The 288358-nt window shown below is 40.5% G+C and overlaps 8 protein-coding genes, 2 long non-coding RNA genes and 1 pseudogene across 23 annotated transcripts; 3 read left to right on the top strand and 8 right to left on the bottom strand.

The window, feature by feature from the left end:
* Positions 1–13098: 13098 nt before the first annotated feature.
* LOC136713861 (uncharacterized) lies at positions 13099–36060 on the top strand. Of its 2 annotated transcripts, XR_010804986.1 has the most exons (3): positions 13237–13719; positions 26930–27080; positions 33098–36060. It is a non-coding gene; the product is annotated as an uncharacterized LOC136713861 (long non-coding RNA). The 2 variants fall into 2 exon arrangements; XR_010804985.1 differs by lacking the exon at positions 33098–36060 and having other exon boundaries at positions 13099–13719; positions 26930–27593.
* A 41739-nt stretch (positions 36061–77799) lies between these two features.
* On the bottom strand, positions 77800–83330 carry ciroz (ciliated left-right organizer protein containing ZP-N domains). Its single transcript, XM_066690727.1, has 5 exons — positions 83078–83330; positions 82425–82509; positions 81242–81438; positions 80962–81085; positions 77800–79364 (listed from the first exon to the last, which is right to left on the bottom strand). The coding sequence occupies exons 2-5, from the start codon at positions 82504–82506 to the stop codon at positions 78043–78045; spliced, it is 1725 nt and encodes a 574-aa protein (XP_066546824.1). The 5' UTR covers positions 82507–82509; positions 83078–83330; the 3' UTR covers positions 77800–78042.
* Positions 83331–88307: 4977 nt separating this feature from the next.
* Positions 88308–93588, top strand: tardbpa (TAR DNA binding protein a). Of its 5 annotated transcripts, none has more exons than XR_010805011.1 (7): positions 88308–89033; positions 89459–89622; positions 89875–90015; positions 90147–90317; positions 90422–90506; positions 91448–91591; positions 92510–93588. XR_010805011.1 is itself a non-coding variant. In XM_066691422.1 (6 exons), the coding sequence occupies exons 1-6, from the start codon at positions 88793–88795 to the stop codon at positions 91537–91539; spliced, it is 906 nt and encodes a 301-aa protein (XP_066547519.1). In that variant the 5' UTR covers positions 88308–88792; the 3' UTR covers positions 91540–92397. The 5 variants fall into 5 exon arrangements, 3 of the variants coding, with proteins under 3 accessions (XP_066547519.1, XP_066547518.1, XP_066547517.1); XR_010805010.1 differs by having other exon boundaries at positions 89875–90016; positions 90136–90317; XM_066691422.1 differs by lacking the exon at positions 92510–93588 and having other exon boundaries at positions 89875–90016; positions 90136–90317; positions 91448–92397.
* Positions 93589–97322: 3734 nt separating this feature from the next.
* LOC136713868 (somatostatin-2) lies at positions 97323–100025 on the bottom strand. The gene is made up of 2 exons (XM_066691094.1): positions 98415–100025; positions 97323–97696 (listed from the first exon to the last, which is right to left on the bottom strand). Exons 1-2 carry the CDS (start codon positions 98517–98519, stop codon positions 97490–97492), a joined length of 312 nt encoding a protein of 103 aa, XP_066547191.1. The 5' UTR covers positions 98520–100025; the 3' UTR covers positions 97323–97489.
* Positions 100026–100128: 103 nt separating this feature from the next.
* Positions 100129–105668, bottom strand: cenps (centromere protein S). The gene is made up of 5 exons (XM_066691093.1): positions 105521–105668; positions 104855–104978; positions 102274–102307; positions 101902–101968; positions 100129–100798 (listed from the first exon to the last, which is right to left on the bottom strand). The coding sequence occupies exons 1-5, from the start codon at positions 105584–105586 to the stop codon at positions 100691–100693; spliced, it is 399 nt and encodes a 132-aa protein (XP_066547190.1). The 5' UTR covers positions 105587–105668; the 3' UTR covers positions 100129–100690.
* Positions 105669–106249: 581 nt separating this feature from the next.
* On the top strand, positions 106250–107023 carry LOC136713869 (uncharacterized). Its single transcript, XR_010804987.1, has 3 exons — positions 106250–106419; positions 106573–106618; positions 106878–107023. It is a non-coding gene; the product is annotated as an uncharacterized LOC136713869 (long non-coding RNA).
* Positions 107024–111208: 4185 nt separating this feature from the next.
* Positions 111209–120287, bottom strand: pgd (phosphogluconate dehydrogenase). The gene is made up of 13 exons (XM_066691092.1): positions 120154–120287; positions 118918–118993; positions 118526–118705; positions 118352–118417; positions 117231–117349; positions 116823–116892; positions 116501–116635; positions 116130–116319; positions 114096–114226; positions 113823–113956; positions 113122–113221; positions 112346–112468; positions 111209–111732 (listed from the first exon to the last, which is right to left on the bottom strand). Exons 1-13 carry the CDS (start codon positions 120159–120161, stop codon positions 111613–111615), a joined length of 1452 nt encoding a protein of 483 aa, XP_066547189.1. The 5' UTR covers positions 120162–120287; the 3' UTR covers positions 111209–111612.
* A 4682-nt stretch (positions 120288–124969) lies between these two features.
* Positions 124970–222116, bottom strand: kif1b (kinesin family member 1B). 7 transcript variants are annotated; one of them, XM_066691086.1, is made up of 50 exons: positions 221788–222116; positions 221604–221673; positions 218531–218697; positions 192840–192916; positions 192157–192336; positions 191253–191318; positions 190416–190594; positions 188786–188897; positions 187120–187197; positions 186462–186527; positions 186336–186353; positions 185944–186019; positions 183379–183457; positions 182905–183047; positions 181329–181397; positions 179501–179634; positions 174120–174199; positions 173441–173516; positions 171506–171585; positions 170101–170207; positions 169733–169816; positions 169384–169564; positions 168727–168799; positions 156856–156952; positions 156157–156305; positions 153926–154104; positions 153322–153459; positions 150331–150579; positions 148703–148821; positions 148250–148335; positions 147720–147849; positions 147329–147476; positions 146910–147000; positions 146137–146255; positions 145461–145516; positions 142315–142423; positions 141924–141990; positions 141586–141670; positions 140469–140574; positions 137136–137250; positions 136175–136308; positions 136001–136062; positions 134635–134780; positions 133394–133633; positions 133110–133181; positions 132796–132917; positions 130816–130968; positions 130332–130524; positions 129625–129743; positions 124970–129298 (listed from the first exon to the last, which is right to left on the bottom strand). In XM_066691086.1, the coding sequence occupies exons 3-50, from the start codon at positions 218634–218636 to the stop codon at positions 129256–129258; spliced, it is 5391 nt and encodes a 1796-aa protein (XP_066547183.1). In that variant the 5' UTR covers positions 218637–218697; positions 221604–221673; positions 221788–222116; the 3' UTR covers positions 124970–129255. The 7 variants fall into 7 exon arrangements, with proteins under 7 accessions (XP_066547183.1, XP_066547182.1, XP_066547187.1 ...); XM_066691085.1 differs by lacking the exon at positions 221604–221673 and having other exon boundaries at positions 221788–222115; XM_066691090.1 differs by lacking the exons at positions 150331–150579; positions 221604–221673 and having other exon boundaries at positions 221788–222115.
* Positions 222117–225971: 3855 nt separating this feature from the next.
* ube4b (ubiquitination factor E4B, UFD2 homolog (S. cerevisiae)) lies at positions 225972–269660 on the bottom strand. Of its 2 annotated transcripts, XM_066690557.1 has the most exons (27): positions 269352–269660; positions 260678–260897; positions 256266–256401; positions 255039–255126; positions 253578–253722; positions 252726–252951; positions 247261–247402; positions 246732–246832; positions 245633–245747; positions 241859–241942; positions 240871–240927; positions 240459–240575; positions 240030–240128; positions 239518–239631; positions 238980–239178; positions 237998–238136; positions 236814–236913; positions 236557–236684; positions 236148–236246; positions 235582–235817; positions 234448–234574; positions 234153–234297; positions 233812–233946; positions 233141–233332; positions 228624–228798; positions 227809–227955; positions 225972–227236 (listed from the first exon to the last, which is right to left on the bottom strand). In XM_066690557.1, exons 1-27 carry the CDS (start codon positions 269373–269375, stop codon positions 227166–227168), a joined length of 3561 nt encoding a protein of 1186 aa, XP_066546654.1. In that variant the 5' UTR covers positions 269376–269660; the 3' UTR covers positions 225972–227165. The 2 variants fall into 2 exon arrangements, with proteins under 2 accessions (XP_066546654.1, XP_066546655.1); XM_066690558.1 differs by lacking the exons at positions 252726–252951; positions 253578–253722; positions 255039–255126; ... (1 more) ...; positions 260678–260897; positions 269352–269660 and adding exons at positions 249212–249331; positions 251146–251592.
* Positions 269661–271888: 2228 nt separating this feature from the next.
* LOC136713836 (retinoid-binding protein 7) lies at positions 271889–275987 on the bottom strand. Of its 2 annotated transcripts, none has more exons than XM_066691059.1 (4): positions 275765–275987; positions 273568–273746; positions 272786–272898; positions 271889–272348 (listed from the first exon to the last, which is right to left on the bottom strand). In XM_066691059.1, exons 1-4 carry the CDS (start codon positions 275835–275837, stop codon positions 272276–272278), a joined length of 438 nt encoding a protein of 145 aa, XP_066547156.1. In that variant the 5' UTR covers positions 275838–275987; the 3' UTR covers positions 271889–272275. The 2 variants fall into 2 exon arrangements, with proteins under 2 accessions (XP_066547156.1, XP_066547157.1); XM_066691060.1 differs by having other exon boundaries at positions 272786–272887; positions 275765–275982.
* Positions 275988–277253: 1266 nt separating this feature from the next.
* Positions 277254–279675, bottom strand: LOC136713837 (retinol-binding protein 2-like; annotated as a pseudogene).
* Positions 279676–288358: the final 8683 nt, after the last annotated feature.

Below are 288358 nucleotides of genomic sequence, written 5' to 3'. Positions count from 1 at the left end.
GTCTTCAATCCATGAAGATTACTCCATCCCTCTTGTCATATGTATAGAAAACACACAGGGCAGCAATAGTCTTATTATACTGTGGCCTTTAACTTGATCAAAAAAAAAAAAAAAAGATTAACTGTTATGCCTTCCCCCTTTGAAGGGAATATTTTAGAGCATGATTTCTCACTGCGGTGTCCTGTGAGGAGTGTTTCAAACTTACCATCACAGTCTCACATATTATTAAGCCTTATTTCCCCAGGAGTGGATTTTTGTTGTACTAATTTTGAAACATGTAAAGAAAAAATACCTCCAAGTTTACACAAATGTATCGTTAGGCATGACAGGGTTTTCTGAAACAGTTGAAAGCTTGAATATGGTTTTACAATATGTTTTTCAAAGCTAACATAATATGATTAAACAGTGGGAAATGTCTTACCCCTTATGTCTTATGCCATATAGTTTGGCAGTGCTTTAAGGGATGCATGATACAGTATTTAAAACTGTATACTGTAACACTCTTCCAAAAGAGTCATGGTAATGGATTAACTATGTTTTAGAAACAGTGATTGAACAGCCTTCATTTAAACACGAAAATATTTACAGATTCTTGATTGTTTATTCAAAACCCTCAACCTTTTCATTTCACCCTATAAGAGTACTGTATCTATAAATCGTGCTATTTTAGTCCAGAAGTGAATTGCACTAATTACTCTAAACCTATCTACAATCAGGAATACATGCCAATTAGGAGGCTTTTAAACTCTGAAGTCAAGCATCGCTTGGACTGCTTCCCACAATGGGATTTTATGGACAGGCTTACAGTATTTTTAGGTCTGTAATTATTTCCATAACAATTAATAAATAAACAGAAAATACACAGCATATAAAAACGACCAAGTGAACAGCTAGTAGCAGAGCCTGTCTCTTATTGAGACCGTCTTCTGCGGGGTAGTCAGAGCTACAATGACATTGGTTGCGATCATGTTAACTTCAAATCTTATTTAATAAGAATTCTACTTTCCAGCATTTCCCTCTGATAAAAAGCTCAGGCCTGTCACACAATTTTTGTCAGTTATCTGTTTTCTGCTAACGAGACGACACTAATATGTTCTGGAATGTTTGGTAAATGGACAATTTGATTGGTTGAGGAGAACTTAATGATGTATACCAAATGTGTGGGGACAGCTTCTTCCAGCAGAACTCTTTGGACAAACATACTTGTTGACAAGCTTTTCTGGGAGAAATTGCCTTTTCTGTCAGGCTTTAAACTCAAATTAAGAGCAATAAAATATTTGTGTAGTGCCACATTCGTTTAGAAATCAAGAGGCTTCCGTTGCCTATACCACGCATTTTTATTTCAATTACCTAAATTATAAAGACAACATGAAAAATGAACATGACTCACAGAGAGAAGTCAAGGAAAGAATAACAGGGTTCTGTGTTCCATTACACCAACAAAAAATAGTGGCTTTGCATGCCTTTATAACTAATTAAAACATATCACATATCTTACATTACAAATGGTATTTAACATAAAGAACATGTCGTGTATTTTACATCAGTGGCTAAAACAATCCCAAGGTATGTTTTGTCTGACTGCCGTCCTTTCAAAGAGCCCTCTTATTCCAGCTTAATTTAAGCCCAGGCACTTTTAGAAAAGCAGAATACAGTCATATTTAAATGGCTCCATTTAACATGCAATTTGATAAGCTGCCAAATTGCTAACAAGTCTTTCCCACTGCAACGCTAGGCTGGGGTAAACATTTAATTAGCTTTTGTACATAAAAGGGAGGTCTTTGTCACATTTTGTATAATGTATCCCAGAATGACCACTACTTTTTTAAAGCTCTCTGGCTCGGGTGATTTAAAACTAATAGATCTGCAGAGAGAAGGAGGTAAAGCAGACAGAAACGTTTGGAAGAGCGCTGAGACCCCATGAGGACACAGCATGGTTAAATAACCAAAACTTTTCTTTAATCACAGTTTAGAAAATTGGCTAGGACCTTCTGCGAGAGACAGCTGCTGTACCCCATAGCCATTAATAAGAAGCGCTTAGGATATCCCTTAAAATATTTATGCTGCTCCCCCTGGTCTCTTGATATTGTCCTAGAATGAAAAGATAAAAGCGAAGGAGGTGTGCAAGTGTTCTCCTAATCAATTTCTTAATTACTAGAGAGGCTACAGTAAAGGAGAAAATTCCCTTTTGGCAATCTTTATTCTAACAAATGCTTAAAAATGTATTTACTCTGCAGCACGGGTGATTTTTGGAACTGGTTTTGCCATTGAGGTCTGATTGTGCACAGAGGGTAAGGTCAGAGTCAAAAGCAACAAACGTGGCTCGCTCGAAGTTCCTAATCATGCCAAACACAGTTAAATATATCTGTGCAGCGAAGGCAGCATTCAGAGGCTTCACCAAAGACTGTTGTGCTACACAGTACATCAGTGCAGTAGGCAGTTTCCGAGCTGATAGAGGTGTGAATAGTATAATGCCACTAATTTTGTTTTATCATCTTACAACCCTTCAGGATGTTTCATTGTTCCATTTAATCAGGTCCACTCTGACAGCAAAAAAAAAAAAAAAAAAATACGGAAAACTATAAATTACCAGGATTCACACGAGAATCTGCCGACCAGACAAAGACAGAGAAAGGAAGGGCCAAGCGATGCACAGATGCAGCGTCTTTCTCTCATCTGTACATAAGAAAAGAAAATTTTAATTAGGGCACATAAATTTTCCTCTGGTTTTTGAACAACAGTTTCGCTATAAACAGGTGTGCTCAATTCAGAAGAGAAGGGGGGAAGAATGTGTTCGGCCCTTATCATGAAAGGCTGCTCACAGACACCAGAATTCATTGGAGAACTGCTGGAACAAATCAGTGCTGGAGTGCAAACATATCTCGAGGTTTTCACCGGTGTGTAGTTGACACCATTATAAGGAAAATACATTTTTCTTCCATGACAGATGCTACTAATTCTCACCTTCTTTTAGGGATTTAAAGACAACACGCTCAAGTACCCTGCAACTCCTCCATTCCCTCCATAGCAGTTTTTCTCTAAATATCAAAGACTGGTGCAGAGTAGACAGCGGCACTCTGCGTATGATGACACCAAGCAGACTTCAACCTATATGTCACAAAAGCAGCCGAACCCGAGTACGTTTTAAGAACTGCGCAGTATAGTATGATACACGTCTCCTGCAAACAATACTGATCACATCTCAAAGCCGCACAAAACAGGAAGAGCCCTGTAGTCATAAGACAAAAGCACTCTCCTCAGTAATGACACTGAAAAACACAGCAGAAGTCACCAATATGGAGCAAACAAGCACATTTTGTTCAGAACAAGAGGAGATGGGGTGGGTGAACACCCCCAGGCGTGAACACTGCCAGACAAGATGGCCTTTGATGTGACCCATCACCCCAAACAGAAAAGCAGCCCTTCCTCAAGGCAGCTTGGTGAGGTGTCTGTCAGCGGAGACTGTCCAGATAAGCCCTGGGCGCTCAGAGACCTGCTGCCTACCTTCTGGCCAGACTGTGCTACTGCACAAGCTCTTCGCCTCGGCCATGGCAGCGCTGGAGCGCAGGCTGCTGACTAAAGACTTGTGTCACGCGCTCTGGAAATGTCAGCTGAAGCACGGTGACGATCATTATTATAATTATGACTTCAAGACGTTTAAGATGAAGGGCCATTTCAACAAGCGGCTGTCATGTTCTCCTTCCTTTTGCCCCGTTTTTCTATCTTGTTCTCAAGGACGTCTCAAGATCAGCATTCCTGCCCCACAGCCAGATCTGCACGGCCCCCTGACACAGGTCAAATGTGACCCAGCCTTGGGTTTGTGCGAGAGCTCACTGTAACCGTCCAATCAATGGAGGGCTCTGCCACCCGACCAAAGAGGGCATGAATAATTTTGGTGAAAAACATTCAGTAGGTCGGTTCAAATTCTTATTTATTGTTATATGTATTGATTATATGTAACACACCAGGCCCAAGAGGACTTCATAATACCTTTGCCTACACCAGGAAGTGGACTGTTGAAGCTTAAGCTTTTTAAACAGGCTGACGGTGCAACTGCACAGACCCCCCTGTATTAAACAACCCCTCGCCTTGCAATTAAGAAGAAGTGAATTGTATTACATGTATAATGGTGTCAACAAGAGCTGTGATCAAACAGTGAAGACTCAGTGAAGAAGTAATACAACATGTTTCATATAACCAGAACATAACTTTTGTCTTTAAAATGCAGCTATTAGTTTGTTTTTTTATCCCGCCATTACATATAACCCTAAAATAGTCACTGCACCTAAAACATCCTAAGTGGCATTGGTTTTCTGGCCTTCCACAGCCAGTACAAATTTAAATATTTGTTAATGAATAATCCTTAAAAAGAAAATGTTGGTTTTATTCAATTAGGGAAGTTGACCTAACCTCATTTTAAATTAAATATCACAAGTAACATATGCATTCATGTTGTGGACTGCTGATGGTCTGGGGACCACACTTTCAGAACCAAAGGGTCAGTTCAAACAGATGTATTTCAATCCTGCCTCATACTGTGAACCACAACAATAATTTTAAGTTGCTGCATTGTTGTTGATGTTTTACTGGAGAGATGATCTTCCAGATAGAGGCAAAGACTTTGGTCAATTATAAGATGATAAGGATTGTGGGATGAGGTTTGGAAGGAAAACAGTACAAAGATAAACCACTTGTTAAATTGCTTAATGGGCAGTATGACAGGCATACAGATGTTTGGTTAGATACTGAGACAAAGAGAAGACGTTTAACAAGTAGGGAGTCCATGGCAAAGTGACCAGGAAATGCAGAGAAGACACTGACAGTGGTCACCTCACACTCTACCTTGACGAGAGTCCAACCAAGCAAAACCCTAAACATAGAACCATAAGAACTAATGGGCATTTCCCTTTTTAGAGCCTTAAGGACTTCAAGACAAATGCCCTGTTTTCCAGTTTGGCTGCAGATAAAGGCAGTGCGTCACTGCTGAGGTCTAATCTATACCTCATTTCTAAGCAATTCCACAGGCTGACTCACTTGGTATAACAAATAGCGCAAAAAGAGCCAAGCCCATTAAGAAAACACCTTGAACTTGTATTTTTTTATTCAAGTATTGAAAAGTTAATTGGTCAGCAGTATGGAGAAGAGGTCAGGGCTCTGGACTCTGGTTCAATTCCAGATGGGGGACACTGCTGTTGTGACCTTGAGCATGGTACTGTATCTAGAGTGCTTCAGTAAAAACCCAGCTGTATACATAGGACATTGTATATAAAAAAAAAAAATCTGATATATTGTAAGTTCCCCTAGATAAGTGTGTCTGCTAAGAAATATATAATAATAATACATGAAATAGTGCTTAAAGTTTGGGCAAAACAAGCAGCCCAAATTTCATCATAATCTGATTTAGATTTACAAACCTCAACCATTAGCTTTCAAAAAACGGCACAGAGGTTAGCCCAACACTCCCACTCAGGAAGACAACTCTGTCTTGGAAACAGCTGGCGATGAGCAATCTCTGTTTCACCATGTGCCGTGATCTGCCCAGGATGGCTTCAAGTGTGGAGAGAGGGTTCCCTCACCTCATCCATGATCAGATGCTTAAATTTGGGCTTACTGCCCCTAGTGGAGAGAATGCAGAGAGACAATATTTGCTTCTGATGTACTTCACACAAAACCCTTTTCCTCTTTTTTATTTTTTTTTTTAGATTAACTTTTTGACCTCTTGAACTCAGTTCTTGCTGCAATCTGAGCCAAAGTGCAAGTTCTGTATAGCTGAAATGATTTAATAACTTAAAAGCTTGGTTTAGGTTTAATTTTATTTTTTTACCGCGTACAAACTGAAAGCTTTACCAAAATTGTTGACAGCGAGCCATTGACTGTGGGCCATTTTAAGCATCTTTTGGTAAACCAATCCTAGAGCATAAAAATGCAACCAAAACTCTGATGCTCAGCTATTGAAAGCCAGGCCTCAAAAACTGCATCCAAGCTCTGTGACAGGTCAAAACCTTTTAAACCTTGTTCATTTTGGGGCTGTAAAACTGGGTTAAATTCAACCAGGATTGCACCAAGTCTGTTCTGTGCTTTTACTCTGGACTCTAGAACGTCCAACTGTTGCAGTGACAATTCTGTTCCTTCTGACTTCAACACACGCAAGTCACCACGGACCAACTGTGGGGGTTCTGTAGTGGGATCACCATGGCAATCCCTCTCTGTCTCTCACTCTCAAGGGGGGAATGGGTATTGGTTGCCACCTGAGTGTGCAGATATAGGTACATGCTAGTTACACAATGCTACGCTGACGTACCATAACCATTGGTAACAGGTAAGAACTAAACCTCCAGAGAAGAGCACATCGCCCTGGTGTGTTTTATTTTTAACAATTTTCCCATCTTTGAAAATTAAGGAAAACACCAGCTCACAATCCCATGGTATATACTTTTTAATGTGTCTTAAAGAAACTTCGATTGAGTAACAGTTTAAAAACTGACATTACTAAAGCTTTTACACTTGTTCTTAATCCTGATCTTTAATTGTTGGGGAGGGAAACTACTAAAATAATTAAGTATTACTTTGTGAATACAGCCACTGGGAGAACATTCAACATCTGTCTGAAGTAAATATCTGAAACAACACAGAGAGGAGCAGAGATGATTATTTTGTCTATTGTTGTTATTAAGGATAAGATGTAATGTCTCAGAAATTTCAGTGCATGGTTACATATCATATTCATATATGCTATCTTTATTTAGTTCCAGTGCTTATTTAAATTTAAACCAGGCTAATAAGACATTATTTACATCCATTAACATACAGATGACAGCTGCATAATACATTTAATTCCTTATTAACATTTAAACTGGAGAAACAACAGTGTTTCAAGCAAGGAATCTTGATGCTGCTCTTCATGTTCTCACCCAACGAAACTGCATCCATTTTATAATAGCAGTGCATATCTTTTAAGCACTCCATAACCTCAGCAACTTAAGGTCAAATTCATAGTATGCAGTTCCAACGTTAATCAGATCCAATCTGTCCCTTGAGAGCCCTCAAAGAAAATGTCCAATTTGAAATTTACAGACATACCTCCTGTCTGCCCCCCCCCCCCCCCCTCATGCTCCCCTCACCTGAAACAAGACTAAACACTTTCTATTCAGCACATTCAATCAGGCAAAAAAAAAATAGCTGCAAAATAATGTTATGTGGAGACTATTTTTAAACATGCCAATTAATGGCATATCGGTAACCTGTGAAATAAAAGCAGCAGTTATGGTTGTGACAAAGTTTCTGATGGCGCCACCACCTTAGCCTGCAGAAAAGATTTTTGGAAGGCAACCTATTTGGTCTCGATTCGGCCGACTCAGAACAAAGACACACACTTTTAAATTCACTCAACTCCAAAATTACTTTTTTGCATGTATTTCTTTTTCTTGCATTGTAGGCCACCATGCCCCCACTTTAGTTACATCTAAATGAAAGAGGAAAAAATCCACTTCAGAATTTTGAAATTATGTTTTCCACTATATAGATGACAAACAAAACATTTAACCAAAAAATTACAAAACTAAGTACCACAATGATGTCTAAACTTTTAGTCTGCAAGATTAGGCCTTTGCTTATGTATGTTTTGCAATATTAAGTCAGCTTTTGTGGTTACTGTTACACCACTCAAGAGAGCTGTCCTTAGTCTCTGTAGTTGTATCCTATCACACAGGTTTATGATACAGTTTAAATCACATTCCCCCAGGATAGAATACAATTACAAATAAGATATAGATACAGATACCGATACACCGTATATATATAAATGTAGACTACTGGTAGCCCTGCCACGTGATCTCAAGCTCCAACTTTGTTTTTGTGACAAGAGACACCAGCTCTGCGTTTTCCTTTTCTACTTAGTGTTGCGGTGTGCTTGGTCGAATAACCCACATGGGCCACTGACATGTTCTGGCTCCGGATTGTGTCAGTTCCTGGACCAAGTTTGCCACCCTGCACCCCACACAGAGACGCCCGGCTGTCTTTTTACCTTGTCTCAATCCGGCCTCCTTAAAGTCGTCGGTATGTCCTTACATCTCCCCTCACCTTGAGCAGTGTCAGGATTACCTTGCATTTACACTCAATGCTCCTTCATTCCTTAAGACTTATTAAGCATGATAATGAGCTCGGAGGGGGCAGTATGTCCCTTTCCCTGTCTTGTGCTCGCTCTCTCTCTCTCTCTCTCTCTCTCTCCTTCCCTCCCTCCCTCTCTCTTGTATTTTCCCCTCAAAGGCACCCAGGACAAATCACAAAAATGACAACACAGATCAAGGACACCAAAGGATTATGGTGTTTTTTTCCTCCCCGTTTTTTATGATGATGATTGTAGTTTGTTTATTTATATATTTATTTGCTTATTTATTTATGAAATTTTCTTTCTAGACAGTACAGTGTCATGGGAATTGGTAGGAATGCAATTCACCCTGAACCTCAATTATATTGGATTTCTTTAATGGTTGATCAAGCATGCAAAGACAATATTGCCCAAGCATTAAAGAAAAAATTATTATTATTATATAAAAAAGAAAACATGAAAGCATGCATGCTTGTGAGAAGTAGCTGTGGTGAGGGAGGGGATGGAGAGGGTGGGGGGTAAGTGGATGACACCAGTAAGTTATTACTCTGAAAACTCACAGGATACTTAATAGCTTGTGGCTTTACAGCCATGGTGCTTTTGTTTCTAGACAAGGCATACATGTGCTAATACTAAAAAAAAACACCTCCAGGATGTTCATCAGAAATCTCAGATTACTAACTTATTACACAATCAGCATTGAGAGGTTCAAACTAATGACCCAGAAGTCCAAAGGCAAAGCACTGAAAGTCTGACTATGAGAAAGAGAGAGAGAGACACAATAACATAAAAGAGACCTATCTCACCTTGGCATTTCAAAGTCAATTCATTAGGAATTACCAGAAAGAGGGCAAAGCAAGTTGTTTTGAGTGATAGGTACAAATAATTTGTGCAATTCAATAAACCACAAGCTTGTTAACCATCAGAAGACTGGGAGTTTCTATGCTGAGGGCAACAGTATTTTCCTGTGCCGAAAAAAAACCAAAACAAACAAACCTTTTAACCACTTTTTGCTGTCAGCTTCTTTCTGATATGGCAGCCGGGCTGGAGAGGAGGTTAAAGAGGTACAAAGACAGCAGAGTCATAAAAATCTAAGAACAGCAGCAAGACTAATCCCAGTTATAAAAGAAAATGACTTTCCATCTTTAAAAAGAAAAACAGAATTGGACATTACAGCGTAGGAATTACAAACACCTCTTATTATTTTCATTGGAGGAGCACTGAAATGTACCTGAACTAGTGGACAAGAAAATGTAGCTATAGGCCTCTGCATGGATATATCTGATGGACTCATCATATCTCTAAAATGTATTAATTGAAAAACTGAGAATAATTCTGTACTTATACAAATAAACACGAATTGAGCAGCCCTCGTGCCACACCCACCCGCCCAACCTGAAGGTGAACCATCAGCACAGCACCATTCAATGTTAATTACAGGACTAACACAAAAACCATGCAGCTTTAAACAATGTTTGCTTTATTTATTGCTCTTCCTAAGGGAGCATCCTTGTGACTAAAAAATTGAACTGCCAGTTTCTATTGAAAAAGCTCTGCAACATTTTCAGTTTTGCACCGTGCCAGTGTGTTTAGTGTGTCTGTTCTTCTCTGTGACATCATAACCTTTCCCCCCGACAGCGTTCTGTGACCTAGTGCAGCAGAGATGGGTTGGGTTGCTCAGTTTTGTAACATACAATACCCCCCCTTTCAATATATATATATCAGTATTATATGTGGGGTGAAGAATACCGCTTAACTTCATGGACTGGCAGTGGATAATAGGCACAGAATGAAATACAGAATAGAGGAATTCATTTTGATTGTGGTAGCAAGTTATTACTAGCATCTCCATTAAAAATATCCTTTGAATATTAATCTATGACCAATTGTCACTAACGACTTCTGACCGCGTATTACACACAATAAAACACAAATATATATGTATATTAATATAAATTAAAATCATCCTTTTGATTAAAACAAATACAATGAACTGAAATTGTTCCTACAGTAGAAGCAGCAGTAGTAATTACAAGTTAAGAACAAATAACATATGAATAGCGGTCAGTGGTATAAAAACAGCTCGATTCTCATCACTTGAGGGTGGGCTAAGACTCCTGTTGAATGTGCTAGTGTCTCTCTGTAATACACCTCCGGGCAAACGCATCCAGATTCCAGAGGTGCATCCAATGACCGGACAGCATCATGTGTGTGTGGTGGCAACGTTTCTAACCCTCACAATCTCTAACCTCTGTCACATGACGGATGGCTTCACCCTTTCAGTTTTAGACTACAGGTGAAAAGATACTGGTGTCCCCTCAAATGAAAAGAAACTACATTAAATTAAAAAGTTCACTTTATTACTCAAATAATTATATTCATTATCATAAGTATATTCTGCGGGTCTCAAATTACTTATTTAAATGAGAAATCGGGCGAATGACCTGTCAAAATCAGCAGACTATGAAAGTGGAAATAAAAATCTGAACCACTTGCTTCTCACAACGGATAAATCTAATTCAGAATAATCTGCAGCACGTTTTTTTCATGGGTCTGTGGCGTCTGTCCGAGAAAAAATACGTCCTGAAAACTTTAAAGTACATGAAATGAAATTATTCCTTATATAAAAGAAAAAGGTCGACAGTAAACTCCAGTGCATGGTGTGTTCAAAATACACTTAACATGGGTGTAACATTATATGTGAGCACTATGGTGACAAGTTACTATTTTAGATTTCTTTTTAAGAACATAATCTTTAAACCTCTTAGGGAAGGGGTGGAGGCGTAACAGAACAGAACGACCGTATATAAAATAAATAGATAGATAGATAGATAGATAGATAGATAACTATCTAACAAACACACGTTATATTGTCAGGTAGCCACTAGAAACAAATATCTTATTTTTTTTAAAGGCAACTCTTCTTGAAAAAAATATATCATGTTTTACCTCATGTTCTAATGTCACAGTTTTTTTTTTTATAAAGAGCTGACTTTCCTTGAATGATCTGTTTAACCAAAGCGAGAGGAGGGGGGGAAAAGAAGTCATTAATTACTTATGTGAGCTATTGCTTCAGAAAGACAATAAACCTGCCTGGTCGCCATGGATATGACATATTTGCTCTGAAAACAACACAATAATTAGCAAAGGGGAAAGATCCAAAGAGAATATGCAAACTCCAGAGCTTAAAGCACCAGAGCTGCTTTCTTAGCTACTGTTCATTCTATTAGGAATAATAGCAAATTACATACAACACAGATAAGGCAACTCAGATAGTTCTTTTATGGAAATGATCTTGCACTTCCAAGTCCTTTTTCCCTGCCTCAATAACAGCACAGTGTTCGAATTAAATGGCTGGATATTTTCCGTATTCATTAGGAAACACAGCTCATTTGAAACAAAATAAAGAAAATTATGAATCAATTCATGTTGTTTCCACATATATGAATAGCACATAAGAAGCCTTACACTATTCAACGTTTTATTAAGTTTGTACTATTCTGCACAAGTTATCTATTTACAGCCACACTTTTCTGCACATCCTCTCTGCAGTCAGATTATTTCAGATGACATTTTCAGGGCTAATGCTTGGATGTGAAACAATATTTACGTTCGCATGGGGTGTAAAAGACAAAATGATTAGGCAAACCCTTTTACATATTTACTCCTCTCCTCCAACGACGTGCCACTTCAAGATCAAGTTTAAAAACCATTTAACCACTGCATGCCAGTCTGTGGGCTGTACATCATTATGCACCTTCATATGAGAATGAATTCTCAAATAGGCTATTGTGTAATTATTATTGACAAGTACACACACATTACCTAGCCTATACATATACATGCAAAAATGCAACACTCGGGATACAGATAATATTATTATTAATAGCAATCGTAAGGGAAGCTGAGGTGGGGACCCTATGTTGCAGAATAAGATATATAGGTTTACAGCTCAGCTTTATTAAAGAACAGCAGTCCGCAGATATAACAGTGTAACCGTCAAGTAATACATTGTGACACCTCCATTTAGCACAAATGTTTCAAAAGTGAGATAATGTAGCGGTATTTGAGCTAGCACAGGATGCAAACCCATTACAGGCCTGTCAGGAGAGCCGGTCTCCCCCCTCGAAAGCGCTCAGATGTCCGATAATAATAAGGCCAGACGTTAACAAAAATAAAGACGTGCTCCGGACAGAAAAGGTCAGTGTCCCTTTAAACGGGCCGGGGCACGTGGAGTTTGAGTTTCTGCGAGAGATCAGTTGAACGGGTCTCCATAGAAACCAGAAACAGATTATCATCAACAGAATAAATAACTCTAATAAATTAAACAAAAGGAAAGCGATCTGAGGAAATCTGATTACTAACTCCGACAATAAACAGCCGCCGAGCGCCTTCGCCAGCGAAGAACTTTTCGAGAATGAACGCGTTCTAAAGTGAAACCGAACCCGTCGCCGCCGACCTCAAAGCGGGACTCAAAAGTTCACACGAAGGCTGGGGTAGGAGCCTAATATCGAAATCACGGTGCATTTCAGACGGGCATCTTGGTTTTTGTCACTGCACAGAGCACCAACGGGACGCACACGACGGGCTGGGGGAGTCATTAATCACCTCTCGGAATACTGAATTAAATACAGGTCTGCAAACCCCTCACACCTTTCCGTGTACATTCATTTCTGGACACCCGCCGTGCTCACTAGGTTTAATTCAGTCCTGGATGAAGTTTGCATTTCAGCACTTCGAAAGAAAGAAATGATTGACTCGAAATGAACTTCCGCGTTTACTTTTACGACTTATGCACAACTCTCGCCCTGCAAACGTTTGCCCTCAATTACGCCTCATTAAAAATGGCTCATTAGCAGCACAGTAACTACACTAGTTACCAAAAACTAGTTGTCCGTCCCCCCCCATCCCCGGTTCACACCCCAAACTTGATTGATCACAAGAGCACCTGTTATACCCCCAGCCGGGTCCCCAAAAATGGGCTGGAGCTGTCATAATGACAATCAGAAACTTTTCTTTGCAGCTTGTAACACAGATACACTACTACACGCGTTTCGTCCTCTAAACTCACTGACGCAAATTACAAATCACGTTGTGCATTCTCACAATACCAGCAATATTAAAAATAACTTTCGTGTAACAGAGCCGTCGTCCGCACAGGCACCCATCAAGATAACACAGATACAGACACACATATATATTAAGAAACAAAATAATATATTCAGTTTCAATTTCGCCAGCACTGTTCGCGGATAAAGATCTTGCTGTGGAGTCGCACGATTCCCTATCACTAAAACACAAAAAGTTGCAATAAAGTCGCTGCTGGGTTTTTTTTTTAAGTCCTCCCATAAATGAAACAGCCGTCTTTCTCGGGCGGACTGTAATCTGCCATGTGCCTTTTTCGGGCAAGTTTGCGCGTTTGTGTGCAAGAGCCGGCTGCTGTTTTGAGCCACTATGTATGTACAGGTCGCTCTTCTCGCCCCGGCGCGGAGGTGCTCTGATGCCGTTTTGCAGGAGGGGGACACAGCGCACATTTAAACTGGACCCAAACTGACTGATGCCCAGAGTCCCGTCGACAGAGGAGGACACTTCACATGTCTCACAGCAGCTAGGTATGTCCAAGTCAGCGAAGCAAAGACACCAAAAAACAGAGACACACTTTAATGTGGCTGCGCATTTCAAAAGGCATGATATGTTTGCGAAAAGACGTTCAGGAGGTGAGGAGGAAAAAAGTCTTACCTGTACTTCGGGCGGCTTTCGGTGACTTTCCAACTCAAGGGAAAATGTGTGTTTAGGATGGACGTTATGGGAGCATGCGTGATCAAAGTTGCCTCATTTTTTTTCCCCTCTTTCTTGTTTTATTATTGCATTTTCCTATTTCTAACACGGGGCGAGCAGAGCGGAAGACCTGCCATGGATGCCACTCCAATGGGAATGGGAAGCCTTAATTGAAATTTGCAGTTAGCAGCTGCAGAATAGAAAAACCGGAGCGGATCACAAACGTGACAGGTCTCTGTGTGCAACTTTCGATATTGAACATATGCTGCCTGTGCAAAGGAGGTTATTTCAACCAGCACCGCATTGCATTCTGTCAAGTGGTAGTTGGTACAAGATTTCAACCTGAATTGGTCGTTTTTAACGCCTTCGGCTGGTAATCCAACGAAGGAGGTTGAAATCACTGATGTATTATTTACATAACTCTTTTTTAAATAATCTTTTCTGAAGCTAAGAATTAGGGCAGGTTGCACGATATATGACTTTTTGAGTTTTAACGGATTGTGCATGCAACAAAAAGAAAATATGAAGAAAGGAGAACATAACACTATGAAAAACTATGTTGGTACTTGTTTATTGACAGTGTAGATTGTGTTTGCTCTGGTGTGTATTTTGGTACATTTCCAGTACAGACCACTTTAAAGTAATCTTCCACCCACGATGTGCAAATGTCATCTTATTCTAGTGTGCAAAAAAGTGAGTTATGGTGAGGTGAACATTTGTTTAAATAGAAATATTTTCACTTCCCCAAAACAAAAACAAGCATAACAAAACCAACAACAAAAAAACGGAAATATCCAGTAGTGGTAATTTTCTAAAAGCATATTCAACACATTTGACTTTGTTGAAATCCCTGACATATTATCTCACAACTGTCTGCAGCCTCGTTTCAGAAAAGCAAGGCTAGAGAAAGTGTAACCATGGTGGTCTTTGATTTGGTTTGACCTTGTGTTGACATTGCATACGTCATGCTTCCATGGAGCCTTTCAAAAATGCCTTTCAACAACAATAGCAATAACATCGCCCAAAATGATACCTTGGATTCAGAATTTGTGACAAAGTAGAAAGCGTGTAGGCTAGGAAGCGTGGCTGACTTTCCTGCTCCATACACTGGGCTAGGCCGGGTACCCTGCCTTAATAGGAGAAGTACTTTTAAGCTACAGAGGTGGATAGTTAGCATTGCAATTCTGCACAAAACCCTGTTAGAATGCTTTGGTATTACTAAGTGATTAATAACACAAAAGGACTGTCTGGAATAGCAAAAGCCTGAATACAGGAAACATACGCTTCTCCCGCAGCCCAGGGAAACATAGTAAATATTCTCCATAGTAAGGGCAAATTAAGTGGGATACAAGCTGAGGACGGAGACAGACTTTTATTACAGATGCTCTGCTGGAAAATACAACCCAAACCTGTGTCAGTTAGTGTGATAAGAACTGTTGAAAAGCCAGGTCAAGGCATCTTTGCATCCTTTTGTCTTCAATTGCACAAACATCATCTGTAATATCAAGGTAACACAAAGGGTTAAAGATATGGGCCCTGCATTACGTCACACTATTGGGTCTAGTATCCGTACTGCCCACCGAGGGAAGATCTTGCTACAGAGTGTTAGAAAGACTGATTTTTACATAAAAATACAATAAAGCTATATATGCTTTATTAATTCCACCTCATGCTACATTAAGGAACCCAATGAAGTTGAAGGCCGTCTCTGTTTCCGCCATATACGAATAATTGCTCTGCAAAAATTATTCAGTGCGTGTGACACCTTTTGAAGGTATTGCAGGAGCTAAGCCCTCAGGAATAATAAAAACGGCGATAATGTATTTTAAACTTGAACTTTTCCTTATCTGAATTCCGCAGACTTCTGAACTATTGACAAACAGATTATTGCCAATTAGCAGTTTTGTGATGTGCTCTGTTCTACATAATAAAGAATCTCAAATGAGATCAATGGCGTAGTTAACTACCAAAGCAGGTAGTCTCATGATCCCTGAGACCAAGATACGTTTTAAGCTGCTTTGTAATTTGTAAAGTCAGACGCCTGATCCTAATGGTCAATCACAACTACAGTGTCAAATATATGCTTCTTCCAATGCACCATAACGCTGGGAAATGTTTTAACTGAATTAAAAATAAAAATCATTACGGCATCAATCAGCATTTATACAATTTGTTATCACATGAAACACTAATTCTACTTCCCCTACTAGTATGACTAACACTACTGTTAAAAAGCATCATTATTAATGGCCGATTAGATTTTTGAATATTGAAATATTTCACATCTTACTGTCCTCCAGTCCCACTTGCTGATGAATCTTCCTCCAGTAGAATAAAACTGACATAAGAAATTCCTGCACTCCAGAATGTGAAAATATATAAGCTTCTAAGTAATAACTTACCTTTTAACTTCTTTCAATAAATGAGTAGCCTTTAACATTGAAAGCTATTAATACTGAATAAAATCCGATTTGAAATGTTCCCATTTATAAATATTAAAGCACATGTTCATAGTTCAAATCCCCATCCTATTAACGGCAGTGTGATATTGTTACAATGTTACATTTTTAATGTTGATATATGCTGGCATTGTTCTTGAGCAGTGTTAAAACCTTTCAACTGCAAATGGTGTCAAGATCGGTCGGACGGCAAACTTTTGTTGTTTTCTTTCCTATCAAACAATAGCTGATAACCTACAGAAGGCTTGTGGATGGTTGGATAAAATTAACATTTGGAAGGATCCAATAACCCTAATTAGTGTATTGCTTTAGAGAGCACGGTTAAAGGAAGAAACATTACAGCATTCTGTACAGTTCCACCCTTGTCATTTTATTTTGCTGAATAGAATCATAAATAATACAGATACATTTTTTGATGATGATCATGCAACTTAAAATATATAAAATAATGAAGTCTTATGCAGGGGACAAACACCAAGGAGAGTAAGCAGTTCACTCCAGTAACTAACACCATTGAGTTACAATGAGCTTGGACTTGAACTGGGAACCTCGCAGTAACAAGTCCTTATCCTTAACCACTGGAAAGCTCAACTTCTACACAGTAGTTTAATACTGTGCAAAACCATGGACGTGGAAACAAAAGTACACACCAGGCACCCTGGTACTGCGTTCACTGTGGTTTAGAATGCCCTCCCGCAACATAACCAATCATTTAACATATGTCAGATGTGTGATACTATCTCACTGGTATGAATGTAGGAAACCAATGTTATAATCTCACATATGAAATCATCCTAACCTCCAGGTACTGTAGGACATTGATAAGTATTTATGTTTTAATTACATCATAACTTGTTAATGTATCTATTTTACCAGCAACAGCCTCCCACCCAGTTCATTCTTGTCATTCAGAACACTGGTTCCTTCCCATCCACCCATGGCCCAGTGTCAGATCCTTGACTCCCAGTATGTCCAGTGGCCAGAATGCAAGCACACAGCTGCTGCCTGTGCCATTAGCTATCAAACAATCCTCGAGATACGAGATTGCGGCTTGAGACTTCAGTCTGTGAGTTCATGACACCCAACCCCGCCCCCCCCCACCGGTCATGTGGGGATACCGCAGCAAAGAACAATAAAGAAAGACCAAAGGAAAGAAATCAATAAATTATTCTGCGGATCACTTGATTCAGTAATGATCCAGTACATTTATCGAGATCCATTGATTAATCAGGTCTCCTCTCAAGGGTAAATCCAACCAACCCCCAACCAATCCTGCTCACTTGTCATTGCTACCACTAATTATAAGGCATTAAAAGCTAATCACAAGGTAGGTGAAGGTTAGAAATGTCACACTGCAAGTCTGACCACTTAAGAGAGTCACTTCACTTTCGCTTTTCTTCCTCGCTATGCTGAAAGGGGATTTTCTCCCACTTCCCTGGTACAGCAAAAAGCTCCTTTATGGGAAGAACTGGTTTTGAAATGTGCTGTAAAAAATTACAGGGAAGGTACAAGATAAGTTAACCAGCAGCCTTATTGCAGCTTGAGCCTTAGGCTGTATTATTCTACCTAAACAACAGGTATTTCTTCACTCGGAGCAGAACCAACACATTCTGAGCACTATGCTTTTCTTTTAGGGTCAACCTTGCCCTTTTGACACCTGGTTTCACTTGATGTATACGTCTAAAAGGATTAGATTTAAAGAGAAAAAAAGCATGCACAGCATTTTAATAACAACAAAGAGTATCAATTCATGCAATCTTAGTCTTCATTGTGACTAATGCATTAAGTCAGATGTAATTTCCTAGACTGGGCGGTAACAAAGTCCTTAGAACTGTTAATATCAAAGGGTTTATGAAATTGCACCTTTTATTTAGAGAAGCCTCCTCTCTGAAGGGGCACATTGCGGTTTTAAATGGCTCAACAGGTTTATTTTGTCTTTCTTTTCTTTTTCTTAATTCCACACACAAGCATTTATTCAACAAAAGTGTCCTTATTTTTAAGGATCCGGCACATGACAAAGCAAGGACTTGAGATAAAGAGAAGAGCTACTTTAAAAGGGCTCCAAAACAGACATTATTTACCCTCTGTAATGGCTATAAAAAGAAACACTTCACAAGTATTAAGTGCAAATGCCATTTCTTCTAGAGAATCAAGGAAAAGTTGAGATAACCTTGGTGCACAGCGCCCTTCACAATGTTTCCAAATAAAGGCAACAAGAAATGATAGGACAGTGGAAACTGAATAAAGGAAATCATATAAATAATGAGTGCACATAGATTCCAGACATATCTCACATAAGACACAAATATTGTAGGACTAGTTTCACACGTAATTTCTAAGTTAAATTAGTAGTTTTACAATTTTACACATGTATATGATAAAGTCACTAGGATTTCTGTAACATATACATACATATATATACACATATATATATATATATATATATATATATATATATATATATATATATATATATATAATGAATATATATAGTGACATGGTGCTAGGATACATGTATATGTATGTGTATGTATATAAATTAAATAGACATGCAATGCATATAAGGTAAAGAAAGTAATGGATTACATACTTGCAGACCTTTCCAGGTCTTAAACTGTGGAGTGTGCTTTTCTGAATACAATTTAAGTCCCACAAAAGTCTCCAAATCCTTCAAAGAACAAGTCACTATTCACTGAACATTACCACAGTTTAGAACTACAAAAGAAATACAACTATTCAATTTTAACCAGCTTTTTGATTATTATGTATTCTCTCGGTGTATTTCACAATAGGAGTCAAGTGCCAAGTCTTCTGAAGAGTTCTTTGGCATTCAAAACTGTTTTCGCATTAACTGCATCCTACTGATCATGATACCTTTGAGTGGATGAATTCGTGTTATGAAGCATTACGTTTGTTTTTTCTTTTATATTTCGTATTCCCCCTCTTCTTCCTCTGAAGATTTAAAAAATACAGTACATCCACACTGGAATCTGCCATCGGATACTGTGGGAAACAACAAATTGATCCAGGGCATTTTTATCCATCTCAACATCAATAGAAAGAATTTTACCTGTGAGCTAATTAGTCATTGTATTGAAGAGTACAGTGCTCTTGCTTGGGTAGCTTAGGCTAAGCAGTTGTGTCTGATACCTTTTTAATTACAGCCACTTTGCCTCTTTCAGGTCTACGGTATTAATTTGTCACCGGCCTCCCTGTCTCGACTCAGTTAGGTTTTTTTTTTCTCGGTTGTTGCTATCTTGTTCTTTCTATGAAGCCTGAATCAAACCAGACGGAAAACCCAAACACAGGCAGACACAAAAACGCAAATTAAGTCAACATGCTCTCCGACAAGCCAATCTTTCAGGCCTAGTGATCTTCGGAGCGCAACATTGCAAAGCGAAACTGCCTTTCTTAGGATAGAGTATGAGGTCTGGGCATCTCCACTGTGTAGGCCTTTCCCTTCAACTGTACCTTTCCTTTTCAATCTAACCGACACACTCCTGACAAATCAAAAAGTAAAGACTTCATGCACATTCCTCATAAATTCCTACACAAACAAACACTGCTTGATATAATCTTAATTATTATTATTATTAAGTATTGTTAATTATTTACATATCTTTACAAAGTTCATTGAAAATATGTGAATAGTCACATTTAAGTTGTAGCGTGTACCTCCTTGCATCTAAAAATCACATTGGATTGGCAACCATGTTTTCGTGGAACAAAGTAGCATGAAAGCTTTTGCCTCCTCAGGCTGTTCTTCCACATTTTGCAATACATTCTGGACATGCCATTATTTCCCTGTTTATTGGGCCAAATGGGCTTCTCTCTCTGGCAACATTTCCTCTGTGCTTATGTGACATTTCCTCTTGCACGTGCCTGTACTCTCTTGGCTGAACTTTGAATGTCTGAGCCATTGCCTGTCATCTCAAAACCACCCAGGAACATTTTTACCCACTTATCTTTCTGTTATTTCCTGTCCAGAGTGCACCTCCCTCATGTACATATTTGGAAGCAGGGGCAATCGAGGCGGTCTATCATCTGATACACTCGACTTCTTTGCCCCTTGGAAAAGTGTAAATCAGTGCTCCGATTGGTTTGTAGTAAACAGACTAGGAATCAATGAGAGTGCTTAAGTACTTGTGAAGTGATGGATAAATGAACCAAAACAAACAAAACAAGACAGACAGATTTTTTTGTTTTAATACACAGATACAGGAAGGACATAAGAACATCTAGACAATAAAATCCAGTTATTTCTAAGATGCTAATTTGACAAAGAGCAAAACAGCAAAATGTCTTGTTGAGTACAGTGGGCTGGGAACTAAGAGACCTCTTCTAAATTGGTCAGTTACGTGACTTTGTTTCTAACTCTGCCTGGGTTCGCGTCTCCTTTGTGAGGCAATACGAATGCAGTAATGACGGGTCTGGGAAGCAAAAGAGAGACATTTATTTCCCTCTGAACTTAAATCTGTTAATATGTACTTGACTGGAAAACAAAGTGCCGCATCAAGACGGAACTTGTTTTCCCCCCAAACTGTGCGTCTGTATCTGTGAGAACGCATCGGCAAACGCAGATCACAAGTGCTTTGTCTTGTTGCATTTATGTTCCCGTAGGCCAGGAAATAAATGTGGTCAGCCAGAATGTTGTGGTGTTTTTACATTCACAAATATATGGCTTGAACATTACAAAAAATAAATGTAGCAACTGTGGGTGAACAGGTATTATATTATTTTAGTAGTTGATAGTGGAGGTTAAGGCACTCGATGTAATCATTTCTAAGTATTGATTGTAAAACATTAAATGAAACTGTGTCTTTGTCAATAGTTGGTTTTATTATTATTATTATTATTATTATTATTATTATTATTATTATTATTATTATTATTATTAAGGTTTATTTGACTGTCTTCCTAGGCTGGCATTTCACATTGACAAACTTTCTTCCAAGTGCACCGTTTACATATTTTTAAGTGGTTTAACAAAATATGGAGTACAACATAATGCAAGTCTGATACTGTAAACGACTTAGTAAAGAAAATATTTTCTGCACACATTATTGTAAGATGCATCCTTCCAATGACATAAATACATGTATGGGATGATCCAGGAGGCCAAGTCTACAGGGATGAACTGTGGAGATTATTATGCACTGGTGTTTCAATAAATTACAAAGCAGAGGAGCAGGGTATGCAAAAATCTTAGGAGTCTTTAGCTTTAAATTAAAAATCCTACTGCAGATCTTGCATGATAATCAAATGGGAGGGTATTTTACGACCATTATTCTAAAAGACAAAATAAAATAAAATAAATACATTAAATCATTAAAGGCTTGCTCTGATATAATTAAAGAAGTGACTCCACATCAAGGTATTTCTGGATTTTTCTTTTCTTCATTATTTATTTATATATTATAGTAAAATATATCTATTTTAATTATGTTCTTCAGCCAAATACCTGATTTACTATTGCAGCAATGAACCAGAGTATTACATAAATTGCCTCTGGTTGCAAATCTCTTGATTAACAGGTCCTGACCTTATACACTATATATTTGTTACGCTTCATTATCTTAAATCTATACCGTTAAAACCATGAATATATTTTAATTATAGTAATGTAAAAAGTGATTCTTTACAAAAAAAGAAGGCATTTTCAGTTATTAATTTGAAAGAGTGTGTGAATTCCTTGGGTAGATGATCTTGTTCCAAAAAATTGTAAAGTAAGTCAATTACATCAGGTTTGAGATATTTTTAAGTAAGTATTTTTTTAATCACTAATGTATATTATATCTAAAGACAACGCCCCCCACCACCACCACCAAAAAAAAGCCAATCTCTGAAAGACATCATTTCAATCTCGCAGTTCATGTTTTCTTAGCTATGACAGCCTGCTGTTAATTTCATCTCCATGGCATAATTTAAAATGAAATCAGACGTCTAGACCTAGTTCTTGAACGCTGTCTGCATCAACTAAACAAACACATTTTCATATCGCAAAACACGGCACGCACACAGCCTGGGTGTATGAAGAAGAATTGTGCACATTTCTGCTCACTCCTGAACCCGGACAATGCATTTTTCTGCACCACTGAGCTAAGTTTATGCAATAAACCAAAAAAGGCAAAGAGTATATCATATGGGCTGGATATTATATTACCAATCAGTTAGAATTCTGCATCTATGCTCGTAATTTATATCCTGTGGAGGACAGTCTGTTAGCTCTTCCTAATTCTTCGTTGTTCATTCGGGGGGACAGTGTCATGTGGTGTATACGCTCCTAGACTTTGGAATTCCTGGCCTAAGCCTGTTAAAGGCTGCTAGTCTGTAGGGAAATCTTGATAATGAATGCACTATTTTCTTTTTGCATTTTCTTCCAATTAGATCAATTTTAATGTGTTTTTTTTTTCATTTTTATTGAATGACTACAGTTCCTTATCCATTTCAAACTCCCCAAGATAGCTGTCACAATATAACTGAACCTGAGAACTGTTGTTGAGATAATGCTTGTCATACACTGTATAAAACTGTGCAAAGTTAGGGCTGGGGACTGAAGCTTACACACTCCTACTCCAATAAATAGACTGTGATTGTTTCATTTGAAAACCAAAACGGAAAAAATGCACTTAGCGTGTGATTTGTACAATTAAAAAAAAATGACTTAATAACGACAACAACAAAAAAGCATGATCTCGACGCTCTTGCCCACCACTGATAAACTGATTTATTGATGTGAGATAACTGTTTTGCATCTCTCCGGATCACAACAGTACTTTAGCTCCTCTACAGGTCTGAGCGGTCATGCACATTGACCCCACTCGGCTCTGAGGCCGTGGCCAGGGCCTCCATCCCCTCGCACTGCAGGCCTGCCTGGGAGATAGACTATCTGCAGATTCCCATTGAGGGTGGAGAAGGGGGGATGGGGGACCCGTCCCTCATTGCCTCAGTCTGGCCCCGACTCCCTCGGGAGGGGGGAAAAGACCTGGAAATGAATACTGATCCCAGACCTTCCAACGCAGCCACACTGGCTGCTGCTCAGGAGACAGGCGTGCAGACGAGCCACTGCCAGGCAGGGCCTTCCTCTCCTCTCCTGTCCAGTCAGCAAAGACCCGGGCCTCTTTCTGTAGGGTACAGGGCCTATCTATTACGCTCATTTTTGCATCGTGTGGTAAATTACAAGAGGAGAGGCTGAGCGGAGGGGGAGGGGGGTGCTGGGCGAGAAAAAAAAATGGATCAGCTAATTTTGAACGAATCCGTTTTCTGTAAAGGCACTGGGTTTACGGCTCGCAATAGACGGTGATTATTAAATGTGATCCCGGCAACACCGGCAGGGTGGAAGGATGCTCTTGTTCTTGACACTGCTGTCATTTTGGCCACGATTTATGCCGCGGCTAGGAACGTTGCAGTTTGCCTGGGGGCCATTGCAGAAAGTAAATGTAGATAGCCATGTGGAACTGTTGCTCGACTGAGTGGATGAGGTGGCGCTATTACTGATTTACTGTTAGACATCGTTAAAGCCGTGAACAAGACACAGGTAGCTTTGCTCTGTATTTATGGAAATGTAAAGCAAGGAGATTCAAAAGAACTTATCAAACAATTTTTAGTGTACCAAAATGAGAGCACTATGACTTTTCACATTACATTTAAATGCCAGATTTGCTGCTTAACACTGGAAAAGGAGTGAAAATATCCTCCAGGTTGGGTAACAATAGGCGATTCCGATCACCCTTTTTATTAAATACATAATTGGGATTCATAATTTGCAATAAAGGGGGTCAATTAATTGATTGCAGACCCAAGATTACAATGTTCCCAGACAATTTCCCCCCTGCTCTGCAGCCTACATTAAAGACATTTCATCTCGACAGTGTTAGCACATGCACACGTATCCATTTGGAAGTTGTGAATGAGGTCGATCGTGATATGCAGTCACATTGCATGGAAGGAAAGAGAATTGGCATCTGCCTTAATTAAATAAAGATATGTAGAAATGTCCTTTGGAAGTGAGAGCTCGTCCTTAGCTTGAAAGTTAGCAACAGTGGCAGCTGCCTGTGTACAGTAAATATGCAACCTTTTTGAAAGGTGACAGGGAGGAAGGTTAAAAGAGTGGGGCAGCTGTTCCTGTATTCACCCACCGCTGCTCACCGAGAGCTGAAGAGTTTGAAGACCGCTGCATTTTTCTCATACATTTCGACGCCACCGCTGTCCCAGGTTTTAATCGCAGCCACACAACTGGACTGACCAGGGCACACAGTCCAAGGCTGTCCTTCTTTATAGCTGAGGAGAGAGAAAAAAAAATCCAACTAACGTTCCCAGATTTCTTAGCGACGCAACGCAAACCATAAATCTGTTACATCTAATCACAGTGTGAGAATAAACACATGGCACGGTGTGATGCTTTCTGCTCCGGTTTCTTGCAATATTTTTTCTTATAATCTGTTTACAGACCAAACGACTGCACAATAGCAGGTAGGTGGCCACTTCCTTAATCACTTACACAGGAAGCGAAGGTGTGGAGTTCAATCAGGGCAATATGATACTAAACATTAAGCAAAAACGCCAAGAAAACTGTCAGGCAGGAAGTGGGCTTGTTTAATTTAGTGGATGCTTATTTTGGACTTAAAGGGAGGAGATATGATCAATAAATTAATTTAAAACCCTGCACATACCCCTCCAGAGTTCTGAGTTTTAATAAAAATGAAGTAAAATCAGTCTCATAATACAGAGCTGGATTTCTGTATACAGCACAGTTACTTCACAGGTACATTTACTTCACAAAGGGTATATATGATAAAAACTCCCATAATCGTAAAAACGTTTTTTTTTTTTTTTTTTAATAAGCAGAATCATTTACGTGTTTATTAATCCATCCAGCTTCTAACAATGCTAGTCATCCAGACACATGCTGACGATAAGATAGGTGGATGGCAGAGCTAAATCAAATTTTAATAAAATCCTAATCGGCTTGTATGAATCTGAAACAACATAGTTCATCTAAATCTGTGGAGTCAGCAAAGGTCCTTTCCAGTCGTGGTCTTTAATAAGATTTGAGAGGCATTACAACAGCCCTGCACACAAAGTCACGTTGGGCTGCACTTTCTGTCGGTAACCAGACTGAGGAGGAGGGAGAAAAAAATAAAAAACAGCAAGAGAATTAAGAAGGGAGGGAAAAAAATGGTCATCTGTTCAAAGTGAGCTGAAATCTGATCTCTGGGGAGAAAGAGTTGGAGGTACTGTATATCACATATCATCTCTCTCTGATCATTCACGCTTTCTAATTACATAAGGTGAGGAGGGCCATAATTTTATCGTATTTGTTTTGCATCACTGCAAAAATAGAAAACGAGGGCTCGCAGAGCTGTACCAATTTACTTCATTTCGACCTTGATTAAAAGAAAATTAATTGCCACATCTCTCATTATGTTGCAAGCAGCATTTGATGACTGGAATGGAAACCAGAAAACAAGACATAATACAGCTAAGGGAGAGCAAAACCCGACCTGTTTGTTCAAGAGACACACCAGCCTCTAATGATGACAGAGAAGGCTCCGAAACACAGCCTTTAGACTGAAACATCACAAAACAATGTCAAATATATTGGTCTTTATATGAAAACTGAGCCCTTTTTTTTTTTTTTTAAAGCGGCTGTTTGTGAGAAGATTTCTCATAGGTTACATATTGGCTTGCACCCTATCTATTCTTCAGAATTGTAATTTGTGGGGGGGGCTAATTGCCTTTGGGAGTCTAAGGTTGCATGATTTTTATATTTTCCAGAATGTTAAATTTATGTTTTTTTTGTGGGTGTGCGTGTGAATACACTCCTATTTTATCACATAGTGCGCTTACAGAAGAGGCCCTTCTTTTCACAGGGTTGTGGGGTGTTTGGTACAAACTACCTAAGGATGTCACAGCAGCTGATTTACTGGTATTGTCTAACAAGCAGCTTCAGGAGGCCCGTGGATCAATAAGCTACTCAGCAGCAGAATGAGCCAGACAGGACCGCATGGCATCCTCCTATTTGTAAGCTTTCTCCAGGTCTGAGCTTGCGCGTTTTCCAGTGCACAGTAGAAGACCAGTAGGAACCCAAGAAGTGACGAAGGACAAAAACGCTAATTAAACAACAGAAGGATCATCTTGTGCCTTCCGTGGCCTGTAGAGAATGAGGGACGAAGCACAACGCATCAGAGTGTTTCAGTCATTAATTGGTTACATTTCAAAAGCAAAGGCATTTTAAGGAATGAACTGTCGGAGTCAGTTTAAAGAGGTGGGGTTGAGGATTGGTGTTCAATAGGTGCCGTAAGGTCCACTGGGTGTCAATTAGTGTGCAACTGTGACACCCTGTTATTCAGAAGTGCAGAAAGGGATTGTACTGTTATGTAGATGAGGGAGGGAGTCTGGAACAACTATCCTGTCCCACAATATTCCCGAAGTTCCTCATTGGAGGCTACAATATCATGTAGTTTCAGGTATGTTTGGGGTGGTGTGAGTATAAACAAAACGACATAACCACCCACTCATTTTTTCACCGCTTTGCCCTTTCTCCCCACCTCATCTCCATTCTTGTCTCTCCTCCTCTTCCCAGGTCTCTTCCAGGAGCTGCTTTCCAAATGGAGCAACTGGGTCCGTTCCCTTGTGCCTGACAGAAGAAGTGGAAACAAAGTGTCACTGGAAAATGGCAATGAGAGCACCACACTCAAGCTTTGAAAAGTATACCTTTAAAGAAAAATAAACAGGTGACACCACAGTTATTGAAGAGCTAAACCTCTGATATGTTGAAAGGAGAGAGTAAAGTAAGGCTGGTCATTAGGTCCTCCTTTCAAACGTAGGTATGCACCACTAAGATCAATGGAAACACATTGGGTACCAATACACATTGGACAGTGATAATACTCCATGGTTATTAAGGTAGTCCTATAAAAAGCAGGAATCTCAACTATCTGCACTGGACTCAATAGCACAAGCCTATTTTTCTTCCTGTCATGACAAACCCTAAAGAATAGGCAGGGTTTACTGATGGCCCCAAAACGGTTTTATTGTGTTTCTGCGCCTGAATTCGCCAGGTGCCAACTACTGGAGAGTTGCAAAGGCCTGAAAGATTGAACCACAATCACTCACACCATGTTAAAAGACATATAAATTAGTGTGGATTAGCAAGGGACATCCTAAAGTGAAGCATTTATCAAAATTGGATCCGACCATGTTTACATGTTTTTTAAATAAAGTAGTGGAAATGTTTTTATTATAAATGTTTTATACATTTATTATAAAGTCAAGTCAATTTTACAACCAGGCAACTTTTATAAACCAAGTGTGATTAAGAACTTCCTCACATTGTTATCCCCTATTTATAAATCCTACTTGCAACCGGCAGGGTAGAAAGTAGCGTAACCATCTAAAAGTTGACTGGCATTTTAACCTAATCTTTTTTTATTATTATATTGTGTGTGTGTGTGTGTGTGTGTTGGGGGGTTCATTTCTCTAATATTTATTACAGCAATCACACAAGTGCAAAGTAATTAGAAAAGTGTTCCACAAAAATCACAATAATCTCCCGATTTCGTACATTTGGCTTACGAGCAAATTAAGTAGGAATCTGACGGCAGTGAGCGAGTGATTCCAATAAAGTTTGCCCGATTTTAATCAGTCAGCTCCTCCTTGTTCTGCACATACAGGAGTGAAATGACAATAATAAGACTAATGTGTTTATTAGGTGTGTGGGGTAAGGTTAAGGTATGTTTGGATGACTTTTCTCTAATGTAATCTGAAAGCAACCCCTGTGCTTCCATCTACTAATTTCTTTGTCAGTGCAAGCTGGAAATGCTGTGAGGAGAAAGCCTTATTTTAAAAACACCACACCGCAAGCACTGTCCACCCCCCCCTCACCCTGGTTAGGTCACCATATGTCTCGAAGGATCAACTATGTTCATTTTCAAAAAACGCTCGGTGTTTGATTACATCAGAATTTCTCGCGGAGAGGGTCTATAGAAAGAATAAAAAGCTGGTTTAGAAACGAAATCCCTTTTCATCTCCTTGCACCTGTCTCTCTCTGAAAGCCGAGAGAGCAGACGCCAGATAGACAAGGTCTGGCTTGACATACACCTAATTCTGAAATATTTATTAGCTTTTGACACTCTTCAATGGGAGACGGAGAACAATGGCTAATCTGTGTTGCCTGCACTTCTTGTTGAATACTCTTTTAGTTCTCGTTGCTGTTGTGTGTGTTTTCCTTTTTCTTCCTTGGAGAGAAGGGTGAGGGAGATGTGGAGGGGGGCTGGCTGCTGTGTAGGAGGATATTTACCAAATTGAATTATGTCATTTTAGCTGTTTATCTCATACTAAACTTCACCCGTGCGGTATTGAGGATCTCTGCCTGCATCCACCTGTCAAGGTCTATTGTGCTCTTAAGAACTACTGAAGGACAGCAGCATACCTAGATCTGTGTTTTATGTTCGGTTTTTTTTTTCTATTTAATGAAATATTTCTGCTGAGTGTCCCATTTTCAGTGCAGCTGAGAAGAACATTGTAAACTGGTTAAACACAAATGTTTTAAAATCGGTCTTCACTGGGGGAAGGGGGACAAATCACTGACGGGCTGTTCATGGCTTTGATTTGGTTTTGTTAACTTTATTTTATCTTAATGCCTGGACCTCTTGCAACAATGTTCTTACTGAACAACCAGTTCAGCCCTTTGAAGTGCTGCCCCCTCTGAGGAAAGCATGGAAATTTAAGGCAATATTGCTCTCACGATTAGGATGTTGTCTTTTTTAAATATAAATCTTTAAAAACAGGCAGACAGGCCCATGTCATTAATTCCCTCAAAGTTTCAACTTATTTTATATTCACCCATATCTGCTGTGTTCAGTTGATTGTTTTACTGTTTTCTCTCAAATCTTCCAAGCTCAATTTGGTGGATTTGCTAATATTTGGACAGGCATTTATAATGTGTGTGTGTGTGTGTGTGTGTTCTCTCTTTTTATTATACCTGAGCCAAGGTAAAAGATGGACTGTGCAAGTCATAAATTAGCCCACTGCATCGCCTCATCATGTGCGCAGTGGAGATGCCTGAATAATTTATAAAAATCATGTAAAATAATCCAACGGTCATGCCAGCATGCTACACCTGCATTCCACTCCTGACTCAGGCCTGTGCAGATAAATAGGAGTGGGGGGGACCTACAGGACACCATCTGAATGTGTGGCACAGAAAACAGGAAATCAGCAGAAAGGCAGGATTACGACCAGATCTGTCTAGTTCCATGGTGGTAAAATAATGAATCTCAATCTCGACTTACAAACCAGCTGGATATTTATTAGCAAGTTAAATTTTAATAAAACATTTATGCGTATGCGATTCGGCGTACAGTCATGATTATTGTGTATCTTTTAACCAAACATGAAAATGTGCCCAAAATCACACATCCTGAGCATTTTTGTAGTGGGTGTTGTTATTGTTTTACAAAGTGGTTAGTTTTTAATTTGGGTAATTTTATCTCATTATATACTATATTTTTGCACTTTGTTTTGCACTTATATTGTAAGTCGCCTTGGATAAGGGTGTCTGCCAAGAAATAAAATAATAATAATAATATATATATATATATATATATATATATATATATATATATATATATATATATATATATATATATATATATATATATATTACATTACATTACATTACATTAAAGTACATATCATCCATAGGAAATATGTGACAACAGAGATTCCCACTGCAGTGAACAGCTCGCATTGACTTTCATACACAGAGTTAACGTGTGCTGTGCTGACAGGATCACCTGCGGACCGTTCTGGTTATTGACATCTATAGTTCATTACTTGTAGTGTGGACCCAACTAGACCCCTGAAGGCCCACTGTCCTGTAGGACAATGCAGACAACAGCTGCATAAGAACCCAGTTGTTGTCATTATTTCTATTATTATTATTTTAAATACTTCAATGAAAAAAACTATTAAAATAATTAAGAGCTTTTAAAGTACAATTCTCTGCAGCTCCTTTCAAACAAATGTCCTTCTACCTTGACAGAATGGTAGTTCCATACTGTACATCAGCCAAAAAACTAAACAACAACATACACAGGATAATAGAGTAAATAGTAATAGTGTACTTGTTTTTGATTTGCCCCCTTCTGCAGGAGCCAGAAAATTTATAGCACAGAGAAGAGATTTGAATTACTATATGTGTCGGGAGAGACAAGGGGGAGGGGTGTTGTGGGGGGGTGTTAGTAAGATTCCGTGTCTTTATTTGAGAAATTTCTGGAAGGGAACGTAAGGTACCAGTTGGAAACGTGAATCCTTGTTGGGGGCGGTAAAATATCTAGAACTCGCAGGACGGCAGGAATGATTCTAGTCCTTTCTAGGGCTCTCTCAGGCGGAATTTGTGAACTTTCCATGACTGCTTGGCTACAGTTGCTATGTTGGCACGATGAACTTATTTAATGCAGTGTCATAATTTAGAGGGTAAAATTTACTGTTAAGTATCTGCAGGACAAATGCACCCCCCCCCCCAAAAAAAATAAAATAACTGGATCCACAGAATATGAAGAGCATTAAGTCCATTTGGAGCAAATGTCTGGAGTCAGCCGGTATAGATTCAATGTCAGGGCAGAGTGCGTTCAAAAACATAAATAAAAAAATGTGCATGTTCAAACTGTTGGGTTTTAGGACAGTGGGAGGTCACACCTGTTGGGGAACTTGATAGAAGGCTTATTTATAAACTTTCAGGCCCTGGGATTCCATAGCTGCTGAAAATGCTGACGTCCATCAGAGGAAGGTCAGGGGAATGCTTGTTTATGAAAAGTGCAGCAACTGGAAAATCCATAAAACTCTGAAATGATGAAATTAACAAACCATCTGATCAGGTTGCAAAGGAGGAGGGGGGAGGGGGTTGGGGTGTGTGAAGGGAGGGCGGGGGGGTGCAGGGTTGGCTCGTATGTGATTTTAAGTAGCACCAGAGTGACAGTGCCCTTAATCCTAGCAGTACCAGTCTGCTGTATTATGGGAGCCGGGCACATTTATAACAATCTAACCATTTATAAAATAAAAAAGAAGATTTAAAAAATAAAATACAAATAAATAACCAGAAAGCAGTTTTATTTATGCCTAACTATTGCCATTTCTGAAAACACCGCTTAAATCCTCAATGGCTGTAAATTCAGTGACCTCTGCCAAGGACTTTTTGGTGCAATTTGAAAAATAAAAAGGCAGCTGCTTCCAGTCCTTAAAGATATAAACCCTGGCCAAAGTGCAACATTATTTGGGACGCTCACAAAGGAGGCCAACTGGCCGGGGAGTCTTCATATATCACCTAAAATTAGGTTCTGATTTTTAGCCCAGGGGGTATTTTGGTGCGATCATGTGACATATCAAAAGTTCTGGGAATGCTCTGTGGATTTGGAGTAAAAGGGGTAATATTGTTTCACTGCAGCTGAGTTTTCATCTCATGACAGATAGCTGAACAGGTGGTGTGTGAGCCATCGCGTGTCAGATGAGCCTCCCCTATAGAAATGGGCAATTTGCAGATCCTTATTTTAATGTTCACATAACACCTTTTTTATTTTAACCAAGTGGCTTTCAACAACTGATAATTCCAGATGCCAAATCACAGTAAACAAATTTTGTAGGACAGAAACCAGTTACTTACAAAAGACTGTCCTTGCATTTAAAAATCAAAATCAAACAAATCTTCCTTCTTTTGACTGTCTACCTCCACAACCTGATTATGCCATTAGTGTCTCTAATACATGTATTAATTTAATGCTGCTTATAGCCCTGATTGCAACTCTGCATCCAAGTTTAGCACGCTTGATTGACTTTGGTGATTTTGTGTTTAATTAGCTTATGTTGCAGTATCATCAGAAAATGGCTATATTTGTTTATTCGCGGATATCAAATTGGAAGCTATCATTTTAAATAAATAGCTAATCTCCACGGCAGCGAACAATCGGCTAGTATTCAGTGCGTTACGCTTAACGTTGTTTCACAGATATGTAAAGCCTGAGGTTCCCTTGATTGTCTGTGCATTTATTTCCTAATTGCTCAGATGACATGAAACTGACAAAGGGCAGTCTAAACTGAAAGCAGTTATAAAAGTACCACGTTTTATTTATAGCCCCTAAATCTTGTTTTAAAAGCTATTTCCTAAACAATGTGAAGGCAGTCAGATTGCTTTAGCATTTAATAGGGTTCAAACCATTTTGCAGTGGTCAGGAAGTGTTAAACACAAGATCGGGTACAAGTAAGCAGATACTTGTGACTTTATTAGGGACATCTGGGTATAAAATTAGTCATCTCTGCCAATACCCCACATGTAACATGCAAACCATATGACAAGATGCGATACTGCACCAATCGATGGCCTAAAACAGATTGCATTGCAAACATTTTACCGCTGACAGGCCAAAGGATAGTTTGGGCTTTAAAAAATGGCAACCTCTTTTAAGGTGACCCCCCGAGTGCTTCTTATAAAATTGCATCAGACAGAAATCCATTTGCAACCCTACTATAACAGTGAGATTACATTGTTACTTTAGAGTCCTGGTGCAAATTAATTTGGTTCATTTCATATATAATATAAAGGGATAGTTGTGAGAAAATTAAATGCAAGTATTTCACATATCTATAAATTGTTTTATTTCTGCAGGGCTGTTTAGGATGAGATGAGCTCTACTGGATTGTGCTAGGCGCTGGCATTGGAAGCTCTAACACTTTATTTTTATTTGTTTTATTTCAGCTGCTCGGAAACAACACCATTGACCATTACACTGAAAGCAGCTTCTCCAATCCTCACATTTGTCCCCAAGTCTGAAGGCAATCCTCCTAAAACAGCACGATTATTTTACTGATGTCATTAACTAATCCTGCTCAAAATCTCATACACTCCGCTTGCGCAGAAACTAAAACGATTGCCCCCAGGGCTCATTCACCTTGGATAAAAAGTGCTATCTTTTTTTGTGCCACTTAATTACACTTCAATCATGCAATATCTTCAATGCACCTTCGCGTGCTAAACTTATTTTAGATACATAGGGGATTTGCGAGGTGATTAAAAAATATTTCTGTGCTGTGAGCGCCATATAAAGTACAGAAGGACTAAATGAGACAAAATGAGAGTGGGTTTCTGCCAGTTAATGAAGTTGGAAAAGTGTTGTTCATTGTGACAGTGACTAGTCGAACTCCAGTGGCATGAGCCTGACTGTAAGATTTCACTAACTGGCAGATGCAATTGAGCCCTTTAGTGAAGATTGGAATTGTAAAATGTAAGCAAGTATGATGCCACTAATTAAAACACTTCCATACATCTCCATGAAATAACTGCAATTGTGTAAGTGGATGTATTCTATAGAAGAATGTCAAGAAGTTCCGAGTCTAGCACAGAAAGAAGAAATCCCAGAGACTGCTGCCGTTTACAAATCGTAGAATAGCTACTAATAGTTTGGTTGAGCTCATTGAAGGCAGCAAGTCACACTGTTTTCAAATTTCTTGTTCCACATTTGCGATTGTTGCTTTGCTTTGTGTGGAAAATACCAGGAACAAGCTCTGCTTCAGCATTACCTCACTTTCACTGCTAGAGAAGCCTTTTCGGCATGCAGACATGTATTTCCTTGGGTTCGGTATTTCCTAGTAAGATGACAGAGTGATGCTTGATTTTGTCTTATTTATTTTCAGTATACATAAAGGTCTACCCACAAAAGGAAAACCATAAATAAGGCATTAATCAATCTGAAGTATGGTGGCTGGGGCGATTTGAATACACTCGGCATGTGCTGTAAGTAGCTGCAACACCAGTGGTCTATGGTGTTTACTTCTATATTAGGCTCAGAGCTATGCGGACCAACCTTGTACATGGAAAATATGAATTCCATAGTATGAGGCAATGGGGGCAACATGGCAACTCTGGACATCAAAATTGTTCATTTCCCAGAATTCTAATTTACCCAGTGACTCAAAGCCACACATTGATATGCGTGGCGAGGGGAAAAGTGTGCCTGGGTAAAGCAGGAATAGCAATGCAGTGGCGGAAAGATCCAGATGTTTTTGCATGTCAAACCTCCCTTGAGACATCTTCTGCTATAGCACCTGCCTCACTATGCGATTACACAATGCAGTTTGCTTCATTATTTGCACCAACTGCCTTATATACCAAATATTATATCCGAAGACAAACCTCATTTTAACATAAATGGCATATAAGCTTATATGCCACTTAACAAGAACCAAAACCTTTCCTCACCTCTCCTGTAAACCTCTGCACACACTTCCACAGACTTTTTCCAAGCATGTTTTCCAAAATACGTTTTGGAACCTGACCTCAATTTTCCTTCCCATTGTGTGCTTCAGAATTTTACCATTTATCATCTTATCTTGTCTCTTCCTATTCTATATCGTACTTCGCTTCTGTACATCTTCTGTATCACAGCTGCTGCTCCCACTGTCAGTGCCATGGCAGCATACTAGTCCAGCATAAATAACCTCTACAAAGTCTCCTTCAAGTACTGAGGGAAACGGTGGAGGAGTATATTAATGTTGCACGCTGCCCCAAAGCACATTAGCAAAGCGCTGTATGGAAAACCAGGTGTGTAACACAGATACACTTCCCCGCCTCACTTCCTCATTGTGACTTCTGAGAAGACCTTTCACTGGCCTTAAAGAACAGGGCCTGCTATCTAGCAGAAACCACAACAGAGATACAAAACCACACTGAGAACTAAAATAACAGGAAATGGATCAAAGAGAGAAAATGGAAAAGCAGAAAAGGCAGAAGACACAAACCTCTCAATGAATGAATAGTTTAACCTCCTGGGTCACTCCAGCCTCTCTACCTTCAGCAGAAGCTAGGCCTATAGCATCTGAAATATGATCCTTACTGTAGCAGTCTTACCTCTAAAGAAAGACAGAGGTGTCCTCACCTCCTACATAGGTAAATATTCATTTTACCTCAGGTTCACAAAATGCCACATCATCCTGAATCTATTTATGGATATTTAACCTACATGTCTGTACAGCTTTCCCTTACACAATGCTTAATGAGAGATTATTTGCTATACTGCACTGCCTTTAACTGTTTTTTACGGTGTATGTGGATACTGAAACACATAGACCCTATACAATCTTAGTACAATGCCTTCAAGTTTAAGTAGATTTTCCTTTTTAAATAGCAAACTGATCTTGTTTGCAGTCTTGTTTAGCAAAGCAACAAAATTATGTATTTATACATGTTTTTATTATAAGTAAATAAATACATACATTTAGGCACTATAGTTTATATTTTTTTCTGTTTTTCTTCACACAAAAGGATGGGTTCAATTGGATGCTTGTCTAATTGCATTTTCTTATCCTTTTTGCATTCATTATATGAAATGGGAGTTACAGCTCCAGTAATAACTTTTAACTCTTTGTCTACCCTGCTAAGCTTTTGTTTAAAACGTCTATTGATTATCTGTGTAAGTGCATGGGTATGGGTGACTTACTTCAAAAGCGCTTTTATCGGAACAGTATATTGAAAATAAATACAAAATTATACAAACCTGATACACTTGGCAAACTCAATCGCCCTGGACATTTTCTCCACCGCTGACAGATTTTCTCGAACTAGGATGTGTAAACCAAATTCAATTGCACTTCTACTAAGGACGCTTTTTTCCTCTCTTTTTTCCCTCTGTACTATTAAATCATAAATAATCCTCTGTAATGGCAGTGCGCCTTTTCCTGACGTTTCTTTCTTTTTCGTCCCTCTCTCTGGTTCTGTTTTCTTACAGTATTGGAAACTTATCAAAAGGAAAGTGTGGAAGGCGAAAAGACCACATCATAGATATTATTTTCCATATCACGCAAATGGAAAGACATGAGAAGGGGAGTAGGGGAGAATGACACACTGGGAAACCGTTTCTCGCCTCTCAAGCATTAATGTTAAATAAATAAATATAAATAATCCACACTATTAAACATGAATATACAGCCTAATCCTAATTATTTCACTTATGTCGGAATTAAAGGCTTGCTGCGTTTAAACTGCACTTTAATAAGTATCTAATTAAAGACAAAGGGTTACCTGGGATAGCTGGAGGCTGTCGCTGTTCCAGGTGCTGGAACCTACAGGGGACACCGAGGGAAGTTTGTGATCAATTCAATAAGACTAATGTTACAATCCCCTTGACCCTCGGGTCACCAAAGTTCAACCCCAAATCGTTTCATATTTTCCCTCCCAGATCAATAACGGCATCAATTTGAGTCCAATGACAAGTATAATTTTAAACAGATCTATAAATGAACCGACGCGGTCTGCAGATGTAAAAGATGCATGGGCATCCCGAGATACACGCAAAACGTCCACAAGCCACTTTTCAAATCATAGCCAATAACACATTTCAGGTTGTGTTAAATGTCTGCACCCTTAAAAAGATTTTCCCTAATTTTTCTAAGCTTTTGTGTTGTTGTTGTTGTTGTTGTTGTTGTTGTTGTTGTTGTTGCTGCTGTGGTGCAAACGTGTGTGTAAGGACCTGGGGTAGCTATTGAAAATACTCCTTATCTTGTGAAGGGTTCAAGTACAGGTCGAAAAATCGATCCTTTTTTGAGTTTCCTGTCCTTTTCTGCCCAGATCAGCACTGAAAGAAGAAGAATAGGAAGGACAATCTGTTTTATATACAGTACGAGAATAAATAATTCCCAAAGAAAACCATTAAAGCTACAACGTCCTTACTTACTCTAACACCCCCCTCCACACACACTCTGTTCTCAGTCAAATGTAATCTCACTTTGCAATCCTTAAAAAATGCTATGATCTGAACTACTGCAAGAAAAAGACCCGCTAAAGACTGTCAATAACTGTCCAAAAATACGTCCCTTCAAATACCTAAATGTCCCATAAGAAATGCCTCGAAAATATGTGTCATAATACTGCAAAACACAACTTTTTGTCCATTTCGTGGTAAAAAAAAAGCTGTATAAGCACACAGGAACATACACACATACCTATAGTTCCTATACATAGCGCAAAGAGCTTCTTCATTAAAGAGAAGGAAATTAAAATATTCAAAATGTATATACATAAATATATATAACAATCTTAATCAAAATAAATAAAATAAAAATAAGACGGATCTTCGACAATATTAAAGGAGTTTCATTAAAATAAACCTCAGTTTAAAGTAGGCTATTTGTGATGATATAGGGTCTTGCCATTTAAAATTCCCCATAAATGAGAGACCAGATAAATTTCAATGTGCTAAATTGACAAGATTGCTTACTCCATCTCCAATCAGGCTCCTAGAGAAACGTGCAAATCCAGCATTTTTATATTCATTTAAGACTGTGGCAAGGGGGTATTTATATATTAAAGATAAAGCCGTTAAAAAAAAAAAACATACATGTGAACGAGCAAAGCAAACAAACGGACAAACGCAATAACGAAATGTGCTTATCCCTTTGAATCATTGATTTGGACATCATCTGCATTGGTGTAATACGAGTTTAAGCTAATACTCTCTGTTTTGCAAAGTATAAAAAACCTCCCTGATAAATATTAATTTGAGCCATCATGATGTATTTGAAAATTCCAGCTAAAATGTCACCACATGGAACATTAATGTAATATTTCAAGGCCCTGAGAGCAATACTCATATTGATTGCATTTATTTGACTCTGGGGAGGAGAAATAATTCTTCAATGTGGGACACATCTGGTAGCCAAAGATGCAGGGCAGAAATGGGAAAATGCAAAATAACAATAAAAATAATAGAACTTGTATTTAAATACATCACATCGACGCTGTATTTTTTATGTGAATGACTTATGTTTTTTTTTTGTTTTTTTTTCCCCTTCAGGAAAATAAAAATGCAGTTGTAGCCGTGAAGGGGACAATGCCACACACACACACACACACACACACACACACACAATTCTCCTTCTTTCGCCTGTATTTTCTGTCTCATACCAGAGTCCTTTGTATTTTGCTGCATCTCCTTGCTTGGGGAAATGACATTGTCTGATCTATATGGGTTGAAATGATACAGGTAAAGTATTATAATTAGACCTTTCACTTTTTTTCCTCTGCTAATATTGATAGACTATTCTACTGTTACCTTTTAGCGGATTGCGATGTCCTAAATACCCCTCTCTCTCTCTCTCTCTGTCTTTTTTGCGAGTTTAAGCGGAGACAAGCCAGTTTCAGTCTGTCGGTCTGGTGTCCTATAAAAGGATCCTGTCTTTGTCATTAACAATATTGATGATCATTAGGCAGGGCGTCAATCTGTCTTGGTGCAAATGAAACGAAATTCGAGTCACACGTTGACCCTGACCCTATACACTTCCACAAGAAGTCCTGCTCCTATGAAATGTTGAAAAAGTTAAAGATTTAGTGTTTCCATTTACATAGAAATGTGACTTTTTATGAATTGCTTTCAGGTTACATTACACTTGCACGTGTAGAGATGAATGTCTTCGTTTGCACTAAATTAAAAACAAGTGCATCGATTAATGATTATGTTTGCATTTCATTCATTCAAACTTTTACCGGGTATTTCTTAAAAACGATGCAAATAATATACATCAAGTTTTAAAGATGTGCTGCATAAAAATGTGCACACGCCTGCTTAAATTCAGCTTATCTGTAATGCAACCCATGCCCTAAAACTGAAACAAACTGAAATCGCCTTCAGAATATTATGAATTAATTTAGTAATTGAATCTGAAACAGTTTGCTAATCAAATCTATTATTTTAATCTAATTTTAAAAGGGACAAAAGCGTTTTGTTAAGGTTTGTGATCAGTAAAGGTGAGTGGGTTTTCGGGTTTGTGTTCGTGCATGTGTGTGGAACTACAATTTCTAACTATGTAAAATAAAAAATATAAAATCCCAGTAAATGGAGCAATAAACCCTCAGTTTGCAGAATAACTGGCTCCTCCTCTATCAGCTACACTGTGAAGAGACACAGCCAGTTAGCAAAAGGTTAAAAACTCACTCAACAGCTCAGTTGTCGTTCAGTGAAGCTGCCAAAATATTTTGATGGCTTGTACAAGATGCGTTTGGTACAAGTTTCCTTTTTGGAACTAAAAAGACATTCCTGCTTTCCCTTTGCAGCGCAGTATAAATTATGTATAGCTAAAGCGCCCCCTACCGGCGGGTGATTCCTAAAAACGCTGGTTAGGTCATTTCAAATGCTTTCCCCCTTCAGATGCATTGAGGATAAAACTAAATATGTCATGATTTAATAATTTCTCTTCTAAGTATGGTTTTTATTATCTGAACGCCTTGCAACTTGTTCCTCTGTGTGTACATTCAGTATAGTTTATTTAACTCAAAAACACAAAGGGGGATAAATCCCAAGCCGTCCCATCAAAGCTGTCACATATGATTTGTGACAGCCTCTGTATGAGCAGTTTGTCAGTTTTTCGATATGGCCCCAGGCCTTGTGTGGGACAAGGGGAAGCCCCAAGTATTTGAAGAGACGAAGGAAAGGCCAGCTGCTTGTGGCGGAGCTCATTGTGAGTGGGTAACCCTAGGACATGCTTTCTGTTATTTCACTGCATCCCCTGTCAAAACACAACTTACAACCGGAAAAAATTAAATTAAATTCAACATTTCTTACAGTGGTTTTCTCCAGCCTGCATGGAGGAAACAGGCTTTGAGTTCTTTCAGTTTTCCAATCGTATGCCCAGTGTAAAATGCCATTCCTTTTTTATCCATGATTCTGCCTTACAAATGACAATACAAGAAAATAAAAGGAATCTCAAAGCCTCCAGCACAAACAGGTCAGAAGGAATAGATTTAGATATTTTTTTTGCTGTTTCGCTAACACCTCTCTTTTACCTGGTTCTTAGCTGGAGTGATTTTTAGATTTGAAATTGGTGAACACCAGGAAGAAATCATGGCATATGGCAATGATACAAGAATCCATTTGTGATTGGACCACATTACGTCTCTCTAGACGTATGAATCAAGTATCTATTTTTAAAAAATGAATAGCAGAAATGAGCCTGGGCTGGGGTCAATTCCAATTCCCTTTCTCAGACCCATTCCGAATTCCAGTTCCAATTCTTTTCATCGGCTATAGTGGAATTGGAATTTAATTGAAAAAGGAATTCTACACGGAATTGGAATGGATACACTGGAACTGACCCCAAGCCTGGAATGAGCTAATTACACCAATATCTTATTCATATTTCATATCCTCTGCATTACCAACTAACACACACACACATACCTAAGGACTAAACAAACACAAGAAACCGCACTCGTCTTAGTTTCCTCAACTACTTAGGCTGTCAAAGACGAGGAAGACAGAAACAACAGGAACTACACTGGAACATTATCAGGCCAGTTTTGCTGCCTTTACCTGTTATCTAGCGGAGCCTCTTTAAATCACTTTCAATCAGCATCTCAACTGAGGCCCCATAAGAAGCATTGTAGGACTGGGGTTTGTCTGGAAAGTTTTTTTTTCATTCTTTTTCACTCGAGTCATTTGTCATTGTTTAGACTCACAGCCTAGCAAGTTTTGCGGGGAATCATAATTACAGAAATGCAGCAAAATGTTCCTGAAACAATGGATAAAGAGCATGAACAAAAGCCCATTTGCTGCCAAGAAATCCATCGCCATCTGTATTGGGCAAGGGGGAAGGTGGTCTTTGTATGGGCGAAGAGAGTAGTGGGAAATCATCACTCGGTATCTTGTTGTATTTCACTGTGAGTGTTTGCAATAAAATATAATAAAAATGTTAATGAACAGCTTCTATTTTTCTCCCACCCTGCTCCAACCTCCAGACACTCCACACACAGAGATCCGGAGACATTGCGTTTCTTTTGTCGGGGGGCAGTAAGAAGGAAAGTGGCAAATACCACTGAATAAACCCATGCCAGAAGAGCCAGGAAGAGTGAACCAAAATACTTGAAGACGTCTCGGAAACCAGATTTTTGTCCTGTGAAACAAATGTCGGTAACATATGGGAGCCTTGGCTTCACGTGGTGACGATAAGCAGAGATGACGAGCATGCTGTGGCAGATGAGCTCGCAACAAAGTCCTGTACAATCACCAAGGGGGTTGTATGGAACTGAATGGCGGGGTGGGGGGGGCGGAGGGAGTACGTCTCCATTTAAAATAAGTGTGCAGAAATCGGTTTCCTGTTCAGCTTTCAGAAGTTTCAAGTTGACGCCTGTTTTTAGGATGGTGTTGAAAAAGACCCAACCTAATAAGAAACAGCCTTCATTTAGGGATGATGCTGGTACATAATGTATTGATTTTGTGTCATTTTATACAGCACACACATCACAAATTCATGTCTCAAAGTGTTCTCTAAGAAGAGAGCTGCAGCGGTCAATTAATGGTCCCTTCTCTTTTTATACATATTTATTTATTTTTTACTTGGAAATTTGCTTCTCTCATATCCTCCCAATTTGGAATCACAAAGTGTGATTCAACTTGGCTTGCTGCTACCACCCTTTTACTAAAACAGAAGAAGTGAAGACAGCATTGATGGCTCAGTCTGCCAATTGCACATTAAAATGAATAACATTCGGAATAAACAGTACTGGGAAATATTACACAGAGATCAATTGAACTGCTGAGAAAAACAAGTGAAATTTCAACTAAAAATACCAGTATGCAAAGCAGACAGGGCAATAGCATCGTCACTATCAAACCTGAATGCATTTTTGGTATTGAATGGGTGCATTTGTCTTATCTGTGAATGATTTTATGGCTCATAGATTTACATCTGTATAACCTTGCTTCTTCTTTACTGTAAATTTCTTCTTTTTTTGTTCTACTGTCTGTCATTAGCCTTAAAAAGCTGGATGCTTTGCTTTGACTACATATGTTCTCATTTGTGTTGCAGCATTTCATTGAATCTGATAAAACTAAAGTGACACTGACTCCCTTGCCAATGCAGTCAATGGCAGCATTTTTGATGCAATGTTAATAGAAAGAGGAGAAGCGAGTGGTGTTGTTTTTCCTCTGCTCGTGGGACTGTTGCAAAGAGGCTGCGGATTTTTTGTTCTCATGGTCAAAGGGGTTAGGTTTTTGTTTGCCTCTGTTCACTTTTATTTTCTTAACAGACTTTTATATATTTATTTTGTTTCTTTGCATTGCTATACAGTCTCTTATATCTTGTTCGTTTTGCAATTATTTTTTATTTATTGTATTATTATATTTTTAAGGACTCTTGCTGTAGCATTTTGTCAGTTTTGCCAGCTAAGGTGATTCCTGTCTGGCTAAGAAAGGCAATGTTTGAAGTAAATATATTTACCAAGAACGCTTGGCAAGGGCTTGGTTGTACTTAGCTTCCCCCCCCTTTCTTTTAATTTATATGAACACATTCAACACCGCTGAAAAACAGCCTGGTATTTACACTCCAAGTGCCTTAAACCTCAGGGAGAAGAGCAACAGTGTCCACCAGCGTGAACCTCTGGGAAAGTCTTTGCGCTTCATGAGCCAACGGAGAGTTTTGCAGTTGCGTTTCTTCATTATTACTGCAATCCATCACTGTTGACTCAGAGAGGCCTGCACAAAAATGAGTTTGTGTTGCTTTAACAAGTAGGTGCTTAGCAGCTCTTTTGACAGGTTCGACATATTTCCTTTTCTTCCCCATATAAGAGCCTGCTTTTCCTGGCATGTTTCCGACTGCATGATACAGTTGCTGCTGGAGAGGGATGAGGAGAGGCTGCACAACACATGTGCACCCCCCCATGTCTCCTTCTGTCTCTCGCCGCCACAGTGCGCTCTCACAGAACAACAGGGCAACGGTGACACAGCTGTCTGTCTTGTTCATCAGCCATCCAAGTCATGGGTCAGCCTTCGATCTCAACCCCCAGGGCCTGTTTTACTTTGTATTAGTCTTGTGTTCGACACAGTGCCACCTGAAATCCTTATGAAACCGTTTAGCAGATATGCCGTACCCCTGAGCTGTAAAGGCTTAAGAGCAGTTTATTTGGATTAACTAATTTTTATTTATTTGTATCAATACGAATTTAAAAAGTATCCCCCAAGTATTCCACATCAAACCGACCTGGGCGTCAATTTCACTTTTCAGAGCAGTGGCGGCCAAGTCTGTTCGTGGAGAGTCATGGCCCCGCCGGTCTAATAGGTCTCTCTGAACTGTCAATCACTGAGTGCCCTGAACACATGGCCACTGAGACTAATTAAGCCCGATAAATGAATCGATTTAGTAGTTAATGGTTTGGATAAAACAAAAAGCAGAAGACACCGTGGATCTTCAGGGCCTGCTATAGAGGGCAGTAGGGTTTCCATTTTGTCTGATACCTGTTGGTAACTGCTGTGTGTGTATAGGTGTCACATTTTGTTAAAACATAGTGGAGAGATCTAAAGCATGCATAGAAAGAGGTAGTGAGATTTGGAGTCAAATTTGGTCTGAAGTACTAAAAGAGCCATGCTCCATCACCCTGCTGTGTTTAATTGAGTCCGAGTAGAATTTGTCTGACAACACACGGTAGATCATACATGACATACATGATCATACATCTGTTGGCTCTCCTTTCTCCCAGCCTGTCTCCCTCCCGCAGCACGACGTCCCAGGCCCGGTCTCGCCACCAGCACCGCCCTGCAGAACCCTCCCTTCTCCACCGACCTTGTAAGATAAGACAGACAGCAGCAGTCTCCAAAATACTAACTCTCCTGTGGTTATTTTTGCAGTGGAACAGGACAAGACTCCAACCCGGCAGCCTACAGAAGCCACTCAATGCGTTCCTAATCAGTTTGAGATCAGTCCGAATACTCAACTTATACGCACTCCATCCATATCACTCCAATCCTGCGGGCAAACGCTCGGGCTTTGCTGCCAGGTCCTGTCCTCCTGCTTGCTCTATTCCTGGTCCGGAGCAGGGAGGTGATAAGTGATTGAAGGGTGTTTGGCTGATTGCTTAGAAGGATATCGTCCAATGAGGAGAGGTGTGCTGGATTGTGCGAATACCACAGTGTGGAATGTACTCAATAACATACTAAATAAAAAAAGAAGAAAGTTACAATCATAGTGAAAACAACACAACTAATAAGTGAAGAAAAAGGAAGCTAATAATAAACCAAACCAATAAATTAAATAATCAATATAAAAGGAAACCCACACACACACACCTCATATTACACACACCCACATTGCCCCGCACCCCCTGCAACAATTATATTCAAAATGTTTGTGTATTTTGTCCGACTGCCACGGACTGTAATGTGATTGCTGCCAAGACTTTACAGCTTTTGCTGCACTCGTTCCAGCAGGGACCCTGATTAAAACAAGATGGCTACATTTCACTGAAGTTCTGCAGAAACTGACTCTGATAGACGAGTCACTTCTTTAGCATTTATCAACAACAGAGCAACTGCGCGGAAAGTGATAGTATCCTGAGCTATAAAATTAAACTGAAGGAAATTGTTTGAACAGTCCTTTCACTGTTTCAATGACAGTCTTACACTGTCGAATAGGGCCATGCAAAGTTCCACTCCAGAATTCCTAGACAATGAAAATAAGAAAGCTTAAAATGAAAACCAAAAATAGAATATATATGTTTCTCTGTAGGACAGCTTCCTCTATAAATGTTAATTCTTCATGGCTCGGTTTACAAAACCTGGACATCTAAAACAGAGCAGTCCATATTATTTGGAAAGAAATGTAATAAAAAAAGGGAAATTAAACTTTTTATTTTCCTGAGGCATGTGCTGTATTAGGTAAAAAAATAGTAAATTGCATCATTTCACAGTGCAGAATAACACTGGACAGAGGCCAAACCTATGTATAGATGTTAATGGGATGATCCAACTCTCTGTCTAATAATTATAATAAGAACACAGGGGTGAGACTGCCTTTTGCCCAAACACATTGTGAAATGCTTAAATGATACTTACAGTCGGTATTACGGCATAAGTGAGACAATAAATTGGAATGCTGGGTTCAGAAGACCGTTTTTTTTCCTAGCCTGTTCAACGCTTTACCAAAACCACAATTATTTATCGTTTTGGAATGTCAATCGGGGGTTGGGGGCAATGACAAACAAGCAAACAAAAAAGGAAAACTGAAAAAAAACATACCAATCATGAACTCTATTGGATTTCATATTAAGTTTATTGTTTTCTAAAGGATTTGCCACTCTTAAGCTTTTAGTCATTTTCCTGCAGGAATTATGTTTATTAAACTGTGTGCAATCAGAAGGAAGACTCAATGAAATTGTGAAAATAAGATTTTTGCTATTAAAGTCCAACCAGCTCCTCTGTGGCCAATCTTTGAATTTTAAACTAAGTTATATATGTAATTGCTCGTGCCAGTAAGACATCTCTATAGACATTACATACATTACCGTAATGGACCAGACAGAATGAGTTCTATTTCATTTTTCTTTTAAATTAATTAACTGATAACTTTACAGGCTGTTTATATTTTAGACATTTCTGGGGAGTTGCTGGGTTGACTAATAATGTGATGGTCCATAAATGAAGCGAGGATTTGTGGAGGGATTTATGTGTGTGTGTGTGTGGATGGGGGGAGTTGATTTCAGCAGGTTTCTGCAGGCTTCTGCGGTTTTATAAACCCTCACTTTTGGGGTGGCATTGTGTGCTGGAGACTATGTTACAGGAGATCATCAAGCCCATGCTTATGTGGACCAATGCAGATTACATAGTGGGCCACTGCACCATCTTATATGTAGGTTAGCCATACGCCTTTCAGCTCTCCATTTATATGGAGTCAGCAAATCAACGGGAAGCAAAATTGACTTTTCCTAAAGCCGAAAAGTCTCCTACAAGTGGGGCTGTAAACACACCTTTTTTTGTCTGGAGATAATAGCTTGTAATTTGTACTTGAGTGAGCCTGTGTTCCCCCTGTGTAGACAGCAATTATGTGTCATGTAACATCCTCAACACGGCTTTACCTTGTAAATTGGGTGTGCCCACAAATGTAGACACTCATCTGGTGAACATTTCGAAAACCGTATTATGAGCCTGGCAGCTACAATCCACAAGACAGGTAAGCATTATATCTCCTTGTTGAGCAGAAACTTTAGTTCTGTGCAACAGATGACCCATACCTGAAAGATTTATTCTCCAAGTGTGTTTTATAGCTTACAAAAAATTAAGTACAAATGGAGTAGCCTAGCAGAAGAACTGAGCTTTACAGGTGATGCTTTGGAAAAACAAACACACCAAAGAAAATGTTCTTCTATCAGATAACCCTGCACTGATTGAGATCATCCTTTATAAGTCAAACACAACCAAGACTTCAACAAACAAATAATTGCTCAGAGGAAGTCTTTCTTAACAACAAAACTGCTGTGTCGTTTCGGTTGGCTTGAGAAAGACTAGAGCGCCAGAATAATACTGAGCGCTTTCTCTGACAAATGGTGTAATTATACGTCACAGGTGCAATCCAGTGAAAGGAGGGGAAAAAAAACAACATTTTAAAACATTTAAAAATGCACGGTCCACTGAAAGGAAAACATGCAGGGCTGGCTTTGTTTCATTTCTGATGAGAGCAAGGCGGTTCCGTTCACGATGGTCTGCAAAAAGCACTGCCCACCAGCCGCACAGCATGACATGAACAGGTAAGCCATGCGCTCATACTTAACCCCCAGCACGGCCCTAACAATTAATCTCCTGCAGGAGTGTGACGTACAGGAAATCCTCACTCAAAACAGGTATGGCTTCATCGATGCTCCGCGTGTGTCTTATACGATGGCCCAAAAATAAATGAACTTTTAAATGAAGCTTTGGCAGAGATCATGGGTATTGATTGATCAGATCAGGGCTAAAGTTTAAGGGCATAGCTTCCTAGGTCTGACTGTAACTGTAGTAAAGAAATTGATCGGTCTTGGGGAGTGTGACAAGCAGCCAGAGTCAAGCCCTTGATGTAAGGAAACAAGAGTGGCGTCTAATAGGGGTGTGATATAGGTCTTTAGAGGACATTAACCATTCTGGGAGAAAGAGCTGGACTCGGTACATTGAAACTGTAGGTTAAGCTTTAGCTAAAGTATGGTCCTCTGCTTTTAACGTCTTGCTGGACTTCTCAATGTGAACTCAAATATAAGAGGATGACAAACAAGCATAATTATAAAGCTACCAGTTAATTTAAAACCATATAGTTAAAATTTATATATATTCTTGTTGATTAATAGTTAGGAATGGAATCAGTACTTCTGGATGAAAATCTTGGGACATAATTATATAAAAGATTGAATTACATAATAAATTCAGGGGGTATGAACTGTAACTGTTTTGAATAGATTAAACTATTTGAGATTTAAATAGGGCTGTTATAGACCAGGAAAGCCACTACGGTGTCTCGCATCCATTCACATTTAAAAGTACAGTACAGCATTATGGTATTCTCGTGGCTTTTGTCTTTCACCTGCTAAGACATGAGGAGTTTGATTCGTAAATGACTAAAAGGGACAAAAATAATTAAAAGATATTTAGATCTGATGAGATTTAACCTAAAGCATTTGCTGGATCAATTTCCAAAACGAAACCTTGAAAGAAAACCTCGACGTTGCCTTTTGTGCAACAATACGGGAAAACCGAACAAAAACCAAACCAAAACAAAAGAGCAACTGGAGTCAACCAACAAGGTGAGAATACTGATGGGCAGGAGGATTGACCTGTTTTGAAACATATCGGCTGAAACACAGGCGTCCACAGCTATCCATTTCCCATTATAGATTTTGGAAGGTTACAGTGGGAATCAACATTTAAACAAACATTTATTGTTTTTTGCCACCCTTGCATTCTAGGGCACAATCTAAACAAAAGGGAGCTGGTGCTTTCGCTAACAAAACCGCAAGGGAAACCTCAGATCAACAAGCCCAAACCAGCAAGGGCAGCCCAGGGTCAACGCCTCCGTCTCACTCCAGTACTAGAAAACTGGGACTACGTGCGCAAGGTTGTTGTTTTGCAATACCTGTCATAAAGGTGAGGTGATTACACACAACATGTTCATGCTTCATATAGCACATTTAAACAAAACTCTTCCAGCCAGAAGATTCTCTCATCACAACTAGAGTATGGATGAGGAAGAAAAAAGAAAAAGAAGAAAGCATGGTGTTCCAGGTGAGGCGTATCCAATTCCCTGACAAACGCTTTGGAGAAATGAACCGTGTTTGTGGTTCCTTGCTTGCGTAGAGGGGAACCTCTGCATTTGGGCATTGGAGTGATTAGTCTCTAACTGCCGTTTCAACGCATTTTTTTCAAGGGATCAGTTTTGCTCCCTGCCACTCTTTCAGTCCGAAGCAGGATCTCTACAGCTGCAGAAGACGACAGATCTGTCTGTCTTTCAGATTCCTGCAGAGTTCTCCAGGCTACACCTGGACAGTGATGTCATCTGAGGTGTGGAAAGATTATTGAAAATACATGGTACAAATTAACAAGTTTATATATATATAACTCCTATACAAACAAACTGCTGCATATGACTGTCCTATGGGATTCCACGAGTATAGAGGCCTATTGTTAACAAAGACAATAATAGGTATTTGACACGAAGCCTTAAATATGATCAAACTGAGCTCTAGTGTGAAAAAACATAACAAATGCCAGACTATAGTCTAGTCTTATAAATAGTATTACAATGCAATGTCTGTAACGTTTTTTTTTAAGTCCAGGTATGGTTTTCCTGCATGTGCATTTTTCAAAGTGATTTAATTTTGAACTTATTAAAGTTAATTTGATTAATCTCATGCTCATATGAACCTAATTAGTGGAAGCTTAATTAAGTGAAATTCAATAACTTAATACCCCGAGTTGGCAACAACGGCTGGCAGGGTGCAGGGGTGTGGGAGACACAGGAAGATGTGCAGCTACTCATGGTTTGCCGAAGCTATAAAGAGCGGCCGTCCCTGAGCTCTGAACGTACACTGTGAAGCCAGCTGTCTGTCTCGGCCTAGTCTGCCTGCAAATCAGATCCATTATACCAGCTGACAATATACCAGCCTGGCAGCCTGGAAGATTGGGTGAAAATTCTATTCTAGAAGCTTTGTCCCTCTTTAACATTCATGATTCAATCTCCTGAAGACTTCACAAACACCAGTGCAAATGTCCAGAGACCTTGCATTGCAAACACAAATGAGGACACAAACTTTACCCCAAAATAACCCCTGTTGTCAGGACCAACTACAAAATGAATAGGTACTTTCACATTTCCAGAATTTAATCACACATTTGTAAAACATTGAAAGTGTAGGTGTAAGCAAAGCTGTATCCCAAAATATATTTTTTCATTGTGATGTGAAACTATCCTTCTGTCAGTCTGCCTGTTCGTCTCTTCATTTCCATTGCTACATTCATAAGCCTACGCAGATGAGACAACTAGTTAACCCATGTCTTAAACAGAGCGGTTTTGTCTGATGAGACTGCCTGAAGCAGCGATGAGGAACCAAGCACTTAGTGCAGTACTGTCAAGGATTACCTCTGATTTTTAATCTTAGGACAAAATGGGGGTGGATCATTAAAAAGCTATTACAAGCGAATATTTTATCTCCTTAGTCTTCCTTCAAACCCCCACAATTCCGGGGGTTAAAAGCTCAATATATATTTATAATATATTTAAGCAGGAGGACCGTGGTACAGAGGAGACACCTAGCTAGGATCCATTGACCTTGCACTACCAGGCCTTCATTAGCTTTTAGACACTTATCAATCATAACTGGGTTTTGTCCTCTCCCTGCTGCTTCCTCCTTCACTTCACTTAGCCTGGGAAATAATGGCTGAAATCCATTTATCTGCCATTTCAAACAAGTGCGTGACATTAACGAATTATCTGCTTTCTCTAAGTGTGGACAAGGTACCCTCCAAAGGATTCCTTTATTTAACCGGCCAAGGTCGCTTCCTTAAATTGGCTTTTTAGATGGAAGTGTTTTTTCGGAGCTGTTCCTCAGATCTTTAAAAATTCATGTGCTGTTCACCTGCTTGTGCATTTCCGAAGTGCACCGATCGCTGGAACTTTTGGTGAGATTTCTTCAAAAGGCCCTTGTTTAGTTATGATTTTTTAATGCCTGCTTTTGCTTTATAACTCACCTCCCTGGAAAACCATTGATCTTGGGAGAAAATGAATTTAATTATGGCTCCCCCTCCCCCGAGCGAGATATTGACTTGTTGCGAGAGATGGTTCTCGCACTAGAAGGACTGTCTTTGGATGGCAGTGACCAAATCGTTCTGTTGAGAAGATATGGAAAGACTCCTTATTCAATCCTTAAGGCACTCCCAACAAAAGTAATACCAACCATGTAATGAATGATAGTTACATTTCTAATTTAAGATTGTGTTTTCCATGGGTGAAATAAATTAGTGAAGTGTTCAGTTTCTTATTTATTTATTTTTGACAGGTAGTGCATCACAAGTAGAATGATGCATTTATTTTTCCCAAACAGACATTTTATTTCTCATTGTTCTATCTGCAAACCAAAAGAAAATGAGAAAATGTAATAAAATAATGTGAAATTAATTGTAAAACCAGGTAGAAAGGAACTATTTAAAATATTTGACCAATATTTTCATGGTACATGAAAAAGGTGATTGATACGTCCTTTATTGAGAGTAATTTCACATGTTGTTTCTATATACATTAAATACATACATACATACTGCATGCATGCTTTAAAATGTTTCACACTAATAATATATTAGTGTTTCCTCAGACACGCAACAGAGGATCGCTGGGTATAACCCTTTAATAAGCTTACAACACAATTCATTGTCTGTGGTTGTATAACCCCTTATAAAACAGTATTATTCTGCACAAAGTAGGGAAGCAAGACTTGGAATATAAAATCTGCATGGTCCTTATACTTCAGTAGTTAATGATACCTACTGTCAATCCAGTTGGCACAGGAGGCTGGGGACTCGTGTTATACCATTAGTGGAATAATTTAAGCAAAGAATTATCTTTGGTATAAATACAGAAACTTGTGTTTTATCCTGATCGGCTATGAAGTGACCTTCCCATTGATGTGTCATCTCACATTTGCACTGACTGCCTATCTCTGGGCTGCGTCCCCCTGTACAGAACACAATACATTTCCCGCAGTTGCAATGCTCCTGCTTTTAGCAATTTTTAACATACATAATTTTAAATATTCCATTGCATTCCATGTACTTGATTTCTATTTAAAATGTTCATGATTATTTTATTTTGTAACATTAATGGAAGTACATTTTGGGGGGCATGTCAGGCATTTGCAATTCATATTTCCCTACATGATTACATTAGGAGTGTGTTCTGTCATATTTGATTAATGTAGCTTGTTTTCTTTAAAACCAGATTAAAATATGAAAACTGACAGAAATGAGGCTATTACAAAGAATTATCAATTTTTAATAATCTACTCAAGGAAAAAAAATGAACTGGAGTATAAATGAACTTGCTAGGAAATTCAGCAATCAGGATTTTACAACAACACTAGCAATCAGGGCTTCACTGCAGTCAGGGGGTTTGTGCTGGTTTTTAAGGGGCTTTTGCAGGAATACAGACAATTAACATGAGAGGTTTCTGCTCTGCGGAGAATGCATTAATGTTATAAGACACGAGCGAGCAGTGTTATTGACTGCATGAACAACAGATTTACGTGTTACATTATGGTATACATGTGGCAGATGGTCATACAAAGCATCCACGCTTATTCCAGCCCTTCACAGTAGAGCCAGGGTCAATTTCACGAGCTATAGGACAGATTTCAACTTCAACCTTGCTGCAGAAACTACAAAGGCTTACTTATCGGTCAAGGGAGGTCTTGACTTATATCATCAGCTATTTTAATGGCTCCATCCTTCTCCTTCTTAGGAACTATAATGTACAGTAGTCTTACATTTCATAGGCAGCAAATGTATGTCAGGATTAAAAAGACCTGTACTATATATCCATAATTGATGTTTTTATTAACCGCATTAATAAACAATTTCCTGTTTGGCTGATCTTCCAGCTCATATGCCATTATGCTTTCGTGGTTGGCTTAGGACTTTTAAAACATACACATGCACAACACTGCTTTATCCGAATCCGGCACTGAGGAACAGAGGAATGGTGGCCACAGTGCTGGCAGAGACCTACTTTGAAGGAACCCTGTTTTGTGTTTGTGGGTCTTTAAAAAATTGGGAAACGTCATTGCAGCCCAGTGCCCAACTTCTAAAGTTACTGCCGCCCAGTACGCACACAGCAAAGAGGATGGCTGTTACCAGGACGTTGGACTGGATTAAATCAAAACATTGACTTCAATTCTCCAATCTCAGATTTCTTGATGCTTGGGATTTGAATGAGTTTATGAACCATCATCACAGCGAAACAAGGTCACGGCACTTTTTCAGTTTCTTCTCCATCTGTATTAGGTGTGTGTGTTTCCTGGGAGTCACTGCTCTTTCCCAAGGTGTCACAGCTTTGAGTCATACCAGAGGTTATAGAGTCATTGAATATCGTGGTTTCCTTCGATAAGCCTTTAACTTCCCTGAAAAACTCTAAATATACCGACACGTATTTGAAAAGGCCTCTTGTTTTGTTTTGCAATCCCAATGCGTTTTTTCCTAAATCACATCCATGTGTTCGAAGACGACACTGGGAGAAATCAAATTGTCTATGAAACGCCTTTTTGAAACGCTGAAAAGGGATTTTTTTTTGAGGACGAATGAAATGACAACAAAGTACTGCTCCATAATGAACTCCATATGCCCCATCATGGAGCTTTCATCTGCTCAAAGGATATCCCCCCCCTCCCAAAAAAAAAAATCTATGTATTCTTGGGAAGTGTGAAACTGAACCTCAATGTGGTTTGTCAGTGGCTTTACATAAATAGCCTGGCAGAGTTGTTTGGGGAGGATTTCTCCAGTAGGGTTAAGTTCCCTCCTAACACCCAAAATTATGGTTTCTGAACTGAACCAAAATGTCTGTCAGCGAGCTCTGTTACGCATTATTTCCTCTTGTTCAGGCAAAAAATATCTGCTTTGCTCAATCAATGCAAAAACACCAGTGGATATACCTCTCCAAAATGCACCTTGGCATCAATGCACAATGCACTTTGGGCAGAAAATTAAGGTTGATTGGCATATGAGTTTAAGTACTTTAAATAAATAAATACATAAATACAGTTTTTCCTGACATTTATAGACTACTGTACGTCTTCTCTCATGATGACTTGCATCATATTTATTAACTGAACCATATTGCGGTGACAGTTAGGGATCTTTCTCCCCTTCGCTTCCCCTTTTATTTTTATGTCTCTCCTTCTTCCTTAAACTTTATGCCATTACGCACTAATTAAGTTACAAAAACCACACTGAGCAGCGATCGGTACATCAGGAAAGAAAACAGTCCAGTTCCAGCCTAGTTGGCATAGTAATATGCTGGATTAATAGGTGATTGCATAAACTGTAACCAGCACTGCTGTACTCTGCATTCAAAACGATGCCAACTTGATTGTATTAAGCACTCCTCTCCCACTACATTTCCCTCAAGAGCCACCCAGACTTTAATAATTAATACAGGACTTATAGTTTTCCAGACTGCATCCAAGGTGTTTCAGAACAAAGAAATGTTTTACTGCCACCCTGGTGATGTCACTTTTCTCCCACAGTGGTTTGGTTTTTTTCCTAACACTGATTTGAAAAGCGAGCAACTAACTGTTATCAGTGGTTTGTGTTTTGGAAATGGTAAGCAGTACGCAGCCTAGCAGTCCAATATTATAAGAAACGGTCCAGTGGGGTAAGTACTGGAGGTCTTCTATGCCTCTTGTTTCTTGACCCATCCCCAGGTTACTTAATTTAGCCAACTGGGTAACCAAGTGGGCACATTTCCCCAAAGGCCTTCAATGGGTGACGGACTGATGAGATCTACTAACCCTGTAGGATCAGTGGCTATTTGCATAAAAACTACTCAATAACTCAGGGCTGGACCAAAGTCAAAACTCAGACCCACCCGTAGGCTTGGTCTGACCCCAGGTGTAAGACTATGCTTCCCCCCTAAATAGTGTATAGACACCAATGCATTAAAGTGCTTTGTGCAACAGCTTTAAACATAAGGAACATGTCAAGGGAAAATTTAAGGTGAAACATCGGCTAATGTGGGGTTAACCGAGGTCTTACCTGCTAATGGACTCGGCTGCAGTGAAGACATCATTTGCTGGTCTGCCTTCTCTCCTGTATCTACACCCAGCAAACAGAAGAAAAAAAGAAAAGCACAGTAAGATTTGGGTTTGGGATCAAATCCAGCAAAATCAGCATTTTAACCACCATATATGAAAAGCTCTTTCAATTAACCCGACTTAAAAAAGAAGACAAAAAAAAGTCTAATTATAAACATTAAAAGTCTCCTTTGTGCTTTTTCATTTCATCTGTCAGTGCAGTCAATGCTCAACCGGTCAGGTTCAGAGGCACCAGTTTTAATTTACTTCCAGGGAGGTGAACTTTGGCCCCTTTTTGTGCTCACTCTTCATTGCAGACAGCGTTTAGTGATTTTTTGTATTTCTATTGGGAAAAACGTAGAAAGTGGTGGGGGGGAAGCAAAAAAAAAAAACTTTCACATAAAATTATTACATGTGGATAATTGAGAAGTTTAAAAACAGGAATCTAATTGTGTTCATCCCAATGGGAACTGATATCGAACTATCTTATAAAAGGCCCCAAGTATTCCACTGATGATTTATTGCTAAATCCCAGTATTTTTCAATACATTATAGTTTTCAAATTGTGTTTAAATTGAGTGTAGAAGAGCAGAGGCCATTAGGAGATGCAGAAATGAAGATTATATTTAAATATTCATGCACCCAGTACCTTATTATTGAATCTGAACACTAACAAAATCAATATTAAGTGCAGTTTGACATAAATTTATTTATGAATTTCGACTTTCTAAGTACTGTATTTTTTCGCTCAAAAATTGTGAGTATAATGTAGTAATGATATCAAAACAAAGTGTCAGAGTGCATTAGCTAGGTAGCTTATGAACCTCTGCATAAAACAACTCCATAGCCTCCACATATAAAAAAATACGCTTACTTGGCAGAAACGTCTCTTTTTACAAACATCACTCATTTTCTGGCCCTGTATCACTGAGCCCTGCCTGCTGCATTCGATAGTTAGAGAAAGATACAGTTGTCTTGTTTGTCCAAATGTTAAGCTCACGATCACCTCAAATACAGGGTTTGGATGCTGCACTGTGTAGCAATCTATTAAAAGGGATGTCTTTCTTTCTGTCAGCCCGACTGCTCCTCTCACTCCCTCTCTCTCCCTTTCACTCTTCCTCTCCATGCAGAGACAAAATCAATGCTGTCCCCATAATGATATTAAACAAGACGCAAGGCACGACTGCACCAAAGGGAGGATTCTCATTTTAATACATTGACTATTGATTTATTAAAATCCACATCTGTCTATTTTACCATACAAATGTTAATAGGATTAAATGTGTGTGTATTGCGTGTGTGTGGTATATAACATATTTACATTCATATTTGTCCAGTGTTTTGTGAAGTGTACTTCATTTCAAATATTTGAACCCTGGAGGGTGAGACAAATATTAGAATAAAATATATTGCATGTATATTTTCACCTTTTTGAACAAAACCACATTTAGACCTATTGCACATTATAAATTTACCAACAATTACTTGAATACATTTATACAAGTACAGCTTACTTGCTCATGTGACATATACAGTATGTTAAAACATGTTTATTGGCATATGAAGCGCATCTCTCGCTACCGGACAATGTTTTAAAGGCTATGGAAGCTAAAAAGGCAAACTGCATCAGCCCGAAGGAAAAGAAAAAACACCGTAAATCACAGCGACACAGTGTTCCATACAGGCTTTAAAATCATTTACATGAATTGGCGAAGGTTCGCTCTGTTTCAGCCTGTCTATAAGCGTAACCTATAAAATGTTTATGCGTCACAAACACCAGGCATAAAAAAAGTGGATGTTTTATTCCATCTTTGGGGTGCGGGGGAGGGGAGGGGAGGGGAGGGGGTTGGAGACTGAAACCTTCTGCAGAGATGTAAATAAGCAGGGAGATCAAATTAACATGAACAGGTCATCCAGCAGATATGTGCGTAATAACAGACACAATAACCTGCAGTGGCATCTCTCTACAGCTGCTGGAGCCAACCCTTGGTTTCTTCTGATTTTATTTTGATTGGCTTTGTTGTTGTGGTTTTATTCTTTATTTTAGTTTTAGTTTGTATTTATTTATCCCTGTACCCCAGGTATGATCAGATTAGAGACTAGAGGTGCGCTACTTGGCACAGAGTGGATAAAAATGTGTCTGGCAGTGTGAGAGTTGGTTAAAATAATCAGAGAGGGAACTGGGTGGCAGAGGCACCTGGTGAAACAGTAAGTGGAGGAATCCAGAATGTCCTGCTCAAATGGGTGAATCTTCCTCCCATCTTTACAGCGAGTTGATGTTCATCTTGCATACAAGTAGAGAATGTCCCGATGACTGCAGATTTATTTAAAACAATCCAAAGTCCTCTAGTTAAGTCTGTTCTCAATTCCAGATGAGGAAAATACAATTGACCCAGTCCTGCTTTCAGAGGCTTCAGTACGTCTTTGATGGCACACTGGTCACTGATGTAACAGCCCTTGTCAGAGTGGAAAGCCCAGCACAAAGTGAAAGAGACAGGGTCAGGATTGTTTATGAAAAACAGTGTGCGAGAGTCAAGGTAACAGAATGACACATAAGAGCAACCTTACTCTTTTTTATTTCCTTACTCAGGTCAGTGTTTATGAAGTAGACTTTTTTGGAACTGGGGTTCTGTTCTGAAGCAAATACTTATTCGGGGGTATAATAAGTCATCCCAGCTGCAGCATTACCATGTGCAAGTTACTTTTCTGTATCTCATATGATTCAAAATACGGCATTTACAAATTAATAGCATTACAGTGTCACTTTTTTTATTATTACTAGCCTTACTTCCATATTTATCATGTTAGCTGAAATGGTTGACTATGATAAAATAATAGTGATAATAATTAAATTATAGAAAAGGGATCGTCAAGGCTTTTACCACTGGGGGTCAGGGGCTGAAAGGCTGTTGTTGCTACAAGATGAGTCTGCTGACCCCAAGCGACCTCTCACTCGTACCACTCTTCAGTCGAAGGGAAAAAACCTCAACTGGTGCCCAGGTCAAGACTGCATGTCGACAGAGAGAGAGAGAGAGATAGAGAGAGAGATAACCAGGATACTTACGAATAGAGCTTCCAAGAAAAGACATTGTCATTGCAAGCAATCTTTGTGTGCACTATCATTTTCTATAAAAAAATAAAATAAAATAACATTACAAAATTACATCCGAAACTAAAAAGGGCTATAAATTGCCAAAACACCAAAAAGACTGCGACTCAGAGATTGTCTCTCTTTTTTTTTTTAAACCCTAGCTGTAGCTCTTGCCTCTTTCATTGGAATAAAATATATATTAAATACAAATATAGATTTTAAAACCTTAGAAAGAAGACAATCTGTCAAACTGGTAATCTGAGATAAAAGTCTTTAAAAGCCAAAGGTCTCTATTGACATTTTTTTATCAAGATATAGTCTTTAAGGCTGGTTCCACTGTATTAGCAATAAAAAAGAACTATATATTATTCTCAGAAGAGCTTAGTGAGCAGAAACCCTGCCTCTAAACATAAGTCAATTTATATTAGAATTTCCATACATGCATTTTCTTGTTACTGTCAGTATGCAAAAATGGTGCTTACTAACAAATAATGCATAATGCACTGTAGCCAGAGCATCAATAACCACATCTGAGCTTTAAAAGAAAATGCAAAAAGGGAGCATAAAGATAGGCCATATAAAATATACAACACATTAAACACAAAAATGTCAAAAATATAAAGCTAGCTCTTCGGCTGAGAGACAGCTTCACATTTATCTCTCGGTGAGAGTGCGTTGCAGAAGAAAATAAACAGTGTTAAGCAGACTTCTGTAATTCATTCGCTGGAACTAACTAAAAATGTTTACTTTGCAGAAAATCCTATTTGGCTTGATTGTGGGGAAAAAAAAAGAAAGAATAGAAAACACAGAATTCCCCCCCTCCCGGAAATGAATGTTTGTTTAGAAAGGAACGGAGCTTGAGTGAGAGTGAAAATCAAGACCGATTGAGGAGTGAATTTGTTTTCATAATCTGGTCTGATCGGAGATGGACAGTAATATATTCGTTAATGTGCATCTTACAGCTGTTAATATCTGTGTAAAGGGTGCATTAATAAAATAATAGTGGTACAGTACTAATTCACAATGTCAGAACACAGCAGTCTATTGGAAAATTTACTATAGTTAGACAGCAATCTGATATGGACAGAAAAAGAGGTTCACCCTAGTTCTGCATGTGGGTTTACAAATGGACGCAATCAAACAATTTGTACAAGGTCATGAGTGAGGGAATGGCAGAAGACATGCATCTCCTGCCCTTTACTGGTTTAGTCAATCAACTCAACCCCAACTGCAATCGGTTCAGTGTGTGACAAGGTAGGTCCATTGAAGGTGTAGCATGGCAAAGTCCTTGTGTGCCTCACACGTGTCAATCCGTCTTCGAGGGCCTTCAATCCGTCTGCGTCTCCGGCCCGCGTGTCCCAATCCCGGTGTCAGGGAGACGATCGATAGCTGTAGCTTGGCTCTTGCGAAGGGTAGTCAAAGCCCAGAACCAAAGACACCTCACCCCTCGGCAGCGCACAGACAGCCCATGACTGCCAAACCCGAATACTGTTATAGATCCATCAGCCTTACATCTCTTAGTATGAAACCACATCAAAATACACACACTCCCATCTTGCACAAATGAATCACCGCAAACAGCTGCTGTACTATGTGTTGGGATACAGCATGCATTCGCTTTTATCTGCATTTATTCACACAGATCTGACCTTCAGATCCCTTAATTATGCATGAACACCAAGCAATATTCCCTGCTATCAGGCCCACAAATGATACTTAATTTTATTTGGCGCAGATGCATAATTATATTTTCCTTTTTATTATTACTTATTAAAGAAGAGGGGGGCTTCTCGCCTTAGAGAGATACCTCTGAAGAGAGACTCCACCAGAACTTAACCGCAACACAGCATGGCTTTAACAGGATTGGAAGGAGTCTTCCAGCGGTGACTGAACAGCAGTGGTGTGTTGTCATTTGCCTCCTAAAACTGTAGCAGCACATCTGAAGGCATGTGTTCTAGAGTTCACGTATGTGTGCTTATTTAAGCTAATTCGGTAATTTGGATCTGGCCTGGCTCAACATGACCTTTGATCGGAAAAACCCCAAAAGCCTTGTTGCTCATTGGGTTATTAATGGCCAGACAGCACAGATCCCACACTGGTAAACACGGGCAGGTCACAGACTTTTACAGATGAAAACTTGAACCAAGACTGCACCAGGATCACCTGTTTATGCTGGGTAAAGATAAATCGTATTTTGTATGCACTTAACTGCCATGCTTGAAAATTGACTTTCCAACATTAATCTACGATACTGGCAGTCGATACTGGTTACCAAAAGGGGCCATGGTAGCTCATCCTCTTCTTTGCATATGGATGGTTGCTTTGTCATACATCCCCTTAGTCCCATGAGGTGCACAGTATTAAACTCACAGACCGTTGTGTTGTGGGCAGGGTAAAGCAAGGGGTTAAAGTGCATCTTTCCCGCATCCTAGCCATGCTGTTGCAGATGACTCCTTGTGATCATTCAAAACACAGAATGGGTGCGATTCTCAGGTGTTTAAGTTAATGTAGATACCAAATGAGCATGATGGGGCTGAATGGCCTCCCCTCATTCACAAACTTCATGCATCTGAAGAAATATGCTGGCAGGCACTCTACAATTTGTGAAATGTCTTAATAATTTTGTGACGTTATAGAAAAGAAAAGAAAGTATCCAAATATAAGAAATCAAGAGTAGCACTTAGGCATTATAGCAATCTCACAATGAAAATGTATATAAATAACATATGTATATGTATGATTATATGTTATTCCTCCATATTATTTTCTCTATCAATGTATTTTTCAGAGGGGTTTTGGAGAAGTTTCTTTCCACATTTCCCATCAGGCCATTAGCCCAGAGACTTGCTCTTTAAATAAACTTTTCAATTAGTCAAGCGTCTTTTCTGTTAATTCAAATGATTTTGGCACTTTTCAGGAAGGCACATGTAATATTTAAATTACTTCCACTCTTTTGGTGCCTTTTTCCTTGGCTGTCCTTCCCAGGTGGATTCCTGTACTCTGAAATGTTCTAATTTACCACACAAGCCATGTCAGATATAATTTTGGTGCAAAGTTAGTAATTATACGTAGCATCAATCTGATGTGAAAAACACTGAAAAATTTAGCAACAAGAGACAAATGGAAAAATGCATGCTGAAACAAGGAAAAGCGGCAACTACATTCGTCGTTTTTCAATTAATAATGGATGTTTTTTCACAGACTCACAAATGACCCTGCTTGTACATTTTGTGCTATTCTCAATTCTGTTATTTTTAGAGTTATGCAAAAAGGGATGTGATGTTTCTATTGTACTTCAAACTGGAGCGGTTGTTAATATTAATGCAAAGCAATAGAAAAAAAAAATAAGATTAAAAACCGTATTAGGCTCTTGTGTGTCAGAAGCCCCGAAATGAAAAATGCTATGCTATCCTGTAGCTTAGTTTACCGCCTTTGCTCTGCCTAAACTTCCTTCAGATCAATGTCAGCCTCTGGTCTATATTTGACACTCGATGACAAAATAAAACAGATCAACTCATGTCAAGTATTTATTTTAAACAGCACCTTTTCATTAAGTACAGAATCTCCAAGTGCCTTCCAGTGACATGGCCAGGTCAACCTGTAAGGCCCAGGAAGAGACATCTAGGGGGCAAGACGTGTATCATATAATCCAAAACTAAGGGTGGGGGAACAACATTTTGCGGTCCAGTTTGTACAGAATACAGCTCTGACACATCCATGCCGAGCATGTCAGGGTTCGATATTTGCATGTGTGGAACATTTGAAGCCACCAAGTCAAGGGACATGTCTTTTGGAGCAGCAGGAATGAAAATGTATCACTGTTAGATTGTTACTTGACAAGACAAAAACGAAACAAAACAAAAAGCACAAATTCATAGAGAAGAATAAATCACCAATAGAATTAATAAGGCACTTAATGAATTTTATGTTTTTTTCATGGTTCATTGCTCACTAACACTAAGTTGTTAGTTTTTTTCTTCCTCGTGCGAATAAAGTTCAGTCCACCCTATAGAGAGGGGATATTTGTCTGTACTCTCCTGGCCCCTGTAACTCATTAGTGGCCACCCTCCCCTATGGCACAGAGCTTTCCTTGATTTTACAATATTCGTGAAGGCACTTGTTACACCATAATTACCCTATAATTCATTATGTGCTGTAGAGAATATTGACCTTGTGTAAACCTATATTTAACATGGTGGATTTGTTAATGAATTATATTTTAATTAGCTCCCTTAGTAAGAAAACATCTAAAGGAATTGTATTTATTTATTTATTTATTTGGTTAAAAAAAGGTGCATGTTTGTTGCTTTTAGATAGTTCAGTCTAATTAAGATGTGAAGTTTAACGGTTCGCGCCCATAGCATGCTAAAAGTCATATTATCATATTAGAGATTTTACTGGTATTACTAAGAGCTGCTTAAAAAATGTTTAAGTTAATTGAAAATAAACATTTATCTAATTTAAATTCATTTTAACAGTATAATATGTTTTCTGAATATTTTTTTATATGTAACCCTTATTAATTTACTAGTTACAATCTGGGGGATTTCACTAAAGCATGTGTTAAATGTTAAGTGTTAAGTTTTTAATTTGTATTTAAATGACATTATTTAAAAGATTTGTCTCTTAATTTACATGACTACCAGAAATAGGTCACAAAGATTTAAGATTAGAAATTATGTTTTTTTTTTTTATTGCAATTTTGTCTGGTTATACCCAACTAACAGAAAATGTTATTACAAATAAAAAAATATTTATTTTTGTATTTTTAAACAGAGAAAAAGTCATTTGTAATTATTTTGGCAGACGGTTATTATACGTTGTGCTTAAATTAACTTTAAGGACTCTAAAATAAATCTGGTAGGAAAAACATGGATTGTAATAAATTAATGGTCTGTTTTGCCTCAGGGCTGGTAGAGGGAAAAAAGAATAGGGACCCCCAATGAGTTCATTTTTCACGGCTTTGGTTATGTATTCAACATACTAATTGAATTTCATTGTAAGTTTAACAAAATCTTTATTACACTGACTCTTGATGTAAATTGTATGTGATCTGTCAAGGGACTGTCACCCATTAAGCCATTTAATTGTGACATGCACTTCTAACTCACCTGTTGATTCTATTGCTTGTTTCCTTTAATACTTCTGTGTAGTTTTGGGCACCATGTTTAGCAGCTGGGCTCCTGAATGGTCTACACTTCAAGTGAGAAGGCTGGGCTCCCTGGTCTTCAATTAACCAGCACATGACTGTATTTATTCATTCTTCACTGCTATATTAAACAATGACGCCTCTGTTGTAAATGCAAAAACAAAGTGTCTTTGTAAATTAATGATACAAAATGATTTTTTAAGAAAATGTATATAAACAGAGATGTATATATATATTAAAAAAAGACATGTCCACCACATTCTGTTTAAGAATCGTCGGTGTATATACAATATGATATAATGTAAACCTTGCTTTATAAGGCAGGAAAACCCTGATCGGTGAAGACTAATTGGGAAGTGCACCCTTCTCTTTGCTGAAGCAGTGCAGCCTGTGCGTTCACTGGAATGGATTGTGTTACAGTGGCAAAGACTGTAATGTACAGCACTTTTCCAATCTCCTTCTCGCTCTCACACGTGCTGTAGAAAGGAGATGCAGTTTCTCAATAAAAAATAAATAAAGTGGAAGTGATTAATAAAGTGTATATCCTGACTTGTTTTACACTGACAGTCTGCAACGGGGAGGTGGGAGGGATATCACATCTACTATGAAAGTCACCTAGCTAACTAGCAACTTCCCCAATATAATTCCCCATTAGTTGGACTGTGTGCTTCACCCCTGTGTGAATTGTGCTCAGTACATACAGAACCCCTTTCCAGGCAAAACAAAAGCTGTTTTTTGCATTCATTTCCTTACCATTTATCCTGTAAATGTTGCAATGGATTGCGATTGTGTCTCCTGGTCTCTCTAAAGCATACAGCACACACTCAGAGGAGGTAATTATTATAGTATACCTGTCCATTTGAAATTAAACACTTTTGCCCATCTAATCCACTGCAGCTGTCAGAGAGCGAGGTCTTGTAATCCTTCCCTTTGGCTCCACCTAGTGCCTTTCTGGTGTCACGCACCATCTTGGGTTCGGAAATCCATGAGTTCAGTTTCAGCCTTATGCTTTCAATATTGATGGAGTGGCTGTAATCCGATAGAGCCCTGCTGTTTAACACCAGGCTTTTATAGCTTCATTTTGACTGTGCATAAACAGAGAAGAGAAAATATCGTGATTGGAAAATAAAAGAATGCAAGATTTGTAGGATACAAGTAAAATTTCAATAAGCCAACAGCTCATCACTCAATAAGAAATTGATTAGAGGAGAGGAGTAAAAACAGAAGAAACAGTTCTAATGCTGAACATTATTGTGCATAATGATTGCCATAAAGTATCCAACATATTCACTTCTGAAGTGTTTAACACAAAACCTCAGACGTGGTGCTTGCAAATTTAAAAAAACAACAAAATTATAATTACAAGATTGTTTCAAATTTTCAGCAATGACACACAGTTTCTCTTCCTGTGTTCTCCAATTTCATTCCTAAGTGGTGCAGCATAAACCAGCCTTCAGTCATTAAGCACCATTATGTGATTATGATAATCTTGAAAGATACAGCGAGATTGGAGGTTTTACAATAATTAGCTGTTCTCGAGGTCTTTCTTACCAAACTGCTGCGCTTTGCAGAATGCCTAGGCCTTCTGGATAATCTGCCACAACACTAACAGACACCCGCTTACAAGATTAATGTTTTACAAGGAGGAAAACTATTTGACATCTAAAAATCTAGAGAAAGATAAAATAAGGATCACAATAATTTTACCTTTTTCTGCTTTCCCTCCCTTCTCCTGTGGTGCTGTTGTTCACATGGGCAGTATTGCTTGGTATTCATGGCCCGTTTCAACCAAAACCACACAAGTGATATAGCTCTTAACTCGACTGTACAGACTCCCCAGTGCAAGTTGAGTTCTGTTTCTTCCTATCCCAAAGCACACCCCAATCAATCATGAATTCTAGTTTGAAACTTGACCAAAACACTATCTTAAATTGTACCCCTCTTATGCCTTGGTCTGTAAACTACGAGGTGAAATTAAAAGAACAAATCAACACACACACACACAATATATATATATATATATATATATATATATATATATATAGGGTATGTATATGCAGAAATTATGTGAATCCTTAACTCAAGTTCAATGCTCTCAGCTTTGCAAAATGAAACATCTTCCTAGTTTAGATCAATTTTGCCTTAGTAATGAGTCAAGATCTAATTATGTTTTCACTGTATTAATATTTAAAGTTAAAGACTGAAATTCACTTTCCCCACTAGAAGGTCTATTTGCTGACATAAACTGATACCTAAGTTTTGGTTTGGGATTGTTGTTTGTATGGAGGAACACAATATTTGTTTTTTCCTTCTAGTTTATCGTCAGAACACAACGCTTACAATCCGTGCCACCAAAAGCTGGTACCATTTCTGCTCAGTACAAGGGTCTCTGCCCTGATTGGTGCCCTCACAGTGCAGACACACTCCCAGCTGGGCCAAGTGTCAATCAGCATCATCGCAGCACTATGGGGGAGCCCATCCTAGAGTCCCTTCATTACCAACCAAATCATTAATTCATTTTTTCATTTATTCATCCAAAATAGACCAGACCCTCGGGTTTGCTGTCCTACAGTATGCCTATGCAGGGAGTGTCAGAAGGACTAAATCTTTTGTCAAGGTCGTTGAGTCGGTCAGAGACAGTGATGCGATGCGACGACATCAGCAAATACCATCCGTATGTTTTTTATTCCTTTACCAGCAGAGCAGCCTGCTTGCCCCCCAGACATGGTGACAGAACTCTTCCTTGTCAAGCCCAGGCTGTCTAAAACATAAATATCTTACATTAATGATGAAACCTAATTGCTTGCCTTCCTGTTGGTGGATTTCTGTCAATACGGTAAATTAACTGCGTTTTGTTTATACCCCCCTCCCACCCCCAACCTTTTTACATATTCAGCTTTATCGTCAGGCCCCGTCGTTATATAAAAGGCCAAAGTCGGCAGAGAAGCTGCTCGAATAAACCCCCTGCAGATATCAGACATGACCACAGTGATGAAGTTGAGAAGACTGGAGTTTGACTGACAGGAATACTTATCCAGACACTGCATTTCAGGTCGCTAATCTCCTCACTGCGAGTGCAGTATTGATACCAGATTAGCCGATCCGCGGTGGCTGCCTCTTGGCCCATCGTATAGTGTAGTGAACCTTTTTGGAGACATTGCGCCATGAGATGCTTATTTCACACGCAAACCCTCTTCACTGTTTCCGTTTCCTTGATTGTTGTGGTTTTTGATATCGTGTTCGCACGGGAACAGCCAAGTGGAGAAGCTGGTGAGTTTCATTATGGATAACTGGTTATCAAAAAAACACAGTCCCGTTCTCCAAAGAGCCAGTGAATGAATCACATCTGCAGGGATACGTGAGGCTACAAGGACATGAGACGTATTCCGCTGATCAGCTCATGAGCTCAAGCAAGCCAACACAAGGATAAGGGACAGACTTTTTTATTATTTGTTTATTTTATTCTGTGCATTTTTTAAATTAACTTTAATAATATATTACTTATATTGCATTTTTGGAGGAAAAAAAAAAGATTAACAAAATAAAAAACTAAGCTAAATTTACCAGATAATAAAGGGGGGAAAAAAAGGCTTGACCCGCCATTTCCTGAGTTGTTTGGGCAGGAAAGGGAAGGTTATTGTAATGTAACAGGAGAGTAAATAATCCCTCTGTTTCCATGGTAAAGCCAGAAACACTGTAGGCCGAAACAAAAGAGGAAAGACAATAAATCCAGAGATTGTCAATTTTGTTTAGTTTTCTAAAAGTGTTTTTGAGGGAAATTTGGTTTCAAAACAAGACATACGTATTTTTTCCATGGAGAAGGGGAAATCAGATGTTTTTCCTCTTTTTTTTATTTTAGAAAAAAAGGCTATCTTCAACCCCTGTACTTTCCTGGCACTGCCTCCCCTCTGTAATGGATATCTGCTGTATTTTGCCATTGTGTCAAGAGACCATGTTCCACTGCTGTGAACTTGTTTTCACACTCTAGATAACATTGTCTTAGAGGAATGAAAAAAAAATGAAAGGTGTCTGTAAAAGTAAAATCCACCCAGCTTCAATATTTTACCCACCTACCTAGTGCTTCGCATAATGTTAAAGAACTTTATAACACCAGCAGTAAAGTTTCAGGAGTGTTTCTCTTTCCCTCAATGGCCAAACTATATGAATCCAACATCGTTATTTATGAGAACTATAGCCGGGGTAATAAGCAAAGTGGATATAGGGGGTGAAAAATAAGAGGCCAATTGCTTAGCACTTTGATTCATTTCAGGTTTCTTGAGCTGTGGGCTGTTGCACAAACTGAAGCAATGAAGCAATATATTTAATATCATTTTAACCCCACATCTCTGCCTGTGCACATAAGGGCAGTGTGAGCTAACACAGCAGGCACGGCCAACACTCAGCACCTGAGCCAGGACCCCCCAACTGGATGCGGCAGTCCCTGCAACAGGAGCGCCCGGTTCGTCTCTGTCATTGAAGCGCGCTTGAAAAACGAGATGCATCTCCATACACCTGCACTAGCCAGCTGCTGGGTCAGGTCACGGATAAGAGGCAGGGGTCTGGCGGAAGTCAGAACATAAAATGGAAAGACACAAGAAACCTTAAAACACGTGCCTGCCTAGATTACATTAGGTTTTAGGTTTTGAGCGGGGGAGAAGACTCTGGGAAGGGATGGTTAATCTCATTCCCTTCTACTTTTCTTTAGATACTTTTAATTTTTAAATGAAGACAGTGAGTATCTCCCCGTGACATCCACACCTTTCCAAAGGTCTAGGGAGTCAGCTGAGCATGCCTGTTACAGACACACAGGCGTTGCTGTGGCTTTCAAGTTCCCCATTATTAATTTTTATCATGGAAACCATCTTCAGAGCGCCTGAGGGATATGTCTGTTATAAAGATGGCGAGGAGTCTTATCGCTATAATACAAAAGCAAACATTTGGGTCTTTTAGTGTATCATCTCCGTGAGCAGGTTTAACAGTACTGAGATTACTTGGCTTTTAAGCGGAGTGACATGATTATTCAGAAGTAGTATTTTATCTTGGCAGTTCGTGCCTCTTTGTTTGGGTTCCTCTGAAGCCCAGGGATAAAAGAGCAGCCTTCGTGAGCTGGCTTTGATTAAGATCTAATTGTTAACATTCGACATGCCTTATTATCATCCATTTGTTGCCTTACGCCGAGCAGAGAAGGCTTTGTTAGTGTTGGCACAGTGCTGCGAGAGACTCATTCAAACAGAAGCGTGTTACAGTAGTACTAGTTAGCACCAAGGTGGGGGGAATAGAAAGCCCTGCTTGACAACACAAACAACAACAACAACAACAACAACAACAACAACAGAACTGATCTGATGGTGCACGTTAATATCTGCTTTAATTGCTCATCAGCAGAAAGATCTGACAACTGTGGTTAATGAGAAAGAGAGAAAGTGTGCTCACCCTTGGCAGGAGGCTCACAGCTACAGAAAGGGGGGCTGGAGCGGAGAACTGCAGCTCAAAAGAGGCTGAAAACATAACGGGGGGGGGATGTTTTTTCGAAAAATGCCAAAGCTTTATTTTTCAAGAGGCTCTCCATGTGTCTCTGTGGCCTGTCTGTAATTAACGCTCAGATAGCACAGAGACACGGAGGCGTGAGTGTTTTGAAATTATCCGATTGAAAGCCCCCAAACAGGATATTGCAGATATTTGGCATTTTCCTCAATTATCATGTGGAACGCAGGCCTGGATAAGATCTATGTGGCGACCACCCTGATTAGTGTGTCTTGTTAAATATAGAGATATATATATATATTTTTAAAGGTTCACTTCACCCCCTTAGATTGTTGGAATTTACAGAGCAAAGTGATTGTGGATCTACTTCCATGTTTATTTTTTTGTTGGTGCGCATTTTCACCAGCTGAGGTGACCCTAAGCCACAGAGGATGAATTGGTATTCTCGTATTGTGCCTAATCAGGCATTCAGTGACCAATACAGCTCACCAGCTCACCAATAATACAAATAAATGCCCAAAAGTGTCAAAATAATGGGCAGAGAGGTCTCTTTACATAGGTATCCCATCCTACTTCATTCCACTTCACACCTCCAGTTTCCCCTCATTCGGGACACTTCCCAGCACTACTGGGGTGTTAGTTATACTTAGATCACACATAGGTAACAATGCAAAACTAAGATTTAAACTCTGGAAAAGATGGATCCCAACTCCACTAAATATATAATGAGCTCTTTGTAATTTCATATATACTTAAGTAAAGTTTCACCCATGTTTGTTACATGCAAAGTATCACTTAAGGTGCCTTAACCTTAGCTTATAAGTGAAGCATTATAATTATAAATTAATGTTTGACTTCCGTAGAATTTCAGTTGCATTATTCTACTTTCCCAGAGAATGTTTGTTTCAGCAGGGATTTGCAGCTCAAGCTACTGCTCCAAAACTCTGTGCACTTGTCGGTATTTTGCATTGCAGTGCCCTGAATTCAGTCCTGTAATTCACCTCCAACTGCAAGCCCTATCGCATGAAAGCTGCTGTGGGAAAAAAATAAAATAAAACACAGCTGGCAAACAAAAGCGATACAATGCAGAATCAACATCCCAGCCGTTATGAAACCTTATTTTGTTTCCATTATATTTAATTCAATCCATTTTATTCAATTAAAAATAAACGTGTCATCTAATTGGTTTCCCTAGACCGAATATAATCTTTGACCTACCTACAAATCGCAGAATAAATATTTTCTACGAGTTAAAGCAGCCAACATCTCTCTACACCAAATTTGCTTTGAAATACTAAAATATCCAAACCGCCCCAAATGCTTAAAGCAAACTTGAGTGTCACAGGAAGGCAGTGGAATTGTCCATTGCTCTGCTTCATGCATTGTTACCACAGGGATTGACAAAAGACAGCAGAGAGATCACCTGAGTTTCAAGTGCCACACAAGAACAGGAACTAATGAAAGTGAGGGGAAAATGGGTGCAAAGGCAAGAAAAAGGTATTAAAAAATAATTAAATAAAAAGCTGCAAGATGAAAGTCTACAGTTATGAAATACACTGAAAGGCTATGGACCTCCCTTTCAAACATGGTACCCTGGTCTAGGTTTTTGCTGACTGTTTTGCGGCACGTTCCCAGAACACATGGGAACCATTTAAGAAGTGAGTTGGTGTCCGTGGCAATCGGCCGCATCTGTTTTTGTTTCCTTTCACGCTCTCTCTCGCAGGCCATGTGTGCATGTGCTACTGTGCGACGGAGAAGAGGGTGCTGTACAGCCACCCTCTCGTTTCATCTTTCCCGGCGAACAGAACGCAACAGAACCAAGGACTTAGCTCCTTTCTTCAGTCAGCTGATGATGACTGCTCACCGCTCTCCGTGCCTGGTGGTTGTGGCTGGTGGAGGCAGACCGCTGCCTGGCTGAAGGAGACTGTCTGAGGATGTGAAAAGGAAAAGAGTAGGAAGCAGAGTGGGTAAAATGGTCAAGATCATTTCCATCCTGACCCCTAGTACCAGGCACTGTGACAGAGCGCCAGTGACGGTGGCTGTTCATCGAAAGCAGACCACAAAATAATTTTGTTACATGAACCCAAATTACTGTTTCATTCCCTCCTACACAAATACTATATTAAGGTATATGCCACAAACGTAAAAAGTAAATGCACTAGTTTTTAGTGTTTTTATTATTGTTTTTAATAGTAAAACTCAAAGGTTGCTTTTTCCTAATAGTGCTTTTTATGACTACAGTAAAAACATTACATTAGTATGAACTACTGTGAACAGTACATTACCAGGCTGCACCAGTCAAGCACTGCATGTACAGGTGACAATGTGGTAATGTTATTATATATGATGAGGTTATTTAGGGTCTATCCTACCATATACACAATTATCACAGTAGGCTACAAGAGGTATTTGGAAAAAAGTGGGAATTTTCAGCTGTTAGAATTGTAAAGCCTGTGAACTTAAAAACAAATTTAAAATATGTATTGCAAATGCGAATGATCACTTTAAATGCATCCCTTTTGATTTGCTTTGGGGTTTTGGTTTATTTATTGGGGGTTTGGGTTTTTTTGGGGTTGTGGTTTATGTATCACAATAATGTCAGTGCTCTCAAATTTGACATTCTGTTTTTGTTACTTTACATTCAAGTTCAGACCACTTCAAACTCTCTGAGGTATTCTCACTGCTTCTACCAACGTTCATAAACAGCCATCTGCCTTCCCTTTGAAGAGAAGAATTCCACATCACAACAAACATTACACACCGCCAGAATAGGTCATTCCTTACAGTTTCTGGATCTTTACGTGGCATTTGAGTGATGTTTGGTGTTTTCATTTGCATTTTCTTTATAATGTTTTGACTGATTCCTTGTCTGGTGACTGGCTTGCCTTTTGCCTCAGGTGATATGTATTTCAAATAGTCTAATAAGTAAAAACTGTGATGTAGAGTAGTTGTGATCGCTGAGCTTCATGAGGCGCAATGCACACACTGGTGACAGATGGAGTTCCCCCTCATTTTGGGACAGCTTTGAGATTTACAGTCAGTCTGGCATGCTGGAGACAGTGTGATTTACACTGAGGATGATCTAACCAGTAACGCCAAATGCAGACCCCGAGTGCACCGCCGTTTAATCCATCTCGGGAATTACGGGTTGCCATCTCTCTCCTAGTATCTGGTCTTGGCTCACATATATTTCAGGTTTGTGAATGTATTTATTCAGAGTAAATTTGTATGGGTAGGCATGTGCCATTAGGATAATAAATAGATTACTTTTCTGCTTCACCAGCACAGCTCGTACAACAGCCTGTAAGACCTACAATGGATCTATGCTATGCAATGTGTATGATATCCAGTTCTGAACAAACAAAGCAGCTCTGTGATCTTCTCCCTACACACCATCCTAAATCATCCACAACAACTGCTGACCATCAGCATAATGTTTAATTTACCACAAGTGAACAGAACACCAGAGACAATCTAGGACACCTGAATCTAGAATGGCTGCTCCCAGCGTTCTCACATGGCTGGGTTCATTCCCCCTACAGTAGATAAAGGACAAAGTCTAATATGCACTTCATGCTGACTAAGGGGTGAATAAAATCCTTATTACCACCTACAAAAACACCTGAACTGCCTATATCAGGTACATTTAATATATAATTATAATCTAGAATTAAAAAGGTTACAAAATTACAACCCAAACACCACCCCTGCTCCGCCCCTCTCCACCTTGCCTCCCCAGATGCTCAAAAGGAGGGAGCAGCTCTGACCTCACAATAGCAGCAGTGGACACCTCAGTACCATCTGTGCTGTTTGCGATGTCACAGTGAGTGCTAGGGCTGGCCCATTTGCAGGATCAGGCAAAGGGACAAAAAACACATGCAGTGTCTGCCAGATGTGCATCCCATATGCTTTGACTGAATAAAAAAAAACAAAAAAAACATGAAAGGGATTTTTTTTACTTTGAGAAAACTGACAGTTGTCAGATAATATAATGGGGGCAGGAGAACCACATGAATGGAGGACACAGGATGTTGTTGCACTTTGTGGTCCCATTGTGCTTCCTGTTCAGAAGTTCACAGGCCACATGCCACTGAGGGGCTCCGAGCTGTGCTCCTCACACAGATTTTGTCATTCTTTCTGCGTTTTTCATCTTCTTGTCCGTAGTGTGTCATCAGTGCGCCTTGAAATTAAAATTTATTTGGGGTATTAAAAGACCTCAGACCAGAGAGAGAGAGAGAGATTCAAAAAGGAAAAAAGTGATAAAATGTTAAAAAATGTCCTAATCTGTTTCCCATTGGGAAAAAAATGTTTGTGATTAAGTGGATACACATTTTAATGTAATATAGTAAAGACTTGGTGAAGCAACATCAATGCACTCTATGCCTTGTACTTTGGAGCTAACAATCATACCAAAGAAATGCTGTGTGTTATTAACAGCAACACAAGGTATATAGATATGCAGCTATATGAGGCACATTGTTTCATCTCCTTTGGAAACGACTGTAAAATATCCTATGACTAATACTGTACCATTTTTGGTTAATAACAGTAATAATAGTAAAGATTTTTATATGGGTTGTTAATGGGTTGTGTCTTTCCAAAGCATTTTACAGCTACCCTGTGGTAAGGATGGCTTAACCACTAGTAAAGGTTACTTTGAATTGACCTGGCCTCTAATTAGAATCAAGCTGTACCACCCTTTTAAAGTACATTTCTATTGGTTTGCATGAAAACAGCTGCTGCTTAAACTATCTGATTGAATTTATTCAAGCATAGGAAAGCGCACATCGAGTGGAAAATCACCAATACTCCGCTTTAAGCATGGAAAGAAAGCAGTCATGATTTTTTAACAAGCTTCGGCATCCCGAATGTAAATATATGCACCAGGGTGTGTCCTAGCGTGTGTAACGTATCGTGCTTTCACAGCACAGTCAAGTAATTTTTTATTTGAAAAGGCACTCATCTTTACTTGGATGGGAAAATCTGGGAAAACTGTATATTTTTATCAATGTATATCACTATTAACTCTGACCAGGGCCACCTAGAACAGATGTACCCTGCCTTCAGATGACACACAAAACAAGAGGTCTGGTTGAGAGCAACTCTGTAATTTTTGCTGCATCTCCTCAGCTGCTTCCGCCGAGAGATCATAATCCTCAGACACATGGCATCTGGAGGAACACAAGGCGGGACCGGAGTGTTGAACACTGCAAAGCCATGGTGTACCTAGATTGTGTGTTTCCACCCTGCAGGTATAACCCTGTTTTCTTGCATTCAGGATTAGGATAGCTACAGTACATAGTTGACCAAGATTACTGCTAAAATAAAAACTGCTATAATTAAGAATGGACCACAAGTGTAAATTACAAAAACAAAAAGTACAGTATTGAATTAGGACTACCACCTTAAATTCAAGATCTTGATTTCTCTAACTTTTTACCCCCAATCCTGACCTAAGCAATCTAGTAAAGCTTTAACTTTTGGGGTTTGTTGTCAAACACAGTAGATAGGGATTATAATAACTTTTGGAGGGAATTTATTTGCCATAGAGAGAGTAAAGGTTATCTCCAAGGCATTTGGGCTTTTGTGGTCTCTGCTGTAACCACTGAAGACAAACATGCCTAATTTAGTTGTGTGCTTGTTTTTTTCTTCTACCTTCAAGTCACTACACACAGAAACACCTCATTTGAAACTGCAATTAGGAATTACATCATCATAAAATGACATGTTGATGTGTGTCCTGTACATTTTGTATATCTTATGCAATAGGTCCAGTACAACACACACTGTATAAGAACCATCCATTATTAAAAACTGACCCAAGACAATAACATGTGGATAAATATCTGTCTACAGAGGGCACACCCATCACATCATTAGCACAAAAGACAATACAAACACAGAAAAAGCCATAAATAACTATCCTACTAGAATTGTTTTATACATGATTGCCAAATTAGAATGTATTTTTTGTGTTTCTTAAAAAAGTTAATTTATGCCATGTGTAATGATGTACCTCATTTGGATAGTATTTAAATATTAAATCGGTTACTTAATAACAGGTTAATACGTCTTGGTGGCTATTTCTACTATATGATTAGTAAGGAACACTTATCAGTACAAAGAGTTGAGATAGGAACCAGTTAATAACATAAAGTGGTGTTATTGGACTGTGCCTACAATGCATGCCAATTTTTATCATTTTAATTAACAAGACAGTCCATTTCTGCCACTTGCTTAATTTGAAACAGGTTTCATCTCCTTTTGGGTGTCCCACGACACATACAGAACCACCCAAATGTAAGACAGGGGTGAAGGCTATTTCTGGGTCCTACTACATCACATCTTAAAAATGTTGTGTCCGTTCTCTTCCCTCATTGAAATCACTTGTTAAACAAACAATACCACTGCGTCATGGAATCACCAAAGGATGCATGCACTGGAGTGGCTCTCAATCGGGTTAATTGAAAACAAAAGAATTACAAACATGAGTTTCCTGCCTGAGATTGGACTCTGATAGGAGTGTTTACCTTCACAGACCTCGGTCTCCGCTACAACAAACAGCAGCCCTGCAGAAATACAAGCAACAGCGCCCCCTCCTGCCCAAAACACAGACTGCTGCTGCTCTTCTCACTCACCCATCATGGGACTCGGACCCTTACAGGAATTACATACAGAGGCATGGATGACAGACTGGGGATTCAAAACCAGGTTCACTCGAAGGAGCAAACCAAACCACTCAACTCAGGGCTCATGTGTCAGTGAGGCTGTAGGCCCCAGGTTAGCTCTGCCTTGATTGGCTGTTCCTTGATTTGCTTAACCTCCCACAAAGGTCACGTACCTGTCTATGACTAACCAATCAGCTGACTCCGTGCTTGATTGGCATGCTCCAGGGTCAGTGACATTAAGAGTGTCCACAAGAAATGCATGGTTTTATTATTTAATTTGTAATAAGGAGAATAAGAAAATAACATGTCATTGATTTCAAGTATACTAAACTAATATATCCTTGTTTTATCTACCCCCTAAGTGAGTTTTGACTGAGCTATCACATCTATGTTCAGATAAAACAGGTTGGCATAAAATAATGCACATATTTTAAGGGTTTCCCTACGATGTCAGAAACAAGGAAGCTGCCAGTAAAACAATGGGGCAGGTTGTCCTAGATGTTCCTCTTTTACTATATTCATTATTCAAGAGAGGGGTGTGATCTACACGATGTCCTGGCTCGTCTTCTCATACAGCAGTCTAGGTGTTGGGTGGCATGCATGGTGTCAAATCAACAACGTTTAAAACGGCAAAGTTCCTTGGCTTACAGAACCCTCCATCTGACCCCGTCTACCGGAGAGCTGGATGGTATTTGGTGCCATTATTTGGTGTGCCAGTGCTGTTTGCCAGTGGGGGTACGATGGCATGTGGTCTCACTGATAAACGGGAGTGCGTCTTTTCGTCACCCACTTTTGATCACCAACGACTGTTCATCACTATTTTGTATATTCATCAGCAATATGCATATTCAGTTACAAATTACACACAGTCTGTCTCTTTCAATTTATATCGAATAATCATTAATGTCCTACGATTCCAAAACAGACTTTTAGACCGGCAGTTGTAGTCGGTTTTTAGTACATATTCAATTCAGTAAAGAAATACAGAGGGTAATTTGTGCAATCATACATACATACATAAATAACAAAATACATAGGTCAACATGAATGAATACATAAAAATTTAAATAAATACATAGATAATATATATTTCAATTTCATTTTTTAGTCATCTATGTATTTATTTATTTTGTTGCTGTATATATGGGAACAATGAAATAAACTACATAGATGAATACGATGTTGGATATAAGTGAAATAAAGCATTTAACAACGTCACCCCACACAGGTCCCCTTCGGTTAAAGTAAGAATATTGAAGTGTAATTCAAAAAGATGGCCAAAAGAGCAGTTTACTCACACAATAGAATACAATGAATAAATTGGTCAGATGAAAGGAGCAGACAATAACATTAGAAAACAGTTTAAAACTAGAACCACCATAGCCGCTGTGCAGCTTTTGCAATTTAAAAGTAAACATCTCTGCATATTTGATTTTCTCCCTCAAATCCGCTCTTATATGTTAATAACTATTTTAATTAAACACATATATTTGCATTTCAGCTGTAAACACCTCAAAATTAATAAGTTATAAATATTTCTCCTCCAACTGCCAGACATGCAGTTTATCCGGTAGGCCTACTGGATATAATATATACAATCTGGGTTTTGTAATAACATTAGTCATTGTGAAAGAGTTATAATCGTGTTGATTCCTGAAACACATGATTTTCTACACATCATTCATATATTATTATTATTATTTGTATTAATTGTATTAGCCCTCATCCTTCATCCACATGGAATAAAGACACTGCCAGGCTGCTAAATGCAACACATATAGCCCTGTTGAAAAGCACGTTTTCTGCATTGATGTACGCAGCTGTAATAGACAGACGAAGCCATTTCAAAGCACTTCACGTTGTATAAAGTATAAAGTATAAAGTAAAATATGTATTTCAAATTTACAAGTTTAATAAAATATATATACACTTTTTAACATTGTAAAATACAATAATTGTGCTATAGCTCTATTTTAAACACCCCCCCCTCCTCCCCGTCTCTATCGACTAATTATTATTATTTAATACAACAACAAAAACTTACACTGAGTGACCACAAACTACAAACATTCACCTGGTGTACTGCAAATTATGTATACATGCTGGTTCATATGTAAGTATTCCTCCCAATATGTATTACTGGAATATTAGATCATACGTAAACAGCTTCCTTCAGCTTCACACTGACTGCAGACTGAGTGATGCATGCACTGTGAACCCTAATGAAGAGTTTGTGATGAGGTGTGCGTGATGAAAAGACGTAGACCCCTGCTAAACACAGTGTTATCTAAGAAGTTGCAGTATTATTCCAGCAGTAATAATGGGGGGTGAATGTCTCCCTTGCCACTAGAAAGAGCATCTGAGATCTGGATTGGACTTTCAGCTACACACACTCCAGTGATATCAGCTTCCCCTCCTCACCACACCAGATTAAAGACAGCTTTTACCTAGCAGCTTCAAGTGTTGCTCTTCTCACTTTAACATCAAGTCCAGTACGAAAGGTGAAATGTTAAAATCAAAAAGTCACTTTATAATCAATCTTGGTCATTGACTTTGAATTGCAGAACTTTCCCCACACAAACTACTTTCCACAAATCACAGCACAGGAACAGGAGAGGATGCGACAAGGGTTGTAGCCTCGAGCGGCAGAGACTGTGTGGCTTTGTATTGTGATGTTAAAGCAGATTCAGTGGTTGTGATTCAGTAGTGGTTGGGGCTGAGGAGAAAGGCTTGACATTTCACTGTGTAATAAAGAGACCGTACAACTCACAGAGGCCACTCAGTGTATGTTTTCTGCCTTTTGCTCTATATTAATCTCTACAGATCCTGCTCATGTCAGCTGATCTCTGCAGTGACCAGTCCCCTGTCATTGTCGCTATAAAGGGCTACTACACCTGTCTTTGCCAATACGTGTGAACAAAATGTGCGCCCTTGTGAAAGATCAGGTTCCTGGAATAACAGCAGCTCGGTCTTGCATCTTCCACATATGACACTAGGGGACACTTGATAGTGAACTATTGTCTCTTTAATAATGTGAAGAAAGGAAAACAACGACAACAACAACAAAAACATGTAACCTAGTTTGTCACACTGACTGACACATTTCTTCAGCTGCCCTGTGAATGGTGTGAAAGATGGAACATGATGAAGCCGGATATCATCCACAAGACATCATGGCATTTAGTCCAAATATACTGGATCCTCAGGCCCAGTGATCAGTTGTAGCTGTTGGAAATGAGGCCCCTGTTTCCTGGGCTGGGCTGTCAGTCCCATTCTGCCCTGGAAGAGAGCCCCACGGTGCGCTGCTGAAGCTGCTGTGTTGCATGGCTGCAGTGACATCTACAGATATCCTGTTTGCTGACGTCGTCCCGCTTGAAGATGTTTGGAATTCCGACGTGTCCGCTAAACTGGTGGTAGATAATCTCTGCCCCAGGGCGGTCCCTGGCAGAGCAGCGGTTGCCTGCATCTGTTTGTTGTCAGTGCTGTCTTGTTCTGCGTTGCCGTGGGGTGATGGCTCGGAAGGTATGTCCCCCATCTCTGTCTCTCCAGCAATAAACCGGTACAGCAGTAGAGTGACTGCAGCCGTTGTTTCATTATTCGAAGTGGAGGCCATGAGTGGTGGCGATTTATTAGTGCTGGGTGCTGGCTGCGTTGTCGTCCAGCTGCCATCTTCTTCAACACTTGTGTTATCCTCCCAGAAACGCGGAGACTTCGTCGCATTAAACGATGTGAGGTCTGAGATGCGGGGAGGTGCCATGCCACATGGTGATGAGATTTGATGATTTTCATTGCCCTCCACTACTCTTTCTTCAACTCGCGCAGAAGACTGAAGTCCTGTGGGTGAACCACTCTCGTCTTCTGAGCAATTTGAGGAGAGCTTTCCACCTCCACGCTTTTCTTCCTGCAATTGTTTAGAGCCCACATGGGGTGAGGTTGTCAGCAAGACTGGGTCATCTCCGTATGGGATCGAAGTCTCTGAACCTGTGGGGTGAGGCTCTGTTGAATACTCCCCACTTTCAGTGCGAACCAGAACATCGGAGGAGGTTGGTTGGGAGGCAGAGGTGAGCAGCAGAGGTGAGGGCCACGATGGGTTGTGTTCCAGCTCTGGCAAAGACCAAGCAACCTTCACGGCTGTAGGTAATGCAAGTGACGGATCTACTCGAGCACCTGTGGATGTCACTTGTTCTGCCGACGTTTTCCACTCTGCTATCACGGATGTTGAACTCTCCTGGCCCTCGGTGGAAGCTTCACTTGGCTGCAGCTCCCTGGGGGAAGGTGTAGGGTTTGCTGCTCGGGCCCCTCGATCAGCAGCCAAGGCCATCTCTGCAGAGGGAGAAGAGGACTCCCTGGCTCGAGCGTCTTTGCTGTACAGACTTGAATCTGTAGGTCCCCTTGGATCCAAAGTGGACCCGACACGGGCTGCAGCAGAAGCAGTGCTAATTGTGTCGTAGAGATTAGCTGTTGTGCTCTTGTGCTCTTGTGCTGGGGTCACTGCTACAGAGGATGGGCTTGTGGATTGAGACTCTGTCCAGAAAAAGAAAAAAGAAAAAGACATGAGAAATTGACAAGTAATATGTGACTTTTGTAAAAAACTAAACTCATGAGACAAACAAAGGCAGCCACAACACATCACTTCATACTCGTAGCTAATCTCTATAATTACTGATATTGTTATGAGAATGAAGTATGTGTGTGAGCCCTTAAACTACAAGAAGAAAGTATTTTACTGCATTCTCTCCTCTCTTCTCCTTTTCCTGTCTAATCTAACGGTGAACCCCCCTAATCCGACTGATGTAACTAAGGGACCTCCGCTCTTGTAATTTGCTTGCCAACCCCAACAGTCAGGTGTTCCTTTCTTGTCCCTTTCAGTAGTGCTGCCAAGCTTCGGTGCCAAGTCTGTTCTTAGAGCACAGAAGATAAAACCGGGGTTTCATTACTGATATGAAGCCGTCCCGCCCCTCCCCCCTCTCTCTCTCTCTGTGTGTGTGTTGGCCTGTCCCAGGTGTTAACTGCAGTGTCCTGGGGCACTCATCACATAAACAGTTTAGTATGCATGATATGTGAGAGTGCAATTAACACTGGATGTATTGTTCAGTTTCAGCGTACATTGTGCACTACATATATAATAGTGCATATTTGTAAATGTTTTCTTGAGAATAGATATAAGGGCCATTTGGACACTGTTTTGACCAACAAAAACTTTTGTACAACTTTTAGCTTTCCCCTGCAGGCTGATCCTAAATAAACAAATGTATGACTAGGTCTCTTTTATCTATATATCTATATCTATATATAATTATTATCCCCCCCAAAATGTATTCATTTGTTTGTTATTGGTAGAACCCTTTTAATGTATCATTTTATTTGTAATATTGATTCGATTTAGTATAAATATTGACCTGTTCTGAGGTGAACTGGAGGTTATATTTAACTCCTGAAATTGTATTACACGGAGTTCCCAAGGGCAAGACCGTAATTCCTGGTGGGCAAAATAAATTAATTCCACAGGAAAGTAAATATTTGTATCATTACATTGCTTAATTATTTCCAACTCCAATTAATTATTCAAGGCAATTCAAATGAGTAATAGAGAATCAATAGCAGCTATATTCTCAAGGATGTGGCAGAGACCAATTGACTGGGTTATGGTGTCCTATAGCTATTCAAGGCAGTACAGAGGCAAGTGCTCCCATAATGCAAGGCGATAGCACTTGAACGTGGCAAAGAGGATACAGCAGCCCAGTCAGCCAGAGGATGTCAGAAGCAACACCTGTATTGACATCAGGTTTGCAAAAGCATTGTTGACATAGTCAGAAGCTTTGCTGTTATTTATATCCCCAAACCACAAGTTGTGATTATTAAATTATACGGTGCTAAATGTTTTGTTATGTCTGTGTGTATTCAATACTCACATGACTCATGTGTTTAGCTAATACACTGTGGTTTTTGTTTTGTTTTTTACATATGGCTTTGATAATATTCAGAAAAACTGACATGTCGGAGAACAGAGTTTTTCAAACACTGTCCTAAAGAATGGGAACATGCTGTATACAATTAATTGAGATGTCGTAAATACTGCACACTGTCAGCTTGCTCAGTGCCCCGAAAGATCAATACTCACCAACACATGGAAACACATTCTCTATACTCCAGGGGAATCTATAGGGCATTTCTTTGAAAGTCACAATTACATCCACTTTGAAGAACGGCTGCAAAAACAATTCACCTGGAGGATCTGTGCAGTTCTGTTAGAAAGGAGAAAAACACAGAAATACCTGTCTCTGGGTTTCAATATACTCTATAGGTTGTTGTTCAAAAGGGAAATATTTGTATTCAGAATTACAAATATCCACATTTACTTCAGCACACAGGGTTGGTTAAACTTCAGCAACCACACTGACCTTTTCTTGAAGGATGTGAGCTGTGGGGATACTGATTTGAAGATACTCTTTGTTCTCTAACACTGAGAAGCTGTTTGTTTGCTTCACAAGTACAGTATTCACAGTCAAGCTGTCTTTGTCATAGCCTCCTCTCTTAATTAATCCCATTCTGCGTTTTGAGATGTGTAACACTGTCTCCTCTGCTGGGGAACTAGACACTGCAGAAGGAAAAAAAAAGAGAGGTTTAGCCCTTGAAAAAGCAAATTGTTATTCAACTATGCAGCAATTCAAATATCCCTGCATGATAAGGGTTTGTATGAGGGTATATGCATTTAAGGTTTATGCATTGAAGTAAACAAATAACCACTGCTTTTGGAGGAGAAATGAGAAAAAAAGTCAAAAGCTCAAAGAAACACTGGAGTGCTGGAGAAGAACACTGTTTGCATATCTAAGGAAGTTTGCAGCATTATACAAAATAGACATTAAAATATACACCGATCAGCCATAACATTATGACCACCTGCCTAATATTGTGTAGGTCCCCCTTTTGCTCCATGGATCGGACTTGTTTGTCCAGCACATCCCACAGATGCTCAATTGGATTGAGATCTGGGGAATTTGGAGGCCAAGTCAACACCATGAACTCATGATTCATCAGACCAGGCCACCTTCTGCATGGGCACCCTGACTGGTCTGCGGCTACGCAGCCCCATACGCAACAAACTGCGATGCACTGTGTGTTCTGACACCTTTCTATCAGAACCAGCATTCACTGTTTCAGCAATTTGAGCTACAGTAGCTCGTCTGTTGGATCGGACCACACGGGCCAGCCTTCACTCCCCACGTGCATCAATGAGCCTTGGCCGCCCATGACCCTGTCGCCGGTTCACTGCTTTTCCTTCCTTGGAGCACTTTTGATAGGTACTGACCACTGCAGACCAGGAACACCCCACAAGAGCTGCAGTTTTGGAGATGCTCTGACCCAGTCGTCTAGCATCACAATTTGGCCCTTGTCAAAGTCGCTCAGATCCTTATGCTTGCCCATTTTTCCTGCTTCTAACACATCAACTTTGAGGACAAAATGTTCACTTGCTGCCTAATATATCCCACCCACTGGTCATAATGTTATGGCTGATCGGTGTATATAGTTCATATTAAATTAAGAATCTTATATTGTTGTGTATGTTTAAATGTGGTTACATACCATTAGGGCAACTGGCCTCCATGCTGTAGGCATAGTATCCACTAACAAGCGACAGAGGCAAGATATCAATGGTCCTTCCCATGATCTGTGCAATACATGTAAGACTGTTAATGATGATATATGTGAAAATTAGAATCCATCTGATTACAAAGTGCAGATTCCTCTTCTACAGAACAGTTAATCGTTTATTCTCTGGGGGCAAATTTTGACTTGTTTCTTTAAAAACATCTGAGTGCTAGGGACTGAGAAAAAGGTCAGTGGCTGTATACTTTTTTTGAATAGTGCCATTAGAGAGATGTGATCTATAGATGCAATAGACTGTTACATGAGCACAAAGGTCTGTATTGCTCACTCTACTGACTGTAACGGTTCTAATAGAAAAGCAACGCTAGTTCCCATGGTGTTTAAAGGCCTTAGGGGAGCTGTATGATTGTCACACTGTGCTTTATAAAATCAACTTCCTCTCCTTGGCAAATATTTTGTTCTGTAATTCCTAGAGGAAACACTAGATGACAGAATATTGCTATGTAAGATAAAGTTAAGAACATACTATAGTTCACCCACTTAGTATTTTCAAGCATCGACACTTGTCTGCAACACTCGTACCAGCGACATCATTATTGATAATACATTCTGTGAGATAAATTCTTCACCTCCACAGAGTTCAGCGCATCATTCCTCCTGCCCTGGACAGAAATGTTAGATCCACTGGATTCAACCCTCAATTGGATTAAGCTGGAGTCTTCCAGTGCCACCACCAGTTCCCCTCTTAGCGCCAAAGACCAGCGTATCTACAGTACAACACCAGACATGTTTCTGTGACAGAGCTCTTTCGATGTGAGTCACCCCCCTCCAGCCGTACATTTAAATCTCAAGGTCACCAGTCAGTCAAGTCAGTTCATAATAGACATTCTTAAACCAGTGCTGTGTTTTCAGTTTAGTAATCCTTAATCCTTACAGCAAACTCTGCTCTCTCAGCACATCCTGTTTGCGTGCCTGTGCGTTACAAACAGTGTGCAGTATTTAACAAAGACAGCTACATCAGCACAAGCTGGCAGGAAGACTACTGGTTTTGGGGCATTCCATAATTTGAAGAAAGTGAACTAGCAACCCAAGAGGCAAGTTTGAGTCAATGTAATGCCCAAAATACATAAAGGGAAAAAAAACTAAATGTCATAACCATGCAATCAGATCAAATTGATTTCACCCCATTTCCTTTCTTAGTCAATTTGGGTTTTGATGTAATATTTTAACAGCCTGGCCAAAGATAGTGGGCACCAGCTAGTGTAAATGTAAATGCAACACAGCTATAAAAGCACAGAACATGATTCTGCTGAGCAAGTATAAATAAATAAATACAAAATCACCCACGTTTATAATTAAACCAATACTTAATCATGAATGCATTGTAGATCATAATTATAATCAAATCAATAAAAAAAACATAAAATAGCATAAATCAATAGCAATGTTATTTTGTACTAAGATGGACAATTACCGTTTTTTTTTGCATAATAACTGGTGTGTATGATGGTTAAAATGGACCATACCTTGTTATTCAGGCTATCCTGGGGCATTGGTCTAGTTACCTGTGAACATGAAATGACATAAGAAATAAGAAACGTCCAAAGATTCATGTACACTGTAGAGCAAACAGAGGGATCTAAGGTCTGCAGAAGTCTCCCCCCAAGATTAAGATGGGGTGGAAACAAACATTTGAGAACCACTGCACAAAATGTATTAAGCAAAACAGAAAATCACTCACTTGTATGTAATCAGGGGTGCAATAAACATGCTCCCCACCAGGTGGTACTGTTACAAGTGGACATTTCATGACAAAATTGTGACTTCGGCCTCCAAACCTGCCCAATCTCTTCATCAGATTTAGCAACAGGATGTAGTTGCCACGCTAGAAAGAGGAACAAAAATACTGTTTATTCTTTTTCTTACCCTGAATTACTCCACAGTTCACACAGATAATATGGCCACAAAAGACTAAAATAGACTAATACTGAATAAAAGAGAGGACACACATATACATATTGGAATAGATGCAAGACTAAAAAGAATGTGATAAACAGACATAACAGCTTATGCTTACATAGTAATTTGAGAACAACCCACAGTTTTACATTAAACTCCCAGCTGGACCATTAATATCATATCAAAGAGCATTGCTAAACAGCTGGACTACAGAAAGAGCTGGAAAGGGTATAAAGACAGGAAACAGACTTGAACACAAACAAAGAAGAAAGATTAAACCTCTTTCACACTTCAAACTTCATAATGTCCAAAATCAGGTGATTTAAGGCACTGAATGTCATTAAATGTAGAAATTGTTACCTATGTGGCATTGCAATTGATGTTTAGTGTGTGTTTATTTTTTTATAAGCAAATAGGGATTGCCAGATTACAGATAAACATACCTCTAGCTGCACAAAGCATCCGCTGTACATTACCCTGAAGATGTAGTTCCTGTCTGGGTCTCTGTGGAGGGAGTACCCACAGGCCGACAGCTGCAGGTTCAGACTTTCCAGGGAAGCCAGGCTGGCTGAGATACACAAAGCATACAAATATCTCAGAGTATGTCTTACTAGTGTAGTTACAACACTGTAGTGGGGAAATTGTATTATTTTCTTTATATTCTTTATATTGTTCATGGATTCTGTTTTGTCTATTTAGCAATCATTTGTTTGTATTTACTCCTTTATGGGAGCTACGTTAATTATTTGTTTCTTGGAGTTGTAATAAGCTATTGTCTTTAGTATATTCAATCAGCTAAAACAGTAAAGGTTGTGTGTTTTGGGGCACAGGCATTTGGCTGAGGACTTAAAACAATGTATTTGATTACATCTGCTGCCTGAAGAATACTGACCAGCACCAATCAACACATCAAACAACAACAACAACAGTAACAAACTCAGACCTATGTTAATTATTATGCATGTGGTTAATCTATTTGTACAACTGTATTTTAACAAGATGTAATCTCTTCTGATAGATAAGACTGCAACCTATTGTCTATCTGAAGATATAAAAAGACTTCCTGCTCTCACATCCTTAGTTGTTTTCCTCACTTTATGTGAGAGGAGGGCTCTGTATTAACCTGTATTTATTTTTATGTAATAAACGTATTACTTCTTCATCTGTGTACCCTGAGAATTTATAAAACCACATATGTAAGTATCCATAGATAGATAGACTTATACACAATCAATGTCTAAGGCCGTGTTTCAGTGATTTCAGGACTTCTTTAAATGTTTCTCCCTCTAGCAAAACTGGAAAGAAATTAAACATGAAACACAAATATTCATCAAACTGTATTCAACAGTCTAATTCTTCTGACACTGCTGCTACTTAAATCACTAATAATTCAAGGCAGATCTCCATTCCTAGTGTAGACAGTCTAGAATCCCATACCTGGAATTCTTAGAGCTCCAGAAAGCCACAGTCTCAGACCCTCAATTCTGCTCCGCTGCACCCAGAGGTCCATGTATTCTGTGAAGCATTCCACATCTCCCTCTACAAAAAACAAGCACACTTACTAAAAAAAGAAAGAAAGAAAACGAATCTAACCACATAGTGTACATTCATATAAAACTCTTTATCCTTCTTTCCAATAATAGTACCAATATTAAAATTGACCAAGGTAGTGTTGCCAAAATACAAAGTACACCTATGCTTTTCAAAACAGATCCATGTTACATTTTTATAGGGGTTTTTCACTGTTCTTTGGGATTAAAACTACACAAAACAGATCAGTTCTCGCAACAAGCATGAAAATGACCAAATGAACGGGACTGGTTTGCTTTCTACCTGCTACGCTTTGTACTGTTTCACTGAACCACTCTCTCTTCTGAAGCTGCAGAGGGCGCCCCCTAGTGAACATGGGACAGAAGCTGGAGAGAAAACAAAATAGATAAATAAGGACAATAATAAAAGTAGATCTAGACAGTGAATGATACCATTACATTATATTAAAATAATGAATAAGGTTTAATTACATAAATTAGAGAGAATCAGCAGAGCCCATACCAAATTATTAATTAAAGGGGCATTTAATGTACTTAAACAAATTTCTAAAGCATTCATATTTATTTGAAGTGTCAGAAATTTTATTTGATGAATGGCTGATTTCTAAAAGACACCCAGTAAAAGTCAGCGTGTCATCACTTCTTACTGCTCACTGAAGTTGGATTTCTCATCCACCTTGAAAACAGAGGTTTCGGACAAATAGCTCGATGTGACAATGACACAGAAACAGGGATCAAACCATACTGCTGTCTTATCCTAGATTTAAAGTTCACCAAATGCAGATACTTACAAAGCAACAAGAACAGCACACAATGTCTTCCGATCCATAGCTGTGTTCTCTCTAGATCAGTCCTTGCTATCCTTAAGGTATATGACTACAATGCACATGTATTTATAGGAAGTCCAGGTGTGTTGTGCTTGTGTGTAAACATCCCAAAATAAAAGTAATGTGGAAGTGAAGCTGTGGCATTGCAGCAGATCACACAGATCTCAACAAGCTGTGAAATACTACAACAGGAAGCTCCGTAAAGATAAGAAGAGAGGTTCTTGCATTTGTGTTTTAAATGTAAATGTGATGGTCAGTCTGGAAGTCTTCTGTGAAAAGTCAATGAACTCATGTATTAGAGAGTAATTTCCAGTTAACCATAAAATATAATTTATCATCTTGGAAGTAAAATGGCTGTTGTTGACAGGATAATCAATCAATTAAACAAACAAACAAACAAATACACATACATACATCATAAATATGAATAAACTGCTGCTTCAGGTACTGGATACATATGCTTTTCTTATAATTATCACTACTGTTGTATTTGATAATGTTTAATAATGCTACTTGGTGGAAGTGAACAGCACATTTTATTTTTCTTTCTCTCTTATCCTAACTAAACATGTAGGCTATCAACAAATTCAATGTTTGAATTTTACAGAACATCCATTTCAAATTATATCAAACTCACAGCAATACTTGCTTGACAGTAAGATACTGATCTTTGTGGGACTTTAATAAGTGATGATGGAAACAATGAAACAAACAACTCTGCCTGCCCTTTCTGGTTATTGAAAAGGGTGTCATTTTACCTCATGAAGCTGTGCTTATTCATGCTACTGGCACAGACGTACTGGTACTGTTTCTACGACAAAAGAAAGGTGTTTGAAAGCCATTTATAAAATTAAACTCTTGGACGCCAAATGTATGACTTTGTAATGTCCTTTCAAACAGATGTCAAAGACATATAATAGTGTAGGTAATATTTTCTAGTTATCTCCTTCAATTGAGCACATTTTGGTAATGTATGGTACAAGATACACTGATGCATACACCATGTTCTGTTTTCAAATATATTTGAAGAGGAAGGAACTAGATAACGCTACACAAAACACAATGGGTCTAATTGAAACAGTAGTGATAAAACGTTGCGTGGAGACAGTAACAATGCCTCAAATGAACTGAAATATGTATAAGAACATAGCATGTTATATAAATGTGTTAGGCATTTGCATTCCAGTCGTAAACAAACACCGCCATGCAGCAGACGCATTTACGTCTGTATCGTGATGTCATTACGTTATGCGCAGCACTTACTTGAGGAATGTACCATATATGACTGCATGGGGTTCATTAGAAAACATATCTGTATAAATATCTTTATATATATATTGTTATTTTATTCACTGTTTCATAAATAGTATGTTATTATTCTATGTGATAACAGAAAGGGGAATATTACCATTAGTGTATGATCATTATGTTATGTTTTTAGATATATCCCTTTTTACTAGAATGAATGATCCCACCCGAAACGATGATGTAATTCACTCAATGACACAAGGGCGGCCATTTTGTTTTGAAGTTTGGGAAGAAAGGAGTGGGGGGAAAGCGTTTGCGTGGATTTTATTTTAAATTATAAAAGGAACACATTTAGATCTATAGGTAGAAAACTTGCCACTGGGGCATCTTACGGGTGCACAGCATAATTTGTATTGGCTTGGAATTGATATTCGAGCTATTTACATCCGCACAGAGCGCGAATAACGAGCGATCATTCATTTTGCAAGCGTGGTCAGTCTGGGCCTTACATGGCCGACTACTCTCGCTGCTGATCTTTTATTTTTAAACAAAGCAATTTGAGGTTCGGGCGGCATTGCCTTTGATTGATTTCGCATCTTCTCGTTTGCGAGCAAGTTCATTTAGTTTTAAATTCGTAAATTGCTACTAAACAGTTGACAAAAAAGCAAAGAAAAACAAAACAAGTCACCCCTGGAAATCGTTAATTTGCAGAGGCGATACGTCTGTTCTTTTTCGGGGGGAAAGCGACACTAGAAGAAAAATGGCAGAGCTGTATATCCGAGTAGCGGAGGATGAGAATGAGGAGCCGATGGAGATCCCCTCCGAGGACGACGGCACCGTGTTGCTCTCCACCGTGGCGGCGCAGTTTCCCGGGGCCTGCGGCCTGCGTTACCGGAGCCCCGTGTCGCAGTGTATGCGAGGCGTCCGCTTAGTGGAGGGCATACTGCACGCCCCCGAGACGGGCTGGGGCAACTTGGTTTATGTGGTGAACTACCCTAAAGGTACGCTTCTCTTTCTACTGAGCTTCCCCCCCACTTTGAAATTGCGATGAAGTCGATTAACATCCCGATGTATATACAGCAAATCGTAGTAATGGAATCCTCTTTGTCTCCCTATTGAATTAACGCCCTAGTCTTTTATATGCATATTCAATTATAGATCGCAGTAAATTGGATTCATGCAAGATGTGCGGTCACACATGCAGGAATATGCATTTCAGTAAAAGTGAAAGTCCCTGTGCACATTGTTGTTGGCCTGAAGACTTTAGGGTATTTAGCCATTGTTGCTATGGTTTCATTCACGCATGCATAGACCTGTAACATGTAAAACCTCTGTAGTGAAACATTGAGTTTACCTTGTCGTAGAATGTAACAGCATTTTTGTTTTAAGGCTAACTCTTTATTACATGCATTGCTCTGTTTTCAAGATAACAAAAGGAAAATGGATGAGATTGATGCCTCTTCCGCTGTGAAAATAAAGAGGGGTGTTCAGAAGACCTCTGATTTGATTGTCCTGGGTTTACCCTGGAAGACATCTGAGCAGGACCTGAAGGACTACTTCAGCACCTTTGGGGAAGTGCTGATGGTGCAGGTAAATAAAATGGTCTTCTCAAAGTGTTTTTTTATTATTAGTAGAAGTAGGCACCTTAGGTTGGCAGAATTATAATTCTTCCACATGTTTCAATTGTCCGGATAATGTAATTAAGGGGCCATGTAAAACGATAGTGTCAGCATTCCCATTCCGGTTTACTGACCAAGGATTAGTAGTTAGCTGTGCAGATGAGTTTTTCTGTGGAGCACTAGAATGTTTTCCGTGCATAAATACTTTGGTTTCTCCTTTTAGGTTAAACGAGATGTTAAAACGGGCAACTCCAAGGGCTTTGGCTTTGTGAGATTCACAGAATATGAAACGCAAGTGAAAGTGATGTCCCAGCGGCACATGATCGATGGCAGATGGTGTGACTGCAAGCTACCTAACTCGAAGGTAGGAATGAGTGGAAGTCTTCTGATCTTGACATACTGCCATCTGCGGGATATTTGTCTCACCCGTAGTCATCTTTTATGTTCTTGATTTTTATTTTATTTTTTTTTCACAAATTTCTGGGGGGGGAACAGCAAAGCCCTGACGAGCCCCTGAGGAGCAGAAAAGTGTTTGTAGGTCGCTGCACTGAAGACATGACTGCTGAAGAGCTCCGACAGTTCTTCATGCAGTACGGAGAGGTCACAGATGTCTTCATCCCCAAGCCTTTTCGGGCTTTTGCGTTCGTCACTTTCGCAGATGACCAGGTCAGTTTACTTTGAACATCTAGATGTGCCTGGCACTTGTGCGTGCAGGAGGTATTGCGTTTATGTTGCTGACTTGGGGCACGTCTCCTGTGTTTCCCCCCTAGGTGGCCCAGTCCCTGTGCGGAGAGGACCTCATCATTAAGGGAGTCAGCGTGCACATCTCCAATGCTGAGCCTAAGCACAATAATAGTAGGCAAATGATGGAACGGGGGGGGAGATTTGGGAATGGCGGGTTTGGGGGTCAGGGGTTTGGTAGTAGTCGCAGTGGGCTTGGCAACAGTGCCAACAATAGCATGGGCAGCGGCATGAATTTCGGAGCCTTTAGTATTAACCCAGCCATGATGGCCGCTGCCCAGGCTGCTTTGCAAAGCAGCTGGGGGATGATGGGGATGCTCGCAAGCCAGCAAGGCCAGTCTGGGGCCTCGGGTACGACTCCCACTGGGCAGACTAGTGTCACCAGGGAGCAGACCCAGACTTTCGCTTCTGGAAACAACAATTATGGCACCAGTTCAGCCAGTTTAGGATGGGGCACAGGCTCAAACTCTGGCACGAGCACTGGGTTTAATTCAGGATTCGGCTCCAGTATGGAGTCGAAATCATCAGGGTGGGGAATGTAGAAAATTTGATTTTGAAGGGGGTTCACGTTTCTAGATTATATGGTAAGTATTTTGAAAGATATGATTTTCCAGATCCATTTCTAATGTCCTGGGTATTTAAATTACATACTATTTTTTTGCCTTTCTTTTTGTAAAAGAAGCAACCTGAATGTTTTTGTACATTTGACTAAATCTGCAAAAGATTGATGTACAGAGTGGTTGAAAGTGAATCACTGTTTACCAGGAAGGTAAACTACAACACTATGTGTAGTGTTTATTTTGTTTTTGTTTTATTTCCTGGTAAAATTAAGTATATGGCAAACCAGATTCTCTATGCATGCATTGTAAATATTGAAAGTTCAAGAACAAACAAATGCATGGATATTTTCATCCCTTTTAATTAGATCAACCCGATCAACCACAATTAATATTGATTTCCATTTATTTTGTATTGAGAGAATCTGGTTTTAAGTTTTGTTTGCAAAAGTTCTTTTAAAGTTTTACGGAAAAGCCTTCATTAAAATCTCTCTGCAGTTCATCTCTTTTCCAATTTCCCCGGAAGAAGCCCTTCGTTGGCAGCAATGTTCGAGCGATCTCAGTATCAGTTCCCTTCTTCCCATGTGTAAATGCTTTGTCATCAAAGAACACAGCTTCACTCTGCATATACTGTGTTAGACGGTGGGTGTTGCATTTTTATCCACTATTTCATGGAATCTTTTCTGCGCTGTAACGCAAGTTTGTGATGTGAAAGCAGCGAGCTGTATATGGTTCGCTTTTTGAGAACATTGAGTGGGATGGATTGTTGGTGCCACGAGTGAGAGGCTGAGTATGAGCGAGCGAGCGGAGAGAAAGAAAAGCACGAGTGGAAAGGACTGGTTGTGCGTTGAAAAGAGACGTTAATGACTTTGCGAGAGGTGGCACGATCCTGTGGCTTTGGTGAGCGAGTGTGAACGGAGCAGCAGTTGCAAGAAAAGTACGAGTGTTTCTTTACCATCAAAAGGACATCCATTAACTTGTCTTTGAGGCCCTTAGGGATTGTTTTCTTTCTTTCTTCCTCTCTTTTTCTTTAATGATCAAGCGTAAAAGTAGTTGCAAATGTAGTGGAATGTTTAGTGATATGAATATTTGTACCCTTTCTTGCTATATTATCTGATGTGAATGCTGTATGGTGTGTGCTTTGTTTTTTTTTTTGCCTTTTTTTGTTTTGTTTTTTTGTCCCTGCTCCCTCTCCCTCTCCCCCTCCCCCCCTGTTATTGACCTGTAAGTGTGAAAATGTGAACTGATGCTGGTGGAGACTGTGATGAGTACACTGAGTGAGCTTGTGACGTGTGCTAGAATGAATCAAGTGAGCTCAGTGTGTCTCAAGGAGGGTGATGAAAGCCTGTAAGAATTCCTTGAGGAAGTTTGCTTTTGTTAAGTGTTTGAATGCATTTTATATGACTTGTCACTGAAGGGAATTCTCAAATAAAATTAATTTGAATAGGTATTTTCGTCATTTTAATCAATGTTTTCTGCTTTTGATTTTTTTTTTTTTTTTTTTTTTTTTTTACAATTTGAACAAAATGCAAAAAACCCTTATTTAATTCACATATTTAGGGACCTCGGATTTGGAGTGAACTTACCCCCCTTCCACATCGCTGAGGCAGGTCTGCATCTGGACCAGGAAGATGTCATTTTTCTGAAGACTGAAGACCCAGGCCAGTGGAGTGTGGGTGGTCCCAAATCATTCTAACACTGGGACAGCAGCTGAATGCTTCAGATCTGAAACAATGGGCTGCCTTCACTTAACCAGACGTTGGGAACTCGTCTTTATCAATTTATTTTTCTTAAATGGACATTTATAAACTAGGGAGAGAGGGATTTGCTTATGCATAACCATAAAATATATATATATGAATTATACAAATCTGGGTAAGTAAGTCTGCAAGAATCTACAACCTTGGCCAATTTGAACATCTTTGAAGAACCCTTGTATTTTGATGCATGATTTCTGTACAACTTCAGATTCACCCCCACCACCCTTGTCCCACCCCACAAGTGACTGGCTTTTGAAAGCAAAGCAAAGTGTTTTATTTTCAATCTTCTGTTTCGAGAATCCTCAACGATTAGAATTCTTCTGGCGTACTCGTGACACGGGAAGAGCGAGAGGACTGCTTTCATTCACTTGCTTTACGAGAATCATTTGTGTTGTTAAATACTGTGACCTGCAATGGCTTTTTATGTAATGGTTTTGTTTTTTGTTGTAATTAAACACTAACGTTAAAAAACAAAAAAAACAATGGCCTTACTAGAAAATATTTTTTTTTAAAGAAATGATCTGTCACCTTGCTTTTGAGGAATGTGTGGTTTAAGCTATGAACACCCTCCATCACAAACCAAATGGTAGCTGGTAATGTAAAATGGCATAAAATAAGACTTGATCTTGGGAGAATATCGAAAGGAATATTGTTAATAATGTTAGCGTTGGTGATTTGTATTTCACTCAGTGAGGCTTAAGGGGTGGGCTAAAAGGGTGCTGTCCACGTTGGGGAAGGGGTATTTTAGACCACATTCTTTTGCCCTTAGGACTTGAATCCCTTATGTATTATAAATTTTGTCCAATATTTTTTTTTTTTTTTTTTTTTTTTGTTGGTCCTCACAAATGTAAAATAAATTTTTAAATCTTTTTCTACCAATTGTTACTTTTGTTTGCCTCAGTACCTTAGTCATGTGAGCACATTGGCTTTGTACACAATAGTATTGTATTGATAAGCATATTGGTTTGGGCTGTATGTGACTGAGGGAAATGTAATTTCCAGTCAGAGGTTAATACTTAAAAAAAAAAAAAAAAAAAATCCATTCCAGTTTAATTATTTTCTTGCAAATGTTTATTTTCCAAAAGTAAAATTGCCCTTGCCTGATCCAGTACAAAAAAAGATCTATATATCCATGAAGCTAAAGCCAATTTTAGAATCGCTTTTGAAGAGATACACACCAAAGCTGTTAATTTAACTCCATGGAATATATTTTCTAAACTAATTTGGTCTTTGTGTAATAGAACTCTTATGTGTCCATCTCGGAAGTCATTGTTGAACCTGTGGGATTTTTCTTTGTTTTATGTTTTAAATTAGTGCTGCCTGCCATAGGCTATTGCATTGTGAAATGTGGGAATTGCAACCATTATTTATTATAGGTGAAAAGAATAAACCGAGAGGGTTCATTTGGGATTCAGATGTTTTCCATTAACCTCTACATATGTTAACATTGCATAATTCTAATAAATTAGTTGAATACTAGTAGCTGTAACGACAGATAAAGCTATCGTTGGTGGGGGGGTATTGTATCGTATTGTGTGTTCTCTTCCTTTTCACTGGTTTGCCTGTTGAATTGGTGAAGATATTTATGATGGATTCTACAATTCAATTTTGATGCACAGATCATAAGACATTCAGCATTAAATCTACATCTGTGTATTCTGTTGTACAGACTCAAATGTTGCCAATGTAGAATGAGAGTCCTCATTTCTGACTATTTCACTTTGTTGGATGAACTGGGAGAAGAGTTTTGTTATTGATGTTTGTATATGCTGTATCAAAGATCCTCATCAAGGGTGGATTTGGTTCTTTTGTGAGCCTCCTTACACGTGATTGAGAAACCATGGTTTGAAGGTTATGTATGGTAGCAGTGTCTCCTTTTTGATATCTTATCTTCCAATCACAATTTAACTTGGATCATGTTTATTATATATACATGTATATTATGCAAATATTGTTTGGGGAAACGAGTGACTGCACTGTGTTCTACACACCCTAAGAAGGGATTTGGCTTAAAATGTCTTGCAACATGATTTATTTAATAATTACACTCTTAGTGTATGTCAGATAATCATTTTAGCAACATTTATTGGTAGCAGCATTTTTAATTACTCAGGTTGTGTGTGTAGAACTGCCATTAATTAACATGTTTCTTCTTTCTGAAACGTGGTTAGGGAAATTAAAAGGTTCGTGATGTGCTTATAGGCTGACAACTCATTCACTGCAGACAACCTATATTCACAGATCATGGTACCATATTTATATCAGCATAAAGAATGAAATGCTTTACCAACACAATACCAGCTGAGGCAATCAAGACAATTATGTAAGTCTACAGTCGGTGGGGTTCAACTGTTGAAGTGATGATTCAATAAAGTATATATGTGTTTTATATATCCTACCAATAATGCCGCCCTGATTATTAAATACAAATGTGCGCTGGGCACCAGCAGTCTTCGGAGGGGCAGCCTATAGGAAACGGAATACATCCCCTCCAAAGGCACAGATGCGCAGTACACTACATTATGTTATATTTAAGTGTAATGTGTTGCAGGCGGGGTATATTAAATACACACAAAAACAATTACCTTTGTTGTTCAGGTTACTGCAGCTTTATCATTCTTTAAAGATAGTGATATTAAAGCTGCGTCTTGGACCAAGGTCAGAGATCAGCATTCATTGGAGCCCCTAGAGAAGTATCCTCTTGTCGTTTGTACTAGGGGTTACAATTTAACAGTATACGCACATACGGTTCAGTTTATGATACAAATCAAATTTCCTATGCAAAATATATACATAATAGAGGGTGACAAGCATAAAACAGACTAAGTAATTAACGCCTACTCCGATTTTGCTTGAAATTGTAGTCTGGATACAAATAAACAAAAGTAAGCAAGCTATACTTGTTAAGTCTCCTGTTTTCACTGAATATACACATATTGTCTTTCCATTAAGCCTCGACCTTCATTAAGCATTTAAAATATATACATACACAAGATTATTTATAGTGCATGTAATATATGTACTTTATTTTTAGCTTCATCCTCGACAATCGGAAGCAACAGTTCTACATCAAAGCACAAAGGACTGTAAAAAAAAAGTGATTTCATGCAAAAGTCACAGGGCGCACAATGGTCCCACCAAACGCAGACCACGATGTACATTTAATAATATACACAAATTAAAGCACAACACAAAACGAGTTAACGGCGAGCTTTCCGGAGCAGAACAGGCGTGGCTGCGCGCCGGTCCTCCACCGGGAGCGGCAGTCCGGGGCCGCTGCGCCGCTCAGTGATGCTGCGGGTCTGTGCTCGGCCTTTCGCCGCACCCGTCTCATTTTACTGTCGTTTACGCGTGTGGGATGCAGAAGCACCGTTTCAATAGTAAATACGTTTCAGAAGACACAGCTTAGTAGATTTATTTTAAGAAGTACTTTATGATATATTCAACATAATGTCCTGCCATTCAAAGTTAGGTAAAAACAGACTTTGATATCCGGTTCTTGTTTATTGAACTCCCTCAAAACACGCCTTTGTAATTAGGCCAACGGTACCCCTTTAATCTTATTTCTATACGGCTTGAAGATGAAAATAAATACATAAATAAATAGAAAGCTTCACATGAGCAACATTGCATATCAATTGTTTGCAAGTATCACAGGTACATGCATCAGTGTGCTTAGTGACCTCTGTAAACCAAAGCCCAATTCTCAAAGTTGTTGCTAATGGGTTTCAATGCGTCAATATAATACAACGTGTAATTGATGTAGTAAAGAAAAGCACGGGAAGAGGCAGCTAATGGAAACAAAGGGCACAAACTTAAGCAAATGACTGGCTGATTTAATATCTGTAATTATTTGGATTAGTCATTTCTGCTAGTAATGTTACGATATTTATGTGAAGGCTAATTTAAAAATAATGATTATTTAGGTACTTTAAATGTAGATATTAGTTTATACATCAGTTTTCATGATTTTAATTAACTTCTTAGCAATTACATATATATATATATATATATATATATATATATATATATATATATATATAATCTGAGGTTTAAGTACAAATGATGACTCTTTGCTTTAATAGATTCAGCTAAATTTGGAAGGATTAAGCTATTGCTACTGTAACAGGCAGGCTACACCGAGGAATTCAGGTACATGTGACTGCTACTAAAGACCTCCTTCATTTTTAACTACTGCTTTCGTGTATACAATTTAAATATCTTAAAAACTGCATGAATGTCCTTTCTTTAACTCAAACAGGTACAATTCCCCTCACCCTGCAAAGAGATACTGAGATAAATTGTAGATGCTTATTATTAACCAGTTGTGTTCTCTTATCTTAAATCAAAGTTAAAATACAGCAAATGACTAAGAAAAAGTATTTATGTACCACAAATAACCCTGATTAATACAAATGTATTTCAGGAGAAATGTCACTTGACTACAAGATTCCAGTAAGCAAAAAACGAAACAAAACAAAAAACAGCACCCGTTTAATAAAAAAAAAAAACTTAAAATATTCAGATTTACCTTTTTTATATGCTTGATGTAGATTTAATTTGCAAAGGAGGAAATTTGTTTACATACAATTTTAATAAAAACAAATCCACTATATATATAAGTGCAAAATGTCCTTGTGTTTTAAAGAAACTCAGCCTGACACATATACACAAACATCCACAGGCTCGGTTTGCATTTTATTGATGTGCTTTACATGCTGTACATGGCTGACACAGAGAGAGTGATGGACTGAGCGCCGTCTTGGTGGGCTGGGCAGCGCTAGCAGGAGGAGAACGTCTTCCAGAAGAAGTTCTTACAGGGAGTTCTCTCTCGGGTCACAGGCTGGCTGTACAGGGACCTCTCCCCCAGCTGGGACAACTTGAGCGGCTCCCGATCCCCACCCGAGAGCTCTTTCCCCAGCCCGTTAAAATCAGACAGTCCAGACAAAATCTTCAGAAGAAAATCTTTTCTTTCTTTAGCCAAGTCCTGAAACAACACAGTATTACATTGACATATTAATTTGGCCGTCTCCCTTCTGATCTGCATTTTTGTACATGGCTTTTGTATCCCTATGGACTTTTATAAGCATTCTGATCTAAACAGGAAAAATACGTTTACTATCTTGAACTTCTCATAATAAGGGATGGACAAGGCTCATTCAATATTAAATGTGACTATCCCTCACTTTAGCACATACCTAGGACTGCTTTATGTTCACACTGCTTAGCTCAATGAACTAGGAAGTATGCTTATTGTAATGTAGTACTGATTGTATTACTGCAGCTTTGTAATGCTTTAAAATGCTTCTTGTGTAAACTATAAGTCACCCTGGATATGGCCTTCTGCTAATCAATAAATAATTTTAATAAAAATAATTTAAAAAGGTCTATAGGGAAACTAAGCTGGTCAAATAGATTCCACCTCAGACTCCACTTAAATGTGGCAGTAGCATTTGCAGTAGAAGACAGCTGTAAGTAGATTAACACAGCATATATTTGTAGTGGGAACAAAAAACAGCCTTTACAGTTGTTCCTCAGTATACATTTTTATTATTGATGATTTTTAAAACTCATTGCTTTATCACACTGTGCGCTTTGATTTAAAAATATATATAAATATGAGCTCAAATTAAAATCCTAACCAAAAAGGACCGACTTTAAATCCAACAAATTATTGCTTTGTTATTGTATTTAAATGGACTCACCCCATTGCTCTGCAGAGCCAGTCTCTCTTCGATAGGCAAAGGCACAGCTGGCCTCACACTCCACACCAGGAGAGCCACGGGGAGCACACTGGACAGCAGGGTCATGGCGATCGTGGTGTATTCCCAGCACTGTGTACTCCAACACAATTTCACCCACTTTTATACACGATCATGCAAGCAGCCGTGACGCACTCTACAGTAGGCTTAATTAACTAAATTAAGCAGTACACCATTAACCCGTTAACTCTGGGTTTCGAATAAATTTATTTTATTATAAGCATTCTTCATCTGTGAACGGTATTACGGTTTTAATTAATCTCCGGTTAGAAGTTTGAATGGCTAACTAAACAATCCAAGACTGTTCCTTTAGATGAAAGCTGTCAAGTAACAGGACAGACCTTGGGTTTTCAGGAAACTCTCCTGAGATAAAACAGTAAAGTTTGGAACAAGGTTCAGGAACCTGTACATTTTACTAACAATAACATGTTCTGCTGGCATGAATAATAATTAAATAACAGGTGTTGCAAAAAAGAAAAACAAACAAAAAAATGTACCTTTTGATATTGTATTATCAGACAACTTTAATTTATTAATTTATTTAAGAGAGTGACAAAATACATACCACTGGGGTGCTAGAACAAGATAAACAAAAGGAATGGCTTATTCAAGTTAGCTTGCCAATGCAGCAGTTCACTATTCAGGTGGATTGTTGTATGTAAAATACAGCACATACTGTGGAGATATTAGGCTAACTGTAGTACCACCCAGTGAATTCTGATTGCCTAAGTGATGTACTGTCCAATATATCTAAAGCAGCGGTCACCAAGAAGAAGAGCTATTTTATGTTTAACACAAGTCTTGCGTTCTACACTGTTGAGCGTGGGTGGGGATTTGCAAGTTGTTGTTTTGCTGCCAAGTTGTCTGAAGATCTACTCTGTAAGGCTTCAGGATCGGTCAGTAGACAGGTTGGGGACCACTGAGCTGAAGGGTTACAGCTCTTGATCTCATCAGGAGGGTTAGTTAGCGAAACTCAGACACTACACCCTGCCATAGCCTGACATGTTAGGCAGTTGAAAGATGAACAAATCATTTAATCACTTGCATGGGTCAGTCAGAGCCTGGAATTAAATATAATGCATGTACAGAAACACTTAGAGAAGGGTTTTGCATGCAGAAAAACACAAGCTACTGCAGTCCAAGACCTCAAGCAAATTGCAATTGATATGCTGAAATATGGATGAATCAGAATGAGCTGATGGCACAGAGAAGAGTAACAAGATTTGCATAAATACTGTGAATTTCCATCCACTTACAATTACAGCCATTAACTTTGGTAGATAGTTGCTCTTTTGGGAGCTAAAATGTAAACTCCAGAGCAGGGTTCATTGTATACAGCTCTCATCAGCTGTTACTTCCTGCATTATTGAACAGCCTCCTTCCCTGTAACTGAGAGGGACAGTAACCTTTCCAGCTTCATCTGTCCGACACCCAGCACCCGTACTGACACAAACACAGGGCAGCGCACTGCTCCCTTCAGTTTTTCCTCCAAGGCCCTATTATAATCTAATCCGTTTTAATGCACCCTCTTCAGGATATCAGCAATTATTGTAAATAAAGTGCATATTCCTGCCTCAAATGCTTTTAATTACATAAATGCGTTTATGTTGTCTTTTTCTTTTTTGCTAAGTAATTAAACCGTAGGCATAAATAGAAATGCCAAGCAAAGTAACATTTATTTACATAAAGAGTGAAACATTAACACATTAGGAAAAACACAAAACAACAACCCTATGCTAAGTGCACTGAGTACCATTTCCATACTACATGCCACAGAAATGTTCTCTTTGTGCTGCAAATATAAGTATTGGTTTATTATTAGAAGCTAATGCTTTTCTTTAATTTATATATTTACCATAGTCATGTCTGAGTCTGTCATACCACAGCCACCATCACCTCTCACACTGTAACAGGGTACAAGGACCTTAAATAAGCAAAACTCTTAAAAAGTATCATGAAGTAATCACAATAATTGTAAATAGTAATGTAGGAAAATGTAACAAAGCAACAAACTGTTTGCTACAGAAGTCTTTGTTAGAATCAATTTAACATTCATTAATACACACCACCTGTTAGTCCATTTCAGACACAGCTAAGGAAAGAGGTGTGGCTGTGGAATGTATAATTTTTTATGGGAATTTTATTGGGCCTAATCTAAATGCCTATTTTATGATAGAAGTGTAGTTACTTGAGAGCTCCAATGCCAGATGTGTTTCCACCTAAGCCTCGCTGCTTTTCTTCCCTTTCCCTGCATTCTTCTTCCTTTTCTCCTTCTGTTCCTGGTTACTGGAGATCAGTTCCTCGCTCTTCTTTGTGATGTAACTGGACTGTAAAAAAAGGTGTGTCACTTAATACATCGACACATGACACCACAGAGAAGTCAAAATGGTAAGGGATTCCTCTCTGACTGCCATTGCCACAGGCCAGCACTGTAAATAATCTAATGACAGGGGGGCGGGGCTCTTTGCCAACTGAAAGGCTGCCATTATCTGAAACTAGTACATAATAATGATGGCTACTGATCAGGGTTTTGACTCTCCCCTGCTGGGCCTTGCAGCAGCTGCAGCGCCTTGCAAAACACAGCTAAGACCTTCAGCTTGCCCTGTAAACACATGTGATGGAGCATACCGTGAGAACATAAGGTCCCTCCCACACACTGGAAACCCTAGCAGCCTATCTTACTAAATACTACAATCTATCAAGGCAGGATGAAGGCCTACATGACACAATAAGGACATCCAGAAGCAGGAGAGGAAGTTTCTCATGCTAGATGTTACGAGAAGCGAAAAGCAAAGCTGAGGTGGTTTGCTGGTTATCACAGGGGTCATACATGAGTGAACTTTCATCACAGGAACTCAGAGGATGGTAGTTTATCTGTGTTGGCTATAGCTAGCCCATCTCTAGAGATTGATTCAAAAGAACAGCAGCTTCACCCAATTATGATGGAAAACCCTTACTTAGAAGTGACTCATCTGCCTTCAAAGCATTATGTAAGTTTTGTTTTCTCATTAATGGAATCAGTGAGAAAATAGTACAAATACTGAACTTTTGTATTTTTAAACAAGATAAAGGAGGACTCTCAAGGAGTCATGTGTAGGTTTTATTGCAGTATATGGTTAGACATTGCTACTGTAACTCTAGATTTCATTATAAATAAGAACAGTATGAAGTGTTTTTATAGATGGCTAAAAACATTATGTATAGGGGCAAAGGTCAGATAAACTGAAATATAGCAGGTATACATTTTTGTATATCTGTATATTGATTGAGAAGATTAAAACTTGAATGAGTTATACCAGGGTTATACAGTGCTGTAGGCAGTGTGCATTTGACATTTATTCCTTTTACTTTGCATCTTGTATTCTTTCCACTTAACTGATCACATTAGATAAAAAGGGATGATAACATTATGTAGATCAGATAAACTCACCAGTGCTTTGCTCCTTCTCGCTGCAAGTTTGACATCTTCCGTGTTCACTGTGGTTCTCTTTGCATGCCTAGAGCAGAGACACATAATCTAAATCACAAGTGCTATACATGAAGTATATGTATACTGGCAATATTAGCCGTTTTCAATTCAAACTAAAATCATTATTTTTCTGAAATCTGTAACAATAGTCGCTCTATCATTAGCTAATAAAAGGCAGGATGGTATTTTAACTGCAAGATGTTCAACACACACTATAGAGGTTCGCCATGCTTTTATTTTCTCTACATCTAAGAGAGATTGAGTCAAATAAGACCCATAATTCAGCTCACAGAAGGGGATAATAGGATGAAGAAAAAGACAGTTGAATATTACCTTGCAAATGCCTCAAGATCTTTTGCAAAAATATCTGAAATGAAGAGGAATGCATTAAAAACAAATAGTGGATTCTACATTTATACTCGTTTCTAACTTTTAGGCCAAACATAATCTTTCTGTCTAGATAAACATATGTACACATGTGCAAAGCCGCAAACACACACACACACACACACAGAAAGATAGATATTATGTGGAAGAGGGACATGGGGCTTAATTAGGGTTTACAATGTAGCAATTTTTTTATTTGTTTACAATTTTGAAACTCTAAGTCTAATATGTGCTATTTTAAAATTATGTTTCTATTTCCTTTTCTTTCAACACACCAATGTCCTCCTATAACCTGAGCAGGATAACATTCTAAGAGCACTTGTTTGCAAATGAACTGTGTACACATTGCAAAGATAGAAAAACAATACCTAGATCTTGAGATATACCAGACTTGAAGCTTCTTCATAAGCTTATCGTAACACATATGAGTACTACATCCTGCATTTAGAAAGGAAAAAACACCATAGATTAAATATGATAAATTTCATTGAAAGCCTATCTCCATGTCTGTCATTTTCATATACCTATAGAAAACAATAACTAATCAGTGTTTTACCTGGAACTACATTATTTGTTTAAGTGGCTAGTGTTGATTTATTTTAAAATTGGTCTGCTTTAATTATGTATCTTTCTCGAGGGAAGTTTAAATACAGAAGAAAACTTAATCTGTACACAAGGAAATGCTGTGCTAGGGCTGGACAATAACTGCTTAAATGAAGACACCTTGGTAATATGTTTTAATCCATTCCACAAATTGGATTCCATAGAATACAGTTCAAGGTTAAAACAAATTAACTCAGTCTTGAAAATGTAATAAAGAGATTACGTAACAGAACTTCTGTGGACAGACATAGTACGGAGGTCCCCTGTGCTGGTTGGGGGCAGCGTCAGAGTCATAATGGTTAAACGTACTTACCCACCAATCCCCCACATTAAATACTCAGTGGTTTCTGGAGACACTATAACACTAATCTGATAAGTGGTTAAAACAAAAACACTGCAGAAGTACCACATAATCTGCACTGAGCTCTTTTGTTCCTCCCATATAACCACCAAGCAGTTTTCAGATGATATTTGACAAATTTGCCCCCTCGCCCATAAGTGGTGGAACAACCTTCCCACTGAGGACAGGACTGCACAGTCCTTAACCACATTCCAACGGTTGCTGAAGACACGGACCTGTAATACAGCAGCTTAATCGCCTGGGCTGCTCAACACTCCGGCATTTATGTACTTTCATATTAAACTCTGCTTCCTTATGCTCCTGCTCTGTTCTTCTTTGTTAGCACTTCTACAGTTTTGTGTAGGTCCCCCTTTTGCCGCCAAAACAGCCCTGACCCAACGAGGCATGGACTCCACTAGACCTCTGAAGGTGTGCTGTGGTATCTGGCACCAAGACATTAGCAGCAGATCCTGTAAGTTGCGAGGTGGGGCCTCCATGGATCGGACTTGTTTGTCCAGCAAAACCCACAGATGCTCGATTGGATTGAGATCTGGGGAATTTGGAGGCCAAGCCAACACCTTGAACTCATGATTCATCAGACCAGGCCACCTTCTTCCATTGCTCCGTGGTCCAGTTCTGATGCTCACGTGCCCATTGTAGGTGCTTTCGGCAGTGGACAGGGGTCAGAATGGGCACCCTGACTGGTCTGCGGCTACGCAGCCCCATACACAACAAACTGCGATGCACTGTGTGTTCTGACACCTTTCTATCAGAACCAGCATTAACTTTTTCAGCAATTTGAGCTACAGTAGCTCGTCTGTTGGATCGGACCACACGGGCCAGCCTTCGCTCCCACGTGCATCAATGAGCCTTGGCCGCCCATGACCCTGTCGCCGATTCACCGCTTTTCCTTCCTTGGACCACTTTTGATAGGTACTGAACACTGCAGACCGGGAACACCGCACAAGAGCTGCAGTTTTGGAGATGCTCTGACTCAGTCGTCTAGCCATCACAATTTGGCCCTTGTCAAAGTCGCTCAGATCCTTACGCTGCCCATTTTTCCTGCTTCTAACACATCAACTTTGAGGACAAAATGTTCACTTGCTGTCTAATATATCCCACCCACTGACAGGTGCCATGATAACGAGATCATCAATGTTATTCGCTTCACCTGTCAGTGGTCATAGTGTTATGGCTGATCGGTGTTTGTTGTACTGATTGTATTAATGCACTTTGTAATGTTTTTAAACATTTCTGATTGAAGTCGTCAGTAAGTCGCCCTGCATAATACATAAACAAACAGGCTACTCTGTTCTACTCTACATTCATACACATGTATAACCACTTTGTTGGTACTCTTCCATTTTTTTGTACAGCTGTCCATATAAAATTGTACATGAAAAATACAGAATTACTGTTAGCAAATGTCTAAATACAGAAATGCGCATTGTACTGTGCTAGTTAAATCACTTCAATATGTCGTAAGATTTGTCTGCTGCAGAGATTCAAAAGGGGATCACAAACACACAAACACATACATACATACATACATACATACATACATATGGCTTAAATTACACCCACCACACTGTCTGAATGTGGTCTCCGCAATGGCTGCGATAACTTGTTTGCTGAAGTGCACTTGGTTCTCTTCCTCTACTTCTTTACAAAGTTGCCCGACAGTGTAGTGCACCGCAGCTTTCAGCTTCTACAACAGTAAGGGGTCTGATCAGAAATGCAGTATCCTCCATTCGATTTTTGATGCATCAAAATGAAAATGCATGCATGTGATCTTATTTCAGGTCTCATCATTCTCAAATCATGTGTGTTTGGTTTTTGTCTCCTTAAATACAGCGGTTACAAGCTTAAATTAAAAATGAGATACATTGTGTATTCTGCACAGTGGGTGTGTTGAATTGCAGTAATCGTTACAAACACAGATACTGTGAAGAGACGCACACAGTGGTAGACGAGCGAAGGCGTCAGGGAAACACATAAAACATATTACTGTACGTTCATAGGAAATATAGTTTTGCACAAATATAAAATTCGAGCTAAATCATACAATTTGGTAACACAAACTCAAGATGTCAAACCTATTTTTAGATGTAATGACGTATCTCATTATGTTAACACACAGCAGTTTTCAAGTTCGTGGCACATACGTTAGTAGCTATCCACTAACTCGTATACCATATTTGGCATTATCTTCACATACATTATTTTAGGATAACAATTATATTTCCCAACCTGTGTATGAGTGAATTCACTTTGTTCATCTGAAACATCCATTTGCACCAATGTATCGTTTGCCATGTACGTAAAAACACTAACAAACTATTGTACATACTGGGGTTACAACAGTTCCGGTTTAATTTTCCCGCAATCTACGGATGCCGGACAAGTCCAAACGACAAGGGTTATAAACGGAGGGGCGAGAATCGCGTTTTCTATCAAATCTGTATGTACATATGGAGTTACACAGACACACAGAGCGTATTAACAGGTAATAACCCATCCCTGGAAGAGGACGATAATAAACCTACAACAGCTTTAGATATGACAGGTATCTACAAATGAGATGTGGAGCATGTACAAATCCCACCCACGCATATTCATAATAGCTTATCAAATAATGCATTTTAAAGTCCCCAAACTGTCTTACAAAGGGGCTCTGTATATCAGCCATACTTCTGTAAAGCACACGTGTTTATCAAATGTTAGACCTGAGAAAAACAAACACGAATAAAAGCAATATAAAACAGTCTGAAAATGTCAAACTAAAGTCGCAATTATTACTTATTTTCTGTTTACCGCCACCCAACATCGAAAAGAGACGCGACTGAAAGTGACTGCGTGTTTCCCAAAAGACAAGATAATAACCAGAGGCAAAAAGGTCACAGTGTGAGACATACCGGCACGCATGTCAATGAGCGGCTTTGATTTCCTGTCTCAGTTCTGCCCAAAGTTCAGAGATGCTCTGCCCATGGAGAATACAGACCCAAAAGACACCTGAGCTACACGTCTTATTACTAATAAAAGTCATACTCGTAATATTACACCTCAGATTAGCGTGAATCGCTCGCCTTTTTAAGATGAATAAAGGCAAACCTGTTTTGTTGCTGGTGATTTCTTTGGACCTGATTTGGGTAAGCGCAGTGCTGCTTCAAAGCATTTTCACATGTTCTTTGCACTTGCTTGTCTGGGAGAACAGCCTGCTCTCTTCCTTTTACCTCAAATGACAGAAAGCTTCACTGTTTTTTATGAGATCATTTGTCAAATATCCCTGTGTTGTTTTAAAGGTGTCTTTTGGAAACGAGCAGATGTGTACTGCCCAGTGTCAAGCAGGTCAGAAACGTATTCTTTCTTACTTATTCTTAACAACTAAATCAATGAAACGCACTGTGTGTGTGTGTGTGTCTGTTTTATCATTTTTGTTCAGTTCACTAAACACCCTTGTGTAGTTAACCATTATAAATAATTGTTTGTTTAAAAGTATGTTTAAATTGTGGTGGTTATTCTTCTGGGCTATAATAGTGTTTGTATTATTATTATTATTATTATTATTATTATTATTATTGTGTTTTTGTGTGTGTGTGTTTTTAAGGAGAATATCACAGAAATGGCTGTATCTGCAAGCCCTGCCCAGGTGGCACATACACAGAGCTGGTGAATACTTTGAAGGAGTGTCGCAGGTGCAGGTCTAAATGCACAGGGAAGTGTTTTTTTGGAGTATAATTATACCAGGGATGCAGGATGAGGCTGTGTTTTGTGGTTCTAGTTCAGTTGTTCAAAGTGCCAATGAAATCATGAACTTTGTATGCACAGTCTACTCTCTAATTGATCATTTTCAGCCAGATGATTTCTCTCACCCGTTTGATTATAAATCCCTAGAGATAAATATGCCTAGTCTTTTCTTTAATGTTTGGTTGTTTAACTGAGACTTTCCATTCACCAGTCCTAGAGAAGTAGTTATGTTACACATTGTGCAGATGCTACTCATTCACATCAAGAGTTTCACTTTGGGTTGGGGGAAAAGGTTAGCTGAGCTCTAGATCTGTAAAAAAGACAAGTAATGGTTTATTTATACTGATTGTTTCCATTACACATACATAAGTGCCTGCTGTAAACTCATCTATTTAACCACACTTGTGGCCCCAGTTATCAGCAGCACAGAACGGCTACTTCAGGAAGCCCAGTCAGGATTATCAGATCAGAGGAACGTTTGTTTAACTCTTAATTCCACAAAGAGCTCACTGTTGAAGAATATGAAAACCATGCACCGCATTCATGCCAAGTTCTGCATCTCTGTGCTGCATAATGCGTATTATCTTCCTGTTTTTGTTCAACCGGTCGAGTTGCATAACTTTATACAGTTCCTTGTTTATAAGGCAGCTGTTTTAGAGCGTGAGATCGCCTGATATTCTATTATTCCCAATGATATACAGAATCTGAACCATTCAATCTACAAACAGATGCTGGTATGTATCTATGTGTTTTTATAATTGTGTTTATTTTGCCGTATTACAGATGGTACCCAAGAATCTGTCCCATGCCGTGCTTCCTCCAACAGAGTATGTAGACAGGTTGACCCAATAGAACCAGGGACCAATGGCACAAACACAGGTGCAGTATCAAGGCATATGAACCAGAGACGCTCTGCTCTTAGAACCAAAGAGATTTGAGATTTCATATAGATTTGTTAACATGAAGAAGATTTATGTTGATATTCTTTTGAAGAATCTTGTTTGTGTGTTAGTTTGTTCCATTGTGCCTAGTGTACACGACATGGGAAATTGAATAATCAAATATGGATTATTATAAAGGCAAATTCAAATTAATCACAGCATGATTCAGTCACTGATTTTGTATGCTGAAAGTCAATAGGTCAATCCGTGTTTCACATTTCTAACTTTTCTCGATTGAGTCTCCAAATCAAGTGTGTATGTCATTCATTAACAAACAAAAACAAACAAACCACAAAAGCCAAGATCGATTTCAATTTTGACTAGCAATTGAGCTCATTCTTGTCACGATTAATCAATACAATAATTTTCAATATATTCTCATATTTGTAATTTTTGATTCCATTTCCAACCATTATCAATAGCAGTCTGTGCAAAAAGCTAATGTTATATTTATTTAAAGAATCATTTTACCAGCTTACAAACTTTACAGATTGTGTTTTCCTTTAACAGATCCGTGTCACAATCGCAGTTTACTGTCTGCAACAGGAATCAGTGCCTGTGTCATTGTTTTGTTGAATCTCTGCCTGTGGGCTGTGTATAGGAAAGGTAAGCAAATTCATCTGATACATTTCTGGAGTACATTCTGTACTATCATTTTATATTAAGTTGTAAAAAGATATATATGCTAGCTAGATTATTTTTAAAGTAACACATTTCCATGTTTTATTTTGTTTTCACAGGAACAAATGTTTCAGCATGCACAAAGGTACTTACATTTACATTTTTGCCCCACCCTCTGATTGAAAATTAGAGCAATTCAGTTTGAAGGCATATTTAGGATGACCTGAGATCAAAAGGCCAACTGAAACTGAGTGTTGGAAAAGCGAGTGAGTCATGTTTGCAGCGCATTATTCATTTTTTTCTGTAAATCAAGATAAAATTCAATTTAATAGTCACGATACGATTTCATGCTACAGAATGTCTCATTTAAAGCAGACTGAATGTATCTTAACAACTGTACATTGTCAGTACGTCAGTCCTTTAACTTCCGCTTCTTCCACATTGCAAGTGGAATAGAAAGCTTTCATGACTGAAAAATAGAGATGTATGCAAACTCATTGAAGTGCAAAATATGTATATTGACAGACACACGGTTTGGTGCAGCATCGAGCTGGTGAGTGTGCATATGTAATTGTGATGATGAATTGATTGACCGGGGAACGTCACTGCCACACAGAGGCGAGCTGAATGGGCTTCTCATTCCCTATTATTTTCTCAGCTGGTGCCGGAAGAAAATTTGCCAGGTGCATCCAATTTGCCCACAGCCTCTTTGTGGAAAGGATGAACAGTGCCACTTCAAACATGACTAAAAACTTTAAATATAGTGGTTGAGAGGTTTTCTTCCAGAAAGGAGGATGTTGGGTGGGGGGTGGGGTGGTAGGATGGAGAAGAACAATCCCTTGTTACCTCTGTGTCATGAAGATTTAAGGAATCATAATCTTAAAATATCAGATAAGAATCGCCACCCATAATGCCTTGCGATCATATTGGTAGATAGCTAGAGGCAGAGTACTAACATTTGGTAAATGTGCATTTACTAAGAAACTGCTGTGTTCTTCCCAAGGCTCTGTGCTTTAAATCAGAGAATGATTATAGTCAGCCTGGAAGTGGTGGTACTGTGTGTGAGGCGATTAATAACACAGGATGTCTTCAGCACGATTCTGTGGGAGAGGAAACACAGGAAGGCACAGATGTGAAACTGCAGTGCAGCGTGAGACACGGTGAAGACACTGTAGTGATTGTGCGAGAGAGCAGTGAGGAGAACAACACTAACACAACCCTGGATCACAGAAGCGAGAGCCAGGCCGAACATCAGATAAGGATCTTGGAAACACACACGCTACTAACTGAAGGTAAATACCATTAACTTTCTCAGTTCAACTCACCAATCTGCATGAATCAAATTAAAGATGTACCTAGAGAAAAGTGCATCCCTGCTTGAAAAAAATGAATTTTTGCTTTGAGAAAATTAACTTTTGTCACTACCACTATCATTTACTAAGTATACTTCATCCAGAAGATGTCATGCCTGTCATTACCAGAGCAGTTTTACCTCTTTAATGCTTTATCCTCTCTCTCCAGTTAAGCAGTTCCCATTTCCAGTGCAGGAGATCTGTGACAACAGCTTCTGCTGTCCAATAGAAGAGGTCCCCCATGAACATGCCCCTGGGTCACAGTCTCTCTATGAGAGCATCATAGGTCCCCTGCGCTCCACCAGCCCTACCCTGTGTACCATGTCAGGAGTCTGGACACCTGAAAGGGACAAACCAGGGGAGAAACACCTGAACATCCATAATTTTACAACTAGCACTTATAGAGCTCTTCCAAATTAAAATGAGCTGCAAATGAGGATCACTCATCTTTCAAGGAAATGTCAACCGTGAGCAGCCAAACCACAAACCTCAGGACAATAATGCTCAGGACTATTCCACACGGACAGACCTACTGTACCATTACTGCGTTATGCTTGTCTTTATTACACCGGGACTTTAAGCATATGTAAACTAATTTTTATGTACAGTATATATATTTTTGTTTCCTAAAAGTCAGCCATGACTTTCTTAGCTGTAAATGATGGTCAATGATAAAAATGTTTGCATTATCGGCTTGCCCGTTAGAAAAAAGATGGAGGTAACCATTCTAGTCAGTCAGTTTTCCTTAACTCCTTCCGAAAAGCTCCAGGCAATAGAAGAGCCAGGGCCGAGCTTGCGTTTACCTTGACAGTTCTGCGTTGACCATTCGTTTTGTACTATTAGTTTATTGAAGATCAAATCACACAGACTTTTGTTTAAATTGTAGGTGTCAGTGCTCACCATTCAAGCACACCGTATTCCTTTACCTTCTGCGTCTTGCACTGTTTTTACTCCACTGTGTCACTCATTGAATTAGATTGTATTCTATATAAAACCACTTCCATATGTTACCTATTTAGTCATTTTTACAGTTCCTTTTTTTCAGATGAAGACATCTGATAATATTTCATATTTCCATATTTTAAACTAGACTGCCATCTGCAGGGTACTTTTGAATCCCACATCCTTTGTATAGACCATTAAAGGAATTCTAAATGCACTCTTTATATTTTTAAAGATGTATTATTTATATTGCATATATAATTTAATACTGTGGACACCCAGGTACCTTTGACTCCTTTCAGAGATGCTGAAGATAAACAAAGCAGACAGCCTAATTGTAAAGAGATGTACATCTTTATTTAGCCTAGTACACTGCGATAGTTACTGTTAATCCAATGTTAACTCAGTGAACTCACATGACTGAAGAAAGCAAAGATGGTATTGGTGGGATCAAAATTCATATCTTCTACAGGCTCCTACCTAAACACTTCAGTGCATAAAGGGCATGGAAATAAACTTGTTTACTGATACTAAGATTTTCCAATTTCTTATAAATAACAGGATATCAGGTACCACTGCTTCCTGGAGGGGTCTAATCTCAAAATATTTTTTAATATATATATTATACATGTATATTCTGGAGACATTAGTATTACAAAAGGAATGTGTGACAGGCTCTCATTTTGCTCTCAGCTGCCCTTTGTTTTGTGGTTCTTGGGGTGCGAGGGCTCCAGGCAGACTAAGCATTGTAGGAGGATGAGGAGACGTTTCCCCCGTGGCCAGTCCAGTTTGTGTGGATGAATTTTCCAGGTTTTGACAGCAACTCGTAAGTGTGTGCGCCAAAGTAATCTCTCTGAGCCTGTGAAGAAAGCACAAGAAACAATTGTAATTTTTTGAGTGTGTATGTGTTTGTTTATATATTATATAAATTCCATATACACATGTATACATTTAGTAATGGAATAACATTACATTTTATAAATCACAACAAGATGGCAAATATCAGTCAGATGAACATCGAGGGCACATTTTTGCCACTGCTTCAAATTTGGTTGTTGTGTTTGAAAAAAGAAAGGAAACTGATGTTATCAAGGTACCTACTCAGCACTCTGAGATCTGAGGTTTTGTGGAAAGCTGTTCTAACTCCACTGATGTTACCTGCCAACTCAAAACACGGCCGATTGGGTTTTTATGACCCTTTCACTGCTGACAATTAGAGTGGGTTGTGTAGGCACAGGTACCAGTCTGACTAACATGCCCATGAGTGAGAAACAAAGAGAAAACAAACACTCCCAATAATTCCAGCAGTGGATATATTTCCAACAGGCAAGTGGGAAATACTGTTTTTAATGGAGAAGTGGCAAATAGAGGTGAAATGGTCACAGACTCTGTGTAAGTTTCACAATTGCATTAATATTAGCTCAGTGCTGATCAGGAGGAACTGTGTCTCTGTATGTGCATATACTTCTTACCTGGAGGAGGTTGGCTGGCAACATGTTGTGTCTGTAACCATCGTAGAAGGAGAGCGCTGTGGTAAAGCACGGCATGGGGATGCCCTGCTGGACTCCTGTGCTAACGGCTCGACGCCACGACTCCTACAAGAGACAAGACAGCACAAATTAAATGTATTTATTTCCATTTACCCAACATGCATCTAGTATAAGACTACTCTAGATTTTTCTCAAAACACATTCATAACATTTTAATTGTGCAACTTGATTTGAGTAATGTGACCATTAGTATTATTATTATGCATATTTTTAAAATAAGGTTATAACAATCACAGATATCATTTATAACCATTAAGAGTCAGAGTTTCAAAAGCCTTCTAAACTACTTTTTGGAAGACAAATCTACCAAGATTCACAGACAGTAATTTGTTAAAATAGGATGCCAGTATAACAGTGGGGATGTCTATTCATCCATTGTTTACTATTAGGCACATCATAAACTATTAATTAGATCCCCAAATACTAAATGCATTACACCAAAATGGAAGGTAAGCGTGCGCTGAGGAAAAGTAAATAATACTGCCTGTCTTGGTTGCTAGGTGTGAATTGGTGCATTTTCTGATACAAGCGTTTGAAAGCTGCTTTAAAATCTAATTTCTGTTGTTGACTCATTGCCAAGGCGTCCTTTTGAAAAGGTGGCATTAAACCACAGCAAATATACATTGTGTTTGAAGTGTTCCACAGTACTATTTGGACTGTCTCCAGTTTAGTGGTCCTGCCACTTGTATTTCCTGTACCTGGCAGTCCTGCACTGCATTGCTAAAGAAGGTGTCGAGTAGCAGGCTCTGCAGCTCAGAGTCCCGGTCAAACGCTTCCTTGATCTTTCCCAGGAAAACACTGTCAGAGAAAACACCCATAAAAAAGAATAAGCACAACAAATTGGAAAATAAAAACATGTAATTCTTCAGTTTTGCCCCCAAAACATTAAGCTGTAGTAACCGTCTGGATAAGCTCAACGGGCTCAATATGATTTCTCCTTAGTCACCTTCAAAAAGTAACATGTTTTTCTAGTTAGTCGTTTTGCTTGCCTATCAGCACAATCTTCAGTTTCTCATAGTTTCACAACTGTGGTTTCTCCATTTACGAATTGCATAAGACACTTACATAGAAAAGCCATCTAGTGTTTATTTTGCAGAAACAAATTCAGCAGTTAATGATAGAAGACCATGTTACACATTTTCTCCACTAGAGGGGGCTTTAGTAATGCTGAAATACAAAATAACTTATTTACCCATCTATAGCTTTTATTTTACTAAACCCACAATATAAAATATATGGAGAGAGAGAGAGAGAGAGAGAGAATTAATGCATTAGATATAGGTGCCTGTTCTGCAGTAGAATATTTGACCTCTAGAGGCATAGTGAGTGTGATGGTCTCCACCTAGCAGCGGTCATCATTCATTATGTAATCAAAACTTGTACAACAGGCCTGAATTACCTCCTGATTATGCAGCCCCCCCTCCACATGAGTGCAATGGCTCCATAGTTGAGAGTCCAGCCAAACTCTATGGCTGCCTGCCGAAGAAGCATGAATCCCTGGGCATAGGAGATTATCTTGGAGGCATACAGAGCCTAATTTAAAAATAAATAAAACAAATCAAAGATTAGGCTGATACTGGTGAAAATATACAGACTGGTTCTCATTATTGCATTTCACATGAACTAGAAAACAGAATAAATTAGTTCCACAATTCAGCCTCCAGTAACCCACCTTGCGGATGTCTTCCAGGAATCCAGCCTTGTCCCCTTTAAACACCGCTCCCTGGGGTCCGCTGAGGATTTTACTGGCCTGCACTCTTTCATCTTTCAGGGATGACAGACACCTGGCAAAGACAGCCTCACCTATAGGAGAGAGATAAATAAAAAACTGACAAAAGCATGTGGAGACACTGTTTCCAACAGTCATCACAGAAATACATTTACACTTGTTGCATTAATTATACATGCATGTGAAAAGGGTCTCCATTAAGAAATGTTTACATACAGGGAATGAAAAAGAAAAAGATACATTTTTATTCATGCAATTTTGTAAGCATTATATTTTATAAATTCTTCTAATATAAGTATATTTATACAGCCAATTGCATGCATTGGGTTTAAAATTGAAAACAGTTAAATGTGGTGAAAGGTAAATTACATCTTTATTGCCATTAGAGATTTCTAAAAATCACATTTCTACAGAGTGCTTAATAATGCTGACGTCATGTACAAAGAAAATAAGATTATGGATGACAAGAAAGTGCCTGCAGTGCCATTGTCATAAAAGACCCACCCACAGGTTTGAGCCCTGCTTAAGATCGTAACTTTGTTCAAACATCTCTGGCTTATTTACTCCTGAAATGCAGGAAAATAAATGGATTTAAAAAACCTTGGTAAGCATGACTTAGCAAAAAAATATCTCAGTGTGCTGCAGTAGATCAATCACACGTCACAGTGAATTAGGCAACTCTCAGCATGGAAATCAGTCTAAAGAACACAAGCCCCACCCACCCTCACACACCGAACAATCCAACCCTAGTGTCCTGCTCAACTGAAGGCGACTCCACGACAAGGGAAAAAAAAAGCACTTCCCTTGTTTTACTAGAAACAACCCTTCTTCCTGGTAAAAAAAAAAAAAAAGAGAAAAAAAAACACTGCGCGTTTCATACTCCCGCAACAAAGCTTCCATTTATGTTCGTTGCAAAATACTGGTTAGACGAGGTTTAAAGTTGAAAACTAGGCATGCAAGGAGGACAAAATAAGTTCAGAAATCAAGTTATCAAGTTAAAATAAAAGGCCATTTTTTTTCCACATTCAGATCAAACTCATATATTAGTCTTGTTCCATCTTCCTGATTTGAGGTCAGCCAAACTCATCTTGATTACCTTCCAAGAAACAAATCAAATCAGTGACATGGGCCAATTTGGCGTTTCTCAATGAACACGCCCCACAACTCAAACAATGTGTTCAATTCTTAAGCTAGGTTGGCTGTCCATGGTTTTTCTGGTTAAGAAAGAAAGTTTACAAATGAGAGGAGGCCATTCGACCCATCGTGCTCATGATGGGTTCTTGTGATTTCATTCAGTGAGAGCCACGATGCAACATTTTGACAGTTGCCATGTTCAAGTTCATTTTTAAAGGTGCTGTAACGCATTGCAGCCAGCAGCAGACATGGTAACTGGCCTGAAAATAACCCTGCAGCCAGACAGCCTCGTCCTGGATTAACCAAGGTCTGATGAAACAACAAGGTTGTTTGTGAAACACTCCGACAGCAAAAGCCAAAGAGCAAAGGGACAATAGAAAACCCCGTTATGTCACAACAGACTATAGTGTGGGTATAGAAGGCACCAATCTTATTATGCAGGCAATCTTATTTGTCAGTGGGCTATTGTTGGTGCTCTTTATTTCTTTGTTAAACACTAGATAAAACAAAGCTGGAATAGGAAAGTTGCAAAAAAAGTGGTGTAATTCAATAGTTTTCATTACGCAGAGAATCAAGAGACTTGTAGAGTCACAGAAATGCTTTAGTGCAGAAGTGCCCCAAATCCGAAACATGCATATATTTTTTTTAATTTAGGTAAATACCTGGTTAAAATGAAGTCATCGCCATGAGTTCCACACAAACCCAAAGCATGAAGGGTATTCAAATGCTTAAATAGTAGTTTTTTTTAGATTTCACAATACAATGGTTCACCTTGGCACTAAAAGCCACTGTTGCCAACAACATTTGTCAGTGAAGAAATTATGATTGATAAAGAAAACATACCAATTAAAGTGACAGGGGTGCCATACTCCAGGGCAGAGATTGCTGTCCACTTCCCAGTGCCTTTCTGGCCAGCGGAGTCCTTTATTTTGGGCAGTAAGTGGCTCCCGTCAGAGTCCCTATACTTCAGGATATTGGCGGTGATCTCGATCAGGAAGGAGTCCAGCTCTGTCTTGTTCCAGTCATCAAATGCCTGGACAATTCAAACACAGGGTAACACTTCTAGAACAGTTCATCTCAGCTTTTCATGTGAAGTCGGTTAAAATAATGCCCCCGTTTTTAGTTTTTTTGCCAATAAAGGATTTATCTGCTACTAAAAGCAGGTTGGCAGGTGTGCAGAAAGCTCACCTCTGCAGGTTGAAAATCTGTCTCACCTTGGCCATCTCATCGTGGTCCATCTTGAGGACGTCCTTCATCAGGTGGTAGGCCTCGCAGATGAGCTGCATGTCCCCGTATTCAATGCCATTGTGCACCATCTTCACAAAGTGACCTGCACCTTCATCGCCCACCTACACAACACCACCCACAAGAGAAAGCTTCAGACTCAGCGCTGCGGAGGATGAAAATTGACGCTAAATACCCGCCGTCTTGTCCAAGGTGATTTGTTTTTTAAAGGCTTTAGAAGCATTTAGCCGACATCTCAATGCTTAACAAATCACTTAAAATACAGAGGGAAATGCATCTGGTTATACTTACCCAGTCACAACAAGGCTCTCCTGTTCCAACTTTAGCAGCAATGCTCTGGAAAATGTCTTTAATATGTGGCCTAGAGAGAAACAAACATCAAATACAGACAATTACAAACACTTAACCTCTACATTTGCTCAGAAAATCCAGTTTAAAAATCTGTTTAACATTAAAAAAGAGATTGGATCATCACCTTTAAATAAATACACAACAAAGGAAGTAAAAACTGAGAAAAATGATTTTAGAAATAGAATGTGATATTTACATCTATGTACCGAAGATCAACAATCGGAAATGGAAAGAAATATTTCAATTTTCACTTTTATTTATTTTTTATAATATTTAATAATAATTTCTAGGCCTGAACTGGCTCACTGCTGTTACAGGTTTTTCGTGAAGCTGAGACACCGTTCTCACCAGGCCTCCTTGTGTCCCCCGGGCATCAGTGAGGGTCCATACCGTGCCCCCTCCTCACCCCCGCTCACCCCGCTGCCCACAAACAGCAGGCCCTTGTCCTTCAGGCTCTTGCACCGACGCTGCAAAGACAAAACAAACAAAGTAATGAGAGAAATCATTACTTAGGTCTCTTTTTCCTTGTTTGATAACTTCAGGATTTCATTTATGTAATTTCCTTTGGTAGACCTTTACAAATAGTGTTTCCAGCCCGGGGACCCATGGCACTGAAAATTATTTCTCAACCCCGCAACCCAATAAGAAGTACACGGCCAAGCAGCCAAATGCAAAAAGTATGCAAACAAGGTATTGCAAACAGCTTGGGGCTCTACAAAGTTGCTTCAGTTTATACATATGATCAATACATAATAACTATGTGAATTAATAAATAATAATGCAGTATAACTGAGTTTGTGCTTAATTTCAGCTCCACATAAAATACAGACACAAAAAAGGTGTTATTATTTTACTTATTTAGTATTACCTGGTTGACGTGGCCAGGGGTTCAAGTTTAATTAATAAAATAAGGCGAAAATCTAAGATTTCAGGAGTTCAGTGAACTAATATGTTTTATGTGTCCAAGAGTGTATGACAGGGTGAGGCGTGCGCCTGCAAGGTACCGTGGCATGCACACTCTGCTGAAAGCGTGAGAGGAGAGAGAAGCACCATGGGAAAAGTTTACAGTGAGCTTAGTCTTTTTTAAATATTTTTGTTTCCATATTGCTTATTTTTCCTATTTATAGGCATAGTAAATCATTTGTCATCAAGCCCAGGTGCCCCTGAAATCCGGGCCTGGAATATTCTCCCGGTTTTGGAAACACTATTTACATAGCTCCGAAGATATGTTAGGTTCAGAATTAAATATATAATGTCTATTTACATAAAATACTGAAAACTGTCATTATAAAGTTATAATGCATTGTACAGTGCAGACTCGTATATATAAAATACTGCTGTTTTATTGTCAAAGTAAATACATTTGCAAAATAAACTTTCTTGGCTCAGTTTGTTCTCTGTAAGTCTAAGCTCAGGATGTTGTAACTATGCATCTGTCTCCTCTTTCCTTTGCCGCTTGTCCTACTCACAGTAGTGTCTCTGTATTCAGAGTTGCCTCCATCAATGATGATGTCTCCTGGTTCAAGTAAAGGCACCTGCAACAGACAAAGTACAATAAATATTTCACTGAAATCTGACATGAAACACAGACACAAAGTCTTCAGAGGCACAGCTCCAGCCCACTCCACCCCCCCATCCCTCACCAGTTTGTCAATGAAGTCATCCACGGCCTGGCCAGCTTTCACCAACAGGACAATGCGGCGTGGCTTCTTCAGCTTGGACACCATGTCCTCCAAGGACTGCGCTCCTACCACCTTGGTGTCTTTGGCCTCGTTCTGGAGGAAGTCCTGGACCTTAGACACTGTCCTGTTGAAGGCGCACACCTGAAACAATAACATCAAAGTACAGATTGCAAGGAAATCTATATATAAAGAAAATGCATACACTAAGCACCTGTGTTTAAAAATTAGCGCAAGATAGAAGTGTTTTGTTTCTTATTCTTGGACTAGTATTTCAAGTTACTGGAGTGCTGCTGGTGGAGAAAGGCTATATTTTTACAATTTGTTCTACTGCATCTTGCATTTGGTCTACTTACCACAAAACCATGGTCGTTCATGTTCAAGACCAGGTTCTGGCCCATCACAGCGAGGCCAATAAGGGCAATGTCTGCTCTGTAAGAACACACAGTAGTGTCAACACAAGGGCTTCGGTCTCATTAACAACAGGCAGAAAGACCACTCCAAGAGCTTTACAAGGCTGTTCCCCAGACCCAACATACACCGCAGAACAGAAGCTCACAAGTGTGTTATTTTAATGAGCAAATGCAAACCTACTGATGGGAATATAAAAGACAGACAGGGAATTCTGCAATTATTTTAGGGCAGCATGTTTAACTCTTCAGAGCAAAGCTAGTTACAATGAAGTCACGCCTTAAAAGCCAAAAAGATGTACCAACATTTAGAATCACTCAAATCAGATACAAATTACACAATTTCTGAAAAAGAGGAATCATTTTTAGCCGCTCCAAGGGGATGTGGAGGTAGACAGGGGATGGGGGGGGGGTGTATTTTGCAAAACTTTATGGGAAGTGATGAAACTAAATATCCTGTGTGAGTACAACTTGTTATACAATGTACTGATTAAAATCCTTTACAGATACAAAGTGCCCACAATATTAAAATAAATGAATCCATAGCTGCAGTTGCTGATACAAAGTAGAAATCCTCAAAACGTTCTTCATAACGTATAGGCTAATTGAGAGCAGAGTATTAATTTAAAGAAGTACAAAAGTGACGAAATTGTCACAATGTAATACAAACTTTCAACTTGATTTGTACATTTAATACATACTTTGGCTGCCACTACTAACAGGGAAGTTGTGTTTAGATTATTATATTAACGTGGTTACTTCCTTAAGCTGCACTGAATAAAACATTTCAGAGTGACCACTTTTAAAATCAATATACATTTGGTTTTAAGCTACAACTACCATTACAAGTGCTACTATTAATAATAATAACTGTAATAACTACAACTTGATACATGTATCATTCGGCTGACTATAATAAAACTAGAGATGAAGGAATACCGCAGACTTTGCTAAGATGCTTATAGTATTAGTACTATAAAACTACCCTAAAAGCAGTACAATAATGTTTTGAAAGCATCTACTTAGGGTAACACTTAGGCTAATTAACTTATAATCCTCCTAAAAACCAAGCCCAAGCGGCCGTGCAAACCGGCACTTGTTTACACGTTTGAATAAGCATTATTCATTTTTAACTACTGCTGACCAAAACAATAAAACAATGCTTTGTAAAGTCATACTCACTGTGCCATGATTATGTGTGCGTGTTGGGTCCGCCTGAAAGAAAGACTAGCACTGATCTGAGCAGCTACTTCCTCGTAGGCTGGCTTTGCGCTCCGCTCCGTCTAACTGACTCACAGTGACAGCGCTGTCTCCGAAATGAGTGACGTAGCCGGCTTCGAGCCCCGCCCCCAATCATTCTCATTGGCAGGAACATGCTGAGCTGAGGAAAGGAGGATAATGATTGGCTTACACCGCATGCCAGTCTTGGATCTGGCGTTCACCTTCCATCCGGCGCGTAGGGAAAAAAAGGCCAATGTAATCGAGAGAAGATTACAAAGATTACTAAACTCTTTGGTTTCTGATCTGAATGGCGTCGTACAGCACTTGACAGCCCAAAATGTAAACGTCTCTCGTTATAGATGAACATGCCAACTTTACCCTTTTTATTTATTTACGTCTATGCAAGTTACATTCTCACAGAAACGTTACATTTTGGAGGTCTGTGGTGTTACCTGAGTTTTGACGATTCAATGCAAGTGTATAGTGCAGATGTGGAGGAGCAACCCAAAGTGCAACTAATCTTAAATGTGTGGGCTGGCTTTGCGATGCTGGGGAGACTCTGCTGCTGTTCACCTGGGGACCTGACATGAATACGCACTGTTGTTGAGTACCACCAAAGGGGGGTGCATTTCAGTGCAGAAACTGAGCCTTTCGGACAAATCTGGGTTATTTCTGATAACATTCATTCCTGTCTTTCTTTGGGACAGTAAACAATATCACAGAACACAATTTCACGTTTTCTGTTAACAAAATACACAGATGTGTTCAAGTAAATGTTATATTTCCTTATTGCTCGAGTTGTTTCTCATCTGCCTCACTCATCAATAGATAAGTTGGCAGTGGTATCCATTTGCCTCATGCAAGCAATGGGGACCTATTTTATATCACATAAGTTTGTAATTGTTGATTGAAAATTAAAGACACTGTCTTTTCTATTTCTGTACACACACATTATATATATATATATATATATATATATATATATATATATATATATATATATATATATATATACTGCACTGTATTATTGCACTTTGCATTGCACTTATATTTTGTAAGTCGCCCTGGACAAGGGCATCTGCTAAGAAAATAATAATAATAATAATAATAATAATAATAATATATATGGGTGTATAGAGAGAGGGGGGTGCAAGATAGAAAGAAAGGAGAGAAAATACAGTGTCGTTAATGTTCATTATATACTGTAGATTGAAAGGAAATCTACCCAAATGTATTTGATCAATGCATACTACCAGTGCTCACTTATGGATGTGATACTGAAACTTTGGGCTACACAAAGGAGCATGGGAAGATGTATGCTTGGAATAACTAGAAGAGACAGAACATTTTATCTGAGAACAAACCAAACAAACCAGACATGATTGAAAGAGTGAAAATGTTAAAATAGCAATGGCCGGACACATTGCAAGAAGAACAGATCAAAGATGGACAAAGGAAGTTATTGAATGGATCCCAAGGGATTAAAAAAAATGAAAATAAAAGACAACCACACAGAAGATGGGAAGATGATATCATGCACTTTACATGCATGACAAGGAAAATAGAAACTGTAGATTGAAGCAAGTGGAAAGATCTTTGGGAGGCTTTCATCCAGCAGGGGATTGATATAGGATGATGTTGATGGTGATGATATACACAGATCTGGGCAAAATTAAGAGACCACTGCAAAATGATCAGTTTCTCTGGTTTTACTATTTATAGGTATGTGTTTGGGTAAAATGAACATTTTTGTTTTATTAAATAAACTACTGACAACATTTCTCCCAAATTCCAAATAAAATTATGAATGGAATGGAATGGATGCCATACATGTAGAGATGCATTGGTGCAGTGGTCTCTTAATTTTTTCCAGAGCTGTGTGTATAGCCATACTCACAAAGTGTAAAATCCAAATGACAGAAAACAAGCATAAGAAATGTACAACTTAGAGGGTGTAGCTTTCTTATGTGTTATTGATTTTGCCACACTAAATAAACAGTGATGCAATAGATATTCTTTAGCAGTTATATTTCCTCTCTTCGGGTGCCTCAAACTGTCATAAACACGATTTCATATCACAATGTGTTCACATTATTGTAGCCGATCTAGTTATTGCAGTCTATGGTAAAGAGCGATTCCGGAAGTTTACATTCCCACAATGCCTAGCGTACGGGAGGGCGGAAGTAAAATCAAATGGAGGAGTTTATGATCTTGTTCTCATAATTAACGGTTTGGCATCAGGGCAGCTGGATGGTAAAAGATGCCTCGTACGGCCGGAGCCTTTGACATATCGCCATTTACACGGGGCCGGGTAGTTGGGCAGTCAGAGTGCGGTCACAGTGAGAGGCAGATAGCGAGGACTCTGGGTCTTGCGAATGGGACAGTTCACAACATCATTGTTAAATATCGCCAGTCCAATGAAACCGCAGTCAATCACCGACCCGGCCGGCCATCCATGCTCACAGAGCGAACCAAAAAAGCCCTCGTCCGCGTCGTGAGCTCCAATCCGCGCACCAAGCTGGTAGACATCGCCAGCAGCGTCAACCTGTCCCAGCGGACGGCGCAGCGCTACCTGCACAAACTGGGCTACAACGGCAGCGTGGCTCGCCCCAAGCCTCTCCTCACGAAAGCCAGCATAAAGCGCCGCTTCGCATGGGCCCAGGAAATGCAGGACAAGCCGGCGGCATTTTGGAAGTCGGTCCTGTTCTCAGACCAGACTCAGTTCCAGCAGTTCACATCCAATGGACGGTCGTGGGCGTGGAGGAAGGCTGGCCAGGCGTTTCAGGAGGCTTGTTTGCAGCCCACGGTGCAGGAGGATGGCTTCAGTGTGATGGTGTGGGCAGCGGTTTGGGACGCTGGGAAGACCGAGCTGGTGTTCACTGAGGGCCCCCTGACCTCCGCAGAGTACGTGTCCATTCTCGAGAAGCATCTCCTGCCGTGTTTCCAGCAGGGGGTCGTGCAGCTGGACACGCATGTGCTGCAGGAGGAGGGCGCCAGCTGTCACACCTGCAAAAGCAGCACCCAGTGGAAGAGCGAGCAGCGGCTGCAGGTGCTCTCCTGGGCGCCCAGGAGCCCCGACATGAACCCCATCACGCACATCTGGGAGCACCTTGACCGGCAGCTGCAGAAGACAAAACCGCCCCCCACGTCCGTTTCAGCTCTGAAGGACATATTGACTGGACTCTGGCACAACCTGGAGCAGACCTTCATCCAGAGCCTTATTGCTTCAATGCAGCAGCGTGTGCTCGCCCTGCACGACGCCCGCGGGAAAGCTACCAGCTTTTGAAATGGTCTTATCCTGTTTTGTATTCACCTTGGGTGTATATGTGCACCTACCTTTAAGCCCTGCAAAACATTTAGGTAGCATTCAAATGGGACTGCATATTATAAATCAATCCTGTAGGGCGAATGAAGACTTAGATCACGATGTTCTTTAAGGGCCTGTATTTGCATTTTGACTGAATACTTCTCTTGGTATTCACTTATGTAGTTGGTATCATATACGTATTCAAGGATTACACACTGAAGGAGCGAATAAACCTTAAACTTGAAATAGAAACTCTGTAACTGGTTTGTAACGATCAGAGTTTGCTTTATAGATTGTATGTGTTGAGAGTAGAAGATTAGAGCATTGTGATGCCTATATGCGGCTGTAGAACTGGATTTCCTTCACACAGGTGTAGATATTTTTTCATGAACAGTATTTAAGAACTTTAATGTTTAAATTCGTGAAAAAGATTGTAGACTGGAGTAATTACCATCACAAAATAAATGCAACATATCATTCACTCTCTCAGCAAATGCTAAAAACATGTTAGTGCAAAAAAAACAACAACCACCATGATACACTTATTCACATTTATCCAGGAGACATGAACTATCATGGAACTTGACTCTGTATCCAACCTGTACATTCATGGACACTAACGTACCTGATGTTACACTACTACTGCTACTTTGTACTGCCACATACTACTCCTAACCTTCTACTACTACAATACTACTTACACTAACCTACAAATTATCATTTGTAGAAACCGGCATACTACTATACAAAGTAATACACATTCAATAAGATATTGTGCAGAAAGTAGTCACATTATTTTAGGGTTCAGACTGGGTTTAGGTATTTCTAATCAGTCCATCAAGGCAGGCGAAGTGAGGTTTTTCCAGTTGTGGGGATGGCTAGACTTGGAGTCCAGGCTATTGAGGGGGATTACAATGGGCTGAGTATTTATTGCATATCCCAACTCAAACTTCATACTTAAAAATTGTGTTTATGAAACATTTTCACTAACCTACCTCTTTCAAGCCCACCTTTAAGTCTTCCTTATGCTAACTGTAAGCCTGAACTTAATACTTTAAGAAACAAAATAAGCTTAACCCACATCCAAGCATATAGCAAAACAAAATTGCAATGAAAACTACCAAAAACAATTACATTTAGCCTAGTAATTGTTTTCATTTTTGGTTGTATGTAGCAAATAGTTTTATTTTTTCAAACAGTACTCACATTTCTCAACAATCTCACATCTGTAGTGTTGTGGTTTTAATGTATACAACAATTCACATAGTTAAAAATAAAAAAAATACAATAGAAAAACTTCTGAGTATGCATTATGACAGCCTGCCTGAATAGCAAGCATGCACAATCATTTTGCAGTGTTTTACATTATACCCGTCATGTTTGAGATCATCTGGTTAGGCTTCTGAGGATAGAGAATCTGTAGGTCTCCACAAGTAAATTAAACCCAGTAATAATCACAGTACTCGGGTGTTTTGTTCTGCTAATGCACTGGTTGTACCTTTATTGTTACCTCGTTCACTAAACAGTTCAATGGTGCAAGATTACCATACACAGAATTAGATAGGCTATATCTGCATTACACATCTAGGCTATACAGCGAATGGATTATAATTAGTACAAATACATGAAATATATTTACATTTTAATTCAAGCTCCATACAACATATATATTTACAAAATAAGTATGAAAATGAAGCAAATCTGACAAAAAAAAAAAAAAATGTACAGTTAATGTTTTATTTTTTGTTACTTTAAAGGAATGTGTCAAAGAGAATGTCAACTTTTTAGTTTCAAATAAAATTCTTCCTGTAGGGGAAATTGTTTAATAGATCAGGATCGCTGGAGTGTTGCTCTTTGAAACTCTGCTGTAATCAATTAAAATAAGGGATGGTAAGCAGTTTAGTGTGACAGTTTGTGAATAAACACCGTGGAGTTGAGCTGCAAGTTGTAGGCCCTAGCCATGATTAGTTTTAAATATTTGAAGATACTACCTGCTATTAAAAACCTAATATAGGCCCACTTTCAACATCGTAATCCTATAGTATAGAACTAGGCTATCACTACACATATGATTTAAGTTCTACTAATAAATGACCTCTTAAAGAAATCATGTTGTTTGAAACTAGTTGACTTTCTCGTAAATGGAAGCACAAAAATAAACAGCTCCCAATAAAAAGCAATCTTGGACTACAATGTTTTTTTCTTTAAAACAATGGAAAAACGATGCATACAGGCAACATCCTATTGACAGTACATTCAACATTCTCTCACAGCAGCACTCGTGCCTGTCCCATTATAAGATTACCACTTTTGGTTCCCAATTTGACAATCCCCTCATTTTTGAATAAAGACTGCTTCATTTTGTTCAAGTATCATTACTAAGCAGAGTTTGTGGAATGACTGATATTGATAAAATGCAAACATTTATCCACCTGTCTGTTTCAGCCTACTTTGTGCAAAAAGCTGCAAACTAATATATACTGTATATATGTACACAAACATTGCAAATGAAAATAAATACATTTAATAAAACAGTTAATAGAATCCATAGGTTATTCTATAGTTTAGTAAACCAGTAACTCCAAGAAAAATAATAATAGTAATGAAAATCTTTGCTCTGATAAATCTCACTTGGTGGAACTTGTTTTGCATCGATGTATCATTTTAGTTTCCCAACCTACTTCAATATTTTTAAGAGAGGAAATATAAAATTACCTCCCACGCAGTGAAGATTACATTATTCTCTAATCTTCTACAAGAAGATATTCGATTAATTTCAGTCCAACAGACTTTGAGTATTAAACTGGTTAACACTGAACAAACATTCGGGGGATCAATCCCAACTGCCAACAGAAAGTTAATGTAAACGTTGTTTGAGGTTATGTGGTGCAAACCTCTGTTCTAAAGGCTGGCTGACCATAGAAACAGAGCGCTCCTTCAGTATTTACACACATCTCCCATAAGAAAACACACTTTGACAAGAAACCTGAGGGAATTAAGAAACTAATTTACAAATAAAATCACCCCTTCAAAGGTTATTCAGGAATAGTACCAGATTCTCTATGGAATGCAAGCAGAAGAAAAACTGCAGTACTATATTAACAGAAGTGTTACTAAAAAGCACACACAATTCACTTCCTCTCTGCTGCTGCTCCTAATCTGAATCCATCTTTCTGTAAGTGTGTCCACAAGCAAGTACTGCTGGTTGGCTGGCCAGAGTCATGCATTTCCTAAGGTCACACACTTCAATCAACAATCTCCCCGGCAGTTTGACACCACGAGGAAACTAAACAACTCCCCCTTCAACCCACCTGCAGTAACATCACACAAAAAACACAGTGCTATAAAAACAAGTGAAGAACAATCTTAAAGACACAGGTTTATATCTTCAATAAATATTTCACGTTCTTTCAGAATGAATTTCCATTGGCATCTACGATTTCAGTTTGTCAGATTTATGGAGTGCAAAGACTTTCAAATATGTCTCTATAAATAAAAACAAACCAAAAAAATACAAAAAATGACTAGCTGATCAGAGTCCCCCCCACTCACACTCTTTTCCCTTCATATCCTGTGAAATGTCTTCTATACTCTGCACAATTCAGAGGTGCAGATTCAAAACACAGCTCCATGCCCAGTCTTATTAATGCGACAGGGACTGGACTATACTTAAATCAGTGCCTGCAAAGTATGCAATTTCAAATTCACTATCAGTAGTTCAAATGGTCATCCACGTCTATCCCTTCATATTCTTACTGGTGAGGAAATGTGCAAACAATACTAAACCCTTTAGAAAAATCAAAAATTATCTCCTCACTGTAAAACACAACAGGTAAGCAAAGAGGTCTTGTGTTTACTTCATAATTAGCGAGGCTGTGGAAACAATCTTACCTGATCTATAAAAGACACTGTACATATTTACTTCTTCACTGCTAATATTCATTTTGTGTTTGTGTGATTTCTTTAAGGGATATACATAAAAATAATGTTGTAAGTGGTCATATAAAAAATAGATTAAGAATACGAGTGAGGATGGAAGCCAAGTTAAGTGTGGATGTGGAGTGCATTCAGGGAAAGATACCCTGGACATTTCATTAGCCTGAATGGACCTCATCAAAATTGCAATTCTCCTACCCAACCACGTCGAAACACTCTTTCAAAAAGACATTCCAACCACTCAGAGGACCAAGCTGTTATTGGATCAGACTTCACTGCTCCATGTATCTAGTCTCTCAATGCCACTGCGGTTTCAGAGACAGGAAGAAGTGAGAACAGCATTTTGAATGCCAGTTTCATTTTGGCCAAACTTTGCTTCAGTGTAATCCCAAACAAAACCCTTCAGGAATATTAAGGAAGATACAAAGAAAAAGAAAACAAGAATTGAGGAAGGCAGAGTTACTATACAGACACTGATAAAATCATTACATTTGAAACTTACATATACAAAGGACATTCTTTATATATAATTTCTTCCCCCCTTTGTATGTTGTTTTTCCTGGTTAAATGGTTAATGCCTAGGAATTGGAAGGTACAACAATTCGGTCATCAACACCACAGCTGATCACACAGCGATTTTGGGTACATCCGGTTAAATAGTCATGCAGCGTGAGTGCTCTGTGGGCTGGAGGATGTGTCAGTTCCTCTGTCTGGCACTGCAGTTAGAAATGTTAAGTGCTGTTTTAATTGGCCATCTGTCAGCCATTTTGGTATTTTGTTTTCTAGCTGAATACAAACCCACTGCCCTAATAATAGGTCAAATTCTCTCACCTCTCTTTAATTTTTCAGTTTCTACTTTTCGTCCGTTCTAAATTTCGGTAACTCACAGAATATCAGTGTTTGGCACAGTACTGCACTTTGTCTAATCATGTGCAATCCTGCAGGAGAATATGAGATGCTGTACCACCTCCTCAACTGAAACAAACTGGATTATCACAGGGAGCCAGCGTGCATCTTCACTCAGTGCCAGACCGGCGGCGCTTCACGGTTCCTAAGTCTCTTTGTATGGGTGTGAGATGCTGTGTTGCCTACTGACAAGGCTGTTCCCTCTAGTGCAAGAAATCAAAGCAGCAAAGAAACTAAATGGTCATCCACATCCATGACGGCTCTGATTTTCAATATTCAAACCAGAGAGGAGTGAAGTGAGAACAGTAACCAGCAGCAGGGCAGATAATTATCATCTGTTAAAAATATAATTTGACCTACAGTATACATGGGTACGTTCAATTGTTGCAGTGCTGGCATAAGGAAAGTGCACACTTACTTTTAAATGTCCCCCCGCCCCCCCTCCCATTCATGTTATTTTTATTTTGCTATGTAAATGAACCTGTTCTTACCCTGAGGACAGCCACTGTTACCATGCGGGTACGAATCAAGAATGTTTGAGACTGACAGATAACACTGATAGGACAACCTTACAGACACCAAAACTCAAGAATCTGAGAAAACTGTTGAAGAATCGTGCACACATAACTAGACTATTACAACATGCTACTAGTAGAAGTTTAAGGTATGACATAAAAAAAGACCAAAACAAAAACACAAAACAAAAAAAAAAGAAGGTGGGGGAGAGGAAAGGTAACGCAAGGAAGGGTTTTGGTAACTCAAAAGTTGCTTCAAAGGAGAGTTAAGCCACAGGTCATACATACAAGAGAAAACTGTCAAGAATCACAAAGATTAATAAGTGTTAACACTTGGTATCTTCAAAGGCGAGTCAGAAGAATGGGATCTTTATTCCCCACAGACTAGAAAGATATTTCTCAATTCTTCAGCTGCACTGAACGCCGTCTTGCAAGCTTTGACCTGGGAGGAAAATCACAACAAACATTGGCATATGCGTCAGTGTTGCGGTTGTTAAGCTGGGGTTCACAGTGATCGGTTTGTAGAGGGTTGCCTGTCTTGGTGTATTATCAGTCTATACGTTTAAGCTTCTTAAACAGATCTATAAGCTGTCACAGTGCCTTAATCAACAGTTGAGTAGTAATGTTTAGTCACAAAAAGACTACAGATTCAATTATATCATATTATATAAAGTTACATAATTTAATAACTGGATCACCATATGTATAGAGTGTAATATATGGACAGATATAGAAAGGTGTCCCTTTAAAAGGAAACTGAAACTGTACCTTATTGTTCCTGCTAGCAGTGGGTTAAAGGCATATAACCAGTCATTCATATCTTTATCATTGATAGCCTGCAGGAGAATTCCTCGATGCTTTGTACACACTGCAAATGTGTTTGGCGTCTGCAAGAGAAAATACAAACACAGGTTGTACTGCTGCTGCCCTGAGCTGAGAGGACCAAGACAATGTTCCACTAAACTTTCATTATCGTAGTGATGCAACAACAAACGGTCTCGCTCAATGACATACAGCTGTAACCGCAGGTGGAAGTGTACCTTGTTCATTATTAAGTTTCAATCTTTTTTAGATTTTAAGGCAAATGCAACTATAAAAAAAATGGTTGATAAACATCAGAAATTACAAAACAAAAAATGAGCGGTGTCTTGTCTGTTTGTAGCACAATCGATCACATCAGTGTGCCAGCACATCCAAATGGCTTTTTAATGGAATTCATAAACTCAGAAGTCCTGAGGAGAAAACTTATGTAAGCAAAAAGATACAGAAGAACTCACTATTCACTGAAAAACTGAGTTTCTGCTTTTGTTTTGTTCTTGTGTGTATCAGGAGCGGTGATAAAGTGAGATGTGTGCACTCTGTGGATGTTAACCCATCCCAAACACAGGTTGCAGAATCTGTCCTGAAAGTGCCAATGCATAACTGCTGTAAATTAATCAAGGCCCCATGTGTGGAGGGGCGCAGTGCCGGCGTACCTTCAGCATGGCCTGCTGGTCCTCGCTGTACTCCACCTGCGCAGTGGACAGGTTCAAGACGCCTCTTTCCACTGGGTCCTTGTCGTTGTTGTAGATGAAGACGTAGGGCCGGCGTACCACCACGAAGTGCTTCACCCACGAGTTGGAACGCGGCTCCATGAAGCTCAGGTAGCCCTTCTTGGACACCACAGACCTGCAGAGCCGAGAGGCAGAATTTAGTACAATGGGAATGGGTTAAAACTCCAGACAATGTATTAACCTCCTTTTTTTGGGTCAACTACCTATTCTATGAATCAGATGAATGCTGTGTTACTATCTACAAAGTGACAGAACTCACAGGCATGCTGCACAATGACAGAAGATTTCCCTGCTTATTCCAGTTTACATTTCCCCTCTGTTGTTTGGAAGGTATAAATATAAATATTTATTGCATATGGCACACACTGCAGCAACCCTCCAGTCAGTGGGCGGCAGGCAGGCTCACCCAGGCCTCATTTCCTCGATGTCTGGGACTAGGTTGAGGAACTCATTCTTGCCAGCTCGAGCCAGGTAGGATGTCTCCAGGGTGGGCACCATAGGGAAGTTCTCATAGTCCGGGCAGGAGGGGCTGGAGGCCCGGGAGTTGGCCTCTGGGGTCCTGCAGAGAGAGAAGAAAGAGAAAGAAGGGTGAAGAAGGGGGAGAGACGAGGAAAGAGAAATAGAGAAAGGGGAATCAGCTGAGCATGGAAGCAAGAGGATCCATTACGGCTTCGCACAAAGAACAAGCCATTTAGCTAGGGCTGTCCCGAAGGGTACATTTTTACCTTTGAAAGTTCGGAACTCATTACCAAATGAAGGTTCGAAGCGTCGTTGGTGCTAATTTGCATAATTTATTGATGACGTCACATTAGCTACTAGTGTATAGATTTGAATGAAAATCCTATTTTATTTTTTATTTTTACAGGTAATCCATTTAACAAAATATAACATCTCCTTATAGTTTAAAAGTGATCTCGAACAGTAATCGTTTTTTTTTTGTTGTTTTTTTTACAAGCACATGGTTTATTGATTTTATTTGCATGAAACATGGTAACCTTCAAGTAAAAGCACCTTACTCATAATAAACTGTATGTGAAACGACGTATGTATGCTATCTTTAATTTGTATTTTATCCAATAAGGGAAAAGTGTGGGAAATAGCAAATCGGTGTAAAACCCTTTATGAATATATACTGGTGTTCAGTGTATTTTTTACTACTACTGAAAGTAGTAAATACTAAAGACACCGGACCAGTACCATAACATTTGGGTTAACTGTAATTAAAAGACTCCCTTCTACAGTTCAGTTTGTCAATGTTATATATTATACTGAATAATAATAATGGCTCAATTGGAGCTGCATAATAAATATGGAATCATCTCCAGTCCACTGCTTTCAGTTGTATGCAATCGACCCATTAACACTAATAAATAATGCATAATAATTTAAACTTATGTTGGTTAATTGATCCCGGAAAATGCCTTTTCCTCCGTGATATTTTCAGTTGCAAATTTACATTAAGTTTTTGGAGGGTCTTCCGAAACACACAATGTTGCCACAACGCTGTAGCAATGTAATTTACATTGCCACACACCATTCTACTGCCACAGCTGGGTTCTGTGCATTGAACAAAAAAATCCAAAACGGCAAAACTTTGTCGAAGCGGATAATGAAACAATCAAGCAGAATAACGCAGTAGTGCCACAGGCACTCTGGTAGGATAGTGCTCTTTCATAAGAAACTTTTTTAAGTGATAATCGTATATTTTCTTAATAAATTGTTTAAATGTAATCTGGTCCAATGCAGATATCCAACAACTTTTATTTAAGCAATGGGCAATGTTTTAATTTAGATAGTGGGACACCTAAAGTGTTGTTTAGTATTGTAAATCTCGCGGGGGTTTCCAAGGAGTAAACCCAACTCATCATTGCAGGTGCTGCAAAAAATTGTTGTATTAATTATTACTGCAGTGCACACAGGTCTCAGGGACTAAACACACACACACACACACTGACTCATTCTTCCGCCTTTATCCCCTCTCCCTACGCTGCTCCCACCTCATTGCCTTTACACCATTACCCCTTTATCTGGTGCGGTGGCACACTACAGTATTCAAACACTGTCACTTTGTATCAACAAGAGAAAGAAATCAATGTGATTGTCACGTGACGAACCTTTGAAGGTTAGTAAAAACCTTCGAAGGTCTGGAGACCGAACGAACCTTCGAACGTTGGAACCTTCAGAGCTCTTCATTTAGCAGATGCTTTTATCCAAATGGACTTACAGCAGCTAAGGGATGGTGAGATATCCATTAGCGACTGCTACTGCAGAGACACTCACAGTGCACACAGCAGCGTGTTCACCAAGAACAGGTGAAGAGACAACCGCATGAGCGTGGGGATGATTATTAAAAACAAAACAATGAAATCCATCTGCAAGTCCTTACTTCTGATCAATGGAGCTGCACCTGGAGTCGGCGAGGGAGGGGCAGGTGGAGGATGGCGTGAGGGTGGCACTGCTGAAGCTGGACACTGAAGGGTCTCTGCCGATGGGAGAGATGTCGGAGAGCTGGAACAGAGCACGGGACACCAGGACTTACTGACTGACGCATGGCTGGTTTTGGTTAAGCAAACAACTTGAAAACAACACATAGTTTTGTTCTGGAGATTTGAATGTGTTGAGCAACACATTTCACACACGCACGGTTGGCACTGCGATTTGTCTGTGCGGAGTGATTCTTGGCAAAGTGTTTCCTTTTACCTTGCAGTCGCTAATGCTGTTGCAGACCTGGTTGTACTCTCTGTTGAATGTGTGAGTCAGAAGTCGCAGGCACTGAAAGGAATTACAGAGATCAGGCATCATCAGTTTAAACAGCACTGATCAAATACTGCTGTTTATATAACAAAATAAATTAATTGGTTACAAATCGTGTGCTACTGCAGACAGTAAAACATTTCCCTCTGTGTGGGGACTGTAAAGAGAGCCCAGTGGGTAAGCGTGCAGTTTGGCAGAAGCAGCTGGAGGCAGTGAGGGGGCGGCATTACCTTAGTGGCGAGCTCCTTCTCACGGTCGACCAGGCTCTCGATATCGGCAGAGTCGTAGCCGCTGCTCTCGCTGGGTGTGATGGCGCTCTCGAAAGTGGTGCTGGAGATCTGTGAGGAGATGCTGGTGGAGGTGCTGAGGGTGCCACTACTCATGCTGGGGGAGACGGACTCGCACAGGGATTTGGGGACTGTCTCGCCCAGCTTCTCCCGCAGCAGCAGCAGATGTCGCGTCTTCTCCACCTTCGCAGAGACAAACGAGCAAAGGAATGGTTTCAGTACTTGGTGAACCCAAAGGATTTGAACATTTTACACACAGGGGGACTCATGCACACTGAGCACCTGCTCTTGGAATGTGCATGCCATTCTCTGTGGCCATACTGCCCATAAAGTCCAAACTCCAGTTTTGCTTTTGATTGCTCAGGTTTGCTGCAGCAACAAAATCTACAATGTGGTAAGTGGCCTATCCTCTTAGTGCTGCTGCATATTTTCAGTGACGTGAGCTGGATGTCATGCATGTGGGGATGATTCCTTTTCCTGCTTGTAGTGGCTGTAACTGTAGAGTCAGGAGAAATCTCCAGTGTACAGGCCATTCTTTTTTTGTTTTTAATGTGTAAGTGATACCTTTTTACCATGTAATGTGGAGTGAGTTCTGTAATCCAATGTCACGCAAAACCCATAAGCTACAGCTATTATTGTCCCCCCACTGTGTAAATAATGACTAATCTACCACTCTAAATCCTCTTACAGCTGGAACACAGATAACTAATTCGAGTCTCGATGATTCCCTGCAGGTTCCCAACCCTCTCTGCTCTGCCTGACAAATACAGTCTCCACAGTGTGACATCACATTCACAGCCACAATTATTCAAACTACATCTCGTACACCTCTGTACACTTCAGCCCTGGCCAAACTGGATCTTGGTTACTTTGGATTGACATAGCTGGCAATTGAATTGAAACTGAGGAGGCATGGAACACATTTTGAACACCGCTCTTATATCATCTCAACCCACCCCCCTGAAGCCTGCGTTTTATCATTCGTCTTGAATCCAGCTTGCTGTTACCAGGTTTTCAGTGGGCAGAAAGAAAAAAGAACCGACCCAACATTCTCGTTTATTCTTCAGCGTTGCATTGGGGTGATGTTTTGTTGTTTGCCTTGTCAGCAGCTGCCTTTCAACAGTCAGGCAGGACAAATATGCATTATAACTGATATCTCCCTTTTCCTTGCCATTAGCAAATACCTCGTGCAGCAGCTCCAGTTTCTCCAGCTCCCACTGGTGCTCCAGGATCAGGCTGTCCCCGCGAGGCCGCCAGCCGGCGAGGTTCTCCTCACCCCTGACATAGGCCACCGATGTGTCCAGCACCTTCCTCCTCCTCCTCTGCATGCCTGAGACACCACAAACACACACAGTACAGCCCTGTCACTATCACTGTCCCTGCCTCCGACTCCAGCTGGCGTCCTCATGGAGAGAGGTTAGAGACACAGCAACCGAACGCTGCCACACAAACACCAAGACATCCAAGTAACATCCACAGCCACAGCCAACAGCTGTGAGATTACCTGGCAAATTTCTATTGTCTAAATTTGTTAAAAAAAAGCTGTAGACATGATAAAAACCATGCAATCACACATTGTAAATGAAATTAAGAAATGAATGGGCCTATTTAATATATTTTAGTAGTTAATATGCCTATTTAAGACTAAAACTACTCATGAGATCCATTTTCCCATCAGTTAAATATATATTACTATGTGTTATTATATTTATTACTCGCAAACTAATTGTGAATATCATCATTAGCCAAGACAATCAATCATCCATGACATTTTACTCCCCAGCAAAGATTGTTTTCCCCAATTACAGAGCCTTTTCTCAGAGTACTGAATAACTAAAGGAGTTAAAATGAATGCTTGTCAGAAATCTAGCTCTTGGTTACCATGAAGGCTTACTGCAATGTTGATATTAGCCTAAGGGTGAAGTATCGATTTTGATCTTAAAGAGCTAGCTCCTTATGGGTCAATACAATGTTACACATTTAGAAATAATCAGACTGCTTGAAAGCTGATTTATATGTACAAAAAAATAAAAAATAAAAATCCTTCAGTTTGAAAGTAGACAGGAGCCCCCCTGCACATTGCTGTGAAAAGCAGACTGGGACCTAATAGCTTTCTGGCAATAAACAGACAGCGAAGGAGTGCTGTTACAATACAGACAGATTCTGAGCTCCAGGGACACGAAGGATCTAACAGGGATATTTATAATTGTAACAAACAAGCTGAACTGCACTTGTAAACAGACAGCTGGTTCTAATAACAAGCATCAGTCATGCATTATTCTCATAAATAGTTTTTTATGTTTTTATTTATTTTATGTAGGTTAAATCAAGATATTTCCAGGGATAGATCGTTTGTGGGTTGCGTAATGGTCGGAAATTTGTACACACAAAGCTGATCATCACTGTGACTTGCCTTTGCATCATTGGTGCGCACGCATATGCTGCAAATAGTGATAAACTAAACTAAATTAAAAATTAAAACTAGGCCAGCTGTATTTTAGCATAAGGAGCACCAGACACCTTGTGGAGTGAGACACTGACACTACTCACCTGGACTTCCTGTGTCAGCCATTTTGCACAAGCTCAGCTCATAGATCCCTGTCACTCGGTTACTGTTATGAGGGGAAAAAAAAAAAAAAAAAAAAAAAAAAAAAAAAAAAAGTGTAAGCACAGGACCACAGAGAAGCAGAGCTCAAACAAGACAGGATAGGTCTTGGATCTTACCAGTCAGGAGATTTTGAGTAGCCACTGCCAAATAGGTTCCTGAGCGAGCGCGGGGGCGAAATCTTAGCGTCTCGTGAATAGAAGACCATGCAGACGTCTTTGGTGATGATGGCGGGCTGGATGCAGTGGTCCAGCTAGTGTAAATAAATCCACAAACAAACAAATAAAGACTATGTCTATGTAAACATAATAGACAAACCCCAAGCCCTATGGTTGGATGACATGGAGCACCTCCGATCCACTCTTAACCACATTGCATTGCTACAACCATCTGCTTCCCTATTCGGGTAACTCAATCACTCAAGACCTGAACCAATGAACTAATGAAGGAGATGTTTTACAGACACTGTAGTGGGAGTAAGCTTCCAGGTTCTACAACCAAAATAATACAGATAAATCTAAGATTAGCCCTTCTGCATATTTATATCCTATGTAAATAACTATTTCTCCTTTGCTAGTCATATTGTAATAATGAGAATACATGTAGTAAGACCGCACAACTGAGTAGAAATGGCAGCACAGATTATTTCTTGTTATAAGACCTTTCAGTAGAGAGCATGCTGCCTGCAGTCTCTGAACAGGTGACATCTCAGTGCAGGGATGGGAAAGAGTGGGGCGCTTATCTTCACAGCATGATGCTATGCCTAGTGTGAGCTCCGCATAGGCATGCACTCAGACAGTAATCTGTCCTTAGTGAGGGTCGGGCTAAGAGCTCAATAATAATAATAATAATAATAATATATAGTGTTTGTCATAAAGCAACAACATAATAAAAACAAATCAGCTAGAAAAAGCAATCTGAAACATGCAATTTAAGATCAGATTTCAAAACATTAGCTGTTTTTGCAATGGTCTGGTGTCTCTTTCCATAGGTAAAGGGCAGGTGACAGAAAGCCCAGCTGCCCATAGTCTGCAGGTGGGTCCTTGGGACAGCTGACATGGGGCTGTGAAGTAAGCTCACCTCCAGGTACGCAGACAGAGTCATGTAAATCTTCTCGCCGTATGGAGTAACGCGGTTCAGGAGGAGGGAGTTGTGTAGGGAGCTGTCCCACACAGCTTCAAAGCGGTAGAACGTCCTGGCAGGAAGAGAGGCAGACATTACTCACTGGGGAGGGATGCAAGGAATTAGGTGCAGCTGGCTTTGACGTTTGGGTCCCCTCTGGTCTTATTCATGGGGTCCATCTGTTCAAATCTCAAGAAACCTCTTGCGCCTCTTTCCCTACCAAGCTAAGAATAGAGTTTCCTTTCTCCTGCTCTACTGCTTGGTGTTACTAAACTTCTTAGGACTCATATTGGGGCATACTTAAAGCCAGAAGAACAAAACAATTTCTGCTTAATAAAATCAGAGATAGCTACCAAGAATATATCTAATGGTGAAAGTCAAAGGATTTATTTTTTTTGTTTCTTTTTGTTTTTGTTTACAGGGGGTAAAAAAAGACTGGGCAGATGTAAAACGCACAAGAAACTTTATTAAAGGATTGTAGACTGCTAGAATGATTACATCAGCAGCTGGAAGCCTGGGAGTACGAGATAGTCGGACATAAAAATTAAATGGTGCAGACGTTTGTGCTGTCAATGTAGTCCTGATGTCCTCACAATACACCAGGACACATGAGGTAGTGAAACAGAGTAGAACTGCAATTGTTAGCTGGAGTCTATAATGGCACTCCATTAGAAAACAGACATTTACACCTCTAGGACAGAAACTGGTCTATAAAACTGACAACAATATTTATAAGTATAAAGCGGTTTTACACAATAGCAATTCCCTCTCAGCTAGACACTCTTCACTATTTTGTTTATGTGGGGGAATAAATGACCACGCAGACTTTATTCAGTGGCCCTGTGATGTTTTTTCATCCTATATCATCCACAATTACATTCGTTTTTTTATAGCCCTATATGCAGCAGGACTGTCTGCTGTTCGGAGAGACAGGTCCATTCATCTCCCTGGGTCCTGTGCTGATGCTCTCTCTCATTGGTGACACTAAGTGCTCTCCCTGCGTGACTCACACCAAGGGCCCAGCTGCGACAGCGCTAACAGCCTCCTGAATAGAGGAGGGTGACGCAGGTGCCAGGAGGAAAACCACACTATCTCTTCAAGTGACATTGATGAAGTCATAAAAAAAAGGCCCGATAGATGCGATGTTCGCCTCAACAGCTTGCGAGAGACGCAGCTTCGGACGTCAGCATGTTTAAAAGCACTGAGTCACACCGCCTGACGTGGAGCACAGTGGTAGTACCCTTACACAGTCTCAGTAGTGTGTGTGTCCTTGGTTTACATGTTGTCCCCCCCCATGTACTTGGTTCAGTGCTATTATACGCTCACTTCACAAACACAGTACAGCAGAAGGACTGAAAAAAAAAAAAAAAAAAAAAAAACTAACAGACATAACTAAAAAAAAATGATTTGGTTTATTATGTTATTTTATAAGAAGCCCGATACGTTATTCTTTCATGGATTGTAGGAATGAAAGAATAAAAGGACATTAGATCATTTGTGGTCTGCTTCTTTGTTTAATACCGATTATTTTGATCACACACTCGATTTACCCTTTATATCTGCACTATATAATACACTACTGTCGCTGTAAGCCCATGAATATCAGCAGTGCACAAAGGGCATTTGACTGCAAATTGTATACTGAGCATGTTAACTACATTCACATAATAAGGGGATAATTACGTTTTCCACTTTCACTTAATACTTACAGATATTTACAAATCTGTAAAGAGAGAAGAAATAAGTGTGGGCTTCACAAGTTAGGCTGTACATATGAAAACAAGGCCCTTATAGCTGTGACAGGCAACATTACTGTAAGTGCAACATCCTTTTAAACAGTGCAATTTAGGAGAGGCCTGAGTTCAGGAATGATTAAATTGGAGTGATGTAGCTACAGTAATGTAATACACCACATACACAGCTGAAAACAACATAATAAACAATAAAAACTAATACTTCATAACAAAACTAATAGCAGAACAGATGCAGATGATAAAACACATCAGAAAATGAGCAACAGCATAGTTTTTCAAAGCACTACAGGTGCCATAAAGCACTTCTTATAGAAAGAGCTTTATGTCGCCAATTAGCAGCCAGTGAAATACCTAGGAATATCCTTATCAAGACAAAGCCTGCGAAAAAAACAAGGAGTGTCCGTTAGCAGCCGGAATAGAAAGAGGGGAGAGAAAACAAAACAAGGCAGAAAATGTCAAAGTACAAAGCCAAGCCAAAGCAGAACAGAAACACTCAAGCAAAATAAAGAACTAGATAAGGAATGTAGATAAAGCATGTAAAATGGAACATACAACAAGAAATACATCTGGACTAGGTCAGCAAGACATGCACCCACATGTTAATGTTAATGTATTATTTCAGACACAGCTGATCGACGTTTTGCCAAGCATATCAAACAGTCCACATCTGACACGAGATCAAGCCTATTCATCCACAGCTGAAATGTATTTTAGTGTGGAAGCAATACTATTCTCTCAGTAGAACATAGACCAATACAATAAAACATAACTACCCAGTACAAAATGTCTCTAAAGCATTTTTCTGTTCATCCACCAGGGGTCTCATGTTCACTGCTGTACTGACCTTCACACATGCAGGCTGTTGGAGTCACTGTACAATTCCCAACAAGAGTATGTAAGCAGCATGACTGATTTTTTAAAGAGCAAAATATTACCATTTCCTTGTTTGTTTGTTTTTTTAGCACATAAACCCAATAAATCTCTTTATACAGTTTACAAAAGGCGGTTGTGATGATGGGTCTAATTTGCTGGTTGGCTACAAATGGATTAAAGAGAAACCCTTCAAAAAACTGAACCAGGCTTATCGACTCATCGGGTGGGAAGCTCACGGAAATCCCCCTGCCTCCTACACCGCGGGGGCAGCTGCTATGGTACACAATTTCACAGATGCCAACTTCATACCTCTTCCCCATTCTCCTGTGTCCCCACTTTGTATGAATTGTGGATGGGATAGATGCACCAGCATCTTTCAAGGTATATTTAGTTCTTTTAGGAATTCGAAAGCAATGGATAAACGGCTACAAGACCACATTGCAGCTACAGCTACCGTGGGTTTGGCTTGTATTTGAATGGATACTCCCTAACTAAGGACGCTGAAGATAATAAGATCGAGTTTCTGTCAGTAAAGAAATAATAGACTTCTCTGCCACATCAATGCTGATCGATGCTGGTTACTGTTTTTTTAACCAGCTGTCCCCAAGCCAAGGACAAAAGCTCCAGGCTTTTCTCAGAGTGAAGCTGCCAGGCAGTGACTTACCTGTTGGAATTGTGGGATGATTTTATATTTTTGGCTGAAATAATATTCAGAGACAAAACTGCATCTGCAGCAGCATCATCCACTTCTGGTTTGTTCCTGATGCGACCTGGATTTACAAATAAATAAAACAGAATTAATATATTACTTAAAAGAGGGGTTTCACTTCACGCACAGACACGACCAGTTAAAAAATGATATTAATTTGTGTACGATTGTCAGTCATTCTTAATGCCTTCTCATGTCCGGCCCACTGCATGGCTTGGCCTCTGAGCTCCCTGTAACTTCTGGGTTCTGATGCTGTTGCCTGGCAACTTCTCTGGGTGGCCAACGCGAAGCCACATGTTCTCATACAAACAAGTCACCCTCAGTAATGACATAAATTGATACAGGATCCGGGGGAAGGATCGTGGTTAGCATTTTTGAAATAACACTTATGTGTGGATATATATAAAAATTGGCGCAGTGCTAGGGTGAAAAGGCTAAGAACGATCTATGAATCATGGTGACAGTACATAACAGCCCACAGCGTTACTCCTTCCCAGGATGCTTGACAAAGGAGCCGATCACATGAATGGCTTTGACTTTCTAAAGGGTGTCTTTCGTCAAAATGTAGCCCATTTTTGCTTCCACCTGGCTGTGGCGCACTGTCACTCCTGGAACAGCTCCTTCTCAAGGTCGTCCCCCGCTGGGGCCCTGCCCCTCGAGATGGAGCGGCAAGGTGGAAGTTGTGTGATTGTGTCTGCTACATAGGCGGCCCTGCAAGAAGCCTGGCACTCAGCCCAGCCTCTGCAGAGAGGAGGCTTGGCAACGCTCGCCTCAGCTGACACGATTACTCCTCAGTGGCCACTGCAGCCCTGGAAGCAATCCACACACTTCACAATGCAGGCTTGTTTTTTTGTTAGTTTTTTTAACACGCTGCTGTTTTCTACTTATAAGCATTTCTTCTTCCTGTATAATCCCTATGGAGGCTAGAGTCTGCTAAATGATAAGCATCACAATTATGAGTGTAATTGTAGCTCTTCCAGTTTTTGCTGGCTCCAAAACGCATCCGAAACGAATAGGCAAGCAGTATGAATGCCTCTGGTTTCCTCCAGAGACTGCTCTGGCTCTCACTCACCGACCACCAGCTCTCTCACGTCCTTCCAGTGCAGCTCGCTGCCCTTCTCGTGAATGATGGTGACTGTGATCCTCCTCTGAATGCCCTGGGGAATGGAGACAGTATCCTTAAATTCTGTACCTCCCTCCCCATTATACATTAACCACAACTCAGCCTCGAACTTACAACTGAAATTAAAATTCCTTCCCCTTGTTTACAAAATGGCACTTCTATTTCACAACACGTATTTAAAACTATTTAATATGACATTAAACTGTTCATTATTAAAAACACTTTAAAATATATTGTTCTCATATTTTCAAGGCATCAGGCAAAAGAATGAGGATAGAAACACAAACCTGGTGCAGAAGGTAGGTGCCGTGGCAGGGCAGGCCTCCTGTGTGATCCACCACAGCCGGGATATACCTGAGGGGAGACCAGACCGGAGACAGTGTCAAACCCGGGACCAGAGACAGAGACCAGTCCAGGGACAAACACATCGGGGAGGAGGGGGCATTTCCCTTAAGAAAACTTACCAAAAGTAAACCTGCACTCTCATGACAGGCCTCTTGCCTTTAGCTTGCATCATAGTTTACTATAGATCTCCATGCCTAGCCACAATTTCACTTAGATTTTCTACACTGTACTGGTTCTGCCATTATTTAACACAGTACACACTATAATAAGGGTCGTTTAGCTAACTGTCACACACTGTCAGAAACCATTCATCATCGCTGCAGTTTGACTTACTCTCCTGTGGGCTCCAGTTCGCTGATCTCAAACCACACCAGCAGGTCATACTTGCTCACACACTGGCCAAGGTTGGGCTTGCTGATGGCATTCAGCTTCGTGGCTGGGACTGCAAGTCAAGGGCAGGGTCATTAATGCAGGGGAATGTACTTTTGTCCCAGAAACACAGGCCCCGATCACATCTACCACTGGAACAAAGTCCTTTGAAACACAGTGACAGAATTACAAGTGTTGCTAAATAATTGAATGAGTTGCTAAAGTGCTCTTGAAAATGTTAAATAGATGACTTTGAGCCTGTTTCACATTTTGATTCAGAGTTTGTGACATTAAAGGACTTGTACACCTGGTGGCAATTGAATCTAAACAAAAAATGACAAGTTGATAAAACAGCCTTTTGTTTTTTTTACAGCAGGACACGGGGACACAGATTAATGGAATCAAAATTGCATTAGACCATGGCAAATGTTGCATTTCAATACACTTAATGCACTACTGATATATGTAAACACAGCTAAATGGGATGTAATAGGAAAGGAGCAGTGAAATCACACTTTATTACAATTTAATCTGTGCAAGGGTAGCTCAGCTGCCTGGGAAAATCAATACTGTTTGCAAGTCGTCTAATGAGGTTCTGCACTAATAACTTTTCACTGCTTACTTCCCTTCAAGCCAGATCACCTCTCAATAATGTTGCCACACGTTTCATGATACAGATGTGAAAAGAAACAGATTCAGGCATATGGAGTGCATCTCTTACAACCATCCTTGTGCGAGTAACAGTGTAATCAAACTGTCTTATCATTGGAAATGCAGTCGTAGTAGACCCTAAAAAGTTATTCTTATTTTTTCTTTATCTCATCATTTGTACAGCATTTCACTGCCTCTTTACTCAGGCCCAGTTACTACTACTACTACTACTACTACTATCATTACTATTATTAATACTAATCCACCTAACCTGTTTTTACCCTGACACCACAGATTACAGTCTAAGATACAAAAGACTAAGTGATATAATCAATATCTCATTTAACCTAAAGCTACTATTCAAGCACCCAATCCTTCATTGTGATTTCTGTACTCAAGTGGAGAAACATTAACTTAGTAATTTGGTATCAGGGCAGAAGCAAAGCTAAAAAACATTCATCAAATTGATCCATACCATTCATACGTCTTGAGATAGGAAAATCGAACGTTTTACGAGAAGAGAATCATCAACGGGTATACTTTGAATCTACCTGGAAAGAGCTTGAAGATCTTAAGGGAATATTGAAATGAACACCACGACCGGAACATATATACAAGAACAAAGATTTAAACTACACTTTATTACCAAACGTTGTTGGGACAACAGACAAATGACAAAACACAACTGTGAAGGTGAAGGCCATCCTTGGTCATGACTGTTGTGTCTCCACCAATGCAGTTAATAGTGCAGCAACAGAAACTGCCGATTTATTAAATTTACAGTTTGTGCTTCTGGGGGATTGAGTTCAGGACCCTGAATGTGCCACGAGGAGCTTTGAACTATATTCTCAAAAGGCTGCATTGCAATACTCTCAGCTTTGAGGCCCAGTGAGCAACAGTTTCTAGATGCATGGAGCCCTCATTAAATATCATCAATGCTGGCAGGACCCTGTTATCCAGAATGTCCCAACACACCCTGGCAGCAGTCACGGTTGGCCTTCTTGGAAATTAACTTCCACACGATGTAATATGAGCCATTACTGGTAGAAGACAGCCTGTCTTATTGCTTCAGTTAAAACAGTGTGTACCAAATTTGTTTTGAGTCCCAGGGAAGCTACTAGCTGAGTTGGCACGAGGCAGGAACTGGGCCACTACAGCTCTGGGTGGATGGATTTCCTACAGGGGAGGAAGGGGTGCAGGCCTACACTACACAAACACGGCACAGCACTAAACTGCACTGGTCACAGCTTTGCCATGGCTCATGCCACATTACAAACCATGGTGTCTGGGCACTGTCAGCACGGGGCTGGTGGGAATAGGCAGGAACGGAAACTTTGACAGCTGATCGGCACTGTCCTCAAAACTAGCGACTGCAGAGGAGGCCAGAGCGTTGGCGTGCTCCGACAGAGTGTCGAGAACGTGCACGTTAACGTAACCAGTCATGAGGTATTTAACCAACTCAATCTTTCTGGCATGGTCTGAAATGAAATTGTATAAAACAAAAAACAAAGAAGGGTAGGAAAGGGCAGTAGTGGGGTTGGGGTAGGTGGGGGGGGAGTAAGGGAATGTCAAAAGGAATTGGGGAGAAAAAAGGAAGATACAATGCATGAAAATATGTAAAGCAAAAAATAAACAAAAAAAAGGAGACAATACATTTAATACAATGATTAATGATAGGGATTTTTTTGGTCATTTAGTTAGAACTGATAAGTATTTCATGGATGCAGTCATAAAACTAGAAATAATACAAAACCATGCATAGACACGAAATGTAAGAAATAAAAGGGTGGGGGGGTAAATCTGCCTTTCAACTATTTCATGCTTTGGTTCTTAGTCATAAAATCCATTAGATTATCCTGTAGGTGTATTTTACACAGCGTGGTTAGTTAATTTGTGGGGATCCCGCTGATGGACCCCCACAGCCATTGACTGTTCTACCTCCGTCTGAAGTTTCAGTTCTGTTTAAATAACAAATGGCATTTTCTCTAATCATGGTGTTAATCTTCCCACACCCTTGAATCCCGGCCCGAACCATGCGGTCTGAGGACAGTCTGCGATCTGATTTGAGCAGAGCCTTTCTTAAAGATAATACGAAGAAGTAATGCCAATCTTGTGTCATACAGGCGTATTAATCACATTTACAGCATGGTGACAGGCTGCCTCTGCAGATCAATAAATCATTACTTTTACTGAACGAGTGGAACAAAACAACCTGGGTTTCTGTAGTGTATTTTTGCATGAAAGCGAATTATTTTTAAAGCAGACTAACAATGCAGCTATAACCTTGTTCTTTATACTCTATTAACTGAAGAGTTCATGTCAAGGAAAACCCACTATGGAAAAAGATATGGTGACTGTAAATGTAATTCTGCAGAATGTGTTAACCCGGAGTGACAGATTAATGTCAGGTAGCATCATCACAGCATACCTTCTGATCAGGATACATTAAACTCACATACCTGGCTTTGACAGCGGCATAGGGGGAGGAAAGTACTTCCGAGATGGTGTTAGAGGACTGTGGAAAGAACAAGAGGACACTGAGTTAGCACACAGAAACCCACCCATCATCTCACTCTGACACTCTGGGTACAAACACTGGTCTGCAGGAAGAGCAGCAACCTGACCTTCAGATGTTGCGTTGGGTTACATAAAAGGTACATTAGTGAGTGTGCGTGTCATGTATTTCACACTATTGTGAATCCCGGAGTGTCTACTGTTTCTTTTGAAGGGGGGGTTATAGCGACTCCTGCCACTGTCACTTATAACAGCAGGCATCACAGACAAGAAACAGTGAAGGACTGCAACTCTCGTGAAAAGGTGTGAAAACAACGGCAGTAGAAGCAGGGGTCAGACATACTCAAGACTTCTGCTTTCATTGAAAAAGCTTTCATTTCACGATCCTCTGTAAATACGCTGTAATTTATCAATTTATCAAAGTATCAATATGGAATTCACAAAGCCCTCTTGTAAAAAATAAAAGACAAGCAATAAAACATGTTTTAAGTAATTTAACAATTTACTTAGTATGAAGTTTGGTTTAAGAATTGGAACAGTGATTCTTTATTATATGTGGTACCAAAACAAACCGGTGGTAATATGGTCACATGACTGCGGCTGGTGCTGTGTGATACTGACCTGTTGAGGTCCTGTCCCTGCAGATGTAGGGGGTGCTGCTGATAGTGTCCAAACACCTCAAACACTATCGGCTTGGTCTTAATGTACTCTATGAATGACTCGGTCACCTCCACGGCAATCTGTAGGGCAGGGAGAGGACTTGTTTAAGTCTTACACAGTTCAGACCTCCGACTCATTAAACACATTTCACAATTATTGTGCATACACAAACTATGCTTTTATTCATGCTTTTAGTACACATTAATGTGCTTTTCCCATGGTTTACCACAATAATGAAGTATACTTCAGGAGGGGCTACAAACCTTGCATTCATATCTGTTCATGAATGTAAAATTTTTCTAACAAATGCTACTTCATTGATTTTTACTACATATTCCGTCATCACTTGCTCTCCGATATAACTATTTATGTCACCAGACCGTGCCAGTTGTGTTCCAACAACAGTTTAATAACTACAGACACTGAGCTGTGTGTTTTTCAAGTGAATATTAAAATCAGGATAAGGTAAACACCTTCTCCAGCACTGCTTTTAGGTCTCTGGATTGCCCCTGTCAAGGGCTGCAGCATCTGATGAAGGGGCTCTCTTGACTTTAACCAAACGCATTAACGATGTGTGCTGCCTTTAGTGTTGGAGTGGTACATGAAAAGGGATGATCAAAGCAGTTTTGTGTGTGTTTTTTTTTTTTTTTTATCTCTTTCTTCCTTTTGTTGCTTTCACTTTACAGAGACGGGCCTGTTTGTCTCAGGCCTGCCCTTGCTCATTCATGACTCACGTTCTGTACGTGATAGAATCCCAGAGGGGACCCTCGTCCTGTGTTCTTCAAGGGCTCTGTGGAGAATGCTTCATCGTGACGGTGGAGGAAGCTGTTATGAAACACAGACAGAACAGAAGGCGTTACTGACCAGCACCTCACTGACAAATTAATCTGCTGGAGATACTACTGAACAATCGAAGACATCTGCTGTGCATATAGATACAGAGGAACACAGTATGACAGACCAAGGACACAGACACACACATGTATGTATATGTATAATGGATTGGGATGGACTGCCTAAAGTCTTCTGAAGACTCACACCTGCCTCAGTGTGACAAAACAGGGTGGAGCTTAGCCAGAAGGTGGATGTGGATGATTATGTCACTATCCTGATGTGCAGTTTGAAACACTGTGTGAATGCTGGCAGGACTTACTTGAACTGGCAGAAGATGTCCGCATACTCAGGCAGGATGCTGCTGGCCTGCAGGACTGTCACACGGAAGGTGAAGATGCTGCCCACCTCCAGCCCCTCCGACAGGCCCTCCACACCCAGCTTGGTGTCCATGTTGGGTAGCTTTAAATCTGGGAAGCAAATAGCATAAACCCTCTACAACACTATGTATGAGCCATGCCTCACAGCTGGGTGTTAAATAACAAAAATACGTAACGTCAAAGCAAATTCCTTTTTTTTTTTTTTTTTTTTTTTTTTAATGATTTGTATTAAAAAACATCTCCATAAAAACAAAAAAACAGAAACATTATTGCTTGCTGTCACGGTAAAAGGTCCAAAGATTTTCACATGCAGCAGTTGAGATCAATGCTTACTCATTTCATTCATTCTGTTGATTTCTTCTGAAGGTGTTATGACCTCTGTACTTTGACCTTGACCTTCCACAATGCGCAGCTCCTCTAGTGAGAGCCCAGAGCGAGTCATGGCGGCTGTGGAGAAATCGCTCTGTGACAGGAGGGGAGAAAAAATTGAAGTAATTACCCTGGGGATATTAGCCAACAAAAATAAAAATCAATAATACCAGTTAACAATTACATTTGGTGTTATTTCCCAAGAAAAAAAATATAACACACTTAAATACATTGACAAATATATACACGTGTGGGTCCCTTCCATGTTTAAAACAAACAAACAAGAAAATGGTTTCACTTTCATGACAAACATTCATCAGACTATTGATAGGTGTTCAAAAACATCCAATTAATGATCTCTTCTCCCTATCCAGCAGTTCAGTGTAAACTGCTGTGAAGGTGAAGTAATTAGCACAGCTAGTCCTCTGGGGTAGTACTGGCTGTTCTGATGTCTGTTTGAAGAAATTGTATTATTAGTGGAGGAAATAACTTACTGTTTTGAAGTACTCGTCATCAAAGGAGATTTTCGCTGTGCCTGACTGTCTCACCCCTGATCCGTAGTCTGGGGCTTCCTCATCAGCTGGAGAAAAACACACACACACACACACACTCATTTATACATCACTGTGATGACGTATTACCTGGGTTGGTTTAACTATCATTAGCCTCTGAATGATAAAATAACTAAGACGTAAAAGGAGTCAAAGCAAATCCTTTTTATACTTTGCATCTATAATAATGTATTATGTGTATAACTTGCAGTTTTATCACCACTATGATCACTGAACTTCATGTGCACAGAAGTAACTTAAAGGCATGAATTGGAGTGGGCAGCAGCTGGTGTGGACAATTACAGATTTCTGTTTACCAGCTTGTTGAAATTATCATTTAAACTATGATATCCTAGTCCTGATTGATAGGGCTACGATTGGTAAAGCAGTGCTGACCTGCGATGGCCTGTACCCCGACCCGGAGGAAACCACGCACATCCCCTTTCTCCGTCACTATGGCAACTCTGTGGACCAACGGCACTGGATACAGCAGGTTGCTCAGGTACACAAAGGCCCTGTGATGGAGACGGAGACACAGATACAGACACAGACACTCAACAGGCATGTCAGCAGACACCTCTCATCTCCTCCACCCTTTCAACAGTAATCCCCCCTCTCCTCCTTTCTCTCTGCAGTACCAAGGTCTCTTCTGCGTCACACCTCATCACAACACACTGTCTCTGTCCACTATCGAGAGTTAAGAGGTATATTGGGAAAATGATAATGCTGGGAGCTATACAGTCTGCCTGTCAGTCACATTCCCCCATACACCCCCTACAAGTGTGTCAGATGGATTGTTTATACTGATTTGCACGTGGATGTATATTTGACTCTCTGCTACAAAACCTGATGTAACAAATCCAGGATATTCCCAGCCGTTGAGAGCTCTTCAGTACAGATATTGACAACATAGATACTGCCTCTGTATCCCTCAGGGAGTTATCTGATGATGTAACTCTTGCATTGGGGGGCTTCACACAAAGAAAAGGTACAGCATTCTCCCAGGCTCACAGCCCACAATAATATGAAACTGAAAAATAATACCAAAGCAAAAGGGCCTCGGGGCTTCAGTTGCTTAAAATGAAAAGAGTGTGGAATTTCAAACATTTAACAAAAATGAAAAATAAGAACATCACACAAATGCTGAAAATCAACAAGCAACAACAAAAAACGACAACTCAGATCTAAAATGTATATTAGTTAACAGCATGAAAAACCAAACAAATGTAAACCACAAAATTAATGCAAAACATTCACAACTAAAGAAGAAAAAGCCGCTTCAGTCTGTATAGAGTTTCTGTAAAATAATATATAACTGAATACTGCAATTGTTTCCTTTTCTTTTTTAACACATTATATAAAAAAATCATAAACTCCTTTCTAACCGTAAGTATCAAAACCAGGAACACCAAACTCATGCAGGTGATGATTTTATTGTTCTGTAACTGAGAACAGACTGAAGGACTTTGCTGTCAGTCAGACTGGTGAGGTTAAAATGGCATGTTCACAAAAAAAAACAAATGGAAAACAAAAAACACAAAAACACCTAAATACACAAATTAAATACATAACTTAAAAGGTAAGGTTAAATAAAATCCAATGGAAAAAATCATTGGTTGTTAGAAGACACAGAACACAGAAGGCCGTTAAAACACATCTCCACTTTTGATTTTAAGCTAACTGACTAAGAAGCTGAGCTGTATGCCTTTCTGGCATTAGTGGGGACTCGAGTTATTAAAGCAGGTTGTCTTCCCAGGAGGGATCTGTTAAAGAGGCCTGGGGTTGGAGTTCAACAGCGTTGGCTCAGGAACTGCACAAGAAACCCCCCTGGCTCTGTCCTGCAATTACAGACAGTGCATGGATAAACTAATCCTGAAAACCATTAACCAGGATGGAGGTGAATAAAAAAAAAAACAAATCTGAGTACTTCATGCTTTAATGCCACAGCCGTAAAATAGCTAGTCCACCTGCTGAAGCTTTAGTGTTGCCCCCTGCCCCTCCCCGCCTAAGTGGACCTCACCGACCTGCCCACTAAAATGAACCAGGGGGAACGGTCGTAGAAGGGGTCTTGGCCGTCGCCGCAGATGTCCGAGCCCTCTTCCGTGCCGGCGTCAGAGCCCGTGTCATCTACAAAGGCCTCGTCGTCAAAGTCTTCCATCTCATCCTGCTGCTCGTCCGCCAGCTCCGTGATGTCAGAGTCGGCCGTGGAGAAGGTGGGCGAGGGCGTGCGGTCTGCCAGGCGCTCGTTCACACAGCCGTGGAATATGGGGGAACTGCCACGCCAGGCAGATTGAGGAGGGGGCGGTAGTAGGGAGTAAGAATCGGAAAAACATTTAATACAGAGGGACACAACACCACTCGGAGAACAGCCGAAACAAGACATTTCTTGTTTCTTTTGTTCAATAATTCATGCAAGGATTCTACAGGAAATGCCTTCCCATCAGCCAGTGTGTGGAGGTCGATACAGTGGTTTGGAAACCTATAGTTCCTGTTTATCACCCTCCTATACATGACATTATACCTCACGGAAAGGAGGGTGATAAACAGGACCTGTAGTTTTCCAACTGTAGGTACTGGACCTAAACAGGAAGTGGTATGGGAAAACCAGTAGCACGAAAGGCTTTCAAGACTAATAGGAAAGCTCTTGTAATCGCAGGCACCATACTGTTGAAACCAACCAATTCAGCCAATTTGATCAGACAAACTGAATGAGGAAGACTGATAAATGCATTGATCACGTTATCACTGATTCACTAATGCATTACTGAGGTACTGTTTTTGAGCTGAAGAAAGGACTGTTTAGCATTCCTGGTAGAGCTGCTGTAAAGTCCTGATTAGGGCCACCTTGTCCCTCTGAGGGGTTTTTACACTGATAAAAATGGCAAGGTCAGAGGCAACACAATGGTTATGCTGTAGCAATGAAGCAGAACATAAGACAGGGGCACATGGGTAAACCCCCCCAAGAATGCACCCAATAAATGCATCTGCTCACAATGAAAATGAGTATCACAAACAGAATTAAAAAAAAAAAAAAAAAAAAAGTTACATAAAGTAAGAAACAAAAGTAAAAGGCTGCCCAGTTCATCTGAATCTTCGAATTGTTAAATAAAAAAATTAACGACACAGACAACAAAAACATGAATCTATAAATGCGATAGAAGATTAACTTTTGAAAAATATGGAAAATTATGCACATAAAATGAGAAATTACATAAACACAACTATTGTAAAAAATATTTAAAAAGTAAATACAGCAAACAAAAAATACAATTAATGTAAAAACAAAACAAAACAAATCTAATGCACAAACGTAAAGTGTAAAACATTGTGAATTAAAGATTCATGAGTAATTTAGTCACTTCAGATTATTTTATCAGTTTTTTTATATTAATTATTAAAGCTTCAGAAACGATGCATTAAAAACCTTCCCACAAGCAAGTACTTCAGACCTCGAAGACGATCATCATTGTATAAAATTCTCCATTTAATTCAAGGCTTATTAACTTAATGCCTTACAAGTAGCTGATACAGTGAGGGGAAAAAAGTATTTGATCCCCTGCTGATTTTGTACATTTGCCCACTGACATAGAAATGATCAGTCTATAATGGTAGGTGTATTTTAACAGTGAGAGACAGAATAACAACAACAAAAATCCAGAAAAACACATTTCAAAAAAGTTATACATTGATTTGCATGTTAATGAGGGAAATAAGTATTTGATCCCCTATCAATCAGCAAGATTTCTGGCTCCCAGGTGTCTTTTATACGGTAACGAGCTGAGATTAGGAGCACTCTCTTAAAGGGAGTGCTCCTAATCTCAGCTCGTTACCTGTATAAAAGACACCTGTCCACAGAAGCAATCAATCAATCAGATTCCAAACTCTCCACCATGGCCAAGACCAAAGAGCTGTCCAAGGATGTCAGGGACAAGATTGTAGACCTACACAAGGCTGGAATGGGCTACAAGACCATCGCCAAGCAGCTTGGTGAGAAGGTGACAACAGTTGGTGCGATTATTCGCAAATGGAAGAAACACAAAATAACTGTCAGTCTCCCTCGGTCTGGGGCTCCATGCAAGATCTCACCTCGTGGAGTTTCAATGATCATGAGAACGGTGAGGAATCAGCCCAGAACTACACAGGAGGATCTTGTTCATGATCTCAAGGCAGCTGGGACCATAATCACCAAGAAAACAATGCACCGTCAAATCTTGGGTGAGAACCTCCTTCCCTCAGCCAGGGCATTGAAAATGGGTCGTGGATGGGTATTCCAGCATGACAATGACCCAAAACACACAGCCAAGGCAACAAAGGAGTGGCTCAAGAAAAAGCACATTAAGGTCCTGGAGTGGCATAGTCAGTCTCCAGACCTTCATCCCATAGAAAATCTGTGGAGGGAGCTGAAGGTTCGAGTTGCCAAACGTCAGCCTTGAAACCTTAATGACTTGGAGAGGATCTGCAAAGAGGAGTGGGACAAAATCCCTCCTGAGATGTGTGCAAACCTGGTGGCCAACTACAAGAAAGTCTGACCTCTGTGATTGCCAACAAGGGTTTTGCCACCAAGTACTAAGTCGAAGGGGTCAAATACTTATCTCACCCATTAACATGCAAATCAATTTATAACTTTTATGAAATGCGTTTTTTCTGGATTGTTTTGTTGTTATTCCGTCTCTCACTGTTAAAATACACCTACCATTAAAATTATAGACTGATCACTTCTTTGTCAGTGGGCAAACGTACAAAATCAGCAGGGGATCAAATACTTTTTTTCCCCTCACTGTATATTTATGACTATCCTGTGCTAAAGAAAATACAATACAAGATTAAGTTAGTAACAGCATCATGTAAAAAATAAAAAATAAAAAAAAAAAATAAAAAAAAACTTATAAACCCCAATATAATTAAAACATTTCAGCACATTGTGATGCTGAGTTTAGACTGGACTAATATAGCACGGAAGACCGACACTTGACAATGAAGAAAAAGCAACAAAGTGAAAGAATGCATGCCATTACCTGCCCACGAGTTTGAACCAGTGGAAGCGGTCATAGAAGGGGTCACTCCCAGTCAGGGCGCTGTCATTATCCTCCTGATTGGATGAGGCCATCTCTCCTGCCCGGTCATACATCTCGCGCATCTGGTCCAGCCTTTGTCTGCAGGAACAACCACCTGTCAATACACTTTACGATGCGTTAGCGTGTGCCCTGGTGGCACGGCGTAAGTAGTTCTGTGAACTCCAGGAGCTGTGCCCTCTATTTGGGCTCTGTTCAGCGCTTGCCTCTCAAGAGTGAAAGAAGAAGAAAGGTAGCAATGCTGAGCTCAAAAGGTAGCTCATCTCCCAGACTCTGGAGACTATCACCTTGGATTTTCTGAGAATGAAGCCTCGAGTCTTTACGGCAACTACTTGCAGATGCTGTGTAACAGCTGCTATCGGGCAATGCCACAGTGTAAAACTCATTCATTCATTGGATCACATCCCATTCAGACACATCTTTAGCATTAGTGCCTGATGGAAGTGGTGTATACAATTGTACTCACAGTGACCGAGGGAGATATCCAGCTACCTGCATTTCTTTATTTTACATTTGCCAAGCCTGTCAGCCTGCCAGCCCCACTCACTTGAGCTTCTCCAGGGACCAGTAGTGTGTGGCCCCATTTTTAAGGTCCTGCACCTCTACAGCCACCACTGTGCGGGGGAACGGCCGTGTGTCCCTTTCCTTCTCTGGCTCTGGGGGCAGCAGTTCGGGGGGCAGGGGGGAGTATAGGGTGTCTGTGAGCAGCACGAACTGAAACTGCACCTGCAGCAGAGACACAGACAAACACAGACAGACACAGACAGACACACACAGACACAGGGCAGTTCAGAACCACTTCAGGTAAGATGTGGCCATGTCTGCATAGACTGTTACTTGACATATTCAATAAGTGTAACAGAAAGAAAAAACAGAACACAAAAAAACTCATAGTAATGCGTACTGACAGGAAGTACACGGGGGATCCAGGTGACAGCTGAACAATCCCATTTGTGAATCAATGCACAGGCAAACGTGCAACAATGAAATCCTTCACCATGTCTTCTTTTCTCATTTGACTTTCATCAAGTTTTTCCAAGGAAGCTATGCTTATTCCCAGAACATTAAATCATAATTTAAGCAGAAAAAAGGGGAAGACCAATTAAAGGAAATGTCGCGGAAGATGCATTTTAAGGATGTAATTGGAGTAATTAATCACAGGGCAGTTTTGTGAACATCCAGATATGAACCTACACAGCACACAACAAAAGTTTCACAACATCCCCAGGCATTTTATTACATAGCCCTCTGAGCTACAACAGGTAAAGAGCTTTCAAAACTAATAAGTCATCAGTCACCACAGTATACACACTCAAGCGATCAAACGCGGTAAAAATAAACGTGTAAAGAAACAAAAATAACAAATCCATAGCAACAGAAGCGAGGTTATCAACCTTAGGGACATGTTTCTGGCTGTCACTTCAAACCAGATAAATCGGATGGGAAAATGGATCAGTGATCAAAATAAGGAGAAAAAGTGGTCCTGCTTGAGAGAAAACTAGAGCTTAAAAATATCATTCAGACATCCCCAGGGCCCTCCAAGTATAGAGATGTCACTGTGATTGCTGTTGGCCTGAAGTAAGTGTCACACTGTGGGGTAAGCCAGTGCTCAATTAGTCATCCACAGCAGATAAGAGTTTCAGTGTCTATTTTAATTTGGAGTGCATGAACTTATTGTTTGCCTTCTAGATGAAATTAAATTAATAAAGCTGTACACTACTTCCACCACTTATTTGTTCTTATTGATGTTATTTCAATAAATCTACTCTTTAAAAGCTCCTTGTTGTTGTATGTTTAAATGATACTTAACACAGACCTGGCGAGAAGGCAGACCCAAAGACTAGAAGACATACTTATGTTAGTAAAGATCTGATATATATATATATATATATATATACACACACACACACACACACACACACACACACATGATATATATATCATGTTGAGGCTTAAAGAATTAAAATAAAACTTATTTGGTTTCCTGATTCTCCCCCTGCTTTCTTCTGTAGACAGTGAATTACAAACACATAAAGGCAGAGTTTCCCAAACTGGAGTCCGCGAGGGGGTCCTACGGGGACCAAGGCACAATGCCCCCCCCACAAAATATAAGTGATCAGGCAATTCGGTGAATATAGAGTCAGAACCCCCTCCCCTGCTCTCTCACGTTTTTACTGTCAGCACCCCCTGTCATCCTTTGGTAGGTGGGGGTCTTCAGCCAAAATCTGGGTGGCAAAAGAGCTCCCTGGGTCAAAAAAGTCCCCTGCATTACAGCAGTGAATACAAACTACTGCACCTCCTTGTTTGATCAATTAAACTGCCTGGAGGGGAGGTAACCATTAGACCTAGGCCTTAAGCCATGGACCCCCAGAGATTTACTTTCTCCTATAACAATCTGCCTTCCTATAGGAGTTTTTGTATTCCTCTCCCTGTGCCTAATGGTTTATTTGTTTGTTATTTTCAATCTGTGGTGACCATGTGAAGGTCTCTGTATTTCATACAAATTTACTGAATATTTCCTAACCAAAGTATTATCTGGGACCAGGTTTAAGGAGTGTAATGTAATGTAGTCTGCTGCACTGAACCAATTGACCTGTACAGATTTTTCACTCCCAGGTCACAAACTACAGTTTTTCTTTTACTGTAAACCCTAATGAAGTAACAAAGTGCGTTTCAATTTCCAGACAGAAGAACATTAAAAAAAAGGTTAACGAGTGACAATTAAGACCCAAAACAACAGCACAGCAGATGTCGAGGACAGCAGAAATCCTGTACTACCTTCTTCTTCAGTTCCACACTGATGGCATTGGCCTCCTTCAGATATACAGCGTTGCCCCACAGCTGGTCCCTCAGCGATGTGAACTGGTGATATTTCCATTTCCTGAAGGCCCACTGTGCCAGTTCAAACTCATGCTGAGTCCAGGGCACTGGGGAAGAGCATCACATCAGACACCAGACACCAGGCACCACCAACCCCCCACAGGAACACTCAGCTCAGCACACTGATCATAAATATTTAGATAAGCCACTTATAACGAGTCACTGACTTTACCTAATTAATAGATAGTTAGACAGACAAACAGAGAAATTGAGATAGAAAGGACAGATATATGCAGATTTAGAGCACTAAATAAGCCAATGTGACAGATACGTGACAAGCATTTAAAAGGCTTGACAAAAATATATTATCCCAATTTCCCAGTTCAGCACGACTCTGTATATGACATATATGTCACGCTGTTATATATCGTTTTTGACAACATGACACAGTGCAGCGCTATGCAGAGTGGACTAACAGACTTAAACCTGATCAAATAAGTGTATAAAAAACAGAGCACACACAGATAGTTATTTCATTTTCTGCCTATTTATGGAAGTCTAACAGGACAGACATCAATCTTAGTCTTTATGGCAATTTTTGTTATTATCTCCCCCTACCCTTCACACCTCCTGCCCCTGACAGAGACTGACAGTTACCTTCCTCCTCTTCCTCCTCCTCCTCCTCGGGTGTCTCTGCCGCCAGCGAGCGCGTCTCCACCTGCTTCTGCAGTGCCTGCAGCTTGCTCTCGTACACCTGCCAACGACACAGAGCGATACGTGTAGGACATGGAAGAGAGCACAGCACAGAGCCCACTGCCTCCGGAAGGGAACGAGGAGCAGATACTCAGGAGAGGAGTGGCCTGGTTTTGTTTGGTTTATTCTGTTTCAAGAGATTATACAACAGGAAAAAGGCAGTGGCATATTGCACTGCATAGGAAGAAGAGGGCCAGTTTGTATACGAGTGGGCATGGAAGACCAGTGAGTGCGCTATCCACTGTGTGCTCTGGGCACCTCATCCTTACCTCACAGAGGCTGCTCTCCTGCTCAGGTTTCTCATTTCAACTGGGCACTGGGACAGAGATGAAGCCCATCTGACACCACCCCAGCCCCTCCCTTCACCCCAAGAGACTCCAAACAGGAAATACAGAGTTTCAGACAACAATCCCTCATCAGGCGCACCAATTAAGATAACATTTTATCCTGGGCACACTCATTGCATTTTTAAATTCCTTATAGCCTTGAATATGTTCAGTTATCACTAACCTGGTAGTAAAAGGCCTAATCATTTAGTAGCCTTGATCTGCAAATATATTTCTTATAATGATTCTTGTAATGATTTACTTCCTGTTACTATGCATTACTTGCAAATTATTAATTAGATCTAAATGGCTTGGTTATCATAGAAATATAAATGGGTGTACCATAAGCGAATGTGGGGCAGGGCCAGATATGGATCTGTTTGGTCCCTGTAGTTAAGAAAACAGCAGCTCTCTACTAATTGGCTTCTATGTTCAGGTGATGCCGGGTATGACCCATTTCAGAGAGCGCATCAAACAAACCAACCATCATGTTTCTGACACAAACCCAGCAAGATGCCTTGGAAAACGTTGCAACCCAAAAATATAACCACTGTAAGATAAATAAAAATATACTGTCACTACGTAATGGTTCCCTTTTGCAGAACACAGCTCTATTGGGATAGAAAACAAAATGGATGCAAAAACAAAAACAAACAGATCAAGGTGATGGTTCTCGGGGAGACTGACACGTGCTTTGAATAATCTCCTCGGGTTCCTCTGTCGCAGGTCTGCACTGCTGCTGTGTGCCACTCACAACGCACCATTTTTCCAGGATTTTATGTGGTTGCATTATGAATCACTCAGAACAGTCCAAAGGGGGTATGAGACACTGTGCTTGTGACTCCATCTTGCAGAATTAACCCCCAACTGTGCCTCCCTCCTTGCGTCATAACAGCTCACTAACTGACCTTCCCAATCAGGGCTCTTGAAGGAAAAATCACATGCAGCAGCTACTCTACACCCTCCCCTTATTACAGTCTGTAATAAAGCATTGTAAATTGACTTTAATTAGGAGGTATTTCTGCATCTACATTTCTAAATGATAATACTTTGATTAGAGACCCCCCCCCCCAACACCTTCTGAATATAGCACTCTTTCTTTAACTGAAGATTAAAGGCAGCAGCCTGTAGCCACGCTGTCTGTATCTTATCACCAGCAATCCTGAGGGCTGCTGCCATGGCTTGCACTTAATGGAGCCTTCTTCTCGATGACCTCATCCCCGTTGGTTCCCTGAACAAACAGCCATTGATACACGTCATTGACTTTGAACCCATGCCCTACTCAACTGCAGGAACAGCAAATGTGTGGAGACCATATTACAACAGGGGCTAATGAGAGCTCTTTGATGGTTGGACAGTGAAGAAACTGCAGGTACAAATGTAGCAGTTCTAGCTGGACAGGAATGGGTTAAGGATTCCAGATTCACACTCATTTGGGCTTTAGATACTTTGAATTGAGGTCTCTACTCCAGGCAAACTCCCTTACAGATCTTCACATTCAGCGAAATAATAGAAGTTAGCCTTGCATTACAAATGTCACATACTGTACAGCAGCACATGCTGAATTTCAGGGAGTTCATTTAAATGAGAAAATTATAATGGAGGAATATGTTGGGTGGTACTTTTTATTAATAGCATCAACATCCAGAGACAGATTGAATAAAACACTGCATTGCTGTTCTTCCACTAGTCTTGTATTATTCAAAACGGAGCCCTGGGTTTTACAGGGAAGTATTGTGAATAACAATTAAAATCGATCAATGAAATCAAATCAAATAAAGGTTAATAGCTCTCTTAATGGCACTCAAACATAGTCATTCTACAGGTCTAGTGATATTAGCAAAGCAGGGCTCAGTCTGGAGGATATAAATCTTGCATTAATGGATTCACTTTTATCATATGGCTGTACCAACATCTCCACATATTAACCAAACACAGAGGATTTGGAGAGAACTCCTCTCTCCTCAGTGACCTTCTTGTTTGTGTAAGGAGTTGTAACAGTGATGTCATCCATCTTCAAATGTGGTAGAGTGTATAAATCCCCTGCGTCAAGGATGGGTCTTTTGGCGTAGCGGTTTTGTCATACTTCTGGTGAGGCGGTGGGGAGCGGGATACTTGGAGGTGTGCCTGACAGATGGTGGTTCGGACCCGAGCAGGGGTTCTGTCCGCGCACACAACAAATGCCCTAGAATGCACCATCATTCCAGAGTCATAACAAACGCCTTAAAATTTGATTTGCAAAAGTCTTGGGCTATACTGCCTCTATTTTGTAAATGAAAGTTTTCTAAAGGACCTAGTCCTCCCAGAAATCGACCTGCCCATTTTCCTAACGACAGGGCTTAAGATGAACCCATCAGGACTTCATTCGAACCGATTTGCAGGAAACACAATTGTGTTGCTGTGTCTGCTTTAGCCTTCTGAAGAAAACAAATGCACTTCTATGAAACAATTGATTTTTTCCCACAGTCTGACAGGCAGAAGCCAAACAAAATTCATTAATTTATATCGCTTCCTGGATAAAAACAGTCAGGCTAACGTCAGGAAAAATGTTCTTGCTTTGTCCAAATGATGAAATGTTGTTGTTGTTTTTTTCCCTTTTAAAGAAAGAATTTGAGGTGGTGTGTGTGTGTGTGTGCGTGTGTGTGCGTGTGTGTGTGTGTGTGTGTGTGTGTGTGTGTGTGTGTGAGGGAGAGTAATAACAGGTGAGGAAAAATTGCTGAAATCAAATCTAAGGAGCTGCACAAGTTTCAGAGTCCTTTAGTAAAGGCGCAGTAGGTAATGCACAGTCATTTCCCACATAAAACCATCACAGGATTGTATCCCCCGATGTGCCTTACTTTACATTACTTGGGCCATCTGCTGACTTTGTGCTTGACATGCTTTTTACTAAGACTACCCTACCCCCAGCCCCAGAAGAGGGCCCATTTGTTCTCCCAGGATCAAAGCTCTCTTTCCAATGGGACAGGCTGGCATATATTATCTCCAGAGCTCCTGTCATCGTCCCTGGCCTCACTATGAGCAGTGTGCACAGGGCGGACTACAGGTTTAACCATGTGCGGAGCTGTTGAGTGACACATGGAAGCTTGATGGCCACAGTTCCTTTCATCGTGGCCATTCATGTTATTTTGACCTGTATTTTAAAATGCTTCCATGTGTTTCAACAGTCATCACGGCATCATCTTCCTGTTCAGCACAGAGGGATGTGTATTAATGGCAAAAGGACGTGGTTTATTTTAACGACACGGCTGCAATGACACCTGTTCTGTGTTTGGTTGGTTTAGCAACTGTTGGTTAAAATGTGAAACACCATTTTAAAAATGATTTCCAATATTGTTATTGTGTTAAGTCAGCATGTATAAAATGAAATGAATACAAAAATATACATATAAAACTGGGTTTTATAAATAGGCATGATGACTGAATAAGATCAATAGCTTTTAACTGATTTTAATCAAGAAGCTGCAATTATTATTTTCTAAAGAATATAGATTAAGGAAAATGCACCCATGTATTAGACAGCTGGATTCACAGAAAGATTAGACTGATGTAAAGTTGCTAGTTCTCTTTAATATGACTCTCTCTAAAATGTCCCCATGTTCGATAAGAGGAACTCTTAAATACCTCCAACCAGCTTCCTGCAGATGACTGTGATTTTCCCAAAGTTGGGGGGAGAGAAATGCGATTAGTGAACAAGTGAACAGGAGCCAGGGCTTTTCATAGTACTAGTCAGTTTATTTGACGTGGTACTCAGTAAGAGCAGAAACAGAGTTCTGACTCGCTTTAAAAAAACAAACAAAAAACAATAAAAAGAAACAAACAACAACAAAAACAACAGCAAAGTCCTATTGAACAATCGAGTCGTCTTGTGATACAGAATACTCACCTGGCTCCCGACAGGCTGATGTAAAGCCCTGCGGGAGCACTTGATATTTCTAAGAAATATATTTTAAGTGTTCTTCTCTTCTTTTTGTTTTTATACCACAAATGTACAACATTGAACAAGTACATGTACAATGAAGACCATTTTTCCTCACATATATATTCAAAAAGAACTCGCTAACCATTGTCCAGGTTTCATTTTATACAGCTTATTTCAGACTGCGTGCAAGTAAGCTGTTAGCACCATAACATACAGTTAAATATTCCAATGTGTAATGGAGTAATAGAGGTATACTAAAGGCATATTTAGAAAATAAAAATTGAAAAAAGGCATGCAGGCAGGTGTTAGAATGGGCACATTGGCATTATACTGAAACAAAGCAGCAGTTCTGTTTTCGAGTAACTGGCTGATGCGAACTTCAAAGGTGTTACTGCTACTGGGTTTGAGTTACACTGAAGATGTAAATGATGAAAACTGCAACCATTTAGTTTTTTTGTCCTCCCACAGATCTATAAAAACACACTCCCAACATGCAATCCTTGTGCCTTCAGAATTGGATCCGTTTAACATATATTTCTCCGCAGTGTGAAGATACAAGCTCCAAAAATGCATTTGGTGAACAATGTAACAGAGACTGCTGATCAGATTCTAAAAAGGAGGAAAACGTCTGCAATACAGATTAAAGTAAAGTCAGACAATCAGTCGAGATGCTTGGTATTGTTATCTATCTTTGCAATCTATAAACCATGGAACAGGGAAGGAAAGACCCAATGTGTACTGATTGTTCAGATAAGTATCTGGGAATTGGTTGTAATGTAAAATACTGCTTAAAGAGAAATAATAAACAACACAGATTTTCAGAAAAATACACTCTCTCTCTCTCTCTCTCTTTTAAAGCCTTTAGAATTGGTATTTTAAAACCATGGCAACCTCATGTTTAACTTCCTTTCTTGGAAACTTCGACATTGTGAGGTAACCAAGAAAACTCCATCCCAGGAAACAAACCGGAGGCTAATCTTGCAGACTCGGGGAGACTCGTCCGTCACACACTGCACTGGAACACAGACCGTGTAGCCATGGAAACGGCACACCTTCTGCTTTTGCAGACTGAGCTGTTCCAGGTTTGCTTTTTTTGGGGGGGCCAAGACTGAGCAGATATTCCCGAAGCATTGCACTTAATTAATTTCAGTGCTAAACACTGCAACCAATGAAAAAATTAACAAAAGCATAGGTATCTAATTGGGTCCACATGACCCCTGTTTCGGAGTTCAGCTGACGCATACCAAAATGTAATGCTCAGAAATAAGCTCTTTGTCACAAGCCCCACTCTACAGGAGTCTGTGCTGCTCCCATGGCTCGGCAATCCAGTCACAAATGAAGGAGATGCACAGGTACTGTAGATCACAGTTGCTAAAATGGCTGTATAAATGAAAGTAAATGTGAGCTGAATCCTTCGACAGACTGATGGTCTCCGATTGCGGGATGCCTACACACCAGAATACAACAACAACAAAGAAGGGAGCCGAGGTGAAGGAGGTCAAGTTAATTCAAAGCTAATCTTATTGGGTGAAAAAAAGATCTTGGGGGTTTGATGCAATCTATTAAGTGCACGCACAGGCACACCACTCGCTCAAGGGGCTAAATCCCAGACCTGCAATGAAAGGGGGAAGATGCCATAATTTGTTGCCATCATTTACTTGCGTTACAAAGTTCAGATTTCATTGTCACGTCAATCTTTGAAACAAACGAACTCATGCCTGACCTCTGATTCTGTTGCGTCTGTATTCAATTGGCATCGTATATAGGGGGTCAAAACTTGCCAAGCATCCACCAAAATGAAAAGCATTCTCTGGGGTTATGGATCACAAAGGCTGGGTCAGAGAGTGCCCACTGTTAGGTGTGGCATTCCACAGAGAATAGAGGAAAAGGAAAGGAGGGGAAGGAAGACTGCAAAGAGAGGCATTTAATATTCTAGCTGAACCTGAATGCAGAATTATGTTAATGGATTTGTGTTAGCAAATCAATAAGGCACTGATTCTCTGCAACCAGACATCCTCGTCACTTTCTAGCACTTTCCTCTGACCTCTTCACACTTACATAAAGCCCACTAGGAACACATAAAAGCCCATTTTACTTGAAGACATCCAAACATATTTAGAAAATACCACTTCTAAATCAAGTTTTTTTTTTTTTCATCATCATTTCAGCATTGGGTAATATTTTTGTGCCTGTTGAAATTAATTTAAATTTGTCAAATAAATCATGAAATAATGCAGCTGTTCTAAAAAATATGCCCCCCCCCCTTCAGATCCAGAGTATTTTCCCTAGAGCTTTACATAGATGTATTCATCCTGCTTAAAAACATATTTTGATTAGTACATGACTTATAATTAAGGCACAAAAATAAATGAAAAAAATAATTCTCAGTTATATTAAAGAATAAGGAACTATCCCCTTTAGGGGTTAGATGTTTCTAAACATGAATGCAAAAAAAAAAAAAAAAAGAAATGTTGTTTGAATCACAAAACAAGGCATGGATGTGGTTTTCTAAAAAGGCCCAATCATTTCTTTAAAAAAACAAAAACAGTCTACATGATCTCTGAAGTCACTAATACAGCCAGTGTAGCAGAACTAAGAAAAGGATAAGGTTTGGACTACGTTAACATATAAATTGTGCTTTTTGTTTAATACATATGTAATTCAGTTTGGATCAACCAATAATCAAACACACTCAGCTGAAGTGCAAAAGGAGAAATTATAGTTGTAGCAGTCGTTATGTTTTTTGTTTCGTTATTGCTGTGACATTGACTAATTTCTCTGGATCGCATCCCTTTGTCCTCCGCTGCCATGGTCATGTTTCACACCGTCGTTTCCTGGCCGGCTTTGAGGTTGGGCGCGGAAAGCTGGCGGCGCATTCGGGGAGGGGCAATAAAGTTATTGTAATTGCCAGGTCGATCAGTTTGGGTGTAGTGCTGAAAACCAGCTAAGCTGGCATCATTGTAAGGGCTGTTGTAGTAGTAAGGCTGACGGTGCTGGTGCTGTGGGTGCTGCTGCTGCTGCTGCTGCTGATTGTAGTATCTCGGCTGCTGAAAGCTGTGGTGTGGGGGGGTCTGCCTCCCCTCCAAGGACTGCAAAGACTCGGCGGAGCCAGACGACGCCTGGTGCTGGAGGCCGCGCTGCTGACTGCTGTTGACGGAATTGCTGCGCCAGCGGCCTTGCTGCTGCTGCTGCTGGACCCTGTAGCTGTGCTGCATGTAGCCCTGGCTGGGGTCGTGCTCCATCGTGTTGCCGTGTGAGGCTGTGCCGGTCAGCGGTGAGTTGGCCTGGAGGGCACCGCTGGGCTTCTGATCCTTGGTCTCGTCCTCTATGACAGCATCCCCATTCTCCTCTTCCACTGCCTCCTTGGGCACCTTCAGCTCTATGACCTGCTCGTCGGTGATGATGATGTGCGTGCCGGGGCTCCAGGAGTTGCGGTGCTTTGGGTTGCTCTTGAAGGGGAAGCGGAGCTTGCGGTCCTCGGGCGGAATGAAGCGGTGCGGCCCGCTCTGCCGACGCAGCTGCTTGGAGATCTCCTGCTGCTGCAGGTTCTTGAGGCGCAGCTGCTCCTGCTTCATCCAGTGCATGCGGCCCCGGCGAAAAGAAGGGTCCTCACCCATGATCTTGGACACACGCACCTCCTTTTCCTCACCCTCTTTCTCCTCCTTGCCGTGGCTCAGTTCATTCTTTCCGCCGGCCACTGCCTGCTGCTGCTTCTCTGGGGAGCTGATCAGGGGCAACACCCGTTCCATTTTGACCATCTTGTTCCTCAGTGCACGGATCTCTTCATCCTTCATGTTGTTCTGCTTCTTCACCTCCTGCAGGATGTCCTCCAGCTTGTCGATGTGCACCTTCAGGTCATCCATATCAGTGACGCCCCGCCCATTGGTCATCACGTCCTCGATGCGCTCATCCCCCACGCCCACGGTGTCCCACACGTCCCTCGCCACGGCGCGCCATGAGTCCCGCTCATTGGGGTCCTTCTTGCTGTACATGGCGCACAGCTCCTTCATCTTGACGATGGCCAGGGCCTCGATTTCCTGCCTGGAGTGCCTGAAGTCGTTGAGAGCCACTTCGTAACAGATCTCCTTCACAGCCTGGATCTTGAGGTCTGAGATGGTGACCCACTTGGAGTCCTTGGTGATGCGCCGGCGCTGGGGGATCTGGTACATTTTTATAGGCTCACGCTTTTTCCCACTGCTGGGGAGGCCGCACTTTTTGACAATGGTTTGCAGTTTGCTGGGAGGCAGCTTTTCTCTCAAGGAGGTAATTAGTCTCCAGCTCTCTTCGCAAGACCTCTTGTCTGAATCATCGCCACTATCAGAATCTCCATCCTTAAAGAACAAAAAAATCAAACCAAAACAAAATTCCCCAACAAAAATATAAATTAAAATGGGAAAACAAAACTTTAAAAAATGGCTTTAAAAAACTGAATCAGAGGATACAAGCAATACAGGAACCACTAAGGGGCTGAAGATGAATAAGGTATGGTGTAGGCTTACTCCATTCTGATGTATATATTTTTTAGAAGCCCGGAAATTACTGTAACAAACTTCTCTTCCACATTAATTGTTTTGTCTAAGCCAACATTTTATTTTTCATTGTGTTATTAGGCTGGCTGGGAGCTGGAACCTTAGCTGTCTAATGTAATAAGTTTCAATTAATTAGCCATTTATGCTTTCCTCCAAATTAAGTGGTGTCAAATGCAGAACTACATGACTTTATACGGTTATTATTTAGTCATATCTGTTAAATACGAACAAAAGAGGGACAAGTATTACGTATTACACTGCAAGATCTTGGCAGTAATATAAGCTTCTTTTCTTAGGTGAAAAACTTATTTTAAATGGTTAAGTAGCGTCTTGGACAGGCTTATAAGAAGGGCTAAAACTGAAAGTTTTATTACAGTAATTTCTACACATCTGAAATATAAATATGTGACAGGAGTTGTATCATAGTTGTAGTCGTATTATATCTTAGACTTAAGCGGTTAACCACAGTTAACATGCATCATGTTGATGAAAGAGACAGGAAGCCATTAACGTTCCAGAAATAAAACAATCCCAAAAAGGATGATAGTTTGTACACTGTTCAAAGTAAATGAAATGCTTTGTAAATGACAAACCTATGAATATTTCAAGTCATTTTTACATTTCCACAGGGAATACAGTAGTAGGTCTTAGAAATCCTCTGCAGATTTCCCCATCTTCTTTTGCCATGCAAAGGGCAATAAGACTTTTTTTCACTGCAAAATGGAACAGCCTGGGTTTGGCGTCAGAGAGACAGAACCCTTTTTAACAACATCTTCACACCGCATTCATATTTCAGCCATTATGGTTCCTTGTTTTGCATAGTTTTGTAAAAAGCAAAAGCAAAGCATGACTTTCATGATTTTAAATAGAGAATTACAGATGGAAAAAAAAAAATCCTTTTATTCATTATTTTCTAAATTGAGATTCTCCTTTTTAGGATTTAAAACAATTTTTTCCTTTAATTTGTTTGTTTAAAGCTGCACCCCAGACATGCTACAAAACATGCAAAATGGTGGTTGTTGTTTTTGGGCAATCCCCATTTGAAGTCCATTGCACAGAAAAAAAAAGTGCAGCTGTGGTTTAGAGTCATCTAGGGTTAGGAGCAGGTTAGTAACAAGTGCAGTCTATGCAGGTTTAGGAGTCAGTAGAGAAAAGCAAGTCTGTGAAGGTGTTAATAGCTCGGTTAATACACTTGCTAGGGTGAAAAGTTACTTCAGAGATAATGCAGTTTCTCATTCTCATTCAAAATATTTACAGTCCAGTACATCAGAAAATAACAAAACAGAGTACAAAAGTAGAAAAGAACAAGATGATCAAGGTGATTGTGCTAGGGTGATGGGCAGAGTTTAGACTTAGATGGTGTAGTTTGTAAGCTCATTTAGGACAGTTCATTGTAATAAGACTAATGCCAATGATTAACACGGCTGAATAATTGTATAACTTGGCATCCCATATATTGAAAACCACTGGAACTCTTAAGAGATTTTCATCCTCAGACATCTCTTTGATACCCCTCCACTCCACCCCACCCCAAAATGTTTTTAAAAATCACAGCGGAAAGTAAACAATGAGAAACCACATTGTCAACTAGCCTTTATGCAGATATATCTATTGAAAGGTCTCAGTACTGCAATGCATTGTGCGTATCTCAACTGCATTGTGGAGCTGAAAAGCCCAAGACAATGGGAGGAAAAAAAAAAAAAAAAAAAAAAAAAAAAAAACTATTCAAGCGAGCCAACAGCTACCTCCTGAACGCAGACCAGTTCAAAAGTATTTAGTTAAATCTTATTGTAGTTAAGGAGAGTCTAAGTATTTATTATTAATGAAACTGTTAAACAAAACATGCTAAAAAAGTACACGGACTAATATTAAAACCAAAAACCATGCAAAAGTAGCAAACTGCAAAAAAACACAAACACAAAACTATAGAGGCCAACCAGTAGGAGCCTATAAATTGGAATTTATAAGACTTCACTGAATGTGTATTCAAAGTCAAACAATTTATCTTAATAGATCAGACCAAACTCAATACACAGTGTGAATTGGGCTGGTCGCTTTTAACATTGTACCTCACAACTGGCCAATCATCTTATTATATTCCATAGTAAGTGCATACTATCCATTTTAATATATTGTATTTCTGTTATATATATAAAAAAATATTTCAGCTGCTGTTTTGCAAGGTTTGGAATAAATCTGGAAATATAAAGATCATGAAAAAAAATGGACTAAAAATGGAAAAAGCCTCAGGATTTGAAAATCTTTCAACAGTAATTAGTATTTCATTACTAAGAGACAAGGGGGGAGGGGTTTATTCCCTTGCTCTCGTTTGCCTCAGTCCGTTTCAGAGTGGATTCTCATGCAAAGAGAATGGAATTGAAACATGCACTTGTAGAAGAAGTACCAGAGTTTTCAAAACACACACCAGCCTATATCAGAGCTAGAGGGCAGAATTAGTGCTGATCCTATGTACAACAGAGCAAGCAACCAAAACAAAACTACACCTGGTTTACAACTTTAAAAAATATATGCAAAATAATTTGTTTGGTTTGTAGCCACATCAGTATTGTTTCTCCAATTCCTTCACATTAAAATCACACAGAAATCATGCATTCCACCAAAAACCAACTACATTTGCATAGTTCAACAATATCTTTAGATGTACATAATACATCTAGTCAGATTACGTGAGTCCCACACATTGACAATAAAAGCATCTGCTTCAATACAGTCTCAGCAGGGGTAGGAATTAATCTGTAGGCCTGAATTGAAAGACAAAATCTTATTTTCACAATAGTCTTCAAAAGTTCTGTACTGAAGCAAATGCAAGTTCATTTTTTTAGATATCTTCCATGCCAATTCTGATTTTCAGTTTTATGAATCAAAGGTAAACCATTAAAGGTATAGCCATAAACTCCTGGGACACTTTTGTGAACTCTATAAGCAATTATTCTATTTGGAGATCTTTAATACAATTCATATGAATTATGTCTGAACTTACCAGTCTCTGCTGCTCCAGAAGCTGATCGGCCTCCTCTTTCTCCTTCTTATAAAGGATCTCCATCTCTGTAAGTCTGAAATAAACAACAACAGGGTTTTCAGTGTCTGGATATTTATTTGAGCTTTGTTTAATATCCCAGATTTACCGTGTCTAGAAATCGTTAACGCTGCCATACAGAATCTAAGAAACGTACACAAGCCTTTCTTTCCCGAGCTTGTTTAGCTTAAGGATTTGGTAAGTGAATGTTTATACAGAAAGATGAAGCTCTAGTCACAGGGGAAAAAAAACAAATATGATACTAATTGGGGGAAGGAAATTCATGGAAACAGGCTGTGGATTTTTAACAGGGAAACAAGTTAACTTTCATAGTGTGTACCCCTCTTATGAACACAGGCATAAGTCTATTAATCTCAGCTGAGTTCTGCATATCCCCTTCCCCAATCAAACAGGATCTTACTGGTCACTCTAAATCTACTGCCACCTGGCAAAAGGGCTAAATTGAAAGTTAAATGAGCATCTCAGCTGGCACGGACGACAGACGGGACGGTGACCCACTAGGGACTGGAGATGAAGGCACAGTGGACTTCAACAGTCCAAAGTACAAATGAACCATCCCCAGATGAACCCCAGGCTTTTCCTCAGTGCCAGCTCCCATACCTCTTCTCCATCTCCTGCTTCATATCGATGCCCTGCTTCTCTAGCAGCTCCCTCTGGGCAAAGGTCCAGTCCACGGGTTCCGAGGGCGTCTCAGCAGACGGGGTCTTCTCCCGCTCAGCGCGCGCCTGCTCAGGGTGGTTGAAGCGAAACACGTGGTTCTTCCCCATGATGATGCGGTTGCCTGAGTAAAAGCGTAAAAACTGGCGTGAACAACCAAGTAACGTTTCATTGTTTCTGGAGTGTCGAGTAGTGTGCGTGTGTTTGTGTGTGTGCGCCTGCGTGTGCGTGTGTGTGCACACGTGTGTGTGTGTGTGTGTGTGTGTGTGTGTGTGGGAGAGCAGATGTATACCTGAGCGGAGCTGCACTGTGGCGCCGACTCTCTTCCCATTGACGTATGTCTCTGACCCCTCGCAGGGCTCCAGCAGGACAATCACTGCAGGACAAAGAGAAGCAGGATCTCTGGGTTATTAAACAGCTAGCGTGCGAGTGCCTTTCTGGACTCTTTAATCATTACTGAATAAGATAATGGACACCTGAAACAGGGGAACTGGGGTGTGGGTCTCCTCTAGGGTCAACAGCCAATCAGATTTAAACCTGACTGTGACTGCAGACCCAGAGAACTCCAAGGGGGGGAAAAAAGTGAAGGCAGGGAAAATCATGTGCATCTTGTTGTTTGGAAGGCTTGTCGTTTGGTGAAAAGCAAAAACAGCATCTCACCATCCCCGTTGGCATTCCTCTCGCTCCTGAAGATGCAGTGCTCTTCTTTGATGTGCGCCCCACTCAGAACAATATCCTGACGTCTCTCGGCGTCGGCCTGGCCAACCCTAGAGCAAATGGAGGAGAAAACGCACATGGGTGTTTCGGCCAGAGAGCATTTACCATTCTTGCACCCTCTGTTCACCAAGTTTGTGACTCCAAGGTGCTTTTGGAAAACCTGAGGAATAAAACAGGCTGATCCAGCAGAGAGCTGTCTGGCTGCTTCAGCATTTGAAACAGGGCTGTAGTTTATAGTCAGACTACAGTTAAGCACCAAGTCACAGTTACCCTTCAAACAATGTTTTTGGAAGTACAAGATCTATGAAGTCACCACCATTGATAGGCAATAATGAAATGAGACCGTTTAAACAACTGACAACATAAAGAACAGCATTAGGAATCTGCAATCCTGGCAAACCCCTGGAGTTTGTATGTCCTTCCTGTGGTTTACCACTTCACAGAACAGGTTCTAAAAGCTTTGATCTTATCCCTTCATTGATACTGCATATCCCCAGGTTAAATGCCTTCAGGGCAGAGAGGGAAAGTGGAACGAGCAGGTCCAGTACAGATTGATTCCTTTCAGACGTGGTGAGCAGATAGGATCAAAGGAAATTACATTTTCTACCTGCATGTGAAGTAGCTTTAAATTTCACCCCCTTCAGACAGATAAATAGTGGAGGCAACAATAACTAATGAATGGAGGTGTATGAGTAGCTGAATTTTACTCCCAACATTTTTTTTAAAGGAACAAAATAAAATGTGATTATATTACATGAATGAGATATAGCAAAAAGTAAAACACTATCTCCATTAGCCCTGGGAGAGATTCATCGGGGCGTGAGCAGCGTGAGAGTCCTGTCAGCTCACTGTGACAGAGCATGTCTGTGTGGGAGACAGAGAGTGGGTCTCCATTACACTCATCCAGTGACTCACCTCGCACAAATCAGAGCTTTAAATATCTGCCATTTCAACTCAGAAAAGCAGCATTAATTAAAACAAACGGGGTATTTAATGAGAAGCTAGGCAACAGCTGCCCCACAAGGTCACCCCTGTAATAACCAAGGCCATATAAAATCGTGCAATTAAAAAAAATAAAGATAAAAAGGAGTAACAATGTGCGTGTAAATTAATTGACTATTATAAGGTCTACTATATAACATCAATCCTACTTGTGAAGTTAACATTATTCAGGTTTATTGGAAAACCAGTAAATTCAGCAGTTGCATCAGTTTTAAATCACTGTCAATGTCCATCTTGGGCAGTTGTGCATGCAAATAGAGAAAAGAACTAAAGATCCTCCCATTGGGACCCCCTAATGAACCAACCAAACAGAGGATACCTAGTTTTCCCACCAGAATCTCCTTACCTTGTAATCCCATCCTTGATATAATAAAGCAGACATTCTGACATCAGAGGATCTTCATTTAAGTTCACCAGGTGCGGCGTCTGAAAAAGCAACAGCAAAGCAACAAATTAAGCAATTGCTCAGTGCACTTCTATTGATAAACACAAAATCAACAACCACCACCACCACGAGTGACACAAAACCACCCAAATACATATAAACATGTAAACACTAACACACAGCAACAGTATTCTGCTTTGGTGCAGTGCTTGTAACTCAGGCAAGATCAGAGATAAGTAAACTGAATTTTCAGGTAATCACAGGGAAACTGGATGAAAGGATTTTAAAATGGAACAGCAACTAACAGATTCTGGAGTGAGCAGCTGGAGATTCTATAAGTTTGAGGAAATCAAAGAGGGACTTAAATGGTACTCTATGTGGCATATAGACTAAAATTTGGAGACTGAGATTGTGCATGCCAATGTGTGGCTTCTCTCAGCACCCAGGGACAGGTCCGGTAGATATTCGCACTGGAACTCCTACACAACAACGCACGTGTCTACCTCTATAGGATTTTCTGCTCAGGTTTCCACCTCTTTGCACCAACCTTTTTAGGGGAAAATACCCCATTAGAGTCAGCAAAAAGATCGCATGGCCTCGGGGTGAAAATCTAATCAATGGAAAGGCAGCATAGCAAGGAGAGAGAGAATGGACAAATAAACAGAAGAATCCAGAAACGCAAGGAGGAGAAAAATGAGTTAAATGAAAAACTAACAAAACAAATGTTAGTAGTAAAGACAAACAACTTTAAATTCATGGAGTGGCATCAATAAGGTGCTCATGTCTCTTGTGTACAAGCTCGGTTTCCTGTGCGTCAGTAACAAACACAGCTGCTGCAATTATACCAGTGACAAATAGCGGCATTTATGCTAATAAATGGAGCCTGAAAACCCAGTTTAAGCATACATGTACTCTATCACCGTTATTGATTGTGGTTACACTATATCTGATTCACTCTGCAATGGAGAAATCAGGCCCGCATGCCAGAGCTGTGGATTTTGCAGTCTACAGCAATAATGACTCCACTCCCAAATCTCTGGGATTTGGCGTCAACAGAGGAGCAAGAGATTGTAGATGCCGGGTGCACTAATCTGCCCTGTCCTTCTCAGACTGCCTCCTCAGTAAGCTGCTTTTCTACACTGTAAAGCAGCTCGGGAATGCCTTGGACAGGTCTGACAACTTCAGATGTGACTTGAGTACAATGCCCTGGTACTGTGACAGGCAGCCATTAATGTGGTTCTACACACAGGCATGAAGAAGAAGAAGAAGAAAAAAAAAAAGTAAAAGTCTGCACGTTGTGCTGGAATTAGTATTAAACTGTACTAATTTTGCATGATATGTGACTTAATAAAATACATTTAGCAACAGTACAACACCACTATCTATTCCCGTGAGCTTTGTACATAATCAAATTGGTTTGTACACAGGATGTGGCAAGAGTCTAAGAGGCACTAGTCTACTCCAAGCTCTCTACTGCTCTAGCTTCCAAACTCATGAACTGAATATGCCCACAAACCTCAGTAGTTGAAAAAGAATCAAAATCCTCACCAAACAAGGAAGTTGGGCGTTGAGGGCAAATCTGAATTTAAAATGTCATAACAGATAAAAGGAAAAAGAAAGCAATGGAAAGTGAAACAAAGTGCAAGACATTAGGGACGAAACATGCAGAGAACAAAGCAAGCAATGCAGTTGAGAGGGCAGAGAGAGACGGTGAAATAAACCAAAATTCAAAGACATTTGAGAACAAAAAATTTTGAACTATATGTGGAATACCGGAACTTCTTGTGCATGTGTTTAACATAAAAACATTTTAATTGTTCGAGGTTTTCCACTGTGCCAGTATCTTCTGAATGCACGTTCTCCTGTGAATGCGGCTGCAGGAACAACAGGCTCTACCTTTTTGGGAGAGAAAACCCCCAGGGTCCCCCCGTCTTCTCGTATTGCCACACCCATCTCAGCCAGGAGAGCCTCTCTAGGAGTTGAGAGAGAGAGGGAGATGAGCTCAGTGTTGCAAAATACGTCCCTTACAAGATTGTTTGCACATGGTGTCTGATCACACTAAATATTGACACTTCCTAATTAACCTCCTCACCCACATTAATAACACGGGGAAGCTCTTTTCTAAATTATTGAAAACTCTCCCACAGTTTGACAGCCCTTTTCTCTACATCAATAGCAGTAAACATGTTTGTTAATTATGCTTTCCTAGTTGACAAAACACTGTTGCAACATTTACAGGATCAAACTTCATAACAACATATAATGTTTAAATGGGATTTCAGGGAAAAGATTAAAACTATGCACTCATTTGTCATGGGGGGCTTGGGAAGTGGTGATAGAACCCTTTTTTTTCTGAGAAATAAAATTAGTTAAATTTCTCCTCACGATTTTTAATAATGGTGTTCATTCTACGAAACAGACATTTTAGGGACTGTTTCTGCGACTTTGACTTGAATAGGCTAAATCAGATAACGTCTCCTGCCTGGGGACCTTCTCCTTGTAAAGCTAACCTTTCTGGAGAAACGATGTGGCAGAGACGGTGTCACATGGCCTTTTGTTTGAAGTGTTAACTGACCTTTCCATTCGGATTGCTTCTGTCTTCCGCAGTTTTTCCTCCCAGGTCTCATTGAGCTCCGCAATGATCTTCTCTGATTCCTAAGGGGGTAAACATAAGACATGATGGGGGTTCTTCTCTGGAACTGTCCTTCTGAAAACACCAATCTCTGGGCAAAGCAGACCCTTATTATCTCCCTCAACAGAAGAAACAAAACTGCCAAGAGTCTTAGGCAATCTGATTGAAGCATTTACCTGAAATAGTGACGTTTGAAGACAAGATCAATCAATTAATTCATTCATTCATGTATTCATTAATACAATCATTTATTGTGAAGTAAAATTTTCCTGAAAATCATGGAGATCTAAAGCAGAAAGTTACAATAAATCAGTTTGTGTCCAATACAAATGTATGCATAAATATATAAATACATAAAATAATCTAGGTAATTGAGGGTTTACATATATACGGTGTTTCTAATTACCACATACAGCAAGAAGTGAAATCTCTCATTGACCACAATTGGAAGAGAATGAAATAATGGAGATTATAACTTCACAGTGCCTCTGCACTAACTAATGCAGCTTTGCACCACTGATCCTCGAATATATTCTGCAGGTTATGAGGGATCATCCGTCTGCGTTCATCTCACAGAACACACTGCTTCAAACGAATAATACATTCCAAAAATAACCGGATAGAGGGTAATACATTTGCAAGACCTGTGGTTACATAAGGACTGGATTATTATTATGATGATGATGTTGGATTCTTGGGGAACAAATTAAATCCAGAAAGCTCTCAAAAGCTGATGTCTATCAAAAACAACAACAAAAGAGAGATGGCGGAATCCTAACTTCCCAACGGGATTTCACTTAATTCATGGAATTCTCCTAAGAAGCTTATGCAGCTTCAGGTCGGCTCTCCTGACCGCGGCGCACAGATCGCAACGAAAAGTCTGTGGATCTCCAGCAACTGACTTCCAATGAAGGGGAAGGGAGGGGGAGAGGGTTCTTCCTCTCGGTTACAGCCAACGCTTCCATAATGAAACATGACTTCCGAGGGGAGCTACCAGTAGATTTCCTCAAATCTTGTTCACCGAGGCATTGCCCTCTAAATACCTCAAAGCACTTCTTCATTTTAAATGCGTTCTGAAGCCTAGCACGAGTCCTGATCGTCCAGGGCCACGCTAATGTCCTTATTCAACCTCACTTCACGGAGGAAGGTCCAGCAGCTGTTTCCAGCCATTTAAGGATGCGCTCAGAAACCCGGAGCAGCTGCCATCATGTCGAAGTGTGACGACAAAAGACTTGTTTTAAAGACCTGTTAGAGTAATGAGACAGACTGCAAAAACAACCTCCACTGCTTTCCACAAACAGCAGCAGCTAAGCACAAACACCTCAAGCACAACCCAACCATATCAACTTGTTTTACTTGATGATACATAGAACCCAGTGGCTATCATTCATAGTATTACCAATAGTTCCTGCCAATAGCCAAAAAAAAAAAAAAAAAACCTAATACTGAAGGGGTCTGGGTTAGTGTAAAGCAAGAGTCTACACAGAAGCCTGAAATAAAAATAAATCCAATTCACTACACCACAATAAAGTGCTCATGAGGACTTCATTTATGTGAATGGGAGACAAGGTCCTTGTTGTCTTTTTGGCTTGTAAATAATCTGTTTAGTCAGCATGTAATTTCAACAATGCACAAGAATGTCAAGGCTTTGGTCAGGTGACTGGGCTGGACCCCTGGACATTCTCCGACACGAAGCCTGCTACATTGTTATTCTGGTTATGTGCAGGGATGTAGGTTTAAATCTCTAAAGACCGCGGAGGAGTCCTTTTCAGCACCTCAGCAGAGTGTTAACCTCAGCCATCTGTTGATCTAGAAAGAGACATTGTTCCCCAGCACAGTGTGGGGATTTACACAGCACTCTGAATTGAACAAGAAATAACAGTCCAGAGAACAGCGGCCATAACATTTGCTAATCAAGTCTTGCTTTATTTTGGGGGGGGCTTAAATCCTTGCAATGCAATCTTATAAATCTTTTTGTTCAACTGAGGTTTCATAATTAGAATCAAATCCTAGATTTCCCAATATAATATAATATATAATAATAATTTTGTTTTATCAAAACCCCATCTAGGTCAAGAGCAGGAGTTGGACACCACTGCGGGAGGTGCATTAATCAGGAATTAGTGGATTACGCCTCTGTATCTGACCTACTTGTTCAATAATAACAAGAGATTGCGTATTTTCCATGTGTGCTTTCTATTGTAATATGGAGAGATAAATCATGTCTGAAGATAAAAACAAAAATCAGTTGTTTGGTAGCTGTCAACGACGCACTTTTCATAGGTCTGTTTTCTTCATTTCAGTAATTGCATTCTATTTCCCACACCGACCTCTTCTCATATTATACAGCTGCAGTGATCACTTCTATTTGGATGTCTTTTAGTTCAGTAACATGAAAGACATCTGAAAAGCCTTACAGCAGAAATCAACCTGATGACACGAGAGTGAAACTCGGAATAGAAAAAAAAAAAAAAATATATATATATATATATATATATATATATATATATATATATATATATATATATATATATATATATATATATATATATATATATATATATATATATATATATATACACACACACATACATACATACATACATATAAATACATTATTTGTGTGTGCAATGTATTCTAGTTTCACAGACACCTTTGTGTTTGTTTGTTTTGTTTTTGTGTAGGGCAGCCAAGATCATTTTTTATTTTTTTGGTCTTAATCCTGACTTAAAAAATGGTGAGTGTCTTGGAAAGCACTGACGTCATTTAGTGACAGATAGAGTGTTCGTGATCGCAGAGACGGCACCGACATCACCATGGCAACTGCACCCCTTAATGGATGGAAGATGCCCTGTGCTCAGTGCTGTGCAGTTTCTCATTGCTAATAAGCAGTAGAGCGAGAGAGCAAAAAAGAGAGAGGGGGAGAGAAAGAGAGAGGGAGGGAGGGAGAAAGAGAGAAAGGGGGAACAACAAACACCCAAAGGTTTATACAATAAAGGGAGTGCTTTCACAGCAAAGGCACTGTACAGTTGACTCTTTATACTGGAAGAATTGCCAGCCCGTCAAGACAATCGGCCTATTGTCAGCCATCCTGACCTGACGTTCTTTTAACCTGCTCAGAAACACAGCAGGACAAGACAAGTTTTCATTCTTTAACAAAAGGGACTCCATTTAAAATGTGTGCAGCTCTCCCACCCCCAGCCTGCTGCAGAGATTTTTAAAACCAACGTTTTACAGTTAAGACACAAAACTAAATCTGACACACATCAACGATGCATCAGTGGATATATTTTTCAAAGCGAGCCCCTTTACTTAACTCAGATATACTTTATTTATGTTGTATCCTCCAAAGGGTTCAACATTATTTTTGTGGGTTGAATTTTTTTTAACAATCTTGTTTACAGCTGAACGACTGAATGTTTCAAACCATGAACTTTCTCACGTCTCAATAATTCATCTATTTCTCAGTGTTTCACACCATCTCAGAGGAGAAGGGAGGAAGAATGCTGCTATTGATATCAGTTTCCCTAAGCATGGAAAATTACTTGTTACATCTCACAACAAGAGAGAAAGCTGCTCTGGAGCGAAAAAACTAAACAAAAAACAAAACATTTTCATCCAGTTCTTCATGCAAATATGTATGACCTGTAGGATTTAGAACCTCAGCAACTTTAGGACAAACTTTTGACAATTTTAGATCGAGCAGTCAAATAATATCAGAATACACAGAGTTAGCAATTGATGGTGTATTATATATTATTATATATATTGGGAACATTCAAAAATAGACTGGGTAGGATCCTTGGATCACTTAGTTATTAATGGACACCAAATGAGCACAATGGGTTGAATGGCCTTGTCTCGTTTGTAAACTTTATGTTCTTATGGTCTTGTATCACATATGAGAAACCAGTCAATCACAAAGCGGCACTTCCAAACATTCCAATACCTCTTATCTGGTGTCTAAATGTCATCCTGTGCAGAGAATGATCAGGATTTAAAAATTCTTCAGTCATCAATGACATTTCAGGATACTTAAATGCTACTGCTGCAAATGTAGTTTTTTTTTTTTTAATTAATAAAATAGGTTTTTTTGCATTTTACTAGCATGAAAAGACAACACAGATCAGTTACTGTAAGTCAGTTACAGCCGGTCTTGGACCAAAACCTATTTAGACAGGAAGGGGGGTTGATTGTTATATGAAATGAAAATAATCTTTTTTTTTTTCTATTGCAAAGATCTTTGTGTGTCTAATTCTTACTTGTGAGATTCATAATATTAAAACAAACCCTTCTCAATCAAGCAACCCTGCTGTAGAAACAGGGCTATCTGAAAGTCAGAACAAAGGACAGATGACGCATTAAATCTGAAACCTATTTCTCTCTCCTGCAAAAGGTACAGGTCAGTTAGCAACACAAATGTGCTTACATGTATAGGGTTACCATGGTGATTATCTGCATCATACTTCTTCAATTTCACTTCTATTTTTGATATTCAGTATGTACGCATGTATGTATGCAACAGCAGTATAGCAGTGACTGAAAACAGAATGATTTTCTCAGGAAAAAAAATATTCTGTGCGGAAAACAGCCACTGTGGGTTTTACCAAAACAAAAATGATTTCAGTATCTTGGGAATAAAGGAATTATAATTGGTGTACAGTTTGCCAAGCAGAGCCTTGCTGAGTGCACCACAGGCACATCTGACACCAGCACGCCATTCTCCATTAAGGAGCACCGAGTGGGGCGGAGACAATCCTTTTGATCGAGAGTGTACTTACGTCTTCAGACACTGAGTCATCAAAGACATAAGAGGGAGAGGAAATTTGCCTTGATGTAATTTTACACCTGGTTTAATGACATATTTGATAAAAATCAATAAAATCATACTCTTACAGTTTACTGTTGCCCATGGAGGGGTGGAACCAGTAAGGGCTTTGGCCCTGTAATCTGGCTGAACTCAAATCAGTGCTTGCAGATTGTGACAGATTCCTCAAAGGGCAGTGCACTACTGACCTGGTATAGCTGGATTCAAAGTCAGCCAGGATTTTCACAGCTTTCTGCTCAATAATAACCCTTGTGGCTGGACGCGGTGTGGGGACTGTAGTGGATCGATAAAATAAGCAGATGGACTAACAGTGCACACTCTGAAGGATGTGTATATTATTTTCCTCTCTCCAGTGCCAGCGCAAAGGCTGCGGCGGCCCATCCAGGTGAAAAACAATCCCCAGCTCCAAACTGAGGGTTTAGAAACTACCAATCTAACAGAAATAACAAACTGAAGTACAGGAATGAATGACGGGAATAAACAGTGTGTTCTGTACCTTGAGCCGTTCGATGGCCTCTTCTCCTCCCGGAGTGGACATAATACGCTCCTGAATGCTGGAGACAGACTGCAAGCCTGCCTGGCTGCTGAGAGAGCAGGATGATGGGGAAGCTGTCAGGGAGCCGATGGGCGCTGTGGAGAAATTGCCAGGCCGTTGGTTCTCAGAGGCTAGTAAGTATCTATGCTTATTGTTGTGAATATCTTTCAGGTCTGAGCAACAGAGGAAGAGGTGTTGGGAAGGAGGGGAAAAAAGGCAGAAAAAAAGAGATAGAGAGAAACAGAAACAGAAAGAGAGACAAAGAGAAGGAGGAAAGACCGGTGTGAGACACACGAGGAGCGTTTAAAGGATAAAAAAGACAAACCAGCAAAAACGTTTAATCACACAGAAGGCAGCTTTCAAACCAAGTGGCTAAGCAGCAGGAAACTGAATAGAATGGGAAATTATTTCATTATAGGATTCAATAGCAGACTATGATCTTTTGGCTATTGTGGTTTATGTGTTCCAATTTGTTTTCTAGGTCTAAAATACCAACCATTGTAAATAAACCAGGATTAGAGCCATGATGATGCGTTAGTGGTCACAGGAGTTAGGTTTTACATTTGATACTATAAAAGCAAACAAATAAATCCACCCACATAATCACGGTTTACATTGTCAAAGGCTAATTATTACCCAGAGCTTACCGAGATTGGGCTAATCTGAGTACACAATAAGTTCCCTTTTAAAAACAATTCATAGGAACTGCAAACATGAGAATACTTCATATAGGAGATGGGCAGTCATTTGCAAATAATGTATTTCCAAATAATTAAACAGATTTTGTGGTCACACCCATATTCACCTGGAGTATCTCCGCTGAGGAGTACTTACACTGAGATGTTTGGTCAATGACAGAAAATTAAGAATTGGTGTGAAAACTGCCAACATATATTAATATATATAAAATGGGATCAAGGGATCTGAGGAGAGGCAAACAGCCCAGGAGTCAGAGAGCGAAGCAGAGAGCAGAGGGGTAGTGCATGCTGCAGGGTCAGGTTTTCTGTTTCAGTCATTATTAGGCAAGGTCTATTCAAATGACACTGTACACAGTCTTGGATCTAAAGGTCACCCTCATTTACTTTCCTGCAGGCAGGAGGGCACAGAAAACAGACAACAGGCAGCAACATAGGATTCAAAACTAAAGTAAGATTAATGACAATAAATCTCGGGAGAAGACAGAGCCCCAAGAAATGTTTAGCATATAAACATGGGCAGTTTATATGGGGGTATATTACACACTACTGTACTTAGATCCATAGAACAGAATAGACCTCCTCGTGATTAGGACATGAAACTAGTATAGCTCAGATTTTCACAAAGCTCTAACACATAGTGCTGTTGGCCATTTTACATCACTATTGTCTTCATGCAAGCAAACTGAATTGTTCAGCTGTATAGAATTATACTTACAAATGGTTTAGATCCCCCCCCCCCCCCCATCCCCGACAGAATTATTGCAATTTGAAGCAGTCCACCTATTAACTTGCAAGTGAATATCAAGAATTCCCAGACAGATGTTAACTGCTTAAAGCTAGATCTGGCTTGTCAGTTCAGATTACATGCAGCTTAAATGTTATCGACAGGGCAGGTTATAGAGCACAGGAGAAGGGAGGGAGAGAGAGGGAAAGAAACGCACACACTCATAGGGGGTCCGGTGACATTTTGTGGGACTCACGCTAATTAATAAGGAAAACTACAACACCATTATTGTTTTGGCACAGCACAGCAATCTTCTAGAATTACTCCTCTAACCACATCACCTGCTCAACAGTAACAAGACATGCACCTTTCAACTTGTAGCTCGCTGCTTCAATATGAGAGCTTAGAAGCATTTTAACATCGTGAATATTGTCACCTGCAATGGACAATTAACATGACAGTTCAGTAGCAGACACAGCTGGGGACAGGTAAAGGCCTCCAAATGACGATGTGGAAGTGGAAGAAGAAACGACATTGAAAAAAAAAAATAATAATAATAAAAACACGTGAACGGAATCTAATTAAATTGTATACTAATAAATGTTGTATTCTATGCAGTTAGGGAGAGTTAGGGTCTGCATTTGGTTTTCTGCCTCATTGTGGTCACTTAATCTACTTCTACAGCTCGGCACTAAAACCTCGGAATTTTTGTCCTTTGGGAAAATTCTGAATATCAATAAAGATTGGAAGCTCCCCCCGTCCCTGCCCTTATCCACCCACAGCAAATACAAGACACATCCTCGCCATTAATCTTGCATTTGTCTGGGACTCCTTGTCGAACTTTGAAAGCTTTAACTTAAGCTCGATGCATGCAAAGCTGAGGAGTTTCCTTTCCAAGAGGCCAGAAGCAGTGGGTTGGCTATCAGGGGAGATGATGATAGAGAGAGAAAGGGAGAGAGAGAGAGGAAGTACCACCACACGTATACACACATTTGCTTCCACTTCCTGGATAATCATCGCCCATTGGATCAACTGAAGGGAAGCAGGAGAACACAAAAAGGGTCAAAGGTCAGAGTTCAAGCTAACTGGGTGCTGGAGTTAATTAGTGAACACTTTGGCTAGGCTTGATGAAACAAGGCAACATATGGATGGGGACATGATACAAAAACAATCTTGATGTCAGGATAGTGAATGTGAATGTGAATTACTACACAGGGTTAGTGAATGGGTTAGTCACTAATCCATACTGCAGCAGTATGTTTATCTAACGCTGCTGAAAACATATTTAAATAAAGAGGTTGATGAGACAAGAAATATAATAATTCAGGTAATACTGCACCTAAAACTATAGCCTACTGCAGAACAATGGTTGATTTTTTAATGAAGGATTAAAAAAAGCAATCTCCAATGGATTTATATCTCCACATAATTTGAATGCCAAGTATATTAATACAATAATATCTAATATTAATAAGTAGACTTGCACCACATGTTATCAAATTCCTTTATTTTTATCCTACATATTTTTACATCAGATCGCTCTATAATACCACCCTTGTATGAGGGATGCAATCCTGATTTATGGAGCGCTGTCCAGTACTGTGCAGTGGAGTGGCATGGAGTGGGCAGAGTGCAGTGTAAGACATACTTAAAGGCAAGAGAGTGAGGGGAAAATAGAAGTTATATTATTGCTGGAGTGGAAAGAGAAATGAAGTGAGAAATGACAAGAAGGAAAGCCTTGGGTACAGAGGTCATGCTTTCTGCTTTCCTTTCCTTGCACTGTATGACAGACACTAAGAAGTATGTTAGGCTGCAGGGCTGAGTGACAGAGCTACGAGCCATACGAGGTCAGGTGCGGTGCTTGCTTTCCTCTTCTCACTGTTGGCGTTTGTTGTGCAGCAGCGCTGGCTTGTTCTGTGCTCCCCCCCCATCCCCACACTTACTGTCCAGGATGTCTCCCAGGCCCTGCGCACGCAGAAGGTCCTTCAGTCGTGTGACTTCCTCCTTCAGTTCCCGCACCAGCTTGGCGTTGGGGTCTTCATTGATGACAGCATTGCACTTGATCTGTTTGGCCCGGTCTGCATATCTGAAAACGGCAACGAAAAAAAAAACAGTGGGCACCCAGGTCACTATGGTGGGGGTCAAGGCCAGAGTGGGCCACCCAGACAAAAAAGGAGGTCTAGAGCCATTTCACTGTGGAGAACTATAACAAATGATCAGGATGTGTGAACCTAGTCTACTCAAATATAAAGCTCATTGTTATCCCCTTCCGCCCAGGACCAATAATAGAACAAATACACACATGCTTGTGTGTGTCTGTCAAACACACAAGGACACATGGAGCACATCACCAAAGCTTTCCCCATGACAGTACAGAAGGTAGACATCCCTAAAGTTGGCCCATTGAAAGTGATTACCTTAAGGTGCTGAGCGTTTCATCATAGTTGATATCTGCAGGACTGAGTGCAGCCACCATAGCGGTTCTGGAGTTCCCACCTGGAAAGAAGACAGGAATACATGTTCATGGTTCACAAGCTTTTCACTCTCCATGTTTTTGTTAAAGGAGAAGCCTTAAAGCATTGTTACAGAAAATGCAAAAAAGCCTTTCATGGTTCCCTATACTGTCATTAACAATGGGAGGGAAAAATCAGTTTGGATGAACTTCATTTCAAGGCCTTCAACAGGTTAATGAAGAGACAGTATACAGAACTGACAGTATTAAAAACAGTCAGTAAGCCATCAGAGAAGCACAAAGCAATACTGCCCCAGTGCAGGAGACAAGCGGTTACCTAAGCAAAGATTTATCATTCTTCATTTCCGACTCATCTCTCTGAGACTTTCATAAGACGGTCTACTGTTGAGATGCCCCAGGCAAATTATATTATGTTTGCCATTAACTCTCTCCACTGTTTCAATAACTGGTAGACTTTAATAAGAACCAGAAGATGGCCTGCTGGTGGTTAAATTGACATATTTGTATTTAAATCAGAATAAAACCATATAGATTTTATACAGCTACTAGCTTCAAGGTGCTGAGCAGGGAAATCAAAACATTTTAGTCAGAGGATTCTCCATATACTTAAATCAAAGCATTTCTGTTAATTAGAAGAAAACTGATTTTGCCATATTTCACAAATCCCCAGTTTCTGAGCTGCTGCTGAGCCCCCCAGCGTCGCATCCACTGGTATGTGTATATATAGGATCATATATAATACGTATCTGGGAATTTTAAGAGCTCTTACAGTAACTGAAGGGTACAACAGCAACACAAAGCAGACAGGGCAATTCAATTAAATTACACCATTAAATTAGCTTGTGAATATTTCATTAGACTTAGGACTTCTATACATACAGTGAGGGAAAAAAGTATTTGATCCCCTGCTGATTTTGTACATTTGCCCACTGACAAAGAAATGATCAGTCTATAATTTTAATGGTAGGTGTATTTTAACATTGAGAGACAGAATAACAACAAAAAAATCCAGAAAAACGCATTTCAAAAAAGTTATAAATTGATTTGCATGTTAATGAGGGAAATAAGTATTTGACCCCTTCGACTTAGTACTTGTTGGCAAAACCCTTGTTGGCAATCACAGAGGTCAGACGTTTCTTGTAGTTGGCCACCAGGTTTGCACACATCTCAGGAGGGATTTTGTCCCACTCCTCTTTGCAGATCCTCTCCAAGTCATTAAGGTTTCGAGGCTGACGTCTGGGAACTCGAACCTTCAGCTCCCTCCACAGATTTTCTATGGGATTAAGGTCTGGAGACTGGCTAGGCCACTCCAGGACCTTAATGTGCTTCTTCTTGAGCCACTCCTTTGTTGCCTTGGCTGTGTGTTTTCGGTCATCGTCATGCTGGAATACCCATCCACGACCCATTTTCATTGCCCTGGCTGAGGGAAGGAGGTTCTCACCCAAGATTTGACGGTACATGGCCCCGTCCATCGTCCCTTTGATGCGGTGCAGTTGTCCTGTCCCCTTAGCAGAAAAACACCCCCAAAGCATAATGTTTCCACCTCCATGTTTGACGGTGGGGATGGTGTTCTTGGGGTCATTCCTCCTCCTCCAAACACGGCGAGTTGAGTTGATGCCAAAGAGCTCGATTTTGGTCTCATCTGACCACAACACTTTCACCCAGTTCTCCTCTGAATCATTCAGATGTTGGCAAACTTCAGACGGGCCTGTACATGTGCTTTCTTGAGCAGGGGGACCTTGCGGGCGCTGCAGGATTTCAGTCCTTCACGGCGTAGTGTGTTACCAATTGTTTTCTTGGTGACTATGGTCCCAGCTGCCTTGAGATCATGAACAAGATCCTCCCGTGTAGTTCTGGGCTGATTCCTCACCGTTCTCATGATCATTGAAACTCCACGAGGTGAGATCTTGCATGGAGCCCCAGACCGAGGGAGACTGACAGTTATTTTGTGTTTCTTCCATTTGCGAATAATCGCACCAACTGTTGTCACCTTCTCACCAAGCTGCTTGGCGATGGTCTTGTAGCCCATTCCAGCCTTGTGTAGGTCTACAATCTTGTCCCTGACATCCTTGGACAGCTCTTTGGTCTTGGCCATGGTGGAGAGTTTGGAATCTGATTGATTGATTGCTTCTGTGGACAGGTGTCTTTTATACAGGTAACGAGCTGAGATTAGGAGCACTCAGCTCGTTACCTTATAAAAGACACCTGGGAGCCAGAAATCTTGCCGATTGATAGGGGATCAAATACTTATTTCCCTCATTAACATGCAAATCAATTTATAACTTTTTTGAAATGCGTTTTTCTGGATTTTTGTTGTTGTTATTCTGTCTCTCACTGTTAAAATACACCTACCATTAAAATTATAGACTGATCATTTCTATGTCAGTGGGCAAATGTACAAAATCAGCAGGGGATCAAATACTTTTTTCCCTCACTGTATATATACTTACAAATACAATTAAACAATATTTGTCAACCAGGAAGAAAAACAACAAGCAGTATTTCTCACCTAAGTTCTCCCTGAGCAGCCAGGTCAATACAGAGTCTCTGTAGGGAATAAAGTCAGTCTTCTTTTTCTTCTTGCTCTGTTTAAAAATAAATAAAGATGAATATACATGTATATTACTGTAGTATGTAAATTAACGATCATTAATATTACAAACAATAGCTTTTCTGTTTTTTTATGATGGCACAAATGAAAAAAAAAAAAAAAAATCAAAACAAGTTTGACAGAATCAGCAATGAGGGATGGGAGGGTGTTACTAATCATATAACTGAAGTTAAATAAATACATTAAAAATGGTATGGTATTAGAACAATGCTTAGTACTAGCCCATTGTTGTATCAATAGGCCAGTCTACAGCAGTTACTGGCTGATTATTGAAGAGACTGACTGTTTACCTTGCTGGTACAGTTATCCTGGAAAAGGGCAGCAGTGATAGAGAAGAAAAGACAGGTCAGAATGACACACTGTTCCCAACTCAAACCCGTCTATCAGCCTCTCTACAAAGTGAGACAGTTACTTACAACTTCGGCCAGAGCAGAGATGACTTTCCCCAGCGTCGTCAAAGATTTGTTGATATTTGCGCCTTCCTGAAACACAGCAATAAAAAGGTAACTGCTGATAAAAGAACTGTACCATTCCAAAATAATGGGCACGTTCTTCTACAGAAGGAATGCAAGGTTCCCAAGATGGATGACACATGTAAAGATAGATAAAGAAAGAAAAACATTTTCAAAAGCTAATGATCTTCAGTGTTATTTTTGAGACATTTGGAGTTTTAAATGACTAAACAAAAATCACAAAACAAAAGCACTGTTTAGAGGTTTCAGTTTTGCTTGCTTGGTGCAATGAATAATGACTGATTTTGATACCAGCTTAGAGAAATGTGTAGTGGGCTCTACTTTGAGCTACAGACTTTGGTCATTTTGACAATTGTACATTTGACTTTTTTTCTTTTTTTTTTTTTTTTTTTTCAGCCCCATCGAGCGTTCCCTTAATTAGTCTGAATAAATCACACTTGTGATCCATGCCGGTCTCGCAGGTCCCAGGCGGCACACTGGGCAGCACATTTGCAATCACAATGCTGCCCGCATCTGCTGCTCTGCAGAAAAGCTCTCCAGAGTCACGGCATAGAGCTTCTTTAAGGAGTGAAATGGTATATCATGGTATAATTAGGTGTACCTTTAACCTTGTTCCTTTAGCACCCGTGGAGTCAGCTCTTTCACTGCCTGCCAGATCCACCAGGCTGATTTTGCTGACCTGAAACAGGGAGAACAGGGAGACCTCAATGGTTGTTGAACAGAAAATCGATATGTGGAGAAGAGAATACAAACAATTTAAGTTAATTTTGTCTGTAGTTTGCCTTAATTTAAGGCAATTCAGTACAGCTGCTAAACAGTACCAAAAATCACCTGGGCCAGATGGTACATTTCCAACAGTACTTAAAGAAATGAGGGACATTATTTATAGGCTGCTAACTCAAATATTTCAAATGACACTTAGAACAGGGGAAGTGCCAACTGACTGGAAGATGGCAAATGTCATACCAATCCACAAGAAAGGGGACAAAACTGAAATTGATCATGAAATTACAGACCAATCAGTCTCACCTGCATTACTTGTAAAATGAAATGAAAACCATATTCTTGGAGATCGTCAACATGGGTTTAGACAAGGCAGATCATGGGCCAGATTAAATTTTTAAAAATGTACCCACCCGCTAATAGCAAAATACAAACCTGTACATCATAGCGGTTACATTTATGATTAGAAGAAAGTGTCATCTTACCAAAAATGAAGCCGCAACCGAGTACAGTTCTGTAGTTTTCTATTAGCAGGTGGGTTAAAATCTTGATTTAATCCGGCCCCATGTCTTACTACTTTATTCAAATTTTTTGAACATGCAACTGCAGCTGTAGATCACGTGAAAGCATTTTCAAAGCTATTGATAAGGTTCCACACCAAAGACTGATCCTCAGATTGGAAGCTGTAGGCATTCAGGGAAATGTAAGTAGATGGATTATGAACTGGTTGATGTCTAGGAAACAGAGGGTGTCGATTAGAGTAGTTGCTTTTAACTGGAGTGAGGTTGTTAGTGGAGTTCCACAGGGATCAATACTAGGGCCTTTGCTTTTTCTAATCTATATTAATGATCTGGACTCTGGGATAGTTAGCAAACTTGTCGAATTTGCAGATGATACTAAAATAGGTGGTTAAGCAGATACACAAGCATGATGGGTTGTAAACTTTCTTATGTAAAAGGAAAGGAAATTGATAGAAGCAAAGGACATTTATTCCCCCATGTGTTTTTCATTTTAATATGATAAATATATTAATGTGACCATTAACGTTAACAAATGTGGAGATATTAATATGATAAAAAAACGAATAATAAAAACAATTAAGTACTGAATGTTTTGTACATCTGTGCTAAGCTTGTCTTCAGATGTTTAGTTTTTTATGCATTTCCAAACTGAAAACCTATGCTGCCACTTTCCATTGGGGGAAGTGCACTAATCGCTGCCCATTCATTTTCTGTTCTGCCAACGTTAACAGCGTGTCAGTGCGTCACAATCTTTCAGTGGGAACGATCCCCAGAGGACGCTCAGCCGCAAGGCATCTGCGCCACAGAAGAGGGTAGCTGTGGCTGTGGAGTTTATTTATTCCACTGGTCCCTTTTTTAATTCTTGGACTGGAGGACTCTGGGGGATTCATTTTAAGATTTTTTTTTTTCCACTGGCCAATTGAAACCACCATAGCAGTTCCCCAAGAGCTCACTGCGACCCCCATGCCATGTCTCGGAGCTGGCACAGCTGTGGCCCCGTAGTCGCTGCTTTCCTCTGCTCACCTTCTCTGTGGAGAGGTCTGTCTCACTGTCGTGCTTCCGCTGCGTGAAGACGATAGTGAACACGGCGTGGGACCTGCTGCTCGTCTCATTCATGTTTGTCGCTGCCACAGTCCTGCAGGCACAAGAGTTTGGACACTGATCAAGGGGCCATCAGAGGGGGAGGAGGGAAAGAAAGGGGTGAAAAGAAAAAAGACTCGGGCTATGTGAACACAACGTGTATAAATAGAAGCTGTAATTGATACTAAATTAAGCCCACATCATTGTCTCTTCAGTGGCACCTTGGCGTTTGTAAAGCTCATGGGTTTTCCCACTGTTGGACGTCGTTACCTGTGCAAATACAAACAGTTGTGCTTGCTGGGTAAATGTCACCCACTGGCCTCTGTGCACTGGGCTCTCTAGTCTGGGCTTCGATAGCCCATCTTACTGAATTTCTTTAACAATGGACTGTGGTTTCATTTGAGCTTCTGCAAAAACATAATTTAATAACTGAATAAATGTACTATGAAATACAAGTGTTGTGAAAGAGTTAAGGACTCCTTTACTGGAGTGAATGATTTCTGAACTAAAGTAGAACAAATAAATAAATGTATCCCACAATCCCCTCTAGCTTTCTCTTCCCCAGATTATTTGTCCTCAACTAACTGCCTCTTGCAGAAGAATGCCCAATTCTTTAATTAGCCATGCTCTGTTTCTATACACTGCAACCTCAGATTAGATTTTATTTTATTTGTACATTTCTAAGATTTCTACAGTTCTGTAAAGCATTTTTAGGTTAACATGTTTTCAAGTGTGTATGAGGGATAGGTGTATTATTGTAATATATATGTATCAATTTATTTACATACATGATTTCTGGATTGTATATTATATAATTATTATTGTAATTTTATTTTACTATACTTCGTTTGAACGAGAACTTTAGGAAAACAGATTCTTAAAATGGGCCTAAAGAAGAAAACAAAATACAAAACAACGCATTGCTTGATTCCCACTCAGATCTGTGCATATCCATATACAGTACATGCTCTTGCCAGCAGGAGTGGGCTGTGGTATTCATTAGTATGCAGATGGACTTCAGCTGCAAGTACGTAGCTGGCTCACAATGAGTCATGAAGTGAGAAGCACCATACAGAAATCAGCTTCCCAAGACAAAGTGGAAATAAATTAAGCCACTACAGATGAAGAATAAAGTAAATAACAGCCTGTGTGCATAGAAATGTAAAAGCGAGCGTCACTTTTGACTATAGGGACGCAGTTCTGTGCTACTCATTAATTGATCTCTGGGAACATTTGAGGGGAGCCAATGCCAGGCCGGAGCAGAACAAATACCACAGCCTCCAGAAATAGCCATTCTGAATCAGCACACCATGATTAACCAGCACTGCTCAGCTCCGAGCCTCGGGGGGGAAGAGAGAAACCATCCAGGTTCTAGATAAAATTATCCAAAATGCTTTATAAAGGGACAGGTGTTTTAAAAAGGCAAGTTATCAGTATGGCAGAGCTTTCAGGTTTACATACTCCCGAGAGCATCCAAAACCTTTCAGCCGACTAGCAGAGAGCATGTGTACACTGTGGAGAATCTTTGGTACTCCTAGGACTATACATATATATATATTGTTTTGGGTCGTACCTGGCTTTATTTCCTGCATCCATGAGGTCTGCGATGTCAGTGTAGGATGTGACCGCCAACTTGGAAAGGTCTTCCACGTAGGGCCCGAGGAGAGGGTGCTCACGGACACGCAGGTTGCCTTTATTTTTGGGGTTCAGCAAATCCCTCACTCTCTCACAATAGATTTCCATGTAGCTGACCTAGAGAGGAACAAGGCTTAATTCCAAGTGGCTGCCTCCATCCTGGGGAGCCCAACGTGGTGCAGGACCGGTTGTTGGTTTGACTGATTTCTTGTGAAGTCAATCAAGATTTTGACTGCCTTTGTACCAAGGGTCCCTGCTTTTGGCCAAGTCATGCAAAATTAACTAAACTGCCATATTAATTTGCCATAATATCAGTTAGCTGACAACCATATTTTATCATGTCAGATTCAAGTGCATCTTGCTAAAAAAAGACCTCTAGACAAACAAACACAAATTAATATATACACTACTGGTCAAAAGTTTTAGAACACCTAAATATACATTTACACACTCACACACCTCGCCTTTGTGTCAGTTTAACAGAGCATTATTTTGGCATATGGAGACTTCGGGAACACATTCCACCTAATAAGAGGTTGCTAAGGCAATGTCATTTGATTAAATGTGTCACTCAGGAAGATGCCTGGACAGTGGGAATGGTACAGACTGTAAAAATATTAAAATATTCATAGTGTCAGTGACAGCACAACCTGTGGCCTCTTTGGGAGAAGGCCTAGATTGTTCATTATGAAACGTCAATGAAAAGGCAAGGGCCCGGGTCCCCTCCCCACAGCCAAAAACACCGTCTGCGGGCCTGCTAGGCCTCAGCACTCACCTCCACGGAGTACGAGATTTCCTCTTTGCTGTTGTCGTTGATTTTCTCAAAGAGATCCTCACAGAGCTGCGGGGAAGAAAAAGGCACAGTACAGTTATAGGGCTTAACCACACAAGAGTAAAATAGTGCAGGTCATTATTACAAAGCAGTCTGGCCCCGATCGATAGCACACAAAGGAACAGACATTTTATTTGCAGTAGTACCACACAACGGTACTTTACAGTTTCAATATTTCAAAACCCATTCCTGTTTTCTATATTTGCCGAATACATCTGAGAAAAATAAAAAGGATCTGAGATGGCCAGTTGTGAGGTATTAAGGATATAATTAATAGCAAACAACCACCCAAAAATATTGATCAAGTGGTGTGTTTTACAGCATTTGAGATCCCTCAAGCTAGTGATGCAGAACATTCTGGAAACCTGGGTTCTAGTGGAGGAAACAGCTCTGGGATCACCTTTACAGTGTTTCAGAAACAGAAGGATGGGCACTGGCAGAGCACTACACTAATGGGTGTGCAGCTCAAACCCCATGTGGGTGGTACAGGGTGAAAGAGTTTGGAGTGAATGATTTGAAGCTGGGAGGAGTAGGTGTCAGAAACACATCTGAACCGTCGGGATTTGTATCTCGAGACCTCACGACTCAACCCTTCCCCTTAATAATACAAGATAGATAGTCATGCTGAAACAGAGGTTTATATCCAGTAAACAGAGAGCTACAACCCCTGAAGAGTCAACACACCTACAGACATTATCTGACAAATCTTTGAATCCAGGTTTCTTCCCATTGGCTTTTTAAAGCGGCATAAAAAAAAAACATTGGAGTGAGGCTCTATGGGGCCAAGGAAGCATGAGAAGGAAGTCAAGTTTTACACTATTGAGACATTAGAAACCAGAGGTCTCACCATTGGGATGATGCCCTCCTGGCCATCCTCCTGCTTGCCCATCATGGTGTAGGACTTTCCCGCCCCGGTCTGACCATAGGCGAATATGCAGACATTGTAGCCTTCGAAGGCATGCTGCAGCATCTCCTTCCCGATGTCATTGTACACCAGACACTGCGAGGCAAAGCATGGGTCCTCTACCTGCAGGGGGGGGTGACACAGAGATACAGACAGTCACACAGAGACCAAGGCTTACAGCTCATCTAGTCTCTTTCCTGACAAAAACACTTGGTAATTATAATAAAGGGCTACAACATGGGCTCGTTAAACATCATCAGAAGCTCGTTGCAAGCACTTCATTTGCTCTACTTGCTGCTTTCTTTGTCACAGTGAGAGCGGTTAATGTCAAAGCACAATTTTTATATGTATACCCTTTTTATATAATTTGCTAAAATAAAAATGTCAACAAAACATTTGTAATGTAAATGAACTTTTTTTATTTTATTCACTTGCCAGTACTTTTTTTGAAAAAATTTGAAGTTACTTTCAGTCAGTTTTCTTTTTTTCCTATATCACAATACAGAGAACAGGTTCTCCAGTTGACAACCTGAAACATTAGTTCCCTTACAGCAGCAAGAATGTGAATGTTACTCTTTTTCAGCTACACTATGCACACAACAGCACATTCATATCAGCTTCCTTACCGAGGTGTGAGACCAGTAGGAATAGTCGAAACTGAAGGATTTGGCTGGTTCCTTTGGGTTTTTGGGGTTCACAATAGCTTTAGAGAGAGGGGTAAAAAGAAAAGATGTTAGTTTATTGTAGGAACAGAAACCCATTCAGTTTAACATACAATATTCAGAGCCTCCATTCATGTCTGCAGCCACGAACACATAAACATGTCATCTCTCTTTACCAACTAAATGTGTAGCTGGGCAGGTATTTTGTTGCCTTCATTCCTAACCATATATATATATTTTAATATAACAGTGAGGTTCTCACGAGTCTTAAATTCCAGGGTCTGATGAAGGAGAAAGAGGTGCTGATCATGTGTGTGTATGTTAGAGCCTGTGCCGTTATGAGCTGGGGGATAAGGGATGCATTACTGTGGCCCACAGAAAGTCAGACACCTGCAGCAGTACATGGTGTCTGGGCCCTCAGCTCAACCCAGCACTGTCATCAAGTCATCAGGGGCTGCTCACAGCACAGGCCAGCTGGGAGACGCCTCAGACATGTCAATCAGCCATGGTCTCTAAACTATATGATCTGCAGGCTTTTCTGACAGGAGGCCTCCCTAGGGACTGCCATTACTGAAGGACATGTCCTCTCTCTCTCCCTCCCATTCTGGTTCACTCAATTTATTGCTCTCTGGGAGAATAATATTGAGTCTAGATGATTTGCACCAGGCAAACAATCAAAAAACAAAAACAACACTGCACACAGACGTCTGACACAACACAGTTGTGATTTCATCTGCACTGTAGGAGTTTTGCACAATCAGGGAGGGCTGTGTTATTTTATGTTTTCTGTATTTATTTTTTGCTCCCCAGATGTTTGATTCCTACAAATTCTGTGCAGATCTTCCAGGGAATCTAGAGTGACATTCAACTTCAACAAAGCTTTTGCTGTCCCTGCTGTTGAGTCAAAATCGATTGTTTTATGAACGCGCACTTCTGTTTTTGGCCTGGCTTGCTTATTGGCTGTGACAGACTTCTTACAGTCACAGGGCCAAATATTGCACTGTTGAATGAAATTAATAAACATAATGTAAAATATAGTGCCATATGGGATCAAACAAACAAACATACTCTCCTGCATAAATGATTGACCGTTTTATCAGAAATACAGTAACACACATTAAGTATTATGTCACAACGTGATTCTCACATTATGTCAAATATACTGTTGCAAGTACAAAATAAAAAAGTTACAGCATTATTACTATAAGAAATGCAATACACATGGTCATAACAGCTTTCTTCACTCTTCTCAACAGAGATCACTGATGTATGATGGTCAGTCACGACAGGAGACTGAAAACATTGGGTCACAACCCATCACTCAATATGACACCCTTTCACTAAATGGGGGTTGTGTGTTGCAACGCAATGTCACTGAAGGAGAATGGGAAAATTAAGAACAGAAATACGTGTAGGGGGTGCGCATTTAAAAATTTGCAACCGAGAAATGGACAATAGACTCAAGATACTGAAAGTCGGTCACAGTGGCACATCCCAACACTTCGTCTTGGCACCACCTTCATTCCCTTCCAACAGCTACGAATGTATTTTTTTAATAAACAATGCAAGGCATGCAATCCCTTTCAAAGCACATAGCCTGGCCACCAGAGCAGATGCTAGAATCTTAAAGCAAATTGAAAGAGAAGACCCCATCCAACAGCAGGGAGAGGGGCCGATCAGAGGGAAGGGGCTGTTTATTAATAGACACAGCTGTTATTGAAATGGGCTGAAGGATCACGCCTTGGACACTGGTGGAAGTTCACTGTAGCAATGCCACAGCTATGCAGCCCTATTGCTACTGACAAACACATACCAGTCTGAGCCTGTGAGTAAGGAGGATCATCTGACAAAACTGATGAGCAGGCATCTGGCTTAGCAACAACACAAACAAACAGGCAACACAAGCAGACAGCCACACTTTTTAAGTAACCACTTCATGGGCCCAAGAAGAGACCAGCACATGATAGGTGTTGTAAAAGGTTCAACATCTAGTATGACCATGCGTTCGTTCAGTGAATTATGATTTATATCCTCCCTCACTCTCTCTGTTCCACTTCTGACACACCGTTTATGGTCCATCCTTCTGGTTTTGTTCTCCTATGAATGTTAAATCATCACAAAGGTGTTTGGATGTACTACTTCCTCTTAATGGCTCTCTCAGCCTCTGCCCACAGACATTTGGAAAGTATTCAGGCTGGTATGCAGAGCACTCTATGCATTTATCCTCAGGCCAGCTACACAATGATCTATCCTAATGTCAAGGGCTTGGCCCTCTGTCTTCCTCTGCGCATTACCTCTACACACAGAGCTAGGCGGCACAGGCCCTTCAGACTGAAGGAATACACTGCAACTGACCTCTTGCAAATTGGTTTTGAAAGGAAAGCAGCCCACTAGAAGCTTTGGTGTGTGCCTGCTCGACCCCCCCTCTCTCCCCCCACTGCTGCAAGATCTTATGATAAAAATCAATAATGCAGCAGGTTTGGAAAAAGTGATGTGTGGGAGAAAGAGGAGGCTATATATAGTAATGTCCTACTCACAGAGCATGTTTCTGACTCCGGCACTTGCACCAGTGAAATATTGGCTGATACTGGAGCTGTTGTGGCTGTGAGTTCTCAATTATATAGAAAATTTGCGCACACACACAAAATAAATACATAAATAAATAAAAATGTGACACTAGGTTTTGGGTAGGATCATACACCTACCAGTTAGTTCACTTTGTGATCTTGCACAGACACAGATAAAGAATCTGCTGAGCACTGCAGGTACACCACCGTGCCATGCACTTCACCCCCATCAGTTCAACCCAGCTTAAATCACGACAGCAAAGGAGCAGGCGGGGACTACGAGTTCAATTATTGGGAACGCAATAGCCAAAATGAGACTTAACTTTAAATGACCCAAGCTGAACTGGAAACCAGAGCCCCCCAGAGAGATGAAAGGCTGCTGAATTACATTACCATTTCCATGTAGCCTTCCTGGAAAATTGTCAGTGTCTATTATTAAAGTGTGCATCGTGGACCCGTTCCATTCGCGTTCTGCATCAGCAGAAAAAAGTGCAATCCGAAAGCACTAAGTGCCATGGGTGTAGCAGAACACGCACCTGCACTTCGAGAGGGATATTAGGAAATCTGAGCTTCCACCAATGAGAAAGAGAAACAAAGTTGGTAACAGTAGATATGGTTTAATTGTTTATTCTTATTATTTTTATTAAAAGCTCTGAGCTCAGCTTCACATTGCCTGGAGGTGACCTTCCACGTTGCTGATCTTGAGCAGCTGTTCCTCACATCGTTTTTAATCTCCCGCCCCCATCGCCCCACGTCAGCAGTATTAATTTCAGTAAAGTCAGTCAGGACCTCGACTGCAGCGTGAGCGATGGCTCATCAGGAGAGCCCAATTTGGAAACTGACAACTTTTCATCATTTTAGGTGAATCATCCTTCAAAAATGCAGCTTCTCCCTGACTGAAATAACTCGTCAAATCTGATAAAAGATCCCTCATGAAGTACTCTATCCTCTTTGCGCTCTTCATTCATTTGCTCGCTTTTTACTTGCACAATTCCTGCGTTTCTATGAAGTAACTCTCACATCTGACGCTCATTTGTTTTTCTTCTTTTTATGTTTTGCTTTCAGGGGCCTCCATGTTCAATTACAAGGCTGATCGCTTACATCAAGGCCTCAGTCATCATATAACATTATAACAGGATGTACTGTAGTAAAATGTGCAACTTCTCTAGTGAGAAATTATTTCAATTATAAATAGAGTATCAAGTGTTTCTCTTTTGTAGTGTTTTCCGTTCAGTTTTCTGTGTGCATCTCTATTGTAACTGCAATGCTAAATATTTCGTCACTAAAAAGGTTTTCAGAGATAACAATTCCCAAGTTTCTCCTTCTCCTCCTTTTAAAAAAAATAAAAAAATAAAAAATAATAACACTGCTTAAAATCACAATAAACATATAAAGTTCTCCTCCTTTCAACATCTTTAAGCTGCAGAGATTTTCACTCACATCCAGAATTGAACTCCTTTCTTTTTAATTAGCAGAAAATTAAATATTCATGTACATGCTTTAATTACAGAACAACACACACTTAATTATTATTTCTACATTTAATAAAGGCGTTTTCATTTCTCATTGTACAAGACCCCCCTAACATTATCTGGGAATCTTAAGGCCTAAATTAGCGGTAGCCAATCAAGGAGGCAAGAGCCGAAGACTTAATTAAGAGCAAGAAAGGAAGATGTGACACTCGTTGGGTTAGCACCGTCTCTGAGCAGGGCACATATTGCTGACAGAGGCTGAAAACACTGGACACATGAGATCTGCTCATGCAAACACTGACCAACTGCAAGAACTGAGGTCAGAGAGCAGTTTGTCATCTTAACTCGGATTGTGATTGAAAACATCCAACACTGGTTTTCCAGCATGATCGATTACTACCACCTGATCCTGCACAAATTTCCAGTTTTATGTTTTAATGAGAAAATAATGCATCCATGTATGTAGCCTATATAATACTGCTAACAACATATAATAACCCCAGGACAAAGGTTACGAACACCAAATGGAATACAATATTCAGCAAAAAAATACACAATAATTTGCAGTTTCAAATGTACTGATATCCCTTAAGAAATACACCATTCGACTATCAATAGCAGCAGGCAGTACCTGAAAAACCTGTTGCTATAACAACCTTGAAAAAGGCCCTGTGAGAGAATCCTGAGTGTAGCCATTTCACTGGAAGCCATTCACTGCATTGGCTTATTCCCTCTGCAGAGCAGTGCATTCGATTATGGCATGCCAGACCTCCCAACACTGTCAAGTTGTACAGGTTTGTGAAAGTTATACATCAAAAATTAAACAAGACACAAATTCACTCTTCAAATTGCATGCAGGCATTTGCGCATGCGGAGCTCACCAGAATCACTAAACCACAAATTTGACAGCCAACAGGACTGCATAATGATATCAAATTAAGATTTAAAAAAAAAAGATATAGATATATATATATAAGAATGACCACCCATCCCCTTCACCACCTCTAACTCCTTTGCTTCAGATGATACTGTATTTCGTGCTTCTATAACGCTGCAGACAGACGTTCAGAAGTGAACATGAATAATGTATTAGACTGTCACAGCACTTCGATAAATTGATTGCCGGAAATCAATGGTGTTCATTATGGGAAGCTGGGAGACTGTTAGAGTAACCAGATCTCTCATGGGCTATGAGCACAAGGTCTAAAATCAATGAAGAAAAGCCAGGATAGCCAGACAGGTTTTTCCTTTTCTTCTATGTATTCCTCTCTTTTTCCTTTTAATTATTTGTTTTTTTTTGCTTTTTTTTTGTTCATGGATCTGGGAGACTGTGTTAAGAGTCACTGAAGGAAAGTAACTGGTTTGAAGCAGGACCACATGATTGGACTTCAGATTCAGAGCTGCAACAGCTGGGACTAATAAAGCAAAAATGCTCTTGCCTCTTAATAAAAATTTGCCTGTAAGTAAACTTTGGAAAAAAAAAAAAAAAGTTAAATATAACAAAACAAAACAAAACAAAAACAGCCCAGATCCTGAGCATGACTACAGTTATTTCAGCAACACTCTCACAGACTTGTATGGTTTACTCTAGATTACAACAGACTTGAAGTAGTGCACTCCAATGGGTCTCTCCCACTTCTACACTACAGTTTTTACTACTTCTTTCTGACTTTATATTTGAATTACCTTAATAAGAATGTTGCAACCTGTATTCCAGTGAATCATAAATGAGAGTGGATCACAGCTGCCACCATCTACCTCTTCCTCACTGGAAGATCTTCATCGCTGAGCAAAAAATAAAGGCAGTAACCAGGGAGGGGGGGTGCTCGACCAGGGAATGGCGGACGAACAACATAATTAATTATAGGAATTATTGGATGGTATACGCAAAATCTTCGTTGGTATACGCAAAGTTACATGAGCACGCACAAAGTTCCCTTCAAATTACTTGGGCATATGGTGTATGCCTGCATATGCCCTCAACTACAGCACTGGAGGCTGCCAAATAGGGGGTGCCAGCTGAGCGAGGTGCTACAGCGAATGCTCTCTCTTGATTCAACCATTTTGGTGCTTTTAACTGAGTAATTGAGAGCTGCAATTATACTGTAATAAGAGTGACTCATTACCAACCGATAATGATGCGACGGCCGCATCAAGCTACTTGGCAAACTTTTCCACTGTTCTCCCTGCTCTACACAGTAATGCCTGCACAGTACACGAAAGGACCGTAAACATCAGGGCCCTGGCAGTTTCTGGGGCAATAAGAGAACAGTATAAAAACAGCAGTAAAATCTGGAATTGCTTAAGTTGTCATTAAAGCTGGAGGTGCCAACAGTAAAGAGATGTTTTATTGATTATTTATCTGTGACAGTGAGATTCCGTTATGATTGCTTATCATGAAATCATATGAGAGTCAACAGATGGAAAAGCAGACAACGTTATAATTTGTCTTGTATAATTAACTATATACATAATACAGTAAAGCAATTGAACCATAAGTGTGAAAACAGTGAAGAGCAGAATGAAATATCAAGGAGTGTAGCAGAATGATGCTGTCCTGCTGGTTATATAAGCCTGACTGTATGTATTGCAACCAAGGGCAAATCCTGCACCTATTCCTCCTCTGCTAATGCAATGCTCATTTCCTCACACACACACTCACAGGCACACACATCAGGAAATCTAAGCTTTGAACTACAGAGGAGACTTCACCCCAACCATCTCTACAATATGGACCACTTCAACCACCCCTGATTTGGATCTGAATTCCAGGACGAGAGTGCACCCCTGTTCTAGAACACAATTAGTCGATTCCTTCAGTCCAGTGTGCTATAGAATTTCAAGATCCAGGCTGTGACGATAAGCGATCCGCTCAGTGCAACAGTGTGAAGTGGCCTGGGAATAACACGGATGCCACGACTAATTCATTGGAATGGCCCTCTTTCGCTACGGGTCAGCCGAGGATGCCTGCCCAAGCCACAGCCCTATTTCGATCGATAAAATGCAAAAACCAAAACAAGTCAAGAGTATTCAACTGCATTGGTGAAGACAATTTTCAAGTGTGATTAGGAAAAAACTATACAGTGAGGGGAAAAAAGTATTTGATCCCCTGCTGATTTTGTATGTTTGCCCACTGACAAAGAAATGATCAGTCTATAATTTTAATGGTAGGTGTATTTTAACAGTGAGAGACAGAATAACAACAAATCCAGAAAAACGCATTTCAAAAAAGTTATACATTGATGTGCATGTTAATGAGGGAAATAAGTATTTGACCCCTTCTACTTAGTACTTGTTGGCAAAACCCTTGTTGGCAATCACAGAGGTCAGATGTTTCTTGTAGTTGGCCACCAGGTTTGCACACATCTCAGGAGGGATTTTGTCCCACTCCTCTTTGCAGATCCTCTCCAAGTCATTAAGGTTTTCTATGGGATGAAGGTCTGGAGACTGACTAGGCCACTCCAGGACCTTAATGTGCTTCTTCTTGAGCCACTCCTTTGTTGCCTTGGCTGTGTGTTTTGGGTCATTGTCATGCTGGAATACCCATCCACGACCCATTTTCAATGCAAGGAGGTTCTCACCCAAGATTTGACGGTACATGGCCCCGTCCATCGTCCCTTTGATGCGGTGCAGTTGTCCTGTCCCCTTAGCAGAAAAACACCCCCAAAGCATAATGTTTCCACCTCCATGTTTGACGGTGGGGATGGTATTCTTGGGGTCATAGGCAGCATTCCTCCTCCTCCAAACACGGCGAGTTGAGTTGATGTCAAAGAGCTCGATTTTGGTCTCATCTGACCACAACACTTTCACTCAGTTCTCCTCTGAATCATTCAGATGTTGGCAAACTTCAGATGGGCCTGTAAATGTGCTTTCATGAGCAGGGGGACCTTGCGGGCGCTGCAGGATTTCAGTCCTTCACGGCGTAGTGTGTTACCAATTGTTTTCTTGGTGACTATGGTCCCAGCTGCCTTGAGATAATTAATAAGATCCTCCCGTGTAGTTCTGGGCTGATTCCTCACCGTCCTCATGATCATTGAAACTCCACGAGGTGAGATCTTGCATGGATTAAATACTTTTTTCCCCTCACTGTACATAAATAAATAAAATGGCGCTTTCTAACTTTAAGAAAAATAACAAGACTACATAATTAAACAAATGCAAAACAAATCTGTGCACTTTGTATGCAAAGTCTTGGAAGGACCGAGACGGTTTTAATTTGGTTTGTTCTGAATTTTAATGATTTTACAGCGAAGGAATATTTCATGGGTACCCTCAAGCTAAATATGTGTAAAGCAATAATCACTGACTGCATTAACAAACAACTGCCTTGTGCAGTAGTAACGGGTGCAATCCTCCTATAAAAGCATTCACAGTGTCTGTTTTCGCCTCGCAGATGGTCATAAACATAGAATTGTCAATAGTGTTTAGCCATTATAGAAAGAAAGCCCTGGCCTTGTTACAAAATGTTCTCTGTAGTCATAGATGATACCAAGAGAAACACACTGAGGGGTGCTCTCATTTTTCAATAATACTGAACCTTGACTCACCCATCAGAAAACAAGGAGTTAACTGCATCACAGTACACATGCAGTCTCACAGGGGGTAAACTCACCTATGATTCAGACAGACAGCTCATCACAATATAGCGTTGGGTCGGGCTTCTTGTTGACAAAAATCTAAATTGCATCTGGCTCTTCTATTTTAAACCATGCAAACAAACTAAGGGCTGATAAACCCAAGAAGATACCCTGCACATAAACGGACGTGGATTTCCAGGACACACTTGGACTAATGATAGGTGGCTTCAGAGACATCGGCTGTGGAGTCACGACCAGTGTGCGTGTGGACAAACATTTCTGTGCATGTGTTTGAAATTATCCTTGAATGAGTAAGCTGATATTTCTTCCAGGCTGGAATATTTCACTGTGGTCAAGAGCCCATTCCTTGGTGGAGCAACACAACAACAAGCTGAGCTTAGCAACAAGCACAAATGGTGAAGACAGCTGACAGCTCAATGCTTCAAAAACACAAACAATGCTACAGTTACAATCTGCCTACAGTTTATATTCCTAAAAGCAGTTGATTTTCACTTTGGCATCAACATAGTTTGTTCACTAGGAAAAAATGGCACAAAGTTTTTGTATTGTCTGCCAAGGAATACCTTCTTTTTGAAAAATGTGGACCTGCCCTCTTGTAAGACCTCCCTCATGTTTTATTCAACAGTGACCGAGAGGTTATCCAGATTAAAGCCAAAGCCTGACTTTTCAGGACAAATACCATATTTAGTGCTAACAGACTTCGCAGAACATCAGAAAGTTTTCTCAGAATGTCCACAGAGGAGCCCCGAGTCAGAACCTTGAATTTATGTGCCGGTCATTCCTTGCAATGGATGCGGCAGCATCTGCTATTGTGTAGGGCCTTTTCTCTGAGTATTTACATAAAGACACAAGTACTTATTCATACCACTTTGTACAAGCACACACACACATATAGTAATATATATATATATATATATATATACATACACACACACACATACAACATTAGTACCCTTCATTGTGAGTGTGTGCATTATCTGTAAACTAGCACAGCATACCACCTCTGTGATTAAAGATCCACAGCTCTCCTTAACATGCTTGGGGGAATAATGCTAATCCGGCACCTGGATGAGAACGACTGGCCAAATATATGCTTATTGATTCCATCTGTTTTCTGTATTTAATTCATATAATGTCAGTTTAAATTCTCCATGCATTTTTAAATCATAATAATAAAAAGAGTTGCCACCTATGGCTTTAGTTTAAATGGAGCAGGGCTGTGTTGTAGCAGGGCACTGTGTACACTAGGGGTATGCTCTCACCACACAGCTTGAGGACCATGCTTGCGTTTACAAGAAAACAACAATTCAACGATTGGTGCGATTCACTATGGTTGTCACTGCACGAGTGGAGCAAGAGAGGGAGAATGAAACTAGAATAGGGAAATCCAGTCTTAACGTATCAGCTAATTTCCCTTTAATAACATATTACTTATGCCTGTCAGGCTTTGGTGAGTCACTACATTAGTGTAATTACTTGTACTCTTAGAAAAACCTATTAGGGTACAGGCAGATTAATTAATAGTTTAACCTCTGCTGGCAAAATAGGACCTTTCCATTTTAAATGTATTGAAAATTGGAAAAATAAATCTAGCAGTGAGATGAATGTCAAAAAAGACCGAAATCAACAGTGGACAGCATGTTAGGTAGTGTCGATACAAAGTTACATTTGCTAGTTAATTCCCTTATTTTAAGTGTGCCACATCCGACAGTGTCTTTTATGCCGTCTAATGTTGCGTACAGTAGAGATTTTTTGAATGGCTGTGCCAACAATAACACTTCCTGCTGCAATCTTATCACGCATGGCAGTATTCATTTCCTCACAAAAGTATCTACCACAATAGTGAGAAACCTTTAAAACTAATTAGAAGTCAATGACAACTTTAAATTATTGTTTTTGCGATTTATTTTTAAATAATGACCTAATAAGTTGTCTGACTCCATTCATGAGGAATGTACTCTCAGTGTATAGAAACTGGAAGCAGTGGGAATTCCAAGCACATTTTAAGGCCTCAGTCCAAAATAACGTCATACTGTATTCTTTACATTTACGGGAAATAGATGTAATATGTAGAAATACATTAAAATATATAAAGACAAAAAACAAAGAAAACATCAAGCTATATAATGTAACAACAGGCAATGGAGTTAGAAATAAAACAGCTAAAATGTTTACCCTATAGAATGGAGCGCCTGACTTGAAACAACTGGAAAATTTCACTCATCTCCAGCTGCTCTCGCAGATACCGGCAACTATAAATACCACACCAGATGGCAAATGCAGTTTTGCATGCCAACAGGCTTTCAGTGACAAGAAGGAATTGCAGGGCTTCTGCACTGCAACCTTTCTGACTTCTAATGGTCATCAGCATGGACTGGCAAAATTGCCCTGCTGCAACACAACTCAAACCAGACGAATGGGCTTAACTTTAACGTCCTGATGCAGCACAGACCATTACAGAACACAAACCAGGGAACTGGTGTACAAGTGGGGGGAGGCAACACTTAATATGAAGCAGCAGTCAGAAGAACACTATTTTGTTCTTGGCTGTACAGCTAAGCTTCTTCAAGGCTAGGCAATCCTCTTCCCACCGCCAAAGCACAGTACTGTAAAGAAAAACTGGTGCTGGGGTTTCTCCCAGAAATTGACAGTCAGATTGGAAATAGCTAGCTGGCTTGAAACGCAAATACATTATGTGACTCTGTGTGAACTTATTTATTTCTCACAAACTTTTTGCATTGTTTAATTATTTAATTATTAAACAATGCCATTTCTTATTCAACAACAGTCATACGCATTTGCTTTTGTAATGTCAAACATTGCACACTATAAGAGAGCAAGAGCATACAGAATGTAGGTATCTTTGTTCACACTGGTTTAATTTACAAAAATACCCAACAAAATATGAATAATGAAATATAATATATAAATGTGTGTGTGTGTTTTATCACACATTGATTAGTCATCAGGAGGTGTCTAATTGAAACCCTTCATATGATAGACTGCCAATGCTGGTGATGCACAGTTTATGGGGAACACATTTTATCCTGTTTGTAGAGCACAACCAACCCAGACTGTATTTTAACAATATGACGCATGCTTTAAATGAATGAAACTTCAGATTCCTAGGCATCCATTAAGGCTAAAAAACTTTTTCTTGTACAGAACACTTCAGGATTTCAAAATCTGGAACCTGATCACATCACTGACTCACTTTGAAAGCAAAACTAAACTAGCAGGAAATCAGAAAGCCCAAGCAAAGTCACATTCAGTCAAATAACTTCAGATAACTGCATTAAAAATTACCTGTGATTTCAATTTTGGCGCTATTAAGGTTCATAAAGTGACCAAATACAAAAATTAGATTGTTTGCTTGTGCAGGGACTATTATAGCCAAACAATGTGACCCCACTGAAATTAAATATCAAAGTGTACACAGCAGCTCCTCAATAACATGTACTTGAATCCTTTAAAACCCCAGCTGGCAATGCAGAGAGGAGGTTGCCATGCGTTCCCGATGAGATACAGTACACAGCACACACTGCAAATACTGCATTATAATTAGAAGCTTGTCCTGGAAGGCTTTTAAAACATTAGGCATTCCACACTGTACAGTACGAAACTCGAGACTGGAGGAAGCCAAGAGCACGGGGGGGGGGGGGGGGGGGAAGGGAGCGGTGGAGTCTCATGATGGTATACGAGACTAGATGCAAACTGAAAGATTGAATCTATGAGCTAACCTTCATTTTTATTAAACATGGAGAAAAATAATAATTTTGCAAATTCCCCTGAAAGCAAAAGTTGAAATGCAAATTTATGACAACGTACTTGCCAAAGAAACAACAGCTCTCGACTCCAGATGAACTTTAGCATATTTGTATATTCATCGAGCAAGTCAATTGGTTTTCGTGTTTGTTTTCTTCCATTTCAACAGATGGAAATATTCCCAGCTACAGTGGTTGGTCTAATGTGGTTTCCCTTTGGAAAAACATGCCCAGTATCCCTTTCCAAAAACGTTGCATCCAGAAAAAAACAAAAAAAAGCAACAAGAAGAACAATGTAATTGATTGGATATTATATTCATTTTAAATACCAAATCACTCAAATATTGTAAAGGGACATACAGAAGGCTGGGCCAAACAAAGAAAGTGTCCCTGAAAAGACACTTATATCCCTGCTTTTCAGGTTCAAAGAGAACAGTTACTGACCATTAAGAAGCCAGTAAACCAGCACTACATGGCCCATGTCTCCTGCATTTACCCTGCAAGCATTCCAGTGTCATTATATGCTAATAACAGGCTCACTCAAAATGGCCTCCCAGTGAAGGGCACTGTATCAATTGTGTTGGCAGCCTTACACTGGCTATTGTTCAGCACAAACTCCCCCACTGTATCAAAACAAGGACAAAAGCAATAAATACAATTAAAATAAAATACAAATTGCAGATTCTATTGTATAATCGAATACGTCTTCCCAAAAGAATACAGAGGCAGGCAGCAGAGGAAGACAATGGCGACAGAGACGGATCTGGGTTCAGCTTGCTCTTTGAAAGCTCTTTCCCACGACTATACCCCCGAAAACACGGGATAGAAATTCCACAGGTTTAGATACTTTTAATTAAATGTACTGCAGCGTGCAAATTTGCATAATGAAAGCTGATTACACGTCATAAGCATGTTAACTTGCTCTCATCTGCAGTGTATTGAGGCTTTGATTATGCATGATAAGGAGCCACCTAAAAGTGCAGCTCTCCACCAAAGCAATTCTTGCTGTGCCCACTAAGACTGGGTATAATCTTAATGACGAAGCACTTTTTTTTTTTAAGCTTTCATAAGTGCAAAAACTGTTCAATTCTCCAAAGGGCCTGAAACACTCAGCGTGACTCTCAGTTGGTCGGAAACAAATGCTAGCTGGGATACTGCCCAAATAATTTCACAATCTATTTTAGATTTTATTTTTAGAATTACTGCATTTACAAATTAAATGTCATTGTTGAAAGTGTCTTTTATGCCAGAATATAGGAGGGTTTCTGCTTTATGTAATATACAAGTGCCCTGCCTTTTGGGGATGGTATATTTAGATCAATCCCTGTCAGGTACATGAAGAAATAAAGCAAACTCCTAATAAGGGATACTCTGGAATGATTAATTGCATTTTTGCAGCATCTGCTGTGTTTTGACAAAGGAAGTCTTTAGTTAGCGTGTGTGTTAAATACAGATTAGCTGCAGGGAATTAAGGCAGCACAGACTGCAGGAGATACCACTGAGAGATAGACAGAACTGAACCTCTGCAGCAGCTTTGAAAGAGGATTTCTCCTCTCATGAAAAGGTCCAACCGCGTGTACAGTACTTAGCAAACTACATTTCTTAAACTAAATCAATTTTTACAAATTTAAATCCCATGAATAATACAAGCAGTTCTTGTAAAAGCTACTGCCCGTGCCTTGACTACAAAGCTTTTTCTGATCCCTTAAAATTCAATTCTCAGGACGGAGGAGGGGAAAAAACTAAAACCTTCAGTAACTCCAGCGCATCCAAAAATAGAGCAATGGCTGCATGGCATGTCTGGTGAACGCGCTATATCCTTAGCCTCTGTGTCCGGTCCCTCTGTACAAACAAACTGTACTGTACGCAAAATCAACCCCCCCGTTTCCTGAGTCCCGTCATTAAACCCGCCACTGTGGCATTGCTTTTGAGTGAAAGATAAATACTCACATGAAATGGTGTTATGCAAATTCACTCGGTATAAATTAGTTTCTACACTGGATTCAACTAAATACAAGCCCTGTTGCAACACCAGAAAATTTGTGTAGGGGGCATAAAGTATCAAAACAAAAGATTTTTTGCTTTTATTTTTGTATGATTTTTTTTTAGCATATCAGTCAGATAACATTACCTGACCAAGAAGATGAATCATGACCTTGGTATTTTAGCTTCACAGACCTAAAAGCTTCCAAAGCACCCAGATAAGAGGATGAATCATAACATGCAGGTAGATTTGTATTTTGCTTTCATATCTACAGACTTTCAAAGGAAAACACCAATCTCTAAGTATTTCATTACATCTCACTCAGAACAACACCACAGTCAGAGATAAGCTTTGGGGTTTTTAGCCATGAATTTTAAACAACTTCATCACACTCAAATCCCCAACCACAACATTAAATAGGCCGATTAGGATGGACTTCTATGGGGGGGGGGTTAAATGTACTGCAGTCCTGAAAAGAACAGCTACAATAACGAATGCAGAAAGACAAGGGTCAGAGCAGAACATATTATTTAATCAATACACTTTCCTGTCCGTCTGCAGAAAAGCCCTAATGTATTAATGGCCTTTCTGAATCAAACTACCCTACTCGGCTTCTCCAATGTAATCTGTATCCCTTTCACCAATTACAATTATAATCACAGAGGCCCCCCCAATCCCCCTCCTTTGTGTACTTTGTGTACAATAAGCAATACTAGACATCACATGAAGTGGACATCAATCACAACACTACTGTCGACCAAAAAGGAGTGGGTGTGTGTGTGTGTGTGTGTGTGTGTGTGTGTGTGTGTGTGTGGTGGGAGGGAGGGCACAGTGATCACTCCCGAAGAAAAGGGAACTGTAGATTAAACTACAATTTTGTTTGGAGTAATGGGACCAGCCTGCCCTTGCCAGTAAATGATGGTGCGTCGTGATGTGAGGGATGCTGGGGGTTGGGTCTCGCATGCACGGGCTTTCACAAAGATGGCAACAGGCCTCAATTCTTAGGGAGTTATAGTTTTCAGTGCTTGTATTTAAATCTTACAAAAAAAAAAAAAAGAATGGAAAATGTGAAATGCATGTGGAACTAAAAAACAATGTCAGGCTGTAATTAAAGTGGAGGGGTGGGGGTTGTCAGGGCAGCAGCTCAGATCAGCCCTTGATACAAATTAAGCCTGAAGGTCTATTTCTCTCACTCATCCAGATCAATTTAAGCCTTGACAAATGGTGTCATAAGGAAGGAAGGTCTGCTGCACTGCATCCGTGAGATGACACACCAATGGGGAAGGCCGTTTCGGATGATGTCACTGGTAAGCAGCTGATGGGTGGGCGGAGGGGCACTTCAGTGCTCGGTCTGGCAGAGGGATCTCTCCTCAGGCTGCACTCCAGAGCGCTAGTATGAATTGGACCTCTTACCTCCCGTGAAATTGCCTTTCATTTTCTTCTTCTACATGTACGTACGTGTGCACGCCTTTGGCACACATTCCTTCTGCTCCAGTTAGATCAATATATTTAATGGATATAATGGATTTCTGTTGCCTAACCATGTACCTGAACAAACCCTTAGCCTTTTACAATCATATACATATCAGTCATTCTCCCTTGGCTGGAAATGCTGTGGAGGGATTAACCCAATGGTTTCATTTCCTGTTAATCCTTCCTATTCACCAGTGCTATAGTACAATCTTAGCGTAGTTTGATGCCCGATGAGCAGAGTGCACTATGGGAGGCCACATGAAATCCCATAGCTAACAGCTGTATGGAACTGCACAGCACCTCCCAGTCCGCCTTACTACGCTTTTACGTCGTACACCGTCTCTCGGGGGACGCACTGACTGGCAGTTTCTATCATAAAGTGTGGGCTTTAATTTCGTTACACCAAAAGACAAAATGTGCATTAGCTGATGAAAGGATACACACAAACAGGAAGTATGAGTAAACCCCAGAGAACTGTGGGTAAACTGGACTGACCCTGGCTTAGACAACAAGGCCAGACAAATCTAGACAAGATGACTTTTAATAGGAGATGTGTTATCCCCCGTCAGTTTAAAATCCCATAAAAGGACATGTACCATTAATCCACAGCAAACAATTTTCAAAATGATACAGCCACCAAATCTTACATTTTGGAGCGTGTGGAGAGATGGGGAATACTTTTCTTATGCTGCTGTAAAGTATACAAACAGGAAAGTGATCAAATTTCATGAAACTGTAAAAATTCAGTCTCCTTAAAAAATGTCATCATAACTGCAAAATGTCCAGCACTACATCTTCTGGGCAGGTAATAAACTTCTCACAATCACTGGTTATCAGCCCCTTTCTATACTACACTGCTGTGGTTCATGTAGGGATTCAGGATTCAAATACAGGCTGATAATTATATATTGATTATAATTTAAAGCTTTAGAAAGTTGGCACGTAAGTATGTCCACTTACAACACAGTCTCAGGAGCTTCATTGTGTTGTCCCAGTTATAGCAGTTTAAGACTACAGTCCTAATTATTCCACACCTATTCTGTGTGCCTGCCATCCCCTACGAAGCTAGCCCGGGCAAGGAGGTATCCAGGGGTTACTGCAGTCAAGGTCATGTTAAGAAACAAGTGGCATTCAAATCAAGAGATCAACCTTGCTTTTGGGCTCTTGTTAGCTAACCCCCCCCACTCCCCCATACACACACACACCCTTATTGGGAGGGAAATAAAAAGTAGTCAATACACATTAAATTAGACCAGTGGACAACACAGGAAATTTACACTGCTGATTAGATTGACCATTTCAGCAAGGAGGCATGGCTGAAAGTGCAGCTGCAGCACAAATTGACTGATATATAATGAAATGGCCAGAGGATGAACTTTTAGGTTGTGGGGGGGAGGGGTTCCAGACTGCTCTACAGCTGCCTCTGTTAAAATGACAGCAAGGCATATCCCCCCCGCCACGGAAAAAGCATACAATGAGGGAAAAAAGTATTTGATCCCCTGCTGATTTTGTACGTTTGCCCACTGGCAAAGAAATGATCAGTCTATAATTTTAATGGTAGGTGTATTTTAACAGTGAGAGACAGAATAACAACAAAACAATCCAGAAAAACGCATTTCAAAAAAGTTATAAATTGATTTGCATGTTAATGAGGGAAATAAGTATTTGATCCCCTATCAATCAGCAAGATTTCTGGCTCCCAGGTGTCTTTTATACAGGTAACGAGCGGAGATTAGGGGCACTCTCTTAAAGCTCGTTACCTGTATAAAAGACACCTGTCCACAGAAGCAATCAATCAATCAGATTCCAAACTCTCCACCATGGCCAAGACCAAAGAGCTGTCCAAGGATGTCAGGGACAAGATTGTAGACCTACACAAGGCTGGAATGGGCTACAAGACCATCGCCAAGCAGCTTGGTGAGAAGGTGACAACAGTTGGTGTGATTATTTGCAAATGGAAGAAACACAAAATAACTGTCAGTCTCCCTCGGTCTGGGGCTCCATGCAAGATCTCACCTCGTGGAGTTTCAATGATCATGAGAACGGTGAGGAATCAGCCCAGAACTACACGGGAGGATCTTGTTAATGATCTCAAGGCAGCTGGGACCATAGTCACCAAGAAAACAATTGGTAACACACTACGCCGTGAAGGACTGAAATCCTGCAGCGCCCGCAAGGTCCCCCTGCTCAAGAAAGCACATGTACAGGCCCGTCTGAAGTTTGCCAATGAACATCTGAATGATTCAGAGGAGAACTGGGTGAAAGTGTTGTGGTCAGATGAGACCAAAATCAAGCTCTTTGTCATTGACTCAACTCGCCGTGTTTGGAGGAGGAGGAATGACCCCAAGAACACCATCCCCACTGTCAAACATGGAGGTGGAAACATTATGCTTTGGGGGTGTTTTTCTGCTAAGGGGACAGGACAACTGCACTGCATCAAAGGGATGATGGATTGGGCCATGTACCGTCAAATCTTGGGTGAGAACCTCCTTCCCTCAGCCAGGGCATTGAAAATGGGTCGTGGATGGGTATTCCAGCATGACAATGACCCAAAACACACAGCCAAGGCAACAAAGGAGTGGCTCAAGAAGAAGCACATTAAGGTCCTGGAGTGGCCTAGCCAGTCTCCAGACCTTAATCCCATAGAAAATCTGTGGAGGGAGCTGAAGGTTCGAGTTGCCAAACGTCAGCCTCGAAACCTGAATGACTTGGAGAGGATCTGCAAAGAGGAGTGGGACAAAATCCCTCCTGAGATGTGTGCAAACCTGGTGGCCAACTACAAGAAACGTCTGACCTCTGTGATTGCCAACAAGGGTTTTGCCACCAAGTACTAAGTCGAAGGGGTCAAATACTTATTTCCCTCATTAACATGCAAATCAATTTATAACTTTTTTGAAATGCGTTTTTCTGGATTTTTTTGTTGTTATTCTGTCTCTCACTGTTAAAATACACCTACCATTAAAATTATAGACTGATCATTTCTTTGTCAGTGGGCAAATGTACAAAATCAGCAGGGGATCAAATACTTTTTTCCCCTCACTGTACATCTACTATTTTCACAAATACGATTCCCAATTTAAAGACCATTTGTAGTATAGGTTGCTAATAGAGAGCCTGCTAAGATCAGTGTTGTCAGTTTTGTCAAAAACTATATCAGGACCACCAATGGCCTGATTGTACAGTACTTAGGGGATTTTGTCTGTGTGTGTGTGTGTGTGTGTGTGTGTGTGTGTGTGTGTGTTTTTTTTCCCCTCCCACGATCAACAATGGGAGGATGAAAAACAAGAGACATCCTGAAATGGTTTCCAGCGGCCATCAAAAGCACATTATTGATCTAGAAAGAAAAGCAAAGCATTGTTGCAGGCATGATGCAATCCCTCTGTGCGAAGCGAGTCTCAGCTGGGATTTCCTGAAGCACAGTGCTACAGTGGTGGTTAAAGGGAAACAATATGCTGAGTGAGACAATACCATAAACACTTTTTATTTCAGGCTTAAATGCAAGCATTCACGAACAATTTTCAAATTGCATTTTACAGGTTGGGCAGCCTTGGATCAGCGCTTACACTTCACACACACACACAACTGAAAATAATTGCCTTGCTGAGGATGGCACCTTTGCTTCAAAACACCTGTCTACAACTACTTAATTATCTTAGAAGTCTGTTGTTAAAATCCCGGGAACAATGGATTTTGAAGCTTGCGCTGCCGTATCCAGAACTCTTATCGGATGAGGTTATGGGATCATTAAATAGCTTGGCATTATCTTACTCTCTCAACTCGACTCCCACAAGAGCATGGAGTTTCAATTATTTATTCCTACATTATTATGAACGAAGACTGTGGGCAGTGTTGGTGTCCTCTGTCTTTTTCTTTACAATAACAATCCTTTTCATTAAAACTGTGAGCCTGTGCAACATACAGCTAACCTCTTTACATGCACAATTTGAACCCAATAATTTACATTAAATTCCTTATTTAAATCCAATTTTATACACAGGGCCTGGGAGCCCTCCCGTGTCACCACCCAGAGATCTGTAACCAGCAATGGATTAACAAGGGCTGCATACATGTCCAAATACACTCAGTGTAAATGTGTACATCTTGCAAATGAGGAGATGATATAACCCAGGGGTCAGCAACATCTGACAAGATTATGCTCAGCATGTCAGCCCTTTTCCAAAATATTAACAAAGCCAACCTTTTGTGTGTGAGGTCACATTTTTTTCTAATATGTCATTAAAGGTGTTTCATTAAAATATAAACATGTAGAAAAATATACAAAAATACAAAAGACTGTACAAATACAAAATACAACCTATCATCTCCACTATTTGACCCGGAATTTAATGATACGTTCCATCCATCGCTGCCCTAAACCAATTGTGTTGAGATATGTCCTGCAGTCATGGTTACAACCTAGAAAAGTAAGAAAAACAAATATTGTTTTGAAAAACTAAACCCTGGGGGTTCAGAGATCTACCCACTTCTTATTTAGCGGGCATAAGAAATAAAAAATTGACATTCAAAAGTTTCAGCCAGCGTGGAGAGAAACATGGATTTGTGTATTCAGCGCCATTTCACAACCAAAACGATATGCAATTTCTGTATTTTCAGTGGATGAACAACCAGCACAACCATCTGGGTATTACAGTTCAGATCACGGTGCGAAGAGCTAAAAAATGAAAGAGACTGGTGGCAACATGCAATGTTGGTTTTCCCCTCCAATATGCCTGAAAAAGATGCTTTTGACTGACATGTGGTTCTACTTCCTGGTTTCACTAGCGAAAACCATCCTCAATCCAGTAAGAAGCTGTCAGACCACCTAATGACAACAAACCACCAGTCTAAAAATATCCAACCTCAGCAGTCAGAAGCAGGACCAAGGAAGTCACTAAGACCTGTAGTGTTATTTATTTGAATGTGATGGTAAGTTTATATTACTATTATTATTGTTATTATTTGTATTACCAGTTAATTTAAGCAATATTTAAATGTTTGTTTTTTAATTTAGTATTTTAAAGAAAATCGCCCTTACTGTTCTGTATAAGTTTAAGTAGTTACCTAAAGTTTGCTATTATAATTGATTAACCTGCTGTGAGTGCTGATTGGTGAATTTGCGATCAGGTCAGTTTTCGTTTTTATTGGGAGCTGGTCTGTTGTTGTCATTTGGTGGTTTTGTAACACCCACAACCTCACAGTTAGTTTTGGTTATGCTTATACTTGTCATTTACTTTATGAAACTGTAACACGCCAGCATCTTAAAAAGTAGGGCATGTGGGGTTTTATTGGCATTCTGCCCCCAAAACTTTGCCGACCCCTGGTATAACCTGTCCAATAAACCTGAGCCTCAAACCTATAGTCAAGGGTCCTGTTTCACTGGGTCTCCATAGGTGTTAGCAATTATGAAAGACCAACTGCCAACCTCTCCTGCTGCTTGCAAAGTCTTTTAATATAAATCTGTAGACTTACAAAGTCTGGTTGCGTGGGAAGATGCGAGCTACCACCAACGAATACAATATGTTTTTATTTCCTACTACAGCCACCCAAAGGATTGTTCCATTGACCCACTTGAGTTACATGTCTTCTCGCATCACTCATCACAGGAACACAGAACACCCTGCAGGAATGTTTCACATGCCTTAATGTGAAGTGCCCACCACTAGCCTATTCCTAGTAAAGGACAGGAAGAAATAGCAGAAATTGCTTTTATTCCTTCTCTGCAGCTATGCGAGTTAAAAAAAAAAAAAAAAAAAAAAAACTAATTACATCAAGATATTCCCTGCCGTTACTGAGCATTAGGAGCTTTATAAGAAGGCTGTCTGAATTGCAGTAAGAAATTATTATGGGGAAGAGAGAAGGGGTGGGGGGGAGCGAAATAAAATTATCTGTAAATAAACAAAACAAAAAAACAATAGCAAGATAGAAATGCAGACGCCCTGAGACATTGCCGAATTTTTAAATCACAGAAAGTGGCACAAAGACAGCCTTAATGTCACCAAAGGAGCTAGAATACATACAGTGCCACCGTTCACTGCAGCGCTATACTTTAATGGAGCAGCACTGCAGCAATGCCCCAAATCAACACCACGTAGGTGTCCTTTCACAGAGCAGCTTGGAATTACGCCTGCTCAAAATGAACAATATATGTCCTGTTAGCAAAATAAATTAAGAACCAACAATCAGACAAGAGTGGATAAAAAGGCCTTGCTTATTTCACCTGCAAAGGACTTACACAGCCTAAATAATTCATTTTCAAAGCCTCCTTCTCAATTGCTAGGCTCTACCAGCCCTCCAGCACAGAAGGCATGTAAGCGTGAGCAGAATTGCTGCTTCACATCCCTGCTCCTCCCCGCACTGCTTGCCTCTGGGACTCTGTGTACAGCAGGTAGAGCGGCGTCTGTCCCGAACACAGCGGGGACGGGGGATTCTAGACTTCCTGCTGGCCGCCACTAATATATAGAAAACACTGCTGGGTTTGGTTAAAAACAGTGACACTTCGTTGCCTTCTCCCAGTAATGCTAACAAGTCAGCTAACTCTTTCAGTTGGTGTTGAACTATGTGAAGCTTCAAAGCAAAGCACAGTACCATAATACAGCCCTATAGGTTTTACTTTACTAAAACAAAAACAAACACAGCAAGACTAGGTTATATATTTTTGCTTATATTAATTATAGTTTACATTTTGTAGTAAACACTAAACAATATATTTTGTACCACTTTTCATCTATAAGAAAAGAATAATTAAAGAACCCATACACATTGCGTTTAAAGTAATGAGGCAAATGCATAAATATACTAGCTCAGAAATAAATCTCTATTCTATTTAATGTCACATACCCAAATAATTTATGATTATGACTTTGTCGGCTTAATGCAAAACCGTATTTCAGAGTATTGATAAAATATGACAGTTAATCAAAAGAAAGCGTGTTCTACATTATAAACAAATGGAAATGGGACACAATGTTGCAGATTTCAGACACGTAACAGATTTGCCACTCGGTTACATCCAGTGTATATTTTGCACTTTGCTTCATTCGATGTGCTAGTCTCAGGCAGGCTCACAGAGCACAGCTGAATGGGGATTTTGCGTTTCTCATACTGAAAGATTACATTTTATCCTTCTCAATAATCCAGAGACCAACTGCCACAGACCTGGAACAACACTGGTAATGAAGTCAAGATTAAAAGAGGAGGACTTCTGTCTGCAATTAAGAGAGGACAGAGCTGTGCACACAAAGGTAGCCTAGGCAAACGGAAGTTAAATGCTCTTCTTATTGTAGTCCTCCTATTACAATGGGTAACAACTAGTCAGCAAAGGAGGTTAAATGCCAGGGGTTCATATGTAACACCAAGACAATATATTTCACAAAAAACTGATTTACAATCTTCAGCAGAGTGTTGGAGTATATCTGCTGCACACTTAAAATAATTATATATTTTTTTGTGGGATGATCAAACAGGAAAGAATGATGGAGAGAAAACAGGAGCTGTCTTACTGGTCTAACATGAGACAAATTACTGCATCTCAAAATATATTGTCCGAGACCCCCCCGCATAGGAAATTTACTGCACAGGAACCCATGTTGGAATATGTCATTCAAAGACCATTCTATGAATAATGGGAAAAAGCACTACAGAGGGCTGGGCAGGGAGAAAATAATCAGTGTGTGTGTTGACTGTTGACAATGGGAGTTTCCATCCACATTGTGCTTGATTGTGTGTTTGTGTTTTATTTAATGCCACAATCTCCAATAAACACAATAACCAGTCCACCACAGTTCATTTTTAACTAGGATAAATAAACTGGTCTCCTTTGTGTGGATGAAACAATTTTCCTCTATTTTTTTCCCCCTCCTCAATGCCATCTGAAAACAACCCCTTTTTTCTCAAGCCATTTCTTCCTTTAATGGGAATGCACCTTTATTTTCATTTATTTTTACAAAAATAACCTTTCTATTTTGCAGACTTACACTTCCTAATTTAAAGACGGAGTTCTTACGTAACCCCCCGAACTCTGAAATCACGTGCCTGTTCACAAATAAGATTCATCTCCAAGGGAGAAGCAATGACCTCCGGTTTCATTCCTCACTCCATGTTATTTATTGTTGCATTATGCGAATAGACCCTCAAGCAGTGGCCACCATCCCTCAGCAAGCGATATTATGGCAACATTCTCAGCATACCATCTGCAATCAAGTTCTGATCAAGGAGAGCGGGCCTGCTGCCAAGCCAACAGTCTGCTATGCAGTCTGCACATGTGACAGAAGTAGACTGCAGATTTTTTCTCCCTTACTCCCGTTAACCTTTGCATATTCATCGGGTCCTCCACTGCAGGCTTTCAAGTGCAATCAACGGACCAAAAGACCAGTTAAGCTATAATAACTACTAAAAGTGTACAAAAGCACAAACAAAAAGCAGATGCACACTCAATCTGCGAGATCGATTCAAAGCATGCATATATTTTACCTACAAATGAGATTCAGGACACTGTGTATTTTTCAAGTGAGGATATATCACTTTTAATGAGAAAGTCAACCTATTTCAGAGGTATATGCTAATACTGCAGATTGGTTATATTCTTAAAAAAATCTGCCTCACGGATTTCCATATAGGGTTCAGGGAATTAAGAGTAGTGGAGGGGGGGACCCCTGCAGAAAATAAAAATAACAAATCGTTGTGGAACAGAGCCTACAGCTATTTCAAGTACGTACGGCTCTGCAAAGTAAATTCTGCTAACTCACTGCAGCTCTCTTTGGAGTACTGGCTCTGATTACCTGCTCATTTATGTCCACTATGCCCCTCCAAAGATAGAGCAGCTCAGATTGGAAAACCTCTACCAGTTTGTGATCCTATCTGGGAGATTTCGATGCCATTTTAAAATAGATTTGCCGAACAGCCCCCTGGTCCCTCAGTCCTACTCCCGAACTTAATAAGAGTGACAACCTTAACTAGCAGTAGTGCCAGTAGTGCCCCACAATTGGGCAGCTGGCTAGTATGTTGTGAGTGGATCAGTTATCCGTCTTGGCCAGTGGGTTTGGTTAATCATTCATACAAATAAAGATTGAGTTCAAGCTGAATCAAGCTCAGCTCAGAGAAGGGGCTTTAAATGGATCCATGCTTAATGGTATGAGCAATACTGTATTCAGAGCTGCCAATTACAAGCCAGCTTGGATGCGACAGGAGTGAAGGTGTGAAGGGCATTTCTTTTGGTCATCGAAAACCCTCGACTGTATCATTACAGGAAGCCTGCATGTGCACCCTCGAAGGCCAACAGGTTTTTCCCTTTATGGTGCTTGAAGTGAATCTCAAGTAGCTACTGTCAACACAAGTCTGAAACACTGATTACATCATATTAAGAGGGGCGATACAGTTTCACATGTACAGTCCTTATCAGGGGACCGGCATCATTAAGGCCCAGTCAAGGGCTGGTGTTAGACTGGGCCTGGCTTGGCTCTCTGCTTTTCATTTGATGTGTAGAGCATCACATCCAAAATGACAGGCCAATATACTGGACCCACAAAAAACAGTGCAACCCACCGCGACCCACAAAGCAATTACAAAATGATGTCATGGCACAAACTTGAGAGACTTTTCACATCCTTGATTATGAGCAGGCATGCCCATGTGATGAGTGCCAATGCAGACTTGACTGATGACCAACCGTGAAAAACAGCAACTGGACTCTTTACCAGTTACACAAAGACAAGCACCTGTAGAATGGCCTGCACGGCCGCGGCAGCAATGTATTGTGAGTAAATTAGGGGTCACAGCACAGGAAGACCTGAGGAACTTACTGGTGGAGTTGCCTTGCATCTGAATGATGCATTTCGAGTCCTTGCTGATCTCCCTGGAGTTAAAGGGCCTCACTCTGACAGCTACTTTCACCGAAGCCCCGGACATATTTGCGGTTCAGATGTTTTTTTTCCTTTCCAAGTCCACTGGTGAGAAGGGATTTATTTTTCTGTGGAAAGAAAAATAGCTTAAAATACTTTTCATATGTGGCTTCAACTTACAAAGTGATAAACCTGAAATATGAGTTAATAATAAAAAAAATGAGTTGTAAAGTAATGGCAACTGACCCTATAAATCAATGTGGATTTAAAACATACATATAATTAATAATAACTGGATATTGTGTAAACTGGTAGTACAATTCTTTTTAAACTATCTGCAACACAACAATGTGAGACTACCATTTTTAATTCTTCTGGATATATTTGTTCCACTTCATAAAATGATTACACGTTCAAACTGCAACGAAAAAGCAGGACTTTTCCACTAGCTTCTGACAACACACATGGATGAAACAGAGCTGTCAGTCTCAATAGACTGGAAAACAATCATCCTACAATAGCAGGAACAGCACGCAAAACCTGCCCAAATCCTGCCAATGCATGCACCAGCTGTGTGGATTCTTTTAACTTTCAGCAGTGAAAAGCAGTGGTTATCAAGGCATTAGCATCTGATTCAGGTATGTCCAGTCTAGTGAATCTGACACTGGTAGAAAAGGGCAATGAAATCTAATGCCTCACCAATGACAACACCTTCTTGTGGTCAAACAGGAAACGGAACAGTAGCTCAACACAGACAGATTTGAGCTCTTTGTCAAGATGAAACATGGCTCTCAGACAACATGCTATAGGGCAGACATGGCGCGTTTGGCACGTTGCCACGCAGAGGGCATTCCAGTCCAGACTTTACTGTAAGAAGGTGATCAGCTGTCACCTCTCCCCTCTCCTCTACGGCAGAAGGAGATGAAAATTTCTTACCAAGCTTACCTTGAGCACCGAATTAAAGAAGATCTAGCAAAATCTCTTTCTTTCGCAGTTAACAGGGGTGTTGAAAATAAATTGCATAATATACTTCTTGCTTTGTGGGATTACTCTTCTAATCATTTTAATCCAGTTTATTTCTATTTCCAGAAATATTCACAGCTCACTGGCTCATCACATTGGTTTGGTTGGGTTTTTATGCAAGAACTGGTCTAAAACAGTCTTATCTTGGTGCATCTGGAAAACTGGTGAACTGGTAAAGCATGTCACCACTAATGTATTATTTAAATCTATTCATATTTATCCTAGCATTGTTTATTTTTTTTTATATCAATGGGAGGATCGTATAAGGTTTACTGTATGACTAGCTATGCCAAAACAGGTCTGGCCAACTGAAACGGCCTGGAGGACAATCTTGTGTCCAACTCTGGGACGTCTGTACCCCAAGGTTCCAGATGAGATTATAAATTAAAAGGGTTTGGTTTCACAGACCCAGATTAGCACTAGTCATGGACTACCCAATGTTATTGCAGCTAGGGCAGTCTTAGACTAGGTCTGTGAAACCAGCTGGAAGAGTTCTCCTGATAGTGTGGGGAAGACAACTGCTCACGACTCAAATGTATATTTTTCTCCCTCTACACTTAGACTCCTGTACAGTATGAGCTCTTGCACACCATGTAACTTGATACACATTTGCAATTTAAAACGTTTTTTTGTTTTTTTGCAATGCTGAATGCTTCACATTTTGCTAATTGTAAACCTTGCAATTAGCAAGTATAGCATCACTACTACTATTATTATTAATCATCATCATCATCATCATCATAATAATGCTCGTTTTGTCCTGGCATTTGAGTCTATATGGTCCGTATGCATCACGTTGTTTAATTATCATCTGCAATCTCAACATGGCTGCCACCAACCTGCTGCAGTATCGCAGTGAAAGTGAAATCCACATTGTAAAAACGCAACCTTAGCAGCAAACGAGTGCTTTATATAACAAGCAGACCACTGTCTCAACACGGAAAAAAGCAACAAAACCAGGGGCTAAATCCGCAAAAGATATTCGTATCTATCGCGTCCACCACGTTTGAGATTTTTAATGTGTGTATATATACATATATATAAATATAATTTCTCCTCCAGATTCATACTGACTTTCGTTAACGCCTAAAAACATACATTTTGGAACAAATAAGTCGTGGTCGTGACATTATTGACAATAATCCGCCTGTTGTTCATAGCAACACTGCATCATGATTGGCATATGCTGCATGCGAACGATGAGTCTATAATAGCACGATAAAGAAAACTTTTATTTCTTGAAATTGTGTATTAAAAACACAAAGACATGATTTTAAAGTCGATTTAAAAGGAAAAAAAAACTAATATTAAAAAAAAAACTTCACCAATCGGATGTTTTCCTAAGGGGGATGTATGGCACACGCCCATATAAAGCTGTGTGGAGAGGAGTTCGGCCTGGGCGGTGCAAGGAAAGAAAAGAAATGCCAAGAAAGAAAGAAAGAAAGAAAGAAAGAAAGAAAGAAAGAAACCGCTGGTCCTGTATCCTTTTCACCACAGACAGACAATGTGACAACCTGTTTCTGTAATATCCTTAATCCATAATATGACTGCAACGTAACACTAGATCGCCCTTTGACGTAAACACGATGGTTACCATAACCGGGGGAAGAAAAACAGCTGTCCGTCTGCATTCATGTTTTAATACTGACTGTACATTTAAAACATCTGTACTAATGAAAGTAATAATACATAATACTAATAATGTGTCTCTCTCTGAAGAGGATTTCCCTTCAAAATATATATTTGTTTATGTGCTACTGCCTTTAAAACATGCTCACGTCGCATTTTAATAACAGCAAATAAAAACACAATGGTTATACCCTATACAGTAACATATCCCATAGCCTGACAGTGAATGCGATGGTCTAAATTGGTCGTTTTAGTCCGTGACCTTTTCGAATGTATCATTCCATCCCCGGGCAAGAAATAAAACGTCATCCACACTGCGCACGGACGGATACTCTCTCCCACGACAGCAATGCACACACCCGGCCTTATTTTATTCACTTACTGGGTTATTACTGTTGTCGTTTCTGCTGCTGTCGAGGTCACAACACACTCGGGAGTGCAGAAAAACACATCTAAAAATGCAAAACCCACGACAGGTCACAGACTGAACCTGGAAGAGAAGGACATCAAAGCACACGAATGTGGTAGCGATATATGATGGTTCACGTCCATAATACTGTCCTTACCTGCGGAGATCCAGGGGAAAACACTGAACCAGCACAGACAGCGCGGCGCGGCGCAATGTCACTGCTCAGACGAGCGGCACTCAACAACTCCTCTATTGTCAAATACTCCCATTATAGTAAGCCAACTTCATTCTCCACCACAGGGCTGCCACGGCTCTCGCTGCTCCTCCGGGGTCCCTACAGCGGATGAGACGCCGGTCGGAGATATTTTTTGTTTTTTAGTTCCCCCCTTTCCACAAAAAAAAAAAAAAAAAAAAGCTGCCGGAAAAATAGATAGTGTTTCCTCGCTGTGGACGCTTAAGCGCTCGGCATGCCCGGGTAGCTGAAGAGATTACGTCACCTCGCTGCTCGCTGTTTTGACTGGCGGCTAGTTTGACCAATAGGAGCAGCGCTTTGGTGTCGTAGGCCGGCCGTGCACCAATAGGCTTTCAGAGAAGAGGCGGGGCGCTAGTTTTTGCCCGTGACGCAACACTGCAGGATTTCTTGCGCTTTTTTTTCCACGCTTCTCTACCGGGGTTGAGCTCCAGGGCGCCGCCTGTTGGGTAGGTCGCGCTACCGCCTGCGCTCTGATAGGCAGTTTTTGTGGGGGACAGGAGTGATGCATCGGGTTATGCGTTGTAAAATGTGCTGGTAAGACCAAGGAGGGTACCTTGATGTAAATTGATGACATACTGCTGTCTAACGCTTGTGTGTTGCATGCACTGGACTTTCTGAAGTTCATTTCTATAGTTTAGTCGTGTTTGCCAGGCTTTTCATGCCTTAGACAAGCTCACTGAATAACAAAAATGTGTACAACCCATCCCATCAGCTATTATAACATTACAACAAAACTTAAAGTGAGAAACCCGTGTTTGTCCTACTGTACAGAGCTCTGTCATGTGGGTAAACTGTAATTTAAGTTATTTTTCGGAGTCTATTCCAAAATGATTTGGGACACCTGAAAATACAATATTTGAAAAAGGTACATTCGAATTAGAGTAAGGTAACCCAGTGATGTAATCCAATCATAAGTTTCTTCCTGAAGATTTGCATGTTTCAGAGAAAAACACACACACAAAATCTGACAAAGCTCAGGTTTATTTAGGGATACAGAAAAAGGTAAGAATGGTCTTATGCTTACATTTACATTTATTAGAGAGCAATATATGGGTAATTTAGCTAATGTTTGCACTAAACTTAAATCTAGCACTTAAATTAGGGTTACATTTCGGTCTGGGCTAGGGTAAAAGTTAAAAGTAAACTTAGGCTTGAAATCTTGGTATTGGCTAGGGCTGGAGTGCAGGCTGCTGTTTGGGTCTAAAATGGGGCAGGTGACTTACTGATGTAATTAAAGGTTATAGTGAAAATTCTTTATTTTCGGCACTGCAATGCAGTAACACAGTTCAGTGAAGGACTTTTACTTAGTTAGATGTTAGGACTATTTTGTTGCTATATTTGTATTCACTGAAAATGTAGACATTAAAGAAAACAAAATCACAATAAAAGAAAAATCCCAAATTGGAAAAAGGTAAGTTTTAATTGGGGATTCAGATGTTGGTAAGAATGGTGTTATGGTTACACTTAAGGTATTTATTTATTGTATTGTTTTCAGTAATTGTCAATGTATGCATTCAAATGACAATTGATGTGTACAGGCCTAGCATGTGATCTTGGGTGTTGAGTTGGCTTGGGGTTCAGACCATTGATTCTGGATCCACAGTTTCCTTCACAATTCCCTCATTCCGCTTATTTCACACATCATGGATGAAAGGGCACTCCCCATCTGGATAAATGAAACGTTGACTTTGGCTCTAGGAACATCTGACCTCATGAAACCTCAATTGACACTTTAGTCTGAGAACCTAATAATGATGTAATTTCTTTTGTCTCCAAGTCAATCAGCCAAAACACACAATGCAGCACAAAAAAGGAGGCACTTATTGTATTATTACAGTTGTCTCTTTAAACACAACTATTCCTTCCCTTTACACCTCTACCCCCTTGAAAATAACCAGTTTTCCCTCTTCGATGGTTTTGCACTAATATACAGTCTCTCTCTCCACCAATGTACAGTGCATCCGGAAAGTATTCACAGCGCTTCACTTTTTCCACATTTTGTTATATTACAGCCTTATTCCAAAATGGATTAAATTAATTATTTTCCTCAAAATTCTACAAACAACACCCCATAATGACAACGTGAAAGAACTTTGTTTGAAATCTTTGCAAATGTATTAAAAATAAAAAACAAGAAAAGCACATAAGTATTCACAGCCTTTGCCATGACAAATTGAGCTCAGGTGCATCCTGTTTCCACTGATCATCCTTGAGATGTTTCTACTTGATTGGAGTCCACCTGTGGTAAATTCAGTTGATTGGACATGATTTGGAAAGGCATACACCTGTCTATATAAGGTCCCACAGTTAACAGTGCATGTCAGAGCACAAACCAAGCCATGAAGTCCAAGGAATTGTCTGTAGACCTCCGAGACAGGATTGTATCGAGGCACAGATCTGGGGAAGGGTACAGAAAAATGTCTGCAGCATTGAAGGTCCCAATGAGCACAGTGGCCTCCATCATCCGTAAATGGAAGAAGTTTGGAACCACCAGGACTCTTCCTAGAGCTGGCCGCCCGGCCAAACTGAGCGATCAGGGGAGAAGAGCCTTAGTCAGGGAGGTGACCAAGAACCCGATGGTCACTCTGACAGAGCTCCAGCGTGTCTCTGTGGAGAGTGGAGAACCTTCCAGAAGAACAACCATCTCTGCAGCACTCCACCAATCAGGCCTGTATGGTAGAGTGGCCAGATGGAAGCCACTCCTCAGTAAAAGGCACATGACAGCCCGCCTGGAGTTTGCCAAAAGGCACCTGAAGGACTCTCAGACCATGAGAAACAAAATTCTCTGGTCTGATGAAACAAAGATTGAACTCTTTGGCCTGAATGGCAAGCGTCATGTCTGGAGGAAACCAGGCACTGCTCATCACCTGGCCAATACCATCCCTACAGTGAAGCATGGTGGTGGCCGCATCATGCTGTGGGGATGTTTTTCAGCGGCAGGAACTGGGAGACTAGTCAGGATCTAGGGAAAGATGAATGCAGCAATGTACAGAGACATCCTTGATGAAAACCTGCTCCAGAGCGCTCTGGGGCGAAGGTTCATCTTCCAACAGGACAATGACCCTAAGCACACAGCCAAGATAACAAAGGAGTGGCTACAGGACAACTCTGTGAATGTCCTTGAGTGGCCCAGCCAGAGCCCAGACTTGAACCCGATTGAACATCTCTGGAGAGATCTGAAAATGGCTGTGCACCGATGCTCCCCATCCAACCTGATGGAGCTTGAGAGGTCCTGCAAAGAAGAATGGGAGAAACTGCCCAAAAATAGGTGCGCCAAGCTTGTAGCATCATACTCAAAAAGACTTGAGGCTGTAATTGGTGCCAAAGGTGCTTCAACAAAGTATTGAGCAAAGGCTGTGAATTCTTATGTACATGTGCTTTTTTTTTTGTTTAATGAATTTGCAAAGATTTCAAACAAACTTCTTTCACGGTCATTATGGGGTATTTTTGTAGAATTTTGAGGAAAATAATGAATTTAATCCATTTTGGAATAAGGATGTAACATAACAAAATTTGGAAAAAGTGAAGCGCTGTGAATACCGGATGCACTGTAACCCTGGCGCACTTACTATCAATTTCAATGCCTGGCCCAGACATGGTGGTAGAATGAGAGACTACAGTATAGCACAGTCTGAGGTAAGCATCGTCAGGGAAACCATTCTCATAGATGTGTCAATCTTCAGGTCTTCGTTTCCATGCTGACTGCCTCTGTGAATTCCTGCCCTGCTCTGCTGCCATCGCTGACACATGCATGAATGGTCTTGCTTCTCTAAAGGAAGACAATGCTTTGTGTCATGTGTCAAAATTAAATTAGCCTTTGAGGATTTAAGTATATTACTACTGGGTAACAGGAGGGGCAGTAAGTCAATATTAGAGACTTCTATGTTCTGAAACTCTCAAATTTATTATAGCATCAGTGTTATTGCCAAGGGGATGGGCTGGATTCACAATCATAAAAAATAAATGACTCATTTAAAACAAAAAACACCAGTTGTGTCCGAGTGTGCATAACCATTTATTAGAATTTAAAGTCTGGGATCCCAAAACAGAGTTTGTGGCAAATGACAATTTCTGTACAGTCTTTAAAATATGATTACAAATCATTTATTCATAATTCACAAGAAAGTGAGTGGTCAAAGAGCAGTGTTTAAAAAAAACAAACAAAAAAAACAAAAGGGAAAAAAAAACAAAAAAACTGAAAAAAACTCGGAAGTCTGATGTAAAACATTTAGAGCGCTCCCTTTCTTTTAACCTTCTTTAAGCGGACACAGGCACTACTGCCACCCAAACAGCAGCCAAACTCAACATCACAATGTGGAATTCGCTGTCCATAACAGGAAACAGATGTGCTGAATAAGGTGACACACCCTTCATTAAAGTACCCCCCCCCACCCTTCCAGGGAAAAAAATTAAATGAAAAAATAAAATAAATTACTTGAATACTTACCATTTTTCTGAAACCAATGCGTGTTCCATGTTATACACTTAAAAGAGTCAAAGCAATCAAATTTGTCTTAATATTTTTCTAAAACATGAATTAGCGCAGTAACTGCAAAGGTCTCCCCACTCACTTGAAAGGTCTGAGGACTCGACTGTGGCTCTTGCACTCTTTCCAAAGTTGTCATTTCAGCACACAAGCCGGTGGTAGAGAATGGCGTGGCACTGACCAACACTTTACACAACAGGCGCACACATAATGCCTCTACACTCGTTTAGCTCTTACAATGTTGGCTCTTCTTGTTCACTTTGGTATTATTAACACTAAAGTAGTGCAGGAAATAAGGGACTACCTTGCTAGCGTAAAATGTTTCTGGGCAAAAAATCCTTATGGGGGAAAAAATAAAACTGATATATTGAAGCAGAAGTACTGTAAAAATACAGTAAAATGATCGTAAAGCTTACTGTTAGTTTTTTGCTGCCCACATCCAGTTAACTTTACTAATATAGGTCTTCAAGCAGTGAAACCTCAAAAAGGTGATGTTTTATGGTTTTCCTTTCTTTTAGTAAACTTGATCCTTAACAGTTTACCCTCACTTTTGTATATGTTTTGCAATTTAAATATATATATACAAAGTCGTGAACAAAAACCTTTAAAAATTCTATCATTTTAGTTTGTAATTACTTTTAGGATTGTCAGCCTTAAAGGCATCAGTCCTCAAAGGAAAAAGGAGAAAAAAAAAAAAAAAAAAAATCAAAAATCGGGCTGCTCTGCTTCATCACGTTGTTACTCTTCCAGACCTTGAGTGGCGATCAGCATTCCCTTAGAGACCACAGTCACGGCTTCACTGGCAGTATTGCCCGCTGTGGTGTTTCTCCCTCATCCAGGCGTGGATCCGTTCTTTCAGCTCTGGGACTGTGTCAAAAGCAAAACAAGAGGTGTCACATCCGCCCATGGTCTGCAATGTTGACTGCCAGGCGTTTATAATGTGCTGTAGAATGTAAGGGTACCATACTTCAAGAAATGCTGAAGAAACAGCAGTAAAACGATGGTTTTTGGTTTAGTGGTGTTTGGGTTTCTGCAGAGCAATAACATAACCCACACTGTACTTTGTTGCCCTGTTGGATTCTGTAATATTTATTGAGCACCCAAATGTCAAAAACAGAAATAAATCATCCAGGTATTGTATTTACAAATCAACTCATAGCTAAAGAGAAATGCATTCACATGACTCACAGTGAATCAGACGCTCAGAATCATTACACAGCGTATCCCATGCAAATGCGTTTGCTTGGGACCTTCAGGATCCAGCATATCCTATATATATATATATATATATATAGCCTTCTGACTTGCTTCACAGAATCAGCAGAACAGCTCCTTCGACGTGTGAGAGAGAGTGTGTGGGAGTGCGAGAGAGAGTGAGCAAGCGTGTGTGTGTGTGTGTGTGTGAGAGAGAGAGAGCGCATGTCCCTGCCCCGGCCTACCTGGCTCCAGCATGTTCTCAGTCAGGGGCTGCCGGTTGAAGGGGTCTGTGGGCGAGTTCAGCAAGTGGCGCAGGATTATGGACCGGTCCATGATGTTCCCGGAGGGCAACCGCACGGGGTCAGACATCAGTGTATCCATCAAAGGATCTGTCATTAACACAGAATTAACCGTTAAAAAAGGCACAATTCGAAGTGCGTCTGCATTGTGAAGCCAGGTGTGCACTGGACCCCATTTCACACGTGCTTTCTTTGGACTAGGCTTCAATGGCTGGTACCTCACAGCTGACAGTGAAGAGAGAACTCAACTACAAGACCACAGGTTTCCGGGGAGACCGGAAGACTGAAAGACCTGAATGCCCGGCACTTGAACCAAGATATTTTACGGCCTGGTGCTTAATGACGGGACCTGTAAAAGTACTTGATGTCTTTTCATCTCTATCGCTGCCTTTATTGTCCGCTTCATTAATGCACTGTGATAAAAGCAGCACAATCTTCCAGGTCAGATATGGGTTACGCAGGTTTCAAGGTCTCATGTTCTTAATTTTCTTTCGGCAAAGGAACAATCACACGTGGCAGTGACCTGTACCACCCACAGGCAGCTATAAAGATAGCTTTCTCATCCAGTCATACATCCCTCCTGAAACGAATATCCTCGTCCTGCTTTGACCCGCCTCCACAAAAAAAAAAGCCCCATCATTACAGCTCCTCCTACATCGCTTCTGGGCTGTAAATGCAAATGATTTCTAAGGTTTGTGTGGGAAACTACATACCAAACAGCACTGTTACTGAGAGAGATTCTGGTGTCAAATGCTTGCCTTTAAATTCATCCGGTGCATCACTGTAGTCAATTTCTGATTGGGAATTCCTGGCCACGATCTCTTCCACCTTTTCGGACAGCAGCTTGAATTTCTCAATAGCAATAGTGGATTTGATCCCAGCCTTCTTCATCTTGGAAATTACTTCTTCAAAGAGTTCTCTGCTATAGGACCGCTATGGAGAGAAAGGATAACACAAATCATTTTCAAATAAATATCAATACAGGAGAGAGAGGGAGAGAGAGAGAGCACTCCAGTCAAGGACAGAAACAAAAGAAACATTCAGCCAAGCCGTTTTCAGGACCAAATAGACCCATTTGCAAGAAGCCGCATTTCCCTTTGGTCTGCCGCAATTCAATAGTGAACGAAAGGCAGGAGCTGTTACGCTCTCAAAGAACACTGTGGCTTAGTAAAGCTCTCAAGCAGCCACTACAGTGAGCGTGTGGCATGAATTAAGATGACGATAACAGAAGTAATCAACCAGAATTCCCACTTCCACAAATACAGCAGGTGCTTGGAGAGGAAACGAAAGTCACTAGGCAACAGGTTGTGTGCAACGCTTAGGATTATACGCTTGACGATCCATACAATTGCAATGCGTTTACAAATCTCAAATTCACTTTTTCACCCAAGTAGTACGGGGAGGGGGGGGGCAATTCTGAGGCCATATGACCCATTCATCTCATTGGAAGTAGAGGGAAGAAATCTTTCAGGAGAATGAGTGTGATTCGGATACTGTAATGGGGTAAGACTGTGGGTCACTGCCAAGCCAGCACTGCAGGGCTGTGGACTGTACTATCTGCAATCTGAAGGGCAGCAGGATACTCGTCTTACACTGTCTGCTTCCCACAGCCGTCAGGGTTATTTTGGAAGCCTCTTCATGCCCAATTAATGGAAACTGTCCTGACAAAAACCCCAGTATGTTTGCTAGCTGTGAACAAAGCTCTTATCCTTCCCTGAAAATCTGAGATAAAGCAAACCCTCTCATAAACACATCATTTCATTTACAGTTCTATTCCAGTACATTATTCTTGACCATGACTACATAGAACCATTCCCATTAAATGGTAATCAGGAAACTAATCGTACATTTCCATAATTTCATTCTCCAAGTTTTTTTTTCTCATCTGTATTCGTTTATTGCTGTAATACACAAAGCACAGCTAAGGAACAACATTTTCAACATTTAAATGTACAAAGCTAATCCTGTTTATTTATTTTTTTGTGCTTTGAAAATCCTACATTGCTGCCTACACTCGAGGGCCCACCCAAACACATCTGAGTAATTAATTTAATCGGAGACAGGAAATGTCATCCATTACAATGCACGTCACATTATAGCTTGTATTTTTTTTTTTAATTCACATGTATAGATATTGGTTGCAAGATGTAATAGTTTTAATAAAATATTTAAAGATGGAACTTATTGATTAAAATCTTAATATCAGATATTTGATTGTAAGTCTTTATACAGGAACAAATATTGCCGTCCATTACAATGGACAGTACATCAAAATGAGTTGATAACTATAAAAAATAATAATAATAATAATGTGTAATGACTTCACAATGTACCGTAACTATAGTGCAGTCTAATGACCTCACACTGTACAGTCACTACAGTGCAGCGTAATGACCTCACACTGTACAGTCACTACAATGCAGCCTAATGACCTCACACTGTACAGTCTCTACAGTGCAGTCTAATGACCTCATACTGTACAGTCACTACAGTGCAGCCTAATGACCTCACACTGTACAGTCACTACAGTGCAGCGTAATGACCTCACACTGTACAGTCACTACAATGCAGCCTAATGACCTCACACTGTACAGTCTCTACAGTGCAGTCTAATGACCTCATACTGTACAGTCACTACAGTGCAGCCTAATGACCTCACACTGTACAGTCTCTACAGTGCAGTCTAATGACCTCATACTGTACAGTCACTATAGTGCAGTCTAATGACCTCACACTGTACAGTCACTACAGTGGTTTAATGACCTCACACTGTAGTCACTATAGCACAGTCTAATTATCACACTGTACAGTAACTACAGTGGGCTAATGACCTCACACTGTACAGTAACTATAATGCAGTCTAATTCTAACACTACATCAACACTGTAGAGTAACTATAGCGAAGTCTAATGATCACACTGTACAGTAACTATAGTGGGCTAATGACCTCACACTGTACAGTAACTATAGTGCAGTCTAATGACCTCACACTGTAGAGTAACTATAGTGCAGTCTAATGACCTCATACTGTACAGTATCACAGTGCAGTCTAATGACCCTGACACTATAGAGTAACTATAGTGCAGTCTAATGACCTCACACTGTAGAGTAACTATAGCACAGTCTAATGACCTCACACTGTACAGTAACTATAATGGGCTAATGACCTCACACTGTACAGTCACTAAAGTGCAGTGTAATGACCTCATACTGTATAGTCACAACAGTGCAGCCTAATGACCTGACACTGTAGAGTAACTATAGTGCAGTCTAATGACCTCACACTGTACAGTAACTACAATGCAGTCTAATGACCTCACACTGTACAGTAACTATAGTGTAGTCTAATTCTCACACTATATCAACACTGTAGAGTAACTATAGTGCAGTCTAATGACCTCACACAGTAGAGTAACAATAGTGCAGTCTAATGACCTCACACTGTACAGTCACTTTAGCGCAGTCTAATTATCACACTGTACAGTAACTATAGTGGGCTAATGACCTCACACTGTACAGTAACTATAGTGCAGTCTAATTCTAACACTACATCAACACTGTAGAGTAACTATAGCGCAGTCTAATGATCACACTGTACAGTAACTATAGTGGGCTAATGACCTCACACTGTACAGTAACTACAGTGCAGTCTAATGACCTCACACTGTAGAGTAACTATAGTGCAGTCTAATGACATCATACTGTACAGTATCACAGTGCAGTCTAATGACCTCACAATGTAGAGTAACTATAGTGGTCTAATGACCTAACACTGTACAGTAACTATAGCACAGTGTAATGACCCTCACACTATAGAGTAACTATAGCACAGTCTAATGACCTCACACTGTACAGTAACTATAATGGGCTAATGACCTCACACTGTACAGTCACTAAAGTGCAGTGTAATGACCTCATAGTGTAGTCACAACAGTGCAGTCTAATGACCTGACACTGTAGAGTAACTATAGCGCAGTGTAATGACCTCACACTGTACAGTAACTATAGTGTAGTCTAATTCTCACACTATATCAACACTGTAGAGTAACTATAGTGCAGTCTAATGACCTCACACTGGACAGTAACTACAGTGCAGTGTAATGACCTTGCACTGTAGAGTAACTATACCGCAGTCTAATGACCTCACACTGTACAGTAACTACAGTGCAGTCTAATGACCTCACACTGTACAGTAACTACAATGCAGTCTAATGACCTCAAACTGTACAGTAACTATAGGGCAGTCTAATGACCTCACACTGTAGAGTAACTATAGGGCAGTCTAATGACCTCACACTGTAGAGTAACTATAGTGCAGTGTAATGACCTCATACTGTACAGTAACTACAGTGCAGTCTAATGACCTCACACTGTACAGTCACTAAAGTGGTTTAATGACCTCAGACTGTACAGTAACTATAGCACAGTCTAATGATCACACTGTACAGTAACTATAGTGGGCTAATGACCTTACACTGTAGAGTAACTATAGTGCAGTGTAATGACCTCATACTGTACAGTAACTACAGTGCAGTCTAATGACCTCACACTGTACAGTCACTAAAGTGGTTTAATGACCTCAGACTGTACAGTAACTATAGCGCAGTCTAATGACCTCACACTGTAGAGTAACTATAGGGCAGTCTAATGACCTCACACTGTAGAGTAACTATAGTGCAGTGTAATGACCTCATACTGTACAGTAACTACAGTGCAGTCTAATGACCTCACACTGTACAGTCACTAAAGTGGTTTAATGACCTCAGACTGTACAGTAACTATAGCGCAGTCTAATGATCACACTGTACAGTAACTATAGTGGGCTAATGACCTTACACTGTAGAGTAACTATAGTGCAGTCTAATGACCTCATACTATATCAACACTGTCAAGTAACTATAGTGGAGTCTAATGATCTCACACTACATCCACACTATACCGTAAATATATTACTATATATGATGCTATCATATGATGTTGGTATTGTTTTTTGTTTTTTTAAACTGTTTGGACCTGATGTTCATTCAAATGGACAAAAAGTTAATGAGTTTTGATTACAAAAAATATATATATTCAGTCTCATTTCTGGTTGCATTAAAGATAAGAAAAAGGCATTGTTATATTTTTCAAAACCTTGGAACATAATTCAGGTCTGAAGGGGTTAGGAGGTGCAAGCATGCAGTGTGTTGCCTACCGTGGAAAGCTTCTGGATTTATTCATTTTTATTTCTGAAAGTAACCATGCATGACGAGGCATCCTGCACCCGCTGACGCACCTGATCGTCGGCGATGGCCTTGGCAAAGCGAGCACAGTCCAGCTGCAAGTAGATGTCGGTCAGCTGATCCAGCAACTTCTTTGGCTCAAAACCGTACTTTTCCGGGTTCTCCACCTTGAGGTCTCGGCACTTGGGGCCACACAGCTGCTGCAGGTTAAAGTTCAGCATGGCGGCTAACCGGGGGCCCAGTTCCTGCAGAAATGCATAGAACGGGCATGAAATGTCAGCGGCTGAAGACTTTAAAACTAGAAACGGTCCCGTATCACTGTGGTGCAGGCACAGGGCACATGGATGGTGCTGGTTCCCCGAGAGGTGGAGGGGATGCCAGCTGATCAGGGTGATAAAGGAATGTGGAGATTGTGTCTGACACGCCACAGCTGTCTGAGAAGCCACAGCCACAGCTGTGAAAATCATTAGGACAAATGATAATTACCACATTAACAGTGTGCATTATTATCCATTTCACAAGCCTGTTTATCTGTTACAAATTCTAGCTTCACAGTGCAAATTATTATTTTTGCTTTTGTCATCTAGGCATGAAGGGCTTTAGCTTCAGAGCAACTAAGGAATGAGGCCGTAAATCAGTCCCTTTAAGAAATGTAGCCGCATAGCACTGCACTACGTAGATTTACATTTCTTAAAGGGACGGATCTGAAGGGGTTTGAACTCACAGGGCGCAGGAAGGGCTTCTGGACCTGCTTGGTGAGGATGTGGAACATGTCCACAGTTTCGGTGGCAAGAGCGAGGTACGAACGCGACACTCGCTCATCCTGGGTCAGCTGAGACTGCCGGCTCTGCTGCTGCTCCTGCTCAGGGAGGGAGGGGAGAGAGGAAGAACATTATTTATACGTATTTTTTTAATTATGCTAACATGAAAAACAAAACCACCACATTGGAATACATATCTGACCCGTTTGCCAAAGCGGTGGTTGAAATAAATGCACAGAAAACACACACACCCCTACATACATGCATAAAAAAGCAACTATTTGCCCACAGAGCCCATACTGACCCTGGGCAGCATGTCCCACTGCTCCTTGTTCTTCATCTCCTCCTGGATCTCATGGATGCGCTTCAGAGACTCCAGGCTCTCGTCCAGGAGGAAGGTGGTGTCGTTGATCAGCATGTTGATGTAGCGGACAAACTGCTTCCCAGAGCTGCCGGGACAACACAGGGAAGGGTCTTTGAACACGATTGTGCTGGCCGAAGTGGGAGTGGGAGAAACAGGACAATAGAACTGAAAAACCCATTGCTACACTATATTGAGCTCTGCCTACTGAGCCGGGCAGCTGTGCCAGATGACTCACTTGAACTCCTCCAGGAAGGTCCCATGGTGGGCCGTGTTTTGCCACAGGCTCTTGAAGATGGTGCTGATGTGATAGCGGATGGTGAATTTGTCATAGAATTCGCTGGTGGCGCCCGTGTGCTCCACGTCTGGGGGAGGGGAAGAACAGAGTCGAGAGTCAGCCTTCTCTCAAGCTCAGAGAGGAAGGACAGAGGGTATGCTTATGCCGTCAAGAGTGCAGGTGCACATTCCTTAAACATGGCTTTCAAACATTTCCAAACACTTCAACTTTACGTTTCTGGAGAACAAATATTTCCAAATTTCTATATAATCTTTTCTAAGAACCGTAGCTTAAAAACACTTCATCTTCCGATCTCTCTCCAACCTTGAAACGTATCTTAAGGTTAACAGCTTTTGCAGTCACAACAATTTGTGACGAATACCATGGCCGTCCTCAGAACAGAACAGGCATGTGTACTCTTAAATTTAATTTCCTCACTACCTTCTAAACATGCTCGCAAATAAGGTCACTCATTCATCTTGGTAAGGGGTAACTGATAACGTTAGCATTGCTACTTCAGCACATGATTTCTCAGCTCACACTGAATCACTGGCGTCAGACTCAAGACACAGCTGATAAGAGGAAGTGTCAGGAAATTAAAAGTACCTTTTTTATTATATATATATATATATATAGATATATATATATATATATAGATATATTTTTTTTTTGTAATGGCCTAGCCAGCCAGAAGGATACATCCATAAGACAACATGGCATTACTTTAATCACAATAATTAGATTATTTGGGGATAATCAACTTATGAAGACTAACACCAGTTCAATTAAGGGAAATCTGGCCCTTGAGGAGTTCTAAAGATTGATGCATTTGTTCCACAAGATCTGTGAATTACAGAATTTACAGAAAACGCAGGCTTAAAATCGATCTGAACAAAAGGCTTCCCCAAGTTTTTAAATGAATCATCAGGCTGGCCAACACACATTAATAAACACAATAGGACACAAGAAGCCTGTGTCTTTAACTTATACTTTGTAATTCAACTAGCAAACAAGCTTCCAATCAAGACATTTGTCCATTTGGACACAACATAACCCACCCCCTCTCCCACCCACCCCCTCTGTGACCACCCTGACCTGTGTAGAACTTCATGAGCGTGGGCACGAGCTGCTTGACAGACAGCGGGTGGTTCTCCATCATCTCGGAGAAGCGCTGAGTGCGGGGCTGCACGGCTGGGTTAGTCACGAACAGCACCTCCACTAGCTTGGCGATCAGGTAGGGGTTGCGGATGTAGTTCTGGCTGCAGATGAACACGATGAGGAACGTCACAATGTCCTGAGTGCAGGGCTCGTACAGGACCTGAGGGGAATACCTACAAACGGAGAAAGAGACCTTCAGAATAGAGACAACACACAACGACGTCAATGTTCAGGAGACATTTTACAGTAAATACAGTTAATAATGTGGGACACTTTATTGCAAGGAAGCATAATTACAGAATAAAGAATACAACATGCCCGTGGGAAACACTTCAGAAATTTAGCTGGGCCACGAATGCTGGTGGATACAGTAGTGGAAAGATGTGGAAGAGATTTTATGGATGAAGACCAAGCTTTACCCATCTCTGAACTGATCACCCCTTTAGAAAATAAGCCAGCTCACAGGAAGTCACCCCTTGCTGGGCGGTGGCGGTCAAACCTACTGGACGACGAAGAGCAGGAACTCCGCGACATCCTCGATGTAGAACTCGGGCAGCGCCGCGAACACTTTGGGAATCTCTGGGTTTAAGGGTAGAGTTACGCTAGAGAGAAAGAGAGAAATTAAGCGAGGGCAGGGTTTCCTTCAGGCAGAGGGGAGAGGAAAACGAGTGAAGTGCTGCTCTTTCTGCTGACTGGTGCAATGAATGCCTTCACAGTCCAACCTGCAGGATGGCTGTGCAGTATCCAATGTGACCTTTAGAGCATGCACTGGTAAATGGTACATAAAGGACTATGGTATAGGAAAAGTAAATTGTATTATAAGTATTTTTATAAAATCGCTGATTCTGCAGTCTAGTTAGTTTTGTTTCTGCTCTGTTGTATTAGCTCCCCCCATGTTCAGCTCAGACTCACTGTGGGTAGGCAGGGTCCACAATGCGCAGAATCAACTGGATGACCATGCCATAGAACTGCAGACATCTGCGCAGCAGGTTCTCATCCAGCAGCCCGGCGTCTGCGCAGGCCTTGCAACGCACCAGTTTCTGCAGACAGGACATTTATTTATTTTTAGTAGTTATTAGTCAATACACAACTCGGATACATAGCAAAGCCTTAGAAAAATTATAAAAATAGTCCGCCAGCTATGACACCCGAGAGTCCTTGACACTGACCTTTAACTGGGTTTTACATCTTTTCAGCATCTCCCTGTGTCTCGTGGCCAGCGGGGAGTCCTTCCACTGAGTCTCGCTATTCTTCAGCTCCTCCACCGTCCTGTGAGATACACAGCCAGTCAGCACTCCCCCGCCCATCTACAACACATATGCCTTGTTCGCTCCCTTCTCTTTAGCAATTAATTTGGCTATAGACACTAACTAAATAAAATAAGACAATGGAATGAAATCCACGGGTGGCCATGGCTCCTACAGGAAGAGACTGATGATGCGTCTTTCCTTGCTGGTACCTCAGAGGTGCTATTCCCTCTTTGTACAGCAGAGGGCAAGTTCAACATGTGAGACAGTGGGGAAGGCCCATCCAGGACTGAAAACAAAACCATAATCAAGCAAAAAGGCATCCTCTGCTCTCTTCAGTTTCTGCATAAGGGACACGAATGGCTGCCATTAACAGAGCTGCAATCCCTTGTGTGTGTGTTTTACAAGGGAGATGCACATGGTCCTGTGAAGTATAGCATTTATGCAAGATGGCTAGGAGGTCAGAGGCTGTGTCAATGTGTCGTTTCTCTATTCACGATTTCCTGTTCTTTGGCAGTACTCTGAGTGAACCTGGCAGATCTACAGACACAACATCCCCCAAATTAATCTTTCCTGTAACTTCAAATTGAACCGCGTCTCAAAAAAAAAAAAAAAAACGTTGTAGGTGCTTCATTTTCTGCCCTCCTCCATTTTAATGCAAGCCACTACACATCTCTTGAGATACAAGTGGATAGATCTATATAGATATAATATGACATTGAAGAATGGCGAGATGACAAAAGTTTTATAGTTTTTATAGTTTTATATATTAATCTAAACCAGTCAGATAATGGTTCAATAATACAACAAAAAACTAAAACATCACAAATCTCATTTAACCTAAATTAACCCAAAACTGGGATTTGAAAGAAAGGAAATTAGAAAAAATAAAAAAGGAAAAAGCGACCCTTTTAAAAGCATTTTCATAATAATCACTGGTTGCTTATATCTGTCACAAGGACTGACCAGCCCCAGTGCCAGAGTGTAAAGTGTTGCTGAATCTGAGAAGTCACAGCAGAGGATTTGCTCTAACTGAATGGAAGTAGAGGCTCCTCACAGTGGGATACCCCAGTAATGTGACTCCCCGATAAGACCCCCCTGTGTACCTGTTCAGCTCCCTGATGGCCCGAAGCCTCCGGATGTAGCGGCGACACCCTGGCAGGATAGACAAGTGGTGTGCGTGTAGCGTCAGGAAAAAGCACTCCGTGGGAAACTTGGGCTCAGAAAACCTACAAGGGTCATCGTCTGTTTCAAAGAAAATGAATTAATGTTAATATAAATCAGCTAGCAATGGAATTTGAAGGTCAAGGTTGTTTGGGCCTGGTCCTGGAGAGCTACAGGTATAACCCTTAAACCATCCACTTATGGAGCTAATCTAGTAAATGCAGATATTTCAGAGACCATTTGTAACAGGCACTTGCATAAACTCCCCTCAGCCATTTCATGGTCCAGATTCCCCTTTAATTGAACAAGACCTTTGCTTAATTAAACCAATAACTAACGGAAGTAGATACTCTTCAGCAATTGATGATTTAAGGAACTGACTTAAAATGACTGGAGGTGGACCAGGCCGCTCAGGGATCTGGGACTGGGTACCACTGCATTGTCATTACTGCACAGCACCAATGGCCACAGCGCCACCCCATACTGTGCACCGTTCGGGCGATTCCCTTGGACCAGTGCTTTTCCAGATGGCAGGAGTAAAACAACTGAGCAGAAGAAACAGGATTATCAGATTGCTGTCGCTAAACTGTGCGTTTATTCTGGATCGCTGGCAGCTGCACTGCAAATTAGCTTCAGCGAGCGTGCACAGGACACAGGGGCTCTCCTTGACCACACTAACTGACTTGAGGAAGTGAAATGTGTATTGACCCACACAGAGGTTATCTGGGCCCGGTTCGCTACAGATCAATACCTAGTAACGCTGCTTTTTGGATGCATAGTTTGGTACAGGAAAATAAACCAAAACCAATTTCCTTCTCTTTAAGAGAGTAACTTTAGCCAGTTGCCTAGCACAAGACTGTTGAAAAGTTGAACATTTTATATTTGAAAACAAGTTAAACTCTGATTTAAAGGCCTGTCACTCACGCAGCTCCACTAGCCAACTCTTCAGATCCTCCATGGTGGCCTTGAGCCGCGTCTCGTCCGTAGTGACGTTCAGACGACACTTGGGGTGGAAGATGTAAAAGGGGTCGACCGTCTCCAGCTTGATCTTCATGCTGAGCTGCTGGAGCACCCACAAGAAGTTCAGCATACAGCCGTCCGTAGAGACCAGCCTGTCGTCCGTCTGAGTGAATGCAAATAAATCAATTTCATAAAAATGCCAGACTGGAGATAGAGCCTTGGTTCACCACACTGCTACATCAGAAAGATAATTACAAAATAAATAAATCTTTCATGATTGGACAGTGGGTGAAGCTGCAATCCAGATTAGAGAGAGGAGCCGTGTCTCCCGCAAGAACATAACATGGAAATGGATGGTTACACAAAAACACAGTCAGTACACATGGTTTTAAACAACAAACACATAACAGTACTAGAAATTAAGATTCAAGTTCAATACAAATATAACTGCATTGGAATCGAGCACCATCCAGTGATCACACACACAAGCTGGCTTGCTCACCTGCATCTGTGTCTTCTTGACATTGCGATTCACCATGGCAGCCATGTAGTTCAGAGCAGCCTCTCTGGTCTCCCCGTTGAGTAAAATATTGTGCAGGATTTTGAAAAGGTCACCCTGGGGGAACGCACAACACACAAACACCCATTTAGAAAATACACTGGCTCCCTATTCTGCTGAAGTCACTGAACATGGTACACGTTTATAAAAATGTCAGATGTTGCCTGAACTGGACCCCAATGTCATTTTAAGGAGTACTACTACCCTATTGCACAGTCTTAACAGATTTCAAGAGCACCACATTTTCTATTTAACAAACTGTGATAACCCTTACCTTTAATAAAAAAAATAAAAAAAAACGTATGTAGTTGCTTCCATATTGTTTTTGACCCTGGTGAGTACAATTCTGGTCCTTGTTTCTCATCCCTATGAATAGGTACAGAACTTCACACTAATACAGGTCATTTATGATAATTTCTCTCTTGATTTGTGTTATGTTTGATGTGAACACTTACCCTTGCAGACTCCAGGTAATGTTGCAAAGACTGACTGACCACTCTGGTATTTTCAAGGGTGATAGCAGGTCCTGAGAAATATTTGTCTCCCACTTTAGGCTACAAGAAAGGGGGGGTGATACATTAAGATTTTATCCTGTGCAAATCTCTCCTGTTCAAATGTCCCTGTAGACCATCGAGCATATGCAGCTGCCAGACAACTGTATTAGTGCTACATGGCTGTAAAGCAGAGTAATAAAATAAAAAGGCAAGAAAAAATAAGTGAACAGATTATTTCCCCCTGATTTACTAACTCTTGATGTCAGCACTACAGGGCACAGAGTTTCCGTGGATTAAGATGATCCCATGTATAATATTAACAGCAACAACAACAGTATGCCTTTGAAGCACTTTAAAAATGCAGTGGCACCGCGGCACTGTGAAACTTACGTCATCTTCTGCGAAGACAGACAGGCTGAAGAAGGCCCCCAGATAGGACAGCCTCTGGATCTCTCTGCCTGTACCTTGGCTCAGGGAGTCGGGACACCACAAAGGCAGAGAGGCAATCTGAACATCAGACACACACAGACACGGCATCAAACCCAGACTCCAGCACTGCTGTTCACAGTGTTTTAAATGCATTTTTAAATGAAAGCTGGCATATGCAAGTAATAAAACTAGTAATTTGTATAAAACACAATTACAACAGTTATCTTTTAAGAGATCTACATGTATAGGGGACCCCTTCTATATCTTTCCTTGCTGAAATTAAGTCAACTGTGAGGCAATTAGATCCCTATGGCCAGGACTCCACATGCCTCTTTTTCTGCAACCTGACAATTATTTCTTCATAAACTCTTACCAAATTGCACACAGGGTGGGTCTTCCCAAACTTTATTTCACACAGCTCAGCTAAAGCCTGCAAAAGAGGAGAGCAAGAAGAAAATATCATAAACCACACACATCACATAAAACTTTACTGCAGAAATTATTAACCCCTAACTCTCCAGACAAAACATTCAAGGTATGACTATAAATGTCCTTTCATAATTGGATTTTGCTATTGAAACTTGAGTCCAACCAAATGACATGATACAGCTGGAGAAAAGCATATTTTTCATGAGAAGAATTAAATATAATTTAATTTAAAAACAAAGGAACTTGCATTTACTACCGATGTGCACTTTTATCTAATGTAGTTCCAGATTTCAACTACTCCTTTTGATTAATCAAGGCAGGAAGAAAAAAGGAAAAACGCAGGCATTAGCTGTTTTTTTTTCTTCATGTTTTATAGCTTTGTACCACTTTGTTGAATTGCAGAGAAGAAAAGTTTCTGCAGTGCGAGGGTGTGATACATATAGCATGATGGCGGGGGAACAAGTAAGGTTTTGTTGTCGTTAGGGCTACTTGAATATCTCATCATGTTAAACTGCCAATCGCCAAGCCTACTATTGAAAAGACATTCCACTAGACAAAGCAGGAGGCTGTCAGCAGAACAATAAAAGGATTGAGAGTTTCTTCTCTTGCTGGAAAGCTGGGTATACAAACATGGGACCCAGCCAGTTCCCATAGCTTTAGAGCACCAGAGAGACGGGATTATCATCAAGGCCACTGCATAGCATCTACACCAAGCCTAATTTTAAACTTCAAATGAAGCAATAGAAAGATAAGAATAGTCCTTTTACATTTTACAGTCTGTTTTTTGTTTCAAAGAAATCCAGGCTACGAGTTTAATCTCGGCGCTATTCTCGGTCTACACCTCTCCTGTGGCGTAACTACTAACAAAAAGATCCAGAGACAGTACATGGAGGCAATGTCCTTTATTTCACCTAGTGCCGCAGTTCTCTTACCATCAAGGGATACTTAAAATTGTCACTGTCGAAGGAGCTCTCTTTCACTGCCAGGGCCAAGCCTTGGAGGATGGGAACAAAGATCTGGTGGGAGAGAAGAAAGCACATTTGATTAGATGGGAAAGCAATGCATATTTTAGTAGCATTTGTGGCACAACATACCAAGATACCCGTGTTTTTGATCACATGAACTGAAAACCCATCAGAGGGGAGTTGATTGGCAAATACATAAATAAATACACAAATAAAAGGTTGATGCACAAAGTTGTGAGTTACAGTACTGTGCAAAAGTTTTAGGCAGGTGTGACAAAATGCTGTAAAGTAAGAATGCTTTCAAAAATAGACATGTCAATTAACAAAATGCAAAGTGAGGGAACCGAAGGAAAATTTATATCAAATCAATATTTCTAGGTACACTTGCACACAGTTTTTGAAGGACCTCGGCAGGTAGGTTGGCCCAAACATCTTGGAGAACTAACCAAAGCTCTTCTGTGGATTTAGGCAGCCTCACTTGCTTCTCTCTCCATGTAATCCCAGACAAACTCAATGATGTTGAGATCAGGGCTCTGTGGGGGCCATACCATTACTTCCAGGACTCCTTGAAGATAGTTCTTAATGACTGTCGCTGTATGTTTGGGGTCGTTGTCATGCTGCAAAATAAATTTGGGGCCAATCAGATGCCTCCCTGCTGGTATTGCATGATGGATAAGTATCTGCCTGTACTTCTCAGCATTGAGGAGACCATACATTCTGACCAAATCCCCAACTCCATTTGCAGAAATGCAGCCCCAAACTTGCAAGGAACCTCCACCATGCTTCACTGTTGCCTGCAGACACTCATTCATGTACAGCTTTCCAGCCTTTCAGTGAACAAATTGCCTTCTGCTATAGCCAAAAATTCAATTTTTGACTCATCACTCCAGAGCACCTGCTGCCATTTGTCTTCACCCCAGTTCCTGTGTTTTCATGCATAGTTGAGTCACTTGGCCTTGCTGCCTTGCTGGTATGGCTTTTTGGGCCGCAACTCTTCCATGAAGGCCACTTCTGACCAGACTTCTCCGGACAGTAGATGGGTGTACCAGGGTCCCACTGTTTTCTGCCAATTCTGAGCTGATGGCACTGCTGGACATCTTCCAATTGCGAAGGGAAGTAAGCATGATGTGTCTTTCATCTGCTGTAGTAAGTTTCCTTGGCCAACCACTGCGTCTACAGTCCTCAACGTTGTCCGTTTCTTTGTGCTTCTTCAAAAGAGCTTGGACAGCACATCTGGAAACCCCCATCTGCCTTGACATTTCTGCCTGGGAGAGGCCTTGCTGATGCAGTAGAACTACCTTGTGTCTTGTTGCTGTGCTCAGTCTTGCCATGGTGTATGACTTTTGACAGTAAACTGTCTTCAGCAGCGTCTCCTTGTTAGCTGAGTTTGGCTGTTACTCAAACAGTTATATTCCTCCTACACAGCTGTTTGTTTCAGTTAATTATTGGTGTTTCAACCTACATTTTGAATTGATGATCATTAGCACCTGTTTGGTATAATTGTTTAATCATACACTTGACTATATGCCTACAAAATCCCTGACTTTGTGCAAGTATACCTAGAAGAATTGATGCTGTTTTGAAGGCAAAATATGGATGTGATGTAGATTTTATTTCTGTTCAATCACTTTGCATTTAGTTAATTGATAAATATAATCCATTAACAAAAATGTATCTATTTTTGAAAGCATTCTTTACAGCATTTTTTCACACCTGCCTAAAACATTTGCACAGTACTGTACTTTCCACATGGACTGGCCAAAATGATGGTGCCAGCAGCCATTCCCCTCATTACGGTCAGTCAACATTACATGAAGAAGTACAGAAGCACATTTTCCACTATACTGACAAACACCCCCCCCACTCCCCACTACTCAGCAGCAACCTTGACATTTCCCTTTGGCAGCGGAAACATTATGCTTTCACAAGGTCCACATCAGCAAAGACTTCACTGTCTGTAGCTTCGGCCTGCCAGGGTTTCCTTTTCATACAGGCATTCCTGAGTTACGTTAGAAACTTCAGCTGTCACGTTGTGGGGGTGGGATGAATAGACTTCAACTTAAAGTTCATATGCCGCATCTGTCTAAAGTGTAATTTAATTTAATGACAGCAGCAACAGACTGCTGTACATCTTGGTGAACTACACGCTGCCACACAATCAGTAGCCATCAGCGCTGTTCGAGAAGGAGCTCTCATGAGAACTGCTTGTGGCCCCGACTGTTTTCAAGTGCTACACAGTTCTACTGCAGTACCATGTAGATTGGTTATATAAGGAGAGCTGTGAAGCTTCAATCGACCTAGGTAATATCCCCACCATCTTCAAATTACACTCAGTTTGATAATAGAGTTTTGGCTAATTCAGGAAAAAGATAGAAATCAAATTATATTCTCAGGCTGATCGGGTAAGGAGGCCAAAAGTGTGACTGACGGGCTACCTTTAAATTCCAGTCTGGTCTGCAACTATCACGTTATTTTACCGCAAATCACTAGGATTCGTAAGCATTATACATCATTTGAAAATGACAGAAAAATAAACATTCAATGTATCCAACATAAAGGTGGTGATACTTCAAAATAAAATTAAAAACACAAACCTGGAAAAGGATGTAAAAACAGAAACAAGTGAACAAAATAAAAACACTGAAATTGCTCCATTTCCAGAAGTCACTGACCATGTAACTGGACATTTTAAAAGGTGCTTTGACCCCAAGAACAAAGTTGTAAATCAGTTTTAAATTGGGTTTTAAATCCATCAATTTTTTTCGGGGCAAATCTGTAGCACTGTGACCCCGCTATGACTCGACTGTGAGAAATTACATTACATTACAGTGAGCCTTGCAACATGACAGTAAAACAAAAAAAAATCTCTCCACTCATAAATCCTCTGGTGATCTCCCAAGCAAGGTCTACTAATCCTGTCACCAAAGCAAGCGACCTCTGACCCTAGAGCATCCGAGTCAGGGCAGGAGGCACATCCCATGGCAGGCTGTGTTTTCTGAACTCATGTTAAGAATTAACAAAGAGAAAGATGGCTTCTTGTGAAGTTTATGCACCTCTGGACAGTGTAGGTGTGTGTGTGTGGAGAAGGCTCGAGTATCTTTAGTCCGGCCTCAGTGCCTGGGATTTAGAGGGATCTAATTGCAGGAATGACTGAACATAGCAAAAGCCAAACCGGTGCTATAAGCATTTTGACCGGCACTGATATCTATATTATTACGATGGGGTATCAGCAAAAGGGAAGGATCTTGCAAGGTCTTTCCAAATCTAAACCAAGCTCACTGCTAATTCACAGACTTATTATGGAGAGGGTGGGGACTTCTGAATTTTTCAACTGGTGCACAGATGTCAGTTTAACGTCCACAATATAGTGCATCCCACATTACCTGTCTCAGTCCTGTGAAGCAATGGATTATGATGTGATGCAACTTGCCAGAAGTGCCAGTAATATTTAACTTAAACTACAAATGAAATAACGTGATGTTTCTAATGCAAGGAAGGTCTTCTTCTAATCTATTCTGTTCCATTTACCAAGAGTCATTGGAGGCACTTAAATGTCATTATCGTTCGCTCAATTAGTCATGAACTACAAAGGAGGGAAGAGAGAGAGAGAAAAAAAAAATTCTTATGCAACCAGCTGACATTTACGTTATTTATTTTGTATAAAGGAACAGCAGTCGATGAGTGTGTAGGGCACTTCACATTTGTACACCATACAGTGCGCACATCACTTAGTTTTCTCACCTGTTTGAAAACCTCTTCCTCCTGGTGAGTCATACGGACCAGCTCTTGTATGAAGCCGTAAGGAAGGTTTCGGCACAGCATGTAGGGAACTAACAAGGACTGCTGCAGCAATGACCTTATACAGCAAAGAGCAAAGAAAGGCAGGTTGTTTCCTGTCAGTAACAGATCAAAATTACCCCCAACTTTCACAGATCCTGAAGCACCACTAGTCTTGCACATGCGTGGAAAAAGGCTTTCTATCTGGGTGCGAGCAGGGAAAACCAGACTATCGATCGCAAAATGCATACGTACCCAGAGTGCTTTAAATTATGGAGAAGCTACCTTTGCATTTGACACTGCAAGACACAAGCTACACAAGATTATTCAGGTTTGATCGTATGTGGCAAAATACCGAGTCATCCACCTGCTCTTAGAGACACATCACTGTACTGATCAGCTCTTGAAAATATATATTGTTTTCATCTTCTTATTGAAGAAAAACATTTCAATACATATCATGTTGTGAGAAGGCTAACGGAAAAAATAACGAATCGCATAGCAACTTAAATCTAAAATAATTATCCTCTCACTGAGTGGATGCCCATAAATGTTGACCTTCTGTTTCAGTGATCCAATTTACTTCATGAAACTAATTAGCGCTCTGTCAACCCCCTTAAGTGATAAATTATTTTTATTTTACTTATTAAACCTGAGTGTTCTTCTTGTTCCAGGCATACATTTTCCCAACAGCAGACATTTTAACAGAAGGATAAGATGTCCTCATCTGCCTTTTTATTTTATGAACTAGACACAAAAAAAGCTATTAAATTAAAGCTAATGTTCAACACCATGCACTAAATTAACATTTTACTATTGTTACAGCAGATAATAAACAATATTAGGTTCAGACATTGGCTGCTGACAATGCTGTCAGTTTAAAAGAAAGTATGTGCAAGACATCAGCCACTGAATACATGGTACACTAATTAAATCCAGCAACGGCATCAACTGAGAGTTTTGATTGAACTAACAACAGAAGGCCACTCTGCTCTCCAGGAACAGGGTCAAGGTTTGGTTCAGCTCCCATATTGGCAGCTCAGGTTGTGGCAGTCTATCTTACCTTGGCTGTGTGAGAGTTCCTTGTAGTACCAAAGCAGCATGGGAAATACACTGAGATCTAATGTTGCTTAGCAGTTGGCTAACAGATGGCTGGCTGCACACCTAAAAGAAAAGAAAGGGAAAAAAAAGGCAGTCAGTGTAAGTGGCCTTCTGAACATACTAGTGGTTGTCATCTTCCAAACTGAAATAACTTAAAAGCTTTCTCAGTGTATTGCTGGAATATCCATCAATAAGATTTTCTAAGTTTTCTAAGATTTGAGTTTGCTTTTTGAAATATTTTTTTTTCTTTTGGAATTTTAATTTATTTATTTTGTGATTTTTTAGGTCACAAGAGAAACTGGAGAAAAGCAATATTGAAAATGATCTTGACTTTCAACGGGACGAAGTTTTCAGAAAATTATTTAAATGAGGTTCCTGTATCTCTGTCTCTGCGTAGTTAACAGTAGTTAACCGTGTGTGTGTGTGCTGTGACTGTGAAAGGCTGAGTGAGAGCGTGTGGGGCGTTTGCCGAAGACAATTAACTGAGGCACCTTGGGAGCCTTCCTCTCCTCCATCCCAACACTGTCAAAACGCTCTATGAGGTAGTTCAGCATCTCCGTCTCCTTGCATGCTTCAATGGTAAAACGGTCGCTCCCAGAATCAGAGGCGATACCCCCACCAGACGCGCCGAGGCTATGGAAGGAAAGAAACATCAGCAACAACTAAAGCATTTCTAGTCCCTGGGGCCTCAGATTGTCAAAAGCCCCCCCAATTAAAGAAATAAATTGTCCTAATTTCCTTGAAAGTAAGTTATTTTTGAAATTTGATTCCAAATCACCTCTTGGAAAAATATAAATTTATATATACAGCCCAATCTGCCTCTTAAATTCAAGCAATGATCATAAACAAAAGCCTTGTGGATCTCTCTACAATCCAGACATTAACACCATAATGTGACGAAAACGAGCATATGGTCAAAAAAGCTAAAACACATCCCTAATAAATAGAAGTGTGAGGCTGAATGACATTGAGAATTCCCCCGAGTCTTAGATGTGTTCCTCAGTGATCAATGGTGTGGTAGATGCATTACAAACTCATCAGAAATACTAACTGATGACAAGTCAACAACAAACAGCCTGCATGTTCAAATACGATCAGGTGTCCAAAACACTATACTGCACATATTGTCACTTAGAACTCATCTTCAATACACCACTACAGTGACATTTCCAAGTGGTGTAACGGCTCCAATAAACTGATTAATTCAATACACTACACCTTTTCTGTACAAATTTCAAACTTTTCCTTGCGTTATTAAAGTAAAAAGGCATCCATGAACGTAGGTTTTCAAAACCGAATGATCACACAGAATTCTGCACAGCATAAGAGAAACACTCCGGGGGATCATTCATGATTTGGCAGGTTAGTGTCACAACAGTTGAGGAAAGACTTATGGACAGTCCAGCCATCCCTGTGAGAACAGTGTTCTGCACCAACTCCAAAAGGAAAGTGAACACTCCAGACTTTACAGTGCTGATACCAAGATCTAAAAGTTAATCCCATCAAAGTTTTGTTAGTCATGGTCATCCACTCACAGACAGGTAATTAATGTGTGGACACTCTCTCTCCACCACTCCCCTCACATGCCTGTTATAGTCGTTAGTTGTGTCATTTCTGTCACACAGAGGCAGCTTTCCGAAGTCACCCACTTCTTCTGCAGGGTGAGATATGATTCTCTCTTATTAAAGCAGCAATGCCCAAGGTTCATGACTTAAATCCTACAGGTGTGACTGATTAACCTCAAAGCACAGGAGTTGATTACATTCAACATACTTTGGGAGATTGAAGCCAGCAAGACCTCCCCCTTGCCAGGACTTAAGAAGAGCAAGAAAGAGCTGCTCGGCAGCAATTAAAATTAAAATAACTTAAAAGGCAGTTGCCAAACCTGTCTTTAAGGACTCGTGTCTAGTCTCCCACTACCCCAGTCTGTCCACTCTACTCTCTCTCCCCAGCAGGGTATGAGCAGGCAAATAAGTCCAATTCAGAAAGGGTAGATTCGTACCATGGACGACGGGAACATCTTCTCTTCCCGCCTGTGGAAATGGATGCTGCCAAAACCCAGGAAAAGTAGCTTGTTTTTGCTAGCACGTTTACTCAAGTTGGTGGTGGAGTGGCAAAAGACCAACCAACCCAAGCAGAGTTCTCCTAACCCAATCAAAACCAAACCAAAAAAACAGACACCATCTGTTGCCCCACAGAAAAAGAGAGACCACTCGTCGAGAAAGGGACTAATAAGACTCCTACACATCTGGCTGACTTGACCGTGCCTAGTAACATGCAATACGATTCATCGGCCAAAAACAGCTTCCACCCCACCCCATTTTCATCTTCACTCTGTACTCTTCCGATGGTTTTCCATGGCTGACTAGCCTCTCAGCTTGCAGTGTTAGTGGCCACACTGTACACAGCTGAAGCATGCCAACACGCGCATGGCACTGGTACCTGGACCCAAATTGCACCCTAGTACCATCCTCCTCCTCCTCCTCTGTCTCTTCATCGCTGCTGTCCTCAGACACATCAGAGAGGGCGAAGAAGAGGAGAGAGAGGGGGCTGTCGTAGAAACTGGGACAGGGTGGGAGAGCCGGGGTGAAGGGGGAACCAAGAGACAGACAGGAAAGGGAGAAAAGAGAGGCGATGAAATAAGGAGGTAAGACGGACAAATTAAAGCAAAATAATACTTTGATAGGGAGGGAGAAAAAGAAAGCTTACCATATTTTAAAATGAAAAAGAAAAAAGGGGGGGGGGGGGTTGAGAACAGAACCATGCCTAATGTGACTGAACAGCTACACAACCCTACGCAAAACCACTGATAATTGCCTGTGCTGCTTTGAAATGCCTGGGAATCATCTATTTCCATGTCAACCACGGCTAACAAAAGCAACCAATCGTTTTCTGCACTGCTCAGTCCAACAAGAGACTGTACTTGGCTGCCTTTCAATTATATCAAATAGCAGCAGCCCTTTATTGTTTTTTTTTGTTTTTTTTAAATGCTTCATGGACGAAAAAATTAATAAATAAATATATATTTTGTTTTTCAATTGAACACCTTCCCACCCTGAGGGAATTTCTCTACAAGTTGCACAGTCCCTGTCAAGTCTTGGGATTCACTCCAATTCATACAGTAGGAAGTAGGAAATAATAGTAATACATTTGAATGTCAATACAGAATCGCCAGCTAACCCTGAAAATGCAAAACAGCGCAAGCGGAGAGGTGGAGCCTGTTGATGTCATGTTATTCGTGTCAGTCAGTGCTTCTCAAACCCACAAAAACAATTAAAATATCAGAACCAGATTCAGGTCTCTATTAAGAAACCTGCAGATGCCAACAGTATTTTACAGCAATGCAGAGGGCAGGCACAACTTATTGACGAAGATAATGAAGTTGTCTTCGGCTCTAAATCTGACGCACAAAATCAAATTTGGAGAAAGTCTACAGAGATTTATGGCAGGTGGTCTATTTATCAGCCATATAGTCACAGTAACAAATCTCCCCAGCTGTATGACTGCTGCAGTTAATTAAGCCTCATTTGAGAATGCAGAATACAAAATTAACCCTTCGATAAAGACAAAAAAAGTTCCTGCAATATTTTTTTAATTGGATTCAGACGATGCCTCCTTGAGAACGTCATTGGGAATCGCGGTGCATTGTTCCACTTGATTAAGGGAATATGATTTTCAAACACGCGCATAAATATATAAATAAAATCAGTAAGGCCAAAGCTCTGTTCGCATATATAATTGTAATTAGGCAATTAATCACTAAGCATATTAACCTTGCTATGCTGCCTGTCATTTGTTCATTACTATTTCATGTAAACCGACAAAGGTGAATTTCAATTGCTTATCCTAGAGCAGGTCATAAAGAAAAGGGTTCCTATTTACAAGTGTGGAAATCTAAGCCAAACATTTTATGAAGCATGTAAAATTAAAATTAAATGTTCTCTGACACTCATTCTATTTAATATTAGGACAAGAGCAGTAGCCTCAATATCTGTTCTAAGAGCAATATTTAGGTCTGCATTTTCGATCATCTTTACAGAAACCACACAAAAACAAACAAAGGGACCTGCTCTTAGCACAAGCAAGCAAACAGGTTTATATCTGTGTTGAAAAGGTAGGTATGAATAAGCATACAAGTCCATATGGCTTGTGGAGTTAGTTCAAGCCTTACTGTGACTCTGCTACTTCAAATGCACACCCAGCCCTGCTGTTAGTTTGTCAATTGAAAACCAAGCAAAAAACAAACAAACAGCAAAACAAAAATAGGTAAGACTATGGTTATATATATATATATATATATATATATATATTATTTTTTAACCAGTTAATGATCTAAAATGTGGTTACTTCATGTTGTTCACACAGGCTGGAAATACCTAGAGGGGATCCGGCTAGCGAGGGAGGGTCGTCTGGCAGCGGTGCTGGGCGACCCCGGGGCAGGGGGCAGCAGCATGGAGGAAGGGCGACGCGGCCGGGGGGAGCTGGCTGGGACAGGCTGGGGGCTGGTGGACAGGCCTTGAGGGGACGGGGGCAAGGGTAGCCCAGAGGGGGCAGCAAGAGGGCCTGCTGCCATTGATCTGGGACTGGGGGAGGAAGAGGTGGCCCAGGGGGTGTTGACCGAGTAGGGCCGGTACCTCGGAGAGATGGGCAGGGGTGCAGAGGGAGTCCCAGGAGAGAAGCGGGAGGCAGGGGGGCTGAGGGGCACTGTCTGAGGGGCTGAGGATGGGGGAGGAGTGGCCAGCAGAGGCGGCGCGTTCATCCCAGCCTGGCTGAATGTCTGCGGATACGGACTAGACCCGTACAGACTGGAGACAACAGCGACAAAACAGGGTTGGAAATCAAGACTCAAAGACAAGGAACAAAGTTTGTTTTCAAAAAAAATAAATTAAAAAATAACCAATTCATGGTCTGAGTTTACTTCCTTTACTACAGCCTACAGGATCTTGTATTGACAAATGGCCAAAAGTTGATTACTTTGGGCTTGATATCTTTACTCAAAACCATATTAGCATCGCTGAATACCGTTTTATTTCTCCACCAGATATAGAAAACACTTTATGTATCAACACTTTTCATTGCAGTATATTGACAGCAGTAAATATAAAAATGTCAAGATAAAGTTAACAGACACAGACTTGTAATCCTTGCAGAGAAATTCTGGATAGCTCCCTGTACTTCACTGCACTATTACTCTCTTCAAATTGTAATGGTGTCTGCGTGTGTCTGACTGAAGACAGGACAGTGTGCTTCTGAACATTAAGACTCAGATCAGTGTGCCTTAATGCAGAGGTACTCAACTTCAGGTCCTTCAACAGGTCTAGGCTTTTGCTCCAACCTAAGTGGTGGAACGACCTTCCCAAAGGTCAAATGACCCTGACCCTCTTCCGAGAATTACTAAAGACGCATCTTTTCAGACTGTACTTGTAATTTAGTCATTCATTCTCCTGTAGGATTGCACTTATACAACGCTTTGTCATACTCTTGCCTTTGCATTACTAGCACTTGTATTATTTATTTTTGATTTCCCCTACGCTCCTTTTCCCTTAGCTCTTAATTTTGACTTATCTTGTCTGCACTTATCAGCTTTTATAATCTAGGATGTAACACCTTACATATTGTTTACTGTATATCTACACTTGTGTAAATTCTAAATTTGTAAAATGTATTATGCCTGAACTGTATTATTGCACTTTGTATTGCTTGTCACCCTGGACAAGGGCATTTACTAAGAAATAAATAATAAAAAATAATAATCTATCAAATAATTTATTTTTAAAAACCTATACTGCTCCAGTTTCAGTAAGAAATGCCTGTCCCAGATTCTACTGTATAGGAGGAAGTTTTCAGGAGATACAAAAGCAACAGAGTGCTGTAGATTTCAAAATAAACGGTTGAATGGGACTGAAGCCGAGAACCCCTTAGGTTGACCCCTGCAAATGGTTTGCGTGGCACTTGCCTGGACAGAGAGCTGGCACCGAAGGAGCCTGCAGAGGTGAACATGGGGCTGGTGCCCTGGCTGGGGGAGGGGTTGAGTGTCAGGTGGCGGTCAGGGGATTTGGCAGCTGCGATTGGCTGGGAGGTGGCAGTGAGGCTGGCGAAGGGGTTGTCCTCTCTCAGCTGCGTGGACATCATCAGCACCTCCATCAAGATCTGGCCAATCAAGTCCTTGAAGTCGGAGCACACTGCGAAGAGAAACGCAGACAAGGTGGTGACTCTTCAGGACAAAAAGGGGGGGTGGGGGATTTGAATGAGAAACAGGGGGCAAATGCAATTCAAGCACTGTTCAAGACTGAATTTGAGTTTGACTGAGCGGAATTGAATCCGTAGAGGCATGATTAGAAATCCCCATCATGAATAACACCCTCCTAATTCTCAAAAAAAGCAACTGAACCCAAATTCAGGTTCAACCTCTTGTTTAGACAGATAAGGCAGGGGAGTGAAATTAGCCTGCAATCGTACAATTTTTATTCACAAAAGGTACTTCAGCATCAACAGCTAGTTAGCTGCTGGTGTAGAAAGCTTCCCAGGCCCTCCTATAAAGAGTTAGCAGCACTTCCGGCTAAAACAGATACAATCGCAAAGTTCCAGCTCAGCTCTTCATCAGAGTCCGATTTAGGCACAGCAGGGGGTGGAGAAGGCCTGGGTAAATTCTAGCATTGGAGACTGGGATCAAGTCTTTGCATTCACACAAACATTTGGACTGCACACATTTGGAGATGACAAAACTAATAAATAAACTCAAAGAGTGCAGAAGACTTCTACATATGAGACATGATGCTCAAAAAACCACATATACACACAAACACACCATCTTTTGGATTCTGTCTGAACTCTGCAGCAAGGGAAGGCAGGAAGATGACATCGCGGTCTCGCTCTTTCCAGGAGACTCTGAAGATTTTGCAGATGAGCTGGAGCGCCTGCTCCTCTGACACCTCGGAGCCCGAGGACAACTCCTGCAAGACACACAGGCAGACGTGGCTGTGATCAGAAGAGTACAGCATTCACCCCACGCCCCCCGGAGTGCTCCCTCTCAGCACTGGACTAAAACTTGAAAGAACCACCACTGAACTCCACAACCCATACAATTTTTTTTTTTTTTTTAATTTTTATGTTTCAAATTATTATTATATTTGTACCGATTGTATTTCACTGTACTTTGTAAATGTTTCTTGTGAAAACAGTCACACAGGGTAAGGGCATCTGCCAAGACATAAATACAGAATTATTGTAACATCCCAAAACCAGTGGGGGACAACATCCAAATGTGTAACATTCAGGTCACTTATTCTAGGTTTACCCAAGACATCACTACTGAGATATGAATTCTGTTTCCTTTACCATTTCTGGTTTGCTCAGCAGCCTATCACCACAATGCCTCCAAATTGGACGGCGGGGGGCTACAGTCACATTGCAATTATAAACGTTCCTGTGTGGCATTAAGCCTGGGTAAGATGCTTGTAATGCACCACGGTCGTCATGGCGATGTACAAATGTATGAATCAGTGCTATTTATTTATTTGTCCTTCCGTGTTATATCCAAGTTCAGAGCTCTGGCTGTGTCGCCGCAAGAGCAATTGTTCTCGACTGATATCCCATTGCTTCCTGTACATTTCTGTGAGATTTTTCATTACAGTGGTATAATGTTTTAGTTGTTTTTAGCCTCCGAGTTCTTAATGCAACCTTTAGCCTCTGTTAGCATGAAACAAGGACACAAAATTCTCACTCCATGATTCAGTCATTAGAGTTAGCAGAACAGATGGAACATTACAGTATTACAATAGTGCTCTGAAAGACCAGTTCAATTACTGCTAATGCAAGCTTCAAAGCTTATAATAAAATAAATAAATCCTATTCATGATTAAATCAGGCTACAGTAGGTACAGAGGCAGCAAGGTTATTCTTCTAGTTTAAAAAGAATAAAGACAGATAAAATGAACCGAACCTATAAAAACAAATCTATACGCTTTTTAAGCAAAGCTCAGATTTTCATTCCACATATAAAATAATTTTCAATGCTCATACACTGATTATACATTAACTAATTTTCCTTCCATGTTCCCTACACTAGTATGTAACAGAGGTAGCATTTACTAACTTCGACAGCAATGCAGGTATTGGAGGAAACTCAAAATCCTCTGAAGGCCGACTAATGTAACTAACAAATTCAATGGCATCAGTTCAGAGCTTGGGAGGAATGAAGTCCACCCCAGGAAGGTTCTCCCAGACCAGGACTGAGTGTCTATGCTGTACTGTGCCCAGCAAATCCCACCTTGTCCGACAGACTCCTCTTCTCCCTGCGGTCGCTCTCCTCCACCTCCATGTTCTCAATCCCTGAGTCAACGTCTACCTGGGACATGCTGGGAGAGACAGATGAATATTAAATGAGACAAATAATTTAACCTGAAAGAGAGAGGGAGAGGAATCAGGCTCTTTCCTGGAAAACAATTATTTTTTAAGCGCACAGCTCTGCAATGAATTGCACAAGTATTTTTCCATAAGGAGAGGTGTACTTACAACAGCACTGTACACTGCTATCAATAATACCAGTGATAGTGATTAGCTATATTCAACTCCCCATAGGGAGGGATAGTGCATTATAAAACAGTAGAGGGACAATGAAGTAAGAAAATTATGAATACATCAAAATACCGTAATAGAATTCCATGTGTGAATATAAATTGAATAAGCATTTTTACTTTTCCCTCTGTCAGATTGTGACAGAACTGAGCTCCCGTTTAGAATTCAAAGGGCTGCTCCACGACGCAAAGGCATTGCATTTCATGGCGAATCAAAGAGAAAAGTAGATAAATAAATAAATCAACCAGGCTTGCTGGTACAAAAGCAACAGTTCAATTTGTGAGGTTGACATACAAATAAATATCCTGTACGTTATTTTTTCTGTGGCTCAACATGAAATCCAATTCCTCACTAATGACAGCCGTTTACCATCGCCAAGCTGTTATGAGCTGCATGCCTGGAGAAAACAGCCTTTCTATAGCAGTTTCCATATTAAAAGAGTTGTCACTAAATGTATGGGGAATTGTGAGAGTACAAGACTGGTAATCATTTATGCATGGAAAAGCCTATTTGAACATGAAATATGGCATGCAGATTTTTCTTGATTTTTTTTTTTGCCCCCCAGAGGAATCAGCTGTAATAAAAGTGCCATATTTCAAGATGAAGAAACTAAAAAGGGGCACAGTTATGACAGAGTACTACCCTTTGTTGGTGGGGGGTGTTAAAAAATAATTCCATTCAGGTAGTAGATTTGGTGTTGAAGATGGGAGGGGTTAGAAGGCAATTTTTGTCACCCTATACAGACAGGCTGGTTATACACTTTTGAGATGAATTGGCATTTTCAAGTTTGTGCTGACAGCTATCAAGGTGGGATACAAATGTCATCCCCCTCCTGAAACTCAAAACATATCCCTTGGCAGTAAAGTCAAAGCACAGCTGGGCTGTACTAGGCCAAGGCCAGCCCAGGCTCACCCCTCACCTCTTCTCACAGGAGACGCTGTCGATGTCCATGCTCTGGGACCTGGACAGTGTCTGAGACTGGGTTTCAAGGCTGTTGGAAGGAGAGCTGCTGAGAGAGCTGACCCCCTCACTGCTTTGACTCCGATACGCCACTCCTGGAATACAATGAGATATGGGGGGGAACATACGGGTTGCATATATTAAGATTGTACATAGACTGTGGAAGTATTGTATACATATCTTATGCAACCCTTGCCCTGAATATAGGAATTTAAAATAGTCTGTTGCATATCAGCTAGATGTATGAATAGTTAATACATGTTTTTGATATTCTCAGCCCAAATACATTTTGTCTTTTAAACAATTAAGCCTTAATAATTCTACATGAGGTACAGGCTTTATGGAAGAGGGGGAGAAAGGAGAAGATGGAAAAAAAAAAAAAAAAAAAACTTATTCAAGAAAAAAAAAAACAGAAACAGAAACTTGTCTGTGGCAGAGCTAGAGGATATGGGAACTGTGTATCACAGTGAACAGATTATCACAGGGGCTTTCAGCACTGCTGCCTGGGGAATCCCCATGTCTGCTGCTGTTATTGCAGTCAAGGTCTCTCAATTACCTGACTGACACAAGAACTGGTTTAACTACAGGAACATGGTTAAAAACTCTTGCTTTCTTGAAGTGGTTTGAAAATCCTTCACAGAGAATTTGCTTTTAAAGCATTTCACTTGTAGTTTAATATTGTAGACCCCTGCACAGAGTACAGTCATACATTGAGTCTAATTCCCTGAGCAGACACGGCCATAGCAGGGGCTTTCCACAGTTCAGCTCTCCCCAGCTCACTATCAGTACGAACCTCAACCTCTACACTGTCAAGAGTATGACTTGTCGACAATCGGTTTCTAGAAACGTAGGAAAGTTCAATTTCATCACATCAAAGGCAAGGCAAATTTAACTCTCTGGAGATGTCCTGCGTGTGTTTAAAAGGGACACACTGCCAGGACTGAGTACATATCGTGTCTATCTTGAAACCGACATTTGGGCAAGTGCCAGAACCGTAAGGGAACGTGTCGATCTGCTGTAGAGCCACTAAAATCAGACATCTGATGTAGCATATCCGTATGTCTAGCCAAGTCTGTGAAATTTAAAATGCTGCTAATTAATAGCGACAATCACTTCACACCACGTTTATTCAAAAAGGAGGCATTATAAAGTTGTGTGTTAATGTTTTTTAATGGAACAAGAATCCCTTGGCACACATCACACTAACACACATGGCAGGGTAGCCTTCACCTGCGTCACTTCTCCCACAGAGCAGAAGTTCCCACAGCTTGATGAAGGACTTTGCTACACTGTGTCAATGTCAAGCTAGGAAGGATCACCTACAATAGACTGTTACTCTAAGGGGCCCAGGAACAAATCTGTGAGTCACAGGCAGGGCTTGCTAAACAGGAGGCAAATGGTTTGGCAATGAGAGGAGAAGAGAGTGAGAGTGAGGGAGGAGAGGGGAGAAAAAAAAAAAACACCAAGGTTCTCTCAGTGCAAGTAATTCTGATACCTCTTACTGCACAGTTTAAAGAAGGGAAAAAAAAAAAAGTCAAATTTCAGAAAATGAAAATGAAATGGGGGGAAAAAAGGTCTGGCTTCATCTTTGCCAGGGATTAAGCTCCTTGCCGATGTTGCAGTAAAAATAAATCTGTCTAAATTACATCACAATGGGCATAATGCCACCAATACGAATTCTGTGGGTCAGAAATGTTTTTTTAATGAAACATGTTTTATTTTAATAATAGAAGAAACATTTTAAATAAACAACAAATATATGCATAATAAAATGCTACCCTGAAGCAGGAACTACTCTTATGTCAACATGCAGTTTGTGTCAGAGATACACAATTCATCCACATGGCCAAAAAAGTAATATTTCAATGTGGCATTTTGGAGTGATCTCCCTCAATCTGGTCATATATGGCCTGCTGGAAGTTTTTATGTTCCAATCCAGCTCTGTTCTTAGAAGTACAGGTCAGAATCAGCAATTATTTAAGTAGGAGAGAGGGGGAGAGAAGAGGAAAAAAAAGGTCCTAAATATACAGTGAGGGAATAAAAGAATTTGATCCCCTGCTGATTTTGTATGTTTGCCCACTGACAAAGAAATGATCAGTCTATAATTTTAATGGTAGGTGTATTTTAACAGTGAGAGACAAAATAACAATACAAAAATCCAGAAAAACACATTTCAAAAAAGTTACACATTGATTTGCATGTTAAAGAGGGAAATAAGTATTTGACCCCTTCGACTTAGTACTTGGTGGCAAAACCCTTGTTGGCAATCACAGAGGTCAGACGTTTCTTGTAGTTGGCCACCAGGTTTGCACACATCTCAGGAGGGATTTTGTCCCACCCCTCTTTGCAGATCCTCTCCAAGTCATTAAGGTTTCGAGGCTGACACTTGGCAACTCGAACCTTCAGCTCCCTCCACAGATTTTCTATGGGATTAAGGTCTGGAGACTGACTAGGCCACTCCAGGACCTTAATGTGCTTCTTCTTGAGCCACTCCTTTGTTGCCTTGGCTGTGTGTTTTGGGTCATTGTCATGCTGGAATACCCATCCACGACCCATTTTCAATGCAAGGAGGTTCTCACCCAAGATTTGACGGTACATGGCCCCGTCCATCGTCCCTTTGATGCGGTGCAGTTGTCCTGTCCCCTTAGCAGAAAAACACCCCCAAAGCATAATGTTTCCACCTCCATGTTTGACGGTGGGGATGGTGTTCTTGGGGTCATTCCTCCTCCTCCAAACACGGCAAGTTGAGTTGATGCCAAAGAGCTCGATTTTGGTCTCATCTGACCACAACACTTTCACCCAGTTCTCCTCTGAATCATTCAGATGTTCATTGGCAAACTTCAGACGGGCCTGTACATGTGCTTTCTTGAGCAGGGGGACCTTGCGGGCGCTGCAGGATTTCAGTCCTTCACGGCGTAGTGTGTTACCAATTGTTTTCTTGGTGACTATGGTCCCAGCTGCCTTGAGATCATTAACAAGATCCTCCCGTGTAGTTCTGGGCTGATTCCTCACCGTTCTCATGATCATTGAAACTCCACGAGGTGAGATCTTGCATGGAGCACCAGACCGAGGGAGACTGACAGTTATTTTGTGTTTCTTCCATTTGCGAATAAATCGCACCAACTGTTGTCACCTTCTCACCAAGCTGCTTGGCAATGGTCTTGTAGCCCATTCCAGCCTTGTGTAGGTCTACAATCTTGTCCCTGACATCCTTGGACAGCTCTTTGGTCTTGGCCATGGTGGAGAGTTTGGAATCTGATTGATTGACTGGTTCTGTGGACAGGTGTCTTTTATACAGAGAGTGCTTTAAGAGAGTGCCCCTAATCTCAGCTCGTTACCTGTATAAAAGACACCTGGGAGCCAGAAATCTTGCTGATTGATAGGGGATCAAATACTTATTTCCCTCATTAACATGCAAATCAATTTTTTTGAAATGCGTTTTTCTGGATTTTTTTGTTGTTATTCTGTCTCTCACTGTTAAAATTCACCTACAATTACAATTATAGTCTGATCATTTCTTTCTCAGTGGGCAAACGTACAAAATCAGCAGAGGATCAAATACTTTTTCTCCTCATTGTACCTACATCAGCTACTAGTTTAAGCCCAAGTGAAGTCCAATTATCTTTACTCTACAATATGCAGGCAACTGTTGAATGATAAGCAAACATCTGCAGGCCCTGCAAATATGAAATACAGCCTTATAAATTAGTTTGCATGAACTCCTAATAAGACTCTTTCCTCTTCACATTTCTATTTGTGCTTGCAGAGACAAAAAAAAACATTGGTTTTATAATGCCTGCCGCTGATCCTACAAAGTGACAGAAGCTAAAGCCACCTGCCTAGCTTGCTTAGGTTGCTGACAGACAGACTGGCAGTCTCCCATATCCTCCATCAATATGCCGCTACATGGGCAACAGCATAGCAAGTTATGTCAAAGTGATGGATGTCACAGCATACCTCAAGAAATTGACTGCAGTCTAAATAAGGAAGTGCAGTTGCACAATCCAAATGGTGACAGAAGCTGAGCTTTTTACAGAATGTCAGGGATAAGACTGATCAAAAATACCTGTATGTTTTGGTTTAACACCAAGAAGTGATACATTTACTTACTAATATGCAGGGTCTTTTCTTTATTAATATTCTATGAAAATCCATGTAAATGTGCATTTTGAAAAGCACACTGCAACTTTACATTTCAGCATTTGCTGTATGTTTTATGTTGGAAATAATAAGGAGAATTTCAGAAAATAGGCTCCTTACAAAATCACGTCACACAGTGTGGGGTTATAAACTGCAGCACAGACTGTATTCTATCCTATAGTGTTCTTGTACAGGGATGCTCAGGTGATCCCTGGGGTGGCTGTTCCATACCTGAGGCTCCAATGGGCGAGGTGGCCGGGGTGATACTGTGAACGTTGAGCCCCAGACTGTGTGCGGGCATGGGTGGTGGGAGCTGGGGCCCAGCTACAGAGGGCCCTGGGGGAGGGCCCGGGGGGGTCTCTCTCTGGGGGGACGTCAGGGGGGTGCTGAGTGGAGTGCTGGGCTGGGAGGTCTGCCCACCCGCCAACCGGGCGAGTCTTCTTCTTCGGATCTACACGAGACAGACCAAGAGGGGGGGATAAGGGAGGAATAATTGGCTATTGGTTATTGACAACAGAAAACAAGAACAATGACAAAGGTAAAGCTGGACTAAGGTAAAGACAGTCATGTTCTGGGTGAATTGCTGGATTTCCACAAAAGCACAAGGTTCTATAAATTCCACAATCTTGTAAGCCCATTAGTTATTATCAGATCAATTGAGACAAATTAAAGAATTCATAAGGACCAACCCAATCTCAATTTTTAACTAAACCCTCGGCAGCACAGATGACCAGACACACTCAACCACGAGTATGGTACACTTCCACATTTTACACAAGCACTTTAGGATATATTTAAATATATATATATATATTTATTTTATTATTATTGTTATTATTATTATTTATATTTATTTTAAATACATCAACTGTATTTATCACTGAAAGCAACACTTGAGTAAACCAGAGGAAATCATTTATGGACTACCGGATGGTGCTCCGCATTGCAAATATAAAATCAGCAGATTCTTAGCCACCTGTGCTGGGAGCTGCGGTTTTCATCACCTGTTCTGCCGATGTGTTAAGACCCACTGCAGAGTCAGAGCAGGGCCAACAAAAATACTGTTAATATATTATTTGAAGACACACTAATACAGTATTACCAAGGACAAAACTCAAGTTCTTTTAAGTAAGGGATTTCTAACAATTAGAAACTGTGAAGGCTTTCACTTCAGGGAAAAAAAAAAAAAAGTGTATAAGAAGGAAAGATAATTAAAAAGGATAAACACACTCCCTTCAATCACCGTTTACCACAGTGTAATAACTAAAGGTTGAAAAGTAATACAAGAAAACCTTCTTATAGCTCTGGTTATCTAAGCACACTGTTAGAGCCACGAATAAACAGATCTTTGTTTTAATCTTTAAGCAAAGGAATATATTTAATTCTTCTTCTTCGTAACACTGCACTGCAACTTGGATGTCAACATGCAACAATGTATTTTCTGTGTTGCATGTCCTGTGCAGCTGTACATGAGCTGATTTTCTGAATAGTCCAGTGTGCCATGAGCATAAATTGGGCCCTGTGAAAACACACATCCCTCTGGGACACTGGCTACAGCCTTTCATTTCACGTTCACATGTCTTTGATCACAAATAATCAGACTCTTAATCCCCTATTAGAACAAGTCACAATCCATCACCAGAGCGTCACAAATAAAAACTGTCGCGTGTCAGTATGGCACACGCCAAAACCACCATTGTCCACAGCTCCGGTTTGGAAGCAGAACCAGATCCATGTTTCACAGAGTTTTACACAGTAGAGTGAACCCACACACAGATACTCAATCAATTTTATAATGCCATACACACACACAAAAAAAACAAACAGGCTGCACTAACAAGCTTATTGTATCAACAGATTAGACGACAAATTCCTTTTCTGGATGGACTTTGAACCTTTATAACTGCAACTCGACAGCATCACCTTTAGAAAGATTGCCGGACATTGAGAAACATTCAAGGGTTGGAGGAAAGTGAAGCCTAATAAAGATTTAGCAATGTAAAATCATTAGCACTTTAGTAGCAAATGGTAACTGTATACATCACACTTGTCCAGCTTGTGGTGTCTTGCAAACAGCACGAGACAAATTACTGGCTGAGAACCAAAGATTTCACAGTTTACGGGGAAGAAGGACGTGGAAAATCTGTAAAGGGCACTGAAAGGATTAAGGTGATGTGGAGCGAAAATCAAAACACACAAATTAATTTTAAAAATATATAAAAAATGAAACTGGACAAGCACTTTCATTTATTTTATAAATAATTTAAGGGAATATTATTAGTATTAGCATCTCACTAGGTTTTCCAGAAACGTATTCTGTACCATCAACTCCTTTTTAATTTTCACTGGGAGGAAAAAAAAAAAGGTCTACCTAAAACACTTGGTTATAGTTTACTGTGGTCTTACATCACACACAGGATTTGAATTAGAATTAGATCACACAGGAGGGCAACCTTGAAGAGATCATAAACAGACCGTAATCAAATGGAAGTCAAGAGCCCCCTAAATGTTCCATGAAGTCTATGGTAGTGCAGGTGTCGAGAATTTAGATATATAAATATACTATTAGCCTAAATATACATTTTTTTATTTTATTTTTTACACCAAGCAAAATCTAAAAAAACTAAAACTACATTGACTCCCTTTGTCTCCACAATGTAATAATCCTATTTACAAATTGCTCTCCTTCTTCCCATTCGAAGATTTAGCTTGAGGACTTTAGTTTGCTGGGGGCTGACTCTGTAAAGATGAACATCCCCCCTTCCACAAAGCTTGAGGCTTACAGAAGATTCACAGCTCTAAGAGGACAGTGTGCCTCAGGGAAGCACATTAAGTGACTCAAAAGATGAGCAAGAAAATAACAAGGAGCGGCGTCACTGCAGCGTCAGTTCGGTCACCGCAGAAAAGGCACTGCAAATTGCTTGGCAAAAACTATTGACATGCTTAATTTGACCACGAGATATGATCATCGTTGCCTCTTTGCCAGCTTTGATACATTGCGTCTGTTAAGGGTACAAAACACATGCATGCGGCACAGGGCATACATAGGACACTGCCCATTATACCCCATCCCATGGACCTGGAATATTCAGCCCACAGGGTAACAAACTGAACTTCAGAAGAGCACGATTTTTCATAATAAAAATACGGTTTTAGGTTCAATGCCTAAACAATAGGCTTTTTTCATTTAAGGAGTTTCTTCACTGAAACAGCCACTTAAAATAAGACTTGTGTTGAAAACAAGGCCCTCAACAGACCCCAAGACCCCATTAAGTGCACTTAATATAAAAAGAGGCAATGTTTGTTGTATTTCAGCTATTAAAAATAATTGTTATATTAATAATTTGAACTTTGTACATTTTGATTTATTTAGATATAAAGTGAAGCAGATAGCTATGGAGTAAACTTTCCTGCGTCAGTCAGGGTGGAGCACATGGAGTTACAGTAACTTGCTTAATTAGTTCATTTGTGGGCGGGGGTATGAACTGGAATCCAACAACCTGTCAGTGATAGGTGCCAACTAAACCAGACACTTTTTTTGTTTATTACTACAAAAAACAGGCGCAGGAGGAGAGGGGGGGGGGGAAGATTGCTATTTTAATTTAGTGAAGGCCATGAGGAAATGCATACAATCCAATGGTGGCTTTAATCTTGTGCCAACTTGCCCTGGAGAGGATCATGGCCTGATGTTTTTAACATGTCAATACTGATATCAGACTATTTATAAAAAATTATATATATATATATATGTACACACACAAACATAAAAATAAGAACAGGCCTGTGACATAAGAACAGCTGTTAGACACAGCTGACACAGGCGGCACACTAACAGCGTGGTTTGCAGTTCACACCCAAGAACATCACAGTGTCTTAGTGCTACCAAACACACACAAAAGGCTGCTCTGGTGTTGGGCAATTTGCCATGCAGAAAGCCATGCACATAACTCACAAATGGAGGTTCAACACCAAAGTGTAATGGCAACAAATCTATCCATTGACAGATCCCCGGATTCCCATAGGCATCACAGTCTGCATACCACATAATTCCTTGGCAGGTTTATCTGGGCTACAAAGCTCTGAAGCTAGGCTTAATAATCAGTATAATGTGTTAACCACCCCTTCCTTAAAATGCTGCCCGCATTTGTTTTACTTTCTAGTAACTTTTTTAAGAATGTGGATCAACATCGGGTGAAACTCAAGCCTTGACAGTCCACAACACGTGCCTGCCAGCTGGAGTGTTGTTTACTTGAAGCTTGCGCGTCACTGCAGTTTCATCATCAGTGCAGCACGGGCAAGATGCAGGTTGTGCGGAACAGTATAGTAACAAGAGAATGATTTCAGCCAGGGACACCGAGAACACCATGCTCCCAGTCCCTAATACTAAAGAACAACAAGTCGAAGTTTCAACATTGCTTTGAATCCTAGGCTACTTCTGTGTTTCCCTGCCATCCTGCAGAAGGATTTATAAAGAGAATCTAAAAGTGCTCGTATCTTACCAAAAACAAATTAGAAAACAGCACAAATACTATTCCACTGACTGTGGTTCACCAGTGAGCTTTTCGGATTGGCTCTTCAATTGTGTTTTACAAGCAACGTCAATTTCATTTAGTCTTATTATATATGTATTAATGACCCAAAAAGTTATTTCTTCTTTGTGTTAACAAAATACAGAGAAAACAGATTGTAGTACAAAGAGAAGACCGGAATAGCAACTCACTGTAATCTAGATGGGTCATCCGAGACCCAGGGAATTCCAGTCTCCATCAATGCTGCTGTGACAAGTTGTGCATTAAAGAAATACCTTTGATTATTTCCCAGTTGCTAGTTAGTCCTATGAAGTACAGTCGCATCTCTCTGTATCTGTGATAAAACTAGATCACCATATTGAATGTGTAATCACATATCAGAATTTAACACTCCATCAAGAAAATATATACTGCACCTGTAGCTCCTGTGACTGATCTTAGTCTCAATTCATAAACTGGAACCAACAACACTGAGCTACCTGACAACCAGTACAGAGTCTAGCAAATAATTTCTTATTTGTAATTCAGTAAATAAATAGATACATTACAATTCACACCACCATTCAGATTGATGGTAAAGATCCTCCAGCAGAAGGGTATAGTGTTGGTATAAATGGATCTCCAGCACTTATTGAGTCTAACATTATCAGTATATTGATTAGTGTCAGGCAAGATTAGGGCTATTAAGGTAAGGCAGATAAAACACAGTACTATAATAACCACATGACACAGCTTTTGTTAAAAGTACATCCACAGAGCAATCAACTTTAAGCTAATCTAGCTAAAAACTGAAGTAATAATAAACAATCGGAAAACAGAAGAGGAGAGATAAAGGAAAACCTGGCAATGCAAAGGAAAGAAACTGCCATCCTAGCAGGAAGTCAGAGCAGTAAACAGGAAACTGCATTTTTTGAGAAATCTGAACTGTTTTGTGTGTGTGTGTTAATTGGAGCAGCTTCTGGCAAATGCACTTTTTTGAACTGGGCTCTCCTCTGAGGAGGAAGAAAAAGGAGAAGAAACGCTTTTCTTTCATTTTCTCCCAGCCAGCCCCCTGCACAGCATGTAAGCTGGAGCATAAAAAAGAAAATCATTACAGGAATTAGAATTAAACTGTGTGGAAAGGGTTGATGATTTTTGTCTCTCTCATGGCAAAGAGCAAAATCTACCTAGGGAGCAGAGCACTACACAGAAGAAAAGAATGCTTACTTTATTGATAAAATATATACACGCGAGCACACACACACACACACACACACGTATTCTCAGCAAAACAGAGACAGATATCTCGAGCAATAACAAATATCACTTACACTTATCACTTAAGGGCTTACATGGTCCCCCACAACATAAAAGGTTCCAGTGAAAAATGCTTTGTCATAGGTCCGACAGTTAAAACCATGCATACACCCATGAAGCTGAGGAGCAGATGACAACAGTCACAGTGCATGAAATGTTACATATTTTTTCATAGATTTTATCCCTTGTTATACAAGTGATCCTAATAGTTTTGTAATAAAGCTGGGGGAGAAAAAGAGAAAGAAGAAAAAACAAAACAAGAAACTCAAGGGTTAAGGTCTGGTGTCATGCATCTTCTAAACTGACATGTTTGTGACTGTAGGTGTTATTATACTGTGGTCACAAACTATTATGTTAAACTTTAATTTCTCCCTGAATTGGGAGTCTTTTGAGAGAACTGAAAAAAACACATCTTAACAGTTGTGCACCAGGGCTGCAGTACAGCCTACCTCTCTGACCCTAAACACAAACCTGAGGGGTGGACCAGCCAGTGCTCAGTGACACTACTAATGTTATAAAAACAAGAGGAAATCTGGGATCACTGCATAAAATGTTACTAACAGTGCGGGGGAAGTAGCTAAATAATAATAATAATAATAATAGTGGATGGTAGCACAGACAGGTTAAGACTGGCTTTTTAGCTGACAGCATGTATGGGAGAGGCCACTTTTTAAAACTAGTCAATCGCCTCTCATGACGCCCCTACAGCTTCGCCAGCAGGGCACGAGCATTAGAGATCACAGTGATGTAGTCATTTAAGAGGCCATTGTATGGCAAATGAGGCAGGAGAAATTACCCATCTGGGTTTAGTGTCACTGTGCCATTACAAAAATACTTACTCAGCTATATCTGCCAAAGGAGATGCAATGCAATGCATGGATACAATTTGCCTTAAAAAGCAATTAGGCGAAGGCGATATTTAAAAACGGTAAAACAAAAGACAAGACAACAGACGATGACATTGTATATAGTAATCTGCCTCTGTACAGTGCATTAACATCTAAGTGAATGCAATATCTGTGTATTATTTAGCCCTTCTGAGGCTTTTTCTGAAATGTATCCCACAATTCTGTCACATTGTGGTACAGGACAGATGGCTCACATGAATATTCGCATCCATCAGAAATGCCAGGCCAAGAGTTGATGTGTATATTTAAACACACGCATTACAGCACTTCTGTGAATAGTTTCCAGTGGATAGAGCAGGAGAGCATGTGTACTGTAAAAACAAAATAAGGTTTATGGGTTAAAATGATGGTGGCTTCAAGAAAATGGAACTGGGCTTTGTACTACAATTAAACACAGAACACAAGAGGTGGTGTATTAAACTTGGGTCTAAGTAGTTATGGAGCTGAAAGGATGGGTTTTCTTTTGACAACATGACTATGTGTTGATAACATCTATCTTCTTTCCAAAAGTGGGATTTGATGTACTTAAAGTATACAGTACCTGCAACAACAGATGAGCATATTAATGTCCATGGCTTACAACAAAGCTGCATTACAGACAGCTCATAAAATACATTTGCCAGGAAAAGGCACTAAAGGTTGGCGTACGATATCAATATCAGGAGAAAGTATATTTTGCTTGAATAATGTATTTGTATAAGAAGTTCTGCAGATACTTGGCTAAATCCAACTGACAATTTCAAAATGTAATCGATAATTTTTCTCTACTTGTCTTACTAGAGTATTTGTTTTCCAATATTAAGATCTGAATCAGGGAGAGGGGGCACATTATTTTCCAATTAAAATAAAGACTGGTAGTGAAGTAAGACAGATGGGTCTGAAAATGAATGACACACAAGTCATTACGATGCAAACTGGTTGTCAAGATGCCTTAACCAGTCAGGCAATATTTGGCGCTGTACTACAGACATTATGAGTCACAATTTGACTCCTACCTTTGAAAAATGAGTCACTGCTTACTTTCTGCTATATACAGTATATTTGTGTTTATATGTATAGAGGGAATAACTGCTACAGTGAACTAATGAATACATCACTGATAGTTAAAACTAAAATGATGTATTGTGCATTTCAGGATTTAATCAGCACGCCAGCATAGATGCATGACTACACAATTGCAAAACAAAGCAACCATGTTCAATAAATGGCTGTTACAGAAAGACTGAAAAACCTGCAGAATCGGTGGGTCGTTTTTTAAACATTTATTTGAAGTGGGAAAATTAGAGACTGACCAAAACAATGTGATGCACATGCAAAAACAAAAGCATCATTATTATCCCTATGAAAAAGTAAGTTAACATTAATTTCAGTTAAATATATAGGCCTATATAGAATTGCATTTGAAGCAGGATGTTAATAGTATGCGTTCAATCTTCATCGATGTATAATATGAATGAGGGGAATAAAATGACCATTTCTACACCAATTCGTAATGACAGCTAGATTTGACAGTAAAGGAGGTACAATAAAACCACTGGCACGCATCGGAGTATATTAATTTAAGGTTCAACTACTAGGTGTTCACATCTTTGACAGTGGTTTCGTTTTATTAATATAGGCGAAGATCCGTCTGTCACAAAAATAAAATAGATGTCGATGCCTTTGCAAAACGTTTATTTCGTACATTTTCAACAATACAAAATAATCACGTATTTTGCAGCTAACGAGACATTTTCTGCGATCTCTTAAAAGTACTGCATGTCAGGTCACCATTTGAGGTATGTTATGTGATATAGTCTTAGATCGGGAAACGTTAGAGGCGTTGAGATAAATATATAGTTAATCAAGGATGTATTGGATGAAACAAAAGCAATGAAACCAGGCATCACTTAAAGAATACAGGATTCAAAATACAAAGCAAGGTACGTTTTCCATTTGGAGACTGTGCAAGGTGTGGGTAGATGTTCACATTTGCAATGTGGTTGTTCTTGCTTTGCTTACTGGCCATACTCTACAACCTAGCAAAGACCCAACAAAGAATTGTGGGGAAAAGTACCTAACAGATCAGCCACATATACACACAAAAAACACCCTCCTCAGCACAACTCTTTGTAGTTATAAATCACGACCTAAATATGAACCGCAGGTAACGCAGAAAACATTCATCCTCACCTCATCGGCACTCAGCTCTTCCATCGCTTTTCTTTTAATTTTAAATGTCACTCTCTGCCTCTTTTCCAATTCACAAGGACCAAAAGTGCATAGTCTTACACCGGGCGTACTGGAAATAGATGACCGTCTTTGCTTGTGTTGAAATGAATACGGATTTTTAATATAAAAACAACAAATGTGTGCCGTTTCTCCTTGTTCCCTTTCGTCTGTTCTTTATTCGTTCTTTAAATGTCTTTCGGATCGATTTCTATGAAGAATGAAACAAACACAAAGTATTATTCATCAAAACAACAACGCGGCCATTTTGGATCTGGAATCACGTGACCGGGGTCTGGGACCTTGAGCGCTGGCAGGGCGGGGGAGCCAATCAGAGGCGGCCTTTAGAGCGCAGCACACAGCAACAGAACGACGGGGCGGGGCTTCCGCCGTGGCTGGTAGCTTACCGCGATATGCCTGGCAGTGGAAAGGAGCCTGTATTCATGGTAGTGCCCCCGTTTGGTTACAAAATCATACAGAAGAAATACCCTTTCCTAGCCTCAGAGAACAACTGCTGACGGTGGCAGCCTCTGCTGGTCAGATCTATGCACAGCAGAGAAGATACAGAATACAAGACCAGTAAATGGATGCCCGTTTCAGAAAGAAGGGCTGATCATGTAAGACCTTTTGGGTAGCAGTTCATGTTAATGCAGTTAATACTTACTTAGACTTAAGCAAAGCACCTTATGTGCATAACATCAACAATCCTGATCTTTGGGGTCCCAGCCCGTTCTGGCACAGAATCCGTAAGGGTTTCCTGTCCAGGACACTGTTGCAGAGGTCACTGGGGGTGTGCAGATCAGCTCAATGGATTTCCTGTCTGGTGGCTGGGCCAGGGCTGTGCTGTTTAAGCCTTTACTCTGCACCTTTCCCATGCCACAGGGTAGCAGAATAATTCCTGCTTTGTCCCGCCAAATCAAAACGGCATGTCAGTACTATGCACGTAAAACAGGGAATCCTGTCACTGATTCTTGTGTCAGTCCTGCCTATTAGAAAGCTCTATATGAGGGTTCTCTAGAGCTGAATTACTGAAGGCGTAAGAGGTACCATAGCTTTTAATTAGCAACTGTTAAATGCCTGTAAATTACAGGGAGATCACAATCTAGGGTGCAATGAAAAGCCGGGGACCATGTGGACCTGGAGGCTGTGGAGTTAAAGGAACACATTTTATCCCAATGCTGGACACCTACCAACAGTGTCTGGTCGCTGTTCCCACTCCTCAGGCCTACAACAGCAGTCTGCTTACCAAAAGACACAGGCAGCAGACATCCGACGACTTTCGTCTGTATCTGAATGTGACGCCAAAGCTGCATTTCCCATAAAATGACCATTTGTGACAAGTGGGAAAGCAAGAGATTTGAACAGAGATACTGTTCGGGGAGGGAATGGTGACCTATTTTTGGTGGTGGTGGTGGTTTTCCCGCTAACTACCGTGGCTGTATATTCCTGTGCCAATACGCCTTTACATGTGTACACTCGACAACACTTCAGCGAACAGCTGCGGCAGAGGGGTGGATAAGAGCCCCGCAGGCTTGGCAGGCCCCTCCAAGGCCCTGCGTCTGAGTCCCTGGGAGGGGAGACAACAATGGAGGCAGGGGGTATTGTCAGCAATTTTCAGCAGTGGAGCAGGAGCCTCCGAGTTGCACATCAGTCAGATTCAGAGGCACCACGAATCAGCACATGCAGAGATAACCATGCTTGTGATTTAATGAGCCCCCTGCTTCAGCCTTTATTAGAGGTCACAAGGGCAGGCAACTTCCATGTATATAAATATACACACACACCCACACACTCATACATCTAAACATACCTGCATAACAACAGCAGATCTGTCATTGCAATTCGGCACAGCAATTATATAATGAAAGCTAACTGGGATAGGCACTGAATTAACGGTGCCAAAAAAAGAAAAGGGATTATTATCCATGTACATCTAAAATACATTTAATTGCTTGATACTAGAGCTTTACACAGCTGTGGCAGATGCCTGTGGAAGACACACCATCATGTATACATCCTCAAAACAATCTACTACCAGAAATGTTACAGTTTTAGTCACTGTTTGTTTTAAGGCTGGTTAAAAAGTAGTCTGTTCAGGCTAATGCTATGCTTCACTATTTTTCCAGTTTTCCAATGTTTGTCAGTGTTGGTTCTCAGTTTACATAACTATTTGTTTATATCATCATTCTGCTGGACCTTTTCATTCTGTCAGCCGCTATAATAAATGAAATTGAAGTGAGAAAATGCCAAAGCTGCACAGCGGCCTTCTCTCCTTTGTGCCCCAGTGCTGCTCCACTGCAGAGGCACTGACTGTCCACGTCATTCATCTGTCACTATGGAGAGCTATACAGACAGAGCGGCAGTGTAAGTATTTCACACTGAATAAGGCATACTGACTGATACCTGCCTATTTCCAGAAATCCATGCCTCCCCTCCACACACACACCTCTTCATTATCAAGAGTGACACAACACCAATAAATACAATTGGACACAAACATATCTGTATCTGCATTCGTCTGCCTGTTTTATTATTTGTAATGACATTAAGAAGACTCAAAAGATCCTTTAATCTTCAGTGGCAAGATTACAAATGTAATCTGACAGTGCCCACTAATGGTCAAAATTCAGAAAACTAAAACTAAAAACTAAAAAACAACCATAATATAATTGTTGCTTTATAATAATTTTTTTAAGCCAAAGTTCAAACTCATAAGTGTACATGTTTATGTGCAGCTGTAGATATAACACTGCATCTTCTTATCGCACTGTAACAAAAAAAGCAAAAACTAAAATTCAAATATAATTTTAAGTAAAATTAAAAAAAAAAAATAGTTGTAAACAAAAATGTATAAAGTATGCAGTTTACTTTAATGCTTATTTATATAGCTATGATTTATAATGATTATGCAATATGCTTCTTGTAAACTTGATGGCAAACTTGATCTTCACAGTATATTTCCTTAGAAAGAGAGGGAAAGAGAGAGAGAGAGATTGTCAACCATTGGTTATAAAATATCTGATCTTGACCTGACTTGGATTAATGTCTTTGTTGAGAATGCACTAAACATATCATTACTGAACCATATTGGCTTTTGTTTTTGTGACCAGTTAGTCAACTGTTGATACAGTATTTAATGCATAGTTTGGAAAAGAGTAACTAATTCTTAACGATACATAAACAGGTTCAATTGGTGGTTATACAAAAAAGGAAAACATAAATTGTTGCGAACTTGAAGACTTCCCAATTGTGCTGTACATTTCACAGGCTTCATTTAAACACCTGACTCTTTGCATCGCTGTGGATTTCAACCAGAAGATTAGCACCTATATTAACTATTGACAGTGATCAATATATGGAAAAATCAATGCATCTCCTTGTTCTCAAAACAACCGTACCAGGTGTAGATCGTCGCCTTCGATCCAATGTGTCCAACCTCTATTCTTCTTCTCTCCCTTCTGAACACACACCAGCTTCCCATTGTCCCAGGACACCAGAGACTGAGGGCAGACTGAGGTTCATTTAGCATGTTTCTCTAACATTTTAGGTAAAATAACACACCTGATATTCAATGTAGGCTACTGTAATACATTAGCCTATTTATTTTCCAGGAGGAGCAGAGTTGGCCACCAATCTTGGGTGGTGTAATTTTGTCCCTTTGTAATTATTTAATTTAATTAATTGTGTCCAATTCTTCATCCATTGATGATAAAGATATCTGCAAAAACTGCAGGTGTGATCCTTTCTAAGACCACAGTTGGGGAGTGTTGGTCTGAGCCATGCTTTTGATCCAACCCTTCTCACAGTTACTTAATTGGCTTATTTGGCAGTTATTTAGCTGATTAACTAGATTAATTAATTACTTCCATACAAGCTGCAAATTATGTTTGAGTTAGCGTACCTTGTTTCAAAATACGTCATTAACTTTTAAATACTTTAAAATAATGTTATACATGTGTAAATTATAGAATAACTAGAGCTCCAGGTGGAGCGCAAATCTGAAAACACTGAGGGCCCTGATCTAAACATTTGAAAGAAGCAGCTGACCTTGGATGACAAAAAAAATAAAATAAGAAAATGCTGTTCATAAGTATGTGCAATTTGTATACAATTAATATTGTCCATTATAATTTGAAAAGATGACCTGTACATTTTTGGGTCAGGGGTCAGCACTTCCCACCTTGCATTTCCTGTTGTCCAGTCCCTTAGTGTCCTCCTCAAATTCTTCCCCTACAACAAATGAAGAGCTGTAGTTCCTGAGCGAGCTGAGCGTTTTAATCGTGAAGACATCCCCGTTTTGCTCAATCACCTTCTGAGGCTTCAGCGTGCCTGCAATCTTCCGTGTTGCAAAATCGATGCCTGTGTTGAGACATAAACTGTTGAGAAAGAACCTACGGGAGCAATAATGACACAACAATGACACCTGCAGGAAAGGACATCCCCTGAATGCCATCAAAAGATTCAAAATCTAGCTTCCTTTGGGTCCTCAGTGAATGGCAAGATTTGCTGATCCCTCTGATTAAAAAATAAAAAAGTTGGAAGTGTTCAAATCAAGATGTGAATGACTGCCAAGACTTGAACTAATTGTTTGAGTCAGCAGGATTGGGAACTGAAAACCTGAGTTTTTGTAACAGAGAACTGTTGCAAAGGTCAGGAGTAAAAATTACATTGTGTAACAAAGGCTGTCCTTGACAACACACCAAAGAAAGAAAAAAGGAATTTCTTGCTTCATGCCTCTCCTATGACCTGAGCATTTCAGGTCAATTTTAAGTACAGCTGACTCTTTCTATTATATCAAGAAAAAGAGCTATAATATAAGAAGCTAAAGCAGTGAAGCACTGGAGTCAACAGCCAGAACAGATTATACTCAGTGGTGTGACAAACACAAAGTGCAGAGGATGCAGTTTAGCTTTACTTTACGACATCACAGTTTGTATATTAGTGTTTTTTGGGGGTATTTTTATTCTTGATGTCCTTCAAATGGTGCAAGCACTAAAATGAATATTGTATTGATACAGTTAGGTACGGGAGTCATACATCCTAGAGGGTTTGAAAATCTGGGCAGAGATATCAGCTTTACTATTCAAAGTAATGAACAGCTTCGGCTAAAGTGGAATGAATAACTTGCTGGAAAGGCATGCGCAGAACAGGTGGGGGTGGGGGATAGTCTATAGCCCACAACAGCATGTGTGAAATAGACAGATTTGTGATTAAGATTAAGGTGGTCTCTGTATTGACCTGAAGAAAGATTTGAGCATGGAATGTAGGGAATGCAGTCTCACTGGTGTATTAAATTGTGGCCAAAGTCAAGAGAAAATGCATTGAAAGAATACAAAGCATTCCCCATCCTCATGAAGGATAAGGATTTATGGAGCACAAGCAGGAATCCTTTCCATAACTGTGGTACCTGGATTTAAAAGTCATTAAATCACTTTTTGTTGACTTTTTATAGCTATCTGTGTGACTTGACAACTAGTGTTTTTATACAACACGTCTAGGATATTTTTTTTAGTTTTCTGTTATCAAGTCTACTTCTTTCTTGTGCGTGGGAAAGGAAATTTGTAAAAACACGCTCCGCAGTCCCTGGTGGCGTTCGTGTAGCGCAGATTTCCGCAGTACTCCGCAGATTTCCAAAGTCTTGCGCAGATCTGCGCTGCTCCATCAATGGGATCGGTGGAATTGTGCAGCTCTGTGCACAACTACGGAAATGTGCGCTACAAGAATGCGACCTGTTAACTTCATGTCCGGTGACAATGATACGCGGTTGGCTGCAGCAAAAACCGCAAATTTATTTAAAACTCATTAGCCTCTGTAATTTTATCTGACGTTGTAGGACACAGGCTCAGACGCACTCATACTGCTCTTTCAACTTTCATTCATTGAGTGCTCTCTTTTTATACTTATTAACCCCAGTGAATACACAATTTGTGATAATTTGAAACTTTGTTCAGTAGGTACTTCGTTGAACTGGTACAAAAAATTAAAAATAAAAATCAGCATGTGTTTTTTCTTTGATCTTGTATTCATTCATTAATCATTCTGTCTGAACTGAAGTGACACCAGATTCCCATCAGTCAGCATTACTATAAAGTGCCCGAGAAAGATCATTTTACTTTGCATTTTATAATGATAAATTAATTTCCCAATCTGAGTTCTGGGTTGAGGATTACGAGTCGCAAAGTAGCGCTTTTCAACGTTGCAAATGTATTGTGGGTTAATTAAGAAGTAAACAGCGTTAGGAAATAATAATAATAAAACAATCCTGAAGACTTTTTAACAGAGGAATTCAATTTCTGGACAAAACCATGTAGATTGCATTGCCTGTCACGGAGTCCACATAGGTCGTACAACACAAGCTAATTTTAAAAATAACTCACCAAGCGCCATCATGTAACCTTGAAAGTTGACATTGCTGTCCATGTCCCAGGTGCCAGTGTAATTCACAGCCATGCTGAAGCCGGGAGAGGCGCTAAACCAAAGAGCCAGGCGCTTCACTCTACTGCAGCAACAATGTGCACATGAGAAACTGAATGACAGCTTCGTGGATGGCCTCTGAAATGCAACTCAGATCACAGCAATGTTATTGACACGTGTGTATGTGGTTGGGGGGGAAGGGGAAGGGGATCCATATTTCATTGCACTCTATTCTCCTCCCATTGCAAATCTGGGTGAGAGGACTTGGCTCACATTGTGCCTGTGGAGCGAAGGTGACTGCTGATCACACACACAGTGAACTGTCACACATTTGGATTTGTAGCTATTCTGGAGACATTTAAGGAGTAGTGGGAGGTTGGACTTTTTTTACACACTTAACAGTGAACTTTGATTCTATGAATCTGTTCCTAATTGTGCTGCAAGTAAAACAGAAAGAGACGGATGCCATGATGCAATGCCTATTTGTGCACTTAGTTTAATCAGTTATTATCAGTTTAATATGTTTTTATTATTCTGCCTGTGAAGATGTACAGAGTTTTTGTTGTCTTGCAGGATCTTTATTGTTATGATTATACCTGATCTTACAGTTGAAGTTGCCCATTGATTCATTGAATTCATTGAACTGCTTTTACATCATAAACCCTTTGATGTGTCATACACGAAAGTGTCATACTTAACCACAACTTGTCATACAGGATCAAAAAATGCAACACAGATACTGTTCACTTGCAGAATTATTATTAATTTTTATTCTGTTCAAGAAAGACACTTAGAGATGGTCTGCGCTAATAAACAGATGAACAAATAAATTAACAAACAAAAAACTGTGAAGTAACAATCAATTAATTAAGAAACCAGACCAAGACCACAAAGCATTAACACTCTCAAGCCCACATGGAGAAAGTACAATTTTATTGTACTCGTGCGTCTCTCTGTACGTGCCTCTCTCTGTCAGCAGTACATTAACACGTTCATCTAACACAAGTTCATCTTTCTCAGTCTTGTGGAGCTGAAGGATCTGGAGGTACCCGGCCCTTACAACACCAGTCACTGCACTGTAAGGAATAACTAACGCTCTTCTGCACTCTCTGCTTCGTGCTAAACAATACCTCCTACCCAGCGCCAGCCCAAGCTCTTAGTCTAGGGTCCCTCCTTGATGTATCACATGTGTAATGCCAACTAAAATGAAATAATGCATATGTTGCATGAATGCATGTGATACATACATTAAAAGCTTCACACACTACACAAGATAGTTTCGCTACTGTATACTGACAACACAGTCCATTTCTCTACATCTACACCATGTCACAACAAGCTCCATCCTTTAAAATTATTTCGTAATTACGTTTCACTTCAACTCCAATTTTAAATCCTGCAAGATTTTTAAATTGCATTTTTTTAATTATTACTACATCTAGCAGTATAATTGTGTCCCTGTATATTGCCACTAATCTTACTCTGCTCCAGTACGGACAAGTTCAGTAAGTGGTCTAACAACCCTCTCTAGTGTTTCGAGCAGGTATAACATCCAATATGACTTATTGCCTGCTGCAGAAGTTAGGCATTTATTTAGTTTTCGGTCAATGTCTTCACAGGCATCATTGTGTACCGCAAGCTGTAGCGTAAATAGAATAAGTGCAGTCTACACCCTAAAGCTATTTAGTCATTACATGAAACTTCACTATGAAATTTGAGAACGTATTCAGACTCTCACTCACAAACTATTTAGAAAACTGAGGCCATAAACATGTTCAACTCTTGCATCACCTTGAGAAATTTGTAATGATAATTCAAAGTCTAAATCGTGATAAACACCCCAAAAAAACTGCATAACAATTTTAGAATTAAACAGCGGGTATAGACCCTTGAAAAATTAGACATAGGAATGCTGTGCCCTAGTTGCACATGTCTTCTGAACCACAGCATGCTTCTTCATCTCATCCACTTCTCTGTGGTCTTCATGGGTGCTTCTTGAAGACTTGTCTGCAGACCTGATCTTCACAGCGCAACTCCTGGAAATAGAAATTGGACAGAGATACACCATTCAGTCACAATATATATATATATATATATATATATATATATATATATATATATATATATATATATTATAATGTCTGGAGAGGAAATCTCAGACTTTACCATGTCTCAGTCACCCTGTTTGAATATTGCATTTCCACTGCACCTCAGTTTCGCTTTGTTTCTTCACCCCGCAATAGAATAGTCTTAAAGTTGCAATTGTACAGTTGTCTGGCAAGTAATTTGGAAAGGGCTACAGATGTGAGCAGAATGATGAAAATGGGAAAATGGAGTGTTGACACTGCGAGCGAGAAAGGACGGCACATCTCACACAAAGTTATGCGGTGAATAGAATGACTGCAGCCAGCCGCGATGGAACAGGTGACTAATTTTAAACAAAAGCCGGTGTGGCTGGGCCTGCCGGGAGGCAGCGTAGATGGTGCATTCTGAGGAATTATGTGCATTAGCGATAGGGTGACAGCAGCACACAGGCAGCTCTGACGTACGAGTGTGAACAGCCTTACCAGGTACAGTTTGTCATCCTGTATCCAGTGTATCCAACCCCGATCCTTCTTCTCGCCTTTCTGCACACACACCAGGTGGTCACTCTCCTATGTCACTAGAGACTGAGAACAGAGGCACAGACAGTTAACTCAACATTGGTCATAGGTTTATCCACGTGTAAAACAAGAGATCAAATACAAATTGTCACATTTTGTAGTTTTTCAAATGAAGACAATTTCTGGGGACTTATTGCAACCATTTTGTGCAAAACGATATGCTGTAAGTATGTTACTATGGCTGCTTTGCATCAGATATAAGGGAGCATCTTCTTTTGAAATAACAAAGTGACATTTGAAGAACTGCAACCAGAAAATGGAAATTGAAAAGAACTTGAAATTGTGCCAGGTTGGTTGGTTGAAGTTTCGGATTAGGTCTGTGTGAGTGTATTGGGCATGTGCTTCTACTCTAATTGAGAGGGAGATCTTTCTCTGACGCACCTTGCACTTCCGATTGTCCAGCCCTTTGGTGTGCTCCTCGAACTCCTCGCCCACACAGAAATCAAAGGTGTAATTCCTGAAGGGGCTCATTGTTTTCACCATGAAGTAATTGCCCTTCTGCACCACCACCTTCTTGTGTTTCAGCTTCAATGCACTCTTGCGGATGGTGGGGTCAATACCTGAGTCAGAATAGCTAGTTGCCATTTGTACTGTCTATGTATGTTTACAAAATGTTGTTACTAAGATATAGGAAGGAACATTGCAATTCTAATCTTACAATTCTAAATCTTTTGATATATGAGTTAGCACTCAAAAATAGAAATTTGCAAATAAGGTAATGTAATGATAATGGTTTTCTTGGTCGTCAGCTCTCTCAAATTAGGCTGCAGAGAGATGCCTATAAATAAACATTGGAGGTTGGAGGTTGCACCTTAATGAACAATAGAAATCGAAATCACCTCACCCAACCCTTTCAACTGTCTTTCCAGATTCACACCACCTTATTCACACCACCGTATCTTTTAGCTTTCTTAGTAAACCAATAGGCTGCTATTGGCATGTTTGTATTTATTTATTTTCTTTTTAAAATACATCACAAGCCTTTACAAATATTGAAACTTCACTCACCGAGCGCCAGCATGTAGCCTTCCAAGTTGACATTGCTCACCATCTCCCAGGTACCACCGAAGTTCGCGGGCATGGTGACAGTGAGGAGGAACTGCTAACCCAAGTAAATCAACGCACAAAGCAGCAGTAGGTGAGGGGCGAGCACTGTGTAACTGTCACACAAGCCTGAGTGTTTTGTGACCGTGTCCCGAGTGCTGCACACCTCACAGCCAAACCCCAAACAGCCTTATAACTGCTCACCTCATCGTTTTACCCATTTCCTGGGGTAAAACAAAAGTCACCGCCCATATTGGTTTAGACAAAGAATTAAAAAACATGCAAGAAACACTACTGCCTCCCTGACACACTGTATAAAGTATTAACATACTTTATTATGAATTCATTCATTTAGCAGATACATATATCCAAGGTGAATTAAAACATCTCAATTAATGCTCAATGTTTTAAAATCCTTCAAACTTTGAAAAATATTTTCATTCATCAAACAAATACCTGGCAATTTCCATGTAACCTAAACATCCATCTGTTTACATCTCTGTGTCCTACAGGGTTTAAATTTGTATCAGGCGAAAAAAAGAAGAAAGGTACGGATTCTTAGCAATGTTCTTAAAAACAAACACCAACTTCCCCACCAGTGAGTTAATGTGAAGGACCTGAAAGTGTCCTATAGTGTCAGTAAGCACATGATTATCACATGTGCAGGGATGTGTGAGGTGACAGATGTGGGACAGGGTCTTCGATGCATTGTGACAACAAATCACCAAACCACCATCTCCATCACTAACCATTTAAATTCACTGCAGCTGTTCACAGTCAGTGACATTTTAGGTCAGCAGGCAACAGACTATGGCCGACACAACCTTGACCTTCTTCTGAACTGCAGACTAGTAGTAGAAAGTAGTCTCTGAATGGAAAACAAACCATGAAGTTTGTATCTTGTGATTCCTTAGGTAGGTTACAGTTTTGATTTGCTTTGATTGATTTACCACTGTAGTGGGAAAAATTACTTTTATGATTTTTATATTGTCAATGGTTTCATGTTAATTCAGTCCTGTCTAAAAAGTAATCAGTTTTTGTATATTTACTCCTTTCTGAGGACTACTTTAATTATTAGTTTATTTGATTTTATAGAGCTATCGTCTTTTGGTTATTTCAATCAACTACTGTCCTTAGAATATTCAATCAGCTAAAACAGTTAATCAGTATTAAGGTAATGTGTTTTGGGGCAGAGATATTTGGTTGAGGACAGGTATCTGCTGCCTGAAGAATACTGACCAGCACCAATCAACACATCAAACACAACAACAGTAACAAACTCAGGTGTAGCTTTAATATTATGCATGTGGTAAATTATTTTGTACAAGTTTATTTTATCAAGATGTAATCACTTCTGACAGATAAGACTGCAAAGTATTGTTTATCCTTACTATTTTCTTCACATCATGTGACAGAAGGGCTGCAGGTTAACCTGTATTTATGTTTTTTTTTCTTATGGTTAATAAACTTGTTACTTCTTCATCAGTGTATCCGGGGAATTTATCGAACCACTACACCATTGACTCAATTAAATTAAATTGTGTTTTATAATAAAAAAGATGTTTTTAAATAAATGTCCATCTATTTTCAGAAAGTTTAACAATAGCAGAAATGTGGAAATCTGCCAGGATTGAGATATCAATAAAATGCCTCATCAGCATGTGAAAGCCAGACACAAACAACGGGGAGAGACAGAGTCTCGAGTTCCGATAGTGTCCGGGCTTTATTAGGGTTCAGGCTTGACAAAAACAAAAACAAAAAACAAACAAAAAAAACAAAAAACACGAAAAGGGGAAAAGGGAAAAATGAGCACACAACAAAATGTCCACAACAAACGGGAAGCTCCGGGTAGTCAGGAGACGTCACAGTCGCCACGGTGCTCATTGCCCGCAGCTGTGAGCCCGCAGCCTGTTTGCGAGGGAGCAGACAACACGGCGAGCGAGCGTCAGTAGCAGCCATGCCGTGACAGACAGCATGGCTCCCCCCCCCCCCAGAAAAGGACCGCCCGACAGGCGGGCCGAGAGAGAGAGAGAGAGAAGAGGAAGGGACAAGGGAAAGGGAGGGAGAGGGACGTGAGAGGAAGTTGGCATTGAGATGTTGAGGACTGGGGTGGTAATGAACTCGGAAGTTGAAGTCCTGCAGGGCGAGATACCACTGGGTGATACTATGAGTAGAGCGTCTTGACATCCCACTTTATGGCGAGACACTCCTTCTCAATGGTGCTATATTTACGCTCCTGGGGTGTATTTTTTACTTAGATAGACGATCGGGTGTTCCTGACCTCCAAAATTCTGGGAAAGGACCGCGCCCACTCCAACTTCCGTGGCGTCGGTCTGTAGGATAAAGGGAAGAGAGAAGTCAGGACATTTCAAAACCGCTTGGCAGCGGCAGTCCTTAATAGCCTGGAAAGCACACTGGCACTGCTCTGTCCACTGGACCATATCTGGAGCACCTTTTCGTGTCAGTTCGGTCAGGGGGTAAGCCAGGGTTGCAAAGTCCGGTAGAAACCGGTGATAATATCCGGCAAACCCCAAAAACTGCCAAACTTCCTTTTTGGACTTAGGAGGTGGACAGGAGGCGATAGCGGTTACCTTGTCAACGACTGGCCGTACCTGTCGCCCCCTAAGAGGTACCCCAGATACTTGGTTTCCCTCATCCAAACTTGCCCGGGTTCGCCGTGAGCCCCGCCTGCTGAAGGGACCAGAGCACAGCTGCTAGGTGGACGAGGTGGCTATTCAAGTCTCTCCTGAAAATCACCACATGATCCAGGTAAGCAGAGGCATATTGTTAGTGGGGCCGGACTACACAGTTCATCATCCTTTGGAAAGTGGCCGGGGCTCCTAGCAGCCCAAAAGGCATAGTGCGGAACTGGTACAAACCCAGAGGAGTGGAGAAAGCGGTTTTCTCTTGGGACGCTGGACTGAGGGGGATCTGCCAGTATCCCTTGGTTAAGTCCAGTGTCGTAAAAAAGTGAGCAGCGCCCAGCCGGTCCAGCAACTCGTCCACACGGGGCATCGGATAGGCATCGAACCTAGACACTGCATTAAGCTCCCTATAATCAACGCAGAATCTAGTGCTGCCGTCAGGCTTTGACACTAAAACTATAGGGCTACACCACTCCAACTGTGACTTCTCAATGACTCCCAGCTTCAACATCTTTTGCACTTCCGCATTAACAGCCTGCTTTTTGTAATAGGGTGTGTGATAGGGTTTTACACACACGCAGGTGTCCAGTGCTGTGTGAATATGGTGTTCAATGAGAGGTGTGAGCCCGGGTCCATGAGAAAAGACATGCTGGAAGCGGGTCAATAAAGAGCGAACCTGCTGTTTCTGGGTGTTTGTTAATTTGGGATCAATGCGAACCTCAGAGACAGCGGGTTCAGACTCTTTATTTTGGGAGGAACTAGGAGCACACAATGCTTCCTCCTCTTGCCACTTCTTCAGCATGTTGAGGTGGTATATCTGCTTTTCTCTCCGATGATCCAGGCGACACACCTCATAATCAACCTCCCCCAAGCGGCGTGTGATCACAAATGGTCCCTGCCACTTAGCCAGCAGCTTAGAGGTTGAAGTTGGGAGTAATACCTTGTCCCCTGGTGTGAACAATCGTAATCGGGCTTCCCTGTTGTACAAGCGCTGTTGTCACTCCTGGGCCTGTAAGAGATTGGACATGCTGTACCATAGAGGTCCGGGAGGTGGCGGTAGCCTCCCATTCCTCCTTTATTAAATCGAGGATTCCCCTTGGCTGCCTCCCGTGTAACAGCTCGAATCAAGAGAAGCCGGTGGATGCCTGGGGAACCACGCGTACAGGAAACAGCAGGGGCGGCAATAACTTATCCCAGTTCTGAGCATGTGCTCACAAACTTACAGATCATGTTTTTAAGCGTTTTATTAAAGCGCTCCACTAGGCCTTCGGTTTGGGGATGATAAATTGAGGTCCTGATGGATTTGATCCCCAACAGCCTACAGAGGTCTCACAATACGCGTGACATGAAGGGAGTGCCCTGATCTGTCAGGATTTCCTTTGGGATCCCCACCCTAGTGAAGACCTTAAACAGTTCCTTGGCGATCGTAGTGGCCGACATTGTCCGTAGAGGGTACCGAGTGGCATAATCTACTACAACCAGCACAAATAGATACCCTGTGGAGCTTTTCTCTAACGAACCGATCAAATCCATCCCAATGCACTCAAATGGTATTTCCATGAGAGGTAGCAGTACCAGCAGGGCTCTTGGTACTGCACTAGCATTGGTCTTTTGGCACTCCAGACAGGCAGCACACCACCTTTCTACTTCCTTTTTGATGCCTGTCCAGAAGAATCGGTCCATTATCTGGCTAAAGGTCTTGTCACGACCCAGGTGACCCGCCATAGGTACTTTGTGTGCAGAGAGAAACACAAAGCGCCTGTGCAAATGTGGTACCAGCAATTGTTTCGTGATCGGGTCCCCCCCACGATTTTTGGTTACTCTATACAGTAAGTATTTTTCTATATGAAACAGGGGATACGACCGCGCCCTCTGTGCATTCACTATGTGACTGTCAACAACTGTGACCTGGTCTTTTAAACGTCCCAGGACATCATCCCGTGACTGGTCCAGAGCAAAATCGGAAACCCGGGAGAAGGCGGGATCCGGGGCTGCGCCAGAGGTATCAGCCCTCCTGGTGGAAGAAGAAGAGAGCTGGCAAGTCCCAGAACTCTCCCCGCCCCGCTCATCGCCTGCAGCCACTAAGGGTGAACAGCCCCCAGAGCCATGTCCCAATTGTGCCCCAGCCAAATCGGACAACGAGAGCCTAGGATCTTTAATATTGGACAGAAATCCCGCCCTAGGACTACTGGGAATGGCAAATGAGGGGTGAGCCCCACGTTCCAGGCGTCGGAAGGTGGCATCGTCCCGCGCAGTGAGGTGGTTCTCCGCGAGCCTGGTGGCCTCCTCCAGGTCTTTGGGTTGGAGGGCCTTCACCAACTCTGCGGAGGGACGTGGGAAACGGCAGATGAACTGCTCCAGGGCCACCAATTCTGCAAACTCCATGGCGGAGTGCTTGTCTGGCTTGAGCCAGCGGTGACAGGCATCCTGCAGCTGTTGCGCGAAGGCCCGGGGCCAGGAGCCGGGTTCGAACCGAAGGCTTCTGAGCTTCTGGCGCTGCCCATCCGTCGTCAGGATGACCCAGTCCAGGACACTGTCCCTCAGTCTTTTGTAGTCCGGTGCGTCCTCTGGACGGAGCACTCGGGCTACAGACTGCACCTCCCCGGTCAACAGGGGCCAGGCGTACCGCCCCCTCTGACTCCGGCCATCCACAACACCTGGCGGTACGCTCAAAGATGTTAAGGAAAGCTTCTGGGTCGTCCCCCGGTCCCATCTTTGGAATCCGCAGACCTGCCCAAGCCGGGTTCACTGCGGCCACAGCAGGGTTAGGCCCAGGAGCTGGTACTTGGAGTTGTTGGACCAGCGTCTCCATTGTCTGTTGCTGCTGCGCCTGCAGCCTCACCACTGCGGCCAGCAACTGCTCCACCACGGACGCCTCCATCACTGTCCTTTCACGCACAAGGTAGGGACATCAGGGTAAGTCAGCCACGGAGCTTTCCCACGGCCACCAAACATGAATGCCAGACATAAACAATTGTGAGAGACAGAGTCTCGAGTTCCGGTAGTGTCCGGGCTTTATTAGGGTTCAGGCTTGACAAAAACAAAAACAAAACAAAAAAACACGAAAAGGGGAAAAAGGTAAAATGAGCACACAACAAAACATCCACAACAAAAGGGAAGCTCTGAGCAGTCAGGAGATGAGGCCGTCAGTCCTCTTTCTCTGGGGTTAGCTCTCTCCCCCCAGGGAGGGAGCGAGATTAAATAGACGGAGCATAGCTGCCGCTGACGTCACAGTCACCACGGTGCTCATTGCCCGCAGCTGCAGCACATGATCAGCTAATTAGCGAGCATCAGCAGCAGCCTTGGAAAAGATCACGTACAGGAGACGGGTTTTTCAGAAACATACAGGGAGTACTGCATTATTGCATTCTGTGTGCTCATCTGCAAGAATGAAAGCTGGTGCAGCTGCATAATGAACACGTGCTTGGTTTGCATTGTTCTTTAATGTGAAGAAATTAATCATCTAGCCTATATAACAAAACTCCAGTAGAACAGGATGTTACATTGCTGTGCATTTATTCAGTCCAGGCTCTTCTCTGGTATTACAGATGACATTATAGATCATGGGTTTCACTAATACTTAACCACACCCCCAACAAAGGAAACCTTCTTAATTAATAATAATAATAGCTTCTTCTTAATAATAGCCATGATCAATGATCTGGTGACAGCCCTCACCTCCACTAGTAAGATGCTTTCTATCAACATATCAATTTGTTTTACAGATTTATACTCAATATCAAGCACATTTCATAGTAAGCCAATGGACAAAGGTGCTTCTCTTCTTGCTTGAGTTTGAATGACATCTAAAAACATTTTCCTGCCCAGGCAGAATGTGACTTTCCAGCTGGCAAAAGAAATGAGGATTTCAAGAACATTAATCTTTTTCTGTCTCCAATAACAATGTTAAGCAAGCCGGTTTTATTTTTACATTGCTGGAACTCTAAGCAAACTTTCAGAACATAAGAAAATTGTTCTGCACAGCACAATTCCTCACTGTACAGCTCTCCTAGACAAATTCTGTGTTAAAAATGACCACCACCCTTATTTCAGTACAATCAAACATTTAGAAAACCAATAAATGATAAGGTATCCAAATCCATTGTGTTCTGGAACATGTGTTTATTTAATACCCTTCGCCTGTGCATGCCTCACTGCTGGATCCAAGGGGAGCCTCTCTGCACAATCACTGGACAGGGGCAATCAGCAGGCGCCCTGGGAGGAGGACCGGCTCTCACTCAGTCCACACGCGGACTCGTAGCTGGAAGCAGACCTGACGGTGAGGGACGTGACCACACTTCCCCCACCTCTGCCAACTGAGGACACTCCCCCTTCACCTATGGGATGTCAGATGGAGGTCTGGGAGGTCATTCAGTATGCCGTTCTATCTCTTCAGATCTCATGGCTCAATGAAGACCCCCCCCACCCCCCAGCGGTCACAATGGCCCACCTGGGCCCTCCAGTCCTCCTGGAACCACAGGCATCGGTCTCCGCCAGGATACAGGAAGCGAGTTAGGCAGCTTTTGTCAGACTTCCCGCAGGTCAGCTCCACCATTGCAGTGTTAGTCTCTCTGCCCCCCCCGTCTGCAGAGCCCCACGACCTATCCTGTCCCAAAAGACCCTGCTCTGAAGGCAGGAGCCCAAACGACTCACCTCCTCAACACCTCCCAGGATGCAGACGCTGCGACGCCAGAGGTCCCACTGCCTATCAGAGAGATAGCGGCAGTGGCTGACTTGTTGGTCACCGTAATCCGCCATGGTGAGCGTGCCATGGTGGCAACTCACCACCAGCTGTAGTTGTCACAGGTGAGGAGAGTGCCAGATGCGGATAAGACCCATCTGATGGACGCGCCCATTGTCCCCGGAATTACGTTCGGCCCATTGTGTATTAAATGCTCACTCCCTCCAGGAGAGAGAGAAGTCACAGCATCTGGTCTAGGTCTACCCTCACACTGAGCCCTAAGCTCAGCCCCGCAGGTGTAGCCGATGCAGGTCGGAGCTCCCCGCCCAGGATTCAAACCGCACACCACCGGCACCCCTACGAGCACTCCGCATCGCAGCAGCTCCAGCGCAGTACAGTGTTAAGCCCTCTATGCCAAATCACCGGGTCTCCCACCGCAGGAAGCTCAACACTGTACTACTTTTACTGAGGGGTTACGTCACTTTGTAACGTGCTCATTATAACCCAAATGAGCCCTGTTACACTCTCCCCCTCTGAACTCCTCCCAGTGACTGATTATCTGGGTCACAGCACCATTGTAACTGTTGCAGGTCGGAGCTCCCCGCCTGGGATTCGAACTGTGCACCACCAGTGCCCCTCCGAGCGCTCCGCACTGCAGTGGCTCCAGCACAGTATGAGCCCTGTTACACAGGCAGACCACAGGAGTGAGAAGGCAAGCTCTCAGGCAGCAACCACCCCCCCAGCCCACTGTAGCCCACTGAATGTACGTATACCGATCAGCCATAACATTATGACCACCTGCCTAATATTGTGTAGGTCTCCCTTCTGCCGCCAAAACAGCCCTGACCCGTCGAGGCATGGACTCCACTAGACCTCTGAAGGTGTGCTGTGGTATCTTGCACCAAGACGTTAGCAGCAGATCCTTTAAGTCCTGTAAGTTGCGAGGTGGGGCCTCCATGGATCGGACTTGTTTGTCCAGCACATCCCACAGATGCTCGATTGGATTGAGATCTGGGGAATTTGGAGGCCAAGTCAACACCTTGAACTCGTGATTCATCAGACCAGGCCACCTTCTTCCATTGCTCCGTGGTCCAGTTCTGATGCTCACGTGCCCATTGTAGGCGCTTTCGGCAGTGGACAGGGGTCAGCATGGACACCCTGACTGGTCTGTGGCTACGCAGCCCCATACGCAACAAACTGCGATGCACTGTGTGTTCTGACACCTTTCTATCAGAACCAGCATTAACTTTTTCAGCAATTTGAGCTACAGTAGCTCGTCTGTTGGATTGGACCACATGGACCAGCCTTCGCTCCCCACGTACATCAATGAGCCTTGGCCGCCCATGACCCTGTCGCCGGTTCACCACTTTTCCTTCCTTGGACCACTTTTGATAAGTACTGACCACTGCAGACCAGGAACACCCCACAAGAGCTGCAGTTTTGGAGATGCTCTGACCCAGTCGTCTAGCATCACAATTTGGCCCTTGTCAAAGTCGCTCAGATCCTTACGCTTGCCCATTTTTC

The sequence above is a fragment of the Amia ocellicauda genome, chromosome 18 (genome assembly GCF_036373705.1).
Source record: "Amia ocellicauda isolate fAmiCal2 chromosome 18, fAmiCal2.hap1, whole genome shotgun sequence".
Classification (NCBI taxonomy): Eukaryota; Metazoa; Chordata; class Actinopteri; order Amiiformes; family Amiidae; genus Amia; species Amia ocellicauda.
The sequence above is the reverse complement of the archived record's forward strand: the minus strand, read 5'-3'. Positions and strand labels throughout refer to the sequence as shown.

Excerpts from the sequence above, each read along its gene's own strand:
- LOC136713836 (XM_066691059.1), bottom strand. The coding sequence starts at position 275,837 with ATGGCTGTGAATTACACTGGCACCTGGGACATGGACAGCAATGTCAAC. Across the intron at positions 273,747-275,764 it reads AGGTTACATGATGGCGCTTG|GCATCGATTTTGCAACACGG; the intron begins GTGAGTTATTTT and ends GTCTCAACACAG. Across the intron at positions 272,899-273,567 it reads TGGACAACAGGAAATGCAAG|TCTGCCCTCAGTCTCTGGTG; the intron begins GTGGGAAGTGCT and ends AATGAACCTCAG.
- ciroz (XM_066690727.1), bottom strand. The coding sequence starts at position 82,506 with ATGGGAAGGACCATTGATATCTTGCCTCTGTCGCTTGTTAGTGGATAC. Across the intron at positions 81,439-82,424 it reads GGAGGCCAGTTGCCCTAATG|TGTCTAGTTCCCCAGCAGAG; the intron begins GTATGTAACCAC and ends TTCCTTCTGCAG. Across the intron at positions 81,086-81,241 it reads CTCACATCCTTCAAGAAAAG|AACTGCACAGATCCTCCAGG; the intron begins GTCAGTGTGGTT and ends CCTTTCTAACAG.
- cenps (XM_066691093.1), bottom strand. The coding sequence starts at position 105,586 with ATGGCAAACGATACATTGGTGCAAATGGATGTTTCAGATGAACAAAGT. Across the intron at positions 104,979-105,520 it reads GTGAATTCACTCATACACAG|AAGCTGAAAGCTGCGGTGCA; the intron begins GTTGGGAAATAT and ends TTACTGTTGTAG. Across the intron at positions 100,799-101,901 it reads CGAGAAGGAGCAAAGCACTG|TCCAGTTACATCACAAAGAA; the intron begins GTGAGTTTATCT and ends CTTTTTTTACAG.
- ube4b (XM_066690557.1), bottom strand. The coding sequence starts at position 269,375 with ATGGAAGAGCTGAGTGCCGATGAG. Across the intron at positions 252,952-253,577 it reads CAGACAGAATCCAAAAGATG|TGTGCTCCGACTTCAAGGAC; the intron begins GTGTGTTTGTGT and ends TTCTCTTCGCAG. Across the intron at positions 235,818-236,147 it reads TTCCTGCTCTTCGTCGTCCA|GTATTCCCCTCAGGTCCTGT; the intron begins GTAGGTTTGACC and ends CTCCGTTTGTAG.
- tardbpa (XM_066691420.1), top strand. The coding sequence starts at position 88,793 with ATGGCAGAGCTGTATATCCGAGTAGCGGAGGATGAGAATGAGGAGCCG. Across the intron at positions 89,623-89,874 it reads GGGAAGTGCTGATGGTGCAG|GTTAAACGAGATGTTAAAAC; the intron begins GTAAATAAAATG and ends TTCTCCTTTTAG. Across the intron at positions 90,017-90,135 it reads CAAGCTACCTAACTCGAAGG|GGGGGGAACAGCAAAGCCCT; the intron begins TAGGAATGAGTG and ends ACAAATTTCTGG.
- LOC136713868 (XM_066691094.1), bottom strand. The coding sequence starts at position 98,519 with ATGACCCTGCTGTCCAGTGTGCTCCCCGTGGCTCTCCTGGTGTGGAGT. Across the intron at positions 97,697-98,414 it reads TGGCTCTGCAGAGCAATGGG|GACTTGGCTAAAGAAAGAAA; the intron begins GTGAGTCCATTT and ends GTGTTGTTTCAG.
- pgd (XM_066691092.1), bottom strand. Across the intron at positions 118,706-118,917 it reads TGAACGACCATGGTTTTGTG|GTGTGCGCCTTCAACAGGAC; the intron begins GTAAGTAGACCA and ends TTATTGTTTCAG. Across the intron at positions 117,350-118,351 it reads CTGAATACAGAGACACTACT|CGTCGGTGCAAGAGCCTGAA; the intron begins GTGAGTAGGACA and ends TTGTCTTTGCAG.
- kif1b (XM_066691086.1), bottom strand. The coding sequence starts at position 218,636 with ATGTCCGGGGCTTCGGTGAAAGTAGCTGTCAGAGTGAGGCCCTTTAAC. Across the intron at positions 183,458-185,943 it reads GCTGCTCAGGGAGAACTTAG|GTGGGAACTCCAGAACCGCT; the intron begins GTGAGAAATACT and ends TCTTCTTTCCAG. Across the intron at positions 170,208-171,505 it reads ATCAAGGATGGGATTACAAG|GGTTGGCCAGGCCGACGCCG; the intron begins GTAAGGAGATTC and ends CATTTGCTCTAG.